At 38.8% G+C, this 227701-nt stretch overlaps 15 protein-coding genes across 34 annotated transcripts; 10 read left to right on the top strand and 5 right to left on the bottom strand.

Annotated features, from left to right (window-relative positions):
- Positions 1–10211: 10211 nt before the first annotated feature.
- Positions 10212–27674, bottom strand: ptgs1 (prostaglandin-endoperoxide synthase 1). 4 transcript variants are annotated; one of them, XM_042422378.1, is made up of 11 exons: positions 27187–27674; positions 27021–27095; positions 20210–20326; positions 18992–19132; positions 18284–18427; positions 18002–18183; positions 17817–17900; positions 16547–16793; positions 15036–15322; positions 12703–12850; positions 10212–11461 (listed from the first exon to the last, which is right to left on the bottom strand). In XM_042422378.1, the coding sequence occupies exons 1-11, from the start codon at positions 27191–27193 to the stop codon at positions 11112–11114; spliced, it is 1782 nt and encodes a 593-aa protein (XP_042278312.1). In that variant the 5' UTR covers positions 27194–27674; the 3' UTR covers positions 10212–11111. The 4 variants fall into 4 exon arrangements, with proteins under 4 accessions (XP_042278312.1, XP_042278315.1, XP_042278313.1 ...); XM_042422381.1 differs by lacking the exons at positions 27021–27095; positions 27187–27674 and adding an exon at positions 25710–26800; XM_042422379.1 differs by lacking the exons at positions 27021–27095; positions 27187–27674 and adding an exon at positions 25546–25583.
- A 16043-nt stretch (positions 27675–43717) lies between these two features.
- On the top strand, positions 43718–52824 carry lhx6b (LIM homeobox 6b). Of its 3 annotated transcripts, XM_042421697.1 has the most exons (9): positions 43718–44005; positions 44630–44760; positions 45379–45510; positions 45944–46065; positions 47994–48214; positions 49433–49533; positions 49633–49728; positions 50780–50951; positions 52093–52824. In XM_042421697.1, the coding sequence occupies exons 2-9, from the start codon at positions 44758–44760 to the stop codon at positions 52173–52175; spliced, it is 930 nt and encodes a 309-aa protein (XP_042277631.1). In that variant the 5' UTR covers positions 43718–44005; positions 44630–44757; the 3' UTR covers positions 52176–52824. The 3 variants fall into 3 exon arrangements, with proteins under 3 accessions (XP_042277631.1, XP_042277630.1, XP_042277629.1); XM_042421696.1 differs by having other exon boundaries at positions 43718–44760; XM_042421695.1 differs by lacking the exons at positions 43718–44005; positions 44630–44760 and having other exon boundaries at positions 44882–45510.
- A 16453-nt stretch (positions 52825–69277) lies between these two features.
- krt1-c5 (keratin, type 1, gene c5) lies at positions 69278–81804 on the top strand. The gene is made up of 10 exons (XM_042421601.1): positions 69278–69411; positions 70914–71077; positions 71856–72262; positions 72666–72748; positions 74310–74466; positions 76318–76482; positions 77030–77155; positions 79178–79395; positions 80113–80141; positions 80710–81804. The coding sequence occupies exons 3-10, from the start codon at positions 71864–71866 to the stop codon at positions 80823–80825; spliced, it is 1293 nt and encodes a 430-aa protein (XP_042277535.1). The 5' UTR covers positions 69278–69411; positions 70914–71077; positions 71856–71863; the 3' UTR covers positions 80826–81804.
- A 2723-nt stretch (positions 81805–84527) lies between these two features.
- LOC121903522 (protein shortage in chiasmata 1 ortholog) lies at positions 84528–105415 on the top strand. Of its 3 annotated transcripts, none has more exons than XM_042420639.1 (28): positions 84528–84661; positions 85038–85113; positions 85353–85482; positions 86060–86147; positions 86297–86487; positions 86598–86760; positions 86931–87036; positions 87120–87261; positions 87362–87460; positions 88322–88451; positions 89273–89367; positions 89960–90208; positions 90399–90842; positions 92060–92260; positions 93784–93978; positions 94106–94198; positions 94722–94903; positions 95055–95127; positions 95342–95405; positions 95923–96098; positions 96196–96301; positions 101006–101117; positions 101925–102046; positions 102143–102230; positions 102530–102661; positions 102892–103041; positions 103911–104652; positions 104733–105415. In XM_042420639.1, exons 1-28 carry the CDS (start codon positions 84657–84659, stop codon positions 104816–104818), a joined length of 4440 nt encoding a protein of 1479 aa, XP_042276573.1. In that variant the 5' UTR covers positions 84528–84656; the 3' UTR covers positions 104819–105415. The 3 variants fall into 3 exon arrangements, with proteins under 3 accessions (XP_042276573.1, XP_042276574.1, XP_042276572.1); XM_042420638.1 differs by having other exon boundaries at positions 84529–84661; positions 87350–87460; XM_042420640.1 differs by lacking the exons at positions 101925–102046; positions 102143–102230 and having other exon boundaries at positions 87350–87460.
- Positions 105416–109146: 3731 nt separating this feature from the next.
- Positions 109147–112140, top strand: tal2 (T-cell acute lymphocytic leukemia 2). Its single transcript, XM_042420647.1, has 2 exons — positions 109147–109561; positions 109972–112140. Exon 2 carries the CDS (start codon positions 109990–109992, stop codon positions 110326–110328), a length of 339 nt encoding a protein of 112 aa, XP_042276581.1. The 5' UTR covers positions 109147–109561; positions 109972–109989; the 3' UTR covers positions 110329–112140.
- Positions 112141–115421: 3281 nt separating this feature from the next.
- On the top strand, positions 115422–127900 carry LOC121903528 (UDP-glucuronosyltransferase 2A2-like). Of its 2 annotated transcripts, XM_042420648.1 has the most exons (7): positions 115422–116736; positions 122771–123397; positions 123568–123716; positions 123796–123927; positions 124961–125048; positions 126452–126671; positions 127505–127900. In XM_042420648.1, the coding sequence occupies exons 1-7, from the start codon at positions 116013–116015 to the stop codon at positions 127788–127790; spliced, it is 2226 nt and encodes a 741-aa protein (XP_042276582.1). In that variant the 5' UTR covers positions 115422–116012; the 3' UTR covers positions 127791–127900. The 2 variants fall into 2 exon arrangements, with proteins under 2 accessions (XP_042276582.1, XP_042276583.1); XM_042420649.1 differs by lacking the exons at positions 122771–123397; positions 123568–123716; positions 123796–123927; ... (1 more) ...; positions 126452–126671; positions 127505–127900 and adding exons at positions 116907–117055; positions 117135–117266; positions 118286–118373; positions 119775–119994; positions 120831–121367.
- A 2364-nt stretch (positions 127901–130264) lies between these two features.
- LOC121903525 (UDP-glucuronosyltransferase 2A1-like) lies at positions 130265–135409 on the top strand. Its single transcript, XM_042420644.1, has 5 exons — positions 130265–130446; positions 130526–130657; positions 131747–131834; positions 132290–132509; positions 134881–135409. Exons 1-5 carry the CDS (start codon positions 130321–130323, stop codon positions 135164–135166), a joined length of 852 nt encoding a protein of 283 aa, XP_042276578.1. The 5' UTR covers positions 130265–130320; the 3' UTR covers positions 135167–135409.
- A 276-nt stretch (positions 135410–135685) lies between these two features.
- On the bottom strand, positions 135686–146235 carry LOC121903523 (RNA exonuclease 1 homolog). The gene is made up of 16 exons (XM_042420641.1): positions 145993–146235; positions 143321–144855; positions 143137–143232; positions 142061–142331; positions 141049–141401; positions 140782–140925; positions 140572–140686; positions 140414–140482; positions 140191–140331; positions 139908–140021; positions 138992–139065; positions 138801–138905; positions 138140–138255; positions 137475–137613; positions 136300–136420; positions 135686–136055 (listed from the first exon to the last, which is right to left on the bottom strand). Exons 1-16 carry the CDS (start codon positions 146141–146143, stop codon positions 135967–135969), a joined length of 3633 nt encoding a protein of 1210 aa, XP_042276575.1. The 5' UTR covers positions 146144–146235; the 3' UTR covers positions 135686–135966.
- A 138-nt stretch (positions 146236–146373) lies between these two features.
- Positions 146374–153334, top strand: poli (polymerase (DNA directed) iota). Of its 2 annotated transcripts, none has more exons than XM_042420643.1 (10): positions 146374–146724; positions 146887–147006; positions 147123–147287; positions 148309–148455; positions 148678–148908; positions 148995–149173; positions 149281–149372; positions 149477–149610; positions 150413–150633; positions 150807–153334. In XM_042420643.1, exons 1-10 carry the CDS (start codon positions 146607–146609, stop codon positions 151641–151643), a joined length of 2244 nt encoding a protein of 747 aa, XP_042276577.1. In that variant the 5' UTR covers positions 146374–146606; the 3' UTR covers positions 151644–153334. The 2 variants fall into 2 exon arrangements, with proteins under 2 accessions (XP_042276577.1, XP_042276576.1); XM_042420642.1 differs by having other exon boundaries at positions 146436–146724; positions 148672–148908.
- Positions 153335–153533: 199 nt separating this feature from the next.
- LOC121903526 (ras-related protein Rab-27B-like) lies at positions 153534–163050 on the top strand. Its single transcript, XM_042420646.1, has 5 exons — positions 153534–153829; positions 154432–154517; positions 155693–155796; positions 156000–156123; positions 158452–163050. Exons 1-5 carry the CDS (start codon positions 153677–153679, stop codon positions 158639–158641), a joined length of 657 nt encoding a protein of 218 aa, XP_042276580.1. The 5' UTR covers positions 153534–153676; the 3' UTR covers positions 158642–163050.
- A 78-nt stretch (positions 163051–163128) lies between these two features.
- Positions 163129–174988, bottom strand: LOC121904143 (sia-alpha-2,3-Gal-beta-1,4-GlcNAc-R:alpha 2,8-sialyltransferase-like). The gene is made up of 4 exons (XM_042421703.1): positions 174093–174988; positions 169862–169984; positions 167496–168053; positions 163129–164005 (listed from the first exon to the last, which is right to left on the bottom strand). Exons 1-4 carry the CDS (start codon positions 174248–174250, stop codon positions 163723–163725), a joined length of 1122 nt encoding a protein of 373 aa, XP_042277637.1. The 5' UTR covers positions 174251–174988; the 3' UTR covers positions 163129–163722.
- Positions 174989–177681: 2693 nt separating this feature from the next.
- On the bottom strand, positions 177682–182760 carry LOC121903482 (cyclin-G2-like). Its single transcript, XM_042420558.1, has 8 exons — positions 182584–182760; positions 181908–182031; positions 181662–181799; positions 181229–181479; positions 181012–181090; positions 180821–180919; positions 179901–180103; positions 177682–178584 (listed from the first exon to the last, which is right to left on the bottom strand). The coding sequence occupies exons 2-8, from the start codon at positions 182028–182030 to the stop codon at positions 178473–178475; spliced, it is 1005 nt and encodes a 334-aa protein (XP_042276492.1). The 5' UTR covers position 182031; positions 182584–182760; the 3' UTR covers positions 177682–178472.
- An 81-nt stretch (positions 182761–182841) lies between these two features.
- Positions 182842–194117, top strand: LOC121903480 (coiled-coil domain-containing protein 158-like). 3 transcript variants are annotated; one of them, XM_042420549.1, is made up of 23 exons: positions 182842–183303; positions 183434–183491; positions 183807–183955; positions 184127–184218; positions 184407–184516; positions 184596–184917; positions 185026–185081; positions 186435–186545; positions 186715–186796; positions 187003–187122; positions 187861–188058; positions 188177–188413; positions 188530–188698; positions 189226–189378; positions 189816–189928; positions 190485–190643; positions 191209–191301; positions 191485–191607; positions 191977–192140; positions 192456–192518; positions 192732–192796; positions 193363–193510; positions 194027–194117. In XM_042420549.1, exons 1-22 carry the CDS (start codon positions 183171–183173, stop codon positions 193467–193469), a joined length of 2877 nt encoding a protein of 958 aa, XP_042276483.1. In that variant the 5' UTR covers positions 182842–183170; the 3' UTR covers positions 193470–193510; positions 194027–194117. The 3 variants fall into 3 exon arrangements, with proteins under 3 accessions (XP_042276483.1, XP_042276481.1, XP_042276482.1); XM_042420547.1 differs by having other exon boundaries at positions 182843–183303; positions 184127–184299; XM_042420548.1 differs by having other exon boundaries at positions 182843–183303; positions 184160–184299.
- A 93-nt stretch (positions 194118–194210) lies between these two features.
- zgc:158260 (uncharacterized protein LOC571389 homolog) lies at positions 194211–199629 on the bottom strand. Of its 3 annotated transcripts, none has more exons than XM_042420561.1 (5): positions 199498–199629; positions 196683–196850; positions 195743–196091; positions 195521–195635; positions 194211–195415 (listed from the first exon to the last, which is right to left on the bottom strand). In XM_042420561.1, exons 2-5 carry the CDS (start codon positions 196841–196843, stop codon positions 195381–195383), a joined length of 660 nt encoding a protein of 219 aa, XP_042276495.1. In that variant the 5' UTR covers positions 196844–196850; positions 199498–199629; the 3' UTR covers positions 194211–195380. The 3 variants fall into 3 exon arrangements, with proteins under 3 accessions (XP_042276495.1, XP_042276494.1, XP_042276496.1); XM_042420560.1 differs by lacking the exon at positions 199498–199629 and adding an exon at positions 198708–199260 and having other exon boundaries at positions 196716–196850; XM_042420562.1 differs by lacking the exon at positions 196683–196850.
- A 234-nt stretch (positions 199630–199863) lies between these two features.
- On the top strand, positions 199864–225163 carry scarb2a (scavenger receptor class B, member 2a). Of its 7 annotated transcripts, none has more exons than XM_042420552.1 (15): positions 199865–199995; positions 208279–208339; positions 211032–211359; positions 216261–216418; positions 216607–216754; positions 217207–217401; positions 218190–218281; positions 219214–219333; positions 219734–219912; positions 221960–222078; positions 222636–222709; positions 222834–222885; positions 222975–223127; positions 224562–224609; positions 224945–225163. In XM_042420552.1, the coding sequence occupies exons 3-15, from the start codon at positions 211237–211239 to the stop codon at positions 225074–225076; spliced, it is 1593 nt and encodes a 530-aa protein (XP_042276486.1). In that variant the 5' UTR covers positions 199865–199995; positions 208279–208339; positions 211032–211236; the 3' UTR covers positions 225077–225163. The 7 variants fall into 7 exon arrangements, with proteins under 7 accessions (XP_042276491.1, XP_042276486.1, XP_042276487.1 ...); XM_042420553.1 differs by having other exon boundaries at positions 211177–211359; XM_042420556.1 differs by lacking the exon at positions 208279–208339 and having other exon boundaries at positions 211177–211359.
- The last annotated feature ends 2538 nt before the right edge of the window (positions 225164–227701 follow it).

A 227701-nucleotide genomic window follows, 5' to 3' on the forward strand; every position in this document is an offset into this window, starting at 1 on the left:
TCACTCGCAACCTCCTCAACCACAAACTGAATCTTTTCCAATCCAACACAAAAACCCTCCTAAAATCCAGCCTTCAATCTCAACCACCCATCCTCCTGATCACATATCTGATCCTTCACAACTGGACCCTGAGATTCCTGTTGTCCATCAGGTGAGCTTGTCTGATCAGGTACAACTAAATGTTAGCCAGCAAGGTCACCCGGTTCAGTCAGCCAAATCAGCCAATGACACGGAGCTTACAGAGTGGCTGAAGAGGAACACCTCCCAATCACCTATGACCAGCGATGATCCCAGGTAGGTGAAATAAACAGATGGTGCCGTTTTGATCAGTGCGTCAATAGAGAAAACTGCAGCATTTTACTTTTGTTTGTCTTTTATACTCCAGAGTGACACAGCAGTCTCCATCATGGCTGCCAGTGCTGGAAAAACATGACATCCCCATTGTGGTGGGAGTGGGTGTCTCACTGGCCTTCATCTTCATCACCGTTACCTTCTACTCAGTGGTCCAGAAGAATGAACCTGCACCAACAAGCCGAGCGGGTCAGATATCATGTCAGCACGCCTATTTCAAACTCTGAGCATATTAAAAAAGCTTTAAACCTTATCACATGTGTCAGTTAAATATAAAGCTACAGCCAGCAACTGGTTAGCTTAGCACAAAGAAATTTTACATTTTGTCATTTGGCAGATACTTTTATCAAAATCGACTTACAATCAAGGCAATAAAATCAAGCTTTAGAGGACAGAGCTGTGGTACAAATTCTCAAGTAGCAGACCAGGTGCAAGTGCAATGAGAAAGAGCGCTAGACTGAAGGTTTTTTGTTGTTGTTTCTTTTTTGTTTGTTTTTTAAAAATAATTATTAAAGTAAGAAACAACTGGAAGTAGACAAGTGAATTAGAAATACCATAAACAACAAGAAGGTAGTGCAACCATCAACAAAGTGAAAGTAAAGTAAAAGGTTAAAGGGGTTCAAGTGTGGGTGTTCATAGAAGAGCTTTTCAGGCGTTTCTTGAATGCACCAAGTGAGTCAGCAGACCGTATGGCGCTGGGTAGTTCATTCATCCGCCATCACAAAACCACAAACGATGAGTAAGACTAGAAGCTGTTGGAAACAGCTGGCCTGATTCTGTCTAAAGATAACAAAACCTTCCTGCCACCTACAAACCTCACTAATTAGCATGTTGTGTCTCATTTGTTTAACCCGTATAACAACCAAAGTGTAAAAACAAGAGTTAGCTGTTGCCAGACCAGTTCTTGCATCTGAATAGGTGCCAAACAACCAGCAGTGACCAGTCCACCAAACAAACAGTGCCAGACTATTTCTTGGCTGAATTAGTGAGCTGTAGAGGTGCTGGTAGGTCGATTTTGTTACCATTGGACAGTGCCTGGCTAGCTTTTCCTCCCTGTTTCCAGTCTTTGTGCTGAGCTAAATAGCTGCTTGCAGTAGCTTCATATTTAACGCCCAGATAGCCCATGAGAGTGGTATTAAGGACATTTACCAAAATGTTTAAGTATTTCTTTAAAGCAAACTTAAAATGTTTTTAACAGCTCAGAGGAATCTAGGTGTCCCCATACGACACGCTGATCGTCGAGCTGCAGGACGAACCTATGAAAACAGGTGAATTTGCTACAATGCAGTACAAAAAACTGCAATTTTTCTTTCTAAAAGATGCATAAAACTAGAGTGTTGTGTCTTTCTTACAGAGCTTTTGAAGATGATGACTGTGTGGCAGTGATTGAGCAGAGCCCCAACACGTCAGACACCTGTGCCAGACCTCCAGGGCCGAGCCTGGTCACGGTGCAGATGGAGCCCACATCTGAGAACCTACAAGAAGAAACCCCTCCTACTCTGGACAACCACTCGGTCACTGTGGAGACTTATCCTGAGCCCATTCTTGACACAAAGGTTTGATGACACAGAAATACATGAATGTGACAGGGTGAAAATTTTGGTCATAAATAAACAGATGCACCGATAGCACAGAAAGGACGGTGCAGTTTTCCCCACTTTCTGTGAAAGTTAAAAATGTGAAATCCCATAAGTAATGATCACCAATAATAATTACTTTTAGCCATGTTAGCAGTGTGTTAAGAAAGAATAAGAAAACAATATTGTTTCCCAACACTCTTTTTAGTTTAATCCTCCATGAGGCCTACTGTGCACACTGTGTACCTAATATCCTGTTTTTGTTAACATCTATATTTGTAGTCTCTAGATTAAACATTTTTAGTGACTTCAGTGATCCTCACACTTTTTATCTTGCACCTGACCCTGCAGGTCAAAATTTCCACTTGTCCAACACGTTAATTCATAACGAGATACCTCATCAACAAATTTATCATCAGTTGTACTTTGAACTGTGAAAGTACCATTGTGTTTATACTGAAAACAATGCAGGTGGTAGCACTGACTGAAAGCATCTTTAATGCTAATACAGCATACTTACAAGCTAAGGCTAGTATGTAAACATATGTAACATGCTATGCTAATGTGCTAAACATTAACTAGGCATGTAATGCTTACATATAACAGTTAAGCGTAAGTGAAGTTGGTTCACATTTTTGTCCAAGTGTAATATGAGGCTTCAGTTCAGACTTTCTGCTTTACAGACTGTGTTTTCTTACTGAGATGCAGCAAAGAGACAAAAAGTGTGTCTTCAAACCTACAGTTTGTTTGCTCTGATTTGAATCAGTGGGTGAGTTGTAAACTTGGTGCGTTTTGCTGTTGGTTTGGTTTCTTTTCACACAGAGAAAAATCCAAGCAAACCAAAATACAACACTACAAGCCACATGAGAACATTTGGTTAGATGTGTCTGAGGCGAGAGCAAGGACATAAACAAGGTTGGACCTCAAATCATTTTCTGGCTAGCTGCTAGCAACTGTTGAGTTTGCTTGTCTGCATCCTTATATGCAAAGTGTACCTGGCTACAGGAGTTGTTTAGCTCAAACTTCTAAACTTTGCCTCATAGTTGGGTCACATCACGTGCCCACCACAAACTAACTGCTCCAGGGTTCATTTGGGACTGGACCGAGACCACATCCTCAAAGGGTCTCGGTACCGTTGTTTTGGTCAGCACCTGAGTATGATTGCTGTGTTCAGATCTTCCCAAGCAAATTGCATGAAGGTGGAAAACGAACCAGAGTTTGATTCAACCGGACTAAAAAGTGCAGATCTCAAAGACAATCTAAAACCAAAAGGGAATTTGGTGCTAAAAAGACAAAAGATATTTACTTGATTTTTCTAACTCAGACTGCTGAAGCCTCATATTAGCTTTTGCTGAATTTGGACTGAATCACTTACATTGAAAATGCTCTAAATGAGGATATCTTTGCAGCCAGTATGAACACATGAAACAATCACAGCACACATAAAATCTTCCAGTGTACATATGGTGCAAAACTCATGGTGTCATCCACCACCCTACAGGCTTGGTACTCTTAATTTTATCCAGGCTATGATTAAAGACTGCATTCTTAACTATTTCAGATTGATCCGTCTCTGGAGGAGGAGAAGGGCTGCAGTCTATCGCAGCCCAGCATCCAGCTGCAGTGTGCTGAGGACTGCGTCAGTAATGGAGGAGACAACCACAGCCCATGCCAGGATGCTTTGCCTCCTCCGTCGTCCTTGCCCTCCCGTTCACCTTCCCCGTCTCCGCCATCCAGACGTGAGGAGAGCCTGCGCTCCTCAGTAACCCTGCAAAGCGCTGAGCCATTTGTAGCACCCATCCAACACAGCCTCAGCATCTCACATGGCAACCCTCCCCTGCTGCTCTCTCACCACGTCTCCTTGGGCCTCACTACAGTTGCAGTGGATGTGCATTTTTACCCAGCGGCCACTGCTTCAATGGCAGTAGGCACTAGCACTCATATCAGTTCAGTCTCTAATTCCACTTCAGTGGCTGCACCTCTGTTTAGTCCCCCATTAGCTAACAGTCAGGAGAATGACCAGTCGACTGCCAGATTGCATCAGTGTAAGTAGCTACAGAGCAAAGGTACGGTCACGTTAATTACACTTTGGTCTTACAAATATTCACTCGGTCTCCCAATCACTTTTTCTGAAGCCTGAACACTAGCTATCTGCTATCGTGCATTTCCTATTTCCTATAAAATCTCCAGTTGGCTCAGGTGGACTTGTATAGAAACACTGCAGCACTGTGTTTGAATAATGAAGTTATTATTTTAGTGTGTTTCAGCGCCATGATTAGTATATTATCACACAACCAGACTAGAAAGCAAGCAAGCAAAGTTTATTTATATAGCACCTTTCACAGAAATAAATAAAGACACCAGATAAAATATACACGGGGAACAGACATAAGAGACAAATTAAAACATAAAATACCACATGCCTAAATGCCTGTCTGAACATATGGTTTTTTAGCTGCTTTTCGAAAAGGGTTTACACCCTCAGTGTTTGCGGGTCAAATTTGATTCGTGTTTGAATTCTTTCAATTATGAATTGAATGGGACAAGAGGAGATGGATGGCACTGGTGAGTGGACTGAACAAGGGTGAGATGTTTGCCCTAAAATATACAACCTTGTCTATAAAATATTTAAGAAAGTTATTGCAGCCACTGTTTGAGAAGATTGGCAGGTTAGGGGTGTTGGGAGAGACAATATAGTTTACAGGGTCAGGACTTTAGGGTTTCTCTTGCTAGAATAAATTCAATTAGAGAAGTAAGAAGATCTCTCAGCCTTCACCATATTGTTAAGGGTACCCATGAGTTCTCTGAGATGCAGTCTGTGTACTTGGAGCTTCGTGGCTTTCAACAAGCGCTCAGTCTTTCGTCCGGATAGTTTCATTTATCCATGGGGATGGATTTTTGGAGATCTTTCTAAGTGTCAGAGGAGCCAATTTATCTAACACAGAAGAGCAGTGAGTATTAAATGATTGGACTAAAGTGTCCACGTTCTTATCTTTTTAAACAAACAAATTGCTATCAAACACCGTAGAAAAATTGACAGCCGCAGCCTCATTTATGATACGGGTATGTCTCATATGGCAAAAAGGCTGAGACTCCAATGTAACGCAAATGTCAAATAAAATACATTTATGGTCACCGACACATAAATCCTTAGAGCCAACAAATTCAATATCTATACCATGTGTAAAAACACAAACTGTACAAACAAACTGACTACAAACTATAGCGTTGCTTTTATCAGAACCATGACATCACAAACTTTTTTGGGACCAGTGGGGGCTAAATTCATTGAACGTAAGGCTAACATACCTCAAGCTTTTCATCAAAGAAATCCTCATACAATCAACCTGACAGTTTATAGCAACTGTAACTGCTTTTTCAGACCACTATGTCCACGATGAGGAACATGCGCATTGTGAATTGGTATTTTTAAAGAAATAGTTCAGCATTTTGGGAAACTTAATTGCTTTTTTGCTGTGGGTTGAATAAGAACATTGAAAGTACAGGGTTAGCTTAGCGTAGCATTAACACTGGAAGCAGGGGGAAACAGCTAGCCTGGATCTGTTCAAACCCCTCTAAAGCTCACTAATTAATGCAAAGTATCTTCTTTGTTTAATTCGTAAACATACAGAAATGTAAAACTGACAAGTTGTGGCTTTAGAGGGAGTCACATAGTAGTGTAACTATTTCTTCACCAAGCAACAGTTTATCTTTTCGCCTGGCACATCGGTGCTGCGTCTCCACTGGTTAGTTACATTTCTGTTTGTGTCAACAAATGAGATACGACTTGTTAACTGGTTTGCTTTAGCAACTCCATCTCCTAGGAATTACATCTAGACACAACTAAATTGCAACAGCAAATATGTTTTGCTAGAAACGTAATACTGGCTGAATAATGCCAACATAATGAGAAAATGTTAATTAACACATTTGGCAAGTTTAAAAAATGTTGATACTGAATGTATGAGACAGTGTACCTGGTTGTTTTTTTCCACCAAAATATCGTACAATACCCCTCAGTAAAAACTACATTATGAAACTTTTTATGGTTATGTTTAGACACCAGCAGCACTTGGTTAAAGTTAGGGAAAGATTGTGGTCTTGGTTTAATACAGACAAAAATGTCTGCCATGATTTTAAACAAAATGAAGATCTTTCACTTAGTTACATACTGAAAACAACATGACAGCAGTACTGATCTTCTCATCTAACTCTTGGCAATAAAGCGGATGACTGTATTTCTCAAAAAGTCAAACTTTGGGACTAACATCCGGTTGTAGCATCCACATTTTTTGCAAATTTGTGTTTTATAGCTTTAGAGCAGCACTTTCTCTATTACTGCCTGCACTGGTTACAATAATTACTGTCATGTAACATGTTTGACTGTATAGTCAAGGCTACTTCTAAATACAACTACAGCTTTATCTTGTTATAGTCTTGCTTTCTTTCTTTATTTTACTACTGATAAATGAAAGAGAAAATGTCGAATTGTAGTATTAATTTAATTATTATTTATGTGAGTCTTATGTTTCACTCTGATTCATATTGTTTAATCGGTTATGGGTTATTTCAAGTAAATTAAGACTTAAGTGTGTTGTACAGTATTGACTTCTTTAGTGAAACAGCCAAGGATACATTACTCTGTCAGAAAATATTGCAAATTTTGTGAGTGTACACAACTTGTTTCAGTGTTTGAGTCCCGCTCGTTCTCTTATATAAAGCTACTTGACTGTTAAACATTTTTTTAAACCAAAGGAAGGTAAGTGGGGCTGTATTAATAAACATTTAGAAATACAACCAAAGTCCTCATTGATGTTTTTTGCATGTGGTCCTTTGAGTCAGACATCCTTCAACCAAAATAAAGGGGAAAAGGCTATTTACTGCATTTATATGTATATCAGATAGTTGGATGAAATTGGTTATTGTGCTTTTCGTAAAATTTCAAAATTTTGAAGTGGTTTAATGGACAGATAATTAAATTTTCTATCTTAGCTACCACTGCCCTGCATTATATTTCATTGATGTTCAATTATAAGGTGTTTTTAGGAGAATATTGACTATCGGTAATAAAATGATAAAAAAAAAATAAAAAAAAAAGATTTTAAATAATTCTTTCAAAGCATGAATATTCAGAGGCAATTTTTTAAGCCCCGAGGAGTGACTGCAGTCTTCAAAAACAGCAACCTCCAGCAGCAACATAATGGGTCTATGTCACCTGAGAGGTAAAACCCAGGGCAAAAAAACACAAGAACAACAACAACAACAATAACAACAACAAAAACCCTTAAAGTTACTTGTAAAAATGAATGAAGGCAATTCAGATAAGTTTATTTCACTTTTATCAACTCAGCTTGTCTCTCATTTGGACTTTAGCAGCTGGGCAGTAAGATGACACCATTTGGAGAGATTTTTGTGGGTAAAACAAACAGACTTTCACATTCATTTTCACCCCAAACATGAATTTCTCTTTAAAATCAAGCAGTCTGTTGCATAAATTACTTTATCCATTTCCATTCCATTGCTATTTCTTATGAAAATGAATTGCTAAATATATCACAAAGAAACGAAAAAAAAAGTACTTTCCATTGTGTCCAGTTTATACTGTCTTTGCCCCACACAAGCATGAAATTTAACTTTACAATTATCAATACACATACAAGCAGTCTATAAATCCCATAAAATGTACATTTACATACATTCTTACTAACCAGCAGCTCCCATAGTGGCAGCCGTTTACAGATGGTTCTTTAAGTTAAATATTCTCTCCTAATATGATCCCCAAAGTCCAAACTTTCTAATCAACTTGTTGTTGTTTTGAAAGTCAACACATGTTTATAGTTCAGTAAGTACTTCTGTACTGCTGCCAGTCAGACTTTAAAGTGTAATTTTCTGTGCTTGTTCTGTGACAATGGAGGTTGAGGGCTGCGATCAATCAATTCTCAATTCTCCCAGCCTCTTTAGTTCAAATGGCCACTATAGTGTGTTTTAAACATTGATTGTACACAATATATCATTTATATACAGTCAATAGTTTTGAGTCAATCTGTAAATGGTGATGCAACACAAGCTGAACAACGTTCATAACACTGCTGAGTGAAGAAGTGACAGCAGACGACACTGACAGAGATGCAACCATCTTAAGACTTTAACCCATAGAGGGCAGTATAACACTTTCTGCTAGTAAAGACAGTGTTGCAATCACAAATTGTATATCATATTGTAAAAATAAATCCAGCCCAGAGTAATCTAGTGTAAAACAAATCTTCCACTTACCAGTGTGACAATGCTTTTCGCCACAAAGGTATTTACAGCAGTAAATTATCATTACATATTATTAGTATATAGTATTAGTATTAGTATACCTACTGGACACAAAATGCTCTTGTGTCTCCAAAGTGGTACCAGCTACTGTTTTTTAATTAGAACTGGACTTTTTCAAACAATTTGTCTGACTAATTTATCAGTAATGCAACAATAATTCAGTGTTTATCCATTGTAAAGTGGTACTAGGTGTCCAGGTGGGACTGGAGAGTCGTTTGTCAGGTCAAACCTTCTTTCAGGCGGGTCAAGAGAGGAATCACCAAGCAGATTAGAGGCAAGATTTCTTAAGGATAACTTCTCACAGAATATATTTGCGTAAGATGTGTCTTTACTAAAAATGTAGCGACAGTGGTAAATTCTACACTCATGCCTACAATGTAAGTTATTTTTGCACCCTAATAATGATTGCACCTTAAACACTAGCCTCCCATGACACAGCAGGTTTGGTGTCATGCTCAATCTTGTGCACATTGCTGACAAATCTCAAAAGGTTAACCACAAAATTGACACATGAGACACAGAAGTAACTCTATTGGTCTTTTAACATCTTGAGACATCAACGACACCTTTACACACAAAAACACACCACCTCCTACATCCTGTCAGTCAGTCAGTCATTGTGAAAACTCCAACAGCAACACTGCAGACACATCACATTTATGCATTTAGTATTGAGACTGTGGGTTTTTCAAAATAAATGTTATGGATACAACTCAACTAAATGATACTATTATTGCCTTCCAAAATACTTTATATTGGATATTTTCACCAAAATATCAAATCGTGCAATGCAATATACACTTATAGTTGCTACAGCATTATTATATAGCATTATTATGGTTTTATAGTTATGTTTAGGTACTGGAAGAATTTGGTTAAAGGACGGGTTCACAATTTTTCAAGTCTGTCTTAAAACAACAGTCAGGTGCCACATTCCGCTTGTTCATACTGACCATTAGAAGATCCCTAATGCACTTACAATGTAAGTGATGGGGGACAAAATCCACAGTCCTGTCAAGTTTATCTGAAGATAATATGAAGCTTCAGCTGTCCAAATGAGTCAAATCGACTGGATATCTTTCAATGTTACAGTCTCTTTAGTGCCAAAGTCCCTCTTTTTACTACTATACTTCCGCTTTCACTGTTTTCACTGTTCATATGGGCAACTGATTGTTGTTTTAAGACACACTTGAAAATCTGTGAACCTGTCCTTTAATGTTAGATAAAGAAAGAAAGTCTTCAGTGACTAGAAGCACGAGACACAGCATGTTTATTGATATTTAACCGCTTTATTTGTCAGAAAAAAAACATTGCCAGTGAACATAATCGCAACAGCAAACACATACACACAACACAATTCGGAAAACAATTTAGAAGCATACAAATGTCATTTCTCAAGTAACTTTCTGGGCTTTCATTGATATAATCTGATAAGTGTTATACCTGTGAAAGAAAAAAGCAAGAACACGAATACACAAACACAACTGTGATGTGCCAGCTTTGGCAGCCATTATAACCAAATTAAGTGGCAGTAAGTAGGTGGGAAGCCAGTGAGGGATCTAGTTCTGGTTGAATCTAGTCTAAGTGGTTTGTTTGGGCATCCCCTGATTTATTTTTATTACTCAGATGCCCTCGAGCAAGGCACATAATCCCCAAACTGCACCGGTTTGTACAGTTTTATCACATTTTATTTGGTACAGCCTCCAAATGTGGGATGTTGGAAATTATGGGATGTAATTTTTTACTGAAATAAGACATGTTTCTACTGACACAGAGCAAAAATAACTGTGTGCAAAACATTAATTACAATATATTGGCAACTTCTTACACTTATTTTTTGGCATTTTAAAATACAGTAAACTCACAAATACAGTAATGTGTACAGTAATATTACGTATTTTTGTTTTTTGGTCTTCAAGAAGATTAATTAAAAATACATTGACAGTAATGTAACACATTCACTCTGAAAGGAAGCTAATTTAATTTCACAAGGTTACAAAAAAGTCACAAATAATGAAAAAGAAAGAATCAATCATACAGATATAAGCAAATAACTAAAAAAAACAAAACAGATCTCCAGAAACTACATGATGTGTGAGGAGGTAGAACAACTTAAATGTGCAGTATGTTGTTCACTGCAGGCAGGATTAAAACCACTGAATAAGAACATGTAATGTTAAAATCACTTTCCTCTCTGAAACAAATCCAGTGTGAACGGGACAATGACAAAAACACATTTCTGGCCTCATGCAAGAACTACGCACATGAACAGACTCTTCCTCTTAAAATGCATGTACGCATAATGAAAAAACATTTGTGGCATTCATCAATTTTCTCGTTCCTAGAATTTTCTCTTAGGTACGAACAAAATTTAATGAGTGGCCCACACAAGTCGTTGGCAGCTGGATTCATATTTTCAAATTGTTTCGTGTCTCTGCCACTCCCAAATTTGTTTTGTGTTTGTCTGCTGATTTCTGAAAGCGGGACGTGAAGCTGCGCTGTGTTTTTACTCTTTGGGGACTTTTTTGTGAATGAAAATTGTCCACAGACTGAGCAGAACATGGAGCCTTATATGGCAATTTTAGGGGTGTGGATTATGCTAACGATCACATCTCACAAACGTCTGCCTCCTCATGAACAGGTGACATTCATCAGGCTGAAACGAGCAATTCACAACAAGTTCAGGCAGTTGAGAGAGTTTGTTGAATTTGACTTGGAACGCTTGTACAAGCAAACTTCAGAAAAAGAGTTTTAGGATAAAAATACGAAAATGTTTTTGCATGAGGCCCATTGAGAACTACAGTACGTCATTTCCCACAGTCAGTATAAATGATAAATGGCAAGATAACATCAGTAAAATTATTAAAGCTCTGTTGAAGGTTTCCTTGGTTTTGCCTCCTCTTCATTTCGTGGAACATGGAAGTCCACGTAAGGACACCACTTGGTGTTGAGGCACACCAGCTTCTTCAAAGTGGAAGTTTTGACGATATTGAAGCCCGTCTCTCCCCCAAAGGTGCTGGGCTTCCAGTACTCCGGGGAGCAGATAGGGTTTCCCATCAGGCCTTTCAGGGAGAAGGGAGCACCCATCTCTACCATACTCTCACCAAATATACTGCTAGGACGGGTCCTCTCCAGTAAGACGCCGGGGTAGAACTCCAAAGCATCTATGTCACCATAAAGTTCCTCTAAACCTCTGGCCATTTCTACGTTATCTGTTCAAAAAAGAGAAAAAACTGTTTGTTGATTTATGATTACTGTAGTTAAACATGCTTATATACGCTGTTGTTTTATGAAGCTACAGACAAGGTCTATGCCTATGTTAGCATAAAGACTGGACACAAGGGGAAACAACAACAAAATCTTGTTTAATTAGGCTGCACAAAATACAGCAATATAAAAATACTCCATTGCAAGTAAAAGTACTGCATGAAAAATCCTACTCAGTAAAAGTACATAAGTATTAGCAGCAAAATGTAGTTAAAGTATTGCAGTAAAAGTAGTGGTTTTGTCCCTCTGACTGATATATTATTATATATGACATCATTAGATTATTAATACTGAATCGTCAGTGTTAGAGCAGCATGTTACTGTTGTAGCTGCTGGAGGTGAAGCTAGTTTCAACTACTTAATATACAGTTAGATAGTTTAGTCCAGTGGTTCCCAACCTAGGGGTTGGGCCCCTCCAAAGGGTCACCAGATAAATCCAAGGGGTCGTGAGATGATTAATGGGAGAGGAAAGAAGAAAAAACAAAGTTCTGATACACAAATCTGTTTTCAGTTTTTGGACTTTTTCTCTGATCTTTGATTTTTCAGTGAAATATTAGATCGTTTGAACATTTATTTAAATGAAACCATGTGAGAAATTTAGAGGGAAAAATCACTATTTGGTGGAGCTGTTAACAACTCACAGACATCTGAAATGTGATCCTGACTACACACTGCTTTTTGTAAGACTTCAAAAGCCAAAAAGGTTGGAAATCACTGGTTTCATCTTTAACAATGTGTTGTATTTTAAAAGCTTGTTATATTATCCATTGTGTCAAATCTTCATCTGAAGAGTAGCTAAAGCTGTCAAATAAATGTAGTGGAGTAGAAAGTACAATATTTCCCTCTGAAATGTAGTGGACTGGAAGTATAAAGTAGCATAAATGGAAATACTCAAGTAAAGTACAAGTACCTCAGAATTGTACTTAAGTACAGTACTCTAGTAAATGTACTGTCCACCACTGGCAACAGGACAGCGTATCTCATAGCCTTCAGATGTCCACAAATATGTCCAAACAATCCTCTCTAATATCCAGAATAGCTGCAATATCTTTATAGTTTATATTTCATTACACAAAAAGTGAGGAGAATTTAAATATCAGTTCAAATAGCAAATATCCTATAACCGGATACTGTACCTTTGTAGGACTTCACTAGGGGAGCAAGTTAAAATATCATTCCTGCTTACCAGTGAATTCATAAAAGGAGCTGTATGGTTTCAGGTTAAACCTCTTTCTGTATTCATTGAAGGGCTGCATACGCACTGCTCTGGACTCTCTGATGACCAATTCTGCCACTTTGAGCACTACTTCATGAGAGTTGTGACCTCCACCTATCTGAAACACAAAGAAAAAAGTTACTACAACTTCATTCTGATGCACTGACCACTAATACCATCAAGATGAAAGGCACTTTCCTTTGGCAACAAACTCAGCGATTAGCCCATCGCTACTCTTGCAACACTGCACGTATATGACACCGCTGAAAGACAGTATCTAAGAATATAACCTCTTTTAGGAAGTGATTATAAGAAGAAGTTTCCTTTAATGTGATATATTAAGAAACACTGTGGTTTAGTGGTTGTAAAAACATGTTGCGTTTCACCATCACTGGAGTCTGAAAAAGGTCTTCCCAAAGTAGTTTGATATTTCATATACTAGTGAGCAGAAAGGCAGGCAGGATGTGATAAATAGCAGAGACAAGAAGTCGTGTAAAAGTGTGTCCTACTATTATATTCTCTGTCTGCCAATTCAGGATATATTAGGCTACTCAGAAATACCATCATGTGGCATGTTGAGTTGTACTACTACTTGTTTAAGGATACTTCTTATGAAAAATATTACATCAATTAGACTGTATGTGCCATAGACAACGCTATCACTAAACACATTTCGGGCACAAAGGTAAGTGATAACAATAAGCTCAACTTTCTCTGAGGCATTTCCTGTCACTTTTCTGTTTCTCTACTGTGATAAATGTGTGCATAATGAGTCAGCAAGTTTACATTTTCATTATCTGTATCTGGCACAGATATGATTCATCTAACTTGAAGGATAGGTTCATAATGTTTCAAGTAAAACAAAACAATAAAATATTGGCATTGCACATTTCTGCAAACCACGGATACATTGAATCTCTATGTTTCAGCACATTTAATACCTAGAATATCAACATTTCTATAATATGTATCATAGCAAAAGTGAAACGGTTCAGAAGACATCTACATGAACTGATTACCATGTAAGGAAGAGGAAGGTTGAGAGGTTGGAGAGAGAGTTAGTTACAAAAGCATAAAATCAGCAGAAACTGCTACTTACTTCCCGTTTCATCCGACAAAACCGGGTATTTTTAGTGAGATGTCGAGACATTTGCAACTGTTTTTCTGGTAACAAACCTGATATTTTAACCCAAATCATGACCTTTTCCTAACCCTAACCAAGTGATTTTTGTGCCTAAACCTAACTAGACCTTGACCACAGTGTTGTCACACCTTCATGCCGTGTTAAATGACACCTGAAAGGCTTAAAATGTGGTCAACACTGAAATGTAGAGACTCAGTTTCATACCACTTAATGTGTTTTGAATGTAAGTGATGGGCACAAAACTCATAGTCCTGGTTTTGTGCAAAAATATATTTAAAAAGTTGTCCAAATTAGTCAAATCAAGCAGATATTTTCCAATGTTACAACCTTTTTGGTGCAAATTTCCCTCTTTGTTACTATCCTTTCACTGCCACTCAACAGGAAAACACAAAAGAGGGAATTTTGTACTTTGGACTTTGGAAGATATCCACTTAACTTGACTAATTTGGATGGCTGAAGACTCATATAAGCTTTAGATAAATGTATGTATATAATTTTGCACAAAACTGTACATTTTTTTGCCCCGTCCCTTACATTGAAAACGGATTAGGAAGGGATCTTCTAATGTTCAGTATTAACAGGAGGAATGATTACAGTAAGCAAAACCTTTCAGTGTTCATATCAGCACCTGACTGTGTTTCAATAGACATGAAAAACTGTGAACTTGTCCTTTAAGGGTCAAAGATCCCCTCCAGACATGTTTTAAAAAATATATTAAAATGCTAAAGTGTCTGATGTGGTTTTTCCAATAACAAATATTTGCACCGGAGGTTTCAAGTTTCCACGTCACACTTGTGTAAGTTGCCTATTGGACCACGATTTGCTTCCAAACTAGTTTTGAGGTCACAAATCATGCTTGTAGGTATCCAAGCTCAGACTTAAGGTGAGCACAGATAAACTTTCCACCTTCAGCTGCAAACAGCCTTCTAGTGTCAAACTCTGCACGCATATCATTCTTCACAGTGAAGCGCAAACATTCAACTGAAGATACAAGAAGAAAAACACATTTTTGAGTGGAAGGCGTTATCGCAATCCTCCAGATGTGACCGAATAATAATCTTCCCGTCCAAAAAAAGCAAATAAACTGATAAGACTTTAGCTGCACTTGTACCACTAACACTAGATTCTTGTACACGCTGAGCGAATGTTACTTCACTACCTGTCCTGCAGGCTGTCGCGAGAAAGCATCCACAAGTTTCTCTATCCCGTAATGCATGAGGAGCGAGGTGTTGTAGTGAAACTGAGAGTGCGGGATGTCATCTCCGTCGATTAGGAAGCTGTCAGGCATCAGCGGGTGCCAGTGATAGAGATGGCAGAACTCCAGGGCGATGCGGTTGCTGTACTGGAAGCGTGCGTTGAAGAGTAGAGTGGGATCGAACTTCAGCTTCAGCCTGTAACCGCTCAACTGCTGCACGTACTCTTCTATTATAATGTTGATGATCTCACCTGGAGGGTGGAAAAGTCTCATCACTCCATGTCACACACTGAGACAAGCTTTATTGAAATGAAAAATATTTAAAGAAGCTTGAAGAAAGCAGGTTTAAAAATGGTTAGTTAACACCTGGGGTGGACAAAATAATGAGAATACACAATGTTGTGATGTCAAATACAAAACCACAGAATGTCCCCTATAAATATTAAACATTAAGTTACTATTTCATTTGCAACATATTTGTGATATATTCTCCAGTCCCTGTGTGTCATGGCAGCTTTGGGTTTCAGTGTTTTCTGCAGCTGATCTTTTGTTGCAGAAGAATTAAAGTAATACCAACTTTGCAAAGTACATTCGCAATTTTCATTTTAAAATATATTTAATGTGGGTTTTCTGACAAAATCTGCTGCTATCAGAAATATGAACACAGCAACCTGAACGATTAACTTGACAGGCAACAATGTCATGAATGTCATTCAAGTTTGTGACAGGGCCAATTATATCTCAGTGATACTGACAACTTATATATACATACTTTGACTGCTCCCAGTAGCTTTAAAGGAACAACAATCATTGTGACTGTAAAGTCCAGGAAGCTCAGTAAAGGTGTAGAGATATGTATCTATTTACAAAAGTAATTTGGAGTTATTTAGAGATATTATTTTAAGTACTCACATGTACAAACCATTGTGAGTATAGTAACCTGAGAAGTGCACTTTGTCAAGCTCAGGAGGAAACAAACTGTCGATTACCACATGGACAAAGAGGAAGTCTTCTGGTGAAGATTTCTGTGGTATGATTTGATAAACTCATATAATATGAGAAACTTAACCGAGAAAACCTGTACTTGGCAGCATGGTGGTGGTGTATTCATGCTCTGAGTTTGTTCTGCTGTCTTCTGGACAAAATAATGACTGAGGAAGAGATAATTACAACCTAAAACCATCAGCCACAATTGAATGTTGGAGGAAACTGGACTTTCCAATAGGTCGAAGACCATAATTACATGTCAAAACTGGTTTTAGAACAGTTAAATCAACTTTATGTGATGGCCTTCTCAAAGCCCTGACACAGATTTTGGTGTTTACATTTGGACTGAACTGAAAGGAAAATGTCTGTTACAAAAGCAAAAAGACATCTCTGCAATTAAAAACGTATTCTGTGGATTAATACACCAAATAAAAACAGTACTGCATGATTTCTGATCATTCTGTCACTGGGAAAGAAGGTTTTCCCACCTATGATGATGAGCCTGGCAGTCTGGAAGAGCTGCTCGTCGTCCCAGGTGGGATGTTCTGCCTTCAGGATGTCACAGACTCTGTTATGCTCCCTCAGCCATATGGTGGCGTACATAGTGAGGCCCGGCAGCATGCCATAAACCTCCTGACCAATGGCCAGACGCTGGTCTTGAGGGACGTTTTTAGGATACAACATGTGCACAGGGGCTTCAGATACTAGAGGGGGATACATCTCACCGTTCACTAACTGTGGACAAACAAAAAAAAAAAAAGTCATCCACATGTGAGGAGAATGGTTAAAAGATAAATGATCATTCTTTTTATGTAATTCTTTCAAGCTATTTGAACTTCTCATTTTCTTTCACATATTTTAACAACCCGCCGCTGAGTAAAATAATATCCTCATGCAGAGCAGTTTTTAGATAAAGCTGGTTTGAGGAAATTCTGTGTAAAAGATCACAACTTGAAGCATGTCAAAGGCAATACGCTGAGTGTGTGATTGTAAGGGCTTTTTTTTTAGCTGAATCTTATCTGAAAAATGTACCACTACATTCTCAGAAGTTGACGTGACACAGGAAGTGAAAGTTATTTACAGTTAACACCCTCTAGATGCACAAGACGCAGGCACGTACATGCATGCCTGATACCCCGACTATATCCAGACCTTTAGAAACTATTAATGATATTAATTACTTTTGAATACTAAAATAAGTTGCATTTCAAAGAGTAAATGGACCTAGTTACTTAGGAGAGTGTAAGTGACTTTTGGAAGTGTCACTTTGTCAGCTGAAATGGAAAAGCTTCATTTACAGGAACACTTACAGAAACTCACTTATTTGCTTTCTTGTTGAGAGTTAGATGAGGAAATCAAAACCACTCAAACGTCTGTCTGGTAAATACAGTGTTTCTGCAGTTCACCAAGATAAGATTAAGACTTTGTGGGACCCTTTTAATACCGCATAGAATGCAATTTAATACCTGCTTCACAATCATACCAGCAAAGTATAAAAGTATACTAGTAGGTAGCATATAACCTAGAACTACCGTATATTATTGAATACATTTTTCAGTACTTCCAAGTACTATATAATAACAATTCCTAATGATATAATTAATTAAATAAATGCGAACGCGTATGAGCAGCATAAAGTGGATACATTTTAATTAAATTAAAAACCAACACTTATGAGCACAGATGTATTATAAGATCTGGATACTGGATTCAAAGATGGCACCCAGTCAATCATGTTATGTTCATATGCATGAATACCTGATACTTCAGCTTTCCATCTTTATGAAGCCGGAGATGAAACTGTCTCATGAGATCGTCTCCATATATATTGCTCGCATCTACCTGTGTGAGTATCAGATTGATTATGATTATCAACATGTTTATTGTTTAAATGAGGTCTTGGTTGGAGGTGACTGTTGAATGTCAGTATACATGCGTCTCACCCCGTGTCCTAGAGCCTTGGTGAGGCCTTCGTGAGCTCCATGCTTTGTCTTGAAGAATTGATGGGTGAAGTGTTGTGCCATGAAGGCGAACATCAGATTGGTTCCCTGAGGATCTGGCCTGAACTTCTTTCTCTTAAAAAAACGCTCGGCCAGCACTTTGGGATCAGGGAGATCAGGTTTGCCTGCAGAGAGAGAAACGTGTCAGTAACGTGACACGATTAGATTAAGATTTCTCGTGGTGGAAAGTTGTCTGCGTGTAGTCGTGATGCTTAAAGGTCCCACCTTTAGTTCCCATGGGCAAAGGACAGTCTTTAGGTACAGGAGGTAGGAGCCGGGTGTAGTAGGAGAGGTTGTAGTAGGACTCCCAGCTGAGATAGCCATACTTAGTATTGTAGGTCGGAGGGCTTGGAATAAGATCACTTCTGACTTTGGGATGATAAAAGCACAAATGATGAACTAGCTGCATATTTTATCAATGCTGAGTGAATTAACAAGGCCAAAAGTTTGAAAATAAAACCAAGGTTTCTAGGTTTTCTTTGTCAGTGGATATGCTGGTTGAGCATCTTTCACTGCAATGAATGAGTCACCTCATCCATTATTGTATGTATTTTCATTGTGTGTAGTTTTTTGTAGTATTTCTGTACTATAGTTGAGGCAAACCCATTCTCATGACAACATCCTGTGCTTCTCAGAAAATGTCAACATAACCTCATCATACCTCACTCAAAATAGCGTAGAACCCAGAAATATATATATATATTTTTTTTTTAGTCATGGTGACAAATTGACTTGTACGACTAAAATCCTGCCTGTATACAGCATACATACTGTGAGAATATTACAACAGAGAGGAACTGAAGGAAATGGTGGGAGTCTGTTTGTCGTCTTGATTTATCTGTTGTGGTCTGTGGTCTTGTGTGATTCTGCTGATCGTGAGACTGGAAGTCGATTCAGTGTTATGGAGGTGTTTGAGATAATCTTAACACCTACCTGTCAGCACAAATCTCATAAAGGTATCTTGCAAGAAAGATCTGTTGATAAGGTCCCAGAACCACTGGAAGTGTGTGAGGATGTAGTGAACCACCGCAGGGCTGGGCTTTAGCATGAAGCGGATCCTGGTCCAGAACTCCGCTACGGACAAAATCAACAATAAACATTTTTTGAGTAACACCTGAGGATTTTTAAATAATTTATTAACCATTAATAACACCATAAGTTACAACTTGAAACCCTTTATAAAGGGTGTCTAATTATAAAGTATTGCTCATGTTTTAAAGGATATGTCTGGCTATTTTCTTCTTATAGTCAACAAATCTGATGAGTCTCATATATCGTATTCCTCTGTGCTGTAGACCTCCATTGTTGTTCAAAGACTTTTACAAACATGTGAATGAGCCACACTGCTGCACTGGCTGACATGTTCCATGTTCCCAAAGTGTATGATTACTTTAGTTTGTTAAGTAGCAGCTCCAAAGACTAATAACAGTGTCAAGTTTTCACTCTCCAGAAAACTGTGACTATGCACTTAACTTAAATTTACAATGTCTGGATCAGAGTCTGATCAATACAACGAGCATGAAAAAATGGTGATTGATTACTGTAAAAGAGAACGCAAGGTGGCCTCTCTTCCTGACATAGAAATACTTTCTAGAAAGTGAAAACTTGACACCGTTGTTACTCTTTGGAGCTGTTTCTAAACCAACTATAGTAATCATGCTCTTAGATTGTGTTTTTAGTAGTTTTTAGAGAACAATAGAGATCTACAGCACAGAGGAATGAGATATATCAGGCTTTACATACACACAAAATACACATACATAGGATCAATTCATTGTTGTTTTTGTTCTGCACATGTTGACAATACGAAAAATATTTAAAAAATTGCCAGCCATATACTTTAAATAATATTTTAAAAAAGAGTCTGATATCTGAACCCTGCCTCTGAGTGTTGTGATGCAAACCAAAACGATCTTATCTTCTTTCCGGCGGAAACTTCCTGTCTTATCTCTCTTTCAAAAGTACCTTACATTTATTATCTCATCAGTACCTCTGTAACCTCTGTTTTGAAATCGCACAGACTAAGGATTAAGGGTTAACAAGGAGCATTTGAGAGGTTGACTAGAGGATTACCTGGAAGTCACTTGGGCTGTGACTGTTATACAAACCCACATTTCGACACACAGGTACACAGATTTTTTTGGAACTTACGAACAGTGCAATTTTCCCCGTAGAAGCCAGTGCGAGTGCAGTCACATTCGTAGCGGTCTGTCCCAAACCTCACACACACTCCTGAGTGTTGACAAGGGTAGTAGCAACAGGGATTCACTGCAAACGAAGAAGCACAACGATAACGATACGATAAACTTTATTGTCCCGCTCAGAGAAATTTGTCTTGGACTCTGTAGCTGCACCATGAATGCCTTGACGGCCACAATGACACAAATACAACCTCAGCCATACCAACACCAACAACATAACATGACAATATTGCACATAACCCGTAACGTAACACTTACATATTGCCATATTGCACACATGCCATAACATAATACATACATACACCCTATAAAAAATTCATGCTAAAAGATCACCATAGTAAAAGCACTGTAAAATTATTTAAAATTATTGCACAAACTTCGGCCTCAAGCAGCATTGTTAAGAAATGTAATGGAGGTTGGAACAAATGAATTCTTAAAACGCAGTGAGGGACTCTGTATCGTCTGCCCGAGGTTAGGAGGTCATACTCTGAATGAGGGATGTGAGAGGGGTCATTTACTATCCTCAAACTTGCCTAAAAACAGTTTGTTGGTAAATGAACTGCAGGTTCTGGTGGTTGCTTTTTCCAATTACCTTCATGGCCGTGTGTACCAGATGAGCAAGTTTAGTTTTTAGTTTTGCTGTGAGGTTGCCATACCAGGATGACATCTCATATCTGATTAAACTCTCTAGCACTGCCTGGTAGAATAAAAACATGATGCTTTTGTCCACCCCATATACTCTTAGTCTGAAGTAGAAAATACAATCTCTGCTGTAGACGAGAACACAAGCTTTCAACATGCACAGACCAACAGACCCGGTTCTGCATGTGGATCCAACCAGTTTATTCATACTGTAGCTCAATATCACACAACAAAGAACTTTTAACAGGTGAAAAAAGGAAAAAGATCATCTTGCTTTATACGACTGAACCTCAGGTATACTGTAATCTGTAAATGGTTGATTGTATCTGAAGTGACTGTGAACACATGGTGTCATGATTCAAGGTGATACCGAAAGCAAATGTGAGAAACCAAAGACAAACACAGACAACATGCAAGCGATGCACTAATAGACATACAACAAAGCACCTCCCTACAAGGTTGATAGTTCAATTTTAGGGTTAAGATATGGTTAAGGTTAAAGTTAGATTTAGCATGTGTGCGTGAGAGCGTCTGTAAAGACTTTTCTACACATCCCATGAAATCCTGAAAGCCTTCAAAGCTAAAGACAACCCTAAACATACATTAAATCACATTAACGCTACCCCCAAAACATAGTGGTTACCATATCAGACTGTGGTTGTGTTACTGTGCGAGTGCTCTTAATAAAACCTCCCTGCATATACACAGATTTTTAAAAAGCTTACAGCTCTTTGAGACTGAATATCAGTGGTGAAATGTACATTTACTCTTAATGTACTGTGTTTGAGTACTATTTTAATGTACTTTACAAAATTATTTCCATTTTATGCTACTTTATGCTTCCACTCCACTACATTCAGAGGGACATATTGTACATTTTAGTGCACTACATTTATTTTACAGCTATAGTTACTACTTAGGTTTCAGATCAAGACTCAAGAGAACTTTATTATCAACGCATCCACGTACAAGTACACAGTAGGGATGAGGTTTTGTTACTAATGGGGCTACATTTAACATTTAAGCAGCGCAAACAGATTTTAAAACAGTAAAACAGATTATGTATTTTACATTTTTTATTAATTTAGATCACTTTTTACTTTTTTGGGGTCATTTTCTGTTAATCAATGTCAGAAGCAACATTAATTCCCTTTTTATTCCATGTTGCAAGACGATAAAACATGAAAAATTCCAAGAGATGTGAATACAGGCACTGTATATCTGCAAATATATAATAAATATAACACTGAGTGAGGCCATTTTACATAATGAGTATTTTGAAGGCAAGGCCTACTTGTAAAGGAACATTTTTGTATTGTGATTTTGCTACTTTTACTGAAGTAAAAGATCTCAGTACTTCTTCCAGGAACTGGTGAGATAAAGTATAATAGTGCCTCTCCCCCCTAAGAACCTCCCTCCCCATATCTTTAACCCTCCCTGCTGTTGTAATATGACTTCCTGTCTTCCACTTATACTTGCAGAAGTTCTGTGAGATAATGAGACACTGCAGCTTTTTCTTCCCCATTAGCTCTGAAACAGCAGATAAGCATGTTCATAAACAACCAATAGATGTAGGTTTCTGAGAAAAGAAAGTGTATAAATGCATGCATGTTGTTATAAATAGAATAATTGATCTCTTCTTGGGAAGCTCAAGAAGTCCCAAATATTTTGATTTAGCTTCTTAATGCAGAAAAACACAAATAATTACCAAAAAAATAGCTTATAAATCAACTTGTTGCATACAGTATTTTCTGAATTTAAGCTGCTCTGCACCAGTAAAGTCCAGTCAATTTGGGCTGAAATTAAAATACAAGTCCATTCATTCAGGAATATAACCTATCCCAGCATGCACTGGGCAAAGAGGGATCGGGGGAAACACTCTGGATGTCTCTGACAGTAGATGATATAGGCTATATCATGGAGTTAAAGTTGCACTTAAGTTCAAACAATGTAAACCTCCTTCTGTGCAAAAATGTAGAAGCTTCAGTCGTCCAAATGAGTCAAATCAAGTAGATATCTTTCAACATTACAGTCTTTTTAGTGCCAAAGTCCCTCTTTTTGTTACTATACTTCCACCACAGATCAACAGGGAAACACTGTCTGAGGAACTCAGACTGCTGAAGCTTCATATAAGCTTCAGATAAACGTTTAAGGGTGATTCTTCAATTCAGGGCACTTTTGACTTTTGGAATTTTGAAAAAACAGTGTTCTTTAATCTCTGTTTTTTTCTATTTCAAAAGGCTTATCAATTGGTCTGGAACAAAGATCTTAGCATTGCTTTGATTGTACTTTATGATAATTTTGATATTTTCAAAGTTGTCACAGCAACACGTCATTACCATCACAAAAACAAAACACTGATTTTAATAAAAAATGATTTGACAAGCAAAGTTTTCACAATCATTCCAGTAAGTACAAAACATGCTCTTTAAGAATCATGTTCTAAATATTTGTAAGTACATTTAAAATACATTTTAACATGTTCTCACTAACTTTTTAATGTATTGCCTTGTCTCAACAATGAAATATTGCGTAATAATCAGAATATTTGAATTGCAATGTATATTTTTTCAGAAAATGCAAATTTAGACTTTTAAACATTATCACAATGATTGAGATGAAACCCAAGTTAACAAAAAAGTAACATTTTCTATCAAAAAATGTCTTGTGACGGTAATGACAATGTATTCCAGTAATGACAACATGTTTTGGTAATGACATAAAAATTAACACTTGTGTTTTTTGTTGTTTTTACAACTAACGGAAGATAAAGAAAATACTACTTTTTAAAAAGAACACCTTTTGAACACTTAACCTTCCATTAAAATGAATCACTTGGTAAACTACCACAGCATTGCTTATGTAATATCTTCTTTGGGCCGGCTGGCTCATTTCTGACATAAAAAAGGATCAAACAAGAGAATTGGCATGCTCAACTCAAATGTCCCATATGATGGGTGCCAATCCAAAAATGATAAAATAGAAAATAGAGTTTTCAGCACTCTCAAATAAGTGTGTAGCATTTTAATTCATGCACGGCAACAGTGGTGTGACCCATATTAAACAACTGTCAGGGACCTGCCAGTGATTATCAACCAGCTTATACAAATCATCGGAACAATGTCCTAAAAAGACAAATACTAGTAAGAAATACAGTATAGTAAGAAAAATAGTATTTAAGTCAGTAAAAAACATATATAACATTCTGTGACTGCAACAACCACGTAAGTAACCAATTGATTTTACACACTAGCAATAAGAAAATGCACTTAACAATATAAAAACTCATCATGTGCAGAACCTCAATAGCAGAATTAAAGCGTCTGCGCTCACTTTTTTCCGTCCTCTCATATGACTCTCATATGGGTTTTATGATGAGAACTGTCAGAAATATCAGGTGAAGCTTCAAGAATGGGCACTTCGTTCTCATGTTCTTCCTGACCTATAGAAGATATGGGAGGTGTGTTTTCAGCTATATAACTTTGTATCTTCTCTCTGTTCTTATCACCGGCCCTTTTGTTTCTTTGGTTAACTTTCCACTGACATCTCCTGCATCTTTGGTCCCACTTTGATAATTGTGACATGGCTTTCAATTTTCCTGTCTCTTTTCTTTTTTTGTATCTCTCTTTTTCTCTTTCAAGATATTGCTGATATCTTTCAGGATCTTCCTTGATTTTGTCTCTGTATTTCTTTGACCGTTGAGCTGGTTTAGCTGGGGCCATGTTGACATCTTCAAACAAAAATGTAAATTACGGTTGGTCACTGTTCAATTATGTATCATAGTAAAGTAGTAAATAGTAAATTAAGCTAATATATTCTAGTTATAAGGTACTAAACAGATAAATTGTCATTACCATCACTGATTGTCATTACCATCACAGTCACTTGTGTGATGGTAATGACAATTTTCACTCTTTGCAGAAAATGTTGGCTAAGTTTTAGACTTGCTAAGCTAACTGGTTAGCTAGCATACAATGTACACTGAATTTATGTAAATAAAGTGAAATTTCCTATTAATTAATTAAAATACTCAAATAGTAACTTGTTTGGTAATGACGCCTAATAAACACTCTCAGATCAGGATGTATAAAACATCAAATTACTTACATATATGGGCATAAAAAAATCAGACTTCTGCCTCATGTCTGGGAATCTTCCTCTGGAGCATCTAATTTGCATGCAACAATGTAAGTAACTGTTTGTAAAAACTTGATTGCTCCTTAAAATGTTGAGTGTGATGGTAGTGACAGGCGTATGAGGGACAGCGATATTTAACTATAAATAAATTGCAATTTGAACAAATATAAACTATATGAATTTGAAAAATGTCTTTTTAAGTTGTTATGAGGAAATGCAAAGTAAAGTTTTAATGAATTTAGCACTTTTTATTGCTTTATTATAGAGGGGATGTCAAAAAGTCTGGGTTGGGGATTAAAATGTCATCATTGAGATACAGTTATTTTTTTCATAGCTACTACAACCTAACTTTAACAAATACAATAATTGTTTTTTCTAAAAAACATTTTTTCTTGAAAATCTACCCTGGGGACAGAGAAACTCCCTTAATTGAAGAATCACCATTAAATGCATTTTTCACAAATCGACTGCGTGGACACTGTGTGGATTTTGGTCACCATAACTTACACTGAAAGCACATTTGAGGAGGATCTTCTAACAGCCAGGATGAACAGGAGTTTTTACAGTGACCTCACACTATCCCTATACATTTTTTTTGATTTAAAAAAAAAAAAAAAGATATCGCAAGACATGTCTGTGTCCAATGAAAGTGAAGCTGAAGTGGGTTTGACCTTTTGGCCGCGGATGGTGTCCTTTCAGGAAGCCTCAGGGAAACATTGTGCAGTTAGACCACTCTTGTTAGGGGAATATCCTGCATGCTAGGATGCATTACTATCACCATAGTCAATTACTTTACTATCTACTAAGTGGATCCCAGAATCAGGTCCTGAGGAAACGCGTGTCACGCGCGTCTCACGCAAGGTTGCTACGTCGCATCATCTAGAGATTCGAGGTCTCACCTATTTTCTCCGCGTGACGTGCGCGGTTCTAAGCAGAAATAGACAGGGAAAACGAGAAAGATAGGGCTGCCAGTGGCAGAAGCGCCGCTGCAGACACGCTTCCAGTGCGGACGCTGCAAGCGTGAGAGACGCAGCAGTTCAGCGACTCACACGCACACGCGCTGCTCACGCATCCAGTGTGGCCCAGGGGTTACTCTAGAGACTCCTTAGAGTCTGGTTCTGTATTTCATAGTTGCCATTGTCCACCAGATGCCCTCTGACCTTTCTGTTTTGTGAAGATTGGACTGTGTGGGAGAGGGCTTGTTTGAGTCGAACTTTATGAGGGACTTCTGGCTTTATGTCATTTTGGTTGCCTTTATTGGTTGGACTGTGCTCATTGTGTTTTTCCTCCTGTGTTCATGTACTCCTCCTTACACCTGCCCTCCGTTCATCCTCATTAGCCCTCTCCTTATCTCAATGTTCTTCCTCAGTCTGCTGTTACCTTCACACTTGCCCTTATATCAGTCTGGTCAGCCCTGCTCCCAGTCTATCAGCTCCCAGCCTGCCCCTGTGTCTTATCACCGGTTCCTTGTTGTCTGACTAGTTAAGTTTGTATTTAAGGTCTGGTTTTCAGTTGAGTCTTCTAGGATCATTTGTTCAGTTTCCTGCCTGCACTCCTGTTTGCTGTTCATGTGTTCGTCAATAAAGGTATTCTTCAGTTCCTTGTGCCTGCCAAGTCTCTGCATTTCGGTCCGCCTGCTCCGTGAATCATTCATGACAGTTTGCTAACGACCGTTACTAATTTAAGATTGGAGTTGAGCTCACTCAGGTAGATGACGTCAACACATCGTAGTGGACGCTGGAAGAACTGATGTTGCTTAGCAACGGGGAACTGTTCTTTTTTTAACGGACAAAAGTAAATTAATCTGCTCTCTTTACTTCAAAATTACGTTTAAAATGTTACGAGCAATGTCGGCACTGCAAATATGCGTATCTATCTTTGTTTTCCCATAAATTCATGACAATTTTGTCCCATAATTTTGAATTCTCAATCTAGTTAACTGTCACAATGATCAATTGTGACGAAAAATAAAAGTTGCTTACCAACACTTGAGTCACTGGCACATAATAAGCCCTCCAGCAGCAACAAAAACACCCAGATGGACAAGATGCTGAACCCTACAGACATTAAAAACAGTTGGAAATTAGAAGTGTAAATATCATAATTTTCAGTAGGCAGGTGTTTTGTTAAATAATTTTTGAACGTTACCTTTCATGACTTCACGGTTCACGGTTCGCTTTATGAGAGCTCGAAATTAAATTATCAAAAAAAAAAAAAAAAAGATTCAGTTTTATTCTGTTTCTAAAAAGCAAATTGAGAAACAGCAGTAGGTTACTCTCCATACCAGCCCTCACTCACTGACAAGGTCTAAAAGGTTGTAGCGTATTACTTTAAATATTGAGAATGGGCGGCTACAAAGTCCTCACTACTTCCTCAAATTAACCCTCAAGAAATTTAAAGAAAGCCCTCTGCAAGCGGCTCCAAATTATCTTGATTTTTTTAAACCGGCACTGGTGTGGCTCGGCAGGGACAAATCGTTCAAAGGATGATGTTTAAACCCATTTAATGTTTTTTCTCAGAGTAAAAAGATCCGTCTCCAAATGAAAAAACATAATTGTTTTTTATATGTCATTCATATCATTGCAGTGAAAGGAGATAACGCAGTGGAGCTACACGGGACAGTTTCAAAATGCTCTATCCCCACCTGCTGGCAAACATATACAACAACCAGTCTTCATTAGAGTAAGCCCATTCAATTTATATTTTGACTGATGCATGTACTCACAAAACACTCCATTACCATTGACTACAATTTTTTCGTCTGTAAGATAATACTCCAAATAATTATCTTCATTTAATTTTTAGAGTGACCTTCAGTTTAAACGAGATGATTACTTGCATTTCCTGACTTGTATGAAAGATTTAATATTTGGTAACTTAACAGTGTAATTCCACGTAGAATAAGTAGCACTGATCTAAACACACACAGAGGTTGGACAGAAACAAATCTGCTACTTTTTCATACAGAGGAGTTTTTTCTCCAGGTGTGTGGGCCTGAGTGCAGTATTGTGCAGCTTTAATAATTAATTAACAGGAACCTTGAAATGACCTTTAAAATTTACACCTGCAGTATATATCAGCATCTAAAAATGGGAAAGGCGCACACTCCAGTGGTGGAAAGTAACTATTTACCCAAGTGCTGCACCTCAGTACAATTTTTAGGTAATTACTTACTTTACTTGAGTATTTCCATTTTATGCTACTTTATACTTACACTCTCTTACAATACAGAGGGAAATATTGTACTGCTCTAATGTTTGGATTAAAATTTTACATAAAATAATATATAATAAGCTTATAAAATACAAAAAATAAAGATTAAACCAGTAGTTCCCAAACTTTGTGTAGTTGTGGCTCCTTTTCATGTTACAGATATTTGTGTTTCATGCATTTCATATTTGCTCCACCTAATAAATATTTGTTCGAGGCCCAAAGAGGTAAAACTTTCCAATTTTTTGCAAAAAAGCAAAGTTTGGAGAAAAGTCTCAAAATTGAATCCAAGTTTGTGTGTCAGAACTTTGTTTTTTCTTCCTACTTTATATATCAGATAACAGTCGCAGTCACAGCAGAGGAGTACTTGTACTAATCTTGTAGTTTATGAGGACTGTTCCTATTTCCAGAAGCTTGTTCTGTTGGCCTCACTTCTTCCTGTCTCTTCATACTCTGATCCAAGGGCCTGGAAACACCCTGCAGAGGTCAGCAGTCCATCACAAAACTAACACACCCTGACAGAGACACTGACACTAATTGGGAATCTGATTTGCGTCTTTGAAGGGGAAAAAGAGAAAACACGAAAACTCGTTTGCAGCTGAGGAGGCTTCCTTTTAAGAAAAAGTGAACCAAACAATACAGCAGAGTTGCCAGGTGCTGATCCTTGATTCGTTCCCACGGAGACATTATCTGAGCCAAACCTGTGTGAGATTTTTGCCTGTTGAAGTAACTCTCCGGAGTAATTTCCCGCATACTGTAGCAATTTTAGGGCTTAGCCTGTCTGCTGCGTCCTTTTTTTGTTGCAGATAAGTTCAATCTTGATAAAAAAAAAAAAAGTCATTTTTTTTTTAACTTTGCAAAACTCAGACTGAGGCGGCTCTCTTTGAAGCTTGAATCCATGTTACTGAATATGTTTTTGGATTCAAATAAGGTCATTATCAAAGTGATTTGTTACCACAACTGCTGTAATTAAAGTTAGCTTGTCAGTCACAGTTCTCTAGTCTCACATCCTAAATGTCTTCTGTGAATTCTTAATATTTATCTAATAAAAATCCATCTGCTTAACATGTCAGCAAGTGGTTCATGTGACGAGGTTTACTTTCCACATCTTGTCATCTTCAAGGAGAGTTTAGGGCAGTGTTGTGCCTCACATATCATTTTAACCCAAAACTGAATGAGCTCAGCTTCTTCTTCTCAGAGATTGTATTGTATCGTCTGCCAAGTTTGGTCAGTGTGTGTTAAAGGGTGTGTGTGCAGCCCTGAGGATTGAAGACAAAGAGATGATCCAGCTGCTCCTAAAACTATACTGGACATCTTATAATTTCCCTCTGTTATATATTAATATATATTTTCAATCAATTTAGACCATAAAAGTGTTTAACAGGTTTGAAAATAGATTTTGTTGACAGACAATTTAGCTAAATTTAAAAAAATGTTGTCATTGTTTGGGAAAGTAGAAATGGGGACGTAGATGTGAGGAGATGCCTTTGAGTGCAGTGGGAAATTACAGCTCACGTTAAACATACCCAGCCAAGATCCATAATCCATCTTCTTCCAGGAAAACCCCTAAAAAATGGGATTACTTTTTCTTTTTGGCTTAAGCAATGATACTCTGAGGTAGCTGTGGTGGTAAAACATGTTGAGAATAAACTGTAATGCTCCCGTCATATCAGAAGAAGCAGGGGAACAAAGTGATGTCATACTTGCATGCAAGATGGATTTTATTTGTAAATCCAAAATCAGTCACAAACCATTTACACATGTTTTTACAGAAATAAAATAATGGATTTCCCCCTTGAAATCACTGCATTACTAATTAAAACATAACAATTTAAATATGTATATATATATATTTTTTTCCTATTTATTTCCTATTTCATTTTCATTTCTTTTCTTTTTTGTGTGTGTGTATTTATTGCTCTTCGGTCTTATCTGCTTCCTGCCTCACTAGACTGTTTCCCGCACTGCTGTAACTTTGCCCTCTGGGGATCAATAAAGTCTTATCTTATCTTATTTGACAGATTTAATTTACAATAAATCCTCAATGACCTGGATGATCATGAGGCTATGAGGGCATGTTTTCCAACCTCACATAAATCAATAATGCTGCATGCTTTGTCTTTTTTTTTAAATTAATTTCTTTGTTCAATCCAAAGTTGTGATCAGATTTTCAGAAATCAATATTAAGTTTTGTACTTGCTATAGATTTTCTTCATGTCATTTGCCACTGCAACACAACAGCATCAGGTTTGTAGCCTGTGTAAAACTTTGAGAGAGGAGTAAGTAATGAGGAGCACTTGAATGCAGCACACTATTTTTACACCTCCCAGTGCTTAAATTAGATGCTTTCTGGGAACTGTAGGCATAGTTCGAGTGGAAAGACAACTCTTTTTTTTTTTACAGCCACAAATATCAGCACGTTGTTGGTTTTCTTTTATTTTCAGCGGTTTGCATTTTAAGTGTTTAGTCTTTAAGTTTCATGGCTGAAAACTTAGAGCATCCGTACATCAACCTTCAGCGGACGTTCAGTTTACCGATCAACTTCAAACAGCAACCTGTATTTGAATTACACTCTGTTTCCTAGACATGTTGGCCATGATTGATTTGAAAAAGAATGAGACGCATCAGGAACTAATTATCAAATCATCATTTCCCGCCTTACAAGTGCCTGTAAAGGACTCCTATCTGCGCCGGGCTTGTGGACGTGCTGCTGGTTGCCATGGTGCTGCTGGCACAGGCTGCAGGCCAAGCCCTGTTGCTTCCTATAGCATTCCTGGTAATTGAGATCAGATGCTCCTCTGAGTGGAACCTGGACTGGGAGTAACCTGGAAGCATTTATTTTATGGAGAAGATGTTTAGTTAAGCCATGCTCCCGCTCTAAATGAGCCTCGGTGCAGCTCCGGTGATGAATACGATTGGTGAAAGCACTGAAGGCTGGTTCCTGACTTCTTCCTTCCCCTGGATCAGGTTACAGATTAGCAGACTTCCTGTCCAGTTGTGGAACGGGCCAATCCAACTGACGGAGCGGCGATGGGGGTACAGGCGAGGGCATCGTGTGTTATCTCAGATGGGGTTTTTGACAGAGCCCCACAGCAGTGGATCCTTACACAGCCCTTCAGGTATCATTTGTTAAACCAGCTGATTGTAGAGGAGAACAGGCCTCATCTGGAGCCAGCTGGTGGTCCTCACAGGCAGCGATAGGCCAACTTAAAGCTGCAAAGATCAATATTTTTTACATAAACAATGGATCAAATGGCTTTTTATAATGTGGGGAGAATGATCACCCAAGTCTGCAGTTCATCTCAGCTCTTTATAACTGTTTAGTCTGTTTAATCTCATTGTTTTGGTTCTCTACCCAAGAACTTTACTCTCATCAATTGGTTTCCAGCCACAGCAGGCAACAAAAAGCTTCTAAAAACCCTCTGAAAACCACCTGCCCAACACCAAACTGCAGACAGACAAAGTTTGCGACGAGCTGCTGAACATGGGGGAACATTTAGCAGCTAAAGTCTCATTTTTCTCAGAATGGAAGAGTAAATACTGGTCTTGCATTTGTCAAGTCTAGGTACGCTATGCTAAGTTTGCCCTGTGTCTTCTTAATGTGTAAATTGTTTGCAGACAGCTTTATGAGGTAATATGTTAGCCGTGTTTTTAGCTTGTTCCTGCTGCCCCCAAGTGGCCAAAATAATCAATGAATGCATATTTTGAATAAGTTTCCTCTGGTGGACTCGGGGACATTCATTTCAATCAATTGCGACTTTAAAAATGTTGTGAGAATAAATTATGTTGACAGAAAGTTTAGCTAAATTGAATACTTGTTGGTAGTGTGTGTGTTGGAGTGAGGATATGGGCCACAGTGGCCAAAATAATCAATTACATTTATTGATTCAGCTGTAAACACAACATTATCATATTATGGCCCTTATAAAGTTGATATGGTGAACATACTAGCAAACAGTTGACTCTTAACACATCCAGCACATACAGAGCAACATCAGCAATCATTTGTAGTCATGTTTCTGGTAACCTGACAAATGTAAGTCTGATTTTTATTTTCCTTCTAGCTCTGTTTTGGTCTCCACATACTACTGAGGGAAATATCTGGCTCTTTAGTTGCTAAACGCTCCACTATCTTCACCAGCTAGTCACTAACTTTGTCCGTCTGCCATTTGGTGCTAGACAGGTAGTGTACAGTGTGGTTTATCAGAGCTTTTTTGCTGTAAACACTTTGTTGTTGTCAGAAACGAGTTTGATGAGAGTGAGAGACCAAAACAATGACCTAGAAGAAGTTAAAGAGTTCTGACGAGCTGCAAGGAACTCAAGAGTTAAGTGGTAATTCATTGGATTTAAAACAAAACATTAAAGTCGCTGGCCAAAAACCTGGAACAATGAACTGAAAGATGTTACAAAACTCAGTAGAGCTGAGGGGAACTGCAGGGTCAGCTTATAATTCTCTGTGAGTTCATCACTACAAGGCACGTCTCTCACATTAAACATCATTTGACCAGTTGTTGATATAAATATATTGATTAGACCAGCTTTAATAAAGGAGCTGAATATTTTTAGCACTGTGCATACACTCCCTGAGACTTTTTTTAATCAGTCGGTTTGGTTTGGTGGAGCTCACATTGTTCTGTAGGTGAGGTTTTGGCGGTCACAATCCTTTGGCCTTTACACTACATGCTGCAAATGATCAGAGCTCTGTGGGAGGAGTGAGATTTGGAGTCATTCATCAGCTGTCAGAGAGCTGGCACAGCTCACCGTAGAATAACAAGGGACTCCCCTCACTGTAGTCACTCTGCACACATTTTTAGTGTTCACAGTTTCAAGCTTGTAGGCCCCAGCCCGCAAAAGTAAAGGGTGCATGAAACACAAACACATGCGGGTACTTCAGTTTACTATCCATCACTGTGTCACTTGACCAGAAGCTAGCATTAATCTTGAAAGTGGTAAATACATGCCGTGCCACTAGACATCAGAGTAAAGTGTTTTTGTCCAAAGCATATCACCTCTGTACTGTAATGCACTTTCTGCTTTATCACACACTCCTGCCTAATATGGTGAATGACCATCTTGTCAAAACAAATACTGAGGGAGTCCTGGTTGTACTCGAGGTTGTAGATCCTTTCCAGTGCCCCTCTGTTTCCTGTCCCACCTTCTCCTCTTCTCCCGGTTGATCAGAGTGCAAGCGCGCCACCACCAGCCACCTCTCGTTGACACAGTTCGACTCTGCTCCTCACCCAGAGCTGCTAGGATCAACACAGCGGCAGGATATTGCAGTCGGCATCAAACTAAACACACAGTGCGTCCTGGACAAGTAATCTCCACATTGAGCCTATTTGAAGTGACAGTTTACACACTTGAACTCAGAGCTGGCCTGTTTGGGAGGAGGTTGGGTGGGCGATGGAGGGGTATACGTGCACTGACCTAAAGGGTTTTCTGTGATTAGGAGCCCCATTCACCTCTGATTGCTCCGGGTCACTGCAGGTGAGTGCAAGTGGTCGGAAGGAAGTAATTTTCCTTCTGGAGCTGGTTACCTGATTGGGTAAGTAGCTGATCTCTGACACTGACCCAAGTCCTCGAACATATCTGAAGCTGAGGCAAAGAGCTGGATCCTGATCAGAGGCGAGACCACGGCAAGATTAAATCACACAGGGAAATAACAAATGTGCTCTGCTCCTGAAATTGAACCTTGTATGTATTATTTTCATATTTTCGTTGTTATACAGAGTGCTGTGCAATTAACAGGAACCTATTTGAACTATCATACTTGTTGTTATACATATGTTCTACTTCTTTCGCTGCCTTCTGTCCTCACTTATTGTTTTATGACTGAATCTAAATAAAAAGACTTCTTAGGTATCTGTCAGGCAGGTAAACATGTCTGTCCACTCCAACAGGACAACAAATAATATGTAACTTAATCAATCTGATCAGGGAAATCTCTCTTTTCACTTCAAGGAGGAGGTCAAAGGTTAAATTCATCAAAGTGATATAAAAGGAGATTAGAGGTCAGATTCAGCAGCATATTAGAGATCTTGACTCTGGTAGAGTTTCAGCACCTTGCAGATGGATACTGAACTTTTCAGTTTGAAAACCTTAAAGGGCACATATCATGTTTTTTTGTGATTTTCAGTTATTTTTATACTGTTATGATGTTGGATATATGTTAAACATGGTTAAAGTTACCCACTTCAACTTAAGATGAACGTATGTAGAAATGTTCCCAGACAGTCAAAGCCCAGGGGTTCAGTCTGCAGTGAACGCTTACCTCTACTTCCTCCTCGTGATGACATCAGATCATTTGCACATGCCCACAAACAGCCGTCTGTTCCGTAGCCTTTTTGTTGCTAAGGCTGTTCATGTTATCCACTCGTATATTTCGGATCAGATTCAGGCTCGAACATGTACAGATGGATTTGAGGAGTTTCTATTTCGAGTATAGAACGAGGAAGAGAAGTGAAATCTGAGATGCAGCTTCAGGAAGCTAACCAATCAGAACAGAGTGGGCTCATCGGAAGAGGGGCCTTAACGAGACAGGAGCTAAAACGGCCTTTTTGAGACAGAGGCTGAACTGAGGGGCTACATAAAGGCCCAGTATCAGATAAATAATTTTGAATTATAAATAATGCAAAAATAGTCCAGTAAAGCCTCAGAACATAAATATAGACCTGGAAATGTGCATGATATGTCCTCTTTAACAATGATAATTCATTCATTATTTACAAAAAATCACATTCTGAAAGTTATCCGTCTTCTTTTGTGCACAGTAAAAAACTAGGAGCAGCATTTGTAGGAGCTGATCTCCAATTTCAAGTGTGCACTAATCCGTTGTAAGCTTGTGCTGGAAGAAGTGTTCTTTGCTCATTGGTTTTCCGCACAAACCAGTGTCAGTCTGGGATCATCCTGAGCCATCTGTATTGCTGGGTGTTGTCTCTTCTGGTGGTAAAACAAGATGCAATTGAGGATACACTTAATTTTGCTGCGCTCAGTGGCCACTCGAGGGGTTTATACTTTTACCCAGCAAAGGAAAAACATCAGCTCTCTTTCCTCCCTCCTTTAGTAGAATTGATCAGCTGCTTCCTGGCTGTAAATAAAGAGGCATACTGTAATCCACTTGATAAATATCAAGCAGAATACGGCAATCAGCCGAAAGCAATTTGCATGTCTGTGCTCAAGCCAGCGGCTCGTGATTTTCTCTCCTGTCATCTATCATAGACCACACGCTCCGGCCAAAATACACAATACCCCCAAATTGCTGTCATATGGAGTGCAAGCCCTGAAAAAAAGCCCTTCATTTTTCCTTGTCTGTACTTCAAATAAACTTGTATTTGTGAAATAACTGGTGAGAGGTTTTTTTTTTTTCTCTCCTATGCAACATTTCAGAGAGAGGGATGGTGTAATGTGCCATTTCCTTTGTTTGTTGAAAGCTTGGCTGCAGGACTGTAATCTAGATGGGTTTGATCTCAGAGTGGATGCAGCCTGTTGAATGTCGCTGGATGCAGCGCTGGATGGTGAGTCTTCAAATGTCAAACTGATTCTGCACCAAACTCCCAAAGGCAAACATTCACTGTCTCAGTTTTTCTTGTGTTATTCATGTGCTTCCTTTACATCCCCGGCAGCTACTCCCTCTAATTCTCACGCAGACATCATTAACAGGATTTAAACGAAAATTTGGGGGACACTTTCATTCAAAGTCCTGTTCCCAAACAGACTGTACTCAGATCCAACTCTTATCTCGAACATCTAACAATATTCACGTTACAGAAACAAACTAAGACTGCCATGTTGCGTTTAGGCCTCTCTCAGTAGGCCTCTCAACATTTTCCTCCAGCCAGTATTCCAAGCAGAGCATCCATCATCCCTGTTACGTGGCTTTGTGCTGGTTCTCTGTAACATGCAACCATTGAAAGAAGGCGCTATGAATCATTGCTGTTGCACTTTTTTTTTTTTCTGCACCTCACCCGAAAGAATTACAGAAAACTGAGAGTTGGAGAAAATCACGAACAGCATGACATCGACCTCTACAGAAGGTGAGAGTTGTTCATTTTTAATTCTGTTATCTCTAAATCATGTCTTTGTTTATTTATTCATTTATCTAACAGGGACAATACAGATGAACACTGTTAGCCTACATACAGTAACAAGAAGTGATGTAACAGATGTAATGTATACAGACTTTGTCCCTGGTTAGGCTCTTAAATTCAGGTTAAATCAACTAAGCAAACAAGTAGATTAAACTGATTCAGGATGAAAACAACAAAACAGATAAAAACAGTCAAGTCTACATGTGTATATGTGTGAGTATATTGTACATGATTGTAAGCACATAGGCACAAGAAGTGTTAAATGTATATCTACACTAATGTGACAAGCGGATCCTTTTAAAAGCCATTCAAGTTCACATCTTTGTTGTTGTTAAAGCTATTTCACTTGTTTTCATTTCACTAACCTAAATTTTAATTATATTCAAACACACATTATCATGTGTAATTTCCACAAGCTCATTTGGTTTTAGCATGGCCACCAACTGCCGTGATGAGGTTACACTTCAAATTAAAGATCCCCTTCAGACATGTTTTTTTACGAGAAATAAAAATACTCAAACAAAGAAACATCAATTACATTGTAAAACAATCTTTAAAATTACATCTACTCCTTCTCCCTCATTAAAAATCACAGAGCACAGAGAAACATTCGACTTTAAGCAGATGATTGTGAAAATAAACTCTGCACAAACATCATTCTGCACAGTGAAGCTCAGACATCGAACTGAAGGAACAAGAAGCAAAATAGATTTTTGAGTGGGCATTTTAAGGAGGATCTTGGCTATTCAACTTGATTTCAGAAGATGAATGTCACTTTTTGTGGTTTTTCCAGAACTTTGTTTTCATATTTGTGGATACAATCAAATTGCAGAAAAGACAAATTACGTTTCATTTATTGTAATGCATCACATTATACTGCAATTAATATATGGTACAAGCATTAAAATTACTTATTATCAGTTATTGTACCAATGTAATTAATAATCTTAAGAAAAAACATTAATTATGTCATGATAGATAACAAGGTTACTAAGTCTTAAAGCTCCTGAAAACATGGTTTCAAATCTTACATATGAATTTATCTGTTTGTGGCTAAATAAGAAACAAGAAAAGTTAAAGTTTGAAAAAGATATGTGTTAAAATCACTCAATAACTCAGCTAATCTGCATCATCAGGACTTAATTGACAGTGGTCTTGCAGCAAACAACCCCACAAACTGATTGGCACAACACAGTATGTTGTATCATTGTTGTAAAAGCAGTGAAAAGAGCAAATACAAAACAGCATAGACAAACTTCCCTCAGGTTAAATAACCAAAACAAGTTTAAACCTGGAAAAAAAAACATATTGATGTTGGATTCCACCATTCAGAGTAAGGAGATGATTTAGAAAAACGGGTTTAATGATGAGAAAACAGAGTCTGACGTTTCAAGATAACAAGATAATTCATGTGTCATTTTGAGAGACAGGAGTAAAATTAACATTTGCCACCACAGCGGCTCTTGGCTGTTGTACTACGCATAGAAAAAGCTCCAGTAATGTAGCATCAGTAGTGATGACTGACAGCCAAAACCAGCTGAGAACATATTTTGATTAAGAGATGCCAAAAAGTGTCAAAGTCCTTGTGCACAACCTGATGCTGGAACCATTAAAAAAAAAACAGTGTGAGTGTGATTTTGCTCTTTTATTGATTGATTTTCGTATTTATACAAAGAAGTCAATCTTACACAGATTCAACTTTCCAAAAGCAAGAAAAATTTTTGCTTCTGGCAAAAAAAAGTCAAGCCAAGTGATTTTTTTGCATCTCAACTTCACATGATTCTCCACGTTAATCCACTTAAAATGAACAGCAGTAGCTTTTAATAGCGAGGATTTTAAGTTTTTAGGCATGACTTTAACCCATACACTTGGTGAGTGAAGGCCAGTATGTTACACAATCATTGTTATTCAGTTATGACAAAAGGACCCCACCTTAAACCTGCTTGTTTTCCAACATTCAATACCGTAAATAAGGTTTTGCCCTCATGTGAACCCCTCTGCACCTCCACAGCCAGCGGACGACGCACGTCATACATTGTCGACATACCAGCCATCAAACTGTCCACTGGGGCCCATTGGATGAGTCTAATAGCTTTAGCATGTGCTACAGTTTGTTTTTATTGTGGCAATGTGCTGCTTTCTTATTGTTAGTGTGGAACTCAAGACAGCTGCGCGTAAAGGAAGGGCAAGGCTGCAGGACAGAGCGGCCACGCACACACATTTATGGTAGCAATGCTGTGACTTTCACACATCCACAGAGCCACACAGGATGCAGCAGGTGACCCATCCTCAGCTATTACCATTGTCAAAAGGTTGCTGCACAATTCATGTCGCCAGATCTTCAAGGAGGAAATTCTGTAGGGGTGAGGTACAGGAAAATACGAGCAAGAAGTCACACAGTTGAAAGTCTGTTGGATAATGCACTTTTCCACAAATCAAAAGTGCTGTTAATTTTTCATGTACCATTATTACTGTGAAAAAAACTCATCAGTGTTTTATTCATAGTAAAAATAAAATAAGTTAATCTAGTATTTTAAAGCAAGGATTCAGGAGTCTCAACTAAAATTAGACTCATAGCTCACACTATTGTAGTTTTATTAATAACCATGTACGATGGTATTTCCTCTCTCATTGTCAGTTTGTAAAAAATGGCAGTAAGTTCAGTCAGAGACATGTGGACGAGCTGACCATTTATAGTAAATAGTTATCCAGTTAGATGTGGCGGAAAAGGCTCTGCCCTTTGAGGAAGCTCTCAAAGAATCAGCGGCAGCAAGGATTCTGCTCAGAGAACTAATCCCCCGTAAATAAACATACATGAACATTAAATCTTAGTGAAATAAACAATACAAAAAATATAAGGAGGCAGTTAGGGTGGTGTCAGGTTATAATGTCTGCACTGTACACCTGCATGAATGTGATTGGACATTACTAGTCAGCTGCCACACAGTTGTTAATGAGCCAAATGATTGCGATGCATCAATGAAACAGCTGATGCAAGCACAACCTCAGTGCTCTGCCTGATTTAACACCATGTTTCTGTAAAGCAGATGCCAGTCCTAGAAGTCCAAGGGCTCAAAAACGTATTCTTATACTTATCCAACTGGTTTTGAGCCAATTTAACTGAATGTTTGTTTTGGAATATCAAAAATAAACCACTAAAGCCCAGTATCAACAGACATGATAAAGTGGATCTTGTTTTGTTGGGTTACCTAACAGGGACTGGGTTGCTCATTGTAAATCCAATACTAAGTTTGTGTGTAAAATCTTTCTTAAGTTCTTAGTGAGGACAAACTAAATAGTTTCAAAGTAGTGATTTACTAAATCAGGTTGCACCATTAAAACTTAAGAAATGTCTTATCTAGTAGCTAAACATTGTAGTAATGTGTCCAATAAGAAGCAACTGTAACTGTTAATCCTTTGTGAATGTATGACTTTGTTTTATTTATACTCAATCTGCCTGGAGGAATGTGTGTTGAAGAATTAATAGTGTTCACCCAGTTTACAGTAAGAGTGAAATTTCCAGTTATGCTAAGCTAACCAACATTATTTGATCATTTAGTCTTACGTTATTGCCATAACATTTTGTAATGTGAGGTATATTGCATTTTTTTCTGTAAAATGTAATGTCAGGTCAGACATCTCCACCATATTCCATATTACCTCTTTTACTCTTCAATCTAAAGGGGTCAGATGTTAGCAAGCTAGCATTGGCTTGGTTCATTCAGCTAGCTTACTCAACAAGTACACCTGGCAGTTTGTCCGTATAAATATATAGTGACAACAAATTTCTGCGTAAGAACTAGTTTGTGTGGTGCCACCAGTTTTAATTTATTGATGTACATCTCCACTTAGTAAACATTTTTGTTATAATGAGGTTTACAGCCAGGTCGACTGACCTTTAAATCCATGTTAAAAAATTTATATTCTCCACCTTGTTTACATCTTTACCTATTTGTTTTGTTGTTTTTTTATATATATTTTTAATTTCCTTTCAAATAAAATTTTAATTTACATGTATGTTAATTTATGTATTGGTCTCCTTGCACTTTAAATTGCTGTTTGTGTATGAAATATACTCTAAAAATAAACTTATGTCAAAACCTGTTAAGACCTAAATGACACTTTACCTATTGTCTTATTGGCCTTATTTCAGCTGATATTGTGCATAATTTTGCATATTCCTAAATTTATGGGTTTAATCATATTAACCCTGGGGTTAATTAGTATAGTTAGTTAGTTAGTATTCCAGCATGGACGGACTGTACACACTGGACATAGAGAGGGGAAAACAGGACGTTAATAGTGGTCCAGCTACAAAATGTTTGCCCTGGGGCTCCTGAGCAGGTAAATCATGCCATGTCTCCAACTAAAGTAACTGTTAACCTAAAACTACAATGTTTTTTAAGTGTGAGGTTTTCGGCTTGTTGTGTCATATGTGGTTTAACGCAGGTTTTGACAGCATAAAATTCTGGGAAAATGCTAAAATGGTCTGAAGAGCATCAGTGTCAGTTTCAATCAAAACCCCTTGTGCCTGAGCTAATCTGCAACCACACTGGTCACAAACCCGTCAAACTGGTCAAAACTGGCCAAAAACCTTCACTCTTGCACATCATCACTAAAGAGTGATGATAATGGAGGTGAAATAACACTCTTTCCTCCGTTAAGCCCTCCTTCATCTTGACCAGGCCTCTTCCAGTTTGACCCTGCTCCATCTGGCAATTACAGTTAATGCACAGAGCCGCTGAAGTGCATTATACTGACAATACAAGAGGCTGAGACAATGAAATTCTGCTGTTACAGGTAGAAGCCCAAATGCCTTTTAAAATGATCAATAAAAAATTAAAGTGTCATTGATTTCATGAAAACCTTTACTTTGAGTCGTTTTATTCTCTCTGTAGGTGGTGAAAGCTCAGTGATTACAGAGAAAGAAATCTGTGGCCTCTGTGTAACGACCTCCACACAAAGGAAAAGATTCTTCACATTGTCACTGTAAAATCCCTAAAATGTCAACATATCAGAAGACTAAATCTCTTCATATGACTTTAAAACATCAAAAACAATAACACTATGATTGGAATAAAGATAATTTGACAATGAGATATAGCAATATGAAGCTTTAAAGGAGTCATAATGTCTACATTTAGATTCTATTTTATTGTATGTGTTGGTTGGTTGGTTGTTGGTTGGTTGGTTGGTTGTGTTGTTTGGTTGGTTAGTTGTTTGTTTGTTTGGTTGGTTGGTTGTTGGTTGGTTGGTTGATTGGCTGGTTGGTTGGTTGGTTGTGGCTGGTCATTTGGTCGGTTGGTCCGTTGGTTGGTTTTGGTTGGTTGCTTGGTTGTGCTTTGTTTGTTTACAACTGTGTACAACTGATATCCTCCATGTATTGTTATTTATTTATTTATTTATTTATTTATTTATTTATTTAGTTAGTTAGTTAGTTAGTTAGTTAGTTAGTTAGTTTATGTTATATGGTACCACTTTATTCTACGTCCCCCTATTCAGTATTTATAACCAGTATATCAACTGTTAATAAATGGTTTCTAACACACTATAATGCAGTTAGAAGCAGATATAAGGATATTTTAGTGTTAATTATCTTCTTGTGACTTACATAACTTTTCCTATGAAGATATATATAATATTATTACAACTGTGTTTTAGTATATTGTCATTTAGTTTGTTAATATACACTTGGCACCTTTGGCCCCAATAACAGCTCTATATGCATTTTAGGCTTATTTTTTTTATTAAAGGTATCTTTGTGAAGTTACTTGTATTTTGTTGGTCCAAATACACTTTGTTAGGAGCAGTAATGAAGAAAAGTGAGATTTGATTTTACAATATTTAATTGTCAAGGAAGTAATTATATTTTTCAAACTAAGTCTAGTCAATTTTATAGAGCATATAGAGAAGGTCTGCACCGTACTCTTTAATTTACCAAACATTCCCCCATGAGCAAGCACTTGGCAGCAGCAGCAAGGAAAAACTCCCTTTTAACGGGAGGAAACCTCAAGCAGAACTGGACTCTGGGTGGGCGGCCATCTGCCTCGACCGGTTGTGATGAAGGAGGGGAAGAGAGCAGGAGGAAATAGAGCATATACAGCACAATGCAAGTTCCACATAGAGATGTATAGTAATAATAATAATAAGAAGAAGACTAATAATAATAATTGTAGCAGTGGGTGTTGAGCAGGATCATGGGGGCAGCTGATGGCTTGTAATCACAGATCCAGATTATACAGCTCCAGAGGCAGAAATACCTGCAGAAAGAAACAGGAGGAGAGAGGAGAGAAAGCACAAAACTGCAGGAGAGAGAAGATGTCGAGTTAGTAACATGCATTAATGGGACATGAATGTGTACAGATGGAAAGGGAGAGAAGGAGAGCTCAGTGCATCATGGGAAGTCCCCATGCAGTCTAGGCCTATAACAGCATAACTAGGGTCTGGTCCAAGACAAACCTGGGTCATCTCTAACTAAGAGCTTTATCAAAAAGGAAAGTTTTAAATCTACTCTTCAATGCAGAGACTGTTAAACGAAAATAACAGGTAGTGAATAAGCAGCATTTTACTTCTTGGTAAATAATATAATTAAGTTGGGGAAATTCGCAATTTTTAAGTTGACTTGTAAAATTAAGTTGTAGTAATACAAATAGTTGATTTGAAGTAATCACATCATTAAATAATATTTGAGTTGATCAAAAGCAATTGAAGTAATTTATTTAAGTTGGTCCAGCAAATATTTTGTTGATAAACCAGATTAATGTGTAATATCCATTTTTGAGCCAAGTAGAGAAATTATTGAACATGATTTGAGAGTTATTAAGAATACATAAAGGGTTTTCATTTGCATTAGAAATGCATCAGCATACTTGCTTTTTGTAACTATATTTTAAATGTGAACGTTTCAAGTTGTAGCAACAAGGTTTATCTCATATGAGCCTAAATTACGCTTCTATTTCATGTCACATTTCTTTTTCTTTTCAGAGTAAAAAAGACTGAAGGCTTCCTTATTGAGCCTTTGAATTCAAAATTAGCTAAACTGAAGGGAACTTGATGAACAGTGGGAAATCCCTAAAGGAATTCTATATGATGGATAATTAGCATTTTATAGTGTCATCATCACCTAACTCTGCAATCAGCAGTGCTGCAGTGGTGAAGTTATTTCCATAAAGTGGTCGAAAAACTCTGGCCTCCAATGTGCAACCACTATTTTCAGAAAAAAAAAAGATGAATTTGTGGGTGTTTCCAGATGTTTTAGATAATTTCTTCGGTAAATTCATGCCCTAAATACTCCTGCTAGCCTTCAAAAAGGAGGTTAAACCCGGGTCTGCTGGTCCAGCGGGCAGCATCACATCCTGTCTGACTGAACTGGGTGTAAACTTTTCAGTCGAGGCGGGGAGAAACCACAGCGGACCTTCAGTACTGGGAGGGACACTGGTGCCACTGGTTTGATTCCCAGTCAAGTTAATGAAGTTGGATTATTTTTTGCGTGGAAGCGGGGGAAAAACATCTTTCTGTTTTTGAGAGGGAAGTCTATAAAGAGCCATGATCCACGGAAATATTTGGATATTTTGCCTGTGATGTTCTGGAAAAACGAAAATTCACTCGAGGGAGAAACTTTTATTGGACGATGTTTTCGGCGCTTTTGGGAGGTTTTCCAAGTATGAAGTGTATGTTTTTTTAATTCCCACATAAGCCAGCTCTTCTTAGTATATTGCCTCCAATATTTATATCGAAGCTGGTCATTAACATAATCTTGCATTTCTGTTAATTTCGTCGAGATGAAGGACAACACGGACTCCGGATTGCCACCCAAACGCAGATTTTTTGGCAGCTTATGAATGCAGCTGTAATCACCCAGGGGAGCCTCAAGTACTTAAATGGGTCCATCATGAAAAAGAGACAATCAAGCTCCTTTATGCCTCAAGATCAGCTGCAGTTTCTGCACATTGTCTGTTATGAATAGACCGATCTCCAATTGAGCCTCTTCACTTTGAAGATTTTTTCGATTTTCGATTATACAGCTATTGAAATTAGGATGCGACGCTTTTTTTTCTCTCTTAGCTTGGTGGCTCGGTTGCCTTTTCTTGATTGACAGATGAAATTGACACTCGGGTTGCCTCTTATCAAGCGAAGCATTTCAATCCACCGCTAATTGCAGATATAGTCCCATCCTTTCTTTTCACCGCGTTTGATTGCATGGGAATATAGCCTCCTATTGCGCACAAGAGGAATGATCGATCATATATAGTTTTTTTTCCTTCTAATTGCATCAAAATTTCTTTTGTTGCCAGGGTTTAAATGCAGGAGAAACTGTTATTCGTTGTTTTGGACCGGATATAGTGTGGGTTGGGGCAGAGATGCGTAATGCGCAGAGCAAGCTCCATCTTCTCTCCAAATAGGCAGCGTTCAAGACCCGAAAATGGTGAGTCACAAACATCTGGACGAGTTTGATGTGAAACCTTTTGATTTCTTTGTGTTTCTATCCGTGTAAGGTTTCATTGACTCCTCGTATTGCTTCTCTTCTTAAACTTTTTGCCTGCGGGGGAAAATCTCCGCGGGGCTCTGATGAATTGGCAGATGCAGGTTTAATCAGGACTGTGTCTGTAGGCTGTGTGTGTGTGTGTGCGTTAATGATCTGGGATGAAATGGAGAATAAAGACACCAGTTTATCCACTTCTAATTTGCTGAATAGAGTTTACATGATGCTGCATGTTAGGCTGGAATGAATCTTTATGATAACATTTTCAAATGAAGCTTTAAATGATGCATTATAGGCTAGTGGCACATACGTGGATGTATGAACATTTAAATTGTAGTAAATGTAAAGATTATAGTGTTATGGAGGAAATAAATCGTTTCTTAAAATGCTATCAAATCATTTTTTAGTGGAAATTTAGGCTAGTGTTTTGTTTTCCGGATTGCATGTTAGGATTGCAATATTGCACGGACTTCTATTTTCATTACGTCTTTTTCTTAATACCATAAAATGATGAAACTCCGTGGATGTTCTCACGGTATTAAACCGACTTTTCTGAAACAGTCTAAGTCGGAGGTGAAGAAGGAGTCCGGGGAGTCCAGCCCGTCGGAGGCCGCCTGTCTCTGCTCTCCTCCGGCGGCCAAGAACCAGTGCGCCAGCTGCGGCATGGAGATCCATGACCGGTACCTGCTGAAGGTGAGAAACGACCAGAAATAATAAACATTTAACCCAGAAAGAGAGAAGGAGATGGAGAAATTAACATCCTTCAGCTCCGTCAATTCATCACAACCAAAAGCTTCGCGTTTATCTTTGTTTTTAAGCTCCACAATGTTTGTACTTGGTGATAACTTTTTGCAATCGAGTGACATTTTCTTTGACTATTCAGCTGATCTGCAGGCAGCATTATTCTGCTTTCTTTATTCTCTTTTTTTTCAACAAATTATTTTAGGCCTGTTCATCTTTTTTTTGGCTTTTCTCCTTTACATTAAGGAAAATAATATTTAAGACTCGTTGTTAAATATCTAAATTAGATGATGGACAGTTTATTTCGCTTCCAGTGTCGTATCAATGCATTGATGGCATGTATTTTCCTGTAATGTGAGTGTGATTGTATTTCCAATCTGCGCAGGTCAACAACTTGAACTGGCACTTGGGATGTTTGGAGTGTTCAGTCTGCAGAGCGTCTCTGCACCAACACAGCAGCTGCTACGTCAAAAACAAAGAAATCTACTGCAAACTGGATTATTTCAGGTAAGATTACGTTCGGTGTTTTTATTCTTACCATGCCGTAAATGTGTTTACTTATTATTTTATATAAATGAACATTTCTGAAAGTTAAAACCATTTATTTTTTACTTTTGGATAATCAAACTGAATTATCTGTTTTAATTCTGTTGAGTCTCCGCGTTAAATAAATAAAAAAAACAGATGGAATAGCTTTAAATTTAATGTGTTTATTTTTCTAGTAGGTCTGAATTGATAATTAATTGATATCTTTTGAATGAGGTTCGGTTCAAGTTTGTGGATTACCGAAATTAAATTAAATAGGCTAATTCGGCAATTGAATTTTATTCAAATGTGTATTTTCAAAGTTTATTTTATTTTAGTTTTTTTTTTTTTTTTTTTGGTCGATTTTGTCTCTTCTGAAAAATGAATAACAGCAAATAGACTGTTGACGTAAAATGTATGATTAATGCTGATCGATTGGAGGTCAATTCATTTAACTGCAGATATATTCAGATGCATTAGAAGAGTGTTTTAAAAAGCAAAGAAATAAACGAATAAAAGTCTAAACAGAGAAAAAAACAGACAAATGAAAAGTCTGACCTTGTCCAGTATATATTCATTTTTCCGAAGTACAACTGCGTCTGCGCAGCCCAAAATACTAAAGATATTTTTTGTTTTTTTAATCTCCCATCACATTACCGTACAATTCCCGTAAATGTATGAACTAATGATTTTGCTGAATTATTTGAAGAGGAAACGATCCTTCTTAAATCGGCTTAATTTTTTAAAAAGGTTATAAAGAAGCAGACAAATCTGCATATAAATAATATTCAATGTTTTTATAAAGCAAAATTGTCTGTAGACATGCGAGATGATATTTGTAATGCTTTTCTATCTTGTTCTTGAAAAAAAAAAAAAAAAATCTCAGAAAAGAAGGAGACGTTTGTACTTAATAGTCTAGACTTTATCTTCAAATTTGGCTCAAGATCTTCAATGACTTGTACACCCAAACTGAAGGAGAAAAAAAATTATTACTGGAATATTATTCTGTTCTGGTGATAAATTATTGAACATAATTTGGTTTATTTTTGTGGGTGTTTTTACAGCTGATTAATTGTTGCCTTCCAAGGTCAACTTTGGACTCAAGTACAACACGATTTGGCTTCCCAATTTAGAGAATCATTATTTTCTGAGTACGAAATCTGCTCTGTACACTGAGAAACTGATCTACAAGATCTTCTCAGCACCAAACCACCAACAAAACTATGTTAATTTAGCTACATCAGATCCATGAACATAAACCTCCAGTGAAGAAGGCTGGGGGGCCCCGGACCACCAGGGGCCCCAGAGGCTCCTGGTTTTCTGCATGTTTGCGGGTTTTGATGGTTTGATTAATTGCTAATTCGTTAGGAAATATGTCTTCTTTATATCATCCATCATTATAACAAATAGTGAGTTTTGTGGTCTTGGAAACGGAAACAATCTCACCTCAAGGTCCATTTAGCTGTTCTGGAGCTTTCTATCATATCATAAAATCCTCCTCAGCAAAGTTTGACCAGTTGTGATGCAATTGTGGAAAGTTTCCGAATTCACTCTTGAGTTTGGAAACAGCTGTTGACAAAAAAAAAAAAAAATCTCATCACTAAAACATTTAATTATTTTAATTTGCATGTATTTTGTGCTCACATGGTGCATATTTCTAAATAAATTAATCAAATAACCACAAACTAACTGGCACACAGAAACTTGGGGACTGGTATTGTTCCAGTACTGGTTTTTGTGCATATAATGAAGCTGTTATGTGTAGTTCAGTGTAAGAAGTTGCACACATGGCGTTGGGCATCAATAGTGGTCCAACATTAAGTTTTTGCCTTGAGGCCTCAGTGAGTAAAAGAACAATAAACTCAGATACCTCCAATCTAAATCTCCGCCTGTTTCCTTCCTCCTCACAGTAGGTTCGGCACTAAGTGCGCCCAGTGTGGCCGTCAGGTGTACGCCAGCGACTGGGTGAGGCGGGCCCGGGGCAGCGTGTATCACCTGGCCTGTTTCGCCTGTTTCTCCTGTAAGAGGCAGCTGTCCACCGGGGAGGAGTTCGGCCTGGTGGAGGGCAGGGTGCTCTGCCGCAGCCACTACGACATCATGCTGGACAACCTCCGCAGGGCCGCTGAAAATGGTAACGTTTGTTATCAAAAAAACGTACTCTGATGATCCAACAACACAAATCTGCAGGAGTCAGAGTCTCAGAAACAGATGGAACAAAATATTCTGGAAACTCTTGATCACTTGAGCTCAAATGTTTCCAGCGTTCCCTTTTTTTTTTTCCACACTGGTTGACGACATCACATACGTGTATCGGTCTGTTCTGTATGTGTTCATGTGGTTTGTTACACTCAACTGTTGATTGAAATATTAAAATCCAAACCCTCACTTTTACTGCTGCATCATTAAATCCTAGATAACATGTGACTCATTTTCAACATGAAATACCAATATTTGATCTTTGTTAACACCTCGAATCTAAAAACGTTTGAGCAGTTGTTGTCCAAACAACATGAGATGGACGCAGGTGGCCACAACATGTGTTTGGTTTAGCGGGAAAAAGAAGAGAAATCTAATGAAGTAATCACACTTAGAAGACTAAAAATTAGAAGGAGGGAGGTGAAAAGGAACATTTCATCTACTAATATCATCAACTCATTAGAGAAACCTCCAGTTTATCATGTTACAGCTCAAAAAATCACGACACATGTGTCCACAAACTAAAAATGCATGTTAAAATTGTACCCAGTTTGGGTCAATATAGCACCAACACAATACTGGGTTAAAAAGCCACTCAAGCGAGGTACAGGGCTGCGAGGAGTTGTTTATGTTGTTTTATAACACAAGTTATGGTGTTATTTTGTATAATTTTTTTAGTTTTATTTACTCAAACTAAAGTTTGTTAAAATCTTAATCACAGTTTGTTATTGATTGTTTATAACTTGTGTATCCTTTGACTGTAACATTGTTTTGTACAAGAAACAAGACATTTGTGACAGTTTTTAGCTAAAGCTCATTGTGTGTACCCAACCCAACATTGTATTGGTGCTATATCGACCCAAAATCAGTGATTTTTAGTGTGCATCACGTTAAATAGATCCAAAAATCCATGTTCAAATTGTTATTTCCCACACTTTTCTCACTGATAGCACTCTGGATGTAGGCCATAATGGTATAAATACTTTGGACTGTGCGGTTGTTGGATATAAAACATTTTAATCCTGTTACATGAGTTGTTTGGACAAATCTTCAGCTTTATAACAGACTTTTTGGAGCTGTAACAAGATGAAATTGTTGTGTGTAACTTCATAATATAATGACAAGAGGGAAACCCGCTCTGATTCCTCTTCAGGCACAGGACTGACTCTGGAAGGAGCGCTGCCCTCGGATCAGGACTGCCAACCCAAACCAGCCAAGAGGGCGCGGACATCGTTCACCGCAGAGCAACTGCAGGTAGATTCTGCTCTGACGTGTGTGTGTGTGTGTGTGTTTAGTTACACTCTAAACTCTCTGTGTGTCACGTTCATGACTGAAGGCAGTCTGTCCTCGCAGGTGATGCAAACGCAGTTCGCTCAGGACAACAACCCTGACGCCCAAACTCTGCAGAAACTGGCAGAAATGACAGGACTGAGCAGGCGAGTCATACAGGTAGGCAACGATAACATAACATAACATAACATAACATAACATAACATAACATAATCTAACATAACCTAACATAACATAACATAACCTAACATAACCTAACATAACCTAACATAACATAACATAACATGGGAAAGAGGTTGTGAGATGATAAACAGGATAAGAAAGAAACAAGCTTTCTCTAATATGTGCTATACTGGAGCCTCTTCAGGTCTCTAAAAATAGTCAAATTAAACATTTGGTTCACATTTGAAACACAAGTGGTGATGATGGAAATGATCACAGCTCACATGCAGCCTTGGATGAGGCGTCGTAAATAAACGTTGCTTTGTTTTAAGGGGTCACGAGCCAAAAAACTTAGGAAACAACTGACATAAATAATGTTTCACATTAGGTTTTCTCTGGTTTCTGGTGCGTATTTGAAGACTGATACTGATGCCAGTATCTCTGGATTAAACCATTTTTGTTGACGTGCAAATCCTAAATCCACCTAAATCCAGATAATCTCCTCAATAATTAAATTCACAGAAGAATCTCATTTAGACTGATAATTCTCAAACTTTTTATTTCTCTTAAAATTAAGTGTTGTCTACTTGTGACTCCACATCACAGGTAGAAGCAAAGGGTGTTTTTAACTATTGAGATTGTTTGGTTTGTAAGATATTTAGAGACCGGAAAAGGTGAAAATATCCAGTATTTCAAAAGAAAATGTGAAAAAACAAACTTTTTCTTTCTTTCTTATGCTTTTAATCATCTTGTGACCCCTCAGATTGAGGGAGCGGCACACTTTTAGACCATTTTAAAGGCTCTGAAACAAGAGTAGCGTACTTTAGAGTGAGGCACATGTAAGGTTTTACACTTTGACCCCATTGATTGGATGAGTAACATCCTCCCGCAGCACACTGAAATATCTCTCTTACACGAACAAACAAACAATTAAATCAGGTCCGGCGAGAGGAACATCAACCCAACCCAGATCCTGACTTTCACAATATCGTCGAATATATTCTGCGCTGCTTGCTGCACGTTCTCAACATCTGCCACATTTTCCCAGGTGTGGTTTCAGAACTGCCGTGCACGACACAAAAAGCAGCCGCCTCTCAACAGCTTCTCACAGAGCGCCCCGCTGTCCAGGATGCCCCCGTCGCTGCCAGATGATATTCACTACTCACCGTTCAGCAGCCCAGACCGACCACATCTACTGGCCCTGCACGGATACTTGGAGAGTGAGTCTTTATGTTGGTGCCTCTGTTTTTTTTTTAACAAAGACAACTGTCATACATTTAAATTATATTTTTGAAAAACCAGAATGACACATTCTGCTTTAAAAGCTTCCTTACAGTATTTTTAGTTTAGTCTATTTCCCACCATTTTAACAATCAGCTGTGTGTTTGTAGAGATTCAAGATTCAAAGGTTTTATTTGTCACATGCAGTAATATGCAGGTGGCATAAATTCAAAGATAAAACATAATAAATATGTGCAATATAAGTATTACAATGAAGTGTAAAGTGTATATTGACCTGCTGTGTAGGTTCGGCCGTGCAGTTCTTCAGAATATAAAATGTAAAATGTACATTGTCACAGTTGTAAAGCAAACTATACCAAAAAAATCACTTTACATGCTCAAGTGCAAATATGCAAATGTTTAAAGTAGAACTGCAACTACTGATTATTTTAATTATCCATTAAGGGATTATTTTCTCAATGAATCAATTAGTTGTTTGATCTATAAAATGTCAGAAAATGGTGAAAAATGTCGATCACTGTTTCCCAAAGCCCGAGGTGACGTCTTCAAACGTCTTATTTTGTCCACAACTCCAAAGATATTCAATTCATCTCTCAAAGAAGACTAAAGAAACCAGAAAATATTCACAATTGAGAAGCTGGAAGCAGTGAATTTGGACATTAATTTAATAGTTGGCAACTAATCCATTAATCGACTAATCATTGCAGCTATTAAAGCCTCAGAGGGCTTTACAATCTGTACAGCAATACAACATCCCTCGATTCAAATAAGGAAAAACTCTCCCAAAAAAACTCTTGAAGAAACCTGAGGAAGAGCAGCAGAGGAGGAGGATCCTTCTTCCAGGACAGACAGATGTGCAATAGATGTGTACAGAACAGACTAAAATAGCAAAATTACAGAATTACAGCATGGAAATACAGAATGGCAAAATTACAAATAGATTATCAACATATCTGAATATGTCGGGGATCAGATGATCTTTGCACACAATAAATCAGTTTCTAGAGTTTTTCTGTGGTTTATGTCATTGTTTAGATGCTTAAAGAGTCTTCATCCCTCATCTTAAACCTTCTGTGGTTCCCCCAAATTTATGTTGTCTCTCTGGTCTTCACTGTGCAGGTCATCCCTTCTCAGTTCTTACGGCCCCGGGCCATTTGACCCATCCATCCATCTCTTTACCACAACTTCCCATCAGCCGCTGACCTCCTGCGTCAAAATCTCCATCGTCACCACTCTGATATTGTGAAAACCGAGAAAATTTTTGGGACACACTGTCAGTAATCTGCTCTGCTTGGGAGTCTAATCCTCGGGTGGCTGGACCTGCGATCCAACAATCTGTTTTCAATCCGCGGGATTCTACGTTGTGAAACTGCTGAGCTAAACTTGTCTTTTAAAGACAGCAGACTGTGGAGAAACGTCCCGCCTCCATGCCAACGAGGGAGATGTTTTTTGTGATGCAGAGAAGAAGACCACTTTCATTTTATTTTCCTCTTTTGATGGGACACAAAACATTGCATCAGGTCAGGATTTTTTCCTTTTGTTTACCCACTAATACAAGGTATTTTAATTGCTGCAATATGAGCTTTCAAAAAAAAGAAGAAAACAAGGAATGTGTTAGCAGTATTACAGTAAAACCTCAGCATTTTTTTTGTAATGGTGATGAGCACATTTGCAGCTTTATTGTTGTTTGTTGTTGTATTGTTGTCAGAAAATGGAAACTCTTATTTATTCAGAACAAAACTTCACAAAAAGCACTTTTAAATGTGTCTTGAAATGGAACAATTCAGTGATTGTACATTGTAAATACTGCTACGGTTTAATAAAATGTATCAGATCTGTTATGAAAATGAATCATTCAGGATCGGGTTGATTCATTCGAGCAGCGAGAGCAGGAAGGAGAGAGTGTGTGTGTGTGTGTGCGTGTGTGTGAGTGTGTGTGTGTGTGTGTGTGTGTGTGTGTGTGTGTGTGTGTGTGTGTGTGTGTGTGTGGCAGAAAATGTCAGAACAAACCAACATTTTCCAAGACACAGAAATGTGAGTCTGCATTATATCAGGCCACTATTTTAACACCTGCAGCTACTAAATCTAAAGGTCGCCTGTCGAGAGGCCAAGTACCTGCTGTAACCTGTTATTGAGAGCAATAACCTGCACATCATCTCCAATTTACATGCTGTACTTAACAGGAAATGTGATCAATCCTGCTGTGACAACGATTATAGACGTCTTAACCCAAAGCGTCGCCATTGATTGGGCAGTTTGTTGGCTTCCAAGAGGCCTTTTAACACAAATTATCTGCAGTTGTTACATTGATTGACGGCACTTAAGCTGCTGTGATGGGAAGAGTGAATGAGAGACTTTGAGTTAAAGGATATCGTTATATCTGGATTTCCTAAACTGGATCAATGTGCCGTTTCATTGTAGCACTGAAGTAAATTCTGTGAGCGAGCCACACCCACGCACTTCTACTTTCACAATCCTGTTTACATTTCTAATACTGACGCTCAGAGAGTGACGGCAGAGCTCCACTGAGTCACACTTTCTGAGGAAGATTTTTCCTAGTTTAAAAAATCTGATAAAAAAAAAATCAGCTGTTTGTTTGTTTTTTTGCTCAAGAGCCATTTAATTAGTTTATTAAAGAATTGTGACATTTTACAGTAAAAAACAAACCTGTCAGTGCTCTAGTGGTGCACAAACTGTTTCTAGATTTCAAATATATGTTGTACTGAAGTTTCTCATTACCTCTGGCATATTCGCCAATACCGATACATCTGCAATAAGCTAAATATCAGATAAACTAACATCAATAATAACCTGCAGAACATGTTTGTGATTTGTTTTTTGTGTTTTTTTAACCACTTTGCAAAATTTAAAACACTTTCTTGCTGTAACTAATCCCATATGCATCAGAGAGAAATTATATCATACAAAAAAAAAGCTGCTCTTGAGTTGTAAATCGTACCTGAAAGCTGATCTCAGGACGGTGCTAATAAGAGAAGTTAAACTAATAATCCTACAAAGAGATTGGTGTCAATCTTCTCGTCTAGAATGTTAAGTGTATTTCCCAAAATGTTGAATTCCTCCTTTAAAAGGACTTAAAGAGGGAAAAAATCCCCGACTGTTTAGTTTGCTGTTTATTTTGCCAAATGTTTGATTAGTTTTAAATGGTTTTCCTCATCAAATTAAAACCTCCTTTTACAATAAAGGGGAACACAAACATCTAAATTGAACAAAAATGCAGAAACAGTGGGATCACGTCTGCGTTAATACAGTTTCAAGTGACAGCAGGTTTGCTTGCGGAGGAGCAGGAATGTCAGAAACACAACAGTTTGACCGAGCGTTGCCTTCACACAGACTACACAACCACAGCAGATAAAAACATACACACAATGGTTCCCTTATACTGCTCTGAGATTTAATTAAAGATGGCCAAACGTTGACTGGGCCAGGTGTGTGTGAGGATCTTTGTCTGCATCATTGTCTGATTTTTTTTTGTGTGTGGGATAAAGGTAAAAGAGCACTATTTAAGATATCAGACGACATAAAACATAAGACTGATATTTCCTAAATGTATCCTTTAAATTAAACTTTCTTCTCATCAATCACGCTCAATCAATTCAATCCTAGAGGAAACCTGAAAACGATGCTCCTCCTTGTGAAATCTTAGAACAAAAGCTGTCTTCACGCTGAGCAGAGAGATGATTATCAGGCTGACACAGTGTGGGCCACCTGCCAGTACTACACTGTAAAAACTCACATTTCTTCCCCATTAAAGTCCCTCTCAGAAACCACCGCTCAAGGCAGCGTTTAGGCATGTCTCTCTCCATGCACAAGCATCCCTGAGCGTTTAAGCCGCCCCGTTTTGTCATCATGTCATGCGTCCGCCCCGGTGATTGGCAGCCTCAAGTGGTTGCAGATGAAAGCGGGCCCCCCATGCTAATGAATAGGCCCCTGATTGCAGAGCTCCTCGCTCGCTGAATTACAGTGTCGCCCGCCTAATGAGCAGATACACTGCAGTTCCCCTCGTCTCTGCGTATTCACATTTCTCTCCTTCAGCGCTGATGAGCTCTCCCCTGCACAACAGTCAACAAAACCTCTGTGGAAGATTGCAATGTGAGCCATCTTCATCATCGCCCTCCTCCTCCTCCTCCACCTCCTCCTCAAGTTTATTTCAGATGCTGCCATATGCTGGCAGGGTCTGCTAATTTTTTTTTTTTGTGCAAGTTGTTTTGTTTCCTACTTTCCACTCGAGGATATTATTTGACTGAACTAATGATGCCATACAAAGTGTCTGAATGGCTAATGAGCATGATAATGGCTCAGTTTCAACCCTTGCATAAAAGAACTTGTATAATAAAATTCAAAAATATGCTATAAAAATATCTCATGACATTAAAAAATATATCTCACTATACCACTAAACTGACTATGTAAAGGAAAATGTAAGCACAGAAAGGCTTTGTTTATTCATGTACAGACTATTTTTATAGTCTTAAGCAAACACAAGATCAGTTATCATAGTTATGCAGATGATACACAACTTTACATTTCATCATCTCCTGATAGCAGGAGCACTTTGGAGTCATTGTTCAATACAATATCAGTCTTCTATCAAACAAAATGTCCAGCAGCTATGAGAAAAGATTAAAATCCTAGTGTTGGGTACAAAGGCTAAGCAGCAGGTCTGTGAGTATTTGGAGTCTTTGTTCCACAGGATCATTTACCAAATCAGTAAATGGAGTTAATTTACTGTTCGCTAAACTCCTCACCAGAAAAGCAAGTGTCCAATCATAGCTTACAACTGCAATTAGTCTTTCCAAAACCAAAAATACAAGAACCAAAGTGTTAAGTAGTGGATTAAAGGGTGTGTTCATCTGCTCTTATATGAGCAGCAGATGTTAGCATGTTCGGCTAACTATTTACTAGCTACAGGGACTCCATCCAACTTGTCAGATATCTTGAGCTCATGTTTTCCAAACTCATTGGTTAGTGTTCCTCTTCAAATCCTTTTCTCTTGTAAAAGTGAAGCATACCGTTTTAAAGGTGCAGTGTGTAGAATTTAGTGGCATCTAGCAAAATGGACTTGGCAGTAGTGGAATATAATATTCTTAAGTATGTTTCAATTAGTGTATAATCCCATGAACATAAAAATCATTGTGTTTTTGTTACCTTAAAATGAATCCACCATATCTACATAGGGAGTGGGTCCTCTTTCATGGAGCCCGCCATGTTGCATCGCCATGTTTCTACAGCAGCTCAGAATGGACAAACCAAACACTGGCTCTAGAGAGGGCCTTCTGCATTTTTCGTTTGATTCCCATCAAACGAGTCAGTTTGAAACTGTCTGAAGATATGGAGCTACCGTTAGCTTAACTAGCTAGCTGGCTGTAGCTGACAGCGACAGTTGACATTTCAGCCAACAATTCGGGGGTTGCCAGCAAGAACTGAGAAACTTGCTTTTGTTTATTTCTGTGTGAAATCAAGGACCTACTGTTTCCAAATTTACTTTTAGCATACTATATGAATTTTGAGAGTTAAATTTGTCACTGTCGTCACTGTAAATTGCATTTGTGCCACACCATAAATCCTGACAGACGTAGTATCAGCAACTAAGGGGGGCTTAGCTAATGGTCGATAGATGACACCTTCATTTTGATTCACACATCAGCAACATAAAGAGTCATTGGTATCTGGTAACTAACAAAATTAAGTTTCTGTAAAAACATGGATTTTACCCAGCTAGGATATGTTTATTTAAATTTCAGAAAATACATTGATATCAGTTGTACATTTTGTTTTAGTTTCCCTGAGACTGCTGTTTAATTATTTTGGCACTGCTCTTGTGTATCTTTATCGACAGCCAGATTGATGGATATTTTATATTATCTGGAAACATGTACTGTTTGGAATACTAGAAGATAACTGTAAACTGAATTCTCAGCTATAACCTACACATATTTTAATTTTATTGGCTAAATTTCGTAAAAGCACATTTACAGGTAAAAAGCTGAACTTCTTGGTTTTCACAAAGAGGTTAAACAGTACATTGATTTGATTCAATTTTCTTCTAATCCAAAGGCTGCAGAAACTATTAATAACAGTTTTCTGTTTAAAATCATAACTGTAACTCTCTCTAGCTCAGAGTTTGTTTGTTTCTCTTTTACTTTTCTTCCTCTGCCAAGATGAATGTGATTATTTTGTGGAAGAAGAACTTGTAATTGTTTTTATGTGTCACCATAAAGAAAGTCACCCAAAAAAAATAACCAAAGAGGCTTTTAGGAAACCTAAAAACTCTGTTGTTTTCTACACTGTGTTTGTCACCAGTGCTGCACCTACGCATCTTCTTTTGAGACTAAACTCAAGACACTGTTGTCTGGTTTAGCTTTTAATTAGTTTGTACAGAATGCAATTTTGTTTTCAGTTTTCAAGCTTGATCTCAACCACATAAATATGTCATCCAGCTTCAAAGTGCAGGGTGAGTTTTCCTCCAACAACAGCTGGCTATTTCTGGAAACACTTAAAGCATCATATCTAAATGTAATGTCGTTCATCAGCTGTTTGGTGACACAAGATGGAGAAAACCAGCAATTTAATCTTCTCTCAGGCTAAGGGTGACTAGATTTGTTGTTCAGGACTATCAGAGGCTTCAGAGCGGGACCACATCAACAAACAACAGTGCAAAGGTTAACATTACATGCGTCAACATTTTTAGGTACTCCATCTTCTCTCTAGGCAAACTGGACCACGATGAATTTACTTTGTGGCTTTGGGTGTTTTTGTTTAAATGTGGATATTGCACAGGCCTACCATTTCACCCCGGCTATGAAATCTCTACACGACTGGATTCAGTTTCCAAACAACGCCAAAACAAAGCTAAATTGATTTATTTGACTCTGGATGGGCCAGTACATAGTGTGCAATAGAAATTCTGAGAAACAAAGAAACTTTTTCACATGTAAACTACGACTCGTACAGTAGCACACGAGCACTGGAGGAGAGCTGACGAAAAGCAAAGAAATAGCTGAAACATATGATTCACTTCACCCAGGCTGACAGCCAGCCGTGCACGATTCAAAAATAAACACGGGACTCCACAGCAGGTTCCCAGAATGTGTTTATTTTGAGGGGGGCGACTTTTGAAATACCACAGCACTTCAGTTTGATTTATAAGAAGCTGGAGCAGGATCTAAATCACTCTCCTGAGGCTTGGAAGTTGAAGGCAGAGATGCCTTTCTGCTGCATGTGAGGATCAGATGGTGGCGCTACAGCACACTGGAAGATTATTGCAATCATCAGATGGTCAAGGAGGAGGAAACCCTTTGAAATGGGTTTTCAATATTATTTAGCTTATATTTTAGCAAAAAGAAAGAGTATAAATGAACCTTCTTATCCAACTAGAAATCCATCATATCTATAAAGAAATTCAGGAAAACAAAATACCTGTATTATACGTGAAGACTTGGCAAAATAATCAATCAATCAAACATGAACTTTACATGAACTAATGGAAAAGCTGTAAAAACATCCACAAGATTTGTCTTATCAAAGCCAATTAAAAATAAATGGAGAGGTCAGTTTTGTACACGTGTCTGTCTCATGGATATGTGCTCACAGTGTGGCAGAAAGGGGAAGAGGAAAAAAAAGCAGCATAGCCCTTTAACCTCCTAGAAGTAAAGGAAAGGGAAGTAGGAGAGGAGATATTGTAAATGAGACACACCTGTGAGCTGAGAGGGGGGGAGGGGAAAAAACTGACAAAAGCAGCATGGAGGAGAACAGAGAGGAGGGAGAGCGGTAAAAGTAAAGTAATTTATTTTCAAAGTGTCATGCACCAAATGGTCCCCAGCCTGCATGTGTTTACAAGATATTACAAACATAACAAACAAGAGCAATAACATAAGGAGAGTGAGAGAACAAATACACCCCCATACATGTCAATCAATGTCAGACCTAATATGAACACCTCCTTAGACATTACAACTATAAAACATGACATAGGCATATCTGAACATAAAGTGCCCTCATATGTTGTTGGTAAGCATTTAACACAAACTGAGCTAAGTGAAACACTTAAGGTACTGAAGTCTGCATTCATCAGACATAGAAAACAAATGAGGACATCCTGCAGACATTTTAAGGAAAAGCCTTTATTTAAGATTGTGGTATAATGGACAACAGAAAAAAGTGCATTTCATTTTCAACCTCTCCCAGATCACATAGGTGACACTTTCTATACTTCTCTGGAATTGAATGGAAGCGTTCGATTTCCACCACCAGAGACAAGATACCACATCTGAACTGGGCACAGACAGACCTCTGTGCTCTGCAGGTTAACAGTGACGTAGTGCTCAGGATGGTAAATACTTAATCAGACTCTATGTTTTCAGTTTTGGTTTACACAAAATTACTTCTGACCATTTCTGTTTATAACTTTCAAATAGTATTGTTTTAATTTGACTAACACTACAAGATCATTTATTTCTACATAGATACTGAAGACCTGCCTTGCCAAATATTTTTATAAGCTCCCTTGTCCAAAAATAAGTATTTGAAAAATCCCAAGTAGGAAATTTGTTTCGTAAGTCTGTTATCAGGCATGTTGATTGATCTATTGGCTCCCATACTAAGTCTTTAAAGATCATTTTCAGTCTCTGCAAGGAGGACTATATCATCTGCATATAGAGGAGTGCCAACCGTGAAATCACCCAATCAGACACTAAAAGCTGCTTGCTTAATTTCCAGTACTAGATCGTTTATATAGATAGCAAACAGCGTGGGAGAGAGCACATCCCTCTATTATAAACCAGATGGGGTTGGAAACCAACCTATTCTATTTGTCATTGACTTGCACACATGCCACTGGGGTTTGATAAAGAGCTTTTAAGGTATCATAACATTTGACATCTATACCAGATTTTAGTCATTTGAAACTGAGAAGGTCATGATTTATACAGTCAAAGGCTTTCTGAAAGTAGGCCTCCCTTCTTTTATTCTAGCATGAACTGTAGTAGATAAAGAATGTATGTGGTCAATACAAGCTCTATTCTTTCGAAAGCCATTTTGTTCATCTACCAACAGACCAAATGTTTCTACATAACAATACAGTCACTCATTAAGAATACTAGAATAGAGTTTTTAAACACAAGTGAGAAGACATATCCCCCTATAATTCAAAGGAACTCTAGGATCATTATTTGGACTAAGGGATTGGTTTTATTATAGATTTAAAATAGAGGGAACCAAGCTATACTCAAAGCAAATAGAGAAAAGATTACCTAAAATTGGAAATAAACAAGGTAGCTTCAATAGTTCATTGGGTAGGTTATCAATACCAGTTGCTTCTCTCAGTTTAAGTCCGCCAATTGCCCTTTTAACTTCCATTTAAGTGATACGAGCATTCAAGTACTGATTGACAGAATAAGAATCCTGCTGCATATTAGCCTCTATAATGTTTTTAAAATCAACTATCCTTGATCCAAGAAAACAATTATCCCACTCAGATGGGCAGTTACTTCCAGAAAATGAAGAACCAAAATCTGTTTCCAATTCTTTCAGAACACAATCAGTATCAAAGACAGAAGATCCATTTTCCAACAGTAGCTCCTTTGGGATTGATTCAACTCTTTTTGGGCTCAAATTATTTATAATGCTCCAAAACAACTGGGGGTTATTAGTTCACAGATGCTCTATTTTTAATGCTTGCAGTTTTCTGTCAAAATTCTGTTGTCTAGCCTTAACTTCATTTTTTAACTGTTGCCTCCTCATATGCTAACCATCAAACTTTAGAAATCTTCTCTCAGCCATCCTCATTTCCTCCTGCATTACTTTAAATTGTCTATTCTGGTAAAGTTTCCTTGAAAATCCACCTTTCCTGGTGGTTTATGGACTTCTACAAACTTCAGTCACATTACAAATATATTTACAATGTTGTACTTGAGTGAGCTTATCTAAGAGTTCAATAAGCACAATTTGGCATTCACTGGAGGAGAAGAGGTGAGGAGAAATATTTCTAATATTCTTCTGTGGATATTGTCTAAGTTGACCATATAATAAGAAGCAGAGCCCCCATCTGGTTGGAAGACCGACATAGAGCGATCAGGTACTCTACACCAAGCAGGTTCGGACAACTGATGCTCCAACTCTCAATTAACTCATTAGGACTGTGGATGTTCGACCCCTTTAGGGGCCGGCCCCTAAAGGGTCGATCAGATCAATAGAAAAACTCACATTAAGGGCGCCCTTAATGTGAGTTTTTCTGTTATAGCCAAACCAAGTACATCCATCTATATCAATCGTATTTAGTCCAGTTAAATGTGTTTCGTTGAGGGAAATGAAGTTTGGTTGAAGCTCAGTAATATAAAGAGCCTAAGTTCATAGTTCATATCCATCCATCCATTTGTATTCCAGTGCACAAGAGTAAATTGTTCAGGACTTACAAGCTGAGGAGATGATCTTCAGTCATTGGCCCTCCATCTCTGTTCCCCATCTTGGCTGTCATCTTCACCTGTTGGGCGTCCTCTGACTCTCCTGTCTAATGTAAAACTGTCACCTGGAGTTCTGAGGTTCAATTCAATCAGTCTTTTGGTGTGAGTCTTGGCTGATCGAATGTAAACTTTCAGAAACCTCTCATTACTCTTCAGCCTTTGTTTGTTAGGTAGCACACCCACCTTATCCTGTACAGAGCCAAATTCCACCTTGTGAAAAGTGAAAAGGAGGCGATAGCTAAAAAACTTAATAAAGTTTCTGAACAAATTACCTAACCTCTTAAAGAAAAACATTGAACTACATACAAGTAAAAAGGTTGACAGTAGTAAAAAAGAACTGGCTGGACTTTCCTGAATCACCCTGAACAATCCTGGGCTGAGAAGTGTGCTGATTCCCGGAGTGTGATTGGGAGGAAAGTTTGTCTGTCTTCTCTAGGATATGCTCGCAAGCTGTTCCCTGCCTGCATTGGATCTGAAGAAAGAGAAGCTAAGTGCTAATTCTTCCTGCCTGTAACTTTCCAGGCTTCTCCCACTCTCTCCCCTTTAACCCGCAACCCCCCCTCAACCAAACTGAACCTACTCCACTGCCCTTTTCCCTGCTCCCTGCCTCAGCCATCCAGCCCCACAAACCACACACTCACATGCGCACACACACACACATTGCACCATTGAACTGAACTGAACACAACTGAACTGAACTGAAATTAACCAATTCACACTCAGTAATACTCACAACAATCTCTATAACAGAAAAAGACTTTGAGTTAGACTTATACCATTATTTGATTGGAGTGCTTGGATTGTTTTGACTATGATTTGGTTCCAATAACATTTAATTGATGAAGATGCTTTGGTAAATGGTGTTTTTTTTCTCATGTGGTATACTTTTGTAGCTAGGGTAATAGGCTAACTGAGTTATCTTACTAAGTTACTTATGCGTATATATACATATATTTTTCTAAAAAAATAACAGGATTGGGATTTTTTTAATTATTCTCCTGTCTGGCACCCAACACTTTGAGTAACTATTTCAGACCCCTACGCTACAGGAATGGTGTCCAATGTTATGAAAGCCATTGTGGAAGAACAACTAGGAGAGATGCTTGCTGTTGAAGTTGTTGAACCCTCTTATTCAGGATGGGCATGTAGTTCTACCACCAAAGATAAATGGAGGTCATAGATTCGGTGTAGATTTTCGGAAAGTTAGCGCTGTCACTGAAACGGACTCATACCCTCTCCCAAACATAAAATTGAGTAAAGTTAAAGAGTTAAAGCTGTGTCACCATCAGTTTCACTTGACATAGAAGCTCCTGATATCCATACCTCTGCAAGCACTTAAGGTGCAGGCAGTGCATTTAAGTGCATACTTATAGACCTACTTCCCAACACCACATCAGCCTCAAGTAGGGACACCTGATGCCCATGGTCACTCCATATTTTTTCCTCACATGGATAATTCACAATCAGTCAACCAATCCCTTGCTTGAGAAAAGGAAGCTGTGCATTCCTTGCCTGATCCAGGAGGATGTCTTTTAAATCTTACTTCCTCCCCATATTCAGTGTCTCAGTCCCAATGTGAACTTCGAGGAGTAATCCCTACTCCTGCCCAGCACTTAAATCAAATTAATGTCAAATATTTTTTTGCTTTCCAGGTGCTCCAAGTCCGCAGCACTAGGGTAAAAGGTTTAAGGTTGCACCATTCTTATATCCAGAACCGTGTCCTCTAAAGCAACTTGGTAGTGTAGCGGTCCAAGTTGTTAAACTGTACAATAGGGACCACTTTTTGGCGAGCTTAGCTGTGAATTTCTCCTTAGCTCTAGGCTGAGGGAAATTTATAACCCACACTCATTGTTTGGGTTTGAAACCAACAGTATGGCGTTTTTTGTTGTAATTCCTCAGTTGCCTTTTCCTTGTTTTCTTATGTTTTCCTCAACATCTGCTTTGAGTTGTGTTAGGTGATGGACAAGCAGGTACAACAGGGGAAAATCCTCCCCTTCAAAACTTTGTCCATTGGACTATTCAGCTCCCTGCCAATTTGCAGTGTTGCAGGTGTTACCCCTGTGGTTTCTCGAACAGCAGGTTTATGGCAAATCTCAACTCCGGAAGGTATTGATCCCATAAGAGGCTATCACACATTTTTAAGTAGATTCGTTCTCAGCCATATTAGTCTATGGATGATACACTGTGATGAGCTTGGGAGTCACAGTCCATTGTTTGCAGAGTTCACAAAATACAGAGGAGACAAACTGAGGTCCTCTGTCAGACAAGATGTAATCAGGTATACCCCCTCTTGTAACAAGACTAGGTCAAAATCTAGTATGCTGGATCATGTATGAAACACTAGAAGGCTTTTAATTTAAAACGACAGATACAGGTAGTGGCAACACATGGTGACCAAGCCCCCAAGAAGTGTGCCGGGTTTTGACTGAAGCCAATTTGAAATAGGGTCTTTCTCAATACCAAGTATGTCAAGTTCGGACTTGCGTACTTGCTAGTTCACATTTAGCAAGTTTGACTCAGGAGCACAACCTTCCAAGGACAGGAGAACGCAGTACGATCATACTGCCTGCTGACAGCAGCAGCTCAGCTTCAACAAAACGACCTGACTGTACTGTGACAAAATAATCTCAACTCAAAGCTCCACTAACACTTTTTTTCTCACAAAAAAATAACCTCATTGATAGAGAGATGCAGTAAATTTTGTTATTCAGCCCCAAGAACTGCTGAACTTCCTTGAGATTTGTCAGTACTGGATAAGACGGAATCGCCTCAACTTTGTCCCAGAGACAATGTGTCCAAGAAATCTGATTTATTGTAGACGGAATCTAGACTTCTCGAGGTTAATACTCAGATTGGCTTAGCAGAGTCGGCCCATTACAGTCCGCAGATGCTCAAAATGTTGAGTCACAGATGACGAGTACACTTATGTCATCTCAATAGACTAGACAGATTTCTCCTCGCAGGCCATCCAAGACTTTCTCTATTAGCCTTTGGAAGGTGGCCGGCACATTACTGAGTCCAAAGGGCTGTTTTTGCTTTGCTGTCTGGATCCATGGGTACTTGCCAGCATCCACTATTCATATCAATTGTGGAGAAAATTGTGTCTCGAGAAAGGGATTAAAGAATTCATTTCATTAACATTTAGGAGAGGATCCATTTCAGTGGCAGCATTGACTTTCCGAAAATCTACACAGAATCTATGACCCCCATCTTTCTTTGGTGGTAGGACTACAGGAGATGTCCATCCTGAATAGGACAATTCAACAACTCCAACAGCAAGCATCTCTCCTAGTTGTTCTTCAACAATGGCTTGCTGAACAGGCGACATTGGATAAGGCCTTTGTTTGATTGGCACACAGTTAGTGGTATAGATGGTGTGCTGCAAAACACCAGTTTTTCCATACTGATTAGTACAGACATGTGGGTTACACTCAAGGAGATATCTTAATTGTTTCTTATCTCCATCTTGTAGGTGTCACACACAGCAATATCAGTGTAGTCTCTCACTTCCATCACAAAGGCTGCAAAGAGAGGATGGGGGGTGGGACAGAACTTGTTAATGAAAGATTAAGAACTGGATTGCTCTTTGTCATTTGGTTGTTAATTTTTTTCCTATGATCTCTTTTCTGTGGGAAGTGGGCACTACCTGGCTGGACTGGATAAGTAATAGAGGGAATGGACTTAAAGCTATATTCTTTGTCAGCCACATTGATTATCATTCCAACACTAGAAATTAAGCTAGAACTTTCGGCCCCAATACGGCTTCAGCTAGAGAAGACACTTTTCCTTGAAGATCCACAGAGACATTTCCCCATCCAATTGGAGCAGCTACCTCTCCATTAGCCAGATATAATGGACCTTCTGTCCATGGCTGGAAGTCATTCTTTGACCCCTTCAATTCCATCCAGAGATACTCTTAAGTGAGAGTGTAACTAACTCCATGTGTGTACCTATGGAAAATGGTACAATTAGTTGTTGGGGACTAGAGGAGATACCAAGTGGATTTCAGGTACTCTCTGAATTTAACTCACTTGATGTTTTCTGCACTTGTTGTGGTGTCTGCCTGCCCGTTTTTTTAGATTTTACTAGTGACACTGAACAGCCCTGTTGGTTTTTGTGCCCGTGGAAGGTACTTGGATACCTGCCGCCTGGGAGGATTAGTGGAAGTGTCACGTGAACTGTAATGGGAGCAGGAACCAGGAGAGTGGTTTCTTTTGCATCTCCAGCACAAAACAGGGGGTCTGGCTTTGTCAACAGGTTGACTTGAGTTTGTACTTTTAGGAAAGGGGTTAGTGTTTTTAACACCCATACTCCAGTTGTATTCAAGCTGCTGTTGATGGTCTTTTTCAAACTGGCTCCAGGTACCTTTGATTGTGCGATTTCCCACCAGTCGCAAGCAGTTCCCTGTAGTACAGTTCTGAAGGTAGCAAGAAAATCTGCATCAGATAAGGGATAAAGGGCAAGAAAGTTGTGGCATTTTGACAAATTAACTGAGCGGGTCAGTTATTTGTCTGTTTAAACAATTTGACCTCTGCACTCAACAGTTTATTTTACATTTTTGTTGAGGACACATCACAAATGGAGCGATTAGCTACTGATGTCTGTGAAAATGTTATTATTTGGACACTTTTATGGATTATTAAGCTTAACTGAACAGTTTTCTCTCCATTACAGACAAAAAGCATAAATGTGTGCAAACGTGTGATTAGGTTATTTTTCTCTAAATCACTTTCTGTTGTTCCATGGTTTATGGAATTATTGTTTTTATCCACACTATTCCCATGTAAAAAAGTGTTCTGAAAATGTATTTATCTAATATATTTTGAAGAACACAGAAGATATATACAAAAGTTGTGTTAAATTGAAAACATTTAACTTTTACTCAGTTTGTTTACAATTTATGATATGCTTAAATCAGCATTAATCAATATATACAGTATATTTTTTAAACTCTGAATCTAATGACAATGTAGAGGAGAGATATTTAAAGACTGAAATGCATGTTATCAACATGTCCTGTATTGATGATATGTGTAAAAAAATAAAATATCCCTATTAAGAGATTACCTTAGAAAATTGCCACAATATATGGAAAATGGCCTTATACATGGAGAATCTTTATGAATGGAGCATGTTCAGTGTTTTACTTAAGACTGTGTAACTGTTATGGGGATTATTATTATTATTATTATTATTATTATTATTATTATATGAGAGTGGTCCAATAAATCCAGAGCATCTTATACTAAAACAAATTGCACAGATAGATTTCTGTCTCTGTCAGGCTTGTTTATTGTGGGTGCATGTTGTTTTTTTTGCACCTACACACATGATGTAGGTGCAAAGCTATTAAAAAATAGCACCAATAGGAAAAGAGTCATGCCTGCACATTTAATTCAAAGCCACAATTTGTGTACAAATAGACAATGTTTCAATCCAATTTGGATCTTCGTCGGGTTGAAATGTGTTTTTTTTTTTTTTTTTTTTAAATGATTCTTTTTACACTCCAATAGGCTGGCAGGCTCTATGATGGCAGGTGTGGTTAATCATCCAATCCATCCAGGGTGATAAACATCTCAAATCAATCCACAATTCAAAAACTTTAAAAAAAAAGTACAACCTTAAAGACTAAAGTGCAAAGATGAGACATCAAAACATCAAAAAATCGTTTAAAAAGTAGTTATAAAATATAGAGAAAAACCCTAAAAGATTTTACAAAAGCATCATTGAATATACATATGCAACCCAAAGCAATCACAATAATATTTTTTTTTAAATGTTTTGACCTGACAAAGATCTGACTTGAATTGTTGCTTTGGAGTAAATGTGCAGGCATGACTCTCTTCTTATTGATTCTGCTTGAACAGAACCAAATGTTAGAGAGTTGTAAGAGAAGCAGCAGCATGTACAGTAGTTATATGTGTCTCTATTGAGCCAGAACTGCTTCTTGCTCAGTAATCTGTGTATATTGTAGGATGTTTTTATATCCACAAGGTGGCAGCGTGTTCATGCTGCATCCAATTTCAAATGGCTTCACCTGCATTCATCTGTGACTGTGACAATAACACCTTACAGATACAGATTTGAGGAAGCAAATCATACATTTATTGAATGAATGAATGAAATTATTTGATCATCCAAAACATACAGATTTAAAATAGCATGACAATAACAACATAAGATAAATACATACATGTACATGCAATTATATACAATACATACAATGGCAAGGCAGCATGGTCTGCATGCTCTGAGCTGTGAATGTGCTCTGATGTGATGAGTTTTAGACTTAAAGGATGGTTGTTCAAACCCATAAAACCCATCAAAGTCCTAAAACGAAACAAAATAAAATTAGTTGAACTGTCTCTTGTTAAATAGCTGAGTGTCTTTAATCAATGAAAAGTAATTACATAAATACACAGGCAGTTATTCCTGAGAGGTATTATTTGAAAAATGATATGCACATGTGATAACATGTAATCTACAACATGTAATTTGGTTGTCTTGTTGTAGGACTTCCAGCACAATAGCCCTACAATTAAAGGACAGGTTCATAGTTTTTAAAGTCTGTCTTAAAACCATAGTCCGGTACGCAAATGAATGTTGTTTTAAGACAGACTTGAAAAATTGTGAACCTATCATTTAATACCACCTTTAATAAGACAGGGAATGTAATTTTTCTGTTGTTGGAGTTGATTCAACTTCACTGTGGACAGAGCTAAATAGAGTAATATATTCATGTTATTGTTTCTGCCCACTGAAGAAGCCAGATAGGTTATAATTTCAACATTCACATCACAAACAGCACAAAAGAAACTTCCACTGGCGGTAGGAATGTGATCGACCACCTTGCAACCCTGAAATTACATCTCCTTTATTTGCTGTTATAGTCTTAAATTGATCGCGCAGATCTAAATAGTTTAGAGATCATGTTGTCCTTTTTTTTTTTTTTTAGTGTATTTGTGTGTGTGTGTGTGTGTGTGTGTGTGTGTACAGGGCAGGTGTGGGTGTGGTTGGGTGGAGAGAGAGGCATGTAAGGAACTAAACCAGGTCAGTGTCACTGTGTGATCTGATCTTCCCCGGAGAAAAATGCTCACCAGAGGAATCAACAATGAATCATATGTTTTTTACAATACAGTAACAGGGGATAACATACTGTACAACAGCAAGAAAAGGCTGGGAGATAGTTGACACTTATCAAATATACAAAAAGGTGTGTGTGTGTGTGTGTGTGTGTGTGTGTGTCTGTTTCTGTGTGAATATAAGCCAGTTAAACCAGACCTACGCCCCGTATTTCTCAGGGGTGTTCATTTTCTTTTCATTCTTTTCCTCCATTGTTTCTGCTTCCTCCCGTTTCTCCCCATCCCGCCGGGCCGTGCTCAGGTGAAACCGGCTTCTCACATCGCACATCGTGAATGCATTGTGCTCACGCTCAATGGGATCACTGTGGAGACAGCAGAGTCCCGGTTTCCAGCCAGACACACCGGTTCAGGCTCCAGGTTTCACCAATCAGGTCAAACGAAGACCCGAGGAGGCTGATGTCACTGTATAGAGATATGTGGCCAAATATAGCTCTGTGCACTGTATAGGAGTGGTGGGGATAATGCACTACTATTTCACAACATATTAACATAGTGGTGACTCAAGCCATTGCATTTATTCCTTTATATTTTGCTCTAATATTTTGTTTAAATAAGTTTAGATTCTATTTTAGTATCTCTATCATGTACACTACTTATCAAGACCTCAATTTCTCCAGTATTTATTAAAATTTACGTAATTTAATGTCTAATGTTTAGTAGTTTAATGTCTTGCTGTAGGATGAACTCCTGAACAACTATGTAGGTGTAGACCAGAGGATACTGCATGGCTATGCTGTGGTAGCCCTTTTAGTCCAGTCACCTCACCAAGTATGGATCCAGCAAAAAGAGCCCGAGACCATCAAGTCGGTATACACTTTGTAAGAATTCAACAAAAGTTGGGACAATTGTAGGAACTATTTGCATAATATTACAGTTTTTCATCTCTGGCTGTTTACCGCTTACCTTTGTACCATTTAAGGTTCTTCACTGGACCTGAACTGCTTAAATTTCAATAAAAAACTGGAAAATGGGGTGTTCTAAACTATGTAATGTTTATTTGATCAAACACACAATCCATTGAAAAAGCATCTCAGTACACTAATAAACATAGTGGTTTTACAGGTAAACAGAATGGATTGTAGATTAGGAAAAAAAAAATCTACCAGAGGGGCATTTTTTGCACCAATCGATGTCCTTCTTTGAATAATAAAGTTAAATTTGAGCTCAGATTTAAAGGAAAGCAGATTTTGTTTTAGTGTTTTCAGTGTTACAGGAAATAAATTAAGTGTCTTAACTTGCAGCTGCTGCATGTAAACCTGCAATTCTGCTGACAATAACCTACATTTAATAATTTAAAAGAATTTTTTTGTTTAGTTAATGCTCAAGTTCAAGTTTTTTTTTTTTAATATAGCACTTTCAAAGGCAAACAGGTTTTGCACCAAAGTGCTTCACAAAGACAGACAAATATATATACACATACAAGCAGAAAGACATAGTGTATATGTATAACATGTGAAAATAAAGCAAGATTAAAATAGAAACAGGTTTACACCCAAGAAAATAGATATAAATAAGAAATAAGAAATAAAAACAGGTTAAACACAATTAAAAGCCAAAGAATAAAAGTGGGTCTTCAGGTGCATCTTAAAAGCATCAACAGACTCAGCCTGTCTAAAGGCCTCTGGCAGGCTACTCCACAAAATATTACAGAAAAAGCTCTGTCCCCGGTCTATTTTTTTTTCATGAATGGTGCACAGCCAACATACCACAGTGGGAGGATCTGAGGGGTCTGGTGGTGCTGTAAGGGGTGGGGAAGTTCAGAGATACATGAAGGGGCGAGACCATAGAGAGATTCATAGACTATTTTTTGATTTTGAGGTTTATCCTGAAATGAATGGAGAGCCAGTGTAAGGATGCAAAGACAGGGGTGATGTGGTCTCATTTCTCGGACCTTGTTAATAACCGGACAGCAGTGTTTTGAATTAGTTGTAAACAGGAAATAGTAGCCTGAGAGATGCCTACAGTAGGTAGAGGGTGTTACAGTAGTCCAGCCTGGATGATATTAGTGCATGAATGATTATTTCTAGGTCAGAGGGGGAGAGAAAATGCATAATTTTGGATATGATTCTGAGTTGGTAGAAGCTGGAACTGACATCTGAATTTACCCGCCTGTTAAAATTTAGGTTCTCAGCATGTGGTCTGATGTCAGATTCTGGGCAGTGACAGTGGTATGATGTTTGGGGGGCCAAAGAGGAGGATTTCTGTCTTGTCCTCATTTAACTGAAGGAAATTATGAGCTGACCAGTCTTTTGTTGTGCACCACAGCTATTTTTTTTTTCACTGTACGGTGTCACGTTACATCCTCCTCTTTGTTGCAAAGGGATTGGACAAACCAGCAGCAGCAGTGGCTCCTCCCCAACAAAGAGAGTCCAGCCTCTGCATCCAAACTCACCTGTGACTCTGGTCCAGCAACAACTCGCACCATCAGGGTTGAAACTTGACTGAGCAGCGCAAGAGAAGACCAACTGAAGAACTGAGTTTCATGTAAGTGTCAAAATGCTTATGTTTAGTGCTTCTTCCTCACCAATAATCAATTAATATCACCAAATGAGCCGTAAAGGTTTCAGTTTTACACATGAGAAAACAGATTTGAAGCTCATATTTTAAAATGATTTACGCAGGAACAGAGCTATAATGTTAAGTACTTGACACTATTTTGACCATCAGCAGTCTAATGTTTAGTAGATTTCTGCAGGTTTCATTTCTCTGAGGCTTTTCCATCTTCCTCACCAGATGTGCAGTCATTATGGAGTTGTAGATATTAAGATATCCTTAATTTCTGAGCACTTAAAGGCCGTTTTGGCTTAAAAGTTGAAATCAAAAGTTACTTCTTCCTTATTCTTGTTGATTCCTGACGACTGTTTCCAAGTTCACAAATTAACTTTCAACCTTAGTCAGTAATCTGGTGCATGCTAAGAGATCTGTGATTTTGTCTTTCACATGGACACAAAACTTTCACTTCTGGTTATCTGTCTGTACTTATCTGTACTTGCAGATAAGTCCAGTCCAGTCAAGTTAGTTTTATTTATATACCTCAAAACTACAAATCACAAACTTGCCTCAAAGGGCTTTACAATCTTTACAACATATAACATCCTCTATACTTAGGCCCTCAATTTACAGAAGAAAACCCACCACCACCCATAAAAAAAACTTTTATGGGGGAAAAGGAAGAAAAGGAAGACCTGAGGTAGAACAGCAGAGGTGGGATCTCTCTTCCTGGATGGACAGACTAACTAACATTCATCTAAATCTTCTGCAGTGGACACCATGGCCTCCACTCTCTCTGTGCGCAGCTTCTCAGTACGCCAGCCCTCCTTCTCCAGCATATCTGTGAGGGACAGTGGACGCAGCATTCGCTCCAAACCTCCCCACTCCTCCCTGTCCTCTGTCAGCAACTTGTCCCTGTCCCGCTCCGTGTCAGTGGGCAACGGCCTCAACATGCTTGGCTCCAGCCTCTCCTTCAACGGCCTCACGGTCGGCGCCAGCGAGAAGGAGACCATGCAGGGCCTGAATGACCGGCTGGCCAACTACCTGGACAAGGTGCGCTCGCTGGAGAGGTCCAACACTGAGCTGGAGGTGAAGATCAAGCAGCTTATGCTGGAGAGGGCTCCAAAAGGGCATGACATCGATGCGATGATGGCTCAGGCACACGCCATCGGGCAGGAGGTCAGTGTCCAGCAGATCAGATGTGTATATGCAAGATATTACTACAAAGCAAAAATGTAACTTTTGCATTTAAGTATGATGGAAAGTTAAGTGTCTTCCAAGTGGAAATTAACCTTCGAAGTTGCTGCTTTGAAGCTCTGAAGGCAGCAAAATGACATTTGGGTACAGTGACACTACAGATAAAGTAAAACTTGTAGTAGTTTAATTTGTTCATCATGTTTTTAAGGTACTTAATTGAGGTTTGAGATGAGAATAAGCACAATGTGGTACTGTGGTGAGAGCATATATGACTTTGTGCCAGCAGTCACAGTATATAAGCTGGTACATTAGAATAAGAAAAGCACTTGTCATCTCTAATCCTACAAGCCAGATCCCAATTAACTTCAACATGTCCCCTGCTCAGGTGAGAAAGAAGACGCTGGAGAACGCCCGCATCATGCTGGAGATTGATAATGCCAAGCTGGCGGCTGATGACTTCAGGGTCAAGTGAGTGTCACACAGAGGTTGCTTTCTTTTACTTGCCTGTGAGTGTTCACATGGGAGCGCCAGACTGCAAAGCAATGTGAATAAATGACCTTTTTGTCAGGTTGCGAAATAAGAGCCCCATTCCCACGGTGCTCAAGGCACCCGCAGGAGCCGAACAACCATCAGTTAGCGCAGGATGTGATACATTGTGCAGGTCAGAGAGACATCATCCGTTTCTGAGGAGTCCACAGTTTGGCAAGGTGAAGCTGAAGGAAAGATGGTAAAGTCAGGATACACCTACAGTTTTCATTTTTCACAATGTGTTGATGGTATGTTCTGCGGCCTGATGTCAAGGAGTGATACATCAATTGGCAGTGATTTATGGGATTAGCAGCAAAGTGCATGTGTACCTTACATGGATATCTTTGCATGAGAGTGGATGGCATTTTTCACATGTGGGCATCCATTCTAGGATTTTATAAATGGTTTCCTGCACTTGTTTGTGTTGCACTACGAGCCCCAGTGTGTGCGTCACATGTATCACTAAATTCAAAGATAAGCAATTGCTTTTCTGAAAAATCTTCAAAAACCCAGATTGTCATTTGACACTTAGTGTTGCTCCAATATCCTCAAAACTCTTCTGCACATCTGGATCAAAGATATTCATTCAGCTGCACGATGTCCTGTGAGTCTATCCCTAATACAGAAAAAGATGGTAGCAGGAAGTGACATATAATTTTGATTGTTTTGAGTGAAAGTTATGAAAATACAGTATTAAATACTGAACAATAACATGTATTAACAAGAATATAGTTTGGCAAAATGGTCTTAAATAAAGGAGAATCTCAAAGCTTTCATCAGCTAATTAAAGGCATTAAAAGTTCATTTGTTGATGAAGGCTGTAAATTGAAAGCACTGGAAAAAGCTAGAAAGTGAACCTAACAAGCTTTTTTGTACCTTTCGCCTATTTTGTCTACTACTGTTATTTTGTTGATATATAAACGGATACTTCCAGCAAGCATCTTTGTTTGGATTAAAGGACGGGTTCACAAAGTCTGTCTTAAGTCAACAGTCAGGTGCCTAAATGAACATTGAAACAGGTTTTTCTTGCTGTAATCATTCCTCCTGTTCACACTGACCATTAGAAGATCCCTTTATGATGCGCTTACAATGTAAATCCACAGTCCTCCTGTGCAAAAATGTATTTTAAAGTTGATCTGAAGCTAATATGAAGCTTCAGTCATCCAAATGAGTCAAATCAAGTAGATATCTTTCAACGTTACAGTCTTTTTAGTGCCAAATTCCTCTTTTTGTTACTATACTTCCACCACAGCTCAACAGAGAAACATAAAGAGGGAATTTGATGCTAAAAAGACTGTAAATATGGCAGATATCCACTTGATTCTGGATGAACCAAACCTCCTGGTTTTTGAAAGATCTCCATGGTTTTATCTTCCAGAAAAACAGATGCACAGCTCTGTGACTCAACTGTGATGATAAAATGTGAGTGTTGCATATGTCTGCTGATGACTGTTTTCTCACAGTTTTAATTCTCCTCTGTGTGTGTGTTTTTTTTCTGTAGATGGGAGGCAGAGGCCACCTTGTGCCAGTCGGTAGAAAGAGACTGTCAGGCTCTGAGGAGAGCAAAGTCTGACCACGACCAGATCATTGCCACTCTCCGAGGAGACCTGGACAGCCTGAAGGAGGAGCTCTACTTCCTCAAGAAGAATCACGACGAGGTGAGATCCCTGCTAAGGTGAAGGTCACGTCAAACATGATCAATGAGCGTTTACTCATCATCCTAATCAATTTACAAGTTGTCAAGAATATTCTTGTTTTAAAGCAGGATGTCTTTGAAGCACACTTTGCTCTCTGAGCTGCATGAGAGACATCCTCCTGCACCTAAACATGGCTTATCATCCATCACAGAGTTGTAAATGCATTCCAGAGCTTGTTTTTAGTATCAGTAACACAGCTGAAACAGGTAGATACAAACCTGAGCTGTAGCTGTTAGTGTTTGCTCACTCAGTCAGGCCTGAAGGTTTAACAGTATTCAGTATCTGAAACATGATAATGTTAAGTGTGCGGCAACTCCCTTTCTCTTTGTAGCCATGGTGCTTTCAGAGATAGCAAGATAATACCCGTACACACAACACAAGAGTATTTGAGCCAATCCAACCTCAGAGATTATGTATTTGGACAGTCAGGTGTGGTCTCCAGGATGTGGAATGTGACTCCCTGCAGACAGGTTTTATTTTTAATGTGAATAATCATATTGTATAAACTGAAGCAGTCCAAAAATGTAAAAGAAAACAAAAACAGGGCCAAAGAAACTTATTGAGTATTGAAGTCTGGCAGCTGCATCATAAACATTGACTCAAGAGCCACATTTGAAAAACTTTCATTGTCAGGTTTTGATATTGTACATTTGTTTCCAAATTTAGGTTATTGTGACACAGTTTTAAACAGTGGTGGAAAGTAACTAAGTACATTTACTCAAGTACTGTACTTAAAATATTATACTTTCTACTCCACTACATTTATTTGACAGCTTTAGTTACTTTTCAGTAACTCAAGTACTGTACTTAAGTACAATTCTGATGTACTTGTACTACTTGAGTATTTCCATTTTAAGCTACTTTATACCACCACTCCACTACATTTCAGAGGGAAATATTGTACTTTCTACTCCACTACATTTATTTAATAGTTTAAGTTACTTTTCAGATGAAGATTTGACACAATGGATAATATAACAAGCTTTTAAAATACAACACATTGTTAAAGATTAAACCAGTGGTTTCCAACCTTTTTGGCTTTTGACGTCTTACAAAAAGCAGTGTGTAGTTGGGGTCACATTTCAGATGTCTATGAGTTGTTAACAGTTCCACCAAAAAGTGATTTTTCCCTCTTCTCACATGGTTTCACTTAAATAAATGTTCTAAATGGTCCAATATTTCACCAAAAATCAAAGATTAGAGAAAAAGTCCAAAAACTGAAAACAGATTTGTGTATCTGAACTTTGTTTTTTCTTCTTTCCTCTCCCATTAATCATCTCACGACCCCTCAGATTTATCTGGTGACTCTTTGGAGGGGCCCCAACCCCTAGGTTGGGAACCACTGGACTGAACTAGCTAACTGTATATAAAGTAGTTCAAACTAGCTCCACCTCCAGCAGCTACAACAATAACATGCTGCTCTAACACTGATGCTTCGGTATTAATAATCTAATGATGTCATATATAATAATATATCAATCAGAGGAACCAAACCACTACTTTTACTGCAATACTTTAACTACATTTTGCTGCTAATACTTATGTACTTTTGCTTAAGTAGGATTTTTCATGCAGGACTTGTAATGGAGTATTTTTATGGAGTTGTATTGGTATTTTTACTTAAGTAAAGCATCTGGGTTCTTCCACCACTGGTAGATGGTGCTAAAATCAGATGTTGAACCTCCAACATGGCCTCCCATCTAAACTACCCTGCGATGGTTGAGGCTTTCAAGAGCTCCAGATGTGAGATGAAAACTAAGATTTTACAGCATTTAACGTTGTTTGATCTTTCTTCTCTTTAATCTGTTTCAGGAGATGAACTCTCTGAAGGGGCGTCTGGCCAATGAGCAGGTAAACGTGGAGGTGGATGCAGCTCAGGGTCCTGATCTGGGGGCCATCATGGCTGAGCTGAGGGTCCAGTATGAAGGCATCGCTCGCAAGAACAAGGAAGAGGCCGAGGCCTGGTACCTCAAGAAGGTCAGTCTCTCCCTGACTCAGTCTTTAACAGGGGTCTTTCTACATGTTCAGGGTATCTGCAGGTCTTGAAAAGTCGTTAGTTTCCTAAAAAAAAAAAAGGCCTAAGAAGGTTTTTAAAAAGTCTTAAATTTAATTTTAAACGGTTTTGAATGTTTTTTTCTTCTCTGCAATTTGAGCAACAACTTAAGCATTAATTTAAATTAAACACTTATTTTGTAATTGATTAATCCAACCATTAATTTTCTGCCACTTATCTGGGTCCTGGTCACATTAATTGATTACAGCTGGAAAACACTGACAAAAACGTCATATAAAGGTCAATGAATTAATTTATTTAACCTTATTGTCCCTGTTAGTTTTCATTGTTTGACCTGTACGACCATGAAAAAGGCATTACATTACATTGCATTGGTATTATTGCATGTGGTATTAAAGAGTCTTACATATAATCTTTGTGAATACTGCAGAAACCCTGATTTTATTCTGCAGTTTTTGTGGTATTAGAGGCTACAGACATTTTATATTAATTTTGCGTGTATGTACACAGCTGGAGGCAGTGCAGTCGGAGGTCAAGGAGAGCAACGAGGCGTTGCGCTGTGCCCAAAGTGAGCTCAGTGAGAGACGACGTTTCCTGCAGGCTCTGGAGGTCGAGCTCGACAGTCTTCGCAAGCAGGTACACGACTGTATAAACACACATAAACACTGTGTTGTTGTTGTTTTTTGTCACTTTGTTTGTTACTCAAAGCAATAGTTTTGGGAAATACACTTATTCACTTCCTTCCCAAAAGCTGCCACAAGAAAGTGACTAAGAATATTTCCTAAAATGTCAAACTATTTCTTTAGCTGTTTAGTAAATAAGTAGATAGTTACCATAGCGATTGAGTGGCCTCCTGCTATGAGGTCAAGTAAAGAGTTTCCTCCTGTCGAGATGAATGAAGTTTTATGTTAAATGCCATTCTTGTGCTTCTTTAGAGCTCAACCCCTCCTTCACCTCTCCTCTTCCTCTATATTCTGCAAACATGTTGAGCTTATCTATATGTAGCAGCTGCTTTCTCCTTGTCAACAGCGAGCTGCCAGCAGCACAATGTACACCGTTATTTCACTCTGCTCCAATAATCAATCAGTGCGACAAGACACAGAGTCGGACAGGCGAACGTTTTGTGAACGCAGATCAAACAGTGTATAGAAGTGTTCGGTGGAAGCAAATATAGCTCATGAATGTTTGCTCAGCCTGATAGCAGAGATATTATGGTGTTGACAGTTCCTACTATCTCTGGTTGATTGGTGACCGTATGAGCTCTACAGGTAAACATTCAGAGCAATATAGGCTGGAAAAAATGTACATCAAAGGTGCACTGATTGTCTGAACAATGGTGACACTTTTGTGGACCTAAAAGAGCAAATTATATATATTGAATATTATCTTTGTGAACAGATTGAGTTAAGCCAAGAACTTTAAGCTTTTACCTACATCAGTGTTTATCTTTGTCGTTGACATTCTTGCTGTTTAAAGGTGCACTTTCTACTATTTACAACTGCACTAAAACATTCTTTATATCTATAGTGACAAACCCACAGAGAATTATCTCTCTGCAGTTCCCCTCAGTATTTTAGAGTCTTTTGTCTCATTGTTTTGGTGCTCCGGCTCGCAAACTCTCTCAGCTCTCGTTATTCTTGGCAGGCAGCCACTTTCAGCAAAAAAAAAAAAAGCTCTGATAGACCCACTATATGCCCAGAGCAAAACAGTAGACAGACAAAGTTAGCAACTAGCTGGTGAACATAACAACAAAGGAAACAGATATTTCATTCAGGAGTTGGTGGAGACCAGAAAAGAGCCGTCAGAGTGAATAACTACACATGCATCCAAATTTTGCATAAATTTTAACCAAATTTCCAGAAAATCGGTAAAAAGAAAATTCACATAAATTCTTGTTTCCATCCACTGCTGTTTTGCAAATATTTGGAGTTGGTTGATCAAGATAAAAAGCTGGTGGAAATATTTTTACAGTTGGGACCATTAAAGCATTTAAGAAGCAGGCACAATGAGATCATATGAGTAAAAGAGCGTCACTCAAACCTCAAAGAGAGAAAAGTAACGTAGAAAACATGATGGAAATATGACATCTTGGTTTGAAGACCATTATAGTCTCTTCATCGGTCCACACAGATCTGATGTTTTCATCTGCTGCTGTTTTGTCTCCTCAGTCGAGCATAAAGTGAACAAGTTTAAGTTTAAGGCTTAACGTAGAGTTACGTCATGATTTAATCACTACATCTGGTTCTGTTGCACTTTGTTGCATTTCATTTTGCTTTTACACCAACTTTTCCACCTCAGCCAAGTGTATAAACTTTTTTGTGACATTTTGAGATTTTTTTCCCAATTTTCACAATTAAACTTGCAACTAAAAACAGTTCGATGGAAACACACCGAATGTTGGACTTACATTTATTAGGTGGCTTGAAACATGACTCGTAATGATTGCTAATGTTTCTCCATATCTGTTTACTGTGTCAAAAGGCAACTATTTGCTAGTAAGTTCACCATATCAACTTAATTTGGTGATAATATGTCAGGTTTGTGTTTACAGCTTGTTTCTGCTGCCCCCAGGTGGCCAAAACTCTGTTAATACAGGTTCTGTTTAACACAACCAGTTATATGTTGTTACTGAACATTAGCTGTATGTGCTGTTAACAGGTGGGTGTGTTGGAGGGAAACCTGGGTGAAACTGGACATAAGTACTCTGTTGAGATGGACCGTCTTCAGGCTGCGCTGACCCAGCTGGAGGATGAACTGTCTCAGCTGCGTTTGGATATGCAACGCAACAAGACCGACTACGAACAGCTGCTGCGCATCAAACAGAACCTGGAGATGGAGATCGCCACCTACAGGAGGCTGCTGGAAGGAGAAGAAATGTAAGTCAGACATTTTTAGACACCAATACAGTGATATAACATCAATTTATAAGAGAATAATAATCTGTTAAATGCATTTCTAGATTTTTTTCTTTAAATAATGCAAAAATTCAAATGATTTTTAACCACAAAAAACTTTGTAAACCTTTTGATTTTGTAGCATTTTGAAGCTTCTTGAATCTTTGTTTTTTATACATTGTACAAGGATAAGTATAAGGGTACAACTAATGATTATTTTAATTATCGATTAATCCGTTTCTCTATTAATCAATTTGTCATTTGGTCTATAAAATGTCAGAAAACACTGAAAAATGCTGATCACTGTTTCCCAAAGTCCAAGGTGACGTCCACAAATGTCTTGTTTCGTCTCGACCAACAGTCAACAATCCAAAGATACTAGGTTTCCTGTCGTAGAAGACTAAATAAACCAGAAAATGTTCATTTGTATTATATTATATTAATTTGAGAGGCTAGAAGCAGAGAATTTTTTCTTAAAAAATGACTGTAAACGATTAATCGATTATCAAAACAGTTGGTGATTAATTTTCTCATTGCAGCTTTAGACAAGTATTAGTTTTTGCCTCACAGCTGTAAATGTTTGTGGCATTAAAACTCCAACCTGAAGTGTCAAACTTGTTATTAGATATGAAGTGAACAAGGCCTCTACTTGGTACTTTGCTTTCTTGGATTAAACTGTCATATTCTTCTGTTCTACAGGGTGAAAGAAACACCTCCACCTCCTAAAAGTAAGTCTGAAGTATTTTATTCACTTAATTTAATTTAGATTCTCTGTTTAAAGTCTTCGCTACATGTTTTTCACATAGAACAGACGGCAACTGTTGCAGGACATCATTCATATAAACCACTTGTTAGAGGATCAGCATCTAGCCCTCCCTCAGTCACTCTAACATGATCAAATCTGATGACTTGGACTGTTTTTTTCACATCAGCTTTTCATATTTTCTGTCTTAAAATCTTACAGTAGACTTCAGACTGTGGCTGTTGTAGTTAGGAGCATCACTTCCTTTCCTAAAAATTTGCAGACTCCTCTATTTGCCCACATGAAATTCTGTCTCGGGTCTGTGATCACCCGATACCTACTGTACAGGAGCTGATGAAGGTTAGCAAAAACAGCATCAAAGAAACAACGATTCACCCAGTGAAAGTTGGACTCACTGACATTTAATCTCTTCTGTTTTCCATCGTTTTTGTGTATTTTGACAGAAGTTTGGTAGGTGCTGTGTGCAGTTTACTGACATCAGGTTACATTTGTCGGTGTTGATGTAACTAATCCTGGTTTAATTCTTTGTACAGAAGACCCTGATGTGCGGACCAGGAAGATTGTAAAAGTCGTCACCCAGACGATGATCAACGGCAAAGTAGTGGATGAGTCCAGCGAGGTGGAGCAGATTGAGGAGCGTAAAAAATGAGCCCAAATATCCGCAGAGTCGTCACTTCTGAAACCCAAAGCTTCTTGTTTTATGTCTTCGTTATTTTGTTTCTGTGTTTTAAAGCCTCAAGTTTGCCAAAAATCTACTGAACTGGAATTTAAGTTCAACCTTTTCAGTAACATCATCGGTTTTTCCCTGACAGAAGAAACTCATCAGCATAATATAATAATATAAATGCTTTAATAGTCTTTTTCATAACGAATATCAAAATAAACACCTGTCAGATTGTGCTGGGACTTGGAAATGTGTCGTTCTGTGGAATGAATAGCAGCGTCATTTGATTTCATTTGAAAATCAAAAGGTCCACTTACTAGCCTTTTCCACAGCTTTCAACCAAATCTCACAATCTCCTCAGAGGACAGAGTTTGCCCAGTTGACATCAAAACATGAAATGTTTGGGAGACGCTAGTAAGCAGGTCTGATGTTAAAAAATTTTTCCTGTCAAACTGCTGTTTCTAAGATCAAGAAGGATCATTTGAATTTAAAGGAAGAGTTCAACTATTTTGGGAAATACTCTTATTTGCTTTTTGTTGAGAGTTAGATGAGAAGATTCATACAATTGTTTAATATATATCTTCAATATGAAGCTACAGCCAGCAGCTGGTTAGCTTAGCTTAGCTTAGCATAAAGACTGAAAGCAGGGGGACACATCTAGCATTGTTCTGCACAAAGGTAAACAAAAATCTGCCTATCAGCGCCTCTAAAGCTCATTAATTGACGCGTTACATCTCGTTTGTTTAATCTGCACAAACAATTTCCTGTTTTCCGAACTGTCAAACGTTTCCTTTAATACTCAAGAGATTTTGGGAAGGTTGCAGTAAATGTATTTGGACTTTATTTCATTGTATAACAATCATCTCTTGATCTTTCATCGGTATTCACATAATAGTTTCACTGTAAAAGTAATAATAATAATGGGACTGTTGTAATGTCATTTTCATTGTAGAACTAAACAAATCAACCAAACTGTACAGTATCAATAAACTGCAGTGTTAAAAATACAGTAAATGTTCCTTTTATCATTTTAGAGATTTGAGCTCGAACAGAAACTTTGACTGATACTGAGGGAACATAATAGGACGGAGAAACAAGGTAACACATGATTTTGCAGCGAGAGGGCAGAAACTACAAAACCGTAGTGTCAGTAGTGTCGGGTAACAGGTCTTTGTTTGTGCCACTTTTGCGTTTCGATGTCTTTCTCTGTGTATGTTTTTGTGCACATGTACATATATATAGCTTAGAGGTAATAAAGTGCTGTTGTAACAAAAATGTCACTAAATGCTGAAAACACATTTCAGATGTCGACACAGTGTGAAATCTGTCGGCCTATCAGGGCACAGAACCGAATCCTGCAGTGAATAAAAGCTATTGTGCTGTTATTCTGGGTCACTGTGACACGGGTCAGATGTCATGATGGCACAAATACAATAAGCTCACAGTTAAACAACAAAAAGTGAAATCATGTCAAAGGTTTATTGTTCCCCAGCTGAGATTTCTACAGGTCAACAAAGTTCTCAACAAGTTCTCAGAAATCTGATAGTCTCTCATGTGACAAAGTGCTCCATTTAAAGACTGCAGAGATACACTTATGCTGCCGTTTGGGGATTCAACCTGTGAGTTTTATACTTGATCACTGAAGCATTTTGCTCATGTGAGAAGTTTTACAGAGAAGTGTTTGTTATGAGGAGACATGAACTTAATTTAAGTAAAAGTACCAATACAGCAATATAAAATACTCCATTACAAGTAAAGTCCTGCATGAAAAATCCTACTTAGGTAAAAGTACATAAGTATTATCAGCTTGATGGAGTTAAAGTATTGCAGTAAAAATAGTGGTTTGGTTCCTCTGACTGATATATTATTATATGTGACATCATTATATTATTAATGCTGAAGCATCAGTGTTAGAGCAGCATGTTATTGTTGTAGCTGCTGGAGGTGGAGCTAGTTTCAATTACTTTATATACAGTTAGATAGTTTAGTCAAGGGGTTCCCAACCTAGGGGTTAGGCCCCTCCAAAGAGTCACTAGATAAATCTGAGGGGTCGTGAGATGACTAATGGGAGAGGAAAAAAGAAAAAACAAAGTTGGACTTTTTCTCTTGTCTTTGATTTTTGGTGAAATATTGGATCATTTGAACATTTATTGAAATTAAACCATGTGAGAAGTTTAGAGGGAAAAATCACTATTTGGTGGAGCTGAAGTATAAAGTAGCTTAAAATGGAAATACTCAAGTAAAGTACAAGTACATCAGAATTGTACTTAAGTACAGTACTTGAGTAAATGTACTTAGTTACTTTCCGTAACTACCACTGCTAGAAACTCTCAAACAAGCTTTATTTTTTTTTTTTTTTATCATTTATTGTTTTGAAGCTTTGTCCTTCATGAAAGCTTTCCCTGCACTGTGAACAGTCACAATAAAACCTAGATTAATGTTCCCCAGTATGACAACTTTGATATAAGTGTTGGACACAACATGGGTCAAAGGTGTTAGAAGTGAAACTGTCTCCATCCTGGTTTGCATTGTGTTAATATTGATCAGAGACCATATGAGACACAAAACGGCCTCCACCCTATCAGGAAAAAGAAACATCTGGAGAAGTTTAACCTCTGTGGAGTATTTGTGAATAAGCTGCTTCAAAATAACTTAATTTGAAGTGTTAAGTAAACAATCTATCGGACATTTACTCAACTGAACTCATGATTATGGGATCTAAAAGTGATAATTAAACCACTTAAACTTGAAGTTGACGACTGTATCTAATAACACTGAGTTAAGGATTTAATATCACTTATTGTTAGATTTTACAGTGCAGAACTTCAAGTAAACGCAGAGTGAAAATAGGTTTTCTTGCATTCAACAACTAAACAACACAAGTTAAGGTCTCATTTTGTGATGATCTGAAGTTATCAGGACTCTCTCATTGAATGTGTTTCAGTTTTTACTTTAGATGCTGATAATCTACATTTTTAAGGGCTAAAACCTTGTAATTGTTATCTGTCACAGAATAAATATTGGTGTTTGTAGATAGGTTTTTATGGTATGTGTTGCTTGTGTTTATAATATGTGAGCTTTTCTACATATTTTTAAGTTTGTTCCTGCCAACAAAAGTACAACTGGACCCATAATGAAAGCTGAAGTTATAACTCTTATAGATGACATCAAATATTTTACATGACTCCTCATAAATCTACAGTAGATAACAATGTAAACACAACGCTCATGGAAATCCCAATTTGCCAGATGAATAAAACAGGTAAATAATATAATCTGGACAGATTTGTGTCAATAGCACTGAAGTTATGAAGCTGCCCATTTTTTAATTGTGTTTATAAAAGAAATAGCCAATTATGTAATTTCTGTGAAACAAATCTTAAATTATTCAATTCCAAGCTGATGAAATCTATCAGGATTTTCCAGGTTTTTCCTGTAAAGCTATTTTTTGTTTTGGATGTTTGTGCTGTTTGTTTTTAATAATATGAAACATTTATTGTTTCTTCACATGGTTTAAGTACTGTCAACAACAATGCAATTATCCCATTATCATTTCAAACACTTTACATTATACAGCTATGACATTAAACTTCAGTTTGTTTGTTGGGTTTTAATGTTTTGTTAATCCCTCATAAAAAGTTTTCCCGCTAAAATAAAATGCCCTGGCAAGAGCGCATGCGTGAGAGACGAAACGGCCCAGAAAATAAACAACAGTGATTCATCCTACATAGACGATCTTTGATTGAACCCGTCATGAACACATCAGCTCCTGATTGACACTCCGCCTGTCAAAAACACCAAAAATAAACTTATGTCATGATGTAAGTTTGATACTAATGAACAAAATATGGATATTTATGTTTTATTTGTTCTGTTAAATCTTTAGCTACATCAGAATACGTGATTGGTTAAAACCGTTATAACGTAGCTACCAGGCTAACCGAGCTAACGTTACTTAGCAGCTAGCTTAGTAGAAACAGCATTTTGAGATTTATTTTGTCATAATTTTATATTATTTACTTGAGAAATTTCGTTAGAAGTTACGTGTTTTGGGTGATATTACATGTTAGATTATACAAACGGGGGAAGGTTTTTATGAAGAAAGCAAGAAAATTGAAATTAAAATTAATTTAGAATAATATTTTTCTGAAAATAAAAAGCTTAGCTGTGTTTTTGTTGCTCTTCTCATGTTTATAGGTGTGAAAACGACACCTGTGTCCCGACTGAAATGTTCTCTGCTGTCAGATTTAAAGCTCTGGACTATGTCTTTGAGGTGAGTTTGTGGCTCATTAATTTTAACTCAGAATATCTCTGAACACGAACAGTAATATTAATGTTGTCCTGTCTCTCTGTCATTGTGGAAAGTAACTAAGAATATTTACTCAAGTACTGTACTTAAGTACAATTTTAAGGTACTTGTGAGTAATTTCATTTTATGCCACTTTATACTTCCATTCCACTACATTTCAGAGGGAAATATTGTACTTTCTACTCTCTCTTCTTCTCTTTCAGACCACCACCAGTATGAAAGTAATGATGAACCTGTTGGCACTACCAGCACCTTACCTTACTGGTACCAGTGACCTGTATCCTCACAGTGGGAACCTGCCTGAGGTCACCTACAGGACACCGTGGATCAGAGGTACACAGGTGGCCAAAGTGATGTCATATAAATATTATTCCACCTACTGAACTCTTGAGTGAAATGACACAGATTTTTTTTGGATTAGTCTATGAAATGTCAAAAAGAAGTTTTGTAATCTCGCAGTGACGTCTTCAGATGTCTTGTTTTGTCTGACCAACAGTCCAAGAATGTAATAAATTCAGTATAAAGTGATATAAAATAGATTCTCACATTTATCAAGCTTGAACCAGCAAATATTTGTATAATTAATGTGACTTGATATGAGCTGGAACTTTGGTATTAATACCATGATCGTGCTTAAATGTGTGATTTTTGTGTGTTAAAGGGTAAATTACACTTTTTTACAGAACCATTACAAGTGACAATTTCTGAACTTGCCTTCTCCTCCGTCCCTGCGTTATCTACTTTCTTGCTGCTGCTGGCAAGACTAGTTATGCTCACACTTGCTTGTAGGCCTGTAGACAGTAAACCTTCATCACTGCAAGCATGATTGTTTGAATGTTACTGTATTTTATTCACATATGATATATGATTGTGAACTGAAGTATTTGTTTCTGTGTTATACCCTTGTTAGGAAAGATAATCTCCACCTGCAGACTCTTCGTCAGCGGTTCTGTGCTTGACGACCTGGGAGGAAAAAAACAAGTTAATTCACCAGAGAGGTGCCGTCACTGTCAAACACGCCGTTAAATTATCTCATTTTACTCTGTTGTTTAATTGTTTCAATCATCATTTCATTGTTCATTTACCTTCTGTACTGTACTGTGCACTTGAGGATGGATAGTTTTGATAAAAATGTTTTAAATTCCAGATTTAATATCAGTCTGAGTCATGTGAGAGAGGACGTGGAGATGATTCCCAGCTCTTATCCCAACTCACCGGAGTATATCGACCAGGACGAGTATGTTTGTCTTTTAAAAGACTCAAAGGTCAATGATCCGTGTCAGGAATCCTTTTTCAAGTTAACAGCTGACCAGATGTGTCATGGAAATAAAAACAAAGGTAACTCAGCAGTCCTGTTAGTCCTTTAAAAAGTAAAAAAAATAAAAATCTGCATTTCCACACACACACAGAATATGTGTGACACTGAAACATGTTTACATCTTTCAAAGATCTCGTCCTCCCGGAAGAGATGATGGTTGTTGATTTCCTGCCGCAGTTTAAGAGACATTTGCCCGCGTTGAAAACCAAACTGTCCAGACTGAGGACGCTTCCTGTGGCCGACCCTCTGCTGAGCTTGACGGGTGACGTCATCTCCGAGGAAACGATATTCGGGTGAAAACTAGCTGCATGTGTTCATCCTGAAGTGTGTTTCATAGTCATGTGATTCAAAGTGTTTGTTGTATCATTAAAAATCAGAAAGACAGTTATATAACTGGCTTAATTGTTCCACTCATGTCGTAGTTTTTGTTATAATAATGTAAAATGTTTATTGATCCTTTCAGGAACTGTGCATCTTATGAAAAGCCTCCTGATGTTTTCACCAGTGACGTTCGAATGTGTGAAAACATTCATGAGGAGTTTGTTAAAGAGTCATTGATGAAGGAAGAGGTAATTAAAAAGAGACTAATGAATCTCAAATGATTTGCTCATGTATGAAATAACTTTAAAGTTGATCATTTTCGCTCCTGTAGTCTCTACTGTTGCCTGATGTTCTGGACGCTCTCAGACTGACCACAGAAAATTGCACCACTTTTTCAAGCATCTGTAGTCGCATGAATGTTGCTCCTGAACAGCTGGACGAGCAACTTCCTGTCCTGGATGTGCTTCAGAAAGGTGAAGATAAGATAAGGAGGATTTTTAGATTAAATTAAAATACACAGCAGCAAAGAAAAGTCAACTGATGAAGTCACATTTCCTTCAGTTTCCTCTTCAGATGTATCAGTATCAGTGGACATTTCCCAGTATGTTTTACCAGAGGAGCCCAGCAGAGGATGCAAGATGAACGGAGGCCTGATAGACACAGATGTGGCAGGTACAAGATACAGAGAGCAGACACAAAAAAATGTCATATTTAGACAGAAAACATTTTTATACAGCTGTTCATCTCAAAATTTACCTGTCAATAATCTACTAGCAGCAGCCACAACTTTCCTGTATTTAGTATTTTTCCGGTAGCTTCCATGCACCTGTACTTAAAGGACAGGTTCACAATTTTTCAAGTCTGTCTTAAAACAAACAGTCAGGTGTCCATATGAACACTGAAAGAGGTTTTCCTTGCTGTAATCATTCCTCCTGTTCATACTGGCTGTTAAAAGATCCTCTTCAAATGTGTTTTCAATGTAAGTGATGGAGGCCAAAAATCCACAGTGTGTCCACACAGTCATTTTGTGTAAAAATGCATTTAAAAGATGATCTGAAGCTTCTATGAGGCTTCAGCAGTCTGAGTTAGTCATATCAAGTGGATATCTGACACATTTACAGTTTTTTTTAGCATCAAATTCCCTCTTTGTGTTTCCTGTTGAGCTGCGGTTGAAGTATAGTAACAAAACGAGGAACTTTGGCACTAAAAAGACTGTAAAGTTTAAAGACATCTACTTGATTTGACTCATTTGGACAACTGAAGTTTAATATTAGCTTCAGATAAACTTTTAAATACATTTATGTACAGAAAGAGGACTGTGGATTTTGTCCCCAATCACTTACATTGAAAGTACATTATGAAGGAATCTTCTAATGGTCAGTATGAACTGGAGGAATTATTTCCAGTTTCTGCATGAAACACAAAGTCAGCAGTGGAAAACCTGTTTCAATGTTCATTTGGGTTCCTGACAGTTCTTTAAAGACAGACTTGAAAAATTGTGAACCCATCCTTTAAACTTTATGTTCTTCGAAGGACGTTTGGTGCTTCCATCTGAACTGGAGCTGGACGTAACTCTGACACAGACTCCCAAGACCATCGAGACTCACGTCAGTCTGTCTACTGATGATCTACTGAGGGAAGAGTCGTCTCCGCTCCACAGACTGTGAGTGACGTTATAATGTTACAGTGTGGTCAAACTTCTAATCATGACATCAAATAGCTGCTAATAAAATACTAATCAAACAAATCAAAATGCTTTTTCCTTGTTTTACATTACAGTCGGGCTGCAACTAACAATTATTTTCATTATTGGTTATTTTCCAGAATAATCGATTATTCAGTTGGTCTATAAAATATCAGAAAATAGTAAAAATGACCAGTATAATTTTCCAACGTCAAAGGTTACAAGTTACATATTCAGTTGTCTTGTTTTTTGTCCGATCAACAATCCAAACCCCAAAGACGATCAGTATGACAACGAAAAACAGGAAATGACTGAAACGACTGATTGATTATCAAGATAGTTGCTGATTAATTTTCAACTAAATCAGTTAATGAACTAATCGTGTAGCGCTACATTACACTAACATTTGAAGATCATCACTTTGGGCTCTAAGAATCTGTGATGGACATTTTTCACTATTTCCTGATGTTTTGTAGACTCAACGATTAATTGATAATGTAATTAATCGTTAGTTGCAGCCCTGGTTAATAATTTTTTTTCATTACTCTATAATCACTGTGAAGATGAAGAAGTAACCGTAAAACCCCAAACAGACACCAGACCAGAATTAAATGTCTGATTGTCTTCAAGCAAATGTGAGGGACAACTTCACAGACGTCACTGTTAAAAGTTTTAAATTTATTAAGTAAAGTAAAATAGTGGAAGCCAGATTTCCCAAGTTGAGCATTTACCCAAGAGGTAACTAAAGTCCAACAGTCTTGAGATCTGGTCTGGTGTTTTGTGACGTACTGTGATTGTAGATGTTTGGTGTCAGCGAGAACTCAAACGGAGATGGAGACGGCACTTTGGAAGGCAGAGAAGCACCCGACCTTCGTGCTCGGCTTTCTGTTGGCAGGTAATAGAAAGATTTAGCTTTAAAATGTTGTATTTAAAGAGGCACTTGACCAGTTTTACACATTAAGTTCAGTTTACTCGCCATTGAAAACTGTTGTATCTGGAGGAGGTTTTAGAAAGTTTTTTAGATTGGGTTTGGAGGCTCCAAACGTTTTAACAAAAAGTTTGAAAAGATAAAAACATTCACCAGGCAGGGAGCGACTAAAAGTCAGGATCTCTCACATCAGTTTTGACAGTTTGACTCTTGTAAGTCCCCCCGAACATTATCGAGTGCATCTTTAAGAAGTAGACAGTCATTAATTACTATAAAGACACATGCACGTGTATTAGCACATTGATTATGATATTCTAAGTAGTTTAGATTTTTGTCTAGAAAAGAGTCTGATGGTACAATAATTATCCATCACTTTATTGATTGCTTCATTGCAAATTTTGTCAGTTCAAACACAAAATTTTGTTTTCAAAACTCCTTACAGATTTGAGAGTGCAGACCTGGTTGGTTTCAGAGTCTCAGTGTTAAATTAACTTCTAATGCAGCTGGTTTTGTTTCTTATTAAAAAATCAAATCTGTGTTTTGTTTTTTTTTATCACAGAACCTCAAACATACGAACCAGCTGTTGACTTCCATCCTCTGTCTGAAGCCTTGAAGTTATTAGAAAAACAAAACTTTGTCAGTGTCGGTGACAAACTGCAGCGGCTGATGGAGGCAGACGTCCCGCAGGTGTACACGAGCAGCTCCTGTGAGTTCACAGAGAGCCTGAACTCTGAGTTTCCATCTACTGAGGAGGAGGAGGAGGAGAAAGTGGAAGATTTCACAAAACTGTCACCTAAACATGTGGAGTGTGAGTAAAGTCTGATCTCCTGTCAATGAATCAGTTCTCAGAGGATCAATTACACAGAATAAGAGTGAAAATCTATTTTATAATAAGCATATATTAACCATTGCTTTTATGCATTTGTTCAAACTTTTAAAGTATTAAAATTTGAGATTGTTGTATATTTTTCCTTCTCTTCATCTCCTCCTGGTCTCAGTCGCTGTCAGATCGATCCTGATGAGTCCTACAAACCAATCTCACCTGAATTTTCCTCATCTGAAGAAATCTGAAGCTGCAGCGGCCTTTCTCCAAAAAGAAACCTTCCCGACACAAACTGTCAACACAAACAATAAGGAAGTGAAACCTGCAACTACCATGAAGACCGAATGTGGCATTACAGACGAGATGTTTTCAGAAGTCATAACCGTCTCTTCAGCTCATAAGAACGACATCAGTCACACAGGTAGAGACGTCTGTGAGAGCCAATTAGAGCAGAGCGGCGTCCCCTCCAGACCGAACATCAGAGACAATCACGGAGGTGTCCCAGTCTCCAGACGTCCACCAGAGAAGGACCTGGACCCTCTGTCCACCTTCATGATGCTGAGATCCCAGCAGATAGCAGCAGCTACTGTGACACCTCAGAGCTGCGTCAACAGTCCAGGTACGACTGTGCTGCTGCTGCTGTGAGACTCATCTGGTAGAAATGAAAGAAAAATGCCAGAAGCTCATTTTTATCACCACCACATTTTTCTTCTGATTTTGTTTGCATGCTGCAGAAAATTAATTACAGGCCGGTGGTTTAATAGATCACCTATAAATGAGCTTGACCTTACAGTAAAGGCTTCACCTTTATAGTGATATTCTTGTTTTCAGGTCTCATTTTGTGAGATTTTCATTAGTATTTGACATTTTTAATTATTATTAAGTCATTAATGTGTTTTTCCACATTATTAAAGTGTAACATGAGTTTTTCTTTTAACTTGGCTCCATCTTGTGGTCAAATGGAGAATGACACTGATAGATGGCAAAGAACCAACATAAACTAACCAGCAGTCACTGCAGGTGTCTAATTATTCTTCAAACAAAAAGGGTATGCATTAGAATAATCTGAGAGAGATTTAATCACATAAAATCCCACAAAAGTAACTTTAATTTATTGTAAGAAACCCCAAAATTCAAACATTTGTTTGGTTTCTAGTTACTTCATTTTGATCTAGTGCTGAGGGAAATAGTAAATTCATTGATAAATCGATTGACAGGACATAAATCACTGATCATTTTTAAGATCAATTAATCGTTTAAGTCATTTATAAAGCAAAAACTCCCCAAACTTGGTGGTTCCAGGTTCTTAAATTTGAGAATTTGCTGCTTTTATTGGTTTCACATTATTTTAAATATAATATTTATGGGTTTGTCGGACAAAACAAGATATTGGATGATGTCGCATCAGATATAGTGTGATCGTGATGTTTTATAGACTTAATACCAAATATTAATACCAAATATTTTCTGCTTCCAGCTTCTTCAATGTGATTTGCTGGTTTTCTGTCTTACATGATCATAAATCAAATATATCAACATAGTCAAATTTATGATATCAGGATAAACTCCTTGAGATGTATCATGTTGTTTTCAAAGGGGTGTGAAATTATTTCTGGTTTTGTCCCGTTGATCAGACAAAAGTAATTTAGAGTATTCATCTCGAACTCTCAAAGATGTGATGGGCATTTTTCACTATTTTCTGTTATTTTATAGACTACATGATCAATTGGAAATGAAAATAATTGTTAGTTGTTGCCTTTTTTGAACCATTACCTACATTATGAGGTTTTAAGACTTGTTCTTGTTACGTTCTGTAACCTCACATTTATTTATCAGCACCACAGATGGACGAACAAACTCCAAAGATTCAAAGACCAGACGGGAGGCAAGATTACGTGAGTGCTGCTGTCTCAGGAAACGCCACCAGAGAGCAGACAGCAGCTGGTCAGCCGGCAGGTCGAGTCACCGGTCAGGTCGTCAGTCAGTCCGTCCCTCAGGACAGACGGGACAGCAGAGTCGTGCAGGTCCAGGCTACTGGTACGACACATTCTCAACACCTTCAGTTTAGAGACGCACCGATCTGACTTTTTCTCCTTGATTCTGAGTCCAGTACAAAATGAGGATTAAACTTCACTGCATGGACATAATTGAAATCCTTCTTCTATGTTTAACATGAGGATATTAACTACTGTCTTTATTATAAGTGGAAGCTATGAGTCAAATCTACATCTGTATGTCGAGACATGAACTCGCCACAAAAAATGAACAAAGCAGAACAGAAAAAGTTCGACTGTGTGACGTTTGAGTGACAGAATTATAATAATAACTGCTGGCAAATATTCATAAATAAGACAATATCACTGTATGCACACAGGATTTCTACTGTGCTCAAAATAAAGTTAAAATACAAGCCTGATGCAACTAAATAAGAAGTCGAATCACTGAACTTATAAGACGGTGACTACAAACTGTTTTTGATGCTGATCGGTCATGTTTCATACCTGAGCAGCTTAAAAAGGTCAATATCTGCACAGATATCAGATCAGTGCATCACTAGTTATACTAGTTGTTATATTTATATGAAAGTTGTTACTTCATTACATTACTTCAGAATTAAGTTTTACACATACAATAAGACTCAAAATACGCATTGTTACATTTACATTTTGCCATTTGGTAGCGAGGCGAGACAATCGAGTATTAGGCTGTATTCAGACCAAATCAGGTGGTGCGGCGGTGAAAACGCCCGCCCTCCCATTCATTTGAATCGGGGTAGTGCATTTCATTGTCTGTGGGCATTTTGGCCGCAGCGGCACCACACCGGACTGCAGCCGGAAAGTTGAGCCAGAGTCAGCTTTTGGAGAAATGCAACCCGACGTCACTGCGGTTGAAGGATGCGGTGACCAATCACAGCCCGGAGATTAGACTGATCAGAGCTGTAACTCTGCCATGAGGGAGTAAAAAGATGTTACTAGGAAGAGGGGAGGACGTTTCTCTTCGTTTGATAACGTTAAAATTAAAATTTAGACTTTGCTGTCAGCTTCCCGACTCATTTTTAAAAAGACAAGAGAAAGAGAGAGTATTGGTGGTCGAGTGAGCTAGAGAGTGAATGAAGAGAGGGAACGCTGGTGAATCAGATCAGTAAAACGTTGTTTTCTTATTGTTTCACAGCCCACACACCTCCGCTCAACCCTGCGTTGGTGGGCCACACCGCCTGACTTGGTCTGAATATGCCTTAGAGTACAGTTAATCTGAATGAGCTTTGGTACAACTTTTGGGACCCAACTATAAATATAAAGTAATAAACAACTGCAAGTAAACAAGTGCATAAGAAATACCATAAGCAACAAGAAGGACACCACTAATGCCACTAATATTAACACTAGAATAAACTTTACTTACTTAACTAAACATGTGAGTATTTCTCCATTAAGGCACCACTGACCAAACTAAATTGTAGTAAATTGTCATTATAATTGAGAACAGAGTAGATAAGATGAATCAGATGGTTGTTGGAGGTTCGTGTTGTAAATCTCGATGCTGATCCGGCTCCCTTGCAGACAGTCAGCATCGCGCCTACTGTGAGCTGCTGGCCTTCGCTCGGCCCCGTCTGTCCTCCGCCAAACAGCTGGGGCTCAACCTCCCAGCGTGGGGAGACTTCAGCTGCTTGGCCCCGGACCAAACACACTTTATGCTCAAACAGCAGGAGAGGGCGCTCTGCAGGACGCACACGCAGAGCGCAGAGCTGGTCAGAGGTACGAGATGTCATTTTATGAAGCCTAAACAGATTATCAGATTTTTAATGGAAAATGCAGCTATTAATCCATCAAGTCTATGTTTGAAAGATGTCAAAGTCCACTGCTGACTTTGTGTTTCATGCAGATCAGGAACCGCTTTTCAACCAGGTGGCTCTGATCCATGTGCTGGTGACATTCAAGGACCTGCTGCTGAAGTGTGACCTCGGCACTGCTGTGGGTCGGTAACAACATGCTGCAGTTTAACTTTAAGATCCAGACGGTCGTGTTTTAAGATATATAAAAAAATATTCGGAATATTAATTTGTGTCTGATGTGTTTTCTTTACAAAAACACATTTGATTACCTTGTTAAAAATGCTTAAAACAACATCTACTCCTCCCTGCAGATATTGTTAATTCATGTTTAACTGCTGGACACAAGATATCTCCTACTTCACTATAGTCTATTCTTGATGTATGTGTGCTGGAGGCTTCAAGTTTCAACATGTCACTTGTGTAAGTTGCCTCCAGACTAGTCATGATGTCATAAATCATGCTCGTAGGTGCACTTTTTAAACTCTGCACATATGTCATTCTGCACAATGAAGCTCAAACATCCAACTGAGGTAACAGGAAGAAAACACATTTTTGAGTGTGCGGGGACTTTAAATGTTGTTTACGATCCATCGGCCAACACTCACTAACATACAGTAATATTTACCATACACAGCGATACTTACAGCTTTCTCTTTATGCCCTCAGAGTGCCTGACGAAGGCAGCCGAGGCGTTTGAGGAGCAGAGTCTGGAGCAGCTGGTGAAGAGGCTGCAGATCATCCTCTACCTCAGTCACAAGAACCAGGAGTCGTCTTTCAAACTGCAGGAGCTGCATCAGCTGCTGGTCGCATGGCTGCACAGCAGAAAAGAACAAAACAACACAGACAAAGTCGGTGTTCACAACAAGATTGAAACTAGTTTATTTGGCTCGCAATTGTCTTTTCATGTAAACACCTGCTCTTTACTCTTGTTTACATTGTTTACCAGAAGTCCTAATAGCTTAATGCTAATTCTTGCTAATTGATTTGTCTCTTCTGTAGATTCTCGTCATAATATCGGTTGACTCTGACAACTCCAGATCCATAATCATTAAAGACTTGAACCAACTGACCGGTGAGCAACTGTCGATCTTTATCAGACATGTCACTCTAATAAACTTAAGTTATGTTTTTCCCTGTGTGGATGTAAAATAAATTAAATTAAAAGCACATCTAATAAACCAAACTGATCACAGGCCCAAACATCTGTAATATTCAGCAGTTTGTCTGATCATGTAAGTGTCATACAGTTAAGTATAGTTGTGTGTTTTTTGTCATTTTGGGTGCAGCTGTAACTGCCGTTTGTCCCGAGGAGGATGAGACCAAACTGAATGGTGCCATTGTGGTCAGCAGGTGGGTTTGTAGTATCCGCTTCATGAAAAATATACAGCTCTTTATCAGTTTATGTTTAATGCAGGTTTTACTGGAAGCAACATAATTTCACATATTAGGGCTTCAACTAATCATTATTTTCATTATAAATTACTGTTATTGTTAATTGTTTAGTCTATAAAACATCAGAAAACCATGAAAAATGTCAATCACAACATCCAAAATTCCTCTTAAATTTGAGAATTTGCTGCTTTTCTTTGTCTGACATTATTGGAAATTGATTATTTTTCCATTTTGCACTATTTGTCAGACAAAACAAGACATAACATGATGTCACTTTGTGCTAAAGTAAAAAAACAAATCCTTCATCAGGCAGAAACGTTTGTTTGGCCGTGCAGGGACTTTCATCAGGGAGAACACGTCCTGTATCACGCCAAGTTCCCGGGGTGATTGTTTGACCATGTTGAAGGAAATAATTTGAGCTGCTACTGTATGTTGAACAAAGTGTTATTTTCACACTCCCATCCTGTTCCACCAGCGTGTGCGACAGTGTGTGCGCGGTGGTGTATGAGAAGCATATAGGACCGGACTTCCCCTGGAACTGTTTCTCCCTGGTGGTGGACTACGACCATCCAGGACAATCTCCATGGGCCACAATCTGCAGAGAGAGGAGCATCAGTCACCTCGCCTTCAACACCATCCTCCCTGACGAGGGTCAGCAAATATATTTAGTATTCAGACTGTGTTCACATGGTGCTAATTTGTGTGTAATTATATATATATATATATATTTTTTTTTTTTTTCTAAAAGAGAAGGCGAAATCCTCTTGGTGCCTGGAGGACAACGTGCCCTACGTGTTGTTTGTGACTGAAGGGCTTCTCGACTGTCCGCTGCTGCTGCAGACGCTGGAGTCCGTGTAAGTTTCCCGTCCATGAAGACGAGTCTCATTACTTCATATCTAGCTGGTAAAAACGCCTGTGGTGACATCACTTAGATACTGCAGACGCTGCACTGTGCTCACGCAAGGGCCACTACGAACAGACCTTAAGAGGCACATACGAGTGATTAAAGCCAATTTGTGCCAATCATCAATTTTTCAATACTAAATTTTTTTCTTAGATACAAAAGAAATTTACAAGTATTTCAGATCTGTCTTACGAGTCCTGAGTAGATTGTCTGTCTTTTTTTCTTAACGAGAGAAACACATGTTTGACTTAGAATTATAATATCTTAATTTTTACTAATTTAGAGTTTAGATATCGTCAGCGTCCTAAAATAATGGCTCAAGTCATTTTTTTCAGGTTTCTCAGAAAACACAAAAAAATCATCATGGTGTGCACAAGCTGCCTCTAGACACTCCACAACGGGCTACTATAAAGTTTTTTTAGTTATACATTTCTAGCTGTTAGATTACAATACAGTATTCAAATCTTTCTTAATTAGATCATGTAATGTGGAAAAAAATGAGACAAAAACTGTAGATGAAATATTGTTTAAAAGGCAGAAAAGAGTTAACAGAAAGCCTTGTAATCACAAGACTAAATAACTAAGCAATATGACGATTTAGTCACACTCTTGACATAGACCATTATACTACAGGGGTAGAATCAGCTGATCAACTGAGGATGTAGGCGATTCTACCACAGGTGGCCGGCGTCATGAGGAGATGATTAAGGCAAAAAAAAAATCAGTTTTGTCAAAAAATGCCATTATTTTAGGAAGGTGATAATATGATACAGAAGTCAACTAAAATAAAAACACTCACCGAGCACTTTATTAGGAACATCATACTAATACTGGGTCCAGCCTCCCTTTGCTCTCAGTTCTTCGTGGTACGGATTCAACGAGGTGTTGGAAACATTACTTTGAGATTCTGGTCTGTATTGACATGATTGCATCATATAATTTCTGCAGCTTTGTCAGCTGCACATTCATGCTGCAAATCTCCCGTTCTAACACATCCCTAAGGTGTTCTACTGGACTCGGGTCTGGTGACTGGAGGCCACTGAAGTACACTGAACTCACTGTCATGTTCATGAAATTAGTTTTAGAAGACTTTTGCTTCATGGCTGCTGGAAGTAGCGATTACAAGATGGATAAATTGTGGCCATAAAAAGGGAACAATACTTAGATAGGCTGCGACAATCACATGATGATTGATTGGTATTAAAAGGAAACACATTAAAAGGTTCACAATTTTCAAGTCTGTCTTGAAACAACAGTCAGGTCTCCATACAAACACTGAAAGAGGTTTTCCTTGCTGTAATCATTCCTCCTGTTCATACTGGCTGTTAAAAGATCCCCTTACAATGTGCTTTCAATGTAAGTGATGGGGGCCAAAATCCACAGTGTGTCCACACAGTCATTTTGTGCAAAAATACATTTAAAAGTTTATCTGAAGCTTAAATGATGCTCCAGCAGTCTGAGTTAGTCATATGAAGTGGATATCTGACACATTTACAGTCTTTTTAACATCAAATTCCCTCTTTGTGTTTCCTGTTGAGCTGCGGTGGAAGTCTAGTAACAAAAAGAGGAACTTTGGCACTAAAAAGTCTGTAATGTTGATTTGACTCATTTAGACGACTGAAGCTTCATATTAGCTTCAGATAAACTTTTAAATACATTTTAGCACAGAAAGAGGACTGTGGATTTTGTCCTCCATCACTTACATTGTAACTGCATTATGAAGGGATCTTCTAATGGTCAGTACCAACAGGAGCAATGATTACAGCAAGAAAAACATTCAGTGTTCATTTGGGCTCCTGACTCTTGTTTTAAGACAGACTTGAAAAATTGTGAACTCGTCCTTTAAAAGATTACACAAACCAAAGTCTTGTAATGTCCTGACAAATCAGGACATCTGAGGCTAATCTTTGTGAAGACAGTTATCATATAAACATATTCATAAAAGGAATAGTTTGACATATTGGGAGTTATCTAGGTTAGATGAGAAGATCAAAACCACTTTAACGTACATTAAACCTATGTATGATAGATATGCTAAGCTAAGCTAACCTGTGGCTTCATTTTTAACAGACAGACATGAGAGACTGGTATCTCTATATCATCTAACTCTTGGCAAGAGAGTGAATATTTCCCAAAATGTGGAACTATTTGTTTAATCCTGTCCACTTCTCTATGTCTGAACTTCATCCTTTAAAACGTCATTTCAAGCACTCAGAGATGGAGGCCGACATGCTGCCGCCTGCCCTCTTACATACAGCCACCACCGCCCCTGACATGAAAACTCACACGCTGGTGACAAGTGGGACAAAAGAGAAGGCAGTTAGACCTAGTTTTCCATTGTGTTGAGGAGGGGGAGGAGGTGTCTATTGTTCATTGTCTGCAGGTGGTCTTACAGTTGTAAGTTGGCATCAGCTGAAGGTCTGAGTGTACTTTTAACTAGAAGTGCTTCAGAGGTCTTAAAGGGAATCATTAACATTGTTTAGATATTATTACTTTGTGAAGCTCAGTGTGTTCCAGCGGTCATAAATGTTTGCAACATAGCCTACTTTAATTTCACCTGACTCACCTACTACCCTTTTGCTTTTTATATTCCCACAATGCCTTTTGAAACTCTTGACTCTTGACTCATTGACGACACATGGAGCATTTGTCTTCACCACTTGAGCCCTAATATCACCAAAAGTATCCATAAATTTATCCCCAGAAAAGGCCTGCACAAAATAAATAAATAAAGAACAAATAAACAAAAAAATAAATAAATAAATAAAGAGTCGGAGAAGGGAACAGCACTTTTGTTGAGCTGTTTGCAACTTGTATACATATCCAGCTTTTTGCACAAGGTCATGAGGAGACTTTGTGCTGCTGAGAAACACCGACAACATATTTTACACTGTATCTGCTCACTTTAGGGCCGTATTGAAGCTATACGATGCTCTATATTGAGTCAATTAAACACTAATTGCACTAACTTGACAATTTGGGGATCTGGGGTTTCATTTTACGCACATGTCTATGTTATTCAGCACCTGAAGTATAGTAAGTGGGTTAAAAGGTTCAGTGACCTGTTGTAGTTTAAAATAAAGGGAAACACTCGCATGAGAATGAATTAAGCAATCAGCCGAGAAGAGTTGTACTGTCAGCGGAAAGGTTGGTCAACTCCCCAAAAAAGTGATTAATGCACATGTAATGGATAAACTGAAGGAGCCACATGAGTAAATGCTGACGCCTGTAGATCCTGAAACAACCTTCTCACGGACAGAAACATATGATGTGAGTTCAGACGGGGAGAATGTAAACCGTCCAAGGTTAGAAAACTGAACAGAAGGCTGTTGCTGTGTTTACATGTAATGTCCCTGTGTAGATGTGTGGATTTACCTGGTACAGTTTGAAATAAATGACAGAAATGTACTGCTTAAGAACATAGAAAACCTGCCAGAACTTGTTCCAGTTCAGATGTGACAGTTAGTCACAGACTGTTCTGATAACTAATCCTGTTGCTGCATAATGATCTTTTCTTTAAAAAAAATGTAAAAAATTACACAATGTGTTGTTTTAACACTTTGTTTTTTGTGCGAATTAAACCAACAATACCAAAATCTTTTTAAACAGATTTATATTTTATATCTCCTGGATAATATTATTTTATTTAATATTCTTCTGTAATTTATCTGCTTTTTACTGTAGGATTTTATTACAGTCTCTCATGTCCTTTGTTAAATCACTTTATTTAGGAAAATGCTGTATAGGGCTGTAACTAACAATTATTTTCATTATCAATTAATCTGTTGATTATTTTCTTGATTAGTCAATAAGTTGTTTGGTCCAGAAAACATCAAAAAAAAAAAAGTGATCACTGTTTCCCAAAAAATCAATGTGACGTCTTCAAATGTCTTTTTATCCACAACCCAAAGATATTCAGTTTACTGTCATAGAAGACTAAAGAAACAAAAAAATGACTTAAAATGATTATCAAAATAGTTGGTGGTTAATTTAATAGTTGGCAACTAATCGATCAACATATCTTTGCAGCTTTAATAAATGCTATACAAATAAAGTTATTATGAACAATAATGTGTTAATTATTGAGTTTTAGAGGTGTTGGTAGGTGAATTTTGTTACCTCTGGACAGAGCCAAGCTAGCTGTTTCTCTATGTTTCCAGCCATTATGCTAAGTTTCAGTGATCATTTAGGCACCTGACTGTTGTTTAAAGATTTGTGAATTATGAACTCGTCTTTTGAGGGGCCCAAAGTGTGCCAAAGAAAACATTCCCACACCAGTACAGTACACCACGAGCCTGGCACAATGTTATTATGGTCACTAAAATGACGTTCATTCTCCAAAAAAAGAGCTTCATGTTTTCATTCAACCATTACTTCTGATCTTTGAAAAGTAAATATTAAGACTAAGTAATTAAGATTTGTTTGTTTATTTGTTTGTTCTTGGCTGCTTCTGCCTGCTTTTGGGTATATTTTGAGTATATTACTCTTGAGTAGACTCACATCATATCCTGACGACATGTTAGAAGTAAATCTCTGCAAGACTTTTTTTTTTCCCCAGAAAAAGTTTAAAATAATTTGTCTCTACCGTACTCGCCAGTGACGATAAGCTATCAGCTAAATGCCACATGGTGTCTGTATGTCTACTGCGTCTCAGGTTTAATATAACCATGCTGGAGAGGAGTCACTGTCCGTCCCTGCAGATGCTCGGAGGGACTCGTCACTACGCTGTGATCACGGTAGATGAAAGCACCGCTATCGTCGTTCAGGTACCGGGGATGGAAATACCTGTTGCGAGACACACACACACACACACACACACACACACACACACACACAATCTGCAATGATTTTTCTTTTTTAGTGAAGCAACACATCACAGGTGAGACAAGACAGAACGTAATACAAAAGGTGACTTGAGGAGGTTTACAAATTATGGCGATACATGCATTGAGCCTATTCAAAGGCAGAAGCAAAAAAAATTAAAAAATTAAAAAAAGGTTAAGATTGAGTGTGAATTTAAACTGTAGCTTTGATGTGGGGGGTGTGTGAGTTAGAGAAGGAGCAGAGCAGTCTGTGTGTGTGTGTGTGTGTGTGTGTGTGTGTGTGAGAGAGTAGAAGAGTAGTTGGGGTGAGTGATTTCAGTTGAAGAACCAAGAGGGTAGAAATGGAAATTATGAAGGACTAAAAAATAAATAAATAAATAATAGAAAAAAACAGAAATCTAAATGTTTGAGCCTGTCAAGTCAAAAATAATTTTTAGCATATAAAAGAAAAAGAAATGTTTTTCTCAGAGAGATGACCAACAGTATCCTGAGTCCAACGCACAAGCAACAAGAAAAAATAAAAAATAATAATAGAAAAAACTTCTCTTATATTCAGTTTTAAATTGGAGATGTTTTTTTCCAGGTTGGAAAAAACACTAATAATAATAACGACTGAATAAATCAACAATCTCTCCCTACTGAGATTCTTTGGTATTGCCTAAAGTCTCCAACCTGACAAATACAAATTATACCTAATCCATCATCAGCAACTCTCTCTCTATATATATATGTGTGTGTGTGTGTGTGTAGGAGCAGGATGAACTGTGTGAGGAGCGGGCGAGTGAGGGAGTGGTGATGAGGCTGACTGCTCTCTCTCTGCAGTACAGCTGCTGCTGGATCATCCTGCACTGTCCCGACAGCCAGGGGGGAGGGTCAGTGTCCACACACACACACGCACACACACACACACACACACACACCTTGTTCACAAAGGCTCACCATCACTGCTGCTGTTTATGTGATGGCAGATTTTCCGGCGAAGCTTTCAGGAACTTGGTGTTGGTTTATTCGTCTCTGGTGCTGTTCGGTATGAAGTCAGAGAATCTAGATGTCAAGGTAGAACACAAACATGATGACTTTCTCTGTCTTCAACATTTTTTTCCTCCTATACGTCCTCGCTGTCATCTCAGATCTCTGCAAAGTCAGAAAATACCACCAGTTAAACACCAGTAAAATATATTATTTGGAAGTCATATTAAAACAGTGTTTTTTTAAATGAACGAACACTTGACTTGCTATATATCTGTATTCAGCCACAGAGAATGGAGATGTAGATGTAAATGTTGGAATATGATGTAAAATTACGGTGCTGTGCAAAATAACAAAAAAAACCCCACCTCTACCATGTCTGTCAGGTGCTGATAGTGTCGGAGGTTTTGGAAATCGCCAAATGGATCAGTCAGATCTGCTTCCTCAGCCTGATGTCCAGTGACAAGGATCCTCTCAGTTACCTGGACAGAGACTGGCTGGTTGTCATGCCCTCACAGGTGACCTCCCACAAAACCAGAGCAGGAAAGGTGCATGTTTTACCGCATGACTGCTGGACTACAGCTGTGTTTGGCTCCGTCCCTGAAAGGCAGTAGATTGGTCTAGAATTTGGTTGAGAAGGTTTATCTTTGGTTTATTTACCACTGAACAGTACCAGAACTTCATATCATTATTAGCCTGAACCATGAAAACAGTATGTGTGTTTGTGTGTGTGTTTTTTTCCTTCTAGGAGGAACAGTGTCTGTTGCAGTTCCCGTGCATCAACCCTCTGGTTTGTCAGCTAATGCTGAACAGAGCAGCATCCTTCCAGTGGCTCCTGGGGGCCTCTCTGTCTCAGCTGAAGGAGCTGCTCCCTGAGGTGCCACATAAAGTCCTAAAGGTAATATAAAGTTTATCACTACCCTTAAAGTTGAATAATTCCACATTTTTGGAGATGCACTTATTCATTTTCTTGCCAAGAGTTAGCTGGGAAGATCATTACCACACTAATATCTGAAATATGTAAGAAATATCACTGTTTCTTGGCCGGGAGCAGTAACTTCCTGGAGTTTCGGCTGGTCGCCTCACAGTGAGTGTGTTTAAATGCATGTTAGTATCCCGGCTTTGAGTCTTATCCTTGTTTTGAATCATATTCAGGATTTGGTGTTTACATGAACATGAGAAACATAGTTTTTCATATCCTTGTAAACATGATTCTAACAGTATCCAGGTTTATTAACGTCTGCGTGCAGGTGTGTCTGAACATCTCAGCTACTTATTTTCCTCAACATAGAGTCAGATATTTCCAGCGAATAAGTAGATTTCCCAAATGTCAAACTTTTCCTTTATGTAAAGTATGTCAGACATATACAGTATGTTGCTTTGTTGACTCTGTGAGATAGATTTTTTTCTGACAGCGGCTCTAAATATGAGGTGTTAAGACACTTTGGTTTATGGGATCAATGAATCTCTAAATCAGATTTAGAGGAAATTTTTTGCAGCTAATTATCTTTCAATAATTAATTAAATGCCATTAAATCAAAAAAATACATTTTAGTACCTTTACCTGCAACAGTGTAGAACATGTATATTTGCTTTTTGGCCTGAAAGTGAATCAGAATCATGATAAACTTTGATGCATTGTTTGGTTGCAAAAATCAAATAAACCATGAACCAGCTGCAGTATGTTATGTTTCAGGGTTCGGATTAAATCATTACAATTACACTCATTGCATTATTATACTCCTCTCCTCTTCTTCCTGGTCTCAGCTGTTCAGTGAAACCACCTCCCTGTACACGCTGACTGCACACCCCAACCAGCCAGACTCTCAGGATGTGATCACCGAGACAAACCATCAAACCAGTCCTCCCAACATCCCATGGACCACAAAAGCTGATCCCCATCCACAACACCCCATCGACCCCGATCCAGAACCATTCTCTAGCTTTCTGTTAGACCCAGACTTGACAGAGCAGGATGGCGACACAGATTTCAGAGTTGATCTGGGTTGTTCCTTTGGCAGCCCAGACTTCCAGAAGAGCTGGACCAGCAGCGATCCGTGGAAGGACGACAGCAGAAGCAGGGACGAGGTGACGTTTTCTGGCTGGAGAGGCAGAGCTGGAGCAGCGGGGAGGGTTGTTGAGAGACTAAACGATGAGTGGACACACGGGGCTCCGACAAACCTCAACGACCTACAAACTACTTACAAACCTCAACGACCTACAAACTACCTACAAACCGCCCCTGACAGTCCTCTCAAACCGGACTCCGCGTTCAGTTACAGCCGCGTCCTGCAGCAGCCAGCCAACTCTCAGTTATCCCCCTTCTCTGTAGCCTACAGTGACCTCAGGCTTCCTGCAGAGGTCACGCTGAGGGGTCAAAGTCAAAGTAGCAATGACTGCCTCTCTAGTCTCGGAGGGACGGCGAGAATCTCAGCGAACTACGGCTCCAAATGCTGGATTGGACATGAGAGGAAGAGGAGCGGAGAGGCTGCTGGATTGGTTGGCACAGGTGAGTGATGGTGGCCATGTTTATTATTTTATTTACATTTATTTAACAGATTAAAATGTTTTTTTGTGCTTGTTTTGCAGCGCTGACACCACTGAAGAAGGGGAGGTTAAGCTACGAGAGGGTTCCTGGCCGAAGCGACGGACAGACGAGGCTGAAATTATTTTAAGACTGTTTTTTTGTTCCTGTGGCCTGTTTGTAAAGACGAGACTGTGATATTCCCCTTAAGTTGACTTAAATTCAAGTTATTGATTACAGAATTCATGTTTCACTTCTGAGTTTTTCTTCAGAAGATGTTTTACTTTTTACAAAAAGTTTTAATACCAAATTAACTTGTAAATGTCAGACACTGTTGTATTTTTAACGAGCAGGTGTCTTTTGTCGAGTCATGTTTTTGTCTTGGTGAGAAAAGAATATAAATTGCAGTAAAATGCAGTATTTTCTAACAAAACAAGTAGCATTACTTATTTCTGTCTGCTGCTCAATTATAAAATACTAATATTTTAGTTTTTTATATTATATTGGTGCTACATTAGAGTGTTTATTCATATTAAGCTTTATTCAGTTGCTGTATTTTACAACACAAAAGAAATGCATCTAAGTTTGTGATTTGTTGTATTAAATCACTACTTACTTACTAAACTGATATTTTTTTTAATCCAAACTGTCTTGCACTCTTTTTAAAATTGTATTTCATTAAGTGTCCTAATAATAACTAAAAAAAAACATAATAAACTGCATCTGAATTGTGCACATATTGCTTTTCGCTCTGTTCTAATTGTGAGTTGTGTTGTTGTTGTGGGGGTGAGGGGGGGGAGTGGGAGCGAGGGTCTTTCCCAGCTAAACTGATAAAGTCTCTCATTTTAGCAGCTCCAATGGCGGGGGCTATTTTTTTCATTTAGTGAAGCAATCCCCTTATCGTCGTCTCTCAGCATGTGGAGAGAGCGCTTATCTTCACGAGCCAGCAGAGTGAAGCCAGCTCCCTCAGGAATGATCCCCAGACAAAGACGACCCCCGGGGGACATCGACTCCAAGCCTCCCTGCCTCTGGACAACCGTATCCAACACTGGCTGGCCACCATCAATAACCCGCTGGCTTTTTTTTCTTTTAAAACATCTCTCTCTGTCTCTCTGGCCTCTCTGCTTTCTAACAAGCGCCGGGACAAACAAAGAGACAGATACAATGTTTTGTTTTTTTTAATGGCACAGGAACAAAAGCTGTGGGCAGGACGGTGAAAGGAGTCCCCGTGTGAAGGCTAGGTAAACAGCAGAGTAATGGTGCAGTAATTGCCCCTGACGATACTTTAGCCCTGGACTGAATGGGGACATGGGAGAGATATTGTGGGAATTAGCAGGCTGGTTAAACCGAAGCCATCCTTTAGATTTGGATCGTACTCTGGCTACAGCTGTAAAGGTCACACTGCCGTTATCTTTAATCACAGACGGCAGTTAACTTTGTCACCTGTGTGTTTCCTCTCCTCTGTGAATAAAAAACCCCGCGGCCCGGCCGAGGGCGGTTTCCTGTGACCCTGATGCACGTTTTTTTGGGTTACTGGATAGGAGTGACGGACAAAAGATGTATCCTAGAAAGAAAATCAAGCAGAGTAGAAAGTATTTTGCAAAGACAAAATAGAAAACAAAACGAGATGAGGTGCCATGTCCAGGTATCTGACACAGTACTCACAATTAATCACACATACACACCAAACCCACCAGTACACGCTGCAACAGTTAGTCTATTAATCTATTAGTCTATCAACAGAAAACTAATAGACAACTATTGTGATAATTGTTTAAGTATATTTTCAAGCAAAAATGCCAAACATTCGCTGGTTCAAAGCTCTCAAATGTGAGAATTTGTTACTTTTCTTGGTTTTTGGGATTTTGGACTGTTGGTCGGACGTTTGGACAAAATAAGACTTTTTTTTTTACTATTTTCTGATGTTATTGACCAAACGATTAATCATAAAAATATTTTATGATTATTTTTATTTTTTATTTATTTGAATCAATAATAAAAATAATCGTTAGTTGAAACCCTACATTGGACCAATAAGCAGTAACTAAATATCCAAAATAAAATATCTAAATAATAGTTTATCCCCATAAATACAAGGTAGAGACTGACTTTTAATATTATTATGATTATTGTTATGATGATTATTATTAAGCTCACTGGTTAAGACACACGTCTCATAACAGCAAAGTCAAGTGGTTCGATTACTCCGGCGGGCTTTTGTTGCATGTCGTTCCCCTTCACTCTGTCTCGCCACTTGTTTCCTGTCGTCTCTGTCGCTACAATAAAGACATAAAATGCCCCCAAAAAGTAATTTGTATATCTGATCCAGACACAAAACGATTAATTGGAATTGAATAATGAACATATCTGCAAATATATATTATAAAATACCAATTTCTTGTTTTTGTTTTGTTCATTCTCTCAAATTAACATTCATATTATTAATGGATTTAATATCAGGCCGAGTTTTATTGAATCTGCAGGTTAATTATACGTTAATTGATTTACAAGTAATGACAGTGTGGCCTGCGTGCAAGAGAGCAACTTTAAGGAGATCATTAATGGAAAACTGAATCATGTTTATTATGAAAAAGTAACAGAGGAAGTGAAGAGAAATAAAATCCATTCACACTTTTGCTTCTCTGTGTTAGTTTGCTTGTAAACATGACAGTTAGACTTGGTCAGTGATGCATCGTAAGGGACAGTTTCTGTTATGTCGAAGTAGGGAAGAGTCCAGACATTCAGAGCTAATTTTATTAACAATTATGTAGAATCTTTCTGCTTTAAAGTCCTCCTCCACTCAAAAATATGTTTTTCTTCTTGCTCAGTACAGTTGAATGTTTGAGCTTCTCTCTGTTTGTTTTCACATTCGTCTGCTGAAAGTGGAAAGTTTCTCTGAGCTCATTGAAAGTCCAGTTTTAAGGGACAGGCCTACAAGCGGTATTTATGACATCACAAATAATTTGGAGCCAGTACTGGTCCAACACTCAACTTACACGAGTTTGAAGCCTCCATTAGACAAACACTGACAAAGGACTTTACAGAAGACGTTTCCTACTTCACTGTAAAGTAGTTAAACTTCTGAATTGAAATATATTTGCATATTTACAGATAGTGGAATTTTTAATGGGGGAGAAGGAGGAGATGTAATTTTAAGGATTTTAATAAGATAAATGAACTTTTTTTGTGGAAAAACCATATCAGACACAAATTATTACTCAAAGTAGAGTATTTTATATAAATCTTAAAACTTGTCTGGAGGGGACTGATAGAGATAAATCTGCCAAACCAGATATTAGCTGATAGTTATTTGTCTATAAATCTATATCTACTGTATAGACTATACAAGGTAAACTATAGATGGTAAACGTTATGAAAATGACTGTAGTGTCATCTGTCATTCAAGCGCTTTTAGACCGAGTAGACCTGATGAGACTGCCAAACAGACCCTCATAAAGTTCTTACACTTAATTGAATGTAGTTAATAGCAGAAGCGGCCTCACAGATAAATTACAAGTCAGGTATAATCTTCACGTGGCCTTGCAGGTGTGATGAAGGTCAACACGCTGGCCGAAACACCCTGCAGTCAGCGTGTGGAGGCTGGATGGAGCCAGAGAGTCGCGGTGCCCGGCCTGCAGGTGCAGCCTCTTGGACGTGCAGAGCGGCCCATGAATGGCCGATTCAGAAAAACGGCCCCCATCGGGCCTGTTCTCCAGGCCCGGGGCTAATCCCAACCCCTAATCGGATTATGTAAATTCCTACTCCACACAGAGACTTTTATGGAAGGCTGCGTCTTTGAAACAACACTTGAAGGGTGTAAAAAAGAACAGTGACAATTGGTTAAACTAGACTTTTTTTTTTTTTTTTTTAACCGAGCGGAGGTTGAAAGTGGGAGGCGGGGGGGGGGGGGGGGGGGGGGGGAGTGGTGAGGAGTGGTTGGAGAGAGGTGAGTCAGGACGCTGTAATTTATGTGTGGCCCCTTGGAATGGCTCAACAAGATTACCATAGTCATAACAAAACCCATATTGTTCGACTGTCAATCTGGATATGGTATTTTTACCTTTTGTGGCCCAATCAGGCTGAATTCAATAGCAGAGCAGCCAGTGATATCAAGCTCTTTTCCACAGCGGAGGGGACGGTGGGTTGTCCATGCCTAATGTCAGAGAAACAGAAAGGAACAAGTGTCCACAGCAGTAAGAGAAGGATCAGAGAGATGAACGTCTCAGTTTCACTTCAATGGGAATTTATTTGTCACCTTTAATGCTAACCTTCAAGGATTAAATGAGCAATGAATCATAAAAGCAGCACAAATAGTCACTTAAAAGGCTGTTGAGTACTGAGAGCAGACAAAAAAAAAACTGAATCCCCTCAAATGTTGCACAGAAACACATAAAAAATCATTTCAAGTGATGATTTTGGGACAATATAACCACCGAGCTACCTCTTACGATAGAGAGGAGGAGGGGTGTGTGTGTGTGTGTGTGTGTGTGTGTGTGTGTGTGTTAACAATCACTCCTCAGTTAACACCAACCTCACACAATGACACAGAGCGGAGAGGCTCCACGACAGCACACGTCACACAATAGGGTTCACCCTGCTATAAAATGTGGTGGGATGCGAGCATGCAGCAGTCTTCCCCCCTACTCTCTCTCTCTCTATCTCTCTCTCTGTACCCCATCCCTTCCTCTCTGTCTCTCTCCCTCTCTTTCTCTCTCTCTCTCTGTCTCTCCTTCCCTCTTGCTCTCAAGGATCTCTCAGCGAGCATGAGAGGACACAACTGAGTGGACGTTCACACTGGACTCCTGCAGCTGTGGACGCTGATGACCTGGCAGCACATTCGTAACTCCCTGAGCACCTGAAATTTCTGCACGTTCCTATAAACACACCGACGCAGGTGAGAATCTTCTGAAGGATGTAGTGAAGGATTTTCTTTTCTTTTTTTTTCCATCCTTGAGGGCATCTGTTTCCACTTTGATCAAGTAAATAATTTATCAGCAATGGAGTCACAGTGTACTCTTTGCTTGCAGGGTGATGCAAATAAGTGGGAGATTAAATTATTTAGAGTATTTATTTAACCAGCAGGTCTGTTGAAAATTAATTTATATTTAGAGTGAAGGCCTTGAGTGAGGCAAGAAAACAATTTTTTTTAAAACAAGAGGAAAAAATATGAGGGTAGTACAGAAAGAAGAAGCAGAAAACAAAATAAAAACTAAATGTTCTTGTTGGATTCCACTAATAATTTGTATCGATAGCTCTCATTTTTGTGCCTCTCTGACAGACATTAACTCAACTTTCTCCTTCCAGTCAGTCACCTAAAGCACCATGACCAGGAAGGTATTCACCAACACGAGGGAGCGCTGGCGCCAGCACAACGTTAACACGGCCTTCGCTGAGCTCCGCAAGCTCATCCCCACCCATCCTCCGGAGAAGAAGCTGAGCAAGAACGAGATCCTGCGTCTGGCCATGCGCTACATCAACTTCCTGGTGCAGCTGCTGGAGAGCCAGAGCGGTCAGCCGGCCAGCCACTCCCCCACCGCTCTTCTCACCTTCCTCAGAGGAAACATGGAGCAACTGCATTCCCCTCCGCACCCGTGGGCCATGACTAGCGACACCGAGGCTCTGTCACCCGGATCCAGCTGCGACAGCACGGAGGCCTGGTAGAACCGGAGACCCTGAACGTGAAAAACATCTTGAGTGGACTTTCTGACTGTTTCTCTGGGTCTAAAAACTGATCCCGTCCTTCCTCAAGACTCTTTTTTTTTTTTTTTTTTCTGTCTCTGCATGTCAGCACCTCCTGAGTCAGGTGGTTCTGACCCGTGTTTCAGTGCAGAAGATGCAATATTGTGTGATGTTTGTGGATTCCACACGTGGCAGAAATCGAGGCGAAGCCGGAATGCTGATCAGTGTTGAAATATTATTTGGAAAATTAATTTGCATTCTGCATGGATGTGTAAAACCTGGATGTACAATATTCCCTTCATGTCTTCATATTAATATTCCTTGTTGCCGGCCCGCCTGGAACTAATTTAGTTTTGCAGTAAGAGGGTGTTTTGCCAATGAGGAAAATGGAGGGATTAAAGAATTTCTCATTTCAAGCAATAGATTCAGCGAGGCATTTGAATAGATAATGGCTCAGCCAATTCTCCGCCTCAAAATAGCCAAGGGCACTTTTTTTTTTTTTTTTTAATTTTAAAAATCGACATGCTATTTTTTCCCCCCCGAGAAGACTAAATCTGACCTTTCTTTTCAATTATCAAGGTTATGTGAATTGAGAAGAATCAGTTCTGCGAAAGCTTTTCTTTTACAATGATGAGTATTGATTGATTATTCGTTTCTCCTGACTAGGATTGGGCTGAGGAAGTTTGGCAAAACTGACAATCCTCTTTCGATAATGATGTGCTTCACGACACGATATCTTCTCATTTAAATGTGCTTTCATCTGACTTTTTTTTTTTGTACAATACGCATGTCATATAGCCAAAGATTATGAATTGATTGTCTACTGTGAAGAGTGTGCTAATTATCTTCTGATACCTCTTTTGTAAGTTATTTTTGTTTGCTTGTGAATACACAGTATGTTATTTATTTGAACTATTTATTTAATAAATGATTTGTTAATAAAACACTTTCTGAATATGTTTAATGAACAACGTCATTTTATAAGCATTACACACTTAAAATGTTTGAGCCACAATTTCTGAATAGACTCTTAAACTGTGTACCAATCTCACACTACTCACTAACAGGTTTTGAAAATGTGGTGCATTCACACAGTCAGTACGCAAACTAAAACACCTGATTGTAAGTCTGCTGATGGACGCGAATGTCCAACAATCACTGCACAAAGGAAAAGGAGAAGCTAGATTTTACAGTGCATATTTTGCTGTCTATTTGTTAGTATGTTGTTTACTTTAGTATGTTGACTTTTAACCGCAAAACAGTACACAAAACAATAAGTATACTGTATACAATTAGTGCATAGTATGGATTTGGGACATGACATTATTTCACGCTGTGTAAAACACATCAGATCTGAAGTTAAGAGCAGAGCTGCTGCCTCAGTGCGGACACTCTTTGTTTGTACTCAAGAAGCCCAGAGACTTTTGTCCACAAAGTCCTGTGATGACCATGTGGACACAAAGCTGACCTCTGCACTCTGTCCACTGACCAGAGGCCTGAGAGAGGAGCGCTGAAAGTGACAGCTTAACTTGTGACCCTGAGGTCATCCTGGAGTCAAACACCGTCCAGTTGACCAAACATGCAGATGGAGAAAAAGAAATCCTGGCATGTTTAAAAATGTCACTTTGTTGCTGCACACGGTATAAAACTGAAGTCGTGACTGTGACAAGTATAAGAGCAGGAGATACTTGAACACCTAATATTTATGGGAAGAGAGGCAGCAGGAATGCCAAAATGTAAACTAGAAATGGAATAAATTTGACTAAAATAATACTTTGTGCTGTAAAAAATGTTACTGTGCAATTAAATAAAAGCATTTATGAGAAATGCCATCTAACTGTTAATAAATAACAGATGAAAATCAACTTTAGTTCCAATTAGAGCTGCAAATAATGATTGTTTTCATTTTCATTATTTTTTCAATTAATCAATTAGTTGTGTAGTTTATAAAATGCCAGAAGATATTAAAAAAAACAAACATTATATTTCCTAAAGTCCAAGGCAAATCTTCACATTACTTGTTTTTTTTTGGGTCAGCAGTCCAAAACACAAAGATATTCAGTTTATAACCATATAAAAACAAATTTTAAAAAAAACTAAAGAAGCTGCAACAAGCAAACCATACATTTTCTGTTGGTCAACTAACTGATTTATCGCTCAAGTTTCAATATCAGCCGTTTTGTTTGCACCCGACTCCACATTTGCAGTGATGTCATCGGGCCGTTTAACGCCGAGGTCAGCCATTTACATGCCTAATCGCCTATTGTGGCTGTGGAAAATGTGCCCCATTTCTCAGGCAAAAGGCTGCAACTAACTGAGCTGAAGAGTAAACACTGAGTTGGTTTCGGAGCGCTTTCACCCCGGCTATTAAACTCTGGCTAATGGTGTGTAAACGGAGCAGAGGGCAGCTGGACACACTGACTGACTGACGGGCTGTGGGAACTGACAGGTGACTCTTTGTAATCCTGCAAAAATACTAAACAAATCATATTGTAGTGGGAGGATGATAACAACTGTACAGCAGCTCCCACAGCTTGTTTTTGGGAGGTATTTACCTCTTGTGCAATTTCACAGTGAATTGAGCAATTTTATGGTGAACTGAAATAATACTGAACTAAAATTGCTGTGGTTATTAATAGCTGAACTGCCTGATAATATGAGAGGCAGTGCAGCAAAAAGGATACTTCTTTGCATGTTAAATGCGTCATTCATTATCGAGTCATCATTTGAAACCGGATAGGATGGCGTGTGACAGCTTTTGCACACATGCTGTCAGGCTATAAAATGCATTTTGCTGATACACCTTATTTACAGCATTCACCCAATCACAGCGCAAGCATTGCTCTGACCTCAACTTTCTAGCAGGATTATGAAACCCTGTATTGAAAATAATAACAAATCTGTACACGTCTCATTCCCTCAACCAAGTATATTTGCCTGATTGACTATTCTCTCCCAAGTATGTGGGTAATCGTCTATTGAGAGCACATTTCCTTATCAGTGTCTAGCACACTGTCTGAATCCGTTATCACAATGGGCCAGATCAGTGCAGGCAGCCCCTCGCTCTCCCGGCTGAGGCGCCCATGAAAAAGAATTTCTGGAGTTGGGTGCCAACCGATAGGCCCTGAGCTCTTTATCCCCTTAAAGCCAATTCACACTCTGCATGTTTAAATATCTCAGCTCAACCCCTGCCCTCCCACTCCCGTCATGCACTCGAACCCCCTCCTCCCTCGCCTTTCCTCTCGCTCTCTATCACCCTGCACGGCTGCAAGCCCAAACGTTGACTGCCGCCGCAGCCGACCTGCAGCCAGGGTGGGTGGGATGCAGGTGCAGGCTGGTTAGAGGGTGAGAGAGGAGGGGAGTCCTCCATTGTTGGGCTGGACAGCACCCTCTCTCCTCTGGAGCACCCTCTGATGGGGGAGCCCACTGACAATCACACATCCTAATCTGATTATGCAAATATCTACTTCAAAAAGCAATACGCTGTAACCCTTACCCTGTGGTGGGAAGACAGAGCAAGGAAGAAGGAAGGAAGGAGAGGAAGCACCAGGAATGTAGTGAGACAGGATTAGATGGTTGAACTCCCGAGAAAATTAAATACAAGAGCAATATACAGTTATGATTCTGCAATTCTGTATGCAAAAACCTATTACACCTATCATTTGTTTGCTCACAGCTTCTCTGCCCCACCAGGGGAGGTCTGAGGAACACAGCACACACTTACACACTATGAATGGCCACTGACTCCCTCAACAGGGCATTGAGTCCAATATTCAAATGCTTATTGTTTTTCCAGACGCTCCTGAATCCAGCGTCAAAAGGAATCTACAATGTTAATGAGGGGGACAAAGTACCCAGAGTAAGATTTAAGACGCCCTCACAGTTTGAGGTGACATTTCCCAGAAAACAACACAGCCTCAACGCCACTGGTTCCTAAAAGGCATGGTCGACAACCCCCGCCTCCCGAATATTCACATCGAGCTGACCCCTCTGGCCCCAGTTGGTTTCTGAAATCAGCTGCCTCATTCGACTGGTAGATACATCTTTAAAACAACACAACAAGAGAAAATGCTGACGGCTCTGTGAGGCAGTGCTTTGGCTTTGAGCTAAATGCTAACATCAGCAGGCTAATGTTCACCATTTTTGTTAAATGTGTTAGTGTGCAAATTAGCACTAAACATAAAGTCCAGCCTAGGCTGATGGGAATGTCTTCAGTTTTGCAGGTTGGTAATAAACCAAAGTTTTGGACAAAATAATGGATGAACATCCTCATGAATCTTTGAACCAAATTTCATGACAATAAATCCAATACGTGTCAAGACATTTCACGTATAATCACAAATGAGAACCTCCATGTGGTGGTGCTAAAGGAAAAGTCAGGGGATCAGAAGGATTCATCCTCTGGGAACTATGAATGTGTGTAAAGAATTTCATAGCAATCCATCATGGATGTATTATAGGAACTGCATACTGGACTCAAAGATAGTGCCTAATCAATCAAATAAGAATTGCTCAGCTGGCGCACAAACTTCCAGGTTTGCGTCTGCATTGTGCGGCCCACTGAATATGTGCAGTAGCCTTTCCCCCGTTGGCCCCGCCTGTGAATTCCCGCTCCCGTAGACTTGACATTAGGATGATGTCACAGATTTTAAAAATCGCTTTTCTAGGCTCAACGAAAGTTTTACAAATAAAAAACCTTAATGGGTTAAAAATTCATAATACAAGGAGTCATAGTTTACCTTATTTGCAGTTGGAGAAGTCCTGTCAACAGTCTTATAGACGTCTCTTTTAAAATGGCTGTCTATGCTGCAAAACTGTGAGTGGCTACTGGGCAAAAATTGGCAGCAAGGCTGAGCAGCAGCACCTTATCCTGTTTTCTTTATACATCTATGAAGTCCATTCAACAGTTGAGATATTTCATTCTGGACAAAAGTGGCAAACAGACCAACACTGTCATCCCTGGTATGTATGTAAGATTTTAAATGCATATATAAGAACAAAACAAACAATAAAATAAAGTAATTATTAATCATTTTTAATGTATGCATATGTTAAGAGGATAATTATTTGCCTTTTTGTCTTTAACAACTGAATGAATTGCTTTTTTTGAATTTGCACTTTGTTTTCTGCAATCGGTGACTTGATTTTAAGGTGGCATGGAGAAGTTGTTCAGTTGTTAAAAACAAAAAGCTAAATAATTACCTTTTTAACATGTTTTTCCATTTAATGATGACACAATAAACAGGAAATTACATATAACAGTGTATTGTAATGTGTACTTTATTGATTGATTTGTTTTAATGTAGACATTTTAAATCTTCCATACCCTTGAGCCATGCTGCTACAGTGGTTAAAACAACAGGATTCTTCCACTTCTGTAAACTTTTTGCAATCTGAATCCTGACAGACTATCTCAACACACAAACAATCCTAAAAGTATAATAAACTTACATTTGCACTCTCACAGTCCACAGATGTGTTTGTGTGTGTTCATTAACACTCCTCAGTGGTATGTAGGGAAATTCTTACACAGGCACTCACATGTAGTCAAAACTTCCTTAGATTGCCAGAGGTCAGCTTTATTTGGTTAATAATTATTTTTCTGGGAACACCTTTTAAAAAGGATCAGACCACAGCAGACTTTCCCCTTACACACAGCAGCTGCCATGAAGCTGGGGCAGCTTCTCTCCTTCTGTGTCCTGCTGGTACTTTTTGTGACACGGTGCACAAATGGAGGGAACATTTTGGTGTGGTACACTGAAGGCAGCCACTGGATTAACATGAAGCCAGTGCTGGAGACGCTGATCGACAGGGGACACCAGGTGACCGTCCTGGTGCCAAGCACGTCTATGTACATGAACACCAGTGAGCCTTCCCGCTTCCGCTATGAACCCTTTAACGTCTCAGTCTCAATGGAGGCCATGGAGGAGTTCCTTAAAGAGTACCATAATTTCTCCATGTATGAGATGGATTATATGAGCTACTTGCAGATTTACCTCAGATCCATGGAGCTGATGAAAGTCTACGTGCAGTATTCTTTGCAGTATCTGGATGGCGTGCTGAAATCAGACGTCATCATGAAGAAGCTGAAGGAGGGAAACTGCGACCTTCTCCTGGCCGACCCAATCTACCAAGGGAGTGACTTGGTAGCAGAGATTTTGGGGATCCCCCTGGTCTTCTCCATGCGTTTCTCCCTCGCCAATAACTGGGAGAGGCAGTGCGGTCAGCTACCTGCTCCACCTTCATTTATCCCTGGCGCTATGAGCAAACTGACCGACAAGATGGACTTTGCCGAGAGAGTGTGGAACTTTCTCTTCTACGCCTTACAAGACATACTGATGACTAAAGTTTTTTGGCAAGAAGTAGATAAATATTACACAGAGGTCAAGGGTGAGTAACTAAGCTACATGGACCGTTGATGATGATCTATATTTCTATTAACTGTTATTCTTTTATATCAAACACTTTTGGAAACAATTTGATGTTTAAAGTAAATCAAATTTGAAAATCAGCAGTCTCATCTACAGTACTGGTAATACTTTGCTTTTGCATTGTGACAGGGACGCCCACAAACGCCTGCGAGATGATGGGTAGAGCAGATATCTGGTTGATTCGAACCTACTGGGATTTTGAATTTCCTCGTCCTTTCCTCCCTAACTTCAAATTTGTTGGTGGGATCCACTGCAGACCGGCTAAACCCTTACCAGAGGTAGCACTAACTCCCCTGTTATAGGCCTTATAATTTTTTATATTTTGTTTGCACTGGGATGATACTTCTCTTCTAACAGGATATGGAAGAGTTTGTGCAGAGTTCTGGAGATGATGGTATTGTGGTCTTCACTTTGGGGTCCATGATCAAGAACATCACCTCTGAGAAGGGAAACATGATCGCCTCGGCCCTTGCTCAGCTCCCACAGAAGGTCAGAGTATGCTCTTTAAGTGCCAACTGGAATTAACTTGAATGACCCTGAAAACGCAGTTTTATGGCTATGAGCATATTCTGTTGCAGAGCTTGTGAATAGCTCAAACAAGTGAGTTTGTACATTTTAGCTAATTATCAGCAGATTGCTCGTACTTTTTTGCCAATTCTCACAGCACACAATGAGTTTTAAGATTTTCTATCTTTAGGCTGCCATGGATCTCAAGTTTATTTTGGTACAACATGAAAATCAATTTGTAGAAGACTTGAAACTTGCTCAAAACAGACAATCCATCATAGTAAACATTTGGGTGGTTTTGTGTCACACTGCCTTTATATGGCAATGCAATAGCAAGAAAGGACTGTTAGCTATACAAACTCATTTGATTTTCCAACAACATAGTTTGTAGATTCAATACTTTTTGACTGTTTACTTGACATGAATTGTTCACTGTGACGGATTACCCATCTAATGCAAGTTTCAAGCCTAAAATATATTTTCATACCACAATGGCACCAAAGACTTGCAGTTAATTGACAACAACATGCAAACAAACTTTTTGAGTTTTTCTAACTCATAAAAATAGCATTTTGTTTGGTTAAATCAAGTTACTGGAACAGGACGTAATAGAACATGTAAAAAAGAAATGATACCCATTTAGATTTGATGGGATGAGTAGAGTTGGGGTTTTCAAAAATAAGTAATGATTATTGGTTAGATTTAATATTTTTACCTAAAACCAAAAGCACTAAAGATAGACCTTTTTTTAAGTTTTAATATAAAAATAAAATTCTTACTTTTTTAGCATTTATTATTAAATTTACAGCTATACAGTCAAATTATATCATAACATTTATAGACTTTTTATCTTCATGATGAACATTTTTCTTTCTTTTCTATCCACTGAGTGTGTATTTGTTGATGTGGTTGTTGAGCTGCTGCATACAACTGCCCTCACAGGGAGGAATAGATAACATATGCAATGACTTGGTCTGAAAGTCTTGTATAATTGTTTATAGGTGCTGTGGAGATACGGTGGAGAAAAACCAGAGACTTTGGGTGCCAACACCAGACTATACAACTGGATCCCTCAGAATGACCTGCTGGGTAAGTAAAGCTTTTGCAAAAGCTACCAAACAGGCCTTTAACAGTGATCCTTCAGACTTGCTTTTAACTGAAAGAAGATATCCATCACATAGGATCTTTTAGATTACTTTGTCTGACAGTACAAAATCCCCAAGAGACTCACTAGCAGGGAAATTTTGATCACTATGAATTCATTAAATGCATTTTTTTGAACCGTTATTTATCCAGGGAAAGTTAATTAAGCAAGCAGACTGACTTCAGCAGAAGTTTCTGAGTGAGTGGCTAGTGTTTACTATTGTTTTCTGTCCAGTTTTTCCCAACACAGTCTGGGATCTGATCTGGCAAGCTTTCAGTCACAAGCCTCTGCCAACACTTATTTTTAGGCGTGATATCGTACACAACTGATAAGGTGCACTATGACAGCCTCTCTTGATTCACAAAAGTCATGTATATTTCAAGATAAGATTCAAGATTTAGTTTATTGCCGTTTTCTTGTGTATTTGCATACACAAAAAAAACGAAATGCTATTCCTCCAAGCCCACAGCAGTGCAAAAACAATAGAAAGGATAAAGAAAGTACATGTCTCAGTTGGATGAAGACAGCTCTTGCATGTCAACAAGTGACCAGCACTGATGGGGGCGTGAAATAATCCTTTTTGCTGTCCAGAGAACATGAGGCAGCATGACTGTTGGAACTGCTGGTTTGTATGGGTTAACAGTTAGCCTAGCTTGCACTCCTCCATGCCTGCCCAGCTTCTGTGTCCTGTCGCACTGCTTGTGATGTTTCCTCTCTGGCGCAGCTCCAGGCAAGGCTGTGGTCTCCTTTGGGCCCATTGGGCATAGCGTACCATGCCACTCAGCTGATTTAGCTCCCAGCCAGTATTTCTCGTAGCAAAAGTCTTTGTTACAATTGTCCAAAATAACCTGACAATCATAGATATATTTCTCTTGCACTCCACACGATGACACAGATGTAGACGCAGACATGGACAAAGACACTGCATAATTGGAACTAGAAGAGGCTGCCAAAAAGTCAGTTGTGCCACCATCACACCAGTTCATGGAGAAAGAGAGAAAATACCACCAACGAGGGCCCCTTAGTTTCTCTTCTTATCATCACAAAATAACTCCTGTTAGCTTCCTCAGTGCAGTTTCTCCTTTGGAAGGTTGGTAACAGTGGCAGGTAGCAGTTGACAGCTAGCTAGTTGTGCTGATTTAAAAAAATATATCCAAAGATGATATTTCCTCTCCTGTTCTTGCTGATTAATGCTGTTACCTTTCTCTAGGAGTCTTTTCTGAAGATTATTTGAAGATTATTTTGCAAAATGTCCCACTTTTTAGGTCAAAGTTTGAGATGTATTCAGGAGCACATCTCTGATGCAGCCAACCAGAGTGAAATATTGTTTCATGTTTTTTGATCAGGTCACCCAAAGACCAGAGCGTTCATCACTCATGGTGGCACAAATGGGATTTATGAGGCCATCTACCACAGTGTTCCTATGGTGGGAATCCCCTTGTTCGCTGACCAGCCAGACAACCTGGTGCATATGAAGGCTAAAGGCGCTGCAGTTACTGTGGACCTGAACTTTATGAAGAGTGAAGATCTTAGAAATGCAATCAACACTGTCATCAATGAGAAATCGTAAGTTGTCTTACCAACAAATAAAATGATAGGTTCACAATCTTTCAACTCTGTCTTAAAACAACAGTAAGGTGCCCATATGAACATTAAAAGAGTTTTTGCTCACTATAATCATTCCTCCTGTTCATAATGACCATTAGAAGATCGCTTCATAATGCACTTTCAATGGAAGCGATGGGGGACAAAATCCACAGTCCTTGTTTCAAACAAAAATGTATTTAAAAGTTTATCTGAAGCGTATATAAGTGGCTTCAAATGTCTGAGTTAGTCAAATGAAGTTGATATCGTCTTATCATCTCGGCGGACAGTGTTTTTCTGTTCAGATGCAGTGGATAATAACAACAAAAGGGACTTAAGTACTAAAAAGACATTTACTTTGAAAGATATTGACTTGATTTGACTAATATGGGCGGCAGATGCCTCATATCAGCTTCAACCTTTGAAAGCACACTATGAAGGTATCTTCAATAGCCAATATGAACAGGAGGAATGATTACAGCAAGAAAAAACATGTTAAAAATTGTGAACCTATCCTTTAAGTCTGTTTAGGCATTGAGAGATGATCCTCTTTGCAATTTTGCCTTTTTAGAGAGTTCACATTAGTAATAAAGAGGTAAGAATTATGACATGCTATAAAGGAGCCAGAGGCTAATACAGTATATCAGACTTTGATTACCACCGGAGTTTCAAGGTCCCAAAGAGTTTAGAAAACCACTTGATGAACTTTTCTCCTCACATAGCAGCTTTCCTCTTAGAGATTTAAATATATAAGCCTAACAAATTCAACCTTTTTTCCTTTCTATCCCCATTCTTGGTAAATAAATAAATATTCATAGGTACAAGGAAAATGCCATGCGGCTGTCCAGCATCCACCATGACAGGCCGATGAGTCCTCTGGACGAGGCGGTATTCTGGGTCGAGTTCACCATGAGAAACAAAGGTGCCAAGCACTTGAGAGTCCAGGCACACGAGCTCACCTGGTACCAGTACCACAGCCTGGATGTCCTGGCATTCCTCCTCGCCATCGTTCTGCTACTCATATTCCTCTTCATCAAGACCTGCAAGTTTTGCTTCCGGAGATGCTGTGGCAGAAAGGGAAAGACAAAGAGAAAGGCTGAGTAACGGACTGATTTCATACCTTATCAATGTCAATAAAAAAACTGTTGGTCCAAAGCACATCATGTAACCTGATGTCCTAGATTTGAATATGACCTGGGACATCTTTGTCTCACTATTTGTCACCACAAAAAATGACAAAACAAGATATTCTTTTAAAAGAATCTACAGTATATTCTCTTGAAACTCCAGTTTCATTTGCACTTGTTATCTGTTTGCTAGAAGAGCAAAGATTTTGTTGTACTCTTTTTGTTTTACTTGTTTTGTCACCATTAACTCAAGGTCTGTCAGCTTCTACTTAAGCTTGAAAGTAAAGCAAACACAGTTAAACTCTACACAGACAAATACCATGTATTTGCTTTCCTTATATAAGTGAACATTTCTCTTGTTTCCTCCTTGATGTATTGTCAGTAATTAGTGCAATCACATGCAGGTGCTCACTCACTATTTGCATAATTGCACCTGATGTCTACATGTCATTAAAAGCTGGACGTTCATTGGTTGATGTAAACTTATCAAGGGGATCCCTTGTATGTATGTAAGATTTTAAATGGCTAATTAAGAATAAAACAAACCATAAAATAAAGTAATTATTAATTAATCATTTTTCATGTATGCATATATTAAAAGGATAATTATTTGGCTTTTTGTCTTTAACAGCTGAATGAATTGCTTTTTATTTGTGACATAAATTTTCCAAAGTGTGCTATGATGCTCTCTGCTGGACATGCAATATACATATATTTGTCACTTTGCTTTCTGTGTTTGGTGATTTGATTTTAATGTAGCATGGAAAAGTCATTCAGATGTTCAAAACAAAAAGCTCAATTATTACCCTTTTAACATGTTCCTCTTTTAATGATGACACAGTACACAGGAAATTACATATAACAGTGTATTGTAATGTGTACTTTATTGATCGATTTGTTTTAAGTTAGGCATTTTAAATCTTCCATACCCTTGAGCCATGCTGCTACAGTGGTTAATAACAACTGAAGGATTCTTCCACTTTTGTAAACTTTTTTGCAATCTGAATCCTGACAGACTATCTCAACACACAAACAATCCTGGAAGTATAATAAACTTACATTTGCACTCTCACAGTCCACAGATGTGTGTGTGTGTGTGTGTTCACTGACACTCCTCAGTGGTGTGTAGGGAAATTCTTACACAGGCACTCACATGTAGTCAAAACTTCCTTAGATTACGCAAGTGTGTACAAGCCCATTATCCGTTTGAGTAATTTTACTCCGTCTCTCCCCAGCCACCGTCTGCAATCCTGTGTTTTGAAATCTGTTTTAACATCAAGGGATTTTCTGTTTGTGGATTTCTAGTACAGGTTGGACATTATTCCTTTTTTATCCTGCATGTTAACTTTACAGCCATTACCTTTTACATCTAATCACCTGCTTGGGGTAAGTCTGTTATCTAATATATCATAAAGCACAAAGAGGAGTGACATGCCAGAGTTCAGCTTTGTTTAGTTAATAATTGTTTTTCTGGGAACGCCTTTTGAAAAGGATCAGACCACACCAGACTTTCCCCTTACACACAGCAGCTGCCATGAAGCTGGGGCAGCGTCTCTCCTTCTGTGTCCTGCTGGTACTTTTTGTGACACGGTGCACAAATGGAGGGAACATTTTGGTGTGGTACACTGAAGGCAGCCACTGGATTAACATGAAGCCAGTGCTGGAGACGCTGATCGACAGGGGACACCAGGTGACCGTTCTGGTCCCAAGCACGTCTATATACATGAACACCAGTGAGCCTTCCCGCTTCCGCTATGAACCCTTTAACGTCTCAGTCTCAATGGAGGCCATGGAGGAGTTCCTTAAAGAGTACCTTAATTTCTCCATGTATGAGATGGATTATATGAGCTACTTGCAGATTTACCTCAGATTCATGGAGCTGATGAAAGTCGACGTGCAGTATTCTTTGCAGTATCTGGATGGCGTGCTGAAATCAGACGTCATCATGAAGAAGCTGAAGGAGGGAAACTACGACCTTCTCCTGGCCGACCCAATCTACCAAGGGAGTGACTTGGTAGCAGAGATTTTGGGGATCCCCCTGGTCTTCTCCCTGCGTTTCTCCCTCGCCAATAACTGGGAGAGGCAGTGCGGTCAGCTACCTGCTCCACCTTCATTTGTCCCTGGCGCTATGAGCAAACTGACCGACAAGATGGACTTCGCTGAGAGAGTGTGGAACTTTCTCTTCTACGCCTTACAAGACATACTGATGACTAAAGTTATTTGGCAAGAAGTAGATAAATATTACACAGAGGTCAAGGGTGAGTAACTAAGCTACATGGACCGTTGATGATGATCTATATTTCTATTAACTGCTATTCTTTTATATCAAACACTTTTGGAAACAATTTGATGTTTAAAGTAAATCAAATTTGAAAATCAGCAGTCTCATCTACAGTATTGGTAATACTTTGCTTTTGCATTGTGACAGGGACGCCCACAAACGCCTGTGAGATGATGGGTAGAGCAGATATCTGGTTGATTCGAACCTACTGGGATTTTGAATTTCCTCGTCCTTTCCTCCCTAACTTTAAATTTGTTGGTGGGATCCACTGCAGACCAGCTAAACCCTTACCAGAGGTAGCACTAACTCCCCTGTTATAGGCCTTATAATTTTTTATATTTTGTTTGCACTGGGATGATACTTCTCTTCTTACAGGATATGGAAGAGTTTGTGCAGAGTTCTGGAGATGATGGTATTGTGGTCTTCACTTTGGGGTCCATGATCAAGAACATCACCTCTGAGAAGGGAAACATGATCGCCTCGGCCCTTGCTCAGCTCCCACAAAAGGTCAGAGGAAGATCTTTAAGTGCCAACTGGAATTAACTTGAATGACCCCGAAAACACAGTTTTATGGCTATGAGCATATTCTGTTGCAGAGATTGTGAATAGCTCAAACAAGTGATTTGGTACATTTTAGCTAATTATCAGCAGATTGCTCGTACTTTTTTGCCAATTCTCACAGCACACAATGAGTTTTAAGATTTTCTATCTTTAGGCTGCCATGGATCTCAAGTTTATTTTGGTACAACATGAAAATCAACTTAAAAAGATTTAAAACTTGCTCAAAACAGGCAATCCATCATAGTAAACATTTGGGGGGTTTTGTGTCACACTGCCTTTATATGGCAATGCAATAGCAAGAAAGGACTGTTAGCTATACAAACTCATTTGATTTTCCAACAACATAGTTTGTAGATTCAATACTTTTTGACTGTTTACTTGAAACGAATTGTTCACTGTGACGGATTACCCATCTAATGCAAGTTTCAAGCCTAAAATATATTTTCATACCACAATGGCACCAAAGACTTGCAGTTAATTGACAACAACATGCAAACAAACTTTTTGAATTTTTTTAACTCATAAAAATAGCATTTCATTTGGTTAAATCAAGTTACTGGAACAGGACGTAATAGAACATGTAAAAAAGAAATGACACCCATTTAGATTTGATGGGATGGGTAGAGTTGGGGTTTTCAAAAATAAGTAATGATTATTGGTTAGATTTAATATTTTTACCTAAAACCAAAAGCACTAAAGATAGATCTTTTTTCAATGTAAAAGTACTTAAGTTTTAATATAAAAATAAAATTCTTACTTTTTTAGCATTTATTATTAAATTTACAGCTATACAGTCATATTATATCATAACATTTATAGACTTTTTATCTTCATGATGAACATTTTTCTTTCTTTTCTATCCACTGAGTGTGTATTTGTTGATGTGGTTGTTGAGCTGCTGCATACAACTGCCCTCACAGGGAGGAATAGATAACATATGCAATGACTTGGTCTGAAAGTCTTGTATAATTGTTTATAGGTGCTGTGGAGATATGGTGGAGAAAAACCAGAGACTTTGGGTGCCAACACCAGAGTATATGACTGGATCCCTCAGAATGACCTGCTGGGTAAGTAAAGCTTTTGCAAAAGCTACCAAACAGGCCTTTAACAGTGATCCCTCAGACTTGCTTTTAACTGAAAGAGGGTATCCATCACACAGGATCTTTTAGATTACTTTGTCTGACAGTACAAAATCCCCAAGAGACTCACTAGCAGGGGAATTTTGATCACTATGAATTCATTAAATGTATTTTTTTGAACCGTTATTTATCAAGGGAAAGTTAACTAAGCAAGCAGACTGACTTCAGCAGAAGTTTCTGAGTGAGTGGCTAGTGTTTACTATTGTTTTCTGTCCAGTTTTTCCCAACACAGTCTGGGATCTGATCTGGCAAGCTTTCAGTCACAGGCCTCTGCCAACACTTATTTTTAGGCGCGATATCGTACACAACTGATAAGGTGCACTATGACAGCCTCTCTTGATTCACAAAAGTCATGTATATTTCAAGATAAGATTCAAGATTTAGTTTATTGCCATTTTCTTGTGTATTTGCATACACAAAAAAAACGAAATGCTATTCCTCCAAGCCCACAGCAGTGCAACAACAATAGAAAGGATAAAGAATGTACATGTCTCAGTTGGATGAAGACAGCTCTTGCATGTCAACGAGTGACCAGCACTGATGGGGGCGTGAAATAATCCTTTTTGCTGTCCAGAGAACATGAGGCAGCATGACTGCTGGAACTGCTGGTTTGTATGGGTTAATAGTTAGCCTAGCTTGCACTCCTCCATGCCTGCCCAGCTTCCGTGTCCTGTCGCACTGCTTTTGATGTTTCCTCTCTGGTGCAGCTCCAGGCAAGGCTGTGGTCTCCTTTGGGCCCATTGGGCATAGCGTACCATGCCACTCAGCTGATTTAGCTCCCAGCCAGTATTTCTCGTAGCAAAAGTCTTTGTTACAATTGTCCAAAATAAACTGACAATCATAGATATATTTCTCTTGCACTCCACACGATGATACAGATGTAGATGCAGACATGGACAAAGACACTGCATAATTGGAACAAGAAGAGGCTGCCGCAAACATCAGTCACGCCGCCATCATACCAGTTCATGGAGAAAGAGAGAGAATACCACCAACGAGGGCCCCTTAGTTTCTCTTCTTATCATCACAAAATAACTCCTGTTAGCTTCCTCAGTGCAGTTTCTCCTTTGGAAGGTTGGTAACAGTGGCAGGTAGCAGTTGACAGCTAGCTAGTTGTGTTGATTTAAAAAAATATATCCAAAGATGATATTTCCTCTCCTGTTCTTGCTGATTAATGCTGTTACCTCTTCTCTAGGAGTCTTTTCTGAAGATTATTTGAAGGTTATTTTGAAAAATGTCCCACTTTTTAGGTCCAAGTTCGAGATGTATTCAGGAGCACATCTCTGGTGCAGCCAACCAGAGTGAAATATTGTTTCATGTTTTTTGATCAGGTCACCCAAAGACCAGAGCGTTCATCACTCATGGTGGCACAAATGGGATTTATGAGGCCATCTACCATGGTGTTCCTATGGTGGGAATCCCCTTGTTCGCTGACCAGCCAGACAACCTGGTGCATATGAAGGCTAAAGGCGCTGCAATTACTATGGACCTGAACTTTATGAAGAGTGAAGATCTTAGAGATGCAATCAACACTGTCATCAACGATAAATCGTAAGTTGTCTTACCAGCAAATAAAAGGACAGGTTCACAATTTTTCAAGTCTGTCTTAAAACAACAGTCAGGAGCCCATATGAACATTAAAAGAGTTTTTGCTCGCTATAATCATTCCTCCTGTTCATAATGACCATTAGATCGCTTCATAATGCGCTTTCAATGGAAGCGATGGGTGACAAAATCCACAGTCCTTGTTTCAAACAAAAATGTATTTAAAAGTTTATCTGAAGTGTATATAAGTGGCTTAAAATGTCTGAGTTAGTCAAAAAAAGTTGATATCTTCTCATCATCTCAACAGACAGTGTTTTTCTGTTCAGATGCAGTGGATAATAACAACAAAAGGGACTTAAGTACTAAAAAGACATTAACTTTGGAAGATATTGACTTGATTTGACTAATATGGGCGGCAGATGCCTCATATCAGCTTCAACCTTTGAAAGCACACTATGAAGGTATCCTCAATAGCCAATATGAACAGGAGGAATGATTACAGCAAGAAAAAACATGTTAAAAATTGTGAACCTACCATTTAAATCTGTTTAGGCATTGAGAGATTATCTTCTGTGTAATTTTGCCTTTTTAGAGAGTTCACATTAGTAATAAAGAGGTAAGAATTATGACATGCTATAAAGGAGCCAGAGGCTAATACAGTATATCAGACTTTGATTACCACCGGAGTTTCAAGGTCACAAAGAAATAAGAAAACCACTTGAGGAACTTTTCTCCTCACATAGCAGCTTTCCTCTTAGAGATTTAAATATATGAGCCTAACAAAGTCAACCTTTTTTCCTTTTTATCCCCATTCTTGGTAAATAAATAAATATTCATAGGTACAAGGAAAATGCCATGCGGCTGTCCAGCATCCACCATGACAGGCCGATGAGTCCTCTGGACGAGGCGGTATTCTGGGTCGAGTTCACCATGAGAAACAAAGGTGCCAAGCACTTGAGAGTCCAGGCACACGAGCTCACCTGGTACCAGTACCACAGCCTGGATGTCCTGGCATTCCTCCTCGCCATTGTTCTGCTCCTCATATTCCTCTTCATCAAGACCTGCAAGTTTTGCTTCCGGAGATGCTGTGGCAGAAAGGGAAAGACAAAGAGAAAGGCTGAGTAACGGACTGATTTCATATCTTATCAATGTCAATAAAAAAACTGTTGGTCCAAAGCACATCATGTAACCTGATGTCCTAGATTTGAATATGACCTGGGACATCTTTGTCTCACTATTTGTCACCACAAAAAATGACAAAACTGTAGATTACTGTAGATTCTTTTAAATCTTTTAAAAGAATCTACAGTATATTCTCTTAAAACTCCAGTTTCATTTGCACTTGTTATATGTATGCTAGAAGAGCAAAGATTTTGTTGTACTCTTTTTGTTTTACTTGTCACCGTTAACTCAGGGTCAGTCAGCTTCTACTTCAGCTTGAAGTTAAAGCAAACACAGTTAAACTCTACACAGACAAATACCATGTATTTGCTTTCCTTATATAAGTGAACATTTCTCTTGTTTCCTCCTTGATGTATTGTCAGTAATTAGTGCAATCGCATGCAGGTGCTCACTCACTATTTGCATAATTGCACCTGATGTCTACATATCATTAAAAGCTGGACGTTTATTGGTTGATGTAAACTTATCAAGGGGATCCCTTGTATGTATGTAAGATTTTAAATGCCTAATTAAGAATAAAACAAACCATAAAATAAAGTAATTATTAATTAATCATTTTTCATGTATGCATATATTAAAAGGATAATTATTTGGCTTTTTGTCTTTAACAGCTGAATGAATTGCTTTTTATTTGTGACATAAATTTTCCAAAGTGTGCTATGGTGCTCTCTGCTGGACAACACTGAAATGCAATATACCTTGTCACTTTGTTTTCTGCGTTCAGTGATTTGATTTTAATGTGGCATAGAAAAGTCATTCAGCTGTTCAAAACAAGAAGTTAAATAATTGCCCTTTTAACATGTTGTTCATTTAATGATGACACAGTAAACATGAAATTATATATATATATATATATATACATACACACATATACATATATACATACATACACACGCATAAATAACAGTGTGTTGTAATGTGTACTTTATCGATCGATTTGTTTTAATGTAGGCATTTTAAATCTTCCATACCCTTTTGCCATGCTGCTACAGTGGTTAATAACAACTGAAGGATTCTTCCACTTTTGTAAACTTTTTTGCAATCTGAATCCTGACAGACTATCTCAACACACAAACAATCCTGGAAGTATAATAAACTTACATTTGCACTCTCACAGTCCACAGATGTGTGTGTGTTCACTGACACTCCTCAGTGGTGTGTAGGGAAATTCTTACACAGGCACTCACATGTAGTTACAACTTCCTTAGATTACGCAAGTGTGTAAAAGCCCATTATCCATTTGAGTTATTTTACTGCGTCTCTCCGCAGCCACTGACTACAATCCTGTGTTTTGAAGTCTTAGTTTTAACATCAAGGGATTTTCTTTGTGGATTTCTAGTACAGGTTGGACATTATTCTTTTTTTATCCTGCATGTTAACTTTACAGCCATTACCTTTTACATCTAATCACTTGCTTGGGGTAAGTCCGTTATCTAATATATCATACAGCACATACAGACATGCCAGAGTTCAGCTTTGTTTAGTTAATAATTGTTTTTCTGGGAACGCCTTTTGAAAAGGATCAGACCACAGCAGACTTTCCCTTACACACAGCTACCATGAGGCTGGGGCAGCGTCTCTCCTTCTGTGTCCTGCTGGTACTTTTTGTGACACGGTGCACAAATGGAGGGAACATTTTGGTGTGGTACACTGAAGGCAGCCACTGGATTAACATGAAGCCAGTGCTGGAGGCGCTGATCGACAGGGGACACCAGGTGACCGTCCTGGTCCCAAGCACGTCTATATACATGAACACCAGTGAGCCTTCCCGCTTCCGCTATGAACCCTTTAACGTCTCAGTCTCAATGGAGGCCATGGAGGAGTTCCTTGAAGAGTTCCTTAATTTCTCCATGTATGAGATGGATTATATGAGCTACTTGCAGATTTACCTCAAATTCATGGAGCTGATGAAAGTCGACCTGCAGTATTCTTTGCAGTATCTGGATGGCGTGCTGAAATCAGACGTCATCATGAAGAAGCTGAAGGAGGGAAACTACGACCTTCTCCTGGCCGACCCAATCTACCCCGGGAGTGACTTGGTAGCAGAGATTTTGGGGATCCCCCTGGTCTTCTCCCTACGCTTTTCCCTCGCCAATTACTGTGAGAGGCAGTGCGGTCAGCTACCTGCTCCACCTTCATTTGTCCCTGGCGCTATGAGCAAACTGACCGACAAGATGGACTTCGCTGAGAGAGTGTGGAACTTTCTCTTCTATGCCTTACATGACATACTGATGAGTAAATTTGTTTTGCAAGAAGTAAATAAATATTACACAGAGATCAAGGGTGAGTAACTAAGCTACATGGACCGTTGATGATCTATGTTTCTATTAACTGTTATTCTTTTATATCAAACACTTTTGGAAACAATTTGATGTTTAAAGTAAATCAAATTTGAAAATCAGCAGTCTCATCTACAGTACTGGTAATACTTTGCTTTTACATTGTGACAGGGACGCCCACAAACGCCTGTGAGATGATGGGTAGAGCAGATATCTGGTTGATTCGAACCTACTGGGATTTTGAATTTCCTCGTCCTTTCCTCCCTAACTTTAAATTTGTTGGTGGGATCCACTGCAGACCGGCTAAACCCTTACCAGAGGTAGCACTAACTCCCCTGTTATAGGCCTTATAATTTTTTATATTTTGTTTGCACTGGGATGATACTTCTCTTCTTACAGGATATGGAAGAGTTTGTGCAGAGTTCTGGAGATGATGGTATTGTGGTCTTCACTTTGGGGTCCATGGTCAAGAACATCACCTCTGAGAAGGGAAACATGATCGCCTCGGCCCTTGCTCAGCTCCCACAGAAGGTCAGAGTACAATCTTTTAAGTGCCAACTGGAACTAACTTGAATGACCCTGAAAACGCAGTTTTATGGCTATGAGCATATTCTGTTGCAGAGATTGTGAATAGCTCAAACAAGTGAATTTGTACATTTTAGCTAATTATCAGCAGATTACTTGTGCTTTTTTGCCAATTCTCACAGCACACAATGAGTTTTAAGATTTTCTATCTTTAGGCTGCCATGGATCTCAAGTTTATTTTGGTACAACATGAAAATCAATTTGTAGAAGACTTGAAACTTGCTCAAAACAGACAATCCATCATAGTAAACATTTGGGTGGTTTTGTGTCACACTGCCTTTATATGGCAATGCAATAGCAAGAAAGGACTGTTAGCTATACAAACTCATTTGATTTTCCAACAACATAGTTTGTAGATTCAATACTTTTTGACTGTTTACTTGACATGAATTGTTCACTATGACGGATTACCCATCTAATGCAAGTTTCAGGTCTAAAATATATTTTCATACCACAATGGCACCAACTGAAACCAACACTTCCCTGAAGCTTATGAAAAAAAAGATTTGCAGTTAATTAACAACAACATGCAAACAACTAGAATGTTTTTTTAAGTCATAAAATTGCATTTCATCTGGTAAAATCAAGTTGCTGGAACAGGACATAATAGACCATGTAAAAAAGAAATGATACCCATTTAGATTTGATACCCATTTAGATGAGTAGAGTTGGGGTTTTCAAAAATAAGTAATGATTATTGGTTAGATTTAATATTTTTTGCCTAAAACCAAAAGCACTTTTTTAAGTTTTAATATAAAAATAAAATTCTTACTTTTTTAGCATTTATTATTAAATTTACAGCTATACAATCAAATTATATCAAAACATTCATAGACTTTTTTTCTTCATGATGAACATTTTTCTTTCTTTTCTATCCACTGAGTGTGTATTTGTTGATGTGGTTGTTGAGCTGCTGCATACAACTGCCCTCACAGGGAGGGAGGAATAAATAAGATAACATGATAAGTAGATGGCTGGCTGGCGATTGAATTGGACTAAATGATGATACACAAAGTGTTTTATAATTGTTTATAGGTGCTTTGGAGATACAGTGGAGAAAAACCAGAGACTTTGGGTGCCAACACCAGACTATACGACTGGATCCCTCAGAATGACCTGCTGGGTAAGTAAAGCTTTTGCAAAAGCTACCAAACAGGCCTTTAACAGTGATCCCTCAGACTTGCTTTTAACTGAAAGAGGGTATCCATCACACAGGATCTTTTAGATTACTTTGTCTGACAGTACAAAATCCCCAAGAGACTCACATGCAGGGAAATTTTGATCACAATGAATTCATTAAATGCATTTTTTGAACTGTTATTTATCCAGGGAAAGTTAACTGAGCAAGCAGACTGACTTCAGCAGAAGGTTCTGAGTGAATGGCTAGTGTTTACTATTGTTTTCTGTCCAGTTTTTCCCAACACAGTCTGGGATCTGATCTGGCAAGCTTTCAGTCAGAAGCCTCTGCCAACACTTATTTTAGGCGAGATATTGTACAGAACTGATAAGGTGCACTATGACAGCCTCTCTTGATTCACAAAAGTTAGTTTGTTTGCATGTTTCATGTTTTTTGATCAGGTCACCCAAAGACCAGAGCGTTCATCACTCATGGTGGCACAAATGGGATTTATGAGGCCATCTACCACGGTGTTCCTATGGTGGGAATCCCCTTGTTCGCTGACCAGCCCGACAACCTAGTGCATATGAAGGCTAAAGGCGCTGCAATTACTGTGGACCTGAACTTTATGAAGAGTGAAGATCTTAGAGATGCAATCAACACTGTCATCAACGATAAATCGTAAGTTGTCTTACCAGCAAATAAAAGGACAGGTTCACAGTTCACTTTTTCAAGTCTGTCTTAAAACAACAGTCAGGAGCCCATATGAACATTAAAACTCGCTGTAATCATTCCTCCTGTTCATACTGACCATTAGAAGATCTCCAAATGCGCTTTCAATGTAAGTGATGGGGGACAAAATCCAGTCCTTATGAGTAAAAATGTACAGAGCTGCTTGAAAGTTTGTGAACCCTTTAAAATTTGCTCTATTTCTGCATAAATGACCTAAAATGTGATCAGTTTTCCCTTCAAGTCCTAAAACTAGATGAAGAGACATCGGTTAAACAAATGAGACAAAAACCTTACACTTGTTAGTTTATTTATTGAGGAAAATGATCCAATGTTATATATTTATGCGTGACAAAAGTATGTGAACCTCTAGGATTATCAATTTATTTGAAGGGGAAATTAGAGTCAGGTGTTTCAATCAATGGGATGATAATCAAGTGTGAGTCTGGGAGGCCCTGCCTTATTTAAAGAAGAGAAATCTGGGTCACAGTTTGAGCTTCACAACACAGGTTTGTGGAAGTGTCATGGCTCAAACAAAGGATATTTCTGAGGACCTTAGATGAAGAGTTGTTGATGCTCACCAAGTTGAAAAGGGTTACAAAACCATTTCTAAAGAGTTTGGACTCCACCAGTCAACTGTCAGGCAGATCATGTACAAATTGAAGACGTCCAACACCATTGTTACCCTTCCCAGGAGTGGTCAAACAACAAAGATCACACCAAGAGTAGGTGTGTAATACTCCAGGAGGCCTCAAGGGACCCCAGGGTAAAGTCTAGGAAACTAAACGCCTCTCGTGCAGTGGCTACAGTATATGGTCATGAGTCCACTATCAGGAGTACATTGAACATTAATGGTGTGCATGGCAGAGTTGCAAGGAAAAAAGCCACTTCTCTCCAAAAAGAACATTGCTGCTGTCTACGGTTCGCTCAAGACCACATGGATAAGCCAAAAAGTGACTGGAAAAATGTTCTGTTCAAACTGTTCGGCTTGAATGAGAAGCATTATGTTTGGCAATGAGCAAACACTGCATTCCAGCATAAGAACCTTATCCCATCTATGAAACATGGTGGTGGTAGTATCATGATTTGGGCTGCTTTGCTGCCTCTGAACCAGCTTGCAATCATTGAAGGAGCTATGAGTTCTGAGTTTTACCAGCAAATTCTACAGGAAAATGTCACGGTATCCAGCTTTGAACTGAAGCTCAACAGAAAGTGGGTCATGCAGTAAGACAATGACCCTAAACACACAAGTTGTTCTACCAAAGAATGATTACAGCAGAAGAAAGATAATGTTTTGGAACGGACGAGTCAAAGTCCTGATCTTAATCCTATAGAAATGCTGTGGAAGAACCTGAAGCAGGCAGTTCATGCAAAGAAGCCCACCAAAATCCCAGAGTTGAGACTATTCTGAGGAGGAATGGGCTAAAATTCCTCCAAGCTGATGTGCAAGGCTGATAAACGGTTACCGGAAACGTTTGGTTGAAGTTAGTGCTGCAAAAGGGAGTCATACCAGTTACTGAACGCAAAGGTTCATATACTTTTGCCTCACACAAATATGTAACATTGGATAATTTTCCTCAATAAAAACATGAAAAAGTTTATTTTTTTGTCTCATTTGTTTAATTGGGTTCACTTTATCTAGTTTTAGTAAATATCTGATCACATTTTAGGTCATATTTCGGGTTCACAAGCTTTCAAGCAGCACTGTATTTAAAACTTTATCTGAAGCGTATATGAGGCTTCAGGTGTCTGAGTTAGTCAAATGAAGTTGATATCGTCTTATCTCGGCGGACAGTGTTTTTCTGTTCAGATGCAGTGGATAGTAACAACAAAAGGGACTTAAGTACTAAAAAGACAGCAACTCTGAAATACATTAACTTGATTTGACTAATATGGGCGGCAGATGCCTCATATCAGCTTCAACCTTTGAAAGCACACTATGAAGGTATCTTCAATAGCCAATATGAACAGGAGGAATGATTACAGCAAGAAAAAACATGTTAAAAATTGTGAACCTATCCTTTAAGCCTGTTTAGGCATTGAGAGATGATCTTCTTTGCAATTTTGCCTTTTTAGAGAGTTCACATTAGTAATAAAGAGGTAAGAATTATGACATGCTATAAAGGAGCCAGAGGCTAATACAGTATATCAGACTTTGATTACCACCGGAGTTTCAAGGTCCCAAAGAGATTAGAAAACCACTTGAAGAACTTTTCTCCTCACATAGCAGCTTTCCTCTTAGAGATTTAAATATATGAGCCTAACAAAGTCAACCTTTTTTCCTTTCTATCCCCATTCTTGGTAAATAAATAAATATTCATAGGTACAAGGAAAATGCCATGCGGCTGTCCAGCATCCACCATGACAGGCCGATGAGTCCTCTGGACGAGGCGGTATTCTGGGTCGAGTTCACCATGAGAAACAAAGGTGCCAAGCACTTGAGAGTCCAGGCACACGAGCTCACCTGGTACCAGTACCACAGCCTGGATGTCCTGGCATTCCTCCTCGCCATTGTTCTGCTCCTCATATTCCTCTTCATCAAGACCTGCAAGTTTTGCTTCCGGAGATGCTGTGGCAGAAAGGGAAAGACAAAGAAGAAGGCTGAGTAACGGTCTGATTTCATATCTTATCAATGTCAATAAAAAAAAACTGTTGGTCCAAAGCACATCATGTAACCTGATGTCCCAGATTTGAATATGACCTGGGACTTCCTTGTTTCACTATTTGCCACCACAAAAAATGATGAAATAAGACATTACTTTAAAAGAATCTACAGTATATTCTCTTAAAACTCCAGTTTTGTTTGCACTTGTTATATGTTTGCTAGAAGAGCAAAGATTTTGTTTTCTTGTTTTGTCACCATTAACTCAGGGTCAGTCAGCTTCTACTTCAGCCTGAAGTTAAAGCAAACACAGTTAAACTCTACACAGACGAATACCATGTATTTGCTTTCCTTATATAAGTGAACATTTCTCTTGTTTCTTCCTTGATGTATTGTCAGTAATTAGTGCAATCGCATGCAGGTGCTAACTCACTATTTGCATAATTGCACCTGATGTCTACATGTCATTAAAAGCTGGATGTTCATTGGTTGGTGTAATTTAAATAAAACCACAGACACAAGGGGATTTCATTCTGTGCGTTTACTCTGCTAATATTTATAACACCTCACACACACATTTCAGGTTTTCTTACCACACAGTACAGTGCATTAATACTCATAGAGCTCCAAATCAAAAGTTAACAGAGGGAAAATACTCTTAACATAAAATTAATCAAACAAATTCAACCAAAATAAAAAAAAAAAAAAAACAGCCCTCCCATGTCATCAGCAAAGAACAGCATGTATAACAGCATCTGTCTTATTGTGTACAGTATGAAGTGTGGGCATAATTTTATTTTATTTTCATCATTTTTTCAGTTTTCCATCTTCTTTGACCTTCCATAACATGAGCTCCATGCAGGCAGCAGCGTCTTCTGCAGTGTCGTGGCCACAAACTGGGAGAAATAATACAGTATTTAAAGTATACAGTATTTAAACACAAGTACGCAATATCCTCAATAATTAATCAGTACTTATGGTCTTACAAATATGTAACTTTAGGTCATTTTTTTACACTCATTTATCATTATTCATCATTTATTTGAAAATAGATTGTGTCATTTAGTCCCGCAACAAAGTTTAAATTTCATGTCAATCAAGAAACATGTCTGACGGTGGTGGTTATCCTTGATGACCCACCGCTCTCTTGGATGATCCTCCTAAGATACTCAGCAGTGAGGTTGTTGAGGGTCAGCTTGTGAGGGGGGCCCAGACGGTGGGGAAAGACCACCGACGTGTCCACCACCATCCCATGGAGCAACTACAGTAAAGAGGAACATACTATCTGAAGCTCCTACAGTATCACCGGCGGCAGCATCTTTGAAAATTCAAAAAAATTACTCAAGTGGTCGTCAATGAGAGTTCCGGGTGGGAACAAAAATGACATTCATCGATCTGGTCTCACTTTAGGTTCACTTTAACACCTGTTAGATCACCATGTTAACTTAAAAACAGTCAATAGATAGTATAAAGATAAATAGATAAGTATAACAAAATAAAAACACCTGATGAAAAAGAACCTACATTTTCCAAAATGTAGGTTCATATACTTTAAGGTTGCATAATAACTATCCGTATTATATATTATTATAAACACCTTACATCAATCATATACACACACACACTCTTATACAATCATACACCTGTAAGTTTCAACATGTGACCACTGGTCCTCTTTGTCGATGCGGTAATGTGTATATTGTGTGTTATATTTCTCATCATGACACATCACATTAGTTTTGCAGTTTCCAAAGCTCTGTGCATGTTGTTTTGCCTCTTTAAAAGCAGGCATAGCAGGTCATTAGCCTTCAACCTGTAACCCTACGTCACAGCAGTGTTGACAACAACCCTTGTACAGGTTATTAGAGTAATTAATCTATAAAAAGAAACAAAACATCTCACCTGTCAGTTGTCTGGAAAAATGGCACTATTGTTAAATGATCTTTGACTTTTAAAAGAAATAATGAATTGTTCCTAAAAATTCCTCATAAAACTATGGACAATAAACATGGCACTCAAATGATTAAATAAGTGATAACATGAACTGTTACTGAAACGACATCAAAAGAAAAGCTCTTTGTGAGGAAATGGTGTTTATAACTTGGCAGAAGGCCATGATGAAATGTGAAGTTTTTTTTTTTATTACAAAACTCTTTTTTTTGCAAACACACTCATAGCTCAGTTTCGAAATTCCAGGACTTACACATGAAACAGTTTAGCAAGGATTGCAACACAGAGATGTTGTGAAACAAGTTATGCAGGAAAATAAACACAAAAAAAAGTCAATGACGTTGGAAAAAGCTTGTAAAAGTCACCTTCAGGGCACAGAGGTCTGTTTCCAAGCCATGTCCTATCAGAATGGTGTCAGCGTTGATGAAGCTCAACAAGGTCGCCTGCACCTCTCTGAGAGACGTGTGGTTGCCCTTCACGTCTTCCTCACTGATGCCTGAAAACCTAGACAGGTAAAATGTCACAAGCTTTCGATGGAGTGATGATCAACATCAAGGTAACACTTCATACTGTAATCCTGCATTAATACTAGACATTAAAGGGGACATATCACACACATTTCCAGTCTTTTTTTTTTTTTATTCCTTGGGCTCTACTAGATTTTCATCACATCATTTACAGTTTAAAAAAAAAAAAACTTCTTATACAACTTATACTGACCCTTTGTAAATAGCAGTAGTATGATTTCACTTCTTTTTCTTGTCCTTTACTCAAAATGGCAACTTCTCAAATACATCCGTACGTTTGAATCCAAATAAGACCCAGATTATGAGAGTGGATACCAATAACAACTGTATATTCTTATTTTGAGCTAGAAAGAGTCAATTTTCCCTCTAAAGTTCTCATTTAAGACAAAGAAAAGTGATCAGATTCTTGGCTATTAACCAGGATGGCCAGGTGTAAAACATAAAAAGCCTGGCATTAAAAAAAATAAATAAAAAAACCTAAAAAGAAAAAAGTGTATTATTACCTGGTGTTATAGTCAATGACGTCATTATCAGGTTTGATGAAGGTGTCGTAGACAACTTGAAGACTAGAGTTGACCACTGTTACTCTGGACAGCTCCAAACCATGAATGGTGTAACACTGTGAAGACAAACATTTAACACATTATATACAGAACCAGTCAAAAGTTTGGATGCACTTTCTCACTGAAGGGAACGGGAAGGTGTGACTGGTACTGTATGTCATTTCCCTGTATATAGAAGTTTGACAGAATCAAGGCCAACTCAACAGGCATAACCGCACATCAGGGAGCTTCTTCAGTAACAGAGTACAAAACAGTGATCATCAATTAGTTTGGTATGTGGTAGGGAAATCTGAAAATCTCTATTAAAAATTATATATATAGTATCCTTTATTAGGAACAAATACTGCAAGAGAACAAGAGGATGTGGTGTTGAAGCAGTATTTGTCAAATAATGTTGATGAGTGTTGATAAAGTCTGATTTAACAAGGCAAAATACTTTACTTACTAAATGTATCTGGCATATCACCATTTTCTGGTTGAAAGTCTTGAATTCTAATAAAACCACTATTGTAAAAAGAGTTGCTGGAGGCTTTAAATGGGGTTTGGTGCTTGACATAGAGAAGATTTTAAAAACCCTGCCCCTCGAGGAAGGTCACGTCACCATTTCACAATCCACAGAGTAAACTCCAGGGCAGCTCCTATCTGACTGACGTCTAGGGACGGTTGCCACAAACCCGTCCAGGCTGATGGAGTCATGGACATGCAACTGGTAAAGAGAAGAAAACCCAAATCAAACCCACTGAGATATTAAAAGTCATTAAAGAATAAAGTTGCAAATCTCGGTTTTCCTGCCTTAAACAGCTGGCATCCAGGTGCTCCCATGACTCCCTCACAGCAACTGTAACGGGTCTCCACTCCACCTGGCACTGTAACATTTCAAAAACACCAAAAATGCATCGAAAATGTTTACAATACAGCTTGAATCATCATATATGTACACACACACACATCATCGGAACCAAAAAGAGAGATTACATTAGTCCAGTTTTAGCTGCTCTGCACTGGCTTCCTGTGACATTAAGAATTGACTTCAAGGTCCTCCTCCTTATATACAAAGCTCTAAGCGGGCAAGGACCAAACTATACTGCCAAATCCCTTGTTAGCTACTTGCCCTCAAGAACACTGTGATCATCTGCTGCTGGTTTATTGGAGGTTCCCAGTAGAAGATCGGTGACGCGGCCTTTGTCAATTACGCCCCCAAACTATGGAATACACTGTCCATAGATATCAGGGCAGCCAGCTCACTAGATATTTTCAAAGAAAGCTTAAAACCTCTCTCTTTGCCTGAGCATTTAATTAGCTTTGCACTTAACCTCTGCTGCACTGTTTAACGCTCAGTCAGCTACACACTTATGCTCTACTGTGCTTCTTTTAAAATGTTTTATTTTATACATTCTACGTATTCTATGCTTTAACTTGTTCTTTTATTTTATTTTTTGATTATTATTCAGTATGCATTCTTTGTATTGTAGTTTCACTTTAACAAGTGAGTTTTATTTTAATTTTATTTTCCATCTTATATAATGTTAATAATGTTGTTTTTTTTACATGCTTTTATGTTCTTTTATGTCCTTTTCATGTAAAGCACTCAGTAATTTCTTTTGTTGTGAAGCACTTTGAGCTGTATTTCTTGTATGAAAGGTGCTATAAGTTAGTAGTATAAATAAGTATAAGTTATATTTAAAGCATAAACCTTTGATACATTTACCTCTATTCTCAACTCCTTTCCCATAGTGGTAGTTGCACTCCTCCTTGCGGATGTGTTTGCCCGTTTGGCTCACAGAGTACGTGGCCCCACAGCGACAGCAAATCCTCTTGAGGGCTACAAGACAGAAAAAACACCAGCAGTGAGGTGCAATGTGCTGTGAAAAGAAACTCTCATTTCAAAAAATCAGCAAAGGTGAAGTGTGCCCTCTAGTGATAGAACAATAGAATAGCTCCGACTCGTCTTTTCAGGGAGGGTTTTTTTTTTTTTTTTTTTTAAAACTTACGGTCTGTGTTTCCTTTCTTATTGTCAGCAAAAAGAGCAGCGCAACCAGGTTTCTCTGGGTGCTGGACAGGATAGTTGCTCTCAATCAGCTTTTCCTCAGTCAAAATATAATCCTTCAAACTCTCATACAGTGCCATATCATCTGCCAGGAAAAAGGAATACATTAAGAATCTTTTACAATACTTGACTGAAATGAAAAGCACTCAAAGAAAACTGATACTCACTATTTCCTCTGAGCTTCTTCAGGTTGAGAGGAATGTTGCCTTTGGATCTTTGGCTGGTGACATTTTCATCTGCACCAGAAAAAAAAAATATAAACAGATTAAAATCAACTAAGTTGTGTTGCAAGAGGAACAGCACGGGACTTCCCTGAGATTCTCACCTTTAGCAGCAACAGCACTTTGATTTTTCAGCTTCTTCAGTGCATTCACTGCAACACTCAGATATTTGAGTTTGTTCACGCTGCGATTATACACAGTCTTCTCTTCTGCAAGTGCCTACCGACCATAACATAAGAGGGAAAGAAATTAACATTCAGACTGTAGTTTGTCAGTGATTATAACATTAAGTAGAAAGCACAGGACCAGTTGACCTTTTCAAAGGCGTCGTTAACGTCGGCTGTTGTTTTGAGGAACTCCTCTGTGAACATGTTCACGTAACGCTGTCGGACGTCATGAGGCACTTTGTCTTTGGCTGTCTCACACAGCTGCTTCACTTTACGCTTAGTTGGCACTGGCTAAAAAGAAAACAAAAAAAAAAGAAAGTTGATTACTATTTAAAAAGGAAGAAACATTTTAAACTCACACCAGACAAATCTTTTTTAAAAATGTCTCAACAAATGTAGTTTTTCCATTTTTACCTTAGCAGTAGCATTAGCAGCTTGAGGAGTGGTTGGATTGGCTGTACTTGAATGTGCTGATGCAAAGCCAGACGTCAGTGAAGGTTTACGCGCCGGCGCTGGAATGAGCAGAGGTGGTGCTGTGCGGTATCTTTGCACGGGCATAACTGCAGGTGGATGGTACATTTGTGGATGGTATGTTTGTTTCACGGTAACGGGGCTCGTACGCACTTGACTGATTGGGGTTAGGACTGAAGTAACTGGGCTGGAATTGGAAGAGACAGGCAAAGGGAAGGCCCCCTGTGGGAGGATCAAGTGCAAGTTGTTGCCCACTTCAAGGACCGCGGTTCCCACAGGTATGTAGTTAATGTAAGCTGTGAGATGAGACAGAAAAACACATGCAAAAGAATTCAGGCACAGATAATAAAAACACACATGTAGAAATTCTACTCGATTTTGTCTGCAAAAAACACTAAAAAAAAAATGTTGCTTGATTTACATGTATGAAGACGAATAAGGACATTTGATCAGATGCCACATTCAAGATTTCTCCTGTGGTACAATGTCAATGTCAAAAGAAAAATGAAAGACAAGACGGCACAAAAGTCCTTCATATAAGGCAATTAGGACTGCAACTAACGGTTTTTAAATCGCCTTGCCTATAAAATCAGAAAATAGGGAAAAATAATTTCTTAGAGGCCGTGGTGATGTCTTCAAATGTCTTGTCTGAACAGTCCAAAATCCAAAGATACTAAATGTATTATCATATCCTCACATTTGAGAAGCTAAAATTAGCAAAGTAGCAAATTTTTGCCTAAAAAGTGATTAAAACAATTACTATTTATTTGGCAATCAGACAGTTGACAATTTTCTGCCAATCAACTAATCCATTAATCATCTAATCACTGTGCAGTTTTAAAGCTGCTAATGTGCATAGCTTTATTTTTATATATGTTGTGCAGGATTATTTTAATGACAACAAATAATCTTACTAAAAAGATAATCCAGTCCACTACAGCCAACTGATGCTTACCATTTTGCACAGGAACAGGCTGTGCGTTTACTGAGGTGTGAGCAGGAGGAGGAAGAGGAGGAGCAGCCACCGTCTGGGTCTCTTGTTTCCTCTGACAGGTGGAGGAGCCAAAAGCCTGACTGCCCTTGACTGAAGTGGTCAGCATGGAGGTTCTCTGCTGTACCTGCTGGATTTTGGAAGTGATGGAGGGCTGGGAGGCGAATCCTGATGCTGCGGGCCCACGTAGTGGAACCAGCACCTGAGGCTGCGGTCTGCTCTTAGCCAGCGGCTGCTGAACAGAGCAAAATGTTATCAAATAACAATTTGAGTTTCAATGTCTCATTTAATCTCTGGTCATTCTGAGATGTTTAGCATTATATAACTCAAGTTAAATGCATTTATGTTATTAACAAAACAAAATATCACTTTGACAGGTCATTTTCTTAAAATTCTGTGCTCTATACAAACCTCTACATGTTAACAGTAGTAATTCACATTATTTTTAAACTATACTTTACCTTTTAATTTTATGGTTTGAGATTGAAAAAAGCTGCACCGTATAAAATGTGTGTATTTTTAAAGTAATATTAGAAAAAGTAAAGTAATATTAAGAGTTTTACAGAATGTTGTACAATTAGAAATGTTTTTAGTTTTAATTCATGGTATCAATTTTTGATTTTTTCTATTTTTGCTTTTCAGGAGTGCCTCCCCTGCAAATGTTTTACTGAAGACTGAAACTGGGTTTTTAAAGCAGATACTGATATTTTACAGTTTTAAAAAAATCTTAAAAGGATATATCAGCCTATATTAATATTCTTTACACAACTCATAACAAATATTTTTGAAAAGGGGTCCTTTTAGATTTGTTTTAACAAATGAGACCAAGAACTATGCTGAGCTGGACATTTGTCCATAATTGAAAAATAAAGTTGTCACTACTATTGTAAACTATAGACTGGTGACATATTTCAAACCATATCTTTCCTGCCATTTATCAACTGACATATACACCGATACAATTTATCTGAAATGGGCTCATATCAGCCCGTATAACAAATTAGTGTATTATATACACATCATTTGTATGTTTGCCAAACCTCTGTATGTTTGGCTTCATGAGCCATCCTCTTCTTTCCCGACAGTCCTTGGGGTTTGATATTAACCTCCGGTTTCTCCACATCAATAGCTCCAACCTATCAATGACAGTGTAAGAGAAAAGGTTCTTTACTCAATGAAAGACTTTTCTTCATCCTAGTTCTGGGGTGCCAACAGGATACTTACAGACACTTCAGGCTGCCCTTCATTTCCCTTCTCCTCGTTATTTGCCTCCATGAAGATCCTGTAGCATTCCTCCATTGGGTCGCTGTCTGAGAGCTCCACATCTGAATAGTTGAGCTCTTCCTCCTCGTCGTCAGAGCTGGAGACGATGATTATAATCTCTCCGTTGTCTGCTCTCACCAAACGCTGTTCAGTTGATGCAGATGACGATTCAGCTTTGTTTGTCAAATGTAAGCTGACAGGCGCTGCTGAAACATACTGAGCCTGAAACTGGCTGCTGCCTGAAGCTGGTTCTGTTTGCCTCAGGTAGCTGTCAGGTGAAGCATGTTGAATACCAGCTTCACCCAGTCTCTGTGGCATTTCGTTTAACGTTTTCTGAACTGTATACCGAGTGGGCCGCTCCATTTTCTGGGCGTTCTTTGTGTGTTGTTTGTATGGCGAGTATGAGCTAGCAGTTTTATAAAGAAGCGAATTCTTGTGTGGAAAATGATTTGGCTGCTGTGGATTCATTTTCTCAACACCGCAGGGCAGCTCACACTGAGACAATTCAACACAAAATGTGTTTTCTTCCTCTATCACCTCTGAATTGTTCCAACTGTGATCATGCCCGCCTGCAGTGGCAGGTTCAGGACTTTTCACCTCTTCTGTTTCAGCAGCCTGAAAACAGGTACTTTTCTGACAGTCACCTCCCAGATCCTCCAAACAGCCACAAATTACACTTTCATCAAGTGCTATAATTTCACAGTCTTCGTTTTGATAAAGATTAGGTGGATCTTGATTGTTTTCAGCACTACAGACTCTGTTTACATCAACTGCAGGTGGAGACGTGACCTTAAACACCTCAGCATTTGCACGTCGGAGTGGTGGAGAATCAAGTAAAATAGGTTCTTGTTGGATCCCCTTGAGTTCCTTTACTGTATCCTGAGTTGTGTCAGGAACATAGTAAACAGCTTTCTGAGATCGACCTCTCTTTCTGTCAGGTGAGGGAGGAATGTCAATAATCAGGATGCTATCATCATTGCAGTCATCGAGTAGCTCTGGAGAAGGCGACTGGGAACGCTGGGCCTGATGTGAGACTGGTTTCTTTTGGTCACTATGAACAACGTTTCTTGCTCTTTTCAAACTTTGTCCGTTTTTCACTTTCTGCTCCTTACCTGATGAGCTGTAAGACTGCAGGTCTGCAGAAAAGTTGGACAGAGGGTCATATTCCAAATCAGTCCTTGGTTTTGTGTTGTCGACTACGTACTTCCTTGCTCTAGAGTACGTTTTAGTTAAGTCTGTGCGTGAAGGCAGTCCATAAGTATCTCTGTGTATCTTTTTACCTGCTGTCTCAGATTTGGAAACTGACAAGTTAGGCGCAGTTTTCCTGCCGTCTGCCTGCACAGTCTGGTAACGCGATAGTCGTCTTTGCTCCTGCTCCACCTCGTGTTTTACAGTTTCAATCTCCTTGTTGATCCGCTCCAGCTCCTGGAGGCATACCTCTTTGATCTCATCAGTCACTTGTGCTCCACAGACAGACGGATAGCCGTTTTGAGCTCCTGTAAAAAGAGAATAGACTTCTCATTAGTATTAGTGATACGGTGGCAAATAAAACAGGGTGGGAATAGTTAAAATGATCCTGCATTTGTTGAATGAAGGGAAAAGAACGTGGCTAGAAAAACCTGCTAGGGTGACTATATTATATTACCCGTCTCTATGTTATGTGGTAATTTGCTTAAACATATTAATTTAGGAATATCCAATGTGTAACCACAAAACTGAGATAAGTCTTAAAACTAGGGATGGGAGGATATAAGATTGTATCTTACATTGAAAAAAATTTAATCATGAATATCCTCAAATGAGGATGAATATCTACAAGGGGAAGCCCGCATCTTTCCAGTCATTCATCATCATGACTGATGGCTCGAAATGTGAATGCTTGGATATCAGGTTGATAAGTAGGTTGTTTTTATTGATGGATTTTCTTCCCTCCTTGTGATTACCTACTGGGTGAGAGTCTGAATCTATCCCTGTTTGTTTTTCACTAAAAAAAGATATGAGTCCTATGATGCAATAAAGATATTTTTTCAACAAAATGTAAAGGTAAAGTAATTCCAATATATTTTAGTATCATTTGATGGTTATCGGGATAATAGTGTTAATCGCAATTATTTTGACCAGGGTAATCGTGACATGAAATATTCATATTGTCCCATTCCTACTTAAAACTAGAGTTTTACTACCAGACAGGACCATAAGATTAGGTAATAAAGAAGTACCCGAGGCCCCAATCATATCTGTTAATTGTGCTTTAGAGGAGCATATCATATTTATCTGGCTAGTAATTCAGCCTTAGCAAAGAACTACTGTCATTAAACAATTTTCAGAAAGCTTTGTGGAGTTTTTTTTGTTACCAGCTCTAAGTTAATAGTATGAAGAATAGTGTAAAATAGGGATCAAAATCAAAGAGTGGCTAAATTAATTTCAAAGAAAGTAATTTAATTTCTAGTTAACTGTTAGAGAGGTGAATTACTTCATCTTTAAACTAATTCAAAGCTTTTAAAAACATTTTAGCATCTACAGCACTCTAAAGTTTCTTTATTTATTAAAATTCATGTCCTGACTTTTTTTTTACAAGTAAGTTAGCGTCAATACCACAAGCTAACATTAATAATTACACACCTGATACTGACCTGCAAAGTCAACTATCGATGATTTGTACGAGGCACCAAACATATCTCGCACGTTTGTAGCATGTTTGTACCAACAGTGAGGCCGCTCACAAGGCCCGCGTTTCAAGGAAGGACAAGCTATGTCGGCAAAGAGACCAGACGAGGGAAACATTAGCAAAAAAAAGCCACTTTTCACGATGCTGAAAACCGTCTGGTTTGATTTCTTAACTGTCGGTTAACAGGTGGAGGGCTGGGAGTTCTAATCGAAACTAATATGGCGTTAGTCTTACTTTTATAACCTCCGCCCGGGTCACGAGACGACCGTTACAGCCGTTGATGTTGTTAAATCGTCAAATTAACTGTTAATTCCTGAATTAACAGTTACAACTCATTTAATCTACGAATAAAGGTGTTTAATGATAAATTGGTTCACTTTTGTTGACTGGAAATGATATCTGGTTTATTTGGTTTATTATGTCGCAGTAAGTCCTCCGTTACGACAGATGTCACTGCCGCGCAAAACCTAACTGGAGCTCTACAACAAACTAGTGTTTTTGTCCGGGGCGTGCGTAACACTTTCCCACAACAACATGAGTGCTATCTGACATATTTTATATCTGTAAAACACACAAGTCATGTTGTTTGAAATGGATAACAGCGAGGATGAGATGGAAGAGGATGACACCGAGTGGAAGAACAGTTTCACGGACTCAGCACCTCTCAGCCCCGCTGCTGCTGCTGCTGCTGCTTCTGGTAAAGTAGACACAGTATTGCGGGAAAAATAACTGAAGGCAGAAACTGAAACCTGACAGTTTCTGGCGTTTTGACATGTGTAGAAAAACACTGATATGCCTTACTGGTATCTGTACTTGTCAGCTTCTAACTGTTTTATTTATATACTGCTTTCTGTTTCAGGGTCAAACCTCAGTAAGACACCAACACCTGCACACAGAGTCATTCTGCATTTTGACCTGGACTGCTTCTATGCCCAGGTGGAAATGATCAGAAACCCAGCACTGAGAGATGTCCCTTTAGGTAAATTGATTTAATACAAATTGTACTCTGTAATGAAATAATAAAACTCAAGTTTCTCTCAAATATATTCTGTTAAATCCCAGATTGAGGCCCTGTAATGTTTCTCATATCATCAGGTATTCAGCAGAAGTACATCATAGTCACCTGCAACTATGTGGCAAGACAGCAGGGAGTAACCAAGCTGATGTCTATTACTGATGCAAAGGAGAAATGTCCTCAGCTGGTGCTGGTTAAAGGAGAAGATCTGACACACTACAGAGAAATGTCCTATAAAGTGACAGGTAGGCTGGAGTAATGTTTTACCTGGGCGCTGCACAAATAAAGCTGTTTTTTTACTCTGTTAAGTAATTATGGTTAAAGCCGTAGAGTAAAAACACTAAGACAATGTCAGTTAACAGATGTTGGTGATAAATCTTATCTCTCTGATGTTGTTCGGTGGTTTATTTTTTTCATAAAGTGACACATGACATGAAGGAATTTTAACCAAAGCTACCATTTACTTTAATAGTGGAGAATAATTAAGCTATCCTTACATAATATTAAAGGATAGGTTCACAGTTTTTCAAGTCTGTTTTAAAACAATAGCCAGGTGCCCAAGTGAATATTGAAACAGGTTTTGCCGTCTGAGTTAGTTAAATAAAGGTGATATCTTCCACGTTTGTCTTTTAAGTAAAAAAAAATCTCTATTTGCGCCTCGAACAACAGTGTTTTCCTGTTCAGCCACAGTGGGAATTTGGCACTGTAAGACTGTAATTTAAAAAGTTATTGACTTGATTTGACTCGATTTGGTCTTTATACTTTAGCTGAACAGGAAAATGCTGTTCATCAAGACACAAAAAAGACTTTAACTGTGGAACATATTCACTTTATTTGACAAACTGAGACAGCTGAAGCCTCATATAAGCTCCAAATAAACTTCAGTATGAACAGGAGGAATGATTACAGCAAGAAAAACACATGTCAATGTTGATTTGGAGACCTGACTATTGTTTTAGGGCAGACTTGAAAAACTGTGAACCTGTCCCGACAATCTGACTTTCAAAAGTAAAGTCTTTCTAAACTTAACATTTTGCACCAGCTGTCAGCAGTCATACAGGGAGAGGATGAAGAGAAGATATATATTTTACCACTTAAGAGTAACCTTAATCTTAACCAGAATGCAATGCAGTGACATTGTGTGTTGCTGTAGATTCTCTTCTCCTGTCAAGTGTTTCCTTTAACATCATGTCATTATTTTTCCAACTTCTGTGACAGTAGCAATCGCTCACCTTGCTTTACCTTTTTTTTTGCTTTTCCATCCAGAGCTGCTGCTGTCCTACTGTCCATTGGTCGAGAGGCTTGGATTTGATGAAAACTACATGGATGTCACAGAAATGGTAGAGACGAGACTGACACAGACAGTGGAGTCTAACAACTATTCATTTAAAGGACATGTCTACAACCATTCCGGTAAGACGCATTTGTTCTTTGTGCCTGTATAGCTCTACATGTACATCTGGCTCATGGAAACCAGGAAATGAGTTATGAAACAAACCAAGAAACTCAAAAATGTAAAACATTTGCATTGAACTCTCAGTTTCCTACATTTATGAAATGTTAACTTTTGCATTCTCTTGTAGAAAGTTGGTAAATAACATGAAGTCCTGATGTTCTTTGCCCGCTCGGGTGCAGACGCTAAAGCCGCTGACCACCCGAGGTTGGCGTTAGGTTCACACATTGCAGCAGAGCTGAGAGAAGCCCTCCACAGCAAACTGGGCCTGACTGGCTGCGCTGGCGTTGCCACCAACAAGCTACTGGCCAAACTGGTGTCGGGCGCCTTTAAACCCAACCAGCAAACCACTCTGCTGCCGGAGAACGTCAGTGACATCATGGGCTGCCTGAGCGGCCTCCGCAAATTACCAGGTATATAGATCCTCTAAATTTACTCGTTTTATACATTTGTCACTCATAGCAAGTCAATAAATTAGCGGTTCATCATGTCTCTTCAGGGGTGGGACACCAAACCACTAAGAGACTTCAAGCCCTGGGACTGGTCAGCCTTAAAGACCTGCAGCTCTTCCCGTTGACTGACTTGGTGAGAGAGTTTGGAGGCCCCAGTGCTCAGCGCTTGAAGAATCTGGTCCTCGGTGTTGATGACTCGCCTGTGACCCCTACTGGGGCCCCTCAGGTAGGGTAGAATATTCCCGAAACTGTATCATGTTATCGTCATCTGAGTTTTGAATTATTGTCTCTCTTGGTATGTAAATGTTTATTAGTATCCTCCTCATGTTTCAGTCTCTCAGTGATGAAGACTCCTTCAAGAAAATGTCATCAACTAAAGACGTGTTGGAAAAGATTCAACAGCTCCTGAATAGTCTGGTTGAGAGGTCAGAGCCAGTTTCACAGCCAGTGTAACTCCTCAAATCGCTGAATCTTGTCAGTGTGTTCTTTAAGACGTAAATCTAATCTTAATCATCTGTTTGAAAACAAGGATGCACAAAGATGGCAGGCAGCCTCAAACCTTCCGGCTTACCGTACGTAAATACTCAGCGACCAACAAGTGGTTCAGTCGGGAGAGCCGGCAGTGTCCGATCCCCAACCACATCGGACAGAAGATCACCTCTGGTAAGCCTTCGCGCCAGGAGGGATGTTGTAAAATCCCACATGAAGATATTGCACATGTAGACACTTTATGAAGGTTGCTACTCTGAAAAAAGTATATTTATTTGAGAAAAATAAAATATAATTTTAAGCACACTTTAAAGTTAATGGATGACCTTGAAATTACTTTACTTTATCAATTAAAATATAGCTCCTTAATTCATTCTCTTTATTCGAAAAGCAACCTTTTAGTTCCTCAGGAAGAACTCTGATGAAGATTGAGTCTTTTTTATACAAAAGCAGATCGGCAGACTGCCGCTAGCCCCAGTGGCTATGAAAACAAACAGTAGTAGTCTGATTTTGCCTCTTTTTCCAGTTCTTTACTCAAAATATAAGCTTCTCAAATACATCCGTGCATGTTACAAGTCGGTTGGAATCCAATCTGAAATATGAGAGCGGACATCATGGACAGCGGGAACAATCTGACGTCAGTTCAATGGGAAAATAGTTAATTTTGTAAACGGAGCGTTCAGAGCAGGATGAAGCACTGGCTTTGGACTTAAACATATACATCCAACATTACAACAGTATATAAACAACAGAAAACCACGTTATGACCCCTTAAAATATTTCAAATCTGAGTGTTGTACATTTTGCCAATCAAGTCCTTGAATTTGATTCCAATATGCGTGTGGATACCCTGTGTGGTTGCTTTTTAGTCTCTATAAAGGCAGTTTGTATATTACCATCATCATAAGAATCTGCACAACCTGCTGTTCAAAATTGTTTTTAAAGCACAATTCATTTTCTGTAATGTCTCTGTTAGGCAGCGGTGATGAAGCTCTGGTCCAGCTGGTCCCCTTGGCCATGAAGCTTTTCCACAAGCTGGTGGACACCAGCTCAGCCTTCCATCTCACCCTCATCAATGTGTGCTTCAGTAACCTGCAGGCCAGAGGACCTGCTGCTAGCGGAAAGGGCTCAATAACGTCTTTCTTTACTCACAGCACATCTCCTGCAAAAACACAAATCCTCTCATCACAAAGCCAGGTAGTACAGTCAAGTTATGTGTATAATCTGTTCCAACATTATTTGAACTCTCTTATTCTTTCACACTGTGCTGTTACATGATGCCTGGTGAATTTTCCTTCCTAGAAATAGTGTGTTACTACTCTGAAACCCTGGAAATCATGTGTGCTCCTCCTCCTTTATTCCCCCAACAGGACAATTCCTCTCAGAGCGGGGATAGTCACCACGTGGATCATCGGTTCAGCGCCCGCAGCATGATTACTCAACATACCTCACAAAAGACAGTCTCCACAAAAAGCCCCTCTAGCTCTGAGGCAGCATTACGTGGGTTCAAAAGAAAACAGAGCACTGTTGTCCCGTTAGAAGCGTCTCAGCTTCAGAAAGCATCCTGCAGCACAGTGGGGTCAGACCCCGATGAGACAAATAACACTGTGACATATCGACTGCCTCCAAATGTTGATCTGGAAGTGTTCAGGCTTCTCCCTGAGGAAATCCAGAAGGAGGTGTTATCTCCCGCCTACGCTAACTCCCTTCCCAGCTCTCTCATGACTACTACCAACCAGTCCACCCCTGCTGCAGTCGTTGATATCCCCCACATATCAGAGAGCACCTCTCTGCTGTGCCCCCCACCCTCCAAGCCTGTCCCACAGTCGTTTCCAGACTCACAAAATCTCACAGACAGAAAAGAAGCTGTAAACAAACCGGATCCATCAGACAGAGCAACCACCGTGAATCACCAGCAGCCTCCAGGCACAAGTTCAGTTTCAGGAGAAAACATGACGGAAGAAGGGAGATCATCATTCCCCCGGTCTTCTGACTGTGAGTTTCCAGTAAATGTGGACCCTAAGGTGTTTTCTGAGCTTCCACTGGATGTTCAGAGGGAGTTGATGTCTGAATGGAAGCAACAGAAGCCAGTCCTGAAGACCCCCGCATCGAGGAAACCAGGGAGAAGCTCGATGACCAAAGACAAAAAGTCTGCAGGAAAAAGCAGTCAGGCAAACAATTTGTTGAATTATTTCAAACCCAGTTAGAGAGGGACAAGTTACTTTTGGGAAAGATCATTTATGTTGATAAAACTGTATTTTAATGTTATTTCTCTTGAAGAGAATTTTATTTGTAATGTTTGAGATGTTTCACCAATACAGGGAACGAAGAAAATAACCTAAACACTTCATACTCTGTATTATCCCTTCAGAAAATAACAATTTGGTGAAGCTGTTTGGTTTTTGGGGACACTAATGTAAAGTAAAATAATAATTAAAAAAAACAGCTACCCAAATTAATTGTGTTAAGTTGAATACCAGTTAGAAGTATGAGTCAATTTTAATAGAGGCAAGGTTACATTTGTACAAAATGAGCTGATTTTTGGTGCTTTGCTCACTGCAAAGTAATGTATAATAGTAAAAAGTCTCAAAAATCATGCAGACATAAGAAAACAAAATAAGAAAATTGCATTAAAAAGGAAAAGTGGTGAAAGTTAGATCCTCACCAGCATTAGCTGACACAATTAATTGAATTATCAGTTGATTAAGTCAGTTAATGACTGACTGTCCCAACAAAAACCAAACATTATGAGCTTGACCAAGCTGGTAAAGTGTTTTTGTAAATTGTTTGTCTGTTTTTTTTTGTCCAGGTTAGTTGCCTTTTTGGAAATAAAATATATATATATACTGTTGATGAAACTTTATATTGATTTGAAAACATCTAAAAACTTAGTTTTGCTCTTTGTGTAACCTCTGTTCATCTGAAATGACCACATTAGGTCAATCCTTAACATAAAATTCATAAGATATTGTTGATATTGTCCTAAATCTTGGACTTAAATTAAGTCTTAAGCTCTCAATTCATTGTTTTCATATTGTTTTCACATTGTTTGGAGAAGTAGGATTACTTCCCTGAGCCTGTAGAAGAGGGGCCCTTTCTTTGGTTGCACGACTTCCACTGAAATCCACAGAGGCACACATTATTCGTCGACAGGGACACAATCCAGTTTTCAAAGAGCCTTTTTCCTCATGAGAAATACCAGAAAACACAAGGTCTGTAAGCACAGCCCTGCTTGGGTTTTGCTGGTCTGAAACTCCTCCCCGGATCACATGTAAGAAGGGGAAAGGTTCAGGAGATATACTATGTGCCATCGCATCATGATAGTGATGGTTTTATTTAATCGGGGCGAGTCGAGGGCCCTCTGAATGGACATTGGCACTTCTTCAGGATAGATTGGTAAGATGCTCTATTATTTTTCATCATTTAAGGGGAGCAGTGAATGTTTGTGGTCATGTTTGCTGAGGAATTTTTGACTGTGCTGCTTTGTCATGATGTTTAAATTGTGGGCAGATATTTAGGAAATCATCAAAATACAGATTTATAGTGTTTTCATCATGGAAATATGTTTTGTCAGATGAACAGAGACTGTTGGATAGAATCCAATACTATTAATTATGCACCTAAGAAATGACTCCAGTTTTCATGGTAGTTTAATTATGGTCATTATATCCTAAATACCCATACATTTACCAGAAAGCAGATTTTTATGTTAAAGTAAACTAAAAGAGATATCCTTCAGGATTGTTTGTGCCCATGGGGCCTCTCAAACACCTCTTACATAAGCAAATCTGATTTGCCATGCTGCTTTTACTGGCCTGCTTGGCCTGGGCTGCAAGTGCAACCGAAACAGTGCGGTGACCTGAGTGGTGTCATGCAATGTTGAGCTGTCTGCCCGTAGCCCTTTGAGTCAATAAAAGGAGTTCTGTCTGCCAAACAGGCCGTGTTTTTTTTTTTTTTTTTGCTTAGCAAGTCAGAGAAAATTCTGGAGAAGCATTTGACTGCTCATGTGGAAGCCAGCTCAAGTCATGTGCTAGTCCCTCTCTGATCAGCGTCTAATGAGTGGGGAGTTATGACGTCCTGCTAAGCCTGGGTGATTGTCCTGCACCCTCAGACTGAAAACTGTTGGAACTATTTCACCTTTCTTTTCTAGTTTCTAAAGAACCTTCTCTAAATTCTCTAGTTTGGTACATGACACACATCTGTGATTTCAACTGTGGCAGGTTGAGCACTCAGCTGCATCATGGCTGACTGGGATTATGATTATCTGATCAAACTGCTAGCGTTGGGGGACTCCGGGGTGGGAAAGACCACCTTCCTCTACAGGTACACGGACAACAAGTTCAACCGCAAGTTCACAACCACAGTTGGCATTGACTTCAGGGAAAAGAGAGTGGTGAGTGATGCAAACACAGGGTCAATCATGGATTTCGTGGATGTTATGTTTTACTGGACACATACTGGACTCAAGTGCTTTTATGTCAGAACTGATGTGTGGTCTCCCATCAGGCAGACGCTACAGATTAATCCAAATAGACTGAAAAACAGCTTCTTCCCAACCAAAAGCTTTGGCTCTATTAAACTCAGACATCTCCTCAGTCTGAGACTAAGACTGATATATTTATCTACTGCACAATATTTCAGACTGATATGCTGCCATCATCGGGCACCTGTAATATTTATTTAACTTACATGTCACTTAAAGCAATGATCATGTGTAATACACCATCACTTCATATCTGTACAACACACATTTACTATTATTACTGATGCTGTTGCACTTCATTAGTTGTATTTTTGTTGTATTTTATCGTTAGTAGTTCTTTGTAAAAATGTGTAAAGTCTTAAATACAAATGCACCATTTGAGGGTAACACAATTGCAATTTTGTTGTGCTTGCATAAAGTTCTTGACTTCTTGATTGGTCAGTTCAGAAGTGGGACAGTGTCTGTTGTTGTTGTTTTTTTGGTGGACTCTCATGCTTTATGGTTTTGCTCAGATGTACATGGGGACAGGTGCTGATGGGACCACTGAGAGGAACTTCAAAGTGCACCTTCAGCTTTGGGACACAGCAGGACAAGAGAGGTAGTTATAACCTTCACTACGTTCGCATTATGTTTTACATTTTAGACATTATAGGACAAGTTCACAGTTTTTCAATTTTGTCTTAAAACAACAATCAGGTGCCCATATGAACTCTGAAAGAGGTTTTCCTCACTGTAATCATTCCTCCTGTTCATACTGGCTGTTAAAAGATCCCCTTCAAATGTGCTTTCAATCTAATGCATTTAAAAGTTTATCTGAAGCTTATATGAGGCTTCAGCAGTCTGAGTTAGTCATAACAAGTGGATATCTGCCACATTTACAGTCTTTTTAGCATCAAAGTCCATCTTTGTGTTTCCCTGTTTAGCTGCGGTGGAAGTATAGTAACAAAAAGAAGAACTTTGGCACTAAAAAGACTGTAACGTTGAAAAATATCTTATTGATTTGACTCATTTGGATGGCTGAAGCTTCATATTAGCTTCCGATAAACTTTTAAATACATTTTCGGACAGAAAGAGGCTTGTGGCTTTGTTCCCCATCACTTATATTGAAAGTGCAGTACGAAGGGTTGGGGTTCTTCTAATGGTCAGTATGAACAAGAGGAATGATTTTAAGAAATGGTTAAGAATGGTTTTAAGAAACACTCGAATAATTGTGAACCCGTCCTTTAAAGCCCCTGTGTGTAGGAGTTGAACATTTCTGACCTTGGTATCAAAAAAGATATTGTTATGACAAACCACCGAGCGGCCGCTAGATGCTGCTTCCAAATGACTCCCACTCAAAAAGTGTAAAATTGTTGCTAGAAATACAAAGTCAGTATTTTTTTTTATTATGGTCTCAATCGCTAAATTCAGACCCTCTAATAAATGTGCTGGTGGTCATTTTGGAAATTATTGCTCCATAAATAAGATTTGAAGACTTATAGCAGGCTGTTATATCTGCCATGTGGCCGTTGATTTACAGCTGAACATAAACTGCAACTCTGCTTCAAACCAGCTCCAATGAAAACCAGTGGGTGACGCCACACCTCGCTGCAGCCATCTTTATGTACAGTCTATGCATAACACCCACAAAAAAAATGGGCTGAAAGCAACACATTCACCAGTACTGACACATTTTTCTACAAAGAAAAACTTAAACCATCTGAATAATTGAAGAAATCTACTCTTAAGAGCTTTAAACTGCATAATATATAAAAGCCGTCTATTTGTTTTCAGGTTCCGCAGCCTTACTACAGCTTTCTTCCGAGACGCCATGGGCTTTCTGCTGATGTTCGACTTGACCAATCAGCAAAGTTTCCTCAACGTCAGGAACTGGATGAGTATGTGTCATCTCAGCAGCCTGCTCTGTTTTAGATCAATAGTCTTTTAGATCGATGTCTTCTCTCTCTAGACGCCACAAAGACTGAGATCTTTCCAGTCAGTGAGAAACTTGACCAAGCAAATCTCTAAACACAGTTTCAAATGTGTTCATAAATATCTGTCTATTAAATGAGAGTAAATGACTTCCTCTGTATCTGTTCAGGTCAGCTCCAGGCCAACGCGTACTGCGATAGTCCAGACATCGTGTTGGTGGGCACCAAGGCCGACCTCAGAGACGTGAGGGATGTTCATGCCAGGCAGGCCAGAGATCTGGCAGACAGATACGGGTGAGGCATTACATACTGTACTATTGTGTGTGACTTCTACAGACACAGTGTGAGTCTGTATGAAGCGCAGATGAATATCAGTCGAGTTGCACCTGATGTGGCCACTCTCAGCCTCTGACTTTTCGCTCTAACCGAGACTTCTACGTCGGCTTTGGTGCTGACTCATAACAGCACAATAAAAAGTTTCATCAGATTCTGTCTCCTGAAAACATGAATCAAACCCAAGTGGAGGTAGATTTTGCACTGATCTCTCAATTTAGCCACTTAATAACTTTATTTATACAGCACTTTTCAAAATATAGATACAAAGTGCTTCAGCTGGTTGAACCATGATTGAAACATTTCAGGACTGCAGTGAGGCAAAAAAATACAAAATAGAAAATGGAATAAAATACCCAACAACTAGTGTTAAACAATATACCGATATAATATCAATATCACGATACAACACTAGATATTGTCTGGCATTACAGTAAAGTGATGTAATTTTCTGAACTTTCCAGCCTGTTCTAGCTGTTCTATTATTTGTCTTTACCCATCCAGTCATTATATCCATATTACTTATGATTATTTATCAAAAATCTCATTGTGTAAATATTTTGTGAAGGCACCAATAGTCATCCCTACAATATTATCACAATATCGATATCGAGGTATTTGGTCAAAAATATTGCGATATCTTATTCTGTCCATATCGTCCAGCCCTACCAACAACATTAAACATTAAAACAACAATAATGAAAACACTGATAGGACATGTTGAAAATAAAACAGTGTGATAGCATTAATGAAAAGATTCATTTTAAGAGTCGATATAAAAGATCTCAGATCTTCAGGCAGGGAGTTCCAGAGAGGTTCACCTTTAATTCTGAACCAGGAAGAGCCGGAAGGGCCCTGTCTGAGGATCTGAGGCTGTGCTCTGACCGTAGACTGTATACTATATAATTCTGTATATAATCTTTATATACAGTCTATGGCTCTGACTGGTAAGAGAGCAATAATTCAGCAATATAACTGGGAGTTAAACCATTAAGTGCTTTAAAGGTAATTAAAATCAATTTTAAAACGTTCTTGTTAACAGTGAAAAGAAGCTAAAACAAGAATAATAAGATCTTGTTTTCTAGTATTCGTTTAAAGCTGAGCAGGTGTGTTTTGTACCAGCTGAAGGCGTGAGACGGTTCTTTGGCTTAATCCTGAATCCTGAGATGAGAAAAAAGCATGTTTGACGTCCTCAAGATCAGACCGAGAAAGAAAAGACCTGACTTTTTGAGATGCAGTTGATAAAAATATGACTGAACAACTAATGTAACTTGTTTTTCAAAGGAGAGCTCACTGTCAAATATTACAGCTGGTTTTCCTGCTGCAGTTTCGACATTTGTAGACAGGGAGCCAAGATGGGTTTTTTTGTTTTTTGTTTTTTTTTACAAATAACTGTTTTGCCTCACACATACAGGGGGAAAGACTAAATAATTCCTCCCTAAAGGAAGATTTAAAGGCTCAGTCTATCATTTTTTAAATATACACACAATATTGAAAAGTTTTTCTGTCAGATGAAGATTAATGTTCTTGTTTTTCATCTGTATTTGTTTGTTTTTTCTCAACTGTCCGGAATTTCAAACAGTCCCATTTTATTATTTACATTATTAGTGTTCGCAAATGCTGTTGAGATTATGAAATTTAACTGTCAGAAATGAATGACTTAAATTTAGCTGATGTTAGTCCTTGTATTAAAACTCAATGTGAGTGTCATCACAGTTTTTCAGTTTTGGGCTTTGATTTTTGGTGATAGGGCTCATCTTTTGCCTAATAGTTCCTGTTACTATGACTTTGAAATGAACTTGGCTTAGACCTTTTTAGGAGTGTTTGTAATTTAGATGAAGTGTCTCTTTTAATCAAGTGTTGACAATATTTTGTTTACCACTTACATGGCACCACTTTCTTTGACTAGTTCACCACAGGATGGTGCTAATGAGCTGCTTTCAACTCTGCTCCACTGATTCTTTTCTGAAGGAGGCCTTTCAGTTAGTTTCACACAGTGGTTCCCAATCTGTGGAGCCCCCACAAGGGGTCACAGGATAAACCTGACAGGTCGTGAGATTAATAGAGGTATTATAAAAGAAGAAAACACTTGCTACACAAACATGTGCTTACCTTTTAAGAGTTTTGCTTTTTCCTCTGAAACACTGAATAGATTTACCTCTAAAACATATACAATCCTTTTTTGGTTGAACTGCTCACAATTTATAAATATATACAAACTTTGATAAGTAGATCTAAGTGTCAGTTTATGTCTCACCCAGTTGTTTCCTCTCTCTCCCTTCTCCTCAGCATCCCATACTTTGAGACGAGTGCAGTGTCGGGTGTTGACGTGGACAAGGCGGTGACCACCCTGCTGGACCTTGTGATGAAGAGGATGGAGCAGAGCACCTACAGGGGCCAAAGCTCCGAACCCAACGGCAGCCCTGTAGCCAGCCATGAGGTGGAGGAGGCCCCCGTCAGGAGGAGGTGTGCCTGCTGATGTCGCTGTCAGCAGTGGCTGCAGTTTGAGACGCTACTTCCTGCTAGATGAGGAAGAAGATCATTTGAGGTGGTAAAATCTACTAAAATATGATCCATACCTGAGAGCTCTGTAACTCTGGTCCATTTCAGTGAACAACAGTATTGTTTATTCAGCATGAATTCAGGGTTTCGGCAGTGTTAATCATATTAAATTCAAAATGTTTTCACACCTTTTATACAATTTAATAGCTGTTTTCTGTCATACTGGTCAAAAAAATGACAGAACACCAGTTGGGACAAAAAGGCCTACGATTTTTTATTAAGTACATGAATTTATTGACATTTATATCACATTTTTTGTCAGTACTTCCCAACTGTATATAACAATATTTACTAGTAATATCAATCAATCACAGATCTGATGATGCTGAATGAAACTCCACAGAAAAAGGATTTAAACAGCTTCCTGCAGCACGATCAGGAGGTCACTTGTAGTTTATAGATGTATACAAAAAAGTTATAACTAATAACTTGTCTACAGCAGGCAAGAACAATATTTACGAATTTTAATCCCCTCTTAGGCCTTCAATGCCTTTTAAGACTTTTCAAGACCTGCAGATACCCTTTCTCTTGATATTATATCTGTCTGTAATGTTATTTATTCACCTGCCTGTGTGTATTGTTAGATGAGACAAAGGAAGAAGAGGAGACTTAAAAAAGTGTATATAGTAACTGAATAGACAGATAGATATTGTTGTAAAAACTGGAATGTTTTAAAGACACCACATGGTTGTGATTCAACAAAAAAAAAAAAAGACAAATTATCCTTTTCAAATGGGTCACGTCAGAGAAAAATACCATTTTTATTTGACACAATGAGGCATTGATGGAAGGAATATGCAGGCACATAACGTATATTTATCATGAAGTATAATCAAAAAACATTTAAGACATGGTTACATTTCTTATATGGATGATTGTTTTTGTTAGAACAACCAAGATAGCAAAGTCCCTTACATGATTTATGACTTTTATACGACATGTACATAAGCAGCCAAGCTTTTTTTTTTATGCCTTATGGAACAAAGTTGCCATGCAGATTAAACAAAGTACAAGAATGTTAAAGGGTTGTTGGAACGAATCCTGCTGCATTTTGAATAAAGACATTTTATGTTTAAAGTTGAATGTCACTGTATTGTTGTTTAAATGTAATGCACAAAAAGCTACACTGTTATTTTGACTTGAGTAACAATCCTCACAGAATTAGTTAGCATCGTTATCTTTTACACACACATTCTACACAATGATTTTGAAAATCAGGAGAAACATGTTTGGAGAAGGAAACATGTCCAGCATTCATGTCAGTGGTTTCGTCAAACATCAAATAAATCTGTAGGAGGACATTCATGGAGTCACAAATAAAATCCACCACATTACCTTGGCTGAAACCGAAAAAAAAGCAAACATTTTAAATAATATTTGTGCCACAACAAGTGATATTCAACATCAAATTCACAAAAAGGTATATTCCATTACATCTGCAATAATACCTGTTGGTAATTGTCATACATCTTCCAAAATCCCAAATCAATCCACATCCAGCTATGTGATCTTTGGTGTACCTACAAAACATTCCTACTGTAGTGACTACAGAAATTATTCTTCAACGTACACATCCATGACATCAATTATATGGTCTAAAATTCAGCAACTTTTTAAAAATTAGATTTGTGTTTTAATCGTGGTTTTGGTGACTGTGCTGTGATTCGAGACATATATTAGCTGAAATGCTCATCTCGCCTAAGGAGACAGACAAAAAAACGCTTTGTGTGGGAAAAAAGATGGCAAGCAAATGCCTACCACACTAAATCTGAATGAGCACAAAAGCACACACACATTACATCTGGTCGATTTGAATGACTGCATTGCTCTGTGTATTAAACCTCATCCGCAGCCAGAATTGCAACAAGTAGCACATGTTGCAGAGTCATGAGACGGTCATGTGGCTAGCTTTCAGTGTTTGGGCCCAAATCATCCTCAGTCACCAACCCTGACCACCAGTATGCTTCAGTCTGGCATTATAGGGTGGTCTGATTTTGAGAGAACCCAAGATTATCTACAGATATAAAAAAATAAAGCTTGTTCATTTTTAAGTCATCTAAGACAAAACAATCTGTAGAGGTTTGGTCCCGTGTGGAATATAGCAGTAGAGTAAATTTTTTTTGTTTTTTAGCCTTCAGACATCTCTCATACAAAGTCACTGGTGATATTCTTCAGAAATACACCGTCAGGAATACAAACAATAGCAAAGAACTAAATTTTACCCTCAAAACAATCTTCAAAAAGGTTGTATAAAACTAGCCTAAAAGATTTGTAAGTGCCTCTCTCATGCAATGTCATTTAAATGGATCATGCTCTTTATACAAGATGCAATAAGTCATATAACATTCATTCGTTTCTCTGCTTTATGTCACATATTGGAATTGATATGATTACATGATGAATAAATAACTTTTCCCCCAGTCAACAAAAGCTCTATAATAAATAGTGTATTCTCTTATTTAATGTTTTTAGAATTTAAATATTGGTACACTTCAAGATCAGTTGTTGTATATTAAATTATTGAAGAAAATGTATTGAATTTCCTGATGTTTTAGCCACGCTAATGCTGTTATTTGGGTGGTCTTTAATTTAGCTGTTAAACATCACAGCTTTTTGCATTAACTGGTGGTAAGAATAGCAAAATTATCTCCATTTTTCTTTCAAAACAGTTGGTTGCAGCTGTTCGTGAATTCAAACTTAGCTTATGTTTACTGAGTGGAAATTTACACATCACTTAATTAAAACAGTTTTCACCAAACAAACTAGTTCTTATGTAAATATTAGTTGTTACTAAATATTTACACCTACTAAAAACTGTAACTGACGAAATCAACGTTAGCTAGCTTGCTAATATATGACCTGTTTGGAGTAAAAGAGATGATATCATTTGGTTGACACATCTGAGCTGTGTAATAATGATGTAAACATGGGAGATTTTAAATGACATGACAAAGATAACACAATTTATATACAATACGCAATGTCAGTAAAAGACTAAATGACCGAATAATGTCGGTTAGGTTAGCACAGAATGGCTCCCGGTTAGCATAACTGGATGTTTTCCACTCTCGCTAAACCGCATGAATACTACGCCGAAACACATATTTCTCCTTGTATGCACATACATTTACGAAGGATTGGCAGTTTCTAATTTACCTAAAACTATTACATTAAGTTATGTTACAGCTTACGTTAATAAAGTCTTTCCTATCTAAGACATTTCTGAGTTTTTAATAGTGCAAACCAATTTAAAGAGTATATCACTAGCTTGAAACTAGCTTGTAGTTAATTTGGAAGGACTTTACGCAAACTTAGTAATAAATTTACAAATAGCTGGTGCAACCCTAGCATCCAATTGTCCAAAAAATAAATACCCAGTGATCTTTTACAAACCCAGAAGGTCTTTTAACAACACTTAAAGTGTGTAAGATTTTGTGGCATCTAGCAATTAGATTGCAGATTGCAATGAAATGAATACCCCTTCTCTCCCTCTACTTCCAAGTGTGTAGGAGAACCTGCAAAACTCACAAAATACGCAAAAGGACCATCTAGATAAAAAAACATTCTGTCCGCTGAATGATAAAAAATATATTTTAACCTGTATTTTCCCCATTTGTGACTGTGTTTCACAATTCAAACAAAGATGGTAGCATGTATTTGCTTAATTTATACAGCGTGAACCAAAATTTAACAATTACATTATCTGTTAGACAGTAACATCAATATAGACAAATCTGTTATTTTAAATTTTCAAACAAATAATGCATTAGTTTCTCTTTTGTTGTACAAAAAGAGCAAGATGTGCCATTGATAACTTGCTAGATAGAAAATGAAATTGAAACTTGGAAAATGGGTTGAAAATATTTTTTAAGTGCAGTGGACGTAATATTTTTTTCATCAGATAGTTACAAGAAGTAAGTTCTGTTAAACAACCTTCTGTGTTTTTCAACGATGGATGGACATTTACAGTATTTTCGGAAAACTCAATGCTTAGCTCTGTGACTCTAATGTATTAATGATAATATCTCAGAGCCACAAACTACGACAAGTACAACCCAATCCAATAATGAGTATTACAGCCTTGCTTGCGTGGCTACAGACTTGTAGTCTCATTGGAAGGTATTTTAAATGTCTTATTGTCTCAGAACCTAATGTAGGCCGATACAACTTTCTAAAATTCTGTATTATAATGAGAACATACTTTCCTCTGCCCATGAATTTATGGCTTATTGTTGGAATGTTGTTTATTATTCCAAAATTTTAAAGAATCTAAACAAAATTTGAAGTGGACAGCTACACTGTCTACACAGAATAAAAGACACAAGTATACATCTATCTCATACATATATATACATATATATATATGTGTGTATATATATATATATATATATATATATAGTACAGTCTTGTAAACAAATACCATCTTCCAGAGCAGTGCAGATTGTCTGACACCTCAGGGGGGAAAAAGGCCCGAAAACAGGAACTGCACCTCTCTTGAGGCGTTGAATCTGATTACAAAAAAACACTGATCTAACTCCTTCCCTGAGATTAGGCAGTGATTTCAGTGTACAGAATCAGTATACTGTTGTAAAAGGCGGTTAATCAAACAACACTGTATTGAACAGAACTCGAAGATTTGACTATTTATGTTTTCACAGCTGAATCCCCAGCAGACTCCAGTTAAAATAGACGCTTGTTCTGTTCAAGCTGTTCAGCCATGGCCCACAGCCATGCAAAGGAGAGTAATGGAAGCAACTGAGCAACGTTAAGTCCTAACTGTAGTACTGAACACAACAATACCGAATGACACCAAGTGAATCGGACATTCATGTGAAATTACAGCTTGACATGAGTGTGTGTTTGTAAAATGAGGGTGTCATAAATTGCGTTAACACTTATCATGCAATGTGGGTCACAACAAAAAGTTTGAGCGGAGCTGATGTATCTGGGTCACAGTCTCTGGAGTCACCCCTTAACCATCCAACACTTGCTGTGTGTCTAAGAGCAGTGCGTCAGGCTGAGTTTGATCACGCCCTCCCTGTGTAGCTTGTACAGCAGCTTGAACTCGGTGGGAAGCTGGTGGGTCTCCTGCCACTTGGTGGTGAATTTGGTCCCTTTCTTGTCGTAGTAATGGTAAGGCAGATCCTTGCCTGTGTTGGGGTCCCAGCCGAAGGGCCAGAAGCCGTAGAGATGGATCTCGTCGCACATGGCGGAGGCCAGCGTGTACATGAGGATACCAGTGCTGAGCCGTTTGGGAGAGAGGTTTTTAGTTTTCCAGTATCTGTGAGGAAAATGACAAGTCAGTCGTTAAAAATCAGAAATTAAACCCAAACACCTTTGATATATCATGATTAATCCCTCATCACCTTTTTAATCTAGCTCATCATAATCTCACTTTCTTTATGCTTTTTTGTTCTTTGTCATTTTGTGTGTGTGGTTATGGTGTTATCATCCACAATATTATACTCAGGGTTGTAACCAGGATTTTAGAAATACTAAGGTCATGAGTCCAATATCCCACAATAGACCCTTTTCACAACAGACATTTTGACCTATCAAAACAGGAAAAGCACAGGTGGGGATTAATAACGTTAATGATAGTGCTGGTATTGTGCATAATCACTCAATGACATGGCTCACTGGAACAATTAATGTAATGGAGCCATTGTTAATGTAATTATTTACATCTTTTTCTGCTTTGACAAGTCAAAAAGTCAGTCGTGAAAAGGGTCTGTTCCCCCTGCGTAATTATTTGGATTTTGTGTATAATGTATTCTATTGAAGCTGCTGTAATCTGTATTTTTATACTAACAATGGATCAAATGACTATGTGTATGTAAAAAGGGGACATTTGTAGTGACAAATCCACAGATAATTATCACCCATCTCAGCAGTTCCCCTCAACTCTTTGGAGCATTTTAGCACCTTTCAGCTCAGTGTTTTGGTTTTCCAGCCTGACATCATTAGTATTGTTTCAGCAGCATCGGCAGGTTGCTGTTTTCACCCAAAAGCTCAACTAAAAATCAATCGTACACTATCTACTCAGCACCAAACAACAAACTAACAAAGTTAGCGACTAAATGGTGAACACAGTGCAGCATTTAGCAGCTAAAGAGCCAGATATTTTTCTCAAGAGTTGGTGGAGACCAAAAGCTGAGCTAAAAGGAGAGTGACTATTGGAATTACATTTATCATAAATGTTAATGTTGCTCTGTATCTGTTTAATGTGTTAATACATAACTGTTTGTTTACATGTTTGCCATATCAACTTTATAAGGTGATAAAATGTCAGTGTTGTTTTTACAGCTTGTATCCACTGCTTCAAGTGGTGAAAAATCTGTTAATGCAGGCTTAAAGGGGACCTATGTTTTTCCTTATTTTCAGTCATATTCATAATGTTACAATGCCGGATGTTCATATTAAATGTCAATGCCAAATAATGAGGCAAATGTATGTAGAAGTAATTCCTGTGAGCAAAAAGCAGCAGCTTCAGACTGCTCTGAATGCTCGGTTTCCAACGTTTTTTACTACTTTCAGCCCAAGCCAACATCAACTTGTGGTGGATTTCTTTACATGGTCCTCTCCACGCAGTGTGCAAGTTTGCTGCTGCACTCCGCTAACATTATGGCATTTTTCCATTGTTTTGAGGGTAGTCATGCCAAGCCATGACTCGAGTTGAGCTAGCATGCTGTGGGTGTTTTTCTATTACACAGCTTTGCAAAGTAAAATAAGTAGTTTGCCTGTTGGAGGTGTGCTGGTCGTCTGCAGCTCCTTATCAAACATCATCACTACTGTGGCTGTTTCTGCTCATACTATTCCTCCCTACATTATTTCTAAGTGATCTGCTGAACAAAGAGCTCCAAATATCTCCATATCTTGTTGTTTCAAGTGGTTTTTAGCGCTGCTAACGCAGCTCTGCTAATTTGGTGAGGAACAAATTTAATTTCCTGTAAATTCTTCACAATAAAAGTCCCATTATTTAGTCATTTAAAAGATTTTAATATGAAGCAGTAAAGCAGGAAATGTTGGGTTTGCATTAGCGGTAACTTAACACGACTACTATACAGTTGCCCCTCAGGTTTCTGGGAAGCTGGTCAATCAGAACCCTAGTGGTTCATCAAGAGAGGGAGCCTAAAAGACACAGGAGCTAAGACTGCCTGTTAAGAGACAGAGACTGATCTGAGGGGCTGCATAAAGGGCCAGTATAAGATAAATAAGGAGGTTTTTTTTACTGTGAATCAAGCAAAGCTACTCTAGTGGAGTCCCAGAATAAAAATATAGAGCTGGAAATGAGCATTATAGGTCCCCTTTAACTATTCAATCACAGTATCTTATCTTTCATTTCAGTCTTCTCGAAACTGCTGGGAATACAAGCTGGGTATTGAACATCAATACTTTTTTTGTGCAGACCAAAATGTGTCTGTAGCATCAAGTATTGAAAGTGTCAAGTATCGAATGCTTGAAGAGATTCTTTGGAGACTCTTCTTATTCTTCTTATCTGATATTTCCTGATTTCAATCAGAAGAAGGAACCCTGTTACATTTATTTTGGGATTGTCCAATGCTAGATTTATTTTGGTCTATATTTTCGACCTGTTTTCTCAAGTTTAGAAATAAACAGTCCTTCCCCACAGAGACTCTGTTATTTTTGGATGCTCAGAGGACACTCGATCACTTCCTTCTCGTATACAATCAGCTTTGATGATGGGAACACTGCTAGCCAAAAAACTGATTCTCAAAGACTGGGAGACAACAGTTCGACCTTCTTTCCATCGATTGGTACAAGAAGTGATTTTTATCTGGACCTGGATCTGGTGTCTATGTTGCTGTTGTTGTTTTTTCTTTCTGTCTTTCCTTGTTAAAGAGGACCTATTATGCTCATTTCAGCTCTAAATTTTTATTTTTGGACTCCACTAGAGTAGCTCTGCATGATTCAAAGCTAAAAAAACTTCATTATTAAACTTTATTTATTATTTTATACTGGCCCTTTATGCAGCCCCTCAATATAGACAGTTTCTCTTACAGGCCGTTTTTTCACACACTGTGAAATCCGTCACGAACTGACATCAGCTCGGGCTGAATGTAGAAAAAACCATTGGAAACTGAGTGTTCAGAGCAGTCTGAAGCCAGGGATTTTTGCTCACAGGGATTACTGCTACATAAGTTTACCTCATTATTTGACACATTGGCCACTTTTAACGTGCACATCTGACATTGTGACATTATATATATGTCTGAAAATAAGGAAAAAAATAATACGCCCCCTTTAATTAATACTTATTCATGGTAAGGGTATTTTTTTTGTTTGATGTTCCGAATGTGTCCCTGTGTTTCAGTGTCTACTGACATGACAATATATTAAAAGCTCATGAATAAAAACAATTATATTTTAAGAAATCTGGAGATTTTAGTCTGTACATTATATAGCTTTATATCTAACACTGTTGCATTGTTGTTTGTTGCTTATATTCCCCAAAGTAAGATATCATATAGGCATCAACATTACGAAGCCCTAGTCCTTTACATAATTATTTATATAATTATTTAAAGTTGTCAGATTTAAGTATATTGAGTCTAAGCATACTGAAATCAGCCTGTAAAACAACAACCATATGAAAGCTTTTAATTGCTTAAAGTAAAGCTCCAGTTTGCTGAAACACTGAAATTGATTTTAGTGTTCTCCATGGTAGCTGATTGTGGTACCTTCCAGTTATATTCTTAATAACTTGACTTGTGCAAAAATTTAATTACTTAACAGATCTTCATTCTTACTTGTTGACATCGTGCATGATGTTTCCTGGCCAGGCCAGTTCGATTTTCAGTTGGCCCTTGTGCTCCACAAAGAAGTCAACCAGGGTCCGGGTTACTGTGGCTGAGGTATGGAGGAAGAAGGCCGGGATCCACAGGATGGCTCCCTCCAGCTTCTTCAGATTGAGGAAGAAGTTATTCCTGTCTTGAATAGTCAGCAGGTTATTGTAGTACCTCTCCAGGATGCTGGGGTTAAAGGTGGTCAGGTTGGTCTTCCTGCCCACGTCCTTGGAGTAGACCTCCGTTGGGGCGAAGTTGCAGCGGAAGACAAAGTCGGCCTGGTCGATTTCCGGCCCACAATGGCTTCCTGTTAGGATGCCACTGTTGCCCACCACGGCACACATGCTATAATGCTTGTTGAGGATAGGAGAGATGTCTGGGAGCAGGGACTTGAAGTTGTTGCTGATAGAGAAGACATACTTGTGGCTGGAGTAGTCAAAGTGCATCAGCTGGCCCACACGCACGCTGTTCTTTGTGAGGGAGAAGTTGGTTGGAATGTCAATGTAGCTGAAGATATCTTTCCTGGAAGAAGAAAACATTTAAGCACTGTTACAGGCAGCTACTGGAGATGCAGATTCATATTAATACTTTTTTTGTTTGGTGGTGTGTTTTTATTCTGATGGATAATTGATCATCTAAAACAGTAAACTGTGGGTACGTATAAGAATTGCTTATATATTATACGACATCTTACAACCCCATGTCAAAGAAAATGCAAAGAAAGGGGCATCCTGGTAGCCTTGTGGTTAAAATACCTACCATATAACTGTATTGTTCCCAGTTTGATTCCATACCACTCTTTCTCCCTTCATTTTTTGTCTATACATATGCAAGAACACAATCTCTTTAAGAACACAAGAAATTGGAAAGACACCAATTTCTCCACTGACCACAGCTTCCATAAACACAAATGTGATGCAACCACAAGGATCACTTATTGTTATTGACTTGTCCACTTAGACACTTAAGCCACTTAAATATCACAAACCAATGATGTGTAATTATTGAAAATACTCCCTAATGCCCAGTTATATGTGGTCAGGATTCAGTCTCAAGCTCAAGTCATGCTCAGTCTTTCCCTTTGTTTGAAGGAGCATGAAGCAGAATCTGTTATTTATGTTTGCTCATTGATTTTCTGTTGACTGTTTACTGGATGCATTATTTGTGTATGTTATCAGCATTTGTTGTCATTATTTTGGTTTTCCAATGGGATTGCCACTAATTAGTATTTCATTGTTATTTATTTCAGAACTATTTGAGTGCCTTTCTTTTATCAATTATTGTTTTCATTACAGCTTCACAATCTATAACAGTCAAAGTAAACTGGAAAGTGATCCTTGAGAAAGATATTAAAGATGTTGAATTGCTTTTTCGAGTGATTTCAGTTTAAGTCCAACTGAAATCACAACTGTCCCTTTTTACTGTCAAAAATAATGTCATGTTTTTAATGTGTTTTTTTATTATTAAAGGATGAAAAGAGGTCTTTGGATAAATATGTATATAAAGTAACTTGTCACTTTTTTTTCAATAAGCACTCTGTGCACTCTTCACACCTTTGCACTATTTGTATCCTGTTTACAGATCACAGAAATGGTTTCACCTGTATATAGACATTCCATGTGTATCTTAAGTACATTGAGAGCCACTAAACAGGAGTCAAATTCCTTGTATGTGTAAACATACTTGGCCATTAAAGATGATTCTGATTCTGATATCCGAAATGTTCCTTTTTTTTATCTCAGCCAGCTGGAGAGGCGCATCGGTGTCTGTGTTTGATTGACAGCAGCTGGCAGGATGAGAGTCGGTGTTACACCGTAGGGAACGGAGACAAAGTAATCAAACTTACGCTTTAGCTGTGAGTCATGTGCAGACAGTGTGTTGCCATCAGTGTTATTAAAGAGTAAGAATCTGTTTATGCATTGTCCAATCACATCAGAAATCAAAAGTGTGTGTAAATATTTGATTGGCTGCATCAAAGTTCTCCATCTACGTAGATTTATAACTAATGGTATTCTGTCAAATTAATGCAAAGCTGGGGGGTGCTATCATGAAACCAATCATTTGGACTTAAATTGTGTCACTGCAAAAACTCTTTAACACACTACTAGAATCAGCTACTAGAAACCAGTCTTTCTTGATGTAACAGTGACACAGCATTAAGAAATAGGTTTTCCTCCATTTTAAAGCCCTCTAAGCTCAAGGCCACCTTGCTTCCCAAAGCTTTGACAGTGCAAATCATGCTTATTGCATATACTGCAGGATGACAGATATTCCCACAATAACTTTCACAAATTAGAAAACAAAAATGTCAGATAACTCCTATATCTTACCTCTGCTGATAAAAAGCAGTCTTGTTGAATTTCCATTTGGACGGTTTTCCTTGGAGCTCCTCATTTAGGGCATTGGTTAGGGGGATGAAGGAGGGGTCCAGGAAATTCATGGCAAACTGAGACCTGAGAACAACAATGTTACAGGAAATAGCATGCTGAATCACCATACTGGCTGATGGTATTGAGATGTTTTTGTAGAAGGAGATCCAAACAGATCTGCTCTTGGCTATCTTAAGTTATTTTGAGATGAAGAGTTTTTTATATAGGCCCCAGTAAGCATTAATGTTTTGCAAGGTCACACTCCAAAAATGTATACTCAAAGACTGAAAATCATCAGATTCTCCATTTTAAACACAGTTTCAGAGCCTTTCATCAACCAGCTATTGGAAACCTAAAACCATTTTGAAATCACAACTTAGATTTATTAATCAGCAATATTCTCTGGCACTACTTACTAATAAGACACCCTTTATACAGGGTTTGTAAATTGTAACTTATTTAGGACTGCAACTAGCAATTATCTTCATTATCAATTAAACTTTAAATTATTCTCTTGATTAATCACTTTGTAGTTTAGTCTCTAAAATGTCAAAAAAATAGTGGTAAAAAAATACCATTTATATTTCTCCAAGCCCACAGTGATGCCTTCAATTACCTTGTTTGTCTGGCCAACAGTCCAAAACCAAAAGATATTCAATTTACTGCCATGGGTGATAAAGAAAAGCAGCAAATCTTAAAATTTAAGCAACTGAAACCAGAGAACATTTGGCACTTTTGCTTTAAAAAGTGACTAAGATGACTAATCAATTATCAAAATAGTTGCCGATTAATTTTCTGTTGATTGACTAATTAATTTATCAGTTAAGCATTGCTGTTCTAAACCAGTTTTATTAGTGGTTAATATATCATTTCCTAAAGCTTTACGGGTCAGCAACAAAAGTGGATATGATGTTTGTTTATGATGATGATGCAAATGTTTACAATGCAGTTTACACTACTAATAATCCCAGCATTTAGCCATATGAACTCTTTATATCAGTCATGTCAGTATGTCTCACCAAATGATAAATAACACAATACCTATTTTAACAATTGAAGGCATTAGTTTAACAGATCCTAAATACACTAACAAATTGATAAGAGGTCTGATAAAAAAAAATGTGTTTTTTCTATGGAAACGCTCATATTGAAGATATTGTATGCAAAAGAGTCTGACTTACACTTTTTAAATTTTGTATGCCCCACAAAGTTAGACATTTATTTAAAAATCCTTCACAAAATGTATCCCTTTAACAGTATGATTGGAAGGTTTACTGTCATTGATAACAGTTTTGTATGAAAGAAGAAGAGTCATTAATACAGTTATTCTATAATTGTGCAATCGTGCAAGACCTTAGGATAAAATGTAAAATCAGTGGTTATCGCGCTGAGTAGATTTTGGTAAACTTTTTAATTTGGTTTTAAAAGCACTGAAAGAGCTGCAGCTCTTCATGTCTTCAGGTAGGGCATTCCACTGAGTTGTGACTTTTACAGAAAATGCTGACTGCCCAAATGCAGTGCGACAAAATGGTATGGTACAATCTCGTATATAAGATATTCCGGAGGATTTTCATCCACAGAACGAAAATGCACAAAGTCACATAATGGAGGAGAGGCCAAACCATTTCAAATTTTATAAACAAGGCAAAAATTTGAATATAATCTAAAATTCTCAAAGCTCAATAAATTGTATTTCTTAAGTATCCTACAATGATGGTAATGGATCGGCTTTTTGTTCAGAATTTTTAGTTTGTTTACATAATGACTGTCTCACCAGCCTGCCCCCAACATGTAATACAATAAGACATGTGAAAGGATCACAGCATGCATAAATATCTTGGCTGCATCCAGGGAGAGACAATTTCTGATGTATCTAAATTTTTCCAGATTGTACTTTATGGTTTTTACCATTTTTTAAACATGTTTCTTAAAATTAAAATTTGGATCTAATACATGCTGAGATATTTAAAATCAGTGACAATGTCAATCCTTTCACCTTTGATGAAAATACTCAGCTGTTTTTGCATGTGTGTACACAACAGTGTCATCTGCAAACATTTGCAGTTCTACATCATGACACTGTTGAGGGAGCGCCATATCACAACAGAAGTCATCTCAAGGCACTTTTCACATAGAGCAGGTCAAGACCATACTCTTTAATTTACAGAGACCCAACAATTCCCCCATGAGCAAGCACTTGGCGACAGTGGTAAGGAAAAACTCCCCTTTAACGGGTAGAAACCTCAAGCAGACCCCGGCTCTTGGTGGGCGGCCATCTGCTTTGACCGGTTGGGTTGAGAGTAATATACAGGCTAAATAATAGGGGACCTAACATTGATCCTTGTGGAACACCCATTGTACACTTCATGTTACTGGACAATGCGTCACAAACTTTAACACACTGTATCCTATTAGATAAATATACAGACATCCATGCCAGTGCTCTAGATGAGAATTTAAATTTAGAGAGTTTCAAAATTGAGACATTATGATTGACTGTGTCAAATGCTTTACACAGATCTAAAAATACAGCACCAACCACTCCTCCTCGATCAAGCCTAGATTTAATTTGCTCTATTAAGTGCAAGACAGCAGTTTCAGTGGAATGATTTGCTCTAAAGCCAAACTGCATGTGATGTAGACAAAAATTGCTTGTGCTAAGTTGTCAATTGTTCTTCAACAACTCTGCAACCTTTGAGAGTACTGGCAGTATACTTATTGGTCTATAATTGCTGGCTTCAAGGTGGTCTCCAGATTTAAATATAGGCGTTACAATGGCACATTTTCCAGTCATCAAGGAAGGAGCTGTGTTTAAAAGCCAAGCTAATTAAGGGAGCAATTGGAGGAGGATCTTTTTGTGATTTAACAAACATGGTGTCAAACTGGAAAGCATCTATACTTTTCAAGCTTTTTAAACAGCTGATGATTTTGTTTACTTGTGTCTCAGTGGTCTCTCCCAGCTCAAAAACCTGGCCTGTAGCATCTATAGGGACAATATCCAATTTCTTTTTAGTAGATTTTTTACCTAACTCATATGCAGCCTCAAGGAAAAGATTATTAAAGACAGAAGCAATAGAAAGACAATCTTCAATTAACTCTCTGTACTTTGAGCTGAAAATCTCCTAAAACCTTTGGGTCCCCCCTTGTGAGATTATCAATATTGTTCCAGATCAGTTGCCTCGTTAATTATGTTAAAATAAAAATGAGATTTAGCTTATCTCAGCTCTTGAATAACTTTGTTCCTCAGACCTTTATAAATCTGCATATCAGTGTCTCTTCCAGATTTCATTGCTTTCCTCAGTGCTGCATCTCTTGACTTAATCAGTTTCCACAGGTTTTCATTAAACCAGGGTAGGTTATTTTTATTTTTTAGATTTTTTCTTGACCCTTACAGTAAATCTTTTCCTAACAGAATTAATTCTATGAGTAAATGTGTTACAACCACAATCCAGGTCATCATCCCGTTTCAAATTAGCAATTTCACTGTCAAATTGATCTTGCTTAGCTTTAGGAATGCCGTGAAAGATGTTTGTCTTATTGGTTGCAGTATTCCTAAATCTATGATATATATGTCAGTTTTCTCGCAAATAGAGTTAGATTGTGATCGGATAAGCCAATAATCAGATTATAGCTTTTGGTTATTCTTTTCGGTTTGTCACTAAATATCAGATCTATTTGTATACCTGAGAGTTTTGCAATCCTTATTGAGCCTTTGACTAATTGTTCTAGGTTAAATTTCTCTGTAACCATTTTTTTCTCTTTAACTTATCCTTATCCTTATCCAACCACATCACAAAATGAAGTCTCTGTTCCAGCATCTTATTTTTATTATATCTTTTTAACAAAAATGTTATGATATTAAATTCCTCCCTTTTTATTCTATTTTTACATTTTTATTTATTTATTTTCCTTTTAGTAAAAGTAAAAAATAGACTCTATACTGTATTGTATGCCATCACACCATTTAGAGCCTTAAGGCTACAACATCAGCACCTGGGGCAGCTCACCAGTTTGATTGACAGGAAACATTTGGCCCAAATTGAAGGGGAAACTGATGTGTGAAGCTCGTATACAATCACATCCAGGTTTGAATCGTGTCCACTTTAGGCCACAGCTACTGTGTTTATTATTATTTGCACAGCAGCATCACCATCCACCACCTACAAATCTCTGCTGGAAAACGAGCACTCACCGAAACCCTGCGTGAAACATAATCCTCGGGCCTCCCATGTAGTATTTTGAGGAGGTGAAGAGGCTGTCTTTTCTCAGGGACACATAGCTGATGAGCGACAGTATGAGCACGGCGACGCACAGGATGACCAAACCCAGGGCCTTGGCGATGCGGACCATCTTGGGAGCGTTTTCATTCCCTGGTATGGATCTTGAGCGAGGCGTTGGCCTATGTTGTCATCACCGGGACGTGCACACTGCTGCCTGCCTGTCTGCAAGATACAGACACAGAGGCGACGGCGCTCATCGGCTCATATAATCGTATAAAATGGACGGCTGGTGGTCGTCGGCTGCATGGTGGTGATGATGATGCCGCGGCTCGGTGCGCTCTCATTCCTGCCCAGCCCCCGGCTGCTGCTGCTGCTGCTCCCCTCTCCGCCGCTGCTCCCCTCCAGGCTGCCGGTTTAATCAAGGAGATGGAGCAGAAATGCGTGTCAACACATCCAAGCCCAGCGAAAGACAAGCCCCGTCCTCCTCCACCACATCCACCACCACCACCTCCTCCCCCTCCTCCTCCTCCTCTTTCTCTCTCTCACACAGACACACACACACACTGACCCAGCTCTCAGCATAAAGGAAAGCTTGTCCAGTAATAAAATGAATGGGTTAGAAATGGAATGAGGCTCTAAGGAAGGAAACATCATCCCCTAATTTATGCCCTCTCATCTTTAATCTGAGCCTCTTTGTGATAAGGGTACAAAGAGTACACAGACATGTTTCAAGGCATTAAACAATACTCTGCTTTGAATAACTTGTATCTGATATGTTATTTTTTTCCCCACAAAAAAAGTTCAGTTGAAGTTTAAAACCTTCAAAATGACCTCAACTACTACTCCCTCATTGGATTGAAAAATTCAGGTTCTATGAATATACAAATATTTTTTTCCATTTCAGAAGTTTAACTGCTGGACACAAGACCATAATTGGCTCGTTGTGATGTCACAAATCATGCCCATACAGGTACACGCCTTAAACTGGGATTTAAGGTGAGCACAGAGAAGGTGGACATCCGAAATTTTAAATCACAGTGATGAGTGCAACAGATGTCTGGAATAATGAATCAAGTGTTAAAATGTGTCTAGTGGTTTAAGAATAGTGGCAGCAGAAATAGCCTCATAATCCAGTGTAGGTGTCCACATCCACCACCACCTCCCTTCCTCTCTCTCTCTCTCTCTCTCACACACACACACACTCTCTCACACACACACACACTGACCCAGCTCTCAGCATAAAGGAAAGCTTGTCCAGTAATAAAATGGCGTGAGGCTCTAAGGGAGGAAGCATCATTCCCTAAAGTATGCCCTCTCATCTTTAATGTGAGCCTCTTTGTAATAAGAGTACAAAACAGTTACTTAAGGACTCCCTCCAGACATGATTCAAGACATTAAACAATACTCTGCTTTGAGTAATTTGTGTCTGATATGTTTTTTTTTCCCCCACAAAAAAAGTTCAATTAAAGGTTAAAACTTTGAAAATTACCTCTATTCTTACATCCTCATTGAAAAATTCAGATTCAATGAATATACAAATGTTTTTTCCATTTCAAAAGTTTAACTGCTGGACTCAAGATTTCACATTTTCACTGTCAAGTCCATTCTCAGTTTATGTGCATTGAAGGTTTCCACATCACACTTGTGTAAGTTGCATTTTGGACCATAATTGGCTCGTTGTGATGTCACAAATCATGCCCATACAGGTACATCCTTTTGGTGTCAAACATCCAACTGAAGGAACAAGAAGACAAACACATATTTAAAGGGGAACTTTAAATAACGCTTAATTAGTGCACAGCTCATGATCATGAGTGCAACAAAATTAACATAGAAAAAGGGGATGCATGCATTTCATCAGCCTTTAAAGTCCCTCAGAGGAATAAATGTGTCTTATTTTAGGTTGTTTTGTAGTTCATGCCAGTACTGGAAACCAGTCTCTAAGGTTAACGCATCCTGGTGTCACAGATGTTCACTTTGAAGTTCACTAAAGATGTTAAATATCTCTCTCTCTCTTAAATGAAAACAGGTAAGCTGATGCCTTCTGGATGACCATCTGAAATTTTAAATCCCAGCGTTGAGTGCGACAGATGTCTGGAATAATGAATTAAATAACACTGTGGTAAAAGGTGGTTTAGGAACAGTGGCAGCAGTAATATCCCCATAATCCAGTGTGTAGATAGTATAATGGATTGTATGATGGTTTTACTGCTTTGAAATTAGAGACGAGCTCTGAAGAAATCAATTTGAACTTTTAGTTTTTGACCGAGGTGTTCTAGTTATGTTTTGTAGGAGAATCTAACTTAACTCCTAAATATTTATAATGCTGCACTGTATCGATTATTCCTTTCAGAGCATGGATAAGAGTAGGAGCATCAAAGAAAGCTCTGAGCTCTTGTCCTTAGTCTCATGTAATACAGATTCTGGTTGCTCTTCACTGGCACCCCATCAAATTCAGAATCCAGTTCAAAGTTCTTGTTCACCTATAGAGCTCTGCATGGTCCAGCACCTTGCCTACATTAGAGATCTACTGCAGCCAAGTGTCACCATCAGGTCTCTAAGCTCCTCTGATCAGGGTTTGCTGGTTGTTCCTCAATCTCAGTTTTAAAACTAAAGGAGACTACCTACTTTTGAGGTTGTGGCTCCTAAACTTTGGAACTCTCCCTTTGGATTTAAGATCTGTGGACTCTGTGGACACCTTTAAAAAAAACAGCTCAAGACCCATTTGACTTTATTGTGTTCTATGTCTGTATGTGTATGCTTTATTTCTTCTGTGAAGCACTTTGTGAGGTCTCTGCTCTTGAAGGTGCTATATAAATTAAGTTTTTCACTTGTTATATGTATACTCTTAGACTTTTTTGAGTTTGTAACAAGCTTTAAATTAATAAAGGATGTCTACAGGTCATGAAAAACAGACTATAAACTGGAGAAAGCCTGGTTTGGTAGAGCTGGTTTTGACAAAGGGCCCCTCTACAAGACAGGACCTACCCTCACCGAAACACCTAATGTTGCACTTTAGTGGTGCATAGTCCTCAGCAAATCTGCATTTCATCAAATAACTGCAACCATTGCCACACAGTCAAACAAGCCCGTCCTAACTTCGGTTAAATGCTGCTCTAGGACTGCAACTTATGGCTGTTTTCATTATCGATTAATCTGTCAAATATTTTCTCCATTAATCAATTGTTTGGTCTATAAAATGTCCAAAAATGGTGAAAAATGACTCAAAGCCCAAGGCGATGTCCTCAAATGTCTTGTTTTGTCCCAACCAACTGACCACAACCTGAAGATATTCAGTTTACTGTCACAGAAGACTAAAGAAAGAAAATATTCACATCTGAGAAGCTGGAATCAGAAAATTTTCTTCTTAAAAAACGACTCAAAACGATCATCAAAATAGTCGGTGATTAATTTGAGCTGTCAACTACTCGATTAATCGACTAATTGTTGCAGCTCGACTCAGCTTTAGTATTAAAAAAGTTTCTAAAATAAAGATGCGATGCTTCACCAACACTAAAGATTTAACTCATGACACAAGTGAATTGAGTAAAACAAACAGGATAAAAAGTACTTTTTTTTATTTGGAAGGATTATTTCTGACCCTTCCAACATATTTCATTTGTGATATTATATCCAGATACAACACACATTATGTCGCAGTCACAAAACATAAAGTTTTTTCTTCTTTTTGTTTTTTACACATTATGTACATTTTTTTAAACATTTTGTTTTTTTTTTACAGTAAGCTTATCTTGGTAAACATAGTAAACAACAACCGCTCATAATCACATTTCAACGTTTCCATGCATATACAGTCTGCTTTTCACACTACAAGGTTTTATATGTCACATTAGAATCGTGTACGTACATAAACATTTGCAGAATACTGTATTTATGTGTGGTATTGAGTATAAAAACAGGTTTAAAAAAAAAAAAAAGATTGAGAATGTGCTAGTATGTTAGCTGGTGTTCAACAGATAAGTGTACCTCATGACTGACATCTGTAAGTTCTCCCTTGAGCGTCACTATTTTTCCTGGAATGTGTCAAAACTTGGGACACAAACAAACACAAAGTCTTGGAAAAGAAGACATTCTGATGTATTGCCATCAAGCTGCCGAGATTTAGCAATTTTCCGTTTTGCATTATTCCGATATGTTTTGTAACAATAAAAAGACACAGACAGTAAACCGAACACAGGCACTTAATGATCAAATCCCGTCACTTGGCTCACCTACGTACACGTGGCGAGTGAAACATAGAGGTTTGCGCTGAAACATGTTGACCACCTTAAAGTTAGTTACAATTCAGAAGGACAATCACACATCTGTCATTAATGCACGATGAGGAAGCGTCACTTTCTGCGGTTGAGATAGGCCGAGGGGAAGAAGGCTCCTTCGCCATCACTGCCTGGTGAGCCACATGGGCTGTCTTCTCCACAGCTCATGTCTTCACACGAGTCCTCACTACGAGAGAAGAGGGGCCATTAATCATCAAAATCCAACCTCATGTAATCATGTATGACTGTGCTATTGTTGGACTACACGAATACTGTCAATCTGTGATGACGTTCACTGGATTAATGTGGATGGATAATTGGTAAGAACAGGGGGAGGTGTGTTTTTCAGGCAGAGTAAAGAACTTTTTGAAAAAACATGTGTGGCCACATTGCATCCTGGTTCAATAAAGGACAGGTTCACAATTTTTTTAGTCTATCTTAAAACAACAGTCAGGACCCCCAGATAAACATTGAAACAGGTTTTCCACTGCTGACTTTGTGTTTCATGCAGAAACAGGAAATCATTCCTCCAGTTCATACTGACCATTAGAAGATCCCTTCATAATGCACTTACAATATAAGTGATGAGGGACAAAATCCAAAAGCCTCTTTCTGTGCAAAAATGTATTTAAGTTTATCTGAAGCTAATATGAAGCTGCAGCCATCCAAATGAGTCAAATCAAGTAGATATCTTTCAACATTACAGTCTTTTTAGTGCCAAAGTCCCTCTTTTTGTTACTATACTTCCACTGCAGCTCAACAGGGAAACACTGTCTGAGGAAACACACAGAGGGAATTTGATGCTAAAAAGATGCTAAATGTGGCAGATATCCACTTTATATCACTAACTCAAGACTGCTGAAGCCTTATATAAGCTTCAGATAAACTTATAAATGTATTTTTGGCACAAAATGACTAGATTTTACCTTCACTTACACTGAAAGCACATTTGAAGCTGATCTTTTAAAAGCCAGAATGAACAGGAGGAATGATAAAAAAGTGAGGAAAACCTGTTTCAATGTTCATATGGACACCTGACTGTTGTTTTAAGACACACTTGAAAAAATTGTGAACCTATCCTTTGAGGAGTGAGTTCATGGTGATTTCAACTAAGGCAGTGGTTCCCAGTTCCCACAAACTACTTCTTACATAGAGATTAGTTGTGTGTTTACACATACTAACTGTCAGGTTTAACAGCTACGTAGATAACTGACGAAGTAGTCTTGACCCCCAGTTGGAAAACTCTGTACTAAGGCAATGACAAGGTCAGTGGGATATATTAACACCAGCCATCAGCTGAATGGTAGCAGAATGACTAAGGTTTGCAAGATTGTCGTTGCCAACAGACGCCAGACATTGTATTGATTACAGATCTAATTTAAAACCAGTGCACTGACAGTCAAAAAGGACCATTTTGCCATTATCTCAGCATCACAGCATCTTGTTTTCAGTCAAGAGAAGCAGCAAGCAGGTAAATTAAGGAAATGAAAGTGGATTATTAACCTCTCACTCTCATCCCAGCTCCCTTCGGGAATAGTTGGCAGGCCAGGTACACTGAAATGACTGGCCTGAAGATTCTGAGCTGTTCTCCTGGACACGATCCAAACAAGCTTTTTGTTGTCAGGTTTGTTACATTCGCTTGAGCGGTACTCGGTCATGCACTTTGCCACAAGTTCCTTCCAGTGGTGCAGCGCGCTGTCACTAATCTGTGAAGAAGTCAAATAGAAAACATCTGAGAGGCTGCAGACAGAAATAGTCTCAAAAATATGCTGTCAACAACAAGTCAAGTGATGTTTTTTTCCACATCTAGACGTCAGGCAGGGATGCTGTCATGCCACAATGTGCAGTTTCAACATGTGTATTATAACGAGCAAAGAAATGTAAGAAAAGCTGGAATTGGAGGAGTAAAGAAACAAAACCTCAGTGTATAAAGAGCGTATGTGCTGCTACATATACCACTCTTATCTTAAAACATAGTGTGGTGCTCAAATAGTGACACAAAACGGTGAGTTATGAAAGTCCAGAGCAACACAGAGAAATCAACGTTATTCATTGAGAATTTAACACCAGACACTATGAAGAATTTAATGGAAGCATTATATTAGAGCTGCAATTGTTAGTTGATTAATCGGTTGATAGAAAATTATTCAGCTACAATTTTGATAATCCATCAATTTTTAAGCCCAAATTCACAAGGTCAAGTTAGTATTTTATGATAGTAAGCTGTATATCTTTGGACCACTGGTAGATCAAAACAAGACATATGTCAACCACATGGACTGTGGGAACTTGTGATGGGCAATTTTAACTATGTGTTGTCATTTTGTAGACCAAACAATTAATCAGAAATAATAATCAGTAGATTAATCGATAATGAAAATGTTCCTTAGTTGCAGACATACAATAAACTTCTCTTTTTATACCTTTAGATATCTTTGGAATTGCTGGACAATCTTCAACGAGGTGATGGACTGAAGGGCTTCGAACTCCTGAGCAATGAGGGACAGTGCCAGCACTGATGGCTGCGGAGGACAAAAACAGCAGATTTATGAGACTTGGGACTCAAATTCAGTGCTGCTATGCTGTGAAATTGTCACCTGAGAACAATCCTTACTTTTGCTTTAGAGAAAACAAGCCGGCATAAGCAGGCTTTTAGCTGGGCTTCCAGTCTCCCAATGCTTGGGATCTCCTCCCTTAAAATATAGAGGGAATCCTGTGATCCGCCAGTACAAACCTCATAAAGCAGAATCTATTTGACCAACTCCATGCAAACTGGAGTAATGCTTCAGCATATAACAATAAAAGAAAATAACAGACGATTAAACGCTTACCTTCCAGCAGACAGGGATGTGAAGGCCGAATAGTAGAGCTGTAGAAAAGTTAAGGCCGTCACTACTTTGGGCTCCACGCTGAGCTTCTCTGAGATGATCTTCTCCATACGACAGAGGTCTGACACAGTGAACTTGCTTTGGCTGATGCGAATGAGTTCATGGGTGGTTGAGATATTGCTCTCTTCCTCGACCATTTTGGCAGCAATGTGGAGACAGCAGACTCCAATACAGGGCAAATGTTTTGGCTGCACCTGCGACAATAACACAACAGTGATAAGTGAGTCAACATCCCGTGATTCAAGGTCAAACAAGGTCGTTGTCGTCACGTTTTTTGTCTACTGGTGGGAAGAACCTAATGATAAAAACAAACTAATTGAGTTATATTATCACTCGTAACAACATTTTATGCTTGAATGCTTTATTGAACTCATACCTTCATAATGGCGAGGAATCTGTCAAGCAAATTGACAGCTTGCACAAAAGTCTGGGTGCTATAGCCAAAGAAACTGGTCAGACCCCACAGTTCTTCCACTCTGGTGTCTCTGCATTTCGCCGACACGCCACTGTGATTCTGAAAAATGCACCATAATATATTAGACAGACATCACTGAAATTGCCAACATATAAAATTCATGCCTGCACAGACAGCCAAAAACAGAGAAGTGGGTCAGTGGGTTACCTCTGTGGAAGCAGACTCCATCAGTTTCAGGCCAGTTTCCCTTGGAAGAAAGTTGTACTCTTTGGCACAGCATGACTTCAACTCTTTCAAGAGCAAGCTGTCAACGCCTTGAAGATCCCTCATCCTGGAAAACAACATATTTCACTTGTTCAGCATTGTGGTCCAAGTGAGAATCAACAGATGTTTCCGTGCAGTCAAGTGAGTGAAGACAAGAGAGCAAGTAAATGTTGTCTTGTTGACCACACCTACTGGGTGTCAAATATCATAGGAACCCCCCCCCCCCCAAAAAAAACTTAAAAATACTTTGTCTTATGTGTCTTATACCGTGCTATACACCGATTAATTGGGATGATGTGCAAGAAACAACATGTTAAGGCAACATAAACACAGACAAAATGAGCGTTAACGTTAACGTTGGCATTAGTTTGGGTTGGAAGTAGTTGACTTTAATCTAAATGTCTACTGGCCAACAGAAACTAGGTCACCTAAATAATTATACCGAGTATAACATAAAACATTTCGCTCGACTTAGACGTTTTAATTTACTATCAAACTGTCTTCATATCAAGTTCAGGGACACAACAACGTTGATAAACGCCACGAAAACAAATAACGCCAATGTTAGCTGGTTACATCCGCTAGCTTCCCAATGAAAATCAAGAAACCGCCGTCTTACCTTGCCCCAAAAGCCACGGAAGTGCAGGATAATATTAAGGCTGCAGCTTAATTACGCTTCCCAGTTATTCATGTTTCCATTTTGATTCCAAGGTTGGGCGGTAAATGTTTAAAAACACAAGAACCTTGACCCTTGCTCAAAGGAGTGTCCGCTCCGAGTAAACAAACAACTGCTCATCTGCTTGTTAACTACAATGACCATCATGCACCGCTGGAAACGCCTTTGCGTTGCGTGGTTGCGTCATAGTAAACCGAAGGAAAAAAGCGGATGTTGACGGATTGTTTAAAACGGTCGGCGCCAACGTTTCTTTTACTATAATTTTAATGTAATCATACCAAGTAACTACTTAACCATATATACCGGGTAATGTAGCTAGCCAGACAATGTTAACTAACGATTAGCGCACAAACTCATCTAATTATCGGCGGTCTAACGGTAGCTATGTTAGCCAGGGATGCTGTTCCCATGGTGATGAAACTTAAACGATAGCTTGTTAGTTGGTGGCCTTAGTCTCGAGCAGCGGTCATTTTATGTAGCTAAATAGTAAATAGTTATATAAAATGCCTTTTCTAGTAATGTGAACAGAAATGACATCGAGGTTTCAGCCCTCTGATCCTCAGAGTATCGGGCTTTCCGGCAACAATGGCGCTAACGTTTTACATTTGGAAAACACAGAATTATCGTCGCATCATATGAACCTGCAAGCAGCAGCAACAACAGGTGAGCGAAAGTTAAAGTTGAGGAAATTCTCTGTCAGCACGTTAGTTAGATTACCAAGTGCCCGTTTTTCGTTAACGTAATGTTATTGAATTGTTCAGTTTACAAGTCATTTGTTGAACTTACTCTACAGAGACCTGTGACACCTGTCCTCCGCTGATATTCAACAGTCTGACGCTGGATGAGTTGAGGTAACTTAGCAGCTGTTTTAGACCGCTGTCATTTCATTTCATTTCATTTTGCTAAATTATTTATTAATGGATCAAGGAAACACAGCAATCTAAAAAATACCACATTAAAATGAGAACACTAATTTCCAAAGTGAGCCTAAGATGTTAAAAGACAGACACAAAACATTTAACATAAAATAGATAATAGAATCTTAAAAAAAAACTAAACCATGAAATAAATTTCCACATTAAAACATACAACAAAAAATACAACAAAAACAAATTGATGGCTGTCGTAAAATTTAATCTGTAAGTTAGTCCTTTATTTCTTGCCAGTGAGGAACTTGATAGGCGCACCAAGGAAACCCAGAGACTTCAGGAGGAGGTGGAAAATGCCACCAAAGTTGCCTTGGAGAGGTTTGGCTGCACTTATGGCATCAGCAGCACACCTGAACACAGCGGCCACAACCACGGGTTTAATGTCGGTGAGTGCAAACAGCTTCATCCAACATTTTGCTTATGTGCAGCAGCCAGACAGATGAAAAAAGAGCAGAAGTCCAGCCTGTGTACATGTTGCATGAAAGCATGTTTCACCAGCCCCTTAACACCGACAACCTCAACATGTATATTTTTAAACTTGCTTGCTTGTTTTGCAGACGACTCACTTGGGGATTCATCTATTCTTTCAGCCCACCAGCAGGCAGTGATTCAACCTCTGGTCTGTGGTCTGGATAGTTTAAACCAGGAGGTCAGCGTTCATGGAAAGGAGGTGTTGGAAAATGTATTAGATGACAGCCTTCAACAGATGTCTAATTTGCAGCTCAGCGAGGTTCAAAGTTTTATTTTAGTCATGAATCATAATAGTTTGATGCTTTCTAAATGACTGAAGCAGTGATGTGTTCTGATGTGTGTATTATTTTACCTTCTGAAACACAGACCGGTGAACAACATGAACAACAGACATTCAGTTTAAACGAGGCCATCATGGACCTGCAGACCAAGCTGCAGAAAGTCCAGATGGAGAAGGATGTCCTGTCTGACCTCAGGTGAACACGCTGATAAAATTTTACTTGAGTTATGAAAGTGTTTAAAATCACTGTGACCCACAGATCTTTTGCTATGTAGAATGAAGGATTCGAGGAAACACGTTGATCAGATGGAAAAGATGCTGTGCATGTTGGAGGAGATCCAAAACATCAAAAGGTCTGGGGACCAGAAGCGGCAGGAAACAGAGGATGAGGCGTTGGCACTTAGCAGGAAAGTAGAGACACTGGAACGGAATGTAAAGGATTTGTACAATACACTGTTATCCCATGAGAAACAGTGTGGACACAAATCCATCACCAGTCCTAAAGCCGCCACTATCCCAAGACAGCGACCCCTGCCTGTGAATGTAACTGAGGATCATTATGAAGAGACAGACGAGCTACAGGAGAATATTGTTTTGGTAAGAAATAGAAGTCGGTTTAAGATCATGTTCAATGTAGTTTAGATTGAGAAACTTCTCCTCTTAAGCTTTCATCTGATTTCTTATTTTTCATCTGTTTTATGTCAGTCAATAGAACAACTGAGGAGTGAACAATGCAATGGAGTAAATAAGCAAAAAGAAAGGTAAATCAGAAAAAGATGTTAATATCAACATTTTTGAATAATTTTTATTTCTATTCTTGTAATGCAGTTTTATGCATGCTTTTTTAGCACGTATTGCCACCTCTGAACCAGTGGTTAAGTTCATAGTTTAAATAAGGATGTGAAAGTGTAAAATAGAGTATCACAGAGTTTCACACGTTAGCCGTAAGTCATTGAGTGTTTCCTGATCAGTGAGTCATCTCACTGTTAGAGGCAGATATACACTCACTGGCCACTTCATTAGGAACACTTGTGCAATCTAATACAACAACTCCGCCATAAATTCTACTTTTACGAAACTTATACATTTTCAGTTTTTGATGACATTGTCAGAAAGGTGATAATTCTACTTAATGTTTATTGTTGAAGTTGTAGTGAGTGGTGGTGATTCTGTACTGGAGTGCAATTATTGAAAAGTGTTCCTAATATTTTGCTTCCCTCATGTATGTTAATGGAACAAAATATTAGGAACACCATTCAATGTGATGCACTCCAGTACACCACCACCACCACCACCCACTACGATCTCAATAATAAACATAAAGTAGAATTATCACCTTTCTGACAATGTCAACAAAACTGAAAGCGTCATAACAGTAGAATTTATGGCAGAGCTGTTGTATTAGATTGCACAGGTGTTCCTAATGAAGTGGCTGGTGAGTGTAAATGCAAGAGCACTCACAGACAATTTAAGTTCTTGTCAACAGTCAGGTGCCTATTTGAACACTGAAAGAGGTTTTCCTCGCTGTAATCATTCCTCCTGTTCATACTGGCTATTAAAAGATCCCATTCAAATGTGCTTTCAGTGTAAGTGACGGGGGCCAAAATCCACAGTGTTTCCACAGTCACTTTGTGCAAAAATGCATTTAAAAGTTTTATCTGAAGCTTATATGAGGCTTCAGAAGTCTGAGTTAGTCATATCAAGTGGATATCTGCCACATTTACAGTCTTTTTAGCATCAAATTCCCTCTTTGTGTTTCCTGTTGAGCTGCGGTGGAAGTATAGCAACAAAAAGAGGAACTTGGCACTAAAAAGACTGTAATGTTGAAAGATATCTGCTTGATTTGACTCATTTGGACGACTGAAGCTTCATATTAGCTTCAGATAAACTTAAATACATTTTAGCACAGGAGGACGACTATGGATTTTGTCCCCCATCACTTACATTGTAAGTGCATTATAAAGGGAACTTCTAATGGTCAGTATGAACTGGAGGAATGATTATGGCAAGAAAAAAAACAATTTTAATGTTAATTTGTGCTCCTGACTGCTGTTTTAAGATCAACTTGAAAAATTGTGAACCTGCCCTCTAAACTCTACACATCACTGTCTTAGAATGGAACAGCTGATTGTGAGTCTTGGCCAGGAGATGGCGATGTTGACCGAAAAACTGAGTTTATCCAAAGACAGCGGCGTCAGCTTAAGTGTCAAACTGGAGCTGCTGAGGTAAGTGTTCACATAGATTTACAAATATGAATCTATTTGGTCGAGTTTATTAATCAGCGGTCGTTGTGCGCATTTAATCACACTATAAGTCCTGTTACTGTAGTGATCAGACATGAATTTGTGTGTCATAAATCATAGTAAGTTTTTAAACATTCATTCTTATTCCCAGGAAACTTGCAGAGGGACAGGCATCATTGCACCAGCGTCGGGTCAGTGCGCTGGAGTCAACTCTCTCCAGCCATAAAGATATGGTAAGGAAGTATGTAAAATATTATGAGCAATGAGTCACTGGAGCTGTTAAATGTTCATATTAACCAGATACATTTTATACACTCCACTAGAGTAGCAACAGAGTTAGAAACTCCTATCTAGTCATGAAAAAGGGAGAGTTTTTCAAATTCAGAACGGCAATTAAAACTTGTTTTTTGGTTTGTAAATGTGACTTTTGACGTTGTAGGTTAGTCGTCTGGAGCAGCGGCTCCTTCAGGCTCAGTCGCAGCTGGTGAACGTCCAGAGAGAAAAAGAACGATCGATACAACAGACCGAGGAGCTTCAGTCCCAGCTCGGCCATCTTAAGGTGCTGCAACTGATTCCCAAGATTCGTTTTTCATAACATTAAAGGACGCTGTTTAAAGTGGCAACTGCAGTGTCAGGTTTATTTCCCATGATGTAATTTGAGCGATACTAAAGTTAAATGCAGCCTTATTATGTTGGAGCTGCATAACAAGCTGGAGGTGTGTAATCTGCTGGTGAAAGAGCTTAAGACACAGTCAAAGAGGATTGCCAGGCTCAGACGGAGGCTCAGGTTCGGGGGCGGGTTTCACTGACTGAAACCACACTTCCTGTCCTAGTGCAACATACATTTACTGCTGGTGGAGGCACCGGTGTCATGGTGCAGCGATTTTGCGACTTATTTTAGCTGACGGAAATTTTGAGAGAAAAGTCAATGAAAAAGACAGTTTTAGTTATATTTTTATCACATAATTCATACTTCAGTAAAAAAAAAAAACAAGCTGTTCATACCCTTGCAATAAAGTCCAATGTATCTGTTCATGTTGGTGGCATTTCTACCATTTCACTGCTCAAACTTCATCGTCTTTACATCCACGTGGGCGTGCAGAATCAAGCGTCAATGTTCAGTAGAGTTTGTTTAAAGAATGCTTGGTCCGTCAGCCATGCAAGAATAACAAGAGGTGAAATGTCAAACCGGTTTCTCTCTCGTCATTAAGATTATATTCCTTCACACTGCTAAAAGATGATTTCTTGCCCATTTAAATACAGCCAACCGACTGTGCCACTGTGCTTTATCTCCCAGAGGTGCGGTGAGCAGCAGCAGTGTGAGCTCCGGGAGGAGGTGAAGGCCCTGAGAGGACAGCTGCAGGTGGCCAGGGAGCAGCTTCACAGAGCTGGGGAGGAGAAAAGCCGCCTCCTGGCCCTGCTTGAGCAGAGGGCCCAGGAGGGGAAGAAATCCCAGGAGGAGGAACTCCAGCGCAAGCAGCAAGAAGCCAAACAGGTAACACACCTTTACAGTGTGTGTTATCCTTACTATCATCATCAGTACCTTGATCTGATAACTACATGCCTGTTTTTGATTGCTCATTGAATTCAAGTTTAATTTTTTTTTTTTTCAGCACCTTGCCAGGTTGGAAGACGCTCAGAGCCAGTGCCAGATCCTGCATACAGAAAGAGAGACACTGAGGCTGAAACTGAGTGAAAGAGACAAGATGATAGAATTTCTCAGGTTGCAGATGGAGAACAGCACCCAGACGACAGCGCAACACGGCCGCACCATCGACAGCCTTCACCAGGAGAACAGCCTCCTCAGCAACCAGCTCAACCAGCACAAACTGGAGATTCAGCAACTCAGGGTTAGCAGCAAGACAATTTGATGAAATATCAAACCCCAGAAGTAAACTTTTTGTATACCCGGTGTAGCGCTTTACACCATCGCTAACCTCTGTCTTTCTTCTTTCCTCCTCATCAGGCTGAGTTAGACCAACACAAGTCAGACCTGGCAGCTGCGGAGCACGACAGGCGCCAGCTACAGGCCTCCGTGACGGAGCAGACTCAGCGTGTTCAGGAGGAGACGCTGGAGAAACAGCAGCTCAGCACCCGGCTGGAGGTGCAGCGTGTGCAGTTACTCACCCTCACTAGTGAGTTGAGCTTCACTGAATGTTCATCACCACACTGGAGGCTCATATCCATCATATGATGCAAACTTTAGTTATAAAACCAAACGCAACTGTTCTTAGAAGACAGCTGGTAGCCTTGTGCTGGGAAGGGACAAACTCCTGCATAATTTAATACTTACCACTAAAAATATAATATTCTGACTGTGAATTTTCACCATTTTGTATGATGTGAAGTTAAGCAACCACTACGGCCTGTAGGACTTTTGCTACCTTCGAACAGCGGACGACTAAAACTAGTCCTTCCAATCTCTAGGAATTATAGATCACCACAGTGCTGTTTCTAGAAAAAGTCCAGCTGTCACGTTTTTTTGCTAAATCAAATGATCTTCTTGTCCTGCTGTGTTAAGAAAGCAAAGAACCATGTTTGGTATGTTTATATTGTCAACCAAGCCCTTCTATTGATGCGCGTGTTTGCTTATGTGTTAACGTGTGTGTGTGTGTCTCTCTCTGCGGATATAATGCATGTGTTTTTGCGGGCGCGTTTTCAGAGGAGCACAAGGAGTTGCAGAGGCTCCACAGCTGTAAGAACGAGGAGCACGAGGGTGTGGTGCTGAGGCTTCAGAGTCAGCTGAGGAACGCCCAGGCAGATCTGGACCAGGTCAGGAGCACCCTGAGGACCCTGGAAGGAACTGATGGACACGGTTAGATCCAAGTCATAATTTAAACGGAGACTTAATTAAAAGATCTCATGTACAGAGAAACATCTGTCCTGTTTGGATGAAATCTCTTCGTTTTACATCCACTCTGATCAAGTGTACAGATAACAGTGAATTATTTTGGATCTTAATGAAATCTGTGAATGTCGACACTCCTGAGAACAAAACTTATCAGTAAATTTCAAAGAAATTAATCAATGTCCTCCTCCTGCTGTATCCCAGACTGAGAGATATAATCTGACACGTGTAACCATTAACACACAACTTTGATGTGTACAAAGACTGTCCAGGATCAAAGCCCTGTGATTCATATTCTTATATATATACATATTATGTTCATGATGTTCTTTCTCACTTGATAACCTCACTGCCTTCTTTTTGTCTGTCTGTGTTTCTCTCTCACGTGTTTGTCTCCAAGTCAGGCCTTCAAGTGGCCATGGGCATGCAGAAAGAGATCACTGCCAGAAGAGAGCAGGTTGACTCTCTGCATGGCAGAATCCAACATCTGGAGGAGACTATGGAGAAGCTGTATCAGGTGAAAAGCTCGATGTACCGCTGTTTGTGTAGAGTCTTCACTTTACTTAACTTTACTTTTTTTTAGTAATTTTATTTTACTATGTAGTTTTTCATTAATTGTAACATTCATATTCCTTCATTTTTGTTTGGATGAAATTATGTACATTTGCTCCCCTGCAACTATCAGTCAGCAAAATGGACTGTTACATCAGAAACTTTATTGTGTTGGTTTTCCCTGAATGCCTGAACAGCAGACAAGATAAATTAAGTTAGACATTCACCTCATGGAGATCCTGATGTCTCAGATCAGTCACAAAAGAAAAACTGCTAACCTTGTATCTTTCACAACAGGCTCTTACTCAGGTAGAAATGAAGCAGTAACCATATTTGAGTGCTTCCAAAGCAGAGTAGCTATATTAAATCGTTAAGTTCTTTTAACGTCTGTAGTGCTTTTGCTTGGAAAATTCCAATTTGTTCTACCGAGACAACATTTCTCAGTCCCACAAAAAACATATATATTTCAGATGCTGGTATTGTTTCACCATTTTCTCCATTTCTATGTTCTCCCCATCCAGGAGAAGCACCACCAGAACCAGGAGAACCAGCGTCAGTTCCAGGAGCTTGCCTTCGTCAGGGAGGAGAAAAGACAACTTGCTAATGAGTTGGAGGCCCTTCACTCCAAAGATAAACAGTTGAGGGACAGGATCAGCAAGCTGGAGTCAATCCTTCACAAGGTGCCGCTTATTTACACTAAATGTTAGTCATTTTTGTCACCACCAAATGAAATGAAAGACTGACATACATACAGTTTTCCAAGAATTCAAAACGGCACACACCAATACTTAGAAAAAAATCCATGAATTTTTTTTTCAACAACGAAGAATCAGAATTTATACTAAAATTCAATTTTCAAAAACATACGGTTGGGGTAACCTAGAGGTTTAAGTGCCGACCATGAACCACAATGTCTGCAGTTCAAGTCCAGCCAGGGATCTTTATTCTGTATCATTCTCCACTATCATTTGGTGTTACTTCTCTCCTGTCAGATGACTAATGAAGGCGTAATTTGCACCAAACAGTATATGGTTAGAAAAGGTCACAAAAGGGTAACAGACATATGAGCAATATCTGAATAACTTATTACAAGTTTCGCTATCAATGTTATCTCCCCCTGGAACAAAGTTTGAGTTTATAAATTCAGATAAAAAAAGAACCATATCAGTGTTTTTCTGTTCTCTTTCTACTCTGTTTGTCTCTATTACTGTGTTATTGTTTCATATGCTCTGTATCTTACCAAAGATGTCAGAGAGCTTTACAGACTGTCAGGATTTTATCCAGCTGCAGGAGCAAGAGTTTTTCCGTCTGAAACTCAAACATGCCCTGGACTTGAAGGTAAAGCTTATCACATACAAATAGCACAGTCTTTTTTTTTAAATCTATGTACAGTATATAGTGTATATGTAACTGTTTTCTCTCCGTTCCGCATGTGTGATAGTAACATCTTGATCTAATTAGACTCTATGTATGACTTTCATGAGATATCTTGAGATATAACCCATTTTATCTTTGCTGTAGGAACTCCAAGGTCAAAATTTGCGCACTGCTCTGAATCTAACTCCACCTGTCCTGGACTCTGCGACCCCTTCTGCACTCACTGCTCCACCCTCCTCCCAGCACGTCTCCAACACCCAGATGAAGGTACTCCCTATATCTCGCCTATCTCCCATGACTCCGGCCCATCAAGTGCATGTGTGAATCATTGTTTATTTGGCTGCGCAGACACAAGCTCAGCACATCTGCTAGGCCTTTAAATAAAAAACATACATGGCGTTACATTCCTGCGGCACAGAGAGAAACCAGACAGTGAAATATGGCTTGTTTGTTTTATTTTATTTAGTGTCACACTGCTAATACAAGTTTATGTGACTTTTATCATTATAAAAGATTCTCACAGAAACGGTTTGTGTGAGATATTCTCTGGTTTCTCTTGTTTATGGTATTGACATCACTACAGCGGTGTTTTGACATTGTCTCCGTCTCCTCTGTCCTCCTTTTTGGCTGCTGAAGTCAAAGGAGCAGCAGGAGAGCCCCACCCGCGAGCTCAGGTCTCTCGTCAAAGAGCTGCGAGGAGTGATTTCGGAGAACCACAGACCACACACCGATAACAGCGCCGCTGGCAGCAGCTTCCACAGGAGGAGGTCCGCACCGGAGAGAGTGCACAGAAACGCATTGTACGTCTGGCTCCATTCCCACACGCTGGAAGGATTAGCTTCGTCCTTAGGCTAGCTCAGGTCACAAGGTCACATCTGAAAATCATGTGATGCTACTAAGTGAGCAGGAAGTCATTTGAGGGAAGGGGAGGGGGGGGGGGGGGATCTCCATACACGAGTGGTTTCACTGACCACACTGTGATTCATTACTTGTACTGTACTGCACTCTGAAAAGAATAAACAAGCTGTTGAACTTGTACAGTTTAATCTATGTTGGAATGTGATATGTTCTTCTGTGACGTCTCACTGTATGTTTTGATATTCCCGTTACTACAGCAGCACTGACGAGCCCGAAGAAGGAAAAGCTGGCACCAGATTCAGAAGGAAGACCTGCGGCAGGTAGGAGGGGAGCGTCCCAGCACAACCAGCTCTTGTTTTTGTTTGAAGGCCCTGAGCACAATTTGTCTTGAAGCTACGAGACGGTCACACCATCGACCCATGTGACCTATTTACCGCTCATGCAACATGCAAGGCGCCGCTAAGTGCTACAGGCTGTGTAATGTGTTGTAATGCGTGTGTGTGTGTGTGTGTTTGTGCGTACGCTGTGTACAGTGAGCCGCATTTCCTGAAGACAGCTGAGCTGAACGGGAAAACGATAAACAACTCCTTCAGTGAGAGTGAGTCTTCATCACTAGTGTCATTTTCATGCAATCCAATGAAGTGTTCCCTTTTTTTCCATTCGGTGTATATATAGTGTATATTTCAATTTCTTGTTACTCCTTTCATAAAAATGGTGTTCATCTGCCATACAACATAACAATTAGTTGATTAATTTATTAGTAAATTGACAGAAAAGTAATCAGCAACTATTTTGATAGATTAATCATTTATTTTTTTAAGCAGAACTAGCAATAATTCTGTGTTTCCAGCTTCTCAAATGTGAGGATTTCCTGCTTTTCCCAGTTTTAAGTATTTAATAATTCATTTTCTTTGAGATTTGACTTATTGGTCGGGCAAAACAGGCAATTTGAAGATGTCACCTTGGACTTTGATGGGTTTTTCATTATTTTCTGATATTTTATGAAACAAATGATTAATCGTTTAATTTAGAAAATTGTCTGCAGATTCACTGATAATGAAAATACTTTGTTGCAACGTTACATAAGATCGACCAAGTTAAATGAAAGAATTTTCGCATGTATCACTATTTTATTCTCTAACATCGACATTATGGCTTTTCTAGGTCATCTAATATTAAGTCCAGCGAAGTACACTTCCTCCCCAAAGCTGCAATCACAGGGCCGCAGGTCTCCTGTGCACTCTCTCCTGACCTCTGACCCAAACAGATAACAATGACACAACACACAGTCCTGAGGCTGGCTCCTCTACCAGTAAGTTGTTTTGTTTGTCATATCACTACGAACACAGTGTGATACATTGTGTTTGAACACACTTATTTAAATAAAACTGCGACATTACGTTGTGGTGGGAATAAAAGCTATGAAAGTCCTCCCGCCTCCACCGACTCGACTGAGTCATTTGTTTTATTTTTTATTTTTTCATGATACAGGATCAGTTCAGTTGCTCCTCCAGAAGCTGAGATAACAGAGTCAGACTGAACTTTGAGATAAAACTTGGCAACATCCACACAAAAGTCAAAAACTTCAAACAGACATATCAATTTTATCATAACTGCAAGAAATGTCACAGGACGAGTCTCAGGTGTTCAGATGATGTAATGAACGAACTAAAGTCCCTGTTTGTTCATTCAGCAGTTCCCAGACTTAACTGAAATTGTGTAAATGTTATTGATCATAATCTATGTATTGATCATAATCTATGTATGAATCATAATCTGTGTAATCTCATACCTCAGAATTAATTTTGTCATTTTGTTTGTCTTGCAGCAAGCTCACCAGATGAAGTTGGATGCCAAAAGAAGGTTTCATAAATATATTTCAGTGATTTATTGTGTAAATAAAGTTTTTTCTTTTTAAATGAAAGTGTTCAAGCACTTATTTCAAAGGAGCAATGTTGCCAATTAAGTATATTCTATATAATTGATGTTTATCCTACATTTACTTTATACAGTATTCACAGTATAACAAGTGATGCAAATGGATAGAAATAGTTCACAATGATGAACCATCTTTTGTGTTCTGAGTTTCTTTTTCCTTCTCAGAAGAGATAACTCAGAAACCACAATAACATATAACTTCTCTTTTCCACGTTTTTGCATTTCCTGTATTCAGATGCTGTGCGTTCCACTGAAACAACACACTGGTCCTCTCTCTGTATAGTCTTTTACCTTTGACGCTCTTGGTCCATTGTAGATTACATATCTCCTGACAGTTTCGGTTCCATACATCTGTTTCAGCTCCTCATCTCGTCAACAAACCAACTGTTTCATACAGAACGTTGAATGGATGTTAAAGGGACATGAATTGTCTTGAGATTTTGTGGCAGACGGTTTAGTCCTCAGTTCCCCTCCTCTTAAAAATATGATTTGCTTATTGTTACTTCCGTTGGACGTTTGAGCTCCACTGTGCAGAATGATAAATGTGCAGTTTGACAAACCACAAACAAAAAAAACCCTACTCCTTCGATCTCATTTAAGATCCAGAGTCTATGAACATGTAAATATACTGTATTTCATTTCAGAAGTTTAACTGCTGGACACAAGACGTCCCCTACTTCACTGTAAAGTCCTTTCTCAGTATATGTGTGTTGGAGGCTTCACGTTTCCACATCACACTTGCGTAAGCTGCATTCTGGACCACGATTGGCTCTAAACTAGTTGTGATGCCACAGATCACGCTTGTCGGTACATGTCTTAAAATCATATCTAAGGTGAGCTCAGAGAAACATTCCTCTTCCAGCAGATAAATGTGATAACAGCCTTCTAGTGTCAAACTGTACGTACGTCATTCTGCACAGTGAAGCTCAAACATGCACGATGAAAGACATATTTTTGAGTAGAGGGTCAACACTGTTTTGACTTACATGCTCTTTTTGTACTTAATTTTGCTTTTAAAACATCACCGTGCTGCCTGTTTGTAGCTTGACGTGAGAAACTGTGTGCGTTCTCGTCTTGAATCGCGAAAGTTGTTGACAAAGAGTCTTGAAGGCCGCTGTCAAAATGTCCCAGGAGGGTGGATTCAGTATTAGTCTCTTTGTCCTTTAGGAGTCAAACAAAAGTCGCTCGTATGATCATTTTAACATTACATTGGTTGTTGTGTGAAGTCCGGAAAAACAGAGACTTCATGTCCTCATTCTGCTTTGTTTGCTGTCAGGTACTGTTGGTGGAAAAAAGGGTTTGGATAATTAATTTGTTATTTGTACCAAGCTATGCATATTACTGGCAGGACTTTTTTGTTTTGCTCTGTCCACCACTGCCTTACTTGGCTCTGTGTAGTTTCCTCCTTCCTCCTCCTCCACTAATGCAGGTGCAGGAAATGCAGAGGAGCTGATTACGCACACGTCTGGGTCTAGAACAGTTGCCAGCTTATTAAATAACTGGGGAAATAAAAACAGACCATGAAAATATGTTGTCAACACAAGATGAACTTATTCTGCTTCGTTCAAGGCCTCATTCACTCATCTATTCTGGTGTCCCCACCCACCTCTGGGGACATGTGGTCCTTGTAATGTGGGTACAGGGTTAAAGGATGCTGAGTGAGTTTCTCCTCCAAACCGGCCACATACTCTCTGCGGATTTGCTTACGAATCATCTGCTTTGAGAAGCAAGCGTGCGTTTTAGAGATGCGCTTTTGAGGCGTTTGATTGGAGGTGTTGTTCGGAGTGCCGTTGAAGATAACCGGTGAGACGCCTCTCTGGGTGCCGGATAGGTTCGGAGGGCTTTCGTTTAACCCATCGAGGCTCCTCATGTTAACAAAACACCAGCGACTGTTGACCGAGGTCAGCTTGTTGGTCGGGACTTTACGATACTTGTTCTGCAACCTCTCCTTGTACCTGAGAATTTACAAAGAAGAGCTTTAGTAATACAATCAAATAACTCACTTCATTTTACTTGTCAGAGTTGACAAACCACTCTTTGCATACGAGTTGAACCAAAAGTGTAAAATAATAAGAATACAAGTTAAAGATAATGATGAACAAGGGTAGTTTTCAAGTAAACAGCAGTATGAGAGCAGTAGAAATAGAGCCTCGCCTCAGGGATACTAACGCAGACACTGTAATAAGGTCACTGTACAGTCACTTCTGAGCATCTCTCTGTAGAAATAATGTTTTTGTTTTTTATTAGTCACACTGTGTCTCAAAATTATTAGTTTATCATAAGATTTTAAAAAAAAAGTTATGTACAACCACAAAGAAAGAGCAACTGAAACACAGTTTGAGTGTGTAAATCAAGAAACTCAAACTATCAAAAGTAGATTCAATTAACGAATCACATAATTAATTTCACGTGACTCTTTTATAGTAGCAGATATACATTATCTGACCACAAAAGCAGCCGTTTTTCCTTCAACTCAGAAGATTTTAAAATGTTCAAAATGGAAAAAAATAGACTCTATTTCACTTCTAGGATGAGCAGAACTTTACTGTATTTGAGCTTCGTATTTGAACAGGAAGTACATTTCTGTTTCAACCTCGCTGCCTCCTCGACCACAAAGCGTTGCTCTCTGAGTTGTCTTTTTATATCTGCCTTTATCTTTTGCCAGTTGGACGCTCAGCCTGTACTTGCTGAAGATCCTTCTCTGCATCGTGTATCTGACGAAAAGGAGATGATAAGACGATTTATATTCTCCATCAAGGGCCTGAGAATAATTCAGACTTCTTTGATGTGTCGTCTTTTCATGTTGTTTCACATAAAGTCGGTGTCTTGTTTCACAAATGAGTTTATTCTGCTGAGATCAGATAGATGGATAGATAGATGAATGTTCTTTCTATACTTTCACAGTTTTTGCAAGAGTAGTCTAGTTCATAGCAGTGTCATATTCTGCAGCATCAACGAGCAGTTTGAATTCAGGTCAAGTGTCACTGTTTCTACCCAAGGTAGCCCTAAAGTAGCCCTTTGTAACTTCCTTTTTCCCAGTTTCCACCAGGTAAACTTATGATTTGCAATGAAAGACTGTGTTTTCTGGTAGTTCTACTCAAGACTGCAAGATTTAAGATATCATGGATAGACAAAATACTGTAATGGGAACATCTGGATAATGAAAGCAGGATTACAAACTGTGCCTTCAAAAATGAACCATAAAATTGTCTTAACACCTCCTGACACTGTCAAAACATGTTACAGGCTTCACAATGATAGTATTAGTTGTAGGTCTACACTGGCCAGAGGAGAAAGGAATTGGAGGTTGGTTTTTTTTAGCCATTAATATCAGCTTTTCACAGAATATTTGGGAGTCAGCTTACACACTGTTCAGGTCAAATTTGACTAATTTTTTCACTTGAGAGCAGTAAAAACACCACAAAACAAACTTTTTTTTTTAATCTGAATTTTTATGCCTTTTCCTAAAGTGACCCAGAATAAACAAAAATGGAAGTATTTCAATTTTTTATTTTATTTTGTGCAGCCCATATACATTTTTGTACACAGAGAGTGTTCCGGGTTAAATTTGTCTCGTATTTATTCAAAAATTTTTTTGCTGCATTCTTCAAAGTCAATACATTTCATTGAAAAACCAGGACGTTACTTTTTCAGGTAACACGAGACTATAATATAATGTGATTGTGAATGTTTATTCTACATAAACAAATAGCGTAAAACCTGAAGAATATATTCTCTCTACTCTCCAAAAGCTTCATTAAGGATTAATCACCTGTTTATTAATGACTAATAATGAATGAAAAATAGTTTTGTGGTTCAGAAATTTGGTCTAGAGACTAATTATGAGGCGATAGTGTAAAGGATCTGAATATGAACGGTATGTAAAGGTTAAGGTTGGGCAATCTGACAATATGTAGTCTAAATAACATAGAATACAGTACTATGTAAATACTCTGCATAGTATAAACTGTGTCATTTATAGCGAGGTATCTATCCCTTTAACATCTCTGGGTGTGTTAAGCCATTGTGAGCAATGTTACAAATGAATTAACAGGATTGTTTTATATCAATATTTGATACAATTACTGCAGCAATATGAAGTAACTTGATTTGTTTTGTATTTAAACTGATGGATTAGCAAAAACAGAAAATCCTATCTTCTTATTTTAACGATAAAGTTTCTTAATTTACTTTCCAGAAAGTCAGTATCATGATATAAGATTACATACACTGTTATAGAAGATTTTATTAATATCTCCCACTCCTATTTCAGATTCTCAATTTTTGCTGGTGATTCCACAGTTCTGTGTCAGATTTATTTTTATTTTTACAACATTTCTCTTGTCCTGAGGTGTGTTAGTGTTGTTTGTCATTTTTTTTGTTTTCTTAACCATAACAGAGGGAGTCCAGCTGCATCACTTCTCCTCAACAGAAACAGAAATACACCCGCCTGCTGCTCTTTGACATACACATGAAAGTCTAAATGAAGCAGCTCGGTGACTATTTTGGATAGTTATCTGTACATGACTGCAGTCATTAAGGGGAATATGTTTGTTTTATCTATTCCTGACTTTCCGTTTCCTCCCATCCTGAATTCCAAGCATTTCATTCCTTCCTTGATGTCACTCCATCTTTCCATTCTCGTGCTGGTTAGATCAGGTGATCGGACACAGACAGAGCGGCTATAAAGGATTAAAGTAATTTTCCATAACATTTTCATATATAGCTCATGTAAAAAGTGTCTTTATTATAGCTGGTATGGTAGGCAGTGTATCACAGTGGTAGACAGCACATTTATCTATGTAGCCATAATTAAATACAATTTTGAAGTACTTGTACTTAACTTAATACTGCTCCTTCACTACATTTCAGAGGGAAAATATTTATCCGACAGCTGTAGTTACTCCTTGTGACTTTGCAGATTAAGATTTTACATAGCCTATAAAACATAATCATCTTATAAAATCTGATGCAATGTTATAACGTTAGATGAAACTACCCAAAAGTATGAAAAGTAGTTAAAATTAGCTAAAAATGAAGGCTTACACATTAAGACATTGCTATAAATGAAATACTAATATTAATAATAAAACACTGCATATGAGGAGGCTACTTTTACTTATGATACCTTTAAGTAGCTCCATTTTGCTGATAATACTTTTACTTAAGCAAAATGTTCAATACAGGACTAATGGAATATTTTTACATTGTGTTTCTACTTTTAACAAAGTAACGTTAGGTGTTATAAATACTTTAGACCACCACTGGTATTCACCAAGGAAACGACTGCTAATCACTAATTTAGCCAAAATAAAGACTTCACTTTATATTTACCCCCAAAAGAAAGACTTTGCCACTCACCAAGGGAAGATTGGCCGTGTGCTTTTTGTCTCCATTGCTTCTCATCAGTAAGAAGCAATTAGTAACTTAATGAGTTCAAGTTAGAGCTAACTAGCATAAATTTTTCTTTAACTTGTCCCAGGCAGCGATATTTTTTCCCTAGGACGGCGAAGTTATGACCCGCCCTACTCTGCCTCTGATTGGCTGACCCTGATATTCTTACCCTAACCCTAACCAATCTCATTCCTCATGTCTAAACCTAACCAACCGAACGGTTGGAGGCAACGAGTATTAGCCAAATCAGAGGCAGAGTAGGGCGGGTCATGACTTCGCCATCCTACGACAAAAACATTTACCTTCAAGGCAAGTAGTTTGTTGCACGGTAACCATGGTAACGGCGGGGGAATTCGTCGGACTGTTGAGGAGACGTTAATCAGTCGTTTTATATGAAATTAAACGCTTACACTCATCTTTGCAGATGGCTCGTATCGGCGAAGCAGCAAACACAGCATGTTAAAGGTGGGATACATAAACCTAGAATAGATGTTTCCTTTTAAATTAATGTTATTCTTCTGCTATGCTGGGTGTGTGTGGACTTATATGGCGTCTAGATGTGTATATACTGGTAGTCAAGTTGCTCACTCACAACAGCAAGAGGTTATATTTATAGCTCCATTTATAGGGTGTTAAACTATGTGGTTTCAGCTGTTGTGTTGTCTGAGTCACAGTTACTATGGTATAAACAAAACTCACCCAGAATAGGTATAGTAGTAGGGATTGTAGGTTTAGCTGTTTCACTAATTTTACCATATGACTGGACAAGCCGGGCGCACATGTATAGTCATAAAGATGAAGTTATAAAGATTCCTTTGTGTGGAGCTTACTGTGCGGTATTTGAACACTAGGGGGCTCTCATTGTTAGAAAATTTGGCAGTTAAATTTATACCATCCTGACTCCTGAGCCAAATCCCATGCAATCACGGCATCTGTAATCACTGTCAATAAAATGTGTAATTGCTGAAATATACCACCTAAATACTATCTAGTTTTTAGATGTTGTTAGATATTGTAAGATGTAATCAGATCCTTTATTTAAGTAAAACTAGACATATCACCATGTAAATATGCTCAATTACAAGTAAAAGTCCTGATGCATCCATTTCACTTAGCCTAAATGAAAGTGCATAGGCATCATCAGCCAAATGTACCTAAAAACAAAACAACAGCATGGTAATGTTGTAGCCGGTTGAAGGGGAGCTAATTTCAACTGCTTCATTTCCTTTTGTGTACTTTTAATCTATTACAAAGCCTAATCATTTATAAGATGATTGTATGATTTCTGTGAAAATCTTTTATCTGTTAAGTAATAGAAAGCTGTAGCTGTTGTGCTGTTGTGTTGTGGAAGCTGTAGCTGTAGCTGTTTAGTTGCCTAAATTGTCAAGTATAATACATTTGTTGTTAGGTACAGTACTTGATTAAAAGTACCACCACTGCTTAATCTACTGTATGCTAAACAATGTGCTTCTGCTTTTGTGATTCTTTGTATTACTGCCAATTTACCTAAACTGTTGTTCTTTGTTCTGTACTTCTCACAGTAGATAGTTCCCCAAGTTTACGGTCAGTTTCTAAGGATGCTGACATTATGCATGACCTGATTTTGTGAAGTGGTTGTTGTCCTGAGACCAACATTTTGTATGATAGCCCTAGGACAACAATTGCCTCAGCCAATCAACGTTTGTGATGTCATCAGAGAAAGCCCTGCTATTTGCTTTATAGATTAGCATTTTGCCACCATGGAAGTAGGCTAACATTAGCTTGCAAAGGTGAGCTAACAGTTAGCCAGGTTGCTACCAGCCAGAACCGATCAGCATTGTTATCTTTCTGGCTAAAATTGAAACAATCTGAAAGTAATATTTAGATGTTGATATTTTTATAGCATGCCTAGCTAAAAAAGCTAAAAATTTAGTTAGCTAGCAAACATGTGCAAGCTAGCAAGCCAATACTAACCAAACTTTTAATGTGTACTGTAAATATAAATAATATTTGACTCAAAAACACATTTGATTTATTTTCATATTTGAAGGGCACTAGAAAAATATCTAGTTTTAGCTAACAAAGCATAAACTTCCCACTGTTCTTGATGTTGGTTGAGCTTAGGGTAGTGATAAATTCTGCAATTTTATGGGCAATGCTGCAGACAGCAAGCAACAGTGAGAGCTAGGGTCAAAAATCTATCCAATACACTGAGGCAACTCTTAGGGTAATGTTTAACATCAGAAGTTGCCCATGATATTGCTTCATCTATTGCGATCCTTGGGGTTAGGGATATTCTGGGCAATTTTTGGGGCATCACAAACGTTGATTGGCTGAGGCAGCTGTTGTCCCAAAATGTTGGTCTCAGGACAACAACCACTTGGCAAAATCAAGATGTGCTAAGATTATAGAGACATTCATGGCAAGTTCTGTTGCACGGAATAGTGATTGTTGTTGACTGAGTGTAATCATGTCATTCCCTTCAGGGCTGGTGAATTAACTAATTAGCCTGAGTTCAGGTCCCCGGACTCTCCTGCTGTTCAGCCACCAGGGAAAACACTGCTGAGACAGAGAGACTTCTGTTTCCCCTTTTTTCAAAGCTGATGATCCCTATTTATAGCAACAAACTAACTTAGTAAACAGTTTCAATGCAGTCAGTGAACTGTCTGCTAGTTTGTTTGCCAGCGACACAGCCAGCTTGAATGCAGCCATAAAACAATGAGATTTGAATAAACATTTGAGATTTAAAACTATCACGGGCAGCTTCAATTCACTGTTTACTCAGTGTTAAATTTGGCGTAATTAACCTACAAGATCCCGTTTTTGATGGAGTAATTGAAGTATAGCACCACCTGTTGAGTTATCACCTAATGGAAGACAGTGTTGAAAGCGACTCTCCGAATAACTTTTAATTAGAGCAATGTTTTTGCGTTTTGGAAGAGAAACCATCAGCTGATTGAAAGGTCAGACAACTGTATGACTCTTATTGTTTGTCTTTTAAAGTTGGTTGCAAAGAAACCATTAAAATCAAATAAACACACAGCATATTATTATTATGCGGTTATTTTGATGCCAGCAACTACAGGCCCCTTGACTGTAGACTGTGAATGGATTTGTTTATCTCTCCAGCTGTCCTGAGCCTCCTACTCGTGCCTATAGAGTCCTCGTGCTGTCACAGGACCGCTCTGAGGCGACATGATGCAGCAGCTACGTGGATCAATGAATGGATAATGTTGTCATGACCATGTTACGTCACTATTGCACCATTTTCTCTGAGGAACTTCCGACTTTAAATCGTTGATGGAACTTCACTGATGTCACTCCACTCCTCCCAACAAAGTGTTGTGACATCTTTCACCCACATACCTTAGTCAGACGGCGTGACATACTGTATAGTGACATGCAAAGGCCGAGTGTCAGGTCAGCTGAATCCCTTCTCCTTTCTGGTCTGCTGATGACCTGAATTCACCGTTTCTGGTTTTTTAAGCACGTGTCAAACCTTGCATCCACATTGAGATATACTGTGTATGTTGACATTTGAACCTTTCAGATTTCAGTGTATCCCCAGCATGAAACTGCCAGCTTAGTTTCTAAGTAAGCTCCTCATAAGGGAAGAAAAGCAAAGGAGATTCTCTGTCTAACTGCAGCTGATATTGGAAAACTTTTAACTCCACTGGAGGTTATTTTCATGTTTTATTAACTCACATTAAAAGCTACCTAGCCTTCTGAGGAATGGGCAACTTCTACTATCCTTTGACCAGTAAAATCCATTTATACCTACCTGGATAAACTCAAATACACATGTTGGTCGGCTATGAACAAGGCTGCTTTTTAGCTCCTGAAAAGTTAACATTTTTTAGATGCAACTTTTATCTGTCAGCAGTTCTAGGTCCTGCACGCTCACAAGGAGTTCAGTCTAATCTTCTTATCTGTCTTGTTGATTGCAGTGAGGAAGCGCCTGAGTTTGTTTTCTCCGCATTTTACATACCGTACCTTTCTTTTTCCTCTTGAGGAGGATTTCCTTCTCATGCGTCCTGACTTATAAATATTGAAATACGACACCTACGAAATCGGTCATTGTCTACAAATCGCCCTCTAAATGGTTGTGCAAAGATGGCCTGACTTTGGAAAGCTCAGCCCCTTTAGAAAAAAATCTGGAAGCGAATGGATGGAAAATATTAGGATGCGGACAACTGTATCTACTGTTTAATTGTATTTACCACATGCCTGATGTGATCAGTGCAGCGGTGGTGAGGGGATACAATTTGAAAACAAATCCCACTTTTATAAACAGATCCATAAACAAATCCAAATGATACTGATGATAGTAATTTTGAGTCATTATTTTAGCACTTTATTTACATTTATTTAGACCAGAAAGAGTAAAAAAAAAAAAGAAGAAACTTGATGACACTTTTGATTGGTTGCTCAATGACGTGCATTCTTTTATTTGATTATTTATTCCACACAAGCACAATAAAATTAAAAAAATCAAAGCAACAGGACAACATTAATTTTCCTCTAGAGACTTTCTACTTCTCATCAACAGGATGAGTACAATTGGGGGAAACTGGTCTGATACACAGGAAATGTTTTTGTTTACAGTAAAATCAGAGGGTTTAGCAGCATGCTGGCTTTTCAGTGAAAAAGTTTACTGCCATTTTTAACAACCTCTTACAGCCTTTAGGATGTTGAGCAACTGTAGAAAACAATACACCAGAAAGGATGTGCAAACCTCCTAACACGCTATCTGTACAGGACACAATACAGGTTTGGCATGATAGATATCCCTTTCTCAGAAGTCCTGTGGTCAAGGTCCTGTCAACTTTTGATACGTTGACATTTATTTGGCTGAACGAGCTTCACATCCCCATTTTAATAGATTCCTCAAGTTTTCCCTAAAACCTTCATTAACAGTCAAGATATTGGCACCACATGCTCAGGCTATTGTTCTGAATATGTTTTTGTATATTTCTATATTCTCGATGAATCTGGTGACTTTTCAAAATTCATTTATAAAGTAATCATTACTTTACAAAAACTGCCCATCACAAGGTCCCAGAGTCCAAGGTGTCGTCTTCAAGCAGTCCAAAAACTAAAGATATTCATTTTATAATGAAGCAGCAAATCCTCACATTTGAGAAGCTGAAACCAGAGTGTGTTTGACATTTTTTCTTGTTAAATGACTAAAACAATTAATAGATTATCACTATCATTGGTATTTAATGAATGAATTGACTAACACTCACACATTTTTAAGGCTTCTATTTAGGCTGCCTGTTAATGTTGCAGATTAAATCATTTCTTATATAAGAAATAATATAGTATAAAGTTTGTTTTAACATTCCTAGTGCCTTCAAATGACGTAACGTATTACTTACTGTCACTGTTTGCTGTTATCTAGCCTCCCAAAGCCAGAGTACATCTTGCAGCCTCAGTTCTTCCCTTCACAATTTAATGAGTGAAGCTAAATTGTGGGCTGGCTTTGTCAGGCTATGCCTAATGCACAATGCATATATTGTTGCATAACTCTCCTCTCAACCCTGGGGACAGCAGGACTAAGCAAGATCACCACAATTTTTTTTTTGTTAATCATGATGAACACATATCATGTTTTGAAAAGATGTTGTTATTTAGATCAACAAGACTGTCTTTCTGCCATTGTAATGTCGTGCGACAGCGGCTCCTCTTTGATTTCTTAAATTAACACTTTGTCGTTCTGTGTGGGAACAATGAGTTGCTGTCTCCTGTTACAAAACACATTAGTTGAATGGTGGGAAATGAACCCCACCTAGGTAAACAAAGGAATGCTATGGTCAGTCCATCACTGACCATGAGAAAGCATATACAATACATACAGTTACAAAGGAACAGCTTGGATCCCATCTCTCAGCTTTTCTTCTTATCGCTCATTTTGGTTTCTTATATTACAATTCTATTTTCTGCTGCAACCAGAGGTGGAGGAAGAAGTCAGATCCTTTACTTAAGGATAAGTACCAATACAACAATGTAAAAATGCTTCATTTCAAGTAAACATCTTTATTCAAAATCCTGCTTAAGTAAAAGTACAACATATCATCAGTAAAATGTGCTTAAGATATCAATAGATAGGTTGTGGGATGATTAATGGAGCAAAAAAACAGCAAAATGTGTATTCATTTTGGGGCTTTTCCCTAACCTTTGTTGTTTTTATGAAAAGTTGGTTAATTTTACCTCTTTGAACTTAAAAAAAATATTTAAATGAAACCATCTGAGTGGAAATCTCTCTTTGGTGCAACAGCTAACAACTCATAGATGTCTGAAACATTACAAGAGATGCCAACAAGACGCTGCTTTTCTGTAAGAAGTCACAAGTCAAAAAGGTTGGCAACCATTGGTTAAACCTTTAACAATGCAATGTATTTCATAAGTTTATCTATGTTTTCCCTTTTGTAAAATCTTAATCTGACAAGTAACTGTCAGTGTAGTGGAGTAAAAAGTACAATGGTTTCCTCTAAAATGTAGTGGACTAGAGTATAAAATGGAATTACTGAAGTAAAATAGGGCCTACAAGTACGTCAAACTTATACTGAAGTACAGTACTTGAGTAAATGTACTTAGTTATTTTCCACCACTGGCTGCAACATAGCAAGTTCTTTCGGCCACTGTACTTCTCTCCAAGGAGAACATGAAATAAATAAACGCAGAAATAAATTCACTGTAGTGTACTCTTCCCATAGCACTTAATGACTCCGTTTGCATTCATCACCTCCAGTGAAAAGGTCTGGCACTCCTCACAAGTCTCCACCCCCACAACTATGCCTGTATATCAGTCTCTTGCCTTACAAAGCCTGTCTTAGCCTCGAAAGTACCGTGACTTAATGTTCGGTACCAGGCTCCACCGCAGTGCAGCCCTGCGGGGTGGAGGGCAACGCTTATGTCAAGCAGTATTTACAAAAAGTGTTAGAGTTGTTTCTGTTGTGTTGATATGAGGAGAGAACTGCAGATAGGGATGATAGATGATGGAATGTGGTTGGTGACTGGATGATAGATATCTTACAGAGAGCAGATTGTTGCTGTCAAGAGAAAATACTTTTCCTCCGACAGTTTATGTATAAGAAAAGCTGGCTTCTTTTGTGCTTGATTACAATGCAGTTTTTACATCACCTAGTTAGGATGGTAGAATTTCCCCAAATTATAAAGAACTAGAATTTAAATTGTAATATTTAAAGCTGATATAGAGCATTGTGTTGTATGTTAAACTACAACACAGGAATTCACTTATCTTTTGCATTGTGCAAGTGTAGTAGTGATAATACATTCAGGTAATCTTATCATTTTAGATTTGACAACAAAAAAACTCAACTCAAACTCCACTAGCTCTTTCTGGAGCTTTCAACTGCATCCAAAACTCAGTCCACTGAGAAAGACTGCTGATTAAAAGCTCTGGAAAAAGCTGTTGACTTAACCTTAAGTGGCTCATGGTCAATGATGAACTTTGACAAACAATGTAGTTATTGATTTTTAAACTTAATAGCTGTGCGAGTTTCTCAACACATAGCAGGGGATGTATTTATTTAAAATGAATGAAATGTTTGCCTCAACACTTAAATGTACCTTCCTGTTCTTCTGTACTTCACTTCAATTCAAACACGCCTGTTTATCCTTGTTACCTTGTTGATACATGAAGGCATGACCTCAGATAGCTTTGTGACTTAGGGCGTCGGCACCGTTATTTGTACAGTGCTGCAGATGAATTCAGCATAACAAATTTTTATTTGAGGGATATGTTAGCCTAAAAGATATGAATCAATGTTTGCATACTGCGTGTTCCTGAGCAAGCTGAAAGTAGTTTACATTTAGCCTCTGCAAAGTTCACCGTGAATCCACCCATCAACTTCAAACATGATTTTCCTGACAGTCATGAGCATCTCTTTAGTCAAACTAACGCCTGTGTTTTACTGAAAAGCAAATTGTTTCAAATGTGAATAAACCAGAGGTACTGAGTTACTGACTCACAATAGAGCTATTATCGTAATTATTGGATGTGTGAGGACGATGACCTTAAATTGCTCCTAAACACAATGTGAAGTAAAGCCCACGTGAGTTAGCGCATAACCCATTTTGCAGTTATCACGGACAACTTAGAAATGTTGACTGCGCAGAATGTATGAAACATTCACAGAATACTTTTTTTTCCTAACTCATGAATAGACATTTGTGTCCGCATAAATGTGCTTGCTGTTTAGCCACATTTGCACTTTAGCTGTGTCTTCAAAGTGCAAACTAAAAGCTATTGGTGCATTTTTTGTTTTTGATGGGGGACAAAATGTGTCGGAACACAATGAATGATTTGTGGAGACAACAGACACCCAGATCCATTGGAGGAACTTGTCCGAAATTATTTACCCTTTGGATAAAGTCTCCTTGTTGTGGCGTGTATGAATGGTTGCCTTCTTCTATCCATGAACCCCTTTTATCATGCTGTACATAGAGATATTCACATAAAAATGTTGATCCCCAGTCATCAAATAGCTTTGTGTAGCCCTTCAAAGCTGGATATCTTCAGCTTCCAACAAGTCCAACAACAAAAAAAAAAAAAAAGAAAAAAATCAGTGTCGCTCTGTTGACCAAACATAAAAAGAGACCATCACAAAGGTTGAACTGTTTTACCCCTCTTCACCCTCCCACCCTTTCTTTTGGCAGAAACAATGTTGCTGCATTACTTGACTGTTATCCTTCCCCCCTGATGATTTTCTTTAGCATTTTTTACTTCTCTTGTTTGAACAGATGCCGCCCCCCTCCTGCAGCTCCCATCCTCCGGGATTGCCATAAGGCTTAGCACAATGAGGTAACACTCAATTACATTAATGTTAAGAGTCCAGCCCAGCCAGTTCCTTCCAGTAAGCAACATCAAATGATATGATGTATATCACCTCCTGAGGAAAAGTGGTATTCTTTTGTCCTGCTTTATTTAGGAATGGATTATGCAAGAGGTGACTGCATGACCGCGTTCACCTTTCAGTCCGTCCATTACTGCCCATACAGCATTTTTTTATAGCAGGAAGTATCCAAAACTGTTGGCCACCAACCAAACCCCAAATAACTCCCAGTCAATGAGAAACAGATAGCTGATGAGAGAGGATAGCTTTATTGCATCTGATTCAGATTTGTTTGTGAAGGCATATAAGAGCTGCAGCCGGTTGGATGAAAGACTGGTGGAGCTGTTTGAGTGGTGACAGATTTCTCATTAGGTAACCTTGTATCTAAACTGGAATCTCATCCAGCAGAATTGTGGGTAAAAGCTCTCTTGAGATAAGCAGTTGGTGTTGTCTGTAAATAAGGATGGTGGTGGCTCACAATTCCCAGTGTCCAGTTTCAGCCTTACAGAAGTTAGATGCTTTGAGTGCCACAGAATCCAAAAGGCATTGTAGAATCCCGGGGAAAGTCACCTCTGACCTTTTCTGACATTTAAACGTGAAGTCCTGATGGTATTTAGAGGTGTGAAACTTTAACTTCAGCAAGCATTAGATTGCATGTTGTCCATTAGGCCATCTGGATTGGTGCTTTTTCAAACTGGCCTCAACAGTAGCCACAAGCTTGTTAGTTCAACACTTGATTGTGATGCCATCGTTGATGTTTCCCATTCAAGGAAATCTAAACTGCAATTCATACTTCCCCTATGCTTGACACACAACGTCGCCATTGTGAACACAGTACCACTGTACTAGTGCTCCTATCGCTGCTAGAACCAAATCATAGTGAAAAATGAACACTCAGAAAAATTTCCTTTAAGCAAAAATCAATATTGACTGGACCAAAGCTCTGAAAAAAACTGTCTAACCAGCAGGCAAGCGTCGCATAGCTCAGATCAGTGTTTGCTGTGCCGAAACAAATGGATTTTTTCGAGTGTTGCTGCAAACTTAATGTCATTGCTGTTTTTCCTGCCTCGTGTCACGTTGAGAATTCACACCATTTCTGCTCCCACTGAAACATTAAAGGCTTTACGATAACACGAGGGCCTGTAAATGGTAACTATCATACCATTTATAGTTGGTATATGATGCTGCAACATCCTGCACTAATTAAATGTGCAAGCATGTGTTGTAGATCCACTTCTTTTAGATGAAATCACTCATTTAAATGCACTGTCAATTAAATTCACTTTATTTCACCAAGATAGTCCCAACATGCTACTTTCTAGTAAGTCATTGAAATTCTTTATAAAGTCTTCTCAGCAAAGAGAATTGCTTTTGTGTAGCTCTGTTATTACCAAAACCTTGACTCAAGGTTATATTACATTATGTCAACAATACTGTTGATACTTTAACTTCTGCAGTGACATTTCTCCTCTATGGAAAGTATATAAATGCTCGTTTTTGTCAATATTTAGTGGCCTCATGATGAGCTTAATGCAGTCTATAAATCACTCGCATTTCTCTGGTATTTCACTACATCATCTATGGTTAAAGTGGGCTCCGCTGTGGCCGCCGAACATCCACTCACTGCCCGGCCAGAAGCATCACGTCGTCGGTTCCCCCTTTAAAGGAGCCCCGCCCCGAAATCAGTCGATCAAATTCAACATCGCACTCACCAGCGTCTGACCAATCAGCGCCCAGAGGGGGTGGTCTCGAGACGGTGGTCCGTGAGGGCGATAGCCAATGAGAGCCCGAGCTGGTCGGACAAAGGGCTCGCGTCAACGATCGTTGGTCGCTCGAACGGCGCATTATTCATGTCCACGCGGAGCTTATTTAAGGAGACGCGATGAGGCGAGATAGCGGATGCTTCATAAAAGGTAACGGATCTCCCGCCTGCATATTTCCTCTGAGAGAGTGTTTAGAAGCAGAAACAAAACACTGCAGTGACATATTTTTGTTTTTATGAACATGAATTTATGATGTTTTTCTGTACATGTACATCAACACATCCCTCCGTTAATCTCATTAAATAAAGTCGCCAGGTGGAGTACTACCGTGCGGATAAGCACGCTGCTGCTAATTCATTCATAATCCTTGTGCTTGTTTTATTACATTCATGCCATAAACTTCACGTATTATCGCAACAGAAAAGCATTAATGTAAAACAAAGTTTAAAAAAAAAAGCTCGTAGAAGTTGCTTAACTAGCCTAAATGCAAAATAAATAGCATTTAAAGGCACGGATATAAGAGAAAATACATGTTTTTATGCACTTTAATTGTATATGCTTTTCTTATTTATTTATTTATTTTGCTCTGGTGACATCAGGCATGTAAGCAAGGCACCCCATCACCGCCTTTTCCTCTCTTTTAACGCACACCCACCGCCCATGCAGCCACAGCAAAACGACGCTTTTCGCCTGACCGAGTTCATTAATGCGTAGAGGAAAAGGGGAGGAGGTGGACGGCGCTTCATTTACGTCCCGATGTGCTCAGAGCTGCTGTTTCATTTCAACCACCGCCTCCGAGCAGCTCGCTCTAGCCACGCTGTAGTGTTAATATAGCTATCTCGGAATAAAGTGCCAACATTTTTTTTTAATTTTTTGTTTATTTTTTTGATACTCCCAGCCTCACCTAGAGACCTCGCCAGGGTGGCGAAGAGAGAAGTTTAAACCCCCGTTCGAGACGGCTGATCCGAAGACTGACGGTCCTACACCTCGCCTTCGCTGTCTTTAGTTGTTTTAATTGTTTTGGTTTTTTTTGTGAACTTAAGCTCCGACTTCAGTGAAGTTTTTCTGCTCGTAAGAGAGGACAACACATTAAAGCCGGCATCATGACTCGGAGATCCTGTGCCATTTACGCCACCGGGATCGTGTGCGCTCACCTCCTCATAGTGGGGATCGCCCTGGTTGTGGCTCAAGTCTTCCAAACAATGATCCACAGCCGGTTAAAAAAGGTGAGTTTCGCTCTCTTCTGACGCTATAAAGGGAATTATTTCAGCTGACAATTCATATGTGTGTTTTCCCTCCTCTCTCTCTCTCTGTTTCTATCTTTCACACTTCTTCCATCTTTCACACTTCAGGGGTTTAAATGTTAGACCATTTCATCTGCAGTGGCCAATCATGCGCATTCAGCATCTCACTGGTGGCAGCACATGCAGAGGTCACAAGATCAACCCGTGTAAAATTATCTTGAATATGGCATGCTTACTTTAGTGGTCATTTTCATTTTTTATTTTTATTTTTATAACCGTGCTGCAGTATCAGCACCTTCCGCTTCCAGCTCTGCGGGGATGAAGCTTTTCCCCGTCATGAATCCGCATGATCCGAGTCTGTGCAGCAGCAACAGCAGCAGCATGGTTGTACAGCTTTTTGTTTAATGCTTGTGTGTATATAGAGAGATGATCCAGTTGCTTGTAACACTGAGCAAAAGCACCGACAGTTACAGACGCTTAGCTCAATGTAAGAAAAAAAAATCCCCTTAACTCCCATAAGGGGACTAGTGACTCTTTAGAGGTGAGTCATGACCTTTCCCTAATATTCTGGCATTTTTATATCCTCTGACATATTTTTATAATTTCCTTTACGGATATCCAGCATTTTTATGATTTCCATTTATCACAGGATTCCGTTTTTTCTCTTGAATGGCAGGCAGTGTGGAAAAATAAGGAAAGAGGCATGATATGATCTTTCCTCCTGGCTGATAACTGTGGGGATTTATTTTTTTTTTGATGACCTGTCCAGCAATCCGATCCTGACCTGGTGACACATTTCTGATAATGAAAGGGCTTGATACGCTGGTCACTCGATGGTTGGCTATTCTGGGGAGGTTTACCGGTAGTAATAGTAGTAGAAATCTCAGCCAGCAGGGATGTTGGGAAGGTGGGAGGGATGGGGGGGAGGTGTGCAGGTCTGGAGGGATGGGGGAAGGGAGTGAGGCGAGTCAGGGAGGGAGTCCCTGACTTCCAGTGGTGGATCTAAAAACAAGTTTTACATGGTTGTGGATGGAAGATGATGTGTTATCCCCTTTTTATGTAGACAAACCAACAAGACATTGAATTAGATTTATGTCTGACAGGTAAAAGGTGCAGTAAAATGTATGTCTGTGTCTAAATGTTTGGAAATATAAGCTCCAGATCCAGCAAATGAACCGGTTTGAATGCATAGCAATCCAGCACAACCTGCGCAATATTCTTAAAATCGCAGCAGCGGTCTGTTTAAGTCTTACAGCTGCTTCACAGATCAATCACTGCAAAACAAGACTTGATCAGTTGCACCAGCCTGTCCTGAGATGAATTCTGCTTTACAACAAGTTAGCCAACACACACACATTTTTTGTAATGAGTCAGCGATCATGTTGACATTATGGCATCCACTCAGGCTAAACATTACTTTCTGACTTCAGTTGTATTGAAATCTACACATTCACTCTCACCTCCCAGAGGCAGCTCAGCATTTATTTATGTATTTATTGGGACCATGTACAGTGTTAAAAATAAATGTTACCATTTGATGTACTGTACCAGAGTTAGCTTATGGCTAATTTTCATCTGCAGTCCCTTCGGCGGGTCACAGTTAAAACATATAACAGCACAATAACAAACAGTACAAAGCAAAAAACACACAGGTCACATGATACAACAATTTATTTGGTTTTGTGATCCCAGCAAATTGTGGAGGAAAAAAAAATATGATTTGACATGTGAATTAGTGCAGTGGCGTGTCTTCGTTTCTGGAGACCGCTGGGCTGTTACTGGTGAGGCGTACTGAAAAACTGAATTAAGAACCTCCTTCCTGTTGCTGTAGTTATGTAGGGGTGATGGGGTGGCAGCTCGGTAGGGTGGGGGGGTGTTTGGCAGCTGACACAGTATCCCACCCTGCAGACCCGCCACTGACCTTTTTCAAATTGTTCGCATTCCTCTCCTTGACATGTATCACAGTGTCGGTTGGATGCTCTGTGCAACTGATAATCTGTGCTTAAAATCTCTCCGCTTTGCCTCAACACAAAGTCACCCCCCCACACACACACTTAAGAAGAAGAAGAAGAAGAAGAAAAAAAAACAGGAACAGCTCAGCAGAAAAGCTTGACACACTATTTTGTCCAAGTAGTGGACACACAAACAGCTGCCTCACTTACACGATTTGGCCTCCCGAGGTTAAATTTAGGTCCGCGTCTCATTTTTCCCTCATTCTGAAGCACAGCGGCGTCCCCAAATTAAGAGAGTTCATCAACGGGGGGGGATAATTCTGATGTGGCTCGCGATTACACAGAATGACAGCATAGCTAATCCTCTTTCCACAGTCTTCCCATTGAATTAGGCGGGCCCGAACATGCTGAACTGACTCCAAAAATCTACCTAATCTGATGTTTGCATGTGGCTCTCTGTAATAATGATGTAGCCTAGTTGCTTGGGACCATTCAAAGCTACCTCCGGGACACAGACTCTGTGTGTCTTGTCGAGCTGGGTGTGGAGGGTAGAAGTGGAAAAGTCATGCAAGGAATTTGACAGACTTTCTTGGCCTCCAGGGTACGATTTTTGCCTGAGAGCAACCTCATAGCACCTTGTTGTTCTCGTTCTTCACGGCCTATCCCAAGTTGTTCTGCTGAGACGAGAAAACTGGAAAGGAAAAACTCCCCCCCCCCCCCCAAACACGCCACTCCTCTCTGCGGTGTTTTGGAGAGCGCACCTTTCCAAGGTAGCATGACTGATTGAGCAGTCAAGAAAAAGGTTGTGCTGGTACTGGTTTGACTCAAAATGTGCCTTAAATTGAGAATGTTCAAATATTCTTCCTTTGTTTTTCATTTTAATTTGCCCTCTTGACTTTTTTTTGCACACGCTGATCAAAGCAGGATCTTGTCACACCACACCTAAACTGCGCCTGAAGTTGTTTGAATAAAAGCCGGTTTACATTGCCGTCACTGTTTAGTTTAAGACCTTGTAACTCACTCAGCCTTGCCTCTAGCGAACACTTTTTTTTTTGTTGTTGTTGTTGTTGTTTTTCTTTTTTGATTACACTGACAAACCACTCCGCTTCGTCCCTCAGTTGTGTTTTTGTTGGTTATAGATCAAGGTTTTCCAAGAGATAAGTGGCGTTCATATATCTTTGACGAAGGCCTTTTTTTGAAAGACCTTTGTTCAAGGTTGGCAAACACAAGGACTCACACCGGATACAGTCACACGTTAAAGTCTTTCCCCAAACGCTGCAGGGAAAACGGCAGACAAGACAGAGGCCTGTTTTCAAAAGTGATAGAGTATGCAACTTATTTTAAAAAGGGAACAAATTAAGTGTTTTGGTTTTTTTTTTGCTGGTTTAGCACAATTCCCTTTAAGTCCGTCATAGCGCACTGACAGCTCATGATGGTCACATGCCTCTGCGGGAGTGTCCTTTTGCATTACCTGGCTTCACTTCAGCTCTTAATTAATGCAGAATGATTAAGACTCAGGAGATTCGCAACTCTTAAATACCCCGAGTTCGTCCTAAATATGTCATCTCTAATTCTGAAGACACTTCTTTTAAAGTAGTTACGCAGCTGTGACGTCAAGCGCGACAGGTCATTGTTTCCTGGTTTGAATCTGAGATTGGGGCTGTGCAGCATCAGTCATTTTTAGTTGAAATGAAAAGCGGTAGATATAAGCTTAATGAAATCAATGTCATGTATCTCTAATCATTCTGTAAATGTGTGTTATTCATTGTAACATAACCAAATCAGCCAAATAGGTTTGCATTTAGTTGAACCATCTGACCTTTTTTTTTTAATGCAAAGCTATCAAAGTGGTTATTTTGACTAACCCTCTAAGATCTAACGTGGGTTTTTGTGAAGTAGCAAAGAGGAAAGGATGCAACAGATCCCGCAAACAACTCTATAGATAAGCAACAACACGTTTGATTGCCGGAAGTTGGAAGCCAAACAGGAACTTCCAGCCACACCTTAAAGCTATATTTTCTCAGCAACAAGTGCCTGTGAGAACGCAGAAGACAATGTATGGCTTCACTGTACTCTAGAGACGGTTTGGGTTTTTCAGGAACTCGCCATGAAACGGACACAAAAGGAAGCGGTTCATTTTCTGCCCCCCCCCTCCCCAAGAATGGAAAAATAAAAGCTTGTTTATGTTCCTGGTCTACAAACACCTGAAGTCACTTTTTTCTTCACTGAAATTAAAGGCTGTTTGTGCATATACAGTTTAATGATCTAGTTTAAAGTCACCGTTACTCTTGTTTAGACATGTGGCAGCCAGGTTTATGTCACACACGGTTACTACTCACATACATTTTCAAACCTGTTTTTCTCCACCCCATCAGAATGAAACCAGCTACTACCTTTTTTGTGGTCGCTTTGGCTCTCATAATCTGAATTCAAAAAAACCTCACCTGACATATTGCGTGTCATTTAACGGCAAATTCTGCGGAGACGTCATGTCTTGTTTTTGCAATACGTTGCTGGATTTGTGTGGGCTGTCTAGCCCACGGTCGGATTCTTGCCTAGGCTTGCTGAGGTCAGGGATGTGTGCAGTTTTTACTGAGATTTTTTTTTCTGCCTGTCCTGACGGTTTTTTTCAGCTATGAAGGACTTTTCTCTGCTTCCCTCTGGGTTTTTGGGGTCTTGGCCCGGCACCAGCTCTTCGCAGAAAGTGCCATGTGTGCTCTCAGATGGCACTCATTCAGAGTAGTGAAGGGCTTTGAAAAGTGCCTGAATGTGAATAAAACATTATCCCACCAAATGGTTTGTTGGCATTTCTTTAGATACTCAACACATAATGCTGTAGGAGGTGTCGCTGTTGATTTTTGTTGTTTTTTTTTTTGTTTTTTTTTTTGCTGTTTCTCAATCTGAAAGTGTATTTTCTTCTTTTGCTGACAGGAAATTACTTTGACGGAGAAGAGCCAAGTGTTTGAGTCATGGAAGAATCCTCCTCCACCTGTTTATATGGAGTATTACTTCTTCAATGTGACCAATCCAGAGGAGTTCTTAGCAGGCGGCAAGGCATCTGTCAAACAGATCGGACCCTACACTTACAGGTAACTTTGCATACTGATGGGAAAGGATAGCGGTTCGTTAGGTCCTGTTTTTTAGAGAAGCCATCTTGCGTCTGGTCCATCTGGAATCATTTTGTTGTTGTCGTGTGAAATCAAAACAAAAGACATCTGGACTAACTGACCAATGTAAACTCTGTGTTTTTTTTTCTCTCGCACCCTTTCCGCTCCAGGGAGTACAGGCCAAGGGAAAATGTCACTTTCCTGGAGAATGGCACCAAGATTTACGCCCTGAACCCCAAAACTTTTGTGTTTGTGCCCGAGAAGTCAGCTGGTGACCCCACGGTTGACATCATCAGGACTGTCAACATCCCGTTGGTGGTAAGACATCATATCTGTAAAAACTTCCGTGTGTCATTATTGCCTTTAGCCGCCGCTTAATCAAGTCCTGTAGATTTGTGAGCTTAAGCCATTTGATTGGCATATGTGTTAAATTTTCTGTCAACATCACTGTTTGTGCTGGAACATTTTTTTGGCACACATCTTTCATCGTCCCACTGGCACACTCCAAGCTATTGTCCTCTTACGTTTTATTGTGACATTCTGATATCTTGAACATGTAAACTTCATTAAGGTCAGGCCAAGACAAACAAGCCAAGTGCAAAGCATCTATCGTTAGCTCTTCCACCAAATTACATAAAGTATTACAAATGGAAATTAAACAATGTGGTGAGAATCCTCATGACCTTTGCCCCCCCCCCCCCCCCCCCCCCCCCCCCCCCACTAATCTACCTGGTGTTTTTTTTCTTTGTTTTTTTGTAACATTTCCCCAGGCGGTGATGAACGAGTTATCGACCTACTCCTTCTTCCTGCGCACGGGTGTTTCTATATACTTGAAGAGCCAGGGCATCGAGCTGTTCTTTACCCGCACCGTCCATGAGGTTCTGTGGGGCTTCGAAGACCCTCTTCTCACCAAGATCAACTCCATTAAGCCTGAAGTGGATAAACACTTTGGGCTGATGTGGAAGGTAAGCTGGAGATTTTACTTCCTTAGGTGTTGCAGTACACATTTTTTACTTGTGTGCGCCGGTAGTTAGGGGTTACTAACACAACAGACGAGAGGAAGCCTGTGGTAACATCATGTAAGAGAAGTGAGATTGGCCACATGCTGATGGAAGACGCTTGTACTTCCTGTTTTTGTATTAAGTAACGTCTGCGTCTTGGCACCTGCGGTGACATCACAGGCCTTGTGATCCTGGGGGCTGCATTTTGGGTTAAAATAGATAAATAGAGCTATTAGTTTGATAAATCCATCAGTCAATCAACAAAAAAAATTAAATCAGCAGCTATTTTGATGATCGATTTATCGTTTCAGTAATTTTTCACGCGTAAATCCCTAAAACTCACTGCTTCCAGCCTCTGAAATGTGAAGATCAATCTTTCTTTTGTCATGTATGATATTAAACTTACTATCTTTTGGATTTGGACTGTTGGTTGAACAAAACAAGCAAATTAAACAACTTCGGCTCAAGGACATTGAGACATTTTGTGACAAAATGATTAATCCTCAATTAAAATAACCGTTAATTGTGTTCTTCAATAAATTGCTAATGACTTATTGTGTAAAAGTCTGCCGAGAAGACACCGAGGCATGTCAATAACAAACACAAAGCAGTATTTCTTTTACGTTCTCCACGCTCTTTTGTCACCAGACATAAACACTGTTTCTGATTCAGCGCCGCTCCGCTGTATCCTCAGCACTCGTCTGTCACAGCAGCTTTTGTCTGGACCTCATGTCTCGTCTTGTCCTCCACAGAAAAACGGAACCCATGAAGGAGAGTTTGTGTTCCACACCGGCGAGGAGAACTACTTGGATTACGGCAAGATCGACACGTGGAACGGCCTGAGGTAAACGCTGACATCAGGCAGTTTCATGTGTCAGACTTTTCCTTTTTCCTGCTTTCTCTGTGAAAGGGAACCCTTTCCTGTCAGCACTTAGCTTCCACTTCCTCCCAGCCATGAAACTGGCATCAACTTTTGTTACACAACTTGTATGAGAGTCCAGAGGAGAGAGCCTTTGCTCCCTGGCTCGAGGTAGAACATGATTGCAAAATAAATATTTGGATATCCAAAATGACTTTGCACTTTTAGTGTAATCATCATTAATAGGTAGATTCTTGTGGTGGAAGAAACGCTCAGATCCTTTATTTAAGCAAAAGCTCTGCCTAAAAGTATTAGCTGCAAAAAGTACCCAAAACATAGTTATCAAAAGTGAAAGTAGAGGAGGAGCTTGTTTTAAACTACTTTTTATGCAGTTTGGCAGTTTAGTTTAGGTTCCTGACCTCCAAAGATTCACTCGATAAATCAGAGTTGTTGTGAGATGCACAAATTTGCTTTCATTTTTTGGATTTTGGAATCTTTTTGGGGTTTTTTTTTGCTGAAATATTGGAGAGTTTTACATCTTTGGGTCCTAAACTGTTAAATGAAACCATCTGAGAAGTTAGTTTTAGAAGTTTGGAGCAACAGTTCAAAGACATCTGAAACATTTCAAGAGGTCACAACTAGAGTGGTTTAAAAGTGGTTTTATGTGTAATCTTAATCAGAAAAGCAACCGCTGACTATACCTGTCAAATAAATATAGTGATGTAAAAAGCACAATATTTCCTCTGACATGTGATGGAGTAGAAGTATAAAATAGTTTAAGATGGAAATACTCCAGTAAAGTTTAGTTCTTGAGTAAATGTATGAAGTTATTTTCCATCACTGGTAGATTCCTGCTTGCAAATCAAGGCAGCTTCCACCAAGCGCCAATACATCCCGTTTTCTCTCCGTTTCAACAGGGAGATGTCGTGGTGGTCTTCCAATCAGAGCAACATGATCAACGGTACGGACGGCGCAGTCTTCCACCCTCTGATCAACAGGAATGAGCTGCTTTACATCTTTGCTGCTGATCTCTGCAGGTACGCTGATATGACTGGAAATTTGTTTATAGTCAAAGCATCCAGGCGGGGCGAGAACCTGAACTTCCAGTATGGTTTTTATCTGCTGGGAAACGACATCTCAGTCATATAATATGCTTATGAATCCACTGATAAGGATAACTGCTTCTGATAAGACTGTTGAGAAACACACGTGGGATGTTTTTGAGGAATGTCAATAGTTTTTCCTGGACTTAGGGATGGTCATAGAGAAAGTTAGATATTTGATTGTCTTGTAAATGACACCTATTGTTTTATGGTTATGGCTTGGAAAAGCAAAGAATAAGAACATGATAAGAGGTGTTCCTTGTTCCTGAGTTCTTTATTTAGACTTCTTATATCCTGAAATAGGCACTGAGATTCGAGTGTTTCTTCCCTTTAGGTCAATCCATCTAGCGTACGTGGAAGACGTGGACGTGAAAGGCATCCAGGCTTACCGCTTCGCACCCCCCAGTGACGTACTCATGAGCCCTAAAGACAACCCCAGTAACGCGGGCTTCTGCGTGCCAGCTGGAGACTGTCTCGGCACCGGGGTGCTTAAAGTCAGCGTTTGTCGAGAAGGTAGGAGCACCGCCTGTTTCCTCACCCCGCCCCTCCCCTGCCTCTACCCCGACCCCCTCAGTTACCATAGCGCCTGACCCACTTCCCTTTGATGACTCTAAACCAGCCTCATGACATAGTTCCCCCCTCTCTAGCCCCCAAAAATGTCCTTTCAGTCAGCAACCGCGTCCCCTGCCTGGTGTCTGATATCTCCCACTGTTTGAGCATGCGAGATTTTACTCAATACGTGGTTCAATGATTAACTGTGCTGCCTGTGTGTGGCGGCTATTGAAGTATTTTATAGTGGTCATTGAGTGGAGTGTGATTGCACTGATAAGGCAATCTCCACTGTGCTTGACTGACATGAAGATACTGTACTATCACAGAGAGAAATGCTACTGTTACCCCAGTTTGTATTAAGTGTATTTCATTTAAAATCCTTTTTATTATCATTATTTTGTTCCTGCATATACTGTCGTATTAAAACTATGTCAAAAACCGTATGCAATTATTTGTGAAAGTAGGTTGCCACTGATTAAACTGCTATAATACCCACATCTTGATTGGCTGCCTTTGCCAGCTCCTCTGACTCATCTGATGCAAACACGCGCTATTGGAGGGATTTTAGTGATGATTCGTTGAGAGCCAATCGAGGCCGAGCTCCGTCGTCATGTGTTAACTGGTGTCATTCTGCCACTGCCTGTGTGGTCTAAAAAAAAAAAAAGAAAAAAAAAACAGAAGAGCTTCAACCGCAGAAAGTCATTCAAATTTCAACTGTCTTTATATCCGCTTTCATAGTTTCGAATTAAATGGAAAAAAAAAATGTAGAATTGATTGAACAAAGCTACTTCCGCTTTTTGTCTTTAAACATATACAGTTGCAATTTAGTGCAAGAGAAGTAAATATATAACCTGGCTGCAGCCACCACTGACATAGGAAACATAAAGGTCTTTTTTTATATGTATATCCTGTTAGTTTTAGCAACAGCAGCAGTATTTTTTTAGACTCAGTATGTTTAAATTTGACTACTTTTTGGCCAAAACATACAAAATAAAAAAAAGGTTTCACCATTTCTGCCCCAGAATTTGAATCTCTGTTAGTGCAAAAATGTAAAAGAAAGTAAATAAATGAGATATGAATAATCTGAATAATGAAAAAACTGACCAGAAATCTCTGAGGGTGTCGTCAGTATTTCTAAGGGAAAGGCGATTAATTTATGTTGCCTAATTAACACACTGAGGCAGTGCTTTACAAAAGAATCAATCCAAATTGAAATAAGAGATTGATTAATTAAAAAGACAACATTAAACTGCTGCACATGAAATAAACAATTAAGGATGATACTTTATCCTTGGAGACTGAGGTAGGCAGATTTATAGCCTGAGGAGTAGTGTTAATGTCTTTTATGTGATCCTGGTGGTGTTTAGGATGAATCTCATTATTTATTTCGGCGCACAAATATACAGCGAACTTAAGATTTCGCCATTTGAAAGAATCCAGCAAAAAAAAAAAATCTGGTTTAGTTTGGTGGTCTGGAGGATATGTGATGTTAGGAGGAGAGTTTTGTTCTGTATAAAACACGTAAAGCACCATGTGTCCTTCATAGTTTCTGTTTTGTTCTGTTGAATTTGTGGATCTGCACACTAAGATTTTCCATGTGATCGTTGTGGTCGTCGGCGCCGTGTGGTTCAGGACACTTAAATCATTCAATCGATCAATTTAATAGAGTGAATTTAAAACAGTAAGTTGTTAATGCTCCTCCAGCAGATGTGAATTTTCTTATTAAACGGATGTTTAGTTCCTCAGAAGCTCTCGTGTTTTTACTGTGTCAGCTAATCATTAATTGGACTCATTACAACCTGAAACAGACATTCTTCAGCTATCTGCCACAATATATAAACTATAGATATGGTTTGTATTCTGACTTCTCACAAAATACCAGATAGGGTTTTATCTTATCTCACGTTTCTTCTTTTATCTTTTTTTTTAGCCCTTGTTGTTGTGAATGAATCAGTGAAGGATATGAGCAGCCACTGACTCATGTATTTATCCTGTTTATTTCCTGAAGGCGCTCCCATCGTGGTTTCTTTCCCACACTTTTATCAAGCTGACCCCAAATACATCGAAGCCATCGACGGGCTCCACCCCAACAAGGAGGAACACGAGACGTACCTCGACCTGCAGCCGGTACGCCTTATATTTAATATCCCAACAGATTAGAACAAGGTTGAACCTGTGTTGAACCTTTTGCTCTGCTGACTTATGGAGTTCTTATCTAAATGAGAAATGTTGTTTTGATCATAATTTCAACTAATGGCCACGTGTTTTTATTTGCGTTTAAGGTTCTTTCTGTATTCTGTTTGGCAAGCTTACATTATTAAACAGAAAATACTTTTAAAAATGTTAATTTTTGATTTTAGCTGTCACTGTTCTGAGTGCTATAACAGTTTTTTAACCTACATTCGTTCTTTTTTTCTATTTTCCAAATTGAATTGTCAAGCTTCAATTCACATTTAAAATTAAACAAAATATGTGCACAAACAGGGATAAAGTTGCCTATTTATATGGCAAAAATCAATATTCATGATATATATTGTACACAACAATAAATAACAAAAAAAAATCATTCAAATGACTAAAAATGCAGAACGTGGCAGTCTGTCAGTCTGGAAACCACATGAATTCTTTTATATTTCCAAACCTACTACTTTTACTAAAAGTTATGTTTTTTTTGTCTTTTCTAGACCACAGGGGTTCCCATTCGTGCCTGCAAGAGAGCTCAGCTCAATATCATTCTGAAGAGAGTTCAAGGCTTCCCGTAAGTCGAACTTTGTTGAACTGTGACCCACATCGCTGTTGACACACACTGTCCTTATTTCAGCCACATGTTGAGCCAGATGTCCTTCCTGACCTCCCCGTGTCTCTCTCTTTCTGCCCCGCAGCAATACCAAGTTCATCAACGAGACCATTTTCCCCATCATGTTCGTCAACGAGGTGAGGAACCCGTTTTTAGTATAATCTGAAATAAACCTTGTGTGCCGATAAGTGAAACACAAGTCAATAACCTTCTCTCTCAACTCTAGACGGCAACTATTGACGATGATTCAGCAGCCCAGATGAGGACGTTGCTCTTAATCGTGACTCTTGTGTCAAACTTCCCCTTGCTCATTGTGGGTTTGGGTGTCATTCTGCTGCTGGTCCTTGTCGTCTTGTTCTGCCGAAACCGCCAGAAGAAGGTAGGAAGTAGCCCTGCGGCTCTGGACTAAACTGTAGAATTAATCCACACAGTTACCCCCCCCCCGGAGTGAAAAGTGTGTGCTACCCACTGACATTAGCTCACAGTGTAAATGTGACCTAGACTGATGGTAGATATTAGTAATATGTTACAGTAAAAGCTAAAGAGTTTTTGAGTTTGACTGGGTTTTTTGCATTAACTTCACTGAGCTGCAGCAGGTTTAACCCTCGAGCTACGCGCATGTTAACTAACACATTGCATGATTCCTGCATATCAAAGCGAGCATGAGCAGTTTTTTCCCCCCCAATTCTGGATCAAATGGTGTTTTTGTTTGGTTTTTTTTTTTTATCTTTTTTGAACATTTTCTAACAGTCGATGCATCTTCGATGAATCTTTGTATTCAGGAAGAAAGCATCTCCCTCCCAGTTCCCTTTTAGTCAGTGCATCTTATGAGTGCTAAAGTGCACTGAACTGCAGTAGTCCCCAGAAGGAAGTACAGCACATGTTCACCTCTTATCTTCAGTATTCCAGGATTGCTGATATGAAAACTGGCCTCACTGCCTTCAGATTACCAAAGTTCAGGTCAATCACTGTCCAGAGGCAGGCCTGCGAGTTGTCAAAAGAATAGTTTGACATTTTGGGAAATATGATTTATTAAATTTCTTGCTAAGAGCCACATGAGAAGATTGATATCACTTCCATGTCTGTACAGTAAATATGAAGCTCTAGCCTGAAGCCAGTTAGCTTAGTTTAGCTTAGCATAATGGCCGGAAACATAGAGAAACGGCTAGCTTGGCTCTGTCCACAGGTAACAAAATTCACCTACCAACACCTCTAAAACTCAATAATTAACACATTATTGTTCATAATAACTTTATTTGTATAGCATTTATTAAAGCTGCAAAAATACGTTGATCGATTAGCTGCCAACTATTAAATAAATCACCAACTATTTTAATAATCGATTAATCGTTTGAGAGACTGTAATAAAATTCTACAGTAAAAAGCAGACAAATTACAGAATAATATTAAATAAAATAATATAATATTATCCAAGAGATATAAAATATAAATCTGTTTAAAAAGATTTCGGTATTGTTGGTTTAATTCGCACAAAAAACAAAGTGTTAAAACAACACATTGTGGTTTTAATGTAGATTTTGTTACCTGTCGACAGAGCCAGGCTAAGCTAAGCTAAGCTAAGCGTAGAGACATGAGAGCGTTAACGATCTTCTCATCTAACTGTTAGCAAGAAATCTTATCTCCCAAAATGTCCAACAACTGGATGTAACGTCCACACATGTGGCAGAGTTCGACGTTGACTTTAGCGTTGAGAGAATGTTAAAGAAGCTTAATTGCAATGTGAAGAAGTGTTGTATTAACCATGTTCTAATTTTAATTTTCTGTAACCCCCCTTTTTTCCTTTCTGTTTTAGAATGAAGTAAAACGTATTGATTTTACTGAAGCTTTTCATTCTTTTACTGTAAGTCTTCATTTTTGCCTTGTTTGCTATTCTCCTTTTTTAATTTGTTATCCATCATCTCTTATTATCATTTTTTAATTATCTTAATTGCTCATAAGTTCTCGCCTCACAGTGTAATTGCTTTATTTTTTTTTTTAAGTTAATATTTTCTGTGGTGGTTTTGTGCTCGATATTTAGATTGATGTGTTTTTACTGTGAACATTTCAGTCAAAACATCTACTCCCATTTTAACGTCAGCGTTAAACATAAAACAAACAGTATGTGTATTTCTGTTTGGACATCTTGTCAGTGGTTTTTAGTAACACGCTCTTTCCTCCTGACTCTTCCCCGTCCAGACGGCAAAAGACGACACGGCCTACACTCAGGTCAGCGACAAGCCCGAAGAGTCGTCAGAAACGCCGGCCAGTCAGCCAATGAGGAACGGCTCCTACATTGCAATGTCTCCAGTGGAGGCCCAGAAGTGTTGATCGAGGATCTCCTCCCTAAGTCTGGAGCTCAGGAAGGGGGCTGAGGGAGCAGTGCGGGGGTGCTACATTACCACGGGTGGGGGTTTACACACCGGGGCTCGTTTTCACTTGTTTTGGGGGGGTGGGGGAGGATAGGGAAAGGGGGGTGGGACACAAGCCCCCAGTACATGTTTAGTCAACAAAGACATTGCTCCTCTCGCTGAGCCCTCTTATGACTGTCTGTCATCCTCTACTCTACCTGCTGAGCATGGCCCTCACTGCCTGCCGTACTGTAACACAACAAACTCCCACACTATATTCCTCATTTCCGTCCTGGTCGGGCCCCTAAACATGAAGGGACTCCGGGCGGGCTCGACCGGGACAAGCCTTTTTTCCGTAAAAAAATCTTGTGAGGGAACACGGTAGCATAGGTGTCGCTGTTGCACACGGATGCATGATCTTCTGAGCAGACTCTGTCGACTAACGTGGCTCAAAGAGTGTTTTAGTATTCACCTGAACGACAGCGGGTGTTGTTACAGTCGTATTCTTTGCTCTTTTCTCTCCATTGGTGTTGTGTGAGGAGAAACTGCTAAGCCAACAGATTAAAAACAAAAAAAAAGCCCCTGTTAACTGAATCCTTAGGACAGAAACTCTGAGCTCCTGGTGCTCAGAGGATAACACGGTTTTGCTAATAAACTGAACTTGGCATATCCTTTTTTGTAAAGAAGAAAAAAAAACAAAACAGACTGAGCCAAACTATTTATAGCAATTTTGCCTTTTTTTTCCTAAGATGAATTAGTGCAACCACACACACTTCCGGGATCAGTTAGTGAATGTGTGTGTGCACCTTTATCGTACACTTCAGTGTCCTGTTTTGACGGACAGTGGGCAACTATTTTTCTTGATGCAGGCACAGTGTAGTGTGACACCTGGACTACTCGTGATTTTGATCCCGACCACCCTCCCCTCTTCTTCTTGTGTTTTTGTCACCTTTGTATCCAAAACACTAGTTAAAAAACGGAGATATTCAGAGACCTCGCCTACATTTCAAAGTCATCACTAGCTAGCTGTGAAATTGTTAGTTTTGCCAACTGTAGCTTGATAAAGTTGCACCTTTTTTTTTTTTCTTTTTTTTTTTTTTAGGCTTCATCACACATTCAAAACAAAAAGGAAAAAAAAAACACCCACAGAACTTACAAGGGAGACTTGAACCTGCTTTCTGCCTTATAATGGTTCAGTGTGTTCTTTATGTTCAAACATTGTTCAAATAAGCTGGAAATCTCTTCTGTCGTTATTGTACATATATAAAAGGGGAAATGTTGAGATACCTCTGACCAAATCCAGCAAGCAGTCCTCCTAGGTGTGCTGAAAGACACTTAACGTTGCTCTGGTGTCGACCGCTCCTGCACGTCTACACTGTTTCTTAGACAAAGCACAATTTGGATTGAAACCAGTCCTCATACAAGGCTACCAGGTTTTTTTTGTCCTATATATACATATATATAAATAAATATATATATATGTATATGTATATCTTTACAGTCAACCTGTCAAAGACACTGTCAAGTGCTGTGACTATTAAAAAGTGGAATCATTGGGTGTAAACGTTGGAGGGGAGCCCTGTGTGCGCCACTCGCCGCTGTGCAGTCGCTCGGGTTTGCCAAGGAGCTGTAGGCATTCAGGCAAACGCAGCACGCAGCACTTGAATCACTGTTTGTCTTACATTTCATGTTGTGTTTTTTTTTTTTTTTTTTTTCATTTTTTTCTGTCCAACCACACTTGTCCTGTGACATGTCATACCCCAATTGGTCGTCGCCAGTGGGAAGTGAATTTAAGGCCATAAAACTGTCAATGTGGAAAAAAATTCCCTGCACTTTGCCTGGAAATTGTGCCCTGTGTATTTTTATGTTGTTTTTGTTTGTCCTGGTCATTTCAGTGAAGGTGGTCCATGTGTTTCAGTACATTTCACTGGTTTGTCCTGGCTAGTATTACTCATGAAGGATGTTGTTGCAGTTGCAGACATCCATGCCTCTGTGTTACTCGCTTTTCAGCACATGGAGTGTCTTCTTTTGATATACTTTTGTATTTGTTATTGCTGCTAGAAAATGCCATAACCTATGGACTTGTATTTGTATATGGGTATTTACCATAAGGTGCTGGTATTCACTTTCAGGTTGGTCCACAGAGGCTTTTTTTTTCTCTTTTCCAAGTCTTAAATTTTAAAGGCTCTCTGTGTTTTTCCAACCGTTTGACACCTGGGAATACCTGAGCACAAGATACAAAGCCCAAAGCTTGCTGCCATTTATTGGAATTAGCAGTTACAGTTATCACTAGCAACATTTCTGTAAAGTTATCACACTTAACCACTCATTCCTGTATTAGCAGATGATTTGACCATATCATATGTATCGCTGGGGTTTATTATAGAGCTAGTAAACTTGACAGTTCGCTGGAGGTGCCCGAAAAGGGCGAGCCGATTCAGCATCGTGTAAGACCGGTGCTCAGAAGTCTGATTCTAGGTTTAATAACACTGTGGAAAGGGGGAGTCCTTTTTTAAAGTAGAATCAATTCACTAAAGGCCTTTTTATTCCACCTACATGCAAGCAACCGCAGCCTTGTGCAAACTCTTCGATATCCACCTTTTTA

The sequence above is a fragment of the Thunnus maccoyii genome, chromosome 9 (assembly GCF_910596095.1).
Source record: "Thunnus maccoyii chromosome 9, fThuMac1.1, whole genome shotgun sequence".
Classification (NCBI taxonomy): domain Eukaryota; kingdom Metazoa; phylum Chordata; class Actinopteri; order Scombriformes; family Scombridae; genus Thunnus; species Thunnus maccoyii.

Bases quoted from the DNA above. Each gene is read 5' to 3' on its own strand.
- ptgs1 (XM_042422378.1), bottom strand. The intron at 12,851-15,035 runs GTAGTGAAGTAA...TTTGTGTTTCAG, and splicing joins CGCGACAGCCTGCAGGACAG to ATAGGTGGAGGTCACAACTC. The intron at 11,462-12,702 runs GTAAGCAGGAAT...TTTTTTGAACAG, and splicing joins CTCCTTTTATGAATTCACTG to ATAACGTAGAAATGGCCAGA.
- lhx6b (XM_042421695.1), top strand. From the start codon at position 45,325: ATGATGAAACTCCGTGGATGTTCTCACGGTATTAAACCGACTTTTCTG. The intron at 48,215-49,432 runs GTAACGTTTGTT...ATTCCTCTTCAG, and splicing joins CCGCAGGGCCGCTGAAAATG to GCACAGGACTGACTCTGGAA. The intron at 50,952-52,092 runs GTGAGTCTTTAT...TTCACTGTGCAG, and splicing joins CCTGCACGGATACTTGGAGA to GTCATCCCTTCTCAGTTCTT.
- krt1-c5 (XM_042421601.1), top strand. From the start codon at position 71,864: ATGGCCTCCACTCTCTCTGTGCGCAGCTTCTCAGTACGCCAGCCCTCC. The intron at 76,483-77,029 runs GTCAGTCTCTCC...GTATGTACACAG, and splicing joins AGGCCTGGTACCTCAAGAAG to CTGGAGGCAGTGCAGTCGGA. The intron at 80,142-80,709 runs GTAAGTCTGAAG...TTCTTTGTACAG, and splicing joins AACACCTCCACCTCCTAAAA to AAGACCCTGATGTGCGGACC.
- LOC121903522 (XM_042420638.1), top strand. The intron at 87,037-87,119 runs GTAATTAAAAAG...TCGCTCCTGTAG, and splicing joins AGTCATTGATGAAGGAAGAG to TCTCTACTGTTGCCTGATGT. The intron at 95,128-95,341 runs GTGAGCAACTGT...TTTTGGGTGCAG, and splicing joins AGACTTGAACCAACTGACCG to CTGTAACTGCCGTTTGTCCC.
- tal2 (XM_042420647.1), top strand. From the start codon at position 109,990: ATGACCAGGAAGGTATTCACCAACACGAGGGAGCGCTGGCGCCAGCAC.
- LOC121903528 (XM_042420648.1), top strand. From the start codon at position 116,013: ATGAAGCTGGGGCAGCTTCTCTCCTTCTGTGTCCTGCTGGTACTTTTT. The intron at 116,737-122,770 runs GTGAGTAACTAA...GGTACACTGAAG, and splicing joins ATATTACACAGAGGTCAAGG to GCAGCCACTGGATTAACATG. The intron at 126,672-127,504 runs GTAAGTTGTCTT...AAATATTCATAG, and splicing joins ACTGTCATCAACGATAAATC to GTACAAGGAAAATGCCATGC.
- LOC121903525 (XM_042420644.1), top strand. From the start codon at position 130,321: ATGATGGGTAGAGCAGATATCTGGTTGATTCGAACCTACTGGGATTTT. The intron at 131,835-132,289 runs GTAAGTAAAGCT...TTTTTTGATCAG, and splicing joins CCCTCAGAATGACCTGCTGG to GTCACCCAAAGACCAGAGCG. The intron at 132,510-134,880 runs GTAAGTTGTCTT...AAATATTCATAG, and splicing joins ACTGTCATCAACGATAAATC to GTACAAGGAAAATGCCATGC.
- LOC121903523 (XM_042420641.1), bottom strand. From the start codon at position 146,143: ATGTTTCCCTCGTCTGGTCTCTTTGCCGACATAGCTTGTCCTTCCTTG. The intron at 139,066-139,907 runs GTAAATGTATCA...GAAATGTTACAG, and splicing joins GAAAGGAGTTGAGAATAGAG to TGCCAGGTGGAGTGGAGACC. The intron at 137,614-138,139 runs GTAATAATACAC...TTACCTGTCTAG, and splicing joins GTCATTGACTATAACACCAG to GTTTTCAGGCATCAGTGAGG.
- poli (XM_042420642.1), top strand. From the start codon at position 146,607: ATGTTGTTTGAAATGGATAACAGCGAGGATGAGATGGAAGAGGATGAC. The intron at 148,909-148,994 runs GTATATAGATCC...ATGTCTCTTCAG, and splicing joins CGGCCTCCGCAAATTACCAG to GGGTGGGACACCAAACCACT. The intron at 149,174-149,280 runs GTAGGGTAGAAT...CTCATGTTTCAG, and splicing joins CCCCTACTGGGGCCCCTCAG to TCTCTCAGTGATGAAGACTC.
- LOC121903526 (XM_042420646.1), top strand. From the start codon at position 153,677: ATGGCTGACTGGGATTATGATTATCTGATCAAACTGCTAGCGTTGGGG. The intron at 154,518-155,692 runs GTAGTTATAACC...ATTTGTTTTCAG, and splicing joins GACACAGCAGGACAAGAGAG to GTTCCGCAGCCTTACTACAG. The intron at 155,797-155,999 runs GTATGTGTCATC...GTATCTGTTCAG, and splicing joins CAACGTCAGGAACTGGATGA to GTCAGCTCCAGGCCAACGCG.
- LOC121904143 (XM_042421703.1), bottom strand. From the start codon at position 174,250: ATGGTCCGCATCGCCAAGGCCCTGGGTTTGGTCATCCTGTGCGTCGCC. The intron at 169,985-174,092 runs GTGAGTGCTCGT...TGTTGTTCTCAG, and splicing joins ATGTTTCACGCAGGGTTTCG to GTCTCAGTTTGCCATGAATT. The intron at 164,006-167,495 runs GTAAGAATGAAG...TTTTCCTCACAG, and splicing joins ATCATGCACGATGTCAACAA to ATACTGGAAAACTAAAAACC.
- LOC121903482 (XM_042420558.1), bottom strand. From the start codon at position 182,030: ATGAGGGATCTTCAAGGCGTTGACAGCTTGCTCTTGAAAGAGTTGAAG. The intron at 181,800-181,907 runs GTAACCCACTGA...TGCATTTTTCAG, and splicing joins TGGAGTCTGCTTCCACAGAG to AATCACAGTGGCGTGTCGGC. The intron at 181,480-181,661 runs GTATGAGTTCAA...TTATTGTCGCAG, and splicing joins GATTCCTCGCCATTATGAAG to GTGCAGCCAAAACATTTGCC.
- LOC121903480 (XM_042420547.1), top strand. From the start codon at position 183,171: ATGACATCGAGGTTTCAGCCCTCTGATCCTCAGAGTATCGGGCTTTCC. The intron at 184,517-184,595 runs GTGAACACGCTG...TTTGCTATGTAG, and splicing joins GATGTCCTGTCTGACCTCAG to AATGAAGGATTCGAGGAAAC. The intron at 191,608-191,976 runs GTACTCCCTATA...TGGCTGCTGAAG, and splicing joins TCTCCAACACCCAGATGAAG to TCAAAGGAGCAGCAGGAGAG.
- zgc:158260 (XM_042420560.1), bottom strand. From the start codon at position 198,856: ATGAAAATGTTATGGAAAATTACTTTAATCCTTTATAGCCGCTCTGTC. The intron at 196,851-198,707 runs GTCAGGAATAGA...CCTTTTCGTCAG, and splicing joins AGGATGGGAGGAAACGGAAA to ATACACGATGCAGAGAAGGA. The intron at 196,092-196,715 runs GTACTTCCTGTT...GTAAATTCTCAG, and splicing joins AGCGAGGTTGAAACAGAAAT to GTACAAGGAGAGGTTGCAGA.
- scarb2a (XM_042420552.1), top strand. From the start codon at position 211,237: ATGACTCGGAGATCCTGTGCCATTTACGCCACCGGGATCGTGTGCGCT. The intron at 211,360-216,260 runs GTGAGTTTCGCT...TTTTGCTGACAG, and splicing joins TCCACAGCCGGTTAAAAAAG to GAAATTACTTTGACGGAGAA. The intron at 218,282-219,213 runs GTAAACGCTGAC...CCGTTTCAACAG, and splicing joins GACACGTGGAACGGCCTGAG to GGAGATGTCGTGGTGGTCTT.